The sequence below is a fragment of the Chionomys nivalis genome, chromosome 10, assembly GCF_950005125.1.
Source record: "Chionomys nivalis chromosome 10, mChiNiv1.1, whole genome shotgun sequence".
In the NCBI taxonomy this organism is placed as follows: Eukaryota; Metazoa; Chordata; class Mammalia; order Rodentia; family Cricetidae; genus Chionomys; species Chionomys nivalis.
This window is the reverse complement of record NC_080095.1, coordinates 14,257,107-14,539,143: the sequence shown is the minus strand read 5'-3', so window position 1 is coordinate 14,539,143 and position 282,037 is coordinate 14,257,107. Positions and strand designations below refer to the sequence as shown.

The 282,037-nt window shown below is 50.2% G+C and overlaps 8 protein-coding genes across 22 annotated transcripts; 5 read left to right on the top strand and 3 right to left on the bottom strand.

Annotated features, from left to right (window-relative positions):
• Positions 1-30,454: 30,454 nt before the first annotated feature.
• On the bottom strand, positions 30,455-52,873 carry Jag2 (jagged canonical Notch ligand 2). 4 transcript variants are annotated; one of them, XM_057782395.1, is made up of 26 exons: positions 52,578-52,871; positions 52,049-52,399; positions 45,533-45,590; positions 43,817-44,068; positions 43,663-43,723; positions 40,381-40,511; positions 40,180-40,299; positions 39,948-40,061; positions 39,505-39,618; positions 39,240-39,353; positions 39,108-39,154; positions 38,820-38,993; positions 37,929-38,079; positions 37,700-37,852; positions 37,510-37,623; positions 37,183-37,296; positions 36,970-37,083; positions 36,743-36,859; positions 36,281-36,308; positions 36,111-36,196; positions 35,569-35,682; positions 35,366-35,481; positions 34,767-35,015; positions 33,961-34,092; positions 32,278-32,434; positions 30,455-32,119 (listed from the first exon to the last, which is right to left on the bottom strand). In XM_057782395.1, the coding sequence occupies exons 1-26, from the start codon at positions 52,641-52,643 to the stop codon at positions 31,623-31,625; spliced, it is 3,744 nt and encodes a 1,247-aa protein (XP_057638378.1). In that variant the 5' UTR covers positions 52,644-52,871; the 3' UTR covers positions 30,455-31,622. The 4 variants fall into 4 exon arrangements, 2 of the variants coding, with proteins under 2 accessions (XP_057638378.1, XP_057638379.1); XM_057782396.1 differs by lacking the exon at positions 39,240-39,353 and having other exon boundaries at positions 52,578-52,870; XR_009057830.1 differs by lacking the exon at positions 30,455-32,119 and having other exon boundaries at positions 32,292-33,063; positions 33,137-34,092; positions 52,578-52,873.
• A 4,551-nt stretch (positions 52,874-57,424) lies between these two features.
• Nudt14 (nudix hydrolase 14) lies at positions 57,425-64,212 on the bottom strand. The gene is made up of 5 exons (XM_057782799.1): positions 64,089-64,212; positions 61,414-61,457; positions 60,763-60,827; positions 60,335-60,572; positions 57,425-57,743 (listed from the first exon to the last, which is right to left on the bottom strand). The coding sequence occupies exons 1-5, from the start codon at positions 64,167-64,169 to the stop codon at positions 57,503-57,505; spliced, it is 669 nt and encodes a 222-aa protein (XP_057638782.1). The 5' UTR covers positions 64,170-64,212; the 3' UTR covers positions 57,425-57,502.
• A 17,021-nt stretch (positions 64,213-81,233) lies between these two features.
• Brf1 (BRF1 RNA polymerase III transcription initiation factor subunit) lies at positions 81,234-131,461 on the bottom strand. 3 transcript variants are annotated; one of them, XM_057782302.1, is made up of 18 exons: positions 130,933-131,461; positions 123,810-123,890; positions 117,820-117,993; positions 114,137-114,168; positions 110,061-110,133; positions 103,852-104,001; positions 102,572-102,665; positions 99,806-99,932; positions 98,942-98,981; positions 98,765-98,857; positions 92,729-92,992; positions 91,174-91,235; positions 90,469-90,550; positions 90,335-90,390; positions 89,288-89,544; positions 84,500-84,551; positions 83,823-83,994; positions 81,234-83,268 (listed from the first exon to the last, which is right to left on the bottom strand). In XM_057782302.1, the coding sequence occupies exons 1-18, from the start codon at positions 131,114-131,116 to the stop codon at positions 83,231-83,233; spliced, it is 2,031 nt and encodes a 676-aa protein (XP_057638285.1). In that variant the 5' UTR covers positions 131,117-131,461; the 3' UTR covers positions 81,234-83,230. The 3 variants fall into 3 exon arrangements, with proteins under 3 accessions (XP_057638285.1, XP_057638286.1, XP_057638287.1); XM_057782303.1 differs by having other exon boundaries at positions 91,174-91,232; XM_057782304.1 differs by lacking the exon at positions 114,137-114,168 and having other exon boundaries at positions 117,908-117,993.
• Positions 106,633-110,145, top strand: Btbd6 (BTB domain containing 6). Its single transcript, XM_057782305.1, has 4 exons — positions 106,633-107,170; positions 107,255-107,345; positions 107,438-107,556; positions 107,714-110,145. The coding sequence occupies exons 1-4, from the start codon at positions 106,794-106,796 to the stop codon at positions 108,744-108,746; spliced, it is 1,620 nt and encodes a 539-aa protein (XP_057638288.1). The 5' UTR covers positions 106,633-106,793; the 3' UTR covers positions 108,747-110,145.
• Positions 131,462-143,866: 12,405 nt separating the features above from the next.
• On the top strand, positions 143,867-209,541 carry Pacs2 (phosphofurin acidic cluster sorting protein 2). 4 transcript variants are annotated; one of them, XM_057782184.1, is made up of 25 exons: positions 143,867-144,085; positions 174,592-174,679; positions 176,081-176,170; positions 180,037-180,162; positions 182,794-182,956; positions 183,917-183,990; positions 184,324-184,380; positions 185,659-185,718; positions 192,131-192,288; positions 195,305-195,395; positions 195,675-195,749; positions 196,173-196,315; positions 196,663-196,795; positions 197,165-197,269; positions 197,464-197,570; positions 197,958-198,112; positions 198,765-198,875; positions 199,299-199,407; positions 200,565-200,597; positions 203,626-203,668; positions 204,571-204,613; positions 204,908-205,049; positions 205,709-205,935; positions 206,349-206,462; positions 207,273-209,541. In XM_057782184.1, the coding sequence occupies exons 1-25, from the start codon at positions 143,967-143,969 to the stop codon at positions 207,389-207,391; spliced, it is 2,685 nt and encodes an 894-aa protein (XP_057638167.1). In that variant the 5' UTR covers positions 143,867-143,966; the 3' UTR covers positions 207,392-209,541. The 4 variants fall into 4 exon arrangements, with proteins under 4 accessions (XP_057638167.1, XP_057638166.1, XP_057638169.1 ...); XM_057782183.1 differs by having other exon boundaries at positions 184,324-184,404; XM_057782186.1 differs by lacking the exon at positions 200,565-200,597.
• A 1,460-nt stretch (positions 209,542-211,001) lies between these two features.
• On the top strand, positions 211,002-222,965 carry Tex22 (testis expressed 22). Its single transcript, XM_057782115.1, has 2 exons — positions 211,002-211,157; positions 222,552-222,965. Exons 1-2 carry the CDS (start codon positions 211,002-211,004, stop codon positions 222,963-222,965), a joined length of 570 nt encoding a protein of 189 aa, XP_057638098.1.
• Positions 222,966-233,343: 10,378 nt separating this feature from the next.
• Mta1 (metastasis associated 1) lies at positions 233,344-271,165 on the top strand. Of its 7 annotated transcripts, XM_057782262.1 has the most exons (22): positions 233,349-233,536; positions 244,573-244,640; positions 249,613-249,706; positions 252,859-252,909; positions 253,488-253,614; positions 253,687-253,750; positions 257,382-257,499; positions 260,930-261,032; positions 261,749-261,848; positions 262,136-262,324; positions 264,410-264,484; positions 264,810-264,868; positions 265,181-265,296; positions 265,587-265,738; positions 265,840-266,029; positions 266,162-266,251; positions 267,454-267,606; positions 267,785-267,820; positions 269,007-269,018; positions 269,963-269,994; positions 270,281-270,432; positions 270,511-271,165. In XM_057782262.1, exons 1-22 carry the CDS (start codon positions 233,509-233,511, stop codon positions 270,659-270,661), a joined length of 2,160 nt encoding a protein of 719 aa, XP_057638245.1. In that variant the 5' UTR covers positions 233,349-233,508; the 3' UTR covers positions 270,662-271,165. The 7 variants fall into 7 exon arrangements, with proteins under 7 accessions (XP_057638251.1, XP_057638245.1, XP_057638248.1 ...); XM_057782265.1 differs by lacking the exon at positions 252,859-252,909; XM_057782263.1 differs by lacking the exon at positions 269,007-269,018.
• A 3,258-nt stretch (positions 271,166-274,423) lies between these two features.
• On the top strand, positions 274,424-279,396 carry LOC130883093 (cysteine-rich protein 2). Its single transcript, XM_057783296.1, has 7 exons — positions 274,424-274,676; positions 277,504-277,656; positions 277,855-277,995; positions 278,068-278,136; positions 278,219-278,313; positions 278,674-278,731; positions 278,826-279,396. The coding sequence occupies exons 1-7, from the start codon at positions 274,634-274,636 to the stop codon at positions 278,891-278,893; spliced, it is 627 nt and encodes a 208-aa protein (XP_057639279.1). The 5' UTR covers positions 274,424-274,633; the 3' UTR covers positions 278,894-279,396.
• Positions 279,397-282,037: the final 2,641 nt, after the last annotated feature.

The following is a 282,037-nucleotide window of genomic DNA, read 5'->3' as shown; positions in this document are numbered from 1 at the left end:
CCTCCAAAGCCACAGGAATTTGGGCAGAGAAGCTAGCACACTTGGCTAAGGCAACGCAGCCTGGAGTGTATCCTGGCAACCTGGCCAATTCTCTGAGGAGGCAGAAAGGTGCTGTCTGTTCCAGCCCTCCGCCGTGGGCCTGGACAGAGATTTTTGGTTGTTTGTTTTGGTTTTACATCAATGACTGTATTTTAAGCTTAATTCCTTAATATTTCACATTTGTGGTCTTTCTGGAAACAGAATCACATGTTTTAGTTTCACGTGCATTTTAGTGCATTGAAGTTGGTTGACTTCTTTGAATTTGACAACCTCACTGATGCTGCATTAGGCTGATGGGTGGGTGATCTGCTGGTTGCTCGGGAACTGTGGAAGCTGGCACAGTAACTACAAGATCAGTAAACACAGTGTGCAACTTTGTCTTCCTTCCTGGTTCCTAAACTCCTGATTTCTTCTTCTTGTCTTGTTGCATGGGCCAGGACGTCCAAAATGATGCCGAGCACTGAATGTAGGATCCATGTACGCCCTGTGCTGCTGGCCACAAGTTCAATCCATGGAAACATTCTCTCCATTTCCTATTTTCTAGGGTCCCTTTCAAAGTACCATGTATGGATTATGTCATCAAATGTTTTATTCTTCATTGGTGCAATAGTTTTGTTACTTTCCTTCTTGAATCCGGTTAGTTGCTATGTGATTTTTATAAGATTTATTTTATTATTTTTAACTGTGTGTGTGCGCATGAGTGCAGGTGTCCACGGAGACCAGAGCTGGCAGACCCCCTGGAGCAGCACCTGTCACCATCACTAGGACCTGAACCCAGGACGTCTGGAAGGGCAGCCAGTGCTCTTAACCACTGTGCCTTCTCTCCAGCCCAAGTATGAGCTTTTCCAAACAGCCATAGACTGGTTGGCAGTGTTGCCATGTCCTCCTGGCTCTGGGCTGGCTTTGTAAAGCGGGTTCTGCTCTCCTCCGTGGAAGAGTTGATGTGTTGTATATACACTATCTGCTGACGAGGGCTTGGTAAGCGACTCCCACAGGGCTGGGGTTGTAAGACATGCTGAGTGTAAGTGTGTATGTCTGTAAGTGTCTGTGTGTGCCCCTCTGTGGTGGGAGCGAGTTCACTTCTAACTTAGCATCTTAAATGATTGTTAAACTCTGTATACTTCTTGTCCTAATTTTGGCATCTTTTTACCCTGAATTTTGAGATGGGGTTTTACAATGTAGTTTGAAATCACTGTGTAGCCCAAGCTGCCCCTAAACTCATAGAAATTCTCCTGCCTCAGTCTCCCAAGTACCAGGATTATAGGTGTGTGCTGCCATGACTGACTCCAAGTTCAGTGTTTTTAATTTTCTTTGACTCTGTACTTTGCCCAAGTTTTCGAATGTGTCTGTGTGCAGTTGTTTCTAACATGTTGTCTGAGTTACTGTTCTCATGGCTCTGTCTCCTCTCTGCCCTGGATTTTGTCATTTGTTTTCTTTTCCCCGAGACTTAAAATAAGCTTTTAAGATCTTTAGCTGTGCACTATTTCTCTTTTTTTTTCTCAATTTATGTCTTTTTTTTTCTTTTTTTTGTATTGTGTGTATGTGATGTGTGTATGATGTATGTGCGATGTGTGTGATATGTATTGCTGTATTGTGATGTGTGTGCCGTATGTGTGATGTGTGTGCTGTATATGTGATGTGTATGTGATATATGTGAGATGTGTGTGTGATGTATGTGTGATGTGTGTGTGGTGAGTGTATGATGAATTTGTGATGTATGTGATGAATGTGTGATGTGTGTGATGTGTGTGATGTATGTGTGATGTGTGTGATGTATGTGTGATGTGTGTGTGATGTATGTGATGAATGTGTGGTGTGTGTGATGTATGTGTGATGTGTGTGATGTATGTGTGATGTGTGTGATGTATGTGTGATGTGTGTGATGTATGTGTGATGTGTGTGTGATGTGTGTAATGAATGTGTGATGTATGTGTAATGTGTGTGATGTGTGTGATGAATGTGTGATGTGTCTGTGATGTGTGTAATGAATGTGTGATGTGTTTGATGTGTTTATGATGTATGTGTGATGTGTGTGTGATGTATGTGTGATGTGTATGTGATATATGTGAGATATGTGTGTGATGTATGTGTGATGTGTGTGTGGTGAGTGTATGATGAATTTGTGATGTATGTGATGAATGTGTGATGTGTGTGATGTATGTGTAATGTGTGTGATGTGTGTAATGAATGTGTGATGTATGTGTGATGTGTGTGATGTATGTGTGATGCGTGTGATGAATGTGTGATGCGTGTGATGTGTGTGTGATGTGTGTGATGTATGTGTGATGTGTGTGATGTATGTGTGATGTGTGTGATGTATGTGTGATGTGTGTGATGTATGTGTGATGTGTGTGATGTATGTGTAATGTGTGTGTGATATATGTAATGAATGTGTGATGTATGTGTAATGTGTGTGATGTGTGTGTGATGTGTGTGATGTGTCTGTGATGTGTGTAATGAATGTGTGATGTGTTTGATGTGTTTATGATGTATGTGTGATGTGTGTGTGATGTATATGTGATGTGTGTGATGTATGTGTGATGTGTATGTGATGATGCATTGCGATGTATATGTGATGAATATGTGATGTGTGTGATGTATGTGTGATGTGTGTGATGAATGTGTGATGAATGTGTAATGTGTGTGATGTATGTGTGATATGTGTGATGTGTGTGATGTATGTGTGATGTGTGTGATGTATGTGTGATGTGTATGTGGTGAGTATGTGATGTGTGTGTGGTGAGTGTGTGCGTGTGCATGTGGAGTCCTTATCTTTTGAGGTAAGGTCTCTCACTGGACCTGACATTCACCAACTGGCTTACCTGCCGGTCAGCAAACTTTGGGGTTCACCTGTCTCCACACCCCACTGTTGTGGGGTTCAGAACGTAGAACCACATCTACTTTTTTATGCAGGTGCTGGGGACCTGAACTCGGGTTTTTCCCCCTTTTAATATGGTAAACAGGGCCCTTTTCTGATGTCACTCTTGCTCCTGAATCCTCCTGTGTCTTTGTTAAAGATGCGGCTGCTCTCGTCCCAGTACAGAACTGCGACGTATCTGTAACAGACTCTCAATGCTTTTTGCGCTTTGCAGGGATTTAATTGGATTTTTGTAAAGAATGATAGCGCATTTCCTTCCTGCTTTTTCATTTGTTTGTTTAGTGGGTTAGTTTGGTACAGGGTCTCTCTATGTACTTCTGGCTGCCCTGAAGTTCATTATGGAGACCAGGCTGGCTTCAAACTCGTGGAGATACTCCTGCCTTTGTCTGCTGTGTGCTAGGGGCATGCGCCACCATGCTCAGCCCCTCCCTGCTTTTTGTGACATTCACTTCTTTCCCTTTTCCAGCTGCATGAATATTAAGTAACAGTGACACAGCAGGTGCATTTCCCCTGTCGATGTCTGGATCATGGCGAGAGAGGATTCTGTGGAGAATGCATGTGGGTGCTGACCAAACAGAGTGTATACTGACCACCCTGCCATGAGAACTGGGGACTTGGCCAGGTGTGTCAGGAGGTCACTTATAGGCTAGACAATGGAGTACGAGGCCTGTGTCACCACAGTTTTTTATCTCTGGTGTCCTAATGGAAGACACTGGAAGTCAGAACAGAATTCCTACTAGTAGAAGTGGAAGAGAAGGGCTCTCTCTAGAATTAGCAAGAGCTTTATAGAAGCCTAGGTGTAGGGCCCTTGTACAGAAGCCTGTGCATGGCACCCCTCACAGAAGCCTGTGTGTGGTGTCTTCATCCCACAGAAGCCTGCACATGACAACCCCCCACAGAAGCCTTACATGGCCCCCCCTACAGAAGCCTGTGCATGGCACCCCACACACAAAAGCCTGTGTGTGGCGCCCCCCTACAGAAGCCTGTGCATGGCACCCTTCCACAGAAGCCTTGCGTGGCACCCCCCTACAGAAGCCTTGCGTGGCACCCTTCCACAGAAACCTTGAGTGGCGCCCCCCTACAGAAGCCTTGCGTGGCACCCCCCACAGAGCCCAGCAGACAGAGGGTGAAGGGGAGGGACCGCACACCACACAGTACCGTTCACCGTGGCCCTGACTGGGGAATCTTCAGCAGCCAGGTGAGAGCTGGTTGGAAATAACAGTCATGCTCAGAAAGGGCCAAATCCTATACCCACCCTCATAAAACCTAAGAAGCCAGCCTGGGCAGCAAGACCGCATCTGGAGCCTGGGCTGTGCTCATGAGCACGCCAACACAATACCTAGTCATCAAAGGCCCTTTGCCAGGAAGCTGAGGAATAGGCGAGAGAGCCCTGTTCCTGCATGGGTTTGGCACCATAGACATCCACCCAGCAGGAGTACCCTATGCTCGCTGGCATACTCCAACACACGCAGTGGTGACTGTGGGAATTTCCAAACAGGGGAAAGAGAGACTGTGTATCAGCACCCCAGCCTCTCAGAGACCTCCCCTGGACTGGGTGCTAGCTAGCTTGTCTCAGGACTGATGCAAGTTGGTGTAACGCAGCACCCTGGGCCAATGAGAATTGAGACAGAATTAGCAAAACTAAGCAGTAAATGATCCATTACAAATATATCTAAAGATATGAGATGTGTAAGAGCTACAAAGAGCACATGAACAGGAGACCCCAGTAGGGAAGGGGAACCACACAGTCAGACTAATGGGAGCCCAGCAAGAGGCACACGCCCAGCACTTGGGAAGCAGAGACAGGCGGGTCTCTCTGGTCTACACAGCGAGTTCCAGGACAGCTAGGGCTCCTTAGTGAGACCCTATCTCAAACAGCAAGACTAAATGGGGCTGTGTGTGGTCGTGCACACTGTGGTCTTGCCATCGTGGAGGTTGAGTTAGGAGGAAGGCCAAGGCCAGCCTGGGCCTTGTATACACAGCAGCTTGCCTTTCTGTTCCTGAGTGCTGAGATTAAAGGCACTGTCAGCAAGACCAGAGCTAAGAATTAGAATTCATTAAATAAAAACACCCTTGGGTTTTTTTTTGTTTTTTTTTTGGGGGGGGGGGTTGAGACAGGGTTTCTCTGTGGTTTTGGAGCCTGTCCTGGAACTAGCTCTTGTAAACCAGGCTGGTCTCGAACTCATAGAGATCCACCTGCCTCTGCCTCCCAAGTGCTGGGATTAAAGGCGTGCACCACCACCGCCCGGCTCACCCTTGGGTTTTTTAAGACAGGGTTTCTCCATGTAGCCCTGGCTGTCCTGGAACTCGATCTGTAGACTCAGAGATCCTCCTGCCTCTGCCTCCCAAGTGCTGTGGAGGTGGCTCAGTGGCTAAGAGCACTGACTCCTCATCCAGAGGACCTGTGTTCAGTTCCTAGCACAAAAACAACCACAAAACCAACCTGTAATAAAAAACTCTTACATACATACTGATCAAAGAGTTAAACACATTTTATGGGGATGAGGCACCCACACAGTGTGAAAAGCTCTTACAGAATCCTAGGTAGGCAAGGCAGCAGCTTATCTGAGTGGAACACGTGGCAATCATGTGTCTCATGCTAAGCTACACCAGGAGCACAGTTTCCCACCTAACGAAGACATCTGCCCTGGATCCACTAATGACAAAGCTTTAGACCAATCCAAACTGAAAAACACTCTTGGAAGCATCTGACGCCTTTCAAGTATCAAGGACACAAAAATCAAGTAAACACATAGAATTTGTCCGGAGGCTGGAGAGATGGCTCAGCGGTTAAGAGCACCAGCTGCCGTTGCAGAGGACCTGAGTTCAACTCTCAGCTCCCCACCCAGTGACTCACAGCTGCCTGTCACTCCTGCTTCAGGTGGATCTGATACCCTCTCCTGACCTCCACAGGGACCGGCACACATCCGAGGAACATACATACATGCCAGGCGAAACATTCATCTGCTTACAGTAAACAAAGATACAAAATTAAAGAAAAAAAAAAAGAATTTGTCCAGCAAGAAGGCAGCGATGGCAAAAGGACATCTGGCGCAGGAGGGATCCCAGACAGGTCCTTGCTTGTACAAGGTGGCACTGGGAAATCTGATAGCCCTTGAGTGGGATCTGAGGACCAGAGCAGTCGTGTGCCGTGTTCTGACAGTGTTGAAGATCCTTGTACCCTGAATGCTTGCAGGTAAGGAGACTGAAACAGCCACGGACCCTTAAACGGTTCAGGGACACACTTAAGCCTTCCTGACACCATAGCGATGTTCAGAAATGTTAATGTTTCTCCATTTGACCTCATGCAAATTTCACCTCACAAAAGAACACATATGTAAGAAGTTTTCAAACATCTCTTTAAGCATATTTTCTTTTAGGATTTATTTATTATGTATACAACATCCTGTCTCCATGTATGCCCACACGCCAGAGGAAGGTGCCAGCTCTCATTACAGATGGTTGTGAGCCACCATGTGGTTGCTGGGAATTGAACTCAGGACCTCTGGAAGAGCAGCCAGTGCCCTTAACCACTGAGCCATCTCTCCAGCCCCAAGCATATTTTCTTTTAGTGAAGCAGTGTCCTTCTCTCCTTGGAACTGTCCCCACTCATCCACACTCCTGGGAGCTACCCCCACTCGTCCACACTCCTGGGAGCTGTCCCCACTCGTCCACACTCCTGGGAGCTGTCCCCACTCGTCCCCACTCCCCGGGGGTGATTTCTCTCCCGTGTTACTTGATCCTGCTTCCCCCTATGTTATTTCATATTTTTGCATTGAGGTTTATCAATGCAAAGTTGTATAGTATTGTTGTACGTTTTAAAAGTTTTAATCAATATTTGTCAAGAAATACTTTAAAAGTTGAGTGTGATGGCACATGCCTTTAGTCAACGCACTCTGGAGACAGGGGAAGGTGGATTTCTGTGAGTTCAGTCAGCCTGGTCCACACAGTGAGTTCCAGGACAGCCAGGACAATACAGAGAGACCCTATCAAAAAAAGCTTAAACTATGCAGAGCTCCTTACTGCTGTGTATTCTAAATAGTAACACTCCATACTGTAATAAGGTTAGCCATCCTTTACAATGTACAGCATTCTGGGAGCCAGAGAGATGGCTCGGTGGTTATGAGCAGGTTTCTGTTCCCACAGAGGAACCGAGTTCATCTCCCATTGCCCAAGTCAGAAGGCTCATAACCACCTGTAATTCTAGCTTCTGGGCAACCAGCACCTTCTTCCGGCCTCGGGGGGCACCTACACACTCAGGCACACATGCACACACACATGAACACACGGACACACACACCATTTAAAAATAAATACCATAAGAATATGCAACATCCATGTGAGATTGTCTGGTCTGATGCGTTTTATGGGATTTCTCTTTGCAAATGACCTGCTTAATTGGTATGCTTATATTTTTAGGTAGCTTCATACATCTGTTGTCATAGAATCATGATTTTTAATTGTAATATGTTTCTAGAAAAATTATCTGTTTGAGCCAGGCTTTAATTGTTTGCTTGGCATTCAAAATGTTCTCTTCCAATTAACCTTTTTCTCTATCTATGATTATTTTCTTCTTTTATGTGTTTTAACATTCCTCTTTCCTTCATTGGGTTTTCTTTCCTTTTTTTGATTTTTGTTCCAAATAGTTAGCTCTTAGATTTGTTTACCAGTTCTAAACATTTTTTTGTCTTCAAATCTATGCGTTTTCTTTTATCTCTACTGACCGACCTTTTTTAATAAAATCTTCCCAGTGTCCCCTTGCCCGCTTTGGTCCAGTATCTCAGGCGCATTGATCCACCATCTGTGATAATATGATAATAACTCAGCCCCCGAGGCTGCATACTTTATAAAGAAAAATAGTTATTTAGCTCATAGTTCTGGAGGTTGTGGTTTGGTTTTGTTTTATAAAATAAATTTTTGACATTTGTTTTTTTTTTTTTTTTTTTTTTTTTTGATTTTTCGAGACAGGGTTTCTCCGTAGCTTTTGGTTCCTGTCCTGGAGCTAGGTCTTGTAGACCAGGCTGGCCTTGAACTCACAGAGATCCGCCTACCTCTGCCTCCCGAATGCTGGGATTAAAGGCGTGCGCCACCATCACCCGGCTTGGAACTAACTCTTGTAGACCAGGCTGGCCTCGAACTCACAGAGATCCACCTGCCTCTGCTCCCGAGTGCTGGGATTAAAGGCGTGCACCACCACCACCCGGCTGACGTTTGATTTTTTTTTTATTAATTTTATTTGTGTGTATGTGTGTTTCATCATGTATGCCTGAACCATGTTGTGCCTGGTGCCCACAGAGGCCAGAAGAGGCAGTTAGATGCCCTGGGACTGGATTTACAAACAGTTGTGAGACATGTGGGTGCTGAGAATCAAACCTGAGCCCTCTGGAAAAGCAGCTGGTGCTCTTAACTGCTGAGCTGTCTCTGCAGCCTCGTGTGATGGTCGCCTGGGAAGAGGGTCTAGCTCAGGTTTTCCATGAGGTGTCTGGGAGCTGTCTGGTTGTGTCGATGATATAGGGATGATGAGCTGAAAGTGAGTGGCGTCATACCCTGGATTACTACAAAAGGTTCCTGGATTCCACAGAGGAGAAACCCGGAGCTGAGCGGTGGGCACGCATGCTTTTGTTCTCTCTCTGCTCCTGACTCCAGACATAGCAAACTGCCTTGACTTCCCCACAATGACGGGCTGTGCAAGGGACTAGATGCTGAAGGAATAGCTTCTCTCCCAAGTTTCTTTTTGTCTGGTATTTTATCACAGCAACAGAAATGAAGCCAGGACAGAAACTGAAAGTTCAGGGTCAGGCAGTGCCAGTGTGAGGGTTCACTTGGTGTACTGTGTCATGGGGGCAATGGGACATGGAATGGGGAAGGAGAGGAGATCACATCATCAGACAGAAAGCTATAGTGAGAGACTGGAACCCCATGAGAACTGCGACAACCCCTTCACAGGGCATATTCCAAATTACCTAAGACCTCCCACTGAGCCCCACTTCCTAAAGGTACCACTACCTTTTAACATGGCCCCTGAGAACCAGTCTCCCAATTCATAAGCCTTTGGGGAATAGCCCATACCCAAGCTCTGTCCACTCCTATTTGTTCCCACCTGAAGCACAGCTACCTAGCTGTCAGTATGTCAGGTGTCCACACCCCTACATGTTCCTCAGTGTCCCTGGAATCCTCTTGGAGCAAAGCTGGGCTGACTCCTTTCTCCTGCTTCTGACATCCTTCTCCAATGGCCATAGCAACCCTACATCCCTAGCAACTCACCCTCACCCATGGAGGTCACTGGCAACCAAGAAGAAAGATGGTAACTCTAGCTAAAACATTGGGCGAGGGGGGGGGGAGAAGGAGGGAGGGAGGGAGGAAGAGAGAGGGGGGAGGGAGAGGGAGGAAGAGGGAGGGAGAAGGAGGGAGGGAGGGAGGAAGAGAGAGAGAGGGAGCACTCCTGTACAGAAGGGCCCCGGGCCCACGTGTTCCTTCTTCCCTCCCACGCAGCCCCATCTTCTAACCCTATAAATGGCAAGCCTTGCAAAACTTTTGATGTGGAAGGCTTCTTTTCCCGAACTAGGTTTGTACTTATCCCCCTGGGACATGCTGGGATCTGATGCTAATTGCAGGTTTGAAAGCAGTGAGGGTGGCAGTGAGGAAGTGTGGGGAGGATCAGCAGCACCTGCTTGCAAAGCAACTGCATCAGGTGAGGTCATCATGAGGTCGTCTGACAAGCCAGGGCAGGCTGGGGGCTAGGGAGGCGGCGGTTTTGATGCCTCCCTCTGGCTCTCACAATTCTGGAATCCCATTCTGCCAGTCAGTACCCCAACTCTCCCAAGGGACTGGGGAAGATGTGTGTGGGTGTGTGTGTGGGTGTGTGTGTGTGTGTGATCAATCTGCATCCCTCCTGCATGTGCCTCTGGGGCACAGGGGCTCAGCAGCCTTGAGCTACAGTGACTACAGGAGCGTGCCTGCACCAGGCATACCTCAAGCTAAGCGTTCGAGACTCCGATGGCATCACTGTACTTCTGGATACTCAGCGCAGCTCAGCAGAGCCAGCTGGGCTCTGTGGTCACTGTCCTGGGCTCTCATCACCACCTTCGTGGACGGTCATTTAGGTCATTGCCTCACCACTGCATGCTGCGGGCTCCAGAAGCCCAGCCATCTGCAACCAAGACCAGCCCTAACCTAGCTCATGAGTGTCTGCAGTCATTTCTGGCTGCACTCACTGGAGCAGTTAGGCTTCAATAGGGCCTAACACCTGGCCTCGCAGTGGCCCGTGACTGCTACACAGGACAGAAGGGCCCAGGCTAAGATAGGGAGGATGGAAATGAAGAGCACCATGCTTTTCATAAGAATAGGGCTTCAGCTGTCCCTCAGAAATGACCAGTCACAAGCCATTTCACCTCCCGTGAATGGGAACCAATCTTGTGACCAGCCTTGTGAAAAAGACGCATTGGAAGGACAGCCAAGCAGCTGCTGCTTTGGTGCTCGCAGGGGCTGGCGGCATGTGAGCAGGCACCAGCCAGACCCAGACAGAAACCCCAAGGCAGCCCAGTGCAAGAACCAACCGCAACCCACAGACATAGTGATAGAGAGCAGAAGCGGCCGTGGGCCTCAGGTGAGCCCTGGGAGCATCTGAAGGTGCCTAAGCCCTCGTCCTCAATCATCACCCCACCCGTGCTAGGGTTTCAGAAAGGGGTGCAGTCTCACCACACCCAGGTCCACACTCTTGGCTTTGCACTGTCTCCCACCATCAGGTAAGCCCAGTTCCCCACTTCTTGAATCTAGTGGGTGTACCCCAGAACTTCATAACAAACTTCAGTGGACGTGTCATATGCCAGTCCCAAGCCTGGGCCCTTTAGGCAGGAACATGCACATACAGAGAACTACACATTGATGGAAGAGGGGGTTGTTATGTAATGGTTTCCTCAGATACTGAAACATTATAACTTGCAGGGAAGTCCCTTAAGCAGGAAGGGCAACAATTCAAAATAGCTTTCGGAAGTTCCTGAAATTGATCAGAATCACTAGAGCCCTTCCCTACCAGAGTAACCAATAAAAGCTGAGCGTTCCCCTTACATTTAAGCGAAGCAAAGCTGAAAAGAAGACTCTCCGAGCACAGCAGGCTGCCCAGAGGAAGCAGAAACCAGCCGAGCTGCCTAGAAGAGGTGTAGACCGGCTGAGGGACATGGAAAGGGCGTTCAGCCTGTTGAGCCACCTGCAGCTGTGTACTGGGCTCCAGGTTGTGAGCTGACACCCATGCCGGGGTGTGCTTTGGTGATGTAGCTATCTTTGTATTGTTTCTGCTCGTGCAAGTAACATCATTACCTATATTCCCATAAGTAACCCCGTGAAAACCCGCGGTTCCCCAAGTTGAGCTTTGGTGGTAACCATACTTTGTGGATTCTCTATCTGAGGTGAGTAGAAATGTGTGTAGCATCTCCCCATGAAAGTTTTGCCACACAGCAGAGGCAAAGGAAAATGTGGGCGGGAAGGGACCCCACATTCACGGATTGACAGGTCAGTACTGATGAGGCGGCATGAATACCCACCCGCGTTCACCTGCAATGCAGTCCAACAGTTCCCTGCTCGCTCTTTTTATTTGTTTTGATTCCTATATAAATTAGCCACTGATCCTAAAATTCATATGAAAGTGCCCAAAATATGCAAAATGAAAAAAATGAAACAGCTTTCTGACTTTAAAACTTCCTATGCTAGGGGCTGGAGAATGACTCGGTTGGTAAAGTGCCTGCCCTGCACGCGTGAAGACCGAGTTTGGGTATCTAGCATCCATGTAAAAATCTGGACATGGCAGCATGCAACTGTAATCCCAGGAACGGGGAGGTAGATGGGGTCTAGAGCTCGCTGGCTATTAGTCTAGCCAAACTGGGAGCTCCGGGATTAGTTAGAGACCTTGTCTAAAAAGTAAGGTGGAGAGCAATTGAGGAAGACACCGAATGTCTTCCTCTGGCCTCTGTATGCATGTGCAAATATGTGCGCGCGCACACACACACACAAACATATACATGCATACCACACACATACACAAAATTTACTATAGTAAATTACAGTAATCAAATACAATGTGATCTTTGCCAAAATTAGATCCATGGACTAGAATTAAGAGTCTGGAAATAATCCTACACATTTGTGGTCTACTGATTTTCACTGAAGAATACCAGCTCACAAAATGGGAGAAATAGTCAAGTCACTGTCTTATAAAGAACCTGTATCCATAACTGTGTGTATACCATACAACTCAATGATAAAAGGCCAGGAGCTAGAGAGGTGGTTCAGCAGAACACTTGCTGCTCCTGCAGAGGGTCTGGGTTCACTTCTCAGAACTCAATTCCAGTTCCAGGACAGCCAACATCCTCTTCTGGCCTCAAGCACTAGACACCACACACACACACACACACGGTACACAGACATACATGCAGGTAAAAACTTGTATACATTAGATAAAGAATAAATTTCTAAATGGCTAAACTGGATGTGGTGGTATACACCTTTAATCCCAGCTCTTGGAGACAGAGCCAAGCGGATCTCTGTGAGTTCAAGGCCAGCCTGGTCTACAGAATGAGTTCCAGACCTGTCAGGACTATTTAATGAGACTTAAAATAATGAAATAAAAATGGCCAACAGATATTTCTCCAAAGTACACATGCAGATACTTTTCCAGTGGCAACCTTAGTAGAGGAATGCGGATCTAACCCACAGTGGGACACACATTGCACACAGGAGGAATGGCTGTGGAAAGACGGATAGTGAGGACTGGAGAGGTGACACGGAGACACTTGTGTTGCTCGTGGGGTGTGAAGGCACAGAAGCTGCTCTGAGGCCGTCTGTAGACCCTTCGAATGCTACGCACAGATTTTCCCATGGCCCCATGACCGCGCTCCTAGATGTTGGGAGAGGAGAAATGAACTTCTACGCTGACATAATCTTGTTCATGAACATCCATAACTGTTTTCAATGACCACCCACGCTAGAAATACCTCTTTGCTTCTCCTGGGGATGTACGAGGTCTGATCCACTACACAGCGGCATCCAAGGTTCTGGTCCTGGTACCACATATCACTATGTTGAGTGAAAGTTCTACAGAATGTCCAGAAGGCAACTCCAGAGACAGAAGAATATTTAGTGATTGTGAAGATGGACCCAAAAATGACTGTCATGAGCAGGCATGGCCCCTAGCGTGTGGAGAACGCCTAAAACAATGAATTTTGTAGTATGTAAAACATACATCAATAAAGCTGAAAAAGTAATCAAAGAAAGAAGAAAAGAAAGAGAGGGAGAGAGGGAATGATGGAGAACCTAGCAGCCCTGAAACTTCCCTCTCTCTGCCTTGATCAGCCCACAAGAGCAAGCCCAAGCCAATTGGCTGGAGGGCGGTTGAGGCAGCTGAAGGCCAGCCGACTCCCAGAATTGAGATAGGGTCATCCTACATAAGGTCACAAAGGTCAGCCAAGCCTGGCCCAGATCAGCAGCAGCACCTGGCCAAGCCGTAACCCTGTGCTCAGCCAGACGTGCTTATCTTCTGCGTAAAGATAAGGCAGTCTGTTACACTGCTCCGCGGGACAGACATACCACACTGACTGCTGATTGCAGCTCTTTATTCCAGACACTTGAAGATGATGGCTTAGGTGACTGCAGCATGATGCAGGCTAGCCAGGTGGTACGACATGCGAGTCTAATCGATGAGAACCACTCCCGAGAAGAACAGAGTCTGACTCCATTTCTGATGTTTACTGACCATGTCTGGTCCCTCTCTTCCCCTTTTGGCCTGGAACCTGAGTAAGCTAATTCAAGAGATCCCAACTGTTGAACCTTCAGCAGGAAGTTAAAGCCATACAGACTCCAGTCTGAGAGAACTCACCCTGTTCCAGCATCAGCTCCCCACCCTCCAGACATCAGCCCATCTAACTGCTGGAGTCATTCTGAATTCGTGCCTGCCTGCTTCCTGGTAAAAGGCATCATGAGGCTGGTCAGCCACTGCGTGTGTCTTGGCATGTCCTCCCTGGTCAGTGTCACTACTGACACCGATGACATGTAGGCAGCTATACTGTCGGCTGGATTCTGCTCAATATATAACCAGTGCTCCTTCCTGCTCGGCCTGGTGTAGAGGGATCAGGAATGACTGGTCCAGAGAGTGACACCAAGTTTGTGCAGGGCTCAGAAGGCCTGGACTTTCGACTGTTGGCAGCACAAGGTCTACTGACCTGAGCTAGTTGTGCCCACCGATGCACAGCCTCTGCAGGGAGAGGGGAGTCACAACACCTTGTCCTGTGAAAAGTGAGTCAGAGCCTAGCTCTTCTTCCAGCTCCTGAATTCCGGTCCAACACAAGGGCACAAGTACACAGAGGCCGGCAGGCCCCTTGGTGAAGGGCACTTGGATGGTATCTACAGATTCCCAGACCCTGGAAGCCGGTGAGTGCGGGTGAGACACTGGCAGGCTGAGCACAGGCAGAGGAGGGAGAGCACAGCTGACCCCAGATTTCTCCCTGGCAATATTCAGAGCTAAGGCACTTGCTGCCTCACGTTACCCTTCTTAAACAGGCTGTGATTGGCAGGGGTGAGTGGGAGGAGTAGGGGGTGTCAGTGCATAAGCTTAACAAAGTTAACATAGTCCGGTTCTGAGACATCCTGGGTTGCATTGGTCACATCCTTAGGACACGAACAAAACAGGGCTGACCTCAACATGTGTGACAGTTATTCTTTTGTTTGTGTGAGAAAGTACCTTCTGGGAGTCCAGGCCCACGCCTCACCTGGGCAGAGCACGGTGGCCCAGACTGGCCACACGTTCTGGACCATGCGTCCACAGGAAGAAGGTCAACAGCGAGGGACATCAAAACAAGCTGCTTGGCTGTGGCAGGCCAGGGAAGGTGGGGGGGTGAAGGGTGGGATGGAGCTGCATTTGTGCTGCCCGGGCCAGGCTCTGCCAGAGCTGCAGGAGCTAGGGAGGACAGAAGTAAGGGTCTTCAGGCTAACACAGGACTCTTGGAGGATTTAAACAGTGTAGAAAACCACTGGAGAATTTTGTTATTTCTGGAGAAGGTGAGGGTTAGAAGAGGAGGAATGGGGAGAAGAGAAAGTGGTATCATCAAACCAGGATGATTACCCTGAGGGCAGGGCCTGACTGATTTGCCAGCCTACTTCCCCAGCTTCGTGCCCCTAAGAGCTGAGTGGAACTGGGCCTCCCAGATGTAGGCTGGCTACTGAAGGGGACTGAGGCACACGGAATTCCTGTTGTGTGGCTGTTACAGTGAGAAGAAAGTCTCACACGGTCCATCTTGACAGGGCCAAAGGCCACCTAGCTGTGAAAGTCAGGAGGGCAAGAATGTGGATGGGCAAGTCGGCCATGTGAAGGGAAGAGGGAATCCGTGGTCTCCAGGCTTGCCAGACATCCCAGCACTCGTGTGTCTGCCTACAACTGGCTGCACTCAGACCATGCACACGGGGACGCTTTCCTGGCACTGTTCAGTCTTGCTGATGCCCAGCCCTGTTGATGCCCAGCCCTGTTGATGCCCAGCCCTGTTGATGCCCAGCCCTGTTGATGTCCAGCCCTGCTGATGCCCACCCCTGTTGATGCCCAGCCCTGTTGATGCCCAGACCTGTTGATGCCCCACACTGTTGATGCCCAGCCCTGTTGATGCCCCACACTGTTGATGCCCAGCCCTGTTGATGCCCTGTTGATGCCTGACCCTGCTGATGCCCAGCCCTGCTGATGCCCTGTTGATACCCAGCCCTGCAGATGCCCAGCCCTGCTGATGCCCAGCCCTGCTGATGCCCAGCCCTGTTGATGCTTAGGCTCCCACAGGACTGCTGGGGGGTAGGTGTAGGAGGCTTCCATGGCTGGGAACTCTCCTGTGATGGGTTCTGACTGACTGGCTGAAGAGCTGGGCTCTGCTGTATGCAAATCAGAAAACATTTTTGGAAGCAATTTGGCAGCATGGATTCTAAATGCTCTGTGACCTGCAACCCAGCAATTTAGTGTCTAGGAATTTAAACAGCAAATTGGCCAGATGACTCAGTCCCCACCTCCACCATCAACCAAACCCAGGCTGTTTCTCAAAAGCAGAAACAAGAAGAGGAGCTAGCAAGGCTGAGGACACAAGGTTGGTGAGGGGTGGAGGGTCAATGCCGAGAAAGAAGTGGAACTGGGAGTGTCCCATGCCCACGGCAGCAGTGGGCTCAGCATGCACAGTGAGGACGTGACGGATGAGCCCTGCCTGTCAATGGGAACCACAAAGTATGAGCCGAGCATTCGGCGCAGGGTGGGACTGCGTGATCTACGCCATGTGACTTTGCATGGTAACAAATGCACGTAAAGACGACAGAGAACCAAGCATTGGGGAAGCCCGTGCCAACTGCTCTTCTTTCTGTGTGGTGGGATGAGAGTTCCACCCCCAACATTCAGAACAGTTTCTGTACTTTTCTGTCTTTTCACAATTCTCCCCAATGAACAAGCGTCACTTTATAATTGGAAATGAGAAAGCTGATTTTAGAATTGATGACATCAAGGCGTTGCTGGGAGAAAGCACAAGAGTCCCAGTGAAGTACTGACCAAAGCTCACTCATGGCTCAGAAGACACTCGGGTGGATCTGTGCCGAACGCTGGCCCACAAGATCCCAGCAGGAGCTTCAGCCTCTCAGGAAATCAACCAGACGCTTCTCACAAAGCCAAACAGGAACTTCCTCCTACCAGCAGCAAGGCACTAACCAGAAAGAAGCAAAACCATGGTCCCAGAGCTGGAGAGATGGACCCTGAAAATCAGGACTCCTGGAGCAGAGGCTTCAGACCATGGCAATGGGGAAGCAGGTTGCCAGCAGCTCCCCCAAACAGTCCCCAGCCAGGTCTTTCCTGGGACCTACCAGGAGACCCCGTTTTCATGATTTTTTTTTTCTCCTGAGGTTCACCAGGTTATCAGTTTGTGATGTTGGGAGTGGGGGAATCATTGTTATAGACCCCCTGTGGGGGAGGGAAAGGAGCCATTTACAAAGCCCAGAGTATTGGGCGTTCCTGGCAGTTCCCTCAGGAGGCAGCTGTCAACTAGGTAACAGGAGAGAAGTACCAATTCGGCCCCCAGCCCAGGATCATAGGCTAAAATGTTGGTCACCAAGGCCAAGGGCACTTAACTGCACTTGCTCTTACCTGTTCATCATGGCCAACTTTGAGCAAGACTGACAAGCATGTCAAAAGGCAAAGCAAAGTCTGCAGAGGCAGAGGCAGCCTCAGAACCCTAGTCAAGGGTGACGGAGGTGCTGGAGAATCAGACAGGAGCTCCTGTGCAGTGGTCAAACACAGCTGAGCAAAGGTTCTCTGAGCTCAGGGTCATGACAATAGAAACTGGAAAGAAGCATTTGTGCTGGTACCAGTCACCCCAGTGCCTGAGACACTGAGGCGGGGGGGATCCAGAGTTCTGGCCATACTGGGCTAAACAGCAGGATGGGGGTGTGGAGGGAGGGAAAGGGGAAGAGGAGGGGAGGGGAGGGGAGGGGAGGGGAGAGGGGAGGGGAGGGGAGGGGAGGGGAGGGGAGGGGAGGGGAGGAGAGGGGAGGGGAGGAGAGGAGAGGAGAGGAGAGGAGAGGAGAGGAGAGGAGAGGAGAGGAGAGGAGAGGAGAGGAGAGGAGAGGAGAGGAGAGGAGAGGAGAGGAGAGGTCCTGTGATACGGCTCAGTGAAAGAGCTCACCACAAACCCGGATAACCTCAGTTCCATCCCTGGGACCTACATAGTAGAGAGAAAGAACCATTTTCCCCAAGTTATCCTCTGGCTTCCTTACATGTACACCCCCACACACAAACACACACACACACACAGAGGAAGACAGTGAAAGAAGAACAAATAAATAAATGTAAGAGAGAACTGGCTGGTTTTGTGTACCAACTTGACACAAGTTAGAGTCATTGGAGAGGAAGGAGTCTCAGCTGAGGAAATGCCTCCATGAGATCCAGCTGTAAGGCATTTTCTTAATTTGTGATCAATGGGGAGGGTCCAGCCCATGGTGGGTGGTGCCATCCCTGGGCTGGTGGTCCTGGGTTCTTAAGAAAACAGGTTGAGCAAGCCTTGAGGAGCAAGCCTTGAGGAGCAAGCCTTGAGGAGCAAGCCTTGAGGAGCAAGCCTGTAAGCAGCACTCCTCTATAACCGCGCATCAGTTCCTGCCTCTAGAATCCTGCCCCGCTTAGGTTCCTGTCCTGACTTCCTTCAGTACCGAAGAGCAATATGGAAGTGTGAGCCATATAAACCCTTTCCTCCCCAACTTGCTTTTTTGGTCATGGTGTTTTCATTGCAGCAATAGAAACCCTAACTAAGACAGAGAAAGAGGAGAAGAACTTAATAAACAGTTCATCCAGGAACTTTAACCGCCCCAAAAGTGTAACACCCACACATGAGGGACAGATAGAGGAATAAAGGAAGAAGCAGAGGAAATATCGGATGCAATAGTAACAGAGTTTCCCCAAAATCAATGTCAACTAACAGGTCACACTTCCAGGAAGCTCAGAGAGCATCAGACAGAAGAAGGGCTGTCTTCGTCTCAAAACCCCACGACTAACACACCTTATGAAAGGAAGCCTTTGATTAGCCTATGGCTTCAGAGTTTAGAGTCCATGATGGCTGAGCAAAGGCAAGGCAGCAGGAACAGCTGAGAGCTCACATCTGGATCTGTAAGTAGGGGACAGAGGGAGCACACTGGGAATGATGGGAGTCTTTTGAAACCTCAAAGCCTGCTCCCAGGACACACAACCTCCAACAAGTCCACACCTCCTTAATCCTTCCCAAATAGTTCTACCTGCTGGAGACCAAGAATTCAAACATATGAGCCTATGGAGGTCATTCTCATTCACGCTACCACAAATGCCAAGAAAAACAACACCTTCATTAAACTTAAAGCCTCCTGCTCTGGGAAAGACAGTGTTAAGAGTGTGGGAAGACAAGGCAGATGGTGGGATGGTGTATGCAAAAGCCATGTTTGATAAAGAATTGTTGCCTGAAATACATGACTCTCTCCTCTCTCTCTCTCTCTCTCTCTCTCTCTCTCTCTCTCTCTCTCTCTCTCTCTCTCTCTCCTCTCTCTCTCGCTCACACACACACACACTCAATAATAACAAAGAAATTGTCCAAAGACCTGGGCAGACACTTGTATGAAGAAGACAAGTGGCAGGCGGCATGTGGAAGGATCGTGGGCCCCCATCACTGCTGCTGGTGAAACTTGGGGTGCATGCTTTTGGAGAATGAAGCAGCTGACTCCCGAACACATGTTCACCCAGACCCCGAACATGAATGTTTATAGCCACCAGTTTTTAATGACGAGAACCTGAAAGCAGCTGAGGTATTCTTACAGTGTAATGGATGAATAAGTGTGGTCCAGGGGGCGGCGCGCACGCCTTAGTAGGAAGAAACGAACCATCCGTCCATGGAAAGACATGGGGGGAGGGAAATGTACTTGACTAACTAGAAGAAAGTCTGAAGAGACTAGACCCTGTGGCTACCCAACATGATATCCTGGTGAAGGCAGAAAACACTCATGAAATCAGTGACTTCTGGGGTAAAGAGGGGCGCCCAGGGGACTAGAACTGGAAGTGGTCCAGAATGACATAGCTGGTGTCTAAGGATGGCAGGTCAATCACTGAAAAGGAACCTCTGGGCATGGAAGGTGCCAGAGGCTGAGGGGTCAGGGAGTCTACAGGAAGTCTACTTTCAGCTTAATTTTACTGCGACCCTAAAGCTATCCTAAAAATAAATCTTACAAATTTAAAGGAAAACGTAAGGGTACCCTTACCTTCCACCCCAGCGTTTCTGCTCTTGGACGTTTGTTCCCGAGCAGGGAGAAAGCACACTCACACCGATGTCTGCTCGGGGTAGACAGGCGCTTTATTTGTAAGTGTCTGGAAGAGGAAAAAATTTGTGTCCTTTAACAGCTAAACAAACCTCAGTAAGTCCACATAATGGCATAATATTCAGAAGTAAAGAAGGGACATGCTGTTGGTGTGTGCAGTAATTTGGGTGATTATTAAGGACTCACAGAAGATAGCTAGTCTCAAAGGTATTTTATTGTATAATTTAACATATCTCTAAAATGACAAGATCATAGAAACTGTCACTGTGACTTATAGGAGGAATTTGGCTCAGGATTCCAGAGGTTTCCACCCGTGCAGGGCTCTGTTGCTTTTTAGCGGCAGCATAGAAAGGGCATGTGGCAAAGGAAAGTCAGTCTCCTGTCAGCCAGGAAGCTGAGGGGGCAGGCAGGGACAAATGTCCTCTGCAGATGCACACCCCTGTGACTCACGTCCTCCAGCCGCCCCAGCTCCTGATGGCTCCGGTATGAGCTCTCCAGTTCCTTAGCCCACCCATGAGCCAGTCAGCTCACAGCTGGACCACACAGAGCCCATCGGGGTAGGTACTTCGTGTCCAACCAATAGCAGAATGAAGAAAGAATTAATGGTTGTCAGGGTCAGATGAAGGGGTGGAGAGTGTGACTCAGGGGATAACAGTGGAGTTCTCCTGGGCGGGGGGGGGGGGGGGGGGGGGCTGTGATAACGCGCTGACCCAGGATTGGCTGACTGACTGGACACTGAAGACGAAATGTCATGGAAATACACAAATGTGGGCCAGGAGACAAGCTGCAAACACTGGTCCACAAGTGAAGCCCAAGTGATAACTTTTGACAGTTTGAGTCCTGGCTTTAAGGAGGCCTGAGAGCTGCGCAAGACGCCTCCATGGAGGATGCCAGGCCTATGCTTGAGACGCCCAAGAGCTGTGCAAGACGAAGCCTCCACTGAGGATGCCAGGCTTAGGCTTGAGACGCCCGAGAACCGCACGAGACACCTCCACGGAGGACTTAGGCTTTGCTGCGGCTTCTTATGAAACATGATTATTTAATTGAAATATGGGAATTCAATTATTTAATTGAAAATTAAAAAGAATGACAAGGAGTTGGAGCAGCAGGTCAGTGGTTAAGAGCGCTTCTGTTCTTCAGTTCCCAACACCTCCAGGGTGGCTCCCAACCATCTATATTTCCAGTTCCAGGGGACCCAGTGCCCTCTCTTGACCTCAGAACATATATAGCATGCATACACCCATGCAGGCAAAACACTCATACACATAAAATAAAATAAATAAATCTGTTAGAAAAAAAAATGTAAAGTGACAGTTGTTTATTAGGGATAGAGAATGGCAAGTTGACTTGAATACTCACATAGAGATGTAAAGGACCTAGAATGGCCAGAACAACCATAAGGAACAAAAAACCAATTCCAAGACTTACAGTAAAGCTGAGGTCATCAAAACCATGTGGTTCTGGCACAGAGGGGAAACACTGATGTGTAAAGTCAATTTGGTGGGAAAAGGGTATTCAACAAAAGACACGACAACAAGCAAGTCACTGTTTGTTACAGACAAAACTAACTCAGAATGGATCATGGACTTTAGGGTTAACCAAAACCTACCACAAAAAAAATCTAATTATAAAAAGAGAAAGCTGGGCATGGTGGCACGTGACCTTAATCCCAGTACTTGGGAGGCAGGTCTCTGTAAATTCAAGGTCAGCCTGGTCTACAGAGTGAGTTCCAGGATATCCAGGGCTACACAGAGAAACCCTGTCTTGAAAAACAAAACAAAACAAAACAACAACAACAAAAAATGTAATTCAGGGCTGAAGAGGGGGCTGAGTGGTTAAGAACACTGGCTGCTCTCCCAGAGGACTTGGGTTCAACTCCCAGCACCCATATGGGAGCTCACATCTTAACTTCATTCCTAGGGGATTCAGTATTCTCTTCTGGCCTCCACAGACACCAGGCATGCACATGCACAGACATATGTGCAGGGAAAACATCCATATACATAAAATAAATAAGCACTTTTTGAGACAGATTTCTCTGTGTAGTCCTTGCTGTTCTGAAACTCACTCTGTAGAGCAGGCTGGCCTCAAACTCAGAGATCCTCCTGCCTCTGCCTCCTGAGTGCTGGGATTAAAGGCATGCGTTACCACCGCCTGGCTTAAATAAACATTTTTAAAATCAAAATAGCTTTGGAAAAAGGAACATGTGATGGCAATTTGTGTGTATAAACACACACACACACATGCACGCATGCATGCACGTGCACACGCGTTCTACTCCTTAAGAGAAGCCCCACTTCTGACAGCAGGAATGTCCCAGAGAAACAGTGTCACCAGGACGTTTCTGTTCCCCAGACCCATGGACTCTTGGGATGATTACCTTCAGGTTCCTCAGCTACACACAGCTCACATTTCTGCTGGCTGAATGGTATGAGAAAGGGATCCTTCGTTGCCCAGCACGGTCTTCTTAAGTGTCACAGGGACCTGAGGCTGTTCAGAAGAGTATCAGACAGCAGAGGGATGCAGACTCCAGAGTCCCAGGTAGCCTCACTAGAGCCTCTAGGCTGCCATGTGGCACTTGGGGACCTCAGAGTGGCTCTGGCCCCTCATGACACATGGACGCCTCTCCTGCTGTCAGTACCCCTACTCTTTTTCTTTCTGGAAGTTAATGCAAAAGCGAAAGGAAATGAAGTTTTACATGCCTCTGCTCTTGCTAGATGATTTAAGCCCTGCTGTACAAATAGATTGCCAGGAAATGATAGAAGAAAATTATGTGCAGGTGGTTTGTGAAAAAAAATAATTTTAATGATCTGACTGTGGTTTTCTGTATTTATGGTTTTATCTTCATATAAACTTATGGAAGCCAATGCCATGTTCAAATAGCTTGTTGTTACAGTTTGGCGCCAGGTTTGGTGGTGGTGGGGTGTTTGTTTGGGCCTGAAACTCACTATGTAGCTCATGCTGGCCTTGGATTTGCAGCCATCCTCTTGCCTACGCAACCAGAGTACTGAGATTACAGGTGTGAGCCAGCACACCCGATTCAGATGGCGTCAAGAGAAGCTGTGCCGTGAGTTTGATTGTAACAGCTTTGGGGATGTGCAGATGCCAGCCTCTTGCCTGCATGAAGTGTAAATTGGCTAGGTTTGTCGTGCATTCACAGAGTTGAGCAATACCCTCGATTATAGAAGAGCTCTCTCTCTCTCACACACACACATACACCCTGCCTGAGAAGGAAATCTTGTACCCAGTTACTATTCCCTGCTACTGTCTCCACCCTTACCTGTCTTTATTCTTTATCCTTTTACTTCCTATCTTTACACATCACCCCAAGCAGTTCTTGAAGGACCATCTAGTCTGCTTCTTGCTGCAGGTTGTTGTGTCCTTTGCTTCTCTGATGCTGTGATAAGACACTGATTAAAGCAGCCTTGGGGAAGAAAGGCTTTCTTTGGCTTACAAGTTGTAATCATCGTGGGGGAGGCCAGGGCAAGAACTCAGGGTAGTAACTTAGAGGCAGGAGCTGAAGCAGAGCATAGAATGCTACTTACTGGCGTGCTCGGCTCAGCTGTTTGCTTGCTTGCTTGTTTTTCTTTCTTTCATTTTTTTTTTTTTGTTGTTGTTGTTGGTTTTTTTTTTTTTGTTATTTGAGACAGGGTTTCTCTGTGTAGCCTTGGAGCCTGTCCTGGAACTCCCTCTGTAGACCACAGAGATCTGCCTGTCTCTGGTCTCCGAGTCCTGGGATTAAAGGCATGTGCCACCACCGCCTAGCTCAGCCTGCTTTATTATATGTCCCAGGACAACCTACCCAGGGGTGGCGCTGTCCACATTGCGCTGGGTCTTCCCACATCAACATCAATCAAGAAAATACCCCACAAACATCCCCACAGGCCAATCTGATGGAGGAAGTTCCTCAGTAGAGGTTGATTCTAGTCTGTGTGACTCCATTTTGTGTCACGTTGGCAAAAGTAAACCAGCACAAAGGAATCCTTGCCCGCGTAGCCCTTCTCCCTGGCTGCTTTCACTAAGCACAACTTAGCCACTCTGCAGCGTGACCATATATCTTCATTCCTCTTTCCGGTTTATTCCACTTCTGGATACACAATGTCCTCCTTGTTTGCAGGAACAGCTTCCAAGACACCAGCAACTGTAGACAGTATTGATTCCAGTGCAGATGTTTTACACCTCTGTATCGATGACAAAGTTTAACTTGTTAGGCACACTTGAGATTAACGACAGCAGTAACAGCGTTGAACCACTGTAATGATGCACTGTGGTAAAAGCTGTCTAAAACTTAGCAGTTGTTTTTTTCTGAAGTTTTCCACTTACTGTCTTCAGGCCATGGTGGACCGTGGGTACCAGGAGCCACAGATGAGAGGGTCTGAGTCATTATCTGAAATGTGGTGATACAGCATTGTTGTGGAATTTAGTTTTTAAGATGTGTTACATTTCTTTGTGCTGTGGAATATTTGTTTAATGATGCAAAGATGTGTTGCATTCTTTCATGTTGCATTTGTTTAGCTCTGTGAAACTCTGTTACTTTGCTTGCCTAAAACACCTGATGGTCTGATAAAGATCTGAACGGCCAATAGCTAGGGAGGAGTGAGAAATGGGCGGAGCTGGCAGGCAGAGAGGATAAATGTTAGGAAAAATCTAGACCTGACAAGAGGGGGAGCAAGAAAAGGAAAAGGAGAGGAGAGGAGGATGCTATAGCCCAGCCACCCAGTCACAAAGCCAGCTGCGGAGTAGGAAGGAAAGAAAGGTATACAGAATAGAGAAAGGTAAAAACCCAGAGGCAAAACGTAGACAGGATAATTGAACAAAAGCTGGCTAGAAACAAGCCAAGCTAAGGCTGGGCATTCGTAAGAGTAAACAAACAAACAAACAAAAACAAAATAACCACACAGTACTTACTTATTTGGCACCAGCCGAAGTTCACAGTTAGGCATTTATTTTCCTCATAGATTTACCACCTATGCTAGGCTCTTCCAGGCCACCCAGTGTGCCTTGCATGTGCATCAGCCACTGAACTGTTTCCTTGTCTTCTAAATATCATTTTACTGCCAGGTGTGGCGGTGCACACTGTTAGTCTCAGTGCTATAGAGGCAGAGGCAAGTGGATCTCTAAGAGTTTGAGGCTGGCCTGGTCCACATAATAAGTTTCAGGCCAGCTGAGGCTACGCCGTAAGACCGTGTGTGTGTGTGTGTGTGTGTGTGTGTGTACACACACATATCACTTTACCAAACCCTTCTCCATAGTGCATAGATATGGGTCCCTGGTCCCAGCTGCAAACATCTGCAGGGAGTTCATGTGGGTCTGGGCCTGGCCATTAGATTCCTCTCTCCTGCTTGTTGAGAGATCAGCTACCTGAAGCTGCTCACTGGCTTCTCCACTGTACATTTCTTTGATAATTAGATTGAGATGACGATGGTCTTTAGAGGTAAAAGATACCACATTCTCCTGAAGGCGGCAAGGAACTAGAAAGAGGCAGGAAGGGTTGGTGAGCCTGAGGGTCACTTTGACTGCAGGTGACAACCATTCTCCAAGAGGAGATTTGGGTGCTGGGGTTAAGCAGTGGTTTGGGATACATTCCTGGTGGCCCATGGGTTGGGTATGCTGCCTCCACAGGCTTCACCATGAGTCCACCCACCTGAGGACGGTTCTTTCTAAGCCGAGTGCTCTTTAGGCAGGCCCTTGCTCAGTTTTTTTTTTTGTTTGTTTGTTTTTTTTGTTTTTTGTTTTTTTTTTTAAATAAGGGTTCCATATCCTTCCTAGTCTTCAGATTGGAGGTCCCAAGGCACCTGAAAACTTGCGGTAGCCAGAGAGTAATCTGGGTCATCCACAGAAACAATGACATTGGATGGATGCCACCACGCCAGAGTTCTCTTGGTATCCTCCAGGCCTGTTTTCATTATTTTATTTAATTTGGGGGGGAGGGGGGAGGATGTTTGTTTTTTTTTGTTTTTTGTTTTTTTTTTTTTTTGGTTTTTTGAGACAGGGTTTCTCTGTGGTTTTGGAGCCTGTCCTGGAACTAGCTCTTGTAGACCAGGCTGGTCTCGAACTCACAGAGATCCGCCTGTCTCTGCCTCCCGAGTGCTGGGATTAAAGGCGTGCGCCACCACCGCCCGGCCAGGATGTTTGTTTTTGAAACAGGGTCTCACTGTGTGTAACCCTGGCTGTCCTGGAATTCACTCAGTAGACCGGGCTGGCCTTGAACTCACAGAGATCCCTGTGCCTCTGCTTCTCAAGAGCTGGGATTAAAGGTGTAAAACACCATGACCAGCCTCTAGGCCTGTTTTAAATTAGCCTCTCCATCCTGGGTTTTCTCTTCCATGGGCTATTTCTAGGCAAACTTTTCTGAGCTAACACCAGTTAAAAACTAAAGCCCTTAATCTGATGGGTGAGCCCACGTGCCACACAGCCAAGCAGCCCCTCCTAGAGGAACCTTGGGTTTTTTCTAGCCTACAGCCCCTTGGAATAGCCCCTGTTTAGTACTGCTCACTCCCTGCCTGCTGCCTTCCTCGGAGAGCACATCCCTTGGGGCATCTCTTCCCCGGGCTGTACCCTAGCCACCTCTGCCACAAGCTTCTGAGTCCTCAGGGGCCAGAAACCAGGAAGGACATTGCAGGGCAGACCTCTACCTCACGCCTTTCGTGTCTCCGTTGACTACTGGCATAACCCAAGTCCCAGATGCTCTCAACCTGAGGTCTCCAGGACCCTGCTGACCTGGACTCCTTGGATGATGTAGGCCAGGGACTGATGGGGAGATGTGAGCCCAGCTGCATTTAGGAGAGATGAGGTCCACCCTGAAGCGACTACAGGACCAAGCCAGCTGCCTACAGCTTGGCCCTCAAGGGTTAATGGCCCAGCCACCCTGGGACTAGGTTCCCACATAGATTCTCCTCACTGCTCCCTGAGGCTGGTTTCTTTGGAGATACAGCAGTCAGGGCTGTCACCAAGCAGAGTCAACTGGTGCAGTCCCTGGGGGCAAGCGTCAAAGCAGCAGCCAGGAGGGCAGCCTGCCAGCTGCTCATGACGATGTGAGAGTAAGCACGAGAGGCATAGATTCACCACCTCAGAGCTGTCCTGCACCCACATCAGCCTGCCAACCAGGACTTGGTTCCCTGGGTCAGGATGGCAGCTGGGATGTGCCCCAGGATCCAGGATCCTGATACCACTTCCTGTTCTGACTGTCGGGGAGTATAAGGGCAGTTTGACCCCGGCTCCGAGGAGGATTATGTTTCGGGTGTTGGGCTTCAGGCCTTGCCCCTGCTGTCTAGACTGCAGTGCCAGCCACGGGGCACAGGTCACCCCACCTAGAAACAGTGGGGGGAAAGGATGAGGCTATATGTCCTCAGCTGCAGAGGTGAGCACCTATACTGCCTACACCCCAGTCAAGAACTCCTCTGGGGTTTTGCTATCCACCTCAGAATCCAGGCCCTTAACCGTGGAGTCACACAGAGCACACCTGCTAGGACACAGGAAGTCCCTAGCCCCTCAAAGTAATCCTTGTATGTTCAGCTGCCTGGCCCCACACCTGCTTCTACACTGTGCCTGGCTCATGTGTCCCTTCCTGGTGGCCATTCTGACCACAGCCATCTTCTCTTAACTGCACAGCATTTGGTTTCTAAGGGGGAATGAGAGGGCCATACCCTGCCGGGACGTATAGCTTCCAGACCCCAGTTGGAAGCAGGTCTAAAAGGTGAGGTACAGACAGACTGTGGGTCAGCTCCAGGGCATCTGCCTGATGTGAGACTGTGGAGCATGCCTTCCCCCATCTTGCCCAAGGATCAACGCCGTCTTCCCCATGTTCCCAGTACTGCTGATATGTAGGATAGGAGAGAGGAGGGGCCTATAGCTTCCCAGTTGCACAGGCCACAGCAGGCTCCTGGCAACAAGCTGGCTCTAGGGTAGAGAGCTGGTAGATCTGCAGCAGGGCCACAATCCAGTCCCAGATTTTTGCTTTTCTCCATCTGGGCAGCAGATCTGTAGGTAGGGAAATAGGTGCACTGTCCCCAGTCAGACGGTCAGCTTGGAGGCTGTGACAGTTCCAGAGAGAGCCACCGGTTTCTCCTCAGTCAGGGAAAACCCAGGCGGTACCAACCTCAGGGTGACAGTGCACAGCAGATAGCTGGACACGAGTCAGTTTCCCCTTGGCTGGACTTGCTGAGGAATCACCACTACAGAGCTAACTATTCAGCTCTCCAGAGGGAATGGCCTATTGTAGGGGCAGGACGGCCATAGGAACACAGCCTGGCCCTGGTTATTCCCCTAGAGTCAGTGGCCATGTTAAGATGGGCCAGCACCAGAAGCTAAGGGAACTTATAACCCAGCAGGGACTCCAGATCAAGAATCAGGAGTGAGCCAGAAGATCTGGGCCTGGGCCACTTCAGTATAGTATAGCTATCAGCATGAGCTGATAGCCAGTCTGTCCCCATCCCTGCTGAGTACCAGGTTACCTGAGTGGAGGCCAACTCTCAGCTACTGACCAAGCCAGGCCTAAGCAGGAATCTGGAATCTGAAATGTGTTTGGGACACTGGACAGCAGACTAGGAAGAACAGGCCTGCGCACACATGCACATACAGACCTCTATGGAGGCCCAGCTCCGCTCACGCAGTTGATACACACACAGCATGCACGCCACTTTCCCTTTAGCTTCCAGGAGCACCTTACCTTGGGCAGGCATGAGGTAGACTTCGTCCTGTGAGCCCCTCTGGTCTATGGAGCCTTCCCTGGCACCAGTCAAGCAGTTGTGAGCATGACATGCAAACCCTTTTTTTTTTTTTTTTTTGCTTTTTTTTGTTTTGTTTTTCGAGACAGGGTTTCTCTGTGGTTTTGGAGCCTGTCCTGGAACTAGCTCTTGTAGACCAGGCTGGTCTCGAACTCACAGAGATCCGCCTGCCTCTGCCTCCCAAGTGCTGGGATTAAAGGCGTGCGCCACCACCGCCCGGCCATGACATGCAAACCCTTTAGGAATGACTCAGCAGGGGAGACACACACCCTCCTGCTCCTCCTGAGACTGATGGGGCTCTCCTGGGACCAGACTGCCACCACAGGCCCTCTTCCAAGGGCCCTTGGCTGCCGATGCCATTTCCATCCTTTGTCCCGAGCTGCATCTGGACTGTGTATGCGTGCTCATGTTCATGTGGAGGGAGATGGCTTGTGTGTGTGCATATGGGTTTGTGAATACACACAGAATGGAGGTCAACCTTGTGTGTCATTTCTCAGAAGTCATCCACCTTTAGTTTGAAGCACGGTCTCTTGGCCCAGTACTTGCAAAGTAGACTAAGCTGGCTGGCTAGGAAGGCCCATGGATCTTCCTGTCCCCCCAGGGCTGAGATTACAAGCATGTGCCACCACACCTGGCTCTCTGTGTGGCACTAGCAATGGAACTCAATTCCTCATGCTTACACAGCAAGCACTTTGCCCACTGGGCTTTCCCTGACCCCTGGACTTCTGAGGATCTTCTAGTTCTGCAGTATCTGCTGAACTCACCTGACGGTTTTCATCTGGGGTTCATTTCTACAGGTTCGATTCTTTTCCAAGCCCATAAAGTTGTCACAAGTTTTCTGACCTGTCAGTACTTCTGAGCCATCGTCCCTCACTCTGTGGCTGATGGCCGAGAACCCATGCATGGTGCACGCAGGTGCCTCTGCAGTCTGTCCTTCAGGCTGCTGATCACAGGGCCAGTTTTTCTGTGGGCCTGGGCTTCTTGGCTGTAGTCTGCTCAATGACCCTGAAAAGTCATTTATGAGCTAGGTAGACTGAATTCTAGGATGAGGGTGGTCTATATTTCTACTGTGCGCTTGAGGACTTCAAGTATTATCATTTAAGAAGAAACTTGAAGCCTAGGGGACTTTTTAGCCAGCACAATGGTAGGAGGGTAAGCCTCGTGTCTTACCAAGTCATGAGGCCGACCATGACCCCTCAGGGTAGCCTTTCGTCTGGACTGCCCAGTGCCTTCACATCTATTTCTGCCAGCCTAGAAGTGCTTTGAAGATGGTGGGAAGACAAAGCAGGCACCATGGAGACACTCATCATGTGCACTGCAGTTACAGAGGAATGGCACAAGGTATCCTGGGAAAACAACCAGCAGTAGCCAGGCTAGTTTGTTTACCCAGCAAAGAGCAGGATGAGGCCTCCCTCTCCAGAACTAAGCAATCTTTCTGCTCCTCACAGCTCTGAAATCTGGCTTTTCTCTTCACTTTGTGCCAGCCTCTGTCCCTCAGAGGGATAAACTGCTTGTGCATGAACTATAAACTGGCAGGTGGCCCCAGAGCTGGCTCCCCACACTCAGCCCTGAGGCCACCATAGCTAGTTCCCCTGTTCCTATATGAGTTATGAAGACGAGAGGGCACTGGCCAGAGAAGTCTACAGCTTCCTTCTCTCAAACTTTACCTCTGGTTTCTTAGATCTTGTGAGCTCATCACTGAGAGCAGTCTCCTGTTTCATAAAGCCTTCTCCATGTTTAGAGGCTGGAAGCCAGGCACCCATGCTCTCCATACCCCACCCCCAGGAGGGTACCACTAAACAGGTGTCAACTACTATAGGGCTCCAGCAATGTTTGAGGGCCAACTCACCCACTGCACGGAGGTCAGGACCATCTGACCTCCAAGATCCCACATTAATATGGCCCAACACCCACGTCATGCCCCACCTCTCCCTGTGCCCCAACTATAAGCAGAAAAAAAGGAACATCACCCAAAGAACAGGGAGGCCAAAACGTTTAAGTTATTAAATCAAATATACAGAGTGATTCATTTAATATGTACATATTTACAGAAATGCACTTTCACAAGGAGGGTGGCCGGGGCCGGCAGGTGGGCAGTGGCCTGGTGCCCACGGCAAACGCTGACAGCTGGGAGGGGGTCTGTGTGAAGGCACTTGTCACAAGCTTCAATACTGCCGCCATCCCGGGAGGGAGACCGAGCAGTTGGGAAGGGCACTTCTGAAAGCACAGTTGGAGATCTCTGGAGAGTTCTGGGCAGGAGGAAGCAAGGACGGCAGGCTGGAGGGGCTAGCCAAGGCATGGGCCAGGTATGCTTGCCAGCCTTAGGCCACACCAGTGACCCCCAACCCTACTGACGAAACCACAGGCGCCACCAACAGCTATGGTAACCAGCATCACACGGGCCACCACAGGTCCCACTGACAGCCACAGGCCAGCCCAGCAGCCACTGACAGTCATGAGTGTCACGACCACAAGCCAATGGCCACAGATGTTTCTAACAGCCACAGGTCCCACTGACAGCCACAGGCCAGGCCAATTGCCACGGGTGCCACGGATAGCCACAGGTCCCACTGACATCCATAGGCCAGGCCAATTGCCACGGGTGCCACGGATAGCCACAGGTCCCACTGAGAGCTACAGCTAAGACAACAGCCACAGTCCCGCTGACAGCCTCAGGCCATACTGTCAGCCACAGGTCCCACCGAGAGCCATGGATCACACTGAAAGCCACAGATCTCACTGAGAGCCACAGCCCAGCCCACAGGTCTTGTGGGCTTTTGGGCCTCAAGCCAGAGAGAAACCCAAATGAGGAATAAAAGAGAAGATTCTGTAAACAGCGACAGCCTGTGGTAACAAACATTATACGATTTGGTGAGAACACAAACACGCCCTGCTCTCCTGCCACAGTGCGTGCGGACACGGAAACGTTACAAAAATAGCAATGATCCGAGAATACTCCGTTGTTTTCTGCCTGACAGCCATTGAATAATTTATACAAGGTTAAAGAAACGTAAAAAATAAACATTTGTTTTTTGTTTTTGGTTTTGTTTTTTACACAAAATAAAGAAACTATGCACACGGCCTTGGCCTCCTATGGTCCGGCAGGCATCGTGGTGCCGGCGAGGGTTCTGGGTGCTAGCCTGGCAGCTGGCCTACTCCCTGCCAGCACAGTGTACATCCTTGGTGCTTCTGACCGCACGGTTGTCCACTTTGGGCCCTGGAGCCCAGCAGGCTGGCCTTCCCAGGGAGCAGCTGGGGTCTTTGGTGAATTTGTGTGAGAGGAACTTCTCTGCCTCCGGAGAGTCCCCATCTCCACGGCCCAACTCCTCATCCTCCTCGTCCTCCCCAACAGCCCTGTGGCCAGCTGGCCCAGGCAGTGCCTCGCCTGCCCTGCGGGGTGGCGGTGTGAAGTTCTTGCACTGATAGAGTACGTCCTTGTGGCCCCCAGTGCCCAGACCACTGCTGCCTGGCCGCTCAATGGGGTTGCGGATGGGATTGAGCGGGGCCCACTGGTTGTTGGCACTCTCATCCCGTGGTAGCCGGCTCCTCTCACGCTCTTTCCTGCGCTTTCGTGTCCACCACACGCAGATAACAACGCAGGCAAGCCACAGCACACTGAACACACTGCACAGAACAGGTACCAACAGACCTAGGTGGAAAGAGAGGCAGTAAGCACCCCAATGTCCCTACAGTTTGGTTTCTAGAAGGGAGCTAGATGGCAGCAGGAACCTCATCCCTCTGAGAAGCGTCTACCTGGCAGATTCCCACTGGCCTGGAGTCTGGGAGCCCCCCACTTCCCCAGCTCACCTGTGGAAGAGCCTCCCAAAACAACTGTTTCCACTTTGACCTCGGTGACGGCCAGCAGCAGTGAGCTGTTCCCTCGCTGAGTGATGGCAGCCACGATGGCATGGGCTGTGCTCTGGATCAGGCTGCTGTCAGGCAGGTCCTTTGCAGGGCTGAAAGACTGCAGTGGGGAATGACACTGGGGACAGCCCAGAGGTATTCTCCCGGGCGCCTGCCATGGCCACCGCCCAAACCCTGACCAGTTCCCAGCCAGATGCACAGAGGGCTGCCGTAGGGAGGACTGAATGTGCGCGAAGCCACACATGGCAAGGACCTCAGAGTCTGGAGACCAGGAAATGGGACGTTCACTGAGGTCGGATCTTGATGCAGGATGCACCCACAAGACACATTTAGGGAGTGGCCCAACCCTCACTATCAAACGCCTGTATCCTGCATGGGGACAGCTGACCTTACTCGGACCATTCAGCTCCCAGATCTGCATGCTCCTAAGAGCTACAACAACAAAACCGGCCCCCACTTCTACCTCTACCTGTGTGCCCCCACCTCTACCTCTACCTGTGTGCCCCCACCTCTACCTCTACCTGTACGCCGCACACCTCTACCTCTACCTGTGTGCCCCCACCTCTACCTCTACCTGTGTGCCGCACACCTCCATCTCTACCTGTGTGCCCCGACCTCTACCTGTGCGCTGCACACCTCCATCTCTACCTGTGTGCCACACAACTCCATCTCTACCTGTGCGCTGCACACCTCTATCTCTACCTGTGTGTCCCACACCTCTACCTCTACCTGTGTGCCCCCACCTCTACCTCTACCTGTGTGCCCCCACCTCTACCTCTACGCTGCACACCTCTACCTCTACCTGTGTGCCGCACACCTCTACCTCTACCTGTGTGCCCCTACCACTACCTGTGTGCTGCACACCCACCCTGGCACCCTACCTGTACCCAAGGCATTTCTTTCCTCTCTCCCTGAATACTGTGCCCCTTCATCACCACACACCACAAGGCTACTCTGATCTCCTGCCTCACCCTCCCCTTGGCTAACAAGCACCCCTGCCACCTCAAGATGCTTCTTTTAGGGATAGCTCCAGAGCATCCTCTCCAGCCTCCTTCCACAAACCAGGGATCCTACCCGAGAGCCAATGTTTGCAGCTTCAGAAGCCAGGCAAAACAAACCCTGATCATGCAACTTCTGAAACTCTTACTTCCCGCTTGTCTAGTCCTCGTCTTGTCATTTCTGCCTCTGTCTCTGCCCTGGGCCTGTCAAGGCCTTTGTCCAACCCTGCCTTCCATACCACACAGTCTGCACTGCCTCACCTAGACAAACTCCCTGTGGGCCCCACTGGGCTCTAGAGCATTTCTCCTAAGAGAATCCCATCTCACATTCCTGATGCCTTTCCTGTAAGCAGCTGAGCCCGTGGACCGTCTGACCACAGACCACCTCCACACCCTGGTGCTCTTCTCTCCTACAGCTCTGACCCTGCTGCTCTGCTGCTGTCCAAGTAGATGCATTTCCCGCGTGGCCCCACTCAGCGCAGAGGTGCCCAGGGGTGCCAGATCTGGGTCCTTCCTCAGTTCCCCTGCTCCTTGTCTCCATTCTGCCACGTAAACGCCTCTTCTCCTCACACTTGCCACTGAGGGCTTAGAGGCCTGCTCAGGACAGGTCTCCAGACATACTACTCACCACAGCCACCTCCACAGCAGTGGCCCCTGAGGACGCACGGTCACAGAGCAGCAGCAGGAGACGGTCGCGTGCCACTGCCCTCGTGGCAGGCAGGGCTCGGATTCCAGAGCAGATGGCGCCCACGGTGGTGCCCTGGGAAGACAAGCAATAGGTTAGCGGAGCCCAAGGGCAAGATCTGAAGTCGCTCATCTCTCTCTGTTGGTGGGGGCTCCCCACCCCATTCTTTTTTTTTTTTTTTTTTTTTTTGGTTTTTCGAGACAGGGTTTCTCTGTAGCTTTGGAGCCTGTCCTGGAACTCCCTTTGTAGGCCAAGCTGGCCTCGAACTCCCAGAGATCCGCCTGCCTCTGCCTCCCGAGTGCTGGGATTAAAGGCATGCGCCACCACCGCCCGGCTCCCCACCCCATTCTTATCTGGAGGTAATGGTAGGAGCTTAGGGGAAAAGCAGGGGTTGACAGGATGGGCATCATGGGTTCCAAGCTCCTTTGTTCTTGGAGACAGGCAGAGTATCTCTAAACAGCCAGAGGACAAGGCTGGGACACAACCAGAAACAGTCTACCAGGTAAAGTAGAATGGCCCACAGCACCCCTGCAGGCTAGGTCCCTGGGATGCTGGATAAGCAGGCAGCCCAGGCTAGACCTTTACTCTCCCCCTCTTACCCAATAGTCCCTGAGCTCAGTGCTTCCATGTGAGCCTGCTGGTGGCCATCTGGACAACCATGGGCTTCTGAACTTACGGGAGCTGAGCTATGATAAGGCGATCACTCTAGAGGTAAGTTCTGGAATCCTGGGTCCCCCAGAGCCACTTACCTTAGGTACTTGGTCATGGTTAAAGTGCAGTGTGAGGCGTGCACAATTGTTGTCCAAATGGGTGGTCCGTGGCAGGCAGGGGGTACTGGGTAGTGGGGGTTCCTCAGCTGCACACTCCCCCCAGTTCTCACAGGGTGGCTGCAAACACTGACCCAGGGCCTTCTCCTGGCACTGCTGCCCCAGTGGGCACTGGGCATTCAGAGCATTGGGCTGGCCAGACAGCAGACAAGGTTTCCATCCACACCACACCTGGAAAGACACATGGGAATGTGGAATCACAGGCAGGTACAGGCAGCTCATGAAGGTAAAATATGGTTGAGTCAGTGCGTCTCCAGTGTCTCCACCACTCAGGGTCCCTAGGGAGGCAAACAAAACTCCACCCCAGAAATGACTTTCTGTCTAAGCAGAAAGAGCTAGGCAGAGCCTGGGATGGGCTCAACTTCCCTAAGTGTACAGAGAGAGAGGTAGGCCCAAGGACACCCCCCCCCCCGCTCCAGTTTATCCCCCTAAGATGCCCCTTATCTGCCTACACTCCCACCTCCTGCCCCAGCCTCTTGATAGGTCAGAAAGCGAGAGGGGTAGGTGAGGGGCTGGCCCACCTTGCTACAGTCCCGGTGGCCGTCCAGGCAGCGGCAGCTGTTGCAGTCTTCTGTCCAGGAACTGCCATGTGGGAAGGGCATGCCCCGGGACCAGCAGGGCCTCCTGACTATGACCACTGTGGTGAGAAGGAGGAGGCTGGACAGAGTATCCGAGCACTGGAGAAAGGTCCATGCCCTGACCACCACAGTGACAGCCGGCCTACCTTCCTGGCACCTAGGGCCTGAACGACCTGGTGGGCAGTTGCAGCGGTACCCATTGATCTCATCCACACACGTGGCTCCGTAAGCACAGGGCGAGGACTGGCACTCATCAATGTCTGCAGGGAAAGTGGCTATGTGTTTCCTAGCGCAGGCTAGCACCCCACACAGGGACCAGGATGTGGGAGCCTCAGGCCACCTGACCCACAGTCATTGTCATTCTGCCAGTCTAAAGCCTTCTAACCTGCAGCCCTTACCCTCCTCCGTCTGCCTCTGTGCGCCACTCTGAGAGGTGGCCACACCCACAGAAACATCCTCACAGTCGAGTGAGCATGAACATTCCAGCCTGTAGTAGCCCATACTCCTCCTCCCAAGGTACAATCAGCTCTTCAGGGAGGAGCTAGGAACCTACAGGATAGGGCTGTGCCCGCGTAGTCTATCAGGATAAGGACGTTCATGTCTCCCAGCTCTTGATACCGAGGCTGGCTGGAGGGGCCCCAAGATAGATCCCCCCAGCCCACTCCTTCTATCCACCTAGACTGCTTACTGATACGGCAGTCGGGGCCCGCAAAGCCAGGTGCACACTCGCAGCGGAACCAGTTGACACCATCAACACAGATGCCTCCGTTGTAGCTGCAGGGGAGAGGGTGTTCATAAGGGGGATCCCCATTATGGGCCCTGCACCCCTCCCCCATCAGCCTCCAGGTTGCCACTCACCAGGGCAGAGGGTTGCAGTCATTGGTGTCTGCATTTGAGGGGAAAGACAGGGTGGTTAGTTCAGCACACATGTGCCCAGTACACATCTGCAGCAGATCTGTGTGCCTGAGGCTCATGGGTAGACACTACCCTGTCCATGCCAGCCTGGCAAAGCCAGCAGAGAAGTGCCAAGAAGGTTCAGAAGCCCCGGGCAAGCCACCGGGAGGGGCCCTATAGCTGGAATGGGACCTATTTCTCAGCATGAGCCCCAGACTGCACAGTGGCAGGTCAGGGGAGAAAGACGGACTTTGCAGATCTGGGGTAGGGGCTGACTTAAGAATGGCAGAACAGGTTTGAGTGTGAATGGGTGAGGTGGACAGGTGGAGGAGTATGCCTTCCAGGCAGCTGTAAGAAGGGATGAGAAGCTGGGTGAAGCTAAGCAGGACCCACCGGCCTCCCCCACCTGAAACCCCTCCAGCTCACTGTGTGTGCAGGTGCGGCCCTCCCAGCCATCCCGGCAAATACAGGAGAAAGAGTCTCCACTGCCCACACAGGTGCCTCCATTCACACAGGGATTGGGCAAACAGCTGCTGTTCTTGGCTGCAAGGAGGGAGAAAGGGCTTCTTGTGACGCCTAGGCGGACCCCAAGACAGGTAAGAAAGGCAGCCTAGGGCCCCCCCAAGTCATGCTGGGCTGGGTAGGAACCTCACCAATGGTGCAGGTGCTCCCCTTCCAGCCTGGAGGGCAGGCGCAACGGAAGGTGTCGCCACTGTCGTAACACGTGCCACCATTGCTGCAAGTGTAGGCGTCACACTGGAACTCACCTGCAAGCACATGGCTGCTCAGCAGGCTGGTCACACTGACCACAGCAGGGTCCTGGCGGGCAGCCCCCTCCACTCATTTGCAGGGACCCAGGCACTCACGGGAGTGGCAGGTCTTGCCCTTCCAGCCATCGTCGCAGGCACAGTAGAAGTCATTGACCAGGTCATAGCAGCGGCCGCGGCTGTGGCAGGGGTCGGGAAGGCAGTCGTTGGGATCTGGGGGGAGGACGCCGGTCAGCAGGGGTCACCGGCGCTGGGGAGGGCTTCATGGAGAAGAGCAAGAGCTGGGCCCAAGCACGTGGGAGCCTGGGATTCCACCCCATGACTTCAGGCCCATGCATATAATGCTGAGTAGGTCATAGGGGTGAAGCCAGGCCTTAGCCAGTGGGGCAGTCCGGGGAAGGCAGGCGTGCAGGAGTGCACACTCACTGATGTCACAGAGTTCGCCTTCCCAGCCACTGGGGCAGAAGCAGCGGAAGGAGTCCACTTCATCAATGCACGTGCCCCCATTGCGGCAGGGCTGGCCCATGCAGTCGTCAATGTCTGTGGGAGAGGATGGTGAGCTGTCCCCGTGGCTGGCCAGCTTGTCCCCACCCCACCGACTCTGCATACCACTCACTCTCATGGCAGTAGGTGCCTGTGAAGCCGCTGTCACAGATGCAGGAGAAGTTTCCCCCGGGCAGGCTAACACAGTGCCCGTGAGGGCCGCAGATGCCAGAGGGCGCCACACCATGTGCCCTGGACCCTACCTCAAACCCGCAGCCATCAATCACTGTGGGAAGGAGATGGGCAGGGATCAGATCCAGCTCCGTCTGGGTTCCCACCCCGCCTGGGGCTGTGTTCCACACCTCTGCATGCCCCGCCAGGGCATGTCTCCCTGGGCACCGAGCAGTTCTTTCCACCAAAGTCTTCTGGGCAGGCACAGTAGTAGTCACCCTCAAGGTTGTAGCAGCGAGCACCATTGAGGCAGGGGCTTGGCTCGCAGAGATCCACATCCGCCTAGAGGTAAAGGAGGGTATCCAACTGTCAGAGTCCAGCTCTAGACGGAAGCACTTTTCAGTGTGGACAACCAGGCCTCAGCCTCACACCAGACAGTGCCAGGCCGAGCTTGAAGTTCCCGCCCACCCGAGAACGGTCAAGCACCATCAGCTGGACGGAAACACCTGTGAGCCTCCAGCCCCCTCCTGCCGCCCTCGCCTCCACAGCAGCCAAGCTTCCTCTGCCTCCCACAGGCAGCATCCGGCCTTGGCTCCTCCTGCTGGCAGGAAGACCAGCTTCTGACCCCCATGTTGCCAGGCTGCCCTCAGAGCCAAGAGAGGTCCTTCCCACAGCCGGCACCACCACGCTCCCTGGACCTGAAGCTAGGCCACTGCCACGGCCTCCTAAGAAGTCCACTGAGAAGGACTTCTTTTCACAAAGGTCAGAGCAAAACCATGTATGGCTCAGGACGAGAAAGATCACCCAATAGGAGAAAGGCACCCAGTCCTTCCTAGGCCCACCCTTGACCATGATGACTCCACATAATCAAATCCTTGATTCTACCTTTGGGGATCTTCTTTCAGGCCGCTTCCTTGTGTGGTCCCATTAGTGGGAGCAAAGCACACGAGACCGCGACAAAGGACGAGTCTGACTTCGGTGATACTGTGAGCCCCCTCCCAGCCTGGCTTCTGAGGACGGCGTGGGCGACACTCCCTGCACACCATAAGGTAGCTCCCACTGAAGCCCCTCCAGGTCACTACCTCACAGAACAGCCCAGAGAGGCCCCGCGGGCAGTGACAGCGGAAGCCATCCACCAGGTCCTCGCAGATGCCACCCCGGCGGCAGGGGCTGCTGGCACAGCTGTCGTACTCTAGTTCGCAGTGCCGGCCTCCGAAGCCCCGTGGGCATACACACTGGTACCCATTCACCAGGTCCTAGGTGCGTGGACAGAACAGTGGGCGGCTAAGCTTCATGCGTCCCCACCCCGTTCCTCCCCAGCCACATTCCGCCCTTCCCAGTCTCGGCAGGGCATATGGCAGCCTCCTTACCTTGCAGGTGCCACCGTGCTGACACTGCCCGTGACAATCGTTGATGTCTAGGGACAGAAAGGCACATGGCAGGGTCAGAGGGGCCCTCTGTGCGCCCCAGCCCCACCCACTGTGCCACCCACCCATACTGACTGATGTGGCAGTTGATGCCCTTCCAGCCCGGGAGGCAATCACAGTAATAGCCGCCAATCAGGTTTTTGCAAGAAAAAGCATTAAGGCACGGCTTCCCTTCACACTCATTGGCGTCTGTGAATGAGACAAGGGGAGCTGTGGGGCTCAGGCCCCACTTACCCACTGTGCCCTGCACCTGGCACCCGCAGCCCTAGCAGTACCAGCAGCAGCCGCCGCATGCACAGCACACAGTTCATGCATAGACGGCCCCCCAGGGAGCCCTTACCCAGCTGGCAAGTAGCCCCCACCCACTGCTCTGGGCAGATGCACTCAAAGCCGTCCACCTGATCCACACAGGTGCCGCCTGCTGCACATGGATTAGAGGCACACTCATCAATGTCTGTAGGGGTAAAGACAGGGAGAGAGAGAGATGTAGGGGTGTGGCCAGCAAGTAGGAGGGCGCGGTGAATGGGTATGGAATGGGCAGTGAGTGTGGGATCATTTCCAGTTAGTGTAGATGCTGGACTGTGGGTATGGGGTATGGTGGCATGGCCAGTGAGTAGGAGCATAGCCTGTGGGGGCTCAGCCCGCAGTAGGAAAGCTTGGACCCACGTAAAGGAGCAGGAACCTGTTTCGTTTGGCCAGTGTCCACAGTACAGTGGATTCAACCACTCCATCCCAACCCCTTGGGCGCTGCCCACTCTCTAAGTGGAGTCCCCAGACACTCACCAAGTGCACAGGTGGGTCCGCTCCAGCCTGACGGACAGTGACATTCAAAGCCAGATGGCACTTCATGGCAAGAGCCCCCGTTGGCGCACGGGTTGGAGGCACAGGCGTGCTCAGCTGCAGAGTCAGAGTGTAAGTAGCGTGGTACCCACCACACCCAAGCCCACAAGACCCAGAGTTCACGAGGGCACAGTCCGCTCAGCCAGGCTCCCTGAGGAGCAGCATTCCAACGTACCCCGCTCGCAGTTCTTGCCCAAGTAGCCGTCTGGGCAGGCGCAGAGGTATTGGTCAGGCTCAGCGTTGATACAGGTACCCCCATTGACACAGGGGTGGTGGCTGCCACAGTAGTTCAGGTCTGGGCACAAGGGTAGGGCTCTCAGGAACAGGCCCAGCTTCAGAGCTTAAGGCCTGGCCCTGCCCACTGCCCACCATCTACCTTTGTCACAGAGCAGGCCACCCCAGTTGGTCTCACAGTCACAGTGCCAGGGCTCCACACAGCTGCCATGCACGCAGCCAGGGTAGGGGACACACTCGTCACAGAACTTGCCCTGCCAGCCATAGCTGCACCTAGAGGACCGAGCAGTGAAGCTATCAGCTAAGCAGATGAGTATGCGGTTTGGGAGGCAAGCACAGAAGTGCCGGCCACCCCCGCTGGGCCTCGGCCTTACAGAACAGTCCCGAGCCAAGCAGGGGTTACGGCCTGCCGGCCAGCCTTACCATCACGGGCATTCCCGGCCACTGGCCGAGACGGTCAGCCCAGCTGTCCCATCATTCCTCCCTGAGCTATTCTAGGACTCAACCCTGGGCCAGGCCCCACAAGCAGGCGCCGGGAAGGAAGGCCCAGCCGGGGGAGGCCCAGGGATATAGTACCAGGTCCTGCTCACTAGGTGCTGCTGGGGCCACAGCAGCAACCAGGGTCTGAGAAGGATGAGGTGACATCAGGAGAGGTCCTGGCCACCCTGGTCCAAGGGCTGTGTGACCTTAGTGATGCCCATATCCTCACTGGTACTCAAAGGCAGAGGTTTCTCTTATTCCCAGGAAAAGTCCAACCCATGGGTTGCCTAGCCAGCCCTATGGCAGGGCCACAGTGAGCAGGGTAGAGTCCAAAATGTGAAGCTGAAGATCTCAGATGAGGCCAGAATCTTAAGATCTGACTCTGCCCATACTGTGGTTAGGTTCCCTCTAGGACAGGCCCTCAGGATGTAAGTAGGTGGCCAGCAGAGAGCCAGCAGGTGAGAGGACAGGGCTCCAGTAGGCTGCCCTCTGGGTCCTGGGCAAGACTCTGGGGGCTCCTTCCTTGAAGGCTAAGGTCCTGTGGGGCAGGAATGACGTGGAGGCCACGTCACTTCCACGCTGACACCCGCCACCGGAGCTATTTTTATAGAAGGAAAAACCACAGCCCTTCCTGAGCTGCCCTGGAGCCACGCACACAAGCAGTTATCAGCTCAGCTCACCCAGGCTCACATAGGGAAACTGAGGCTGGCTCCAGGATCCAGCCCAGAATGTCCAAGGCAGGTCCACTGCAGGCCACCCATCTCTACTTGGAATCCTCTCTCCAGGTGATATGGGAGTTGGAGGGCAGGGTGGGGCTGACCAGCCTTGGGTCATCCACCAGGGAGCACCACAGCTAGTTCAGAGCCCAGACCCTGTGGAGTCCCAAGGGCGAGGTCTCCACCCTGGGCGGGCCATCCCACACCAGACCCCACCTTGTGGCTTTCCTGCCAGCAGTTCCAGGGCCTGGAGAGGGTGGCAGGAAAGCCCAGCCATCTCCGCAGTAGCATCCGGTTGGGGAGGGGTGTCCTCTGCTGAAACCTGAGCCCTGGACAGCAGGAGGCCATTTGGCCTCACCCTCTGGCCCAGGGAGAGGCGGGTGGCACTCACCTACTGCCCCCTACCCTGGCTTTCTATCCCAGCATGTCTGTCTGTGTGCTACCCACAGTCTTTCTGCATTGTAGGGAAACTGGCTTATCTTTCATGTCCTCCCACCCGGCACTGACCACACAAGGATGCTGGTACAGCCGTCGAGGTAATATAATTCACCTTGGGCCAAGGAGTAGGTGTGGGGTTGAGGGCAGGCTCCTATGTCTACCACCAGCGGGCCACATCTGCCTAGAACTCATGCCCAACTCCAGCACACTGCTCAGAGACAGGCTGGAAAAGACTACACCAGGCAGAGAGCTATCCCCACGGTCAATTTCTGCCACCCATCCCACCCTCCCTCCCTCTTAGGATGAAGTTCCTAGAGAGAGGTACCGGCCCATCCTGGGCCGGGTACTCCGCACACTGCCTCAAATGTTGCTAACACCGAAAGCACAGTGCGCACAAGTGACACTGGGGGACGCTCCACTGCACATCCATCTTTTTGCCCTGGGACCAGCCTGGCTGCTGTTGGCATCACCACCCAAGCCAATGCCACCACGCCCCTCCCGAGTCCATCTCAACTCCCCACCCCCTGGCCATCTTGTCCAGACTAGACAGCATAGGCCTGCATAAGTCCCTTAACTCCACGCGCTTCACTGCCCCCATCTGAATGGCACATGACGAATACCCATCCCTCAGAGGTAGCCAGGGATGAGACCAGGGCAGCAGGAGGGCCCAGGCAGGCCTACTACCATGGCTCCACTAGTCTGAGAGTTCCTCATCACCCCCTTTTCCTACATCCTCCAACACCCTGAGCCACCTCCCTAACTCAACACCTGAGAATGCCAACTTTAGCTCTACTCTCTGCCCTCTAATTTGACCTCCTTACCCCCACACTGCTTCACAAGCCTCAGAGGGCTTCTACTGTCGAAGCTTCAGGACCCCCTTATGGCGTCCCTTTGACTCTAAGTCCCTTGTCAGACCCCTTGCCAGTACCCGTCTATGTTCCCAGCCTCTCCCCTCCACCTGACCATTGAGCTGTAAGTATAACCTAGAATCCACACGCTCTACTGCCAGAACACTTTTTTTTTTTTTTTGATTGACAGCTCTGGCTGTCCCGGAACTCACTCTGTAGACCAGGCTGGCCTCGAACTCACAGGGATCTACCTGTCTCTGACTCCTGAGAGCTGGGAATAAAGGGCCACCCTGCCCCGTCCAAAACACACTTTTTTACACACACTGGCCTGCCTCCCCCACAGCTATCCCTACCTCAGCCACCACAGCTGCACCGTTCAGTAGCTCAAGCTAGCAGGTTTGCAGGTCCTTCTCCACCCCAGTCGTCCTCTGACCCCCCACCAAATCCCAGCCCCTCAGCATGTCCACCCTGCTTGCCCAGCACTCTCCCGTTGTGGCCTCCCGTGCATCTTCTTCCTCACTGGCACCTATGAGGTTCTTCCCACACGGTGGTTGTGTGATCTCCTCCTAAGCCTGCAGCCCTCCCTCTGCAGCGCTGTGTCAGTCTCTCTCACTGGCATGCCATTGTGACTCCTCATGCTTACGCCACATTTGTCCACACATACACCTCTGCCGTCTGGTGGTGGGACCACCTGACCATCCTCTGTTGTCCCCTTCTAGCTGCCCTATGGGGAAAATGTCACTCTACATACCACACGCTCAGGACAACACTGCCCCCTTCACGGCCACAAGCTCCGTAAGGGCAGGGTTCTAGTTCTGCTCCACAGTATCTGACTTCCTACACGAAGCACCATACTCCATGGCCCGCTAATGCCTGTAGGTTGCCCCAGCTGCTGCAGGCTCAACAGCAACTCGGGTAAAGAAGGGCAGGCGTGGTGCTCACCTGCACTCCCCAGGCACGGTGCATCCCCCGTGGAGCAAATTACACCCTTGTTTACACACGGCTGGAAGAGAGGGGCAGAGAGAGAGGCACAGCTGCAGCCAGTCATGCTGGCCCTGTGCATGCCCACTTCCGCCCCACATGGGGCAACCCTCACCTTCTTTGCACTCCTTGCCCATCCAGCCATCCATGCAGGCCTTGTTTCCATACTGGTCGCAGGTGTAGTGGCCGAAGAAGTCGTTGCGGGGCCGGCAGAACTTGTTGCAGGTAGCACTGTAGTAGTTTTCGTCACAGCGTACTCGGATCTGAAGCTCCAGATGGGCCACGTGGCCGCTGAAGTGCAGGCTCTTCCAGCGGTCCTCAGGGTTGATCATGCCGGCATGGGATACCCGCTCAATCAGCAGCTCCTCTTTGGGAGCAGCAGAATCAGCCAAGCAGCATTGGCTACCCGTCAGTCCCCAGGAACACAGCATAGGCCTACCAGGCAGCTTTAGGGGCAATGGGGCAGCCAGGCAGAGGAAGGCTGCCACCCCTGCAGGAGCCAGGAACAGAGGGCAATGGAGACACTGTCCTGGCCCCCATGGGAAGGCTGGGCCAGAAGCTCTAACCAAGGGCTCGGAAAGCTAGCACTCCCGTTCTACCATCACAAAGACAGGGTGAGAAGGGCTGCAAGTTCTAACTTTCCCAAACCCACTGAGTACCACACCAGTTTGGGTTACCATTCTCTCTTCCTTCCTGTACTGCATCCAGCTTCCAAAAACACCCTAGTGATCCATCTTAAACAGGATTCTGGGACCCATTCACAGGTCCTGACCTGCCTGGCAGTTGGACCTCCCAGTACACGGAAGCACTCCCTGAGCAGGCTAGAGAGCTCCTTCCACTGTTGCCTGGGATTTCTATGGCAGCTGCTCACACAGCGCTCCTGTTCCACTTTCCCCGTTTCATTAGTACAGGTCCAGCTGGGCACTCAGTGCCCTAAGCTAGAGCTCTCCTAGTGGGCCCTATGTTTGTCATGGCCCCTGATTGCCTTCCTTGGGCCTTGGCTGACCCTGAGCTCCTGATCTCCCTGTTCACATATCCTTGGCAACATCCCTGGTGGACCTGGGTTTCATCCCGATCATCACGCATTGCTGTGGAAGGTCTCAAGGGGTACATTTGACCATAACCGCAGGTCCAAGCCATCAGTCACCCTGTGCCTCCACATTCGAGAACAGCCAGAGTCCCTTAGTCCCTCAAGCTGCCTGTTTCAGCCTCCTTGTCTTGATACACACACCATCCTCTTTGCTGGCCTCAACTTTGGCCTTGCAGACTCTGTCCACATTGCAGCCTGAACAATCCATCCCCAGCAAAGAGGACAGCATCCTCGCTGGCCCCGAAGTCTGCTTGATCTGATCCCCTCGTCCCCCCAACCGCAGGAACTCCACCTAGATCTTCAGATCCTGCCTCTGGGCCTTTGCAGTCTGTTTACTCTCAGCCTGAGATGCTTCCCTATCTGACAATCTCTACTTCATCACTAAGGTCTGAGATGACCCCCACCACACATACACACCATCACGGGACAGTCAGTCGCCACAAAGGCAGAGAAGCATTTGAGGCTATCCCATTCCACTGTGTCTTCCAACATGGGCACCAAAAGAGTACACTGAAGATACCGGGAATAAAGGGACTGTACACACAGCTCTGCAAAGCCACAAATACGAAGAGCTCCTTACACCAAAACCATTGTATGAGTCATTGCCTCCAACAGACAGAGAAGCACAGGCCTGGCCACAGGCACTTTGGACCAGTGGGCCAGTTTCCCAGCATCTTGGGGAAAGTCTTGCTGACAGCTTCCCTCCACCTACCCACTCCCCCCAGTACAGGGCACACTCACCATCTGGAGTGGTGTCATTGTCCCAGTCCCAGGCCTCCACGATGAGGGTGAAAGAACGCTGCAGATATAAGGGTAACTGGTCAGGTGCCTGAGGCTCCTTCCCACCTGCTGCAGTTCTGGGGGCAGGGTGCACCCCCCAGACCCGTGGGGCTCTGGGCTGCTCAGGCCTAGCAGAGGACCTTGTCCCATGGCTCTGTGGTTCCCTTCCATCCCTATCCCCATCCACCAATGCTAGCTCATCTGCCCTACAGATCCCAGATATCCCAGCTCAAAGGCTGAAGAGTCTTCCTGGCTGCACCTCTCAGGAACCTCTGACTCCTTGATCTTGGGCCCCCACAGCCCAGCTCAGCCCCACCTGTGCAAGCTCCTGAAGTCAGCAAAGGGTGAAGGTTCAAGTACCTGTGGGGAGAGCACTCCCATTGAGAATGCATCACTGAGGTCTGCCCTGAGGTTGGAAATACGTGGTCCTGTGTATTATAGGCCCATGTGAGAGACAGTACGTAACAGTCCTCTCACCAGGCACATGGAGGTGCTTACCCAAAGGCCCAGCAACAAAATCAGCAGAGTGCATTCAGTGAGACCCATAACTATCACCCCAGGACAGAGATGAGGGGGTGTTCCTTGCTGTATAGGTGGGGGATACTGAGGCTCAAGAGATGCTGTGCTGGGTTCAGCCTCAGCACCATAATCATGGCCAGCCCCACAATCTGTCCCTCCTGCCCCAGGCCATGATGATGAGTGCTGCTGTTAGTTGTCACCTTGGCAACAGAAGACCTGCCCCTGTGAGGGAGTGGCCTGAGCCCACCATGCCTTGTCCCTTGGGCAACCCTTTCTCTGCAGCCGGGCTACACTGAGGAAATTCATGATTTTCTGGATGGCCGAGACTCCCACTGGTCATTCCTTGGCTCCCAGACCCTCCCCTCAGACCCACTGGAGCCTCCCATCTAACCTGGTCTAGGCCCTAGGCTTTCTAGAACTCCCCATGCAGCCTGCCAGACCCAGCCTACTGGACAGACAGGAGAACCTGTCCTGTTCCCTGTCTGCTGGCACCTCAGCATGGACACCCTCCCTTCCTACTCTGGCACCTCCTCTGAGCACCTGTCCATAGACATAGGGCCCATGCCACTGTGAGCAAGGCCAAAAGCAGAGTGCCACTGGTCCCCTCCAGAAATCTTCTTGGTTCCGCGAAGCCACTACCAGGTTTTTCAATGTTATCACTTAAGTTCTCCTTAAACTCCCTTCCCCATTCCCACTGTGACTCCCATCCCAACTGCTCTTTCCACTGGCCTCTCGGCAACCACTGGGCCTCCCAGTCCTATCCACAGAAGCCTAAGAACCCCCCACGTGCTACTCTCCTCCGCCAGGATGCAGAGCCTTCTCGCTTCACTCCAGCACACAACCCTAGCTGCCTGGAAAACCATCCTCAGGGCCGCCATTTATCCAAGTCTACTTCCCTGGTGCCAAGCTGGGCTCCCAGCCCCTTCCCAGGCCTTCCCTACCCCGTTTCTTCAGTTTCCTTCACCCACCTACTCATTCGCCTGCAGAGGACAGTGCAGAAATGTCTACAGACGGAGCCAGAGAAAGTAAGCGGCAGGCCAGGTCATACAGCCCTGAGAGAAATACAACCCAAGGCAGGAAGCACAGCAAGGAAGAAGAATGAGGGCCAGGAAGGGGGCTAAAAGGAGGGGAGGCAAGGCAGTGAGGGCCATAGCACAGGGCACCACAGACCCCACTGCAGAATCGTCACTGACTCCCTCAAAACAGGCAGCCAGTGAGATCGGAGGCTAACAGGTTTATTCTGCTCCTGGGTAGGAGCGAGGAGCTGATGGGCTGAGAGAGGACGAGGCCAGGCTGGGCCTGAGATCACGGTCATCACTGCTACAGGTCAAGCCCACCAACTAGAGGCTCTAACCACAAGGCAGACAGAAAAGCCTGGGTCTGGATTCCCTGCACACACCTGGGTTTCAGATGCACCAGGAGCACTCCCAGGAAACCCACGCCAGCCACACAGGTAGGGTTACCACCACCTCAGCCTGAGCCCAGGGCTCCAGTTACCTGCTCCCGCAGGGACACAGCCGGCCCGCCACCCAAGAGGGCCCATCGCCCGCCAGCTGGGCTCCCTACACCTGCATGGCAGGAAGTCATCCAGGGAGAACCTGAGCCAGCAGGCAGGCGGCACCTTTGGCTTCTCCCCACCTGCCACAGTACCCCCCCAGCTCTTCCCTTCCCCCAGCCTGTAGCACCGCATCCCTCACTACAAATGGTAGTGTGCATCCCTGCCTGGGAAGTCAAACCCTGCGGTTGACAGAGGAACAACGGCGCCTGGGCTGGAAGCCTGTGGGAGCTCGGAGCCTCAGAGTGAGTGGGGGCTGGGAAAGTTGGGGGGCTATGGGAAAGACAAAGAGCTACCACCTGCCCAGGTTCTCTAGAAGCAGAGAGAAAATCCAGGCCCCTCCTTCTAGGCCGCTCCTCCTGGGCCACCTGCCATGCCCCCAGTCGCAGTCCATCACCGTCTGGTCAAGCTCCAAGCCTGACTGCAAGCCCCTCACCTAGCCCTCAGACAGAGCTAAGAGGTCAGCAGACAAACACAGGAAAGGTAGGCCTGAGACCAGCTGTGCCATACCCCATAGCAAGGTACAAGGCTTGTTCTACCCAGCATCCAAATGGGGCCCTGACAGAGCACTTGCTGGCAGTGACAGAAGCCTGAAGCACAGCCATATTTCCTAAAACCAGAGCTTTTTTGGAGAGGTCTAGGCCTCTGTCACCATTGTCACCCAAGGAGTTGCAGGGAATGGCAACCTCTTCCAGGTCTCAGGATCACAGGAAGAGACAGTAGGCCACCCCATGCTGGAGCTTCGACACCATCAGACCACAGCCGAGGCCTTGCCACTGGTGCCCACCCACACACTGCTGGAGGACCCAGGCTCCATTGTGAAGAGGGAAAAGTCAATGAGTCCACTCACTCCTCATAGTCATCTGGGATCGCAGCTAGCCCAGGGTCAGGATGGGACGTGTGAACAGGGGCCAGTTCAAGCCTTCGGTCTGCTAATAAGAATTCTTTCTGGGTGTTGGAACTAAAGTCCCTCATCTCCTCATACCCAACTACCTCCAGCTCAAGCCCTTGCTGGGCCTCCCCAGGACCTCTCTCTGGCCCAGTCCACTTCCCATCCCATCCAGATAGCACAAGGACTCCTGAAAACCACAGTGACTTTCCTGCCAACCCAGATACACAGCCTCCATCCTCCTCTATCCATCACACTATAGGCCTGTTTTCCAATCACTCCTGTGGGCCAGGACCAAAGGCCCCATCCACTTCCACGTCTAAATCCTCCACTGGCCAAGTTAGCTCTTTCCACCTCCTGGCCCCCGTGTTGCTGGCTAAGAGCCCTACTTCAGCATGTACTATGCAGCCTTGAACAAACCCCCCCCAACCCACAAGGGGCAAGGTCGGGTATAGAACAAAGAACCACCTGCTCTTAGCTCCACTCAAGGAGGATGCTGGGTCTCACGGGGATGATATGGGAGGCGATGGGACTTAGGATGGGTATAGTGAGAGGCCAGTGTCCATCCCAGCTCCAGAAGACACAGAGGGCAGCATGGACCTTTGGTATACATGCAAGACACAGATTCCAGAAGAGCCCACCTGCGTCAGATGGAGCCAGGCCCTGTGTCCACACCACCAGACCTGCTCCGGTACCCTCAGTTCTGACTAGTCCCAACAACTTCCATGCCTCCATCCTAGTGGGGCAGACTTCATCTGATCACCTTGTCTTACCACCCTCAAGTACACCATGGCCCTCACACATCTAGTACACATTTGGCCGTGTGCTGGGCAGCCAGTAGGGGGAGAGGAAGGACTTGGGCAGGACGGAACCGCATTGGAAACTTCAGAAGAAAACAGGCTGGGTATCCTACAGCCTCGTCTAGCTTCAGGAGTCCCAGTCAAAAAGGCATCCCATCCATCTCAAAGGAGAGGAGCCAGGTTATAGAACTACTACCATCTCAGCAGTTCTGAGCCACAGACCCCACCTCACGTTCACACATGACCCCAGATGGGCCATCCAGCTGGCAGATGTGACAGTGCATACATCACTGGTATGCTACCAAGGAAGCAGACTGGAATAGGTCGCACCCCCGGGCTCAAAAGGCAAGGTGGTCAGGCAGAAGGCCTGCAGCAGAGACATCTCCTCTTCCGGCAGCCTTCACGAGCAGAGCCCCACCATACAGGCCAGCAACCACCTTGCTCCTCATCAGTCTTCCTGGAATGGCCATCCACCAGACCCCCAAGGAAATCTCGCCATCCTCTCAGAACCTTCTACTGCCACCTGCTCAACCCACAGAGCTCAAGCATGTGTGGTGAACACGGGCTCCCCGCTGCTAGGTATAGGCAGGCACCAGAGTCACTCCAGGGAAAACACATCTCCTGGGGCCATCTACGACACGCACAACCTGATGGGGGTTGCCGCACCTCTTCACATCTAAGAATCCACTCAAAGAGGCGCCACCACAGGTACACACTGCAGGTACGCTCTGTTACAGAGCCACAGCTGCACCCAGGACAGAGGGGGACCCGTGAGACGCCGGAGCTTGCTCCCATTCACCTTCCACACCGGCCCATCTCTCCATGAGGGCCTCCTGACACCAAGGAACCCGGTTCCCAGCTGGCCCTCACTGTTCCCAGGATCCAAATGCACCCTGGCTTACGGGACAGAGCTGAACTTGTGGCAAACCAAACAGCATGGCCTCGGGGCTATTGCTGAAGAGCGGAAATACCAAGGAACTGGCATCACGGCACCACCTCCATGCCTGGCATCAGGTCATGCAGCGAGAGGGAAGAAGGGGAACCAGAACTGTCCCCCAAACACGGGATACCCTTTAACCCCAACCCTCCATCCAGGGTAGAAACCTGCCCACTCCTTGGGCATTTGAAGGAACCAGCTGGGGACAGAATGAAGGAAGTTAAAATGTCCTCAACACCAGGTACCCAGACTCCAAAGAAGGCAAGGGCCTGTCCCATCCCGTACCACACCAACCGGCTGGACAGCAGGGCAAAGAGCCACAAGGGACACGCGTTGGCCCGCCACATTCCTCCAGGCCCTCCCTGCCCCCACACCCACTACTGCCAACTCGAGCAGAAAACACATCCTCAGGTAGCGATTTGGAGCCACGCTGGCTTGGGCCCAAGTACAGATGACAGGCTGTTGGCCCTGCTCAGACCTGCCTGCTGTGCTGCTGTGGGGGCGAGGGGGGCAGGGCAATAGTAACTGCCTAGGGCCCCTCCCATGCCTGCCCGTGCCTTTTTCATTTCAGGGACACATTTCCTATCACGAGCCCCCAGGGTCAAGGATACCTGACTAGGCATGGGAATGGAGGATACCCTGCATATGGAGCAGGAGCCCAGGAAAAGATAAAGATGGAGGCACATGCTGGGTGGCCTGGGATGAAAGGGATGTCCAGGGCTCAGAGAAAGGGCAGAGCTGGCCCCCAGCTCCAAGTCTCTTTCAGGACCACGTCACTAGGCAGACACATTCCCATGGCTCTTGGTAGCTGAACACCCAGGAAAGCTCTTCAATCACTGCCTGATATCCCACTCCATTCCCTAGTCACAGACCTGCAGCTCGACCCACGCCAGTTGTTCTTGACCTGGTTCTCCAAGCTATGTCCACATTCACTGCCCCTACCTAATTCCATACCTGCAGACAATCAGGTGAGAGTATGAGCTGGGACCAGAAAGTGAACAAAAGCGAGCACCATAACGCTCCCGGCTCCCAGGCCTTTCTGCCACAGGCACGAGGCCTGTCTCCCCCTGTTGCTGGATCCCCATCACCCTTCTTAGCATGCCCAGGCTTGGGTTCCTGCCTGACCTGGCCACCCCTAAGCTGAAACTAACAAGCAAAATAAAACATCCACAAACAGCGGTGCCACAGAGGGCTACAACTTGGAGCCTAGTTAGTGTCTCTTCCCTTTGGGAGGGGTGGTCTTTCCATCTGTAGCAGCTTTTGCCAACACACACACATCAGGTCATCCCTGCGCAGGTCCCAGGCGCCTGTCCGTGCCCCCCGGGCATCCAGGAAACTGCAGGGCAGGAGCAGGCTGGCCGCGGGCCCGGACGGCTCCGCCAGGGCCTGCCCCAGACCAGCCCCAGCACGCGCAGCGCACATGCCTGCGCAGCCTGCCGGGCCGCAGGCGCCTCGCACCTCCCCACGCACAGACACGCGCAAAGCAACGTAGGCACACTCCGAAGACAGCCGAGCACGCAGACCCTGGCCACCCCGCCTCGCCGCGACCCCAAGTCCTTCGCCCCCACCCCCGGGTACCCCGCGCGCCCACGTGGCTAGGCGCGAACCTGTCCGCAATAGCACGCACCCCAGGCCCGCCCGTTGCGCGGCGCCCCCTGCCGGCCCCGCCCCGTCTGGGCGCGCGCCGCCCGCACCCGCGCGGCCGCAGGTGCTGAAGGGACCGCGGCGGGCGCCGAGGCGCGCAGGGAAGCTGAGTGCGGGGGAGGGGCGCACGTACCGGCCAGGCGAACTGAAAGGGAATGACGACGAGCCCCGGGTCCTGGTGGCCGCCGGTCCGAGACCGCGCCCGCGCTCGGTCCCCCGCAGCGCCCGCCGGCGGCAGGTAGAAGGAGTTGCCACCCAGCACGGGCGTGGCGCCGTAGCCGTAGCTGCAGGGCCCCGTGGGCGTCACCTTGGCCTGGTACTCCTTAAGGCACACGCGCACGTACGTGTCGCACTCGTCGCGGCCGCAGCCCCCCGCGCGCGTCGTCCGGCCGTCACCGTCACAGCAGGCGCCGCTCAGCAGCTCCCCGTTCACGTTCCGCAGAGCGCTCAGCTGCAGCTCGAAATAGCCCATGGGCCGCGCCGCCTAAAAATAAGGCAGCGGAGAGTGCAGGGAGGCACGGGCCGGGGTCGCCTAGCCTCCGCCCCGCCCCCACCCTCGCGCAGTTCCTAGGGATCCGGGCGGCCGCTTGCGCGTCGCCCGGCCCCGAGGAGCGGCCCGGTGCGCCCCGTCCGCGCCCGTCGCCGCCGCGCGCCCCGCTCACCTGCACGCACAGAAGCAGCAGTAGTAGCAGCCGCCCAGGCAGGCGCCCCCAGCCGCGTGCCCGCATCGCCGCCTCGACCCCGCCCGCGGCCCCGCCGCCGCCGCCGCCGCCGCCCGCGCCCGCTACGGCCGCCGCGCCGGCCTCCAGTGCCCGCCCGCCCTCCGAGCCCGGCGGCGCACAGGCGGCAGCGGCCGCACAGGCGGCGCGGGCGGGGTCGAGCAGTGCGCGCGGGCTGCGCGGCGGGCGTGCAGGGGAGGCGGCGGCTACGGCTCGCTACGGCCGCGCTCCGGCGGCCGGCCCGGCTCCCACCCGGCGGCGGCGGCGACGGCGGCGGCGGCGGGTCCCGGCCTCGGCTCTGCGCGCCCGCGCTCCAGGCACCGCAGCCAACAAGTTCGGGGCGAGACTGACAGCTCGCTCGCCCATTCGTCACCCGCGCACCTGCATATTCATGAGGGGGCGGGGCCTCGCCGTGGGGTGGGGCTGTGGGGGGGTGCTGGGGGCTCCCTGGGCTTTAAAGGAGGCGAGGGCGCGGTCTGCGCGCCGCGCGGCAGGGCGCGGGGCCACCGAGCTGTGGCTTCTCCTGTGCCCAGGCTCGCTGAGGTGTGGCCTTTTCGGCTCCAGAATTCACGCTCGGGTTAGCAGCCTAGGAGTGGGGCGCCCCCTGAGGTCACCGTCATGGTCCCCACCCATCAGAGCGCAGCTAGTCTCGCTCTGCCCTTTGGTCCCAAAGGAGATGCTGCCTGCTGAACGCATCAGGATTTTGCCCCCATGCAGGGCGGGTGGGGCCCTGGGACCCGAGTAAGCCCAACTCCTGGTGCGCCCCCTTCCCCGAGGAATCTCCTCCGCTCCTCAGCCTCCTACCGCTTCCATGCCGGCTACAGGGGGCGCTGCTCCCCTCCGACGCCCAGCCCTCCCCTCCTCCAAGCGCACAGGTTGAGTAGTCAGTCAACAAATGTCCTTCCTGCAGGCTGTTTCCAGCTCGAAGCTGAGGTGAAGGTGGACATCGTCAGACTCTTATCTTCAAGAACTCGCCCGCCAGAGGTCCAAATTTGGGGGGAAGGAAACGAGAAGAAAGACAGTGGTCCATGTCAAGAGAGCTACCCAAAGAGGATTTTCCAGCAGTTTGGGAGTCTAGGTCACAGAGCCTAGGTATTCCACCCCTCCACTACCATCTCTTGAGCCTGTACCTAGGTGAGCACCTCCTCCACATGTCAATACCAAGGGTTCCTAGTCTACAAACCGCCTCTATTCCACTCAGCTGAGCTCTTTCCAGTGTCAATGGTAACCCTAGTGATTAGAAATCCCTGCCCTTCAAAACCCCACAACAGCTGGGTTGGCCTCTCTCCAAGGCTGCTCTCCCAAGTTTCCCCTACTGGACCAAGTCACTGCCAGAGGATCCTGGGGAAGGGGGAAGTTCTGATACAGGTGAACCAGAGGCGCAGTAGAAGCCGGCCAGGAGTAGTAGCCTCCTTCCTGGACATTGCCTGGCAGCCCACACAGGGAGCCAAGCTCCAGTTCACCTGCCCGACCACTAACGGCTCTCCAAGATCTGCAGACGCAGCAGGCCTGAAAGGATGGGCCAGCATCCCCCATACTGGCAGTGCTCCCACCCCAACCTGAGCCCAGGGAGCCAAAAGGCAGGTAGGCTAGTGTGGCGGGGGAGACATTAGCCAGGCCTGGCTACACAGAGACCCCCACTAAATAAGGGGATTGGAGCGTGTTAAGAATCTTCCTGATGTTTGCATCCTTCAAGAGACACTCCCTCTGCAGATTCATCCTCATCTTCCCTCTGACCTGGAGGCCACAGGGGACACAGGAGCCTTAGCTTCCAGTTTGCCTGTGTTCACCATCTCTCTGGGGCACCCAGCCAGGCTGTGAGCTAGGCAGCCACAGCCCTGGCCTAGCTACAGGGACCTCTGTCTAAAGGTGGATGATAGCTTAGACGTAAATTGTGACCAGCAAACCATAAGAGTGTAAAACCAAGTGCCTCCGCCCCCCACCCCCTGCCATTGCTATGAGACCCAGATGGTGGGGCAGCAAGGTAAGGAGAAGGAATGACATGCCAATGTCCTGGGACCGAAAAGAACCTGACAAGGGCTTGTGGGGACCAAATACCCAAACCAAGTGGATAGCAATGCTGCAGACTTCCTGCAGATACCAGTGGAAGTCACAGAGAGCCTGGCTGGGCTGTATCCCACATGTCTTACATTTTCAACAAGATTCCTGGTTGTGGCATAGAGGACGCAAGGGGAGGTCAGGGGGATGTCATGGTGCTGTTGAGAGTCACAGGTGTCTAGGGCAGTATCTAGGGTATCTAGGCAGTGTAGGGGTAAAGAGAGGGAGTTCAGCAGCATGAACTAGAACCCAGAGACAGCCCTGCAGTCCATCCCCGTGTGCCTCCCTGTTTCCTGCTATCAGGCAGCTGTGGGAGGACAGGCCAGCAGGCAGAGCCACGGTATGCTGACATGGGTTCCTGGGTGACTGCCTGACTCAGCCTACCCTCATCCCCACCACCCCTGCTCAGAGCTGAGGGTGCAATGGCCCAGGGAAAGATTCTTCATCAGGCTAAGACACAGGACTCACCTTGTAGGAACACAACATGCCTTGGGAAGCAGGGAGATGTGGATTAGCTCTCCCCCTCTCCTCTGTCTATCCAGGCCCTTTGTGAGTGAGACCTGGGTCTCCTTGGTTAGAACAGCTGGTGAATATTAGGTAGTATATTCAATACCTGGGTGACACCTGCCATGACCAGGTGTCACCACCACAGTGGTGACGACCTCCTGACCTCCTCTTCCTGACTTCTGGGTGCCACCACCTTACCAGGAGATGCTGAAGGTATGAAAGGTGGTCACTCGCACTGAAGTCCCCTCCCTACCCAGATTTCCGCAGCCCTCGGGCAGAATTGCCAGGGGCAGCGAACCTGCATGTGGAGAACTGTTCCCTCACATACCCTAAAAACCTTAGGCTTGCCTTCATGCTGCTCCCAGCATACTTAGGGAACCCTGACCTGACCCTGTAGGGTCAGCTGCTCTGCCTGTTCAGGAAGGCCTTCATCACCCGTTGGGCATGATACCCTTTGGCCTCCCACCTGGTGGCTCTCTCCGAGATCCCTAGCACTAAGGGTCTGGGCATGTTCTGAATGGGTGCTTAGCTTGAGCTGGAGAGGCAGAGAGGGGCCTCAGGAGCTGGCTGAAGGATGAGGCAACCCAGGATTTGGACAGAGCTGGCTGGGCTTGGGAGTGAGCTATGCTTCCGCCTATGTCCTGTGATGCTAAATATAGCGGCCAGGGAGGGGAGTTTCCGGTTACAGTCCCCCACCCCAAGCTGGGAAATCAATGCCAGCTCCATTAGAGGCAGCAATGGTGCCTGCTGACCTGCCCGCCAGCCTGCAGATCAGAGTGAGGGACTGGACTTTACCCAAGTCCAGGTGTCCTGACTCCTAACCCATCCTCCAGACTGCCAGAGCCCTCCCCTACTCTGCCCTTCAGAGAGCGAACATCCAAGGGTAATCCTGAGGGTCACAGGATTCTGATGGTGGGCATCAGGCATGGCCGTGGCTGGATATACTCCTGTCCTGGGACCATCAGGGTGAACCTAGGTCACTATGCCCCCCACCCCCCTGTATTTAGCTCCTGTGGCTGCTTGTCTGGCTGGGCCCCACCTAAATTGCTACAAACATTTGCATACAGGTGGTGTTATCTGAGCAGTCCACAGTCACAACCTCCTCAGGGTGGTGCCTCAATGTCACACCCACCTGGGGCAGAGGGGCAGGGTGAAGCCGGTGCCCTCCATCCTCCATGGCAGGACAGGGGGCTGTAAGAGGACAAAGGGCCCCTCACCCACCTCAGCATCCCTATCTCAATGTCTACATTAGGATTCCAGCACTTCAGCTCCTGGCCTCATACAAGGGGACATTGGGACACAGAGCCCCAGGACATGCTCACAGACGTCATTACCTGGCTTCATTGTACTGAGTTAGAGAGGGGAAGGGGGCCCTTCCAGGGCCATGACCTTGGCTGACCCCCACCCCCCCAGGACGTCATAGAAGATGCTGACTCCCAAGACAAGCCAACTTACAGAACCCTTAGATGTTGTACCTTTTGCGGGGGGGGGGGGGGGGGGCGGGGCGGGGCAGGGGCGCTATGTATGTGCCTGTGGTCCAAGCAGCTGGCTAGGTGGGACAGCATGCCATTTGTCCATGTTAGGCACCCTGGGGACCTGGAGGAAGACTCCGTGCTCCTGCGTGCCTCTCACGTAGCCCCAACCTCAGGCCACAGAGCAAGGCCAGCAGCACTATAAGCCATCACATTCCTAAGGCAGTTCCACGCAAGACCAGGCCACCCACACCAAGATGACCGCAGACATTACTTATGTCCTGCAGGCCAAGTGAGGTCACATGGCCCCATAAGTCACAGAGAGGGCACTGGAGACACCAGATACAGAGTATCCCTGGCAGTGAGTTCCTGGACAGTGGCAGTGCAGTTTGAGCCCAGGCATGGCAGGGACCCTGTATGTTCCCAGATCAGGCAGTACACACTCTTTGGAATGGGCAGCACTGTGCCCATTTCCTTTCAACTGAGGCCAGGCTTAGTCTCTACTGCAGATACAACTCATGTCGTGCACAGTGAATGGTGACCCCCCTGGTCCCCTCCTGAGTTGGCTACTCTACCTGACAGTATCCCAAGCTTGTTGCACCAGCCCACCTACAGCCCCCTGCCTCCCAGAGCATCCACTTGCACAGTCTGAGGAGGAGCAGAGGGGTTTGTAAGGAGATAAGGAGGTTTTGCTACCCCTCAAGACACTGCTCCTCACCCCAGGTCATTGTGCTAAAGGCCAGTGGCCATCAGTGAAAATTATACAAGCTTTATTGAGTGTTCAGAGCACAAGGACAAGTGGGTGGGATCAGCCTGCCCAGTCCCAGGGTCTCATTGGAGACTCAGGTGGGGAACCACCTGGCTAAAGAACCAAGAAATAGCAAAGATAACACCAAGAGTCTTGGGGATATTGGGGTTGTCTGCGAAGGCCTGGGCATCATCCAAGTTCAGATGTACCACCTCGATGAGTTCTCCTTCCTCAGCCAGGCCTCCACCAGGCCCACTTCGCTGGGCATCTGTCACTTCCGCGTAGAACATGGTCTGCCTGGAGCTAGTCAGTCCTACTCCAGACCTGTCGGGTAGAACAGGGAAGGCTGAGACACCACAGTGACCCTGCCAGCTACGCTGCTTCCATGCTTCTTTCTCTGGCTTTCTGATGGGCAGAACTCTGAGTGGCTTCACCCTTCCCAAATACCACTCCTGGTGGGTGCATCCATGTAATTTATGCCTCTAGAGCGGGGGCACCCAATGCATGTTGGGCATGCCTTCTGTCACTAGGCTATCATATGGCAGAGGAGGGGGTCTCATGCCAATGCAAAGAGCACTGAAATGATTTTAAAGACAAATTTGATAAGTGGGCTGGAGGTGGCTCAGTCACCAAATGGCTAGGCTTGCCATCAAACTGTCAAGACGAATATCATAACTGACATTTAGGGGGAAATGTCAGAGGCATCTTACAAAGATCATGAACCCAGGAGCCTGCTTGGCTACCTGACTGAATTCATCCCAAGGGAGATACCTGCGTAGGTATCTTCAAGCTCAAAATTTGAGGAAGTCTGAAACTCTCTGCTAACAGAGATCAGAACAAGCTGCTGTGTTGTAAGGGGGTAAATAGCAGGAGCCTGCAGGCATCACTGAGATCCGAGAGGGTTCCAGGGTAACAGCCAGCCAGGAAGTGGCCTCTACCCCACAGCCACAGGAGTTGGAGTCTGCTATCTTTGCACCCGGGTGGATCGTGGATGTGGCTGGCAGCCCTGGGTGCAGCTTTTGAGACCCTGCGTGGAAGATCAAGGACCCTGGCTGGAGACTAGTTACGCAGAAGCCATGAGGTCCTAAGTAAGTAGTACTAGAATCTGTGATAGCCCCTTAGACTCTGTTCCCTAGGCCCCTCCCTGCCCATGACTCCTGCTGGGTAACCAGGACCTCTGGCTTCCATAACTGTTAAGAGCCAATCAGGGGTCTCCTGATTGGCTGGGGAGCCATGGAGAAACCAGGGACTGGGTGTGGTGGTGGGATTCACAGGCCTCTTCACATAAGGACCAGATCCAGCACAGTTCCAGACAGGTAGAGGTGGGAACTCTCAGCAGGACACTTCATGGAGGCAGGAGCAGAAACTGGGAAATACTCAAGGATGCCAACCCCCAAGAGAAGGACACCCCCCCCCAAGACTGACCATGCCCAGATATCCCTTTATCCCCACAGACCCCTACCTGATGGTCCATTTTCTTGGTAGTCATGGCTTATACCTATGACTGGAATCAGCCAATCTGTGCAGTCTCCGGCCTCAGTTTCCCTACCTTATGAGGGAGCCAGCTCCAGCCTGTAGTCCGGTCAGGCCAGAGGCTGCCTCCAGCCTTAGCAGGCTCTAATGTCATTCACACAACAAAGCAACAATAGGGAAACCCCTTAGCTTCCTCCCCTGGGTCTAGTCATGTATGGCTATCAAGGGAGTGAACTGGCTTACTTCTGGTCTTGGGCAGGGAACCATGGGTAGGCTCTGGTCTGTTCCATCCCAGTAAGGCCCATAGAGACAGATGTTCTGACTTTTACTTAGCCTTACCCTCAGGGTTGAGCACGCTTCCTCACAGCCACACCCACCTCTTCAAAATATAAGTCTGAGTAGAACAATCACTGTCCGGAACTGTCCCTGGCTCTCTAGTACCTTCAGTCAGGACACAGTCCAGAGGCCCTGCCTATGAAACCTCTCAAGACAAGGTTCCCTTGTCCTCAAACATCTGCCAGGACCCCCACCCCCAAAGCTAACTTCCTTCCTGCCTTCCATCCCTGTCAGCTCCACACACTAGCCAAACTCCTATGAAGATCAGGTTCCTTAGATTTCCTTGTCCTAAACACTGCCATGTTGGAAGTTGAAGGATCCTGGCATCACTGGCTGTCCACATGGAGGGGACACAGAAAAGGAGACAGACCAACCCTTCAGAGGCAAGATGGTCAACACTGGATCCAACATGGTCCAACCACAGCTAGGTACTACTGGGCGAGGTCCAGCCCTGGCTGTGTCGAGTGTGCCAGAAGAGAGGGGACAAGGACTCTAGTCCTTCATGGATGAAGGTGGACTCAGGCCCCTGTAAGGTGGTCAGAAGGTGGTGCTCAACCTTTTGGGGTGACAGGCACCATAAGACCCTCTTTCTGCCCTAAGAGCTCAGCTGTCAAGGATCCACACAACATCCTGAGGCAAGGAGTGGCTTCTCATTTGAGGAAGGTAGTCCTGGTTGGCTGCCTGAGGGAAGCCTGAATGGCCTCTGGCACCTGGGCTTCAGTAGGGGGTAGTCCCCTCCTCCTTCCCCTCCTCGGGACTTGTCCTTCCCTCTCATTCCTGAGCCACCGACTGAGAACAGAGCTGTGACTCACCCCACCCCCAGCGCCCGGTGCTTAATCCCACAGGAAGTGGGGCATCTGTCGGCAGCAGCTGCCACCCGGAGCCCAACCCCACATGTCTGGGACTGCAGGGCAGGGGCACAGGGTTGAGCATGCTCCAGAACCAGCCCCAAAGCACCCTAGCCTAGGAGCTGAGGCATGGTCCATCAACCCTCTTCCAGTCCCATGCTTGTACACCCTCAGGGACAGGGTTCTCACCCACTCACTGGCAGCCTGTCTTATCCCTTACACCACTTGGTAGCACCCATCCCTGCCAAGCCTCCTTACATGTAAGTGGCAATTTGGCGCAGATCGGTGGGGTTCAGGTGATAGCCACATTCTTCCCAAGCCTCCTTGCAGGCTATTTCTTCCAGTGAGAGCCCAGGCTGGTCCACGATGCCAGCACAGAGTTCCACCATGACTCCCACTGAGCCCGGCAGTGCTGGCTGGAGTTCTTGGGGCTGGTCCCCATTCACAGCTGCCAGAGACCCTGGGAAGAGGCGTTCCACCTCGCCTGCATATACAGCTGGTATGGGAGGAAGGACAGTCATATGGTGCTCACCTCAGGGTAATCTACTCTGTGCCAAGCACCTCTTGCGGAGCCTCAGTTTCCCCTAAAGCCACCACAGCTTCGGCATTCAGACACTCAGGATCAAGGGCCTGAAAGCACACTGTAATTCCCCCTTCCCAACCCCTGCCCAGCCAGCTGGTCTCACCTGGCCGGAACTGCTTCACTAACACCAGGCTTCTCCGGGAGGAGTTGAACATGAGAATGGTCACACTGCACAGGAGAACGGAGCTCAGTAAGGACTTGCTCCCCTCTCTCCAGAGCCCCAGTTCCCATCCTCCTGTTCCTATGGTGCCTCCTCTCTCCTTGACAACACAGAAAAGGTGGTACCTTGCTCAGATGGGAACACACAGTCCAGTGCTCAGATAGGACACACAGTCAGTCCAATGCTCAGATGGGACACACAGCCAGTCCAGTGCTCAGATAGGAAGGTCACACAGTCAGGCCAGGGGCCTGACCTGTTAAGTTCCAGTTCACAGAATAGGGGCGGGGGAGACAATGTCTTGGGCAGCTGAGAAAGTGGAGGCCCCTGCTGGTCAGTTTCCCAACTGTCACACCCCTCAAACCACATTAGCCTATTCTCTGGATCCCGAGGAGTAAGATCAGCAGATCTCTTCAGCCCTAGAAGGGCTAGCCTGCCACCAGGGGCCTGGTGTCCCCAGCTACTACATGACTTAGCCACCAGACCTCAGGGACATGAGAACCAGAGACTAGGTTGAGGTGTGTGGGGGGGTGTTTGAAGGTACCAAGGAGAGCAGAAACTGGGGGGTTCCGTAATGACCAGGAGAGCCCCTCTTACCTGTCATGTGTCTTCATGAAGTCCCAGGACTTCTGGACACCATTCTGAAAGAGACAGAGTAGGGTGAATGGCTGCCAGCAACAGACGGAGGCACATGGGCCAGTAGGGAGGCCCGACACCTGCCTATAGCCATCAGGAATGGGGCCATGCAGCAGGTGGGGGTGGAGAGCTTTCCACAGAGGTCAGGATAGCCTGGTGTTCTGGGAAGGATAAGGAAGAAACCCTGGGCAAAGAGCAGGAAAGGCATTTCATGAGCACAAAGTACTACAGAGACCTATGCTGCCACCAAGCGTGGGAAGGAACTAGGAGGATCCAGGAAGGGCAGATGTGACACCCTTAGGCAGGGCAGAGAGGATCCCAGATGGGCAGAGCCGAAGTCAGCTGTTCACTGCTAAAGCTCCCTTGGGCCATTGGACAGTTTACACTGCAGTTGTGGGTCTGGTGATATCAGATGGGCGGTGGCTACTTGCTCCACCCTGCTTCAGGCTCAGGCTATCTCTTACACATCCCATAGTCCTGTGGATCCTGCATCTGGGGCAGGCAGTATAGTGCAGCCAGAATGGATGTCAACAGTGCTCTGCATACAAGGTTAGGAAGACCTCCCCATTCCATCATCAAGATGTCATTTGGTAAGACAGGCTGTCTGGGGTCTGGAGACCCCAACCTGTCTGCTTAGCCCACCTTTGGGTCATTCAGTGAGCCCTAGCCAGCCCTCTACACATGCTGGGGCTCTATCCAAGTTGCAAAATAGACAGGGGCCTGGGTCTCAGAGCCAGAGTGTGGCCCGGCAACAAAGAGGGAGGATGCTGAGGAACAGCCAAGGGCTTCCTCCTGTTGGCCTACAGGTGGAGAAGGGTACTGCTACCGTGGGAGAGCCTCACGGGTGAGAGTCCGAATCAGAAAGACTGACTCGAGCCTGCAATCAGAGAGATCCTGGGAGGGTGGCAGCAGCCTGGTTTCCAGGGGGGGAAGAGAGCCAATGTCCTCGGCAGGTCAGACTGCCCGGGAGGCCGTTGAAGCACCACCCCACGAGGCGAGCCCAGGCCTGCCTGACATCCAGCCACCCAGGCAGACTCCAAAGAAGGCTACTCGCCCAGGCTGCACGCAGTCAGTCGGTCTTGCCTACCCCCACAGCTTCTCCTCGAAAAGTCTCACTCCAAAGGACCCTACTGACTCAGGGTCAAACATTTTGTTAGAGCCGTGGGGGAGCCAGAGAAGCTGACACTGGTGCCGGGAGAGAGAGACAGGCCTAGAATGTAGCGGTGGACATCTGCTGTGTAGGGCCACAGGGCCACTGGGCCTCTGTTTTTGGTCTCACTGTCTACCAGACCTCTTTTGGCCGGGAGCAGCAGTCAGGTAAAGGCTGCAGTTCCCTACCCATGGCCCAGCCTCAGTATCCCTCAGCTCCTGAGGAAATGCTACCCAGCCCCCAGCACTGAGTACCGCTGCTGCTGCTGCTGCTGCTGCTCAGCTGAGCTCTGGTTACCAATGCCATCAGCGGAAATGTGCCGGTGGGCTGCCAGCCAAGGCTGCAAAACCACCCCACAGCACTTCCCAGGAAGTGAGGGAAGCACCACTGTCACTAGTCACTGCAGAACTAGCCGGAACTACCCTGCTCCCACCAACTGCCCACCAGAGCCCCAGGGCCTAGGTGCGAACAGCTACAACGCCCATCCCATGTCACCAGCCAGTGAAAAGTAAAAGGAAAGTGACCCCCATGTCCCTCAACTGAACCCAACTGCTGTCCCAAGCCTGTACTGCCCTTGGCTGCACCCTGAGAGAGGAATTCTATGTCCTGGGGTGGATGGGTGGGGGGTACCCGTGCACAGTAAACACGAGAGGGCCAAGAGGATCTTCAAGCTGGAAGCCACCACGCTGGTGAGAGGGACAGGTGTAACAGGGAGGTTTGGGGGTGGGGTGCTGGGCAACACCAAGCCCTGGGTGGTTTGACCTGGGCTGAAACCCCAGGCAGGGTTACATTGATTAGGTCAGGAAAGCGGTGTGTATCGGACAGCACAGAGAACGGAAACAGGCAGTGTGCCAAAAGCAGAGGTCTGTTAGACAGGGCCATGCAGAGTAGAGGAAAAGGACCACCTCGCTGGAAGACCACGGGATGAGAGAAGCGAGAGATGGCAGCGACTAAGCTCAACAAATGTTTTCTGTGGGCCAAGTGAGACAGCTATCTACTGTCCCTGTTGCTCTGAAAGCTGGGAAAGGTTGAGCGAGCTGGGAGGCTTCTGGGAGGCAGAAGTTTTTCCGCTAAGGCTTGAAGGAGGAGCTGAAAGGAAGGCGCAAAGGAGGGTGTCTCCCATCCCAAGGTGGGCTTCTTTTCCCAGAGTCCTTCCTGCCCTGATATCCAGGGTAATCAATAGGTCCAACTGCAAAAAAGCATCGATGGGCGGTCAGAAATGGAAGGTCAGTCAATCTGCCTTGGAGGGAAGAGAGGTTATCCTCGAATGTCCTTCCCTGGTCATTCAGGGTTGACTAGAGTCTGAAAACCGGCGGTCAGGACAGCAGAGGGGTGGAGCTCGTGCTCAGAGAACCCACTCGGGGCAGAGGCGTGAGCTCGGGGGGGCGGAGCCTAACCCGGGGGGGAGGGATCGCATTGCGGGCCCGGGGCGGAGTGGGGGCCTTGGAGGGAGTGAGCCCGGAAATGCGCGCGCAGGGCGGATCACCTGGCGGTAATGCAGCGTGAGAGGCCGCAGGTAGGGCGAGCGGGAACAGAGGCCCACGGTCACCCCCTCGATGCGCTCCATGGGTGGCGTAGGGGAGAGTCTTCCGCAGACCCGAGCTGTCGGGTTTGTCTACGCACTTCTGGGCATGCCCAGTTCGCGCGGAGGGCGGGCCGGAGGGCGGGCCGCCGTGCCCAGGTAGCACCTGCAGAGTGCAGTGCGCAAAGAAGGAGCTGTCAGACTGGTCTCCAAGCCTGCATAAAGGGGATGAGAACTGGGTAGGGCAGAGGAGGACTTCATGGTACATGAAGCCTCCAGCGGGTAGGAATCAAAGGGGATCACGCGGTAGATGAGCTGAGTGGGTGCCTGTCTGTCCCTGGTTAGTAACCCGGGCGGTCACTGGGGACAGTAGGAAGACTTATCTCAGAAAAAGTCAGCAGAGAAAAGGCTGGGGAAGGAAGGCCAGAGGAAGGGCCCCAGCCCAGGCAGAGGCTTGACCTGGCCTGGACTGCTCCCTTTGCTCCCCCGACCCCATGACCCCGTCGGTTTGAGAGAAAGTGAGACTTGTCTCGGACAGTTGCTCTTCACAGATGCCATTCTGATCCTTACCACACTGCACACATTCTCCCAGCCAGCCAGGGCTTCAGATCTACTCCATCACAATGTCAATCTAGACGGAGCCAAAGTCCCAGGCCCCTCCAGACTCAAGGGGAGGGGAATTCACATTATGGAGTACATGGTTCACAGGAGCCATTCTTTTTTTTTTAATATTTATTTATTATGTATACAATATTCTGTCTGTGTGTATGTCTGCATGCCAGAAGGGGGCACCAGACCTCATTACAGATGGTTGTGAGCCACCATGTGGTTGCCGGGAATTGAACTCAGGACCTCTGGAAGAGCAGGCAATGCTCTTAACCACTGAGCCATTTCTCCAGCCCCTACAGGAACCATTCTTGAAGACTAGCCAACACGCACACACATACACACACACACACCTACCTCTCCTAACGAAAGCACTGTCCTTTCCAGCGTTAGCCTGTCCACAAAGCGCCCTGGAGCTCTGAGTGACCACCAACCAGGAGTCCCTCGAGAAGCCGGCCCCAGCCAAAGGTGTCTTCCTGCTTCAGAGGCCTCCTTGCAGATGGCCCTCCGTAGAGTGTGTGAGGATCAGTCACAGACTCTCGCCGGTGTCAGCACAGTTCAGGCAAAGGTGGAAGTTAGAGGGCCTAGTGCCACTGGCTGGGGGCACCCACCCTGGCTACCTAGGCCTGCCCCGCAGGAAAATAGGAATATCCCTGCAACTCCACAGAGCCTTCTGTCGCTCCTGGTGGGGAAATCACTTTTTCCTGTTAGCACAGACTGAGTGGCTAGAGTTTCTGAGATCCCTGGGTCACAGCAAATGGTTACCTGTGTGGAGGAGCAAGAAACACATCTGTCCGTGGGGTTTTGGCCAGGGTACAGAGTGATACTGATAGATGGGTGGTCATAGTCTCCTTGGGAGCAATGCAGGAGCCTGGATGAAGAAGGGTTTGTCAAGAGAGGGAACGTGAGAAGACACCATGCCGCCTGTGTCCCAAGACAAGAGAAGCCACCTCTGAGTCTGGCAAGCCTCTTCCAAGAGTTCCAAAGCTCCCATTGAGCGCATGCCCAGACAGTGCAGATAGCACAAGACACAAGATCACGAGCCAGTGTCGTGCCCTTACATCTGCTGGCTTTCTGCAAGACAGACTTCTACAAGGTATCTCGGGATGCCCCTGGCCAAGGTTCAGGTGTCCCCAGGCTTGTGCCTCCAGGTCCTAAAAAGACCCACACTGTGGTATGTAGTATGTGTCCCCCTTCCATTTCTGCCCCTGGTCTCTGCACTCTAACCCTTGCGTTCCCAGCTTCTCAGGACAATACAGTCACATCTGGGGCCCTGATAACTGAGGCCACTCTCACCTCAGGGTCTTGAAGCAGCCACACATACAAAGTTCTCTTTGCCACTTTAAGTCCCATGTGAACACAAAGCGGGCACACAGTAGGACAGGCCCTGTGCCCAGGGAGCTGTAGGACACAGATGGTCTGCCCACTGATGCCTTGAGGATGGGAGATGCTCTTGGACAGTTTCCATCACCTGGATATGTCTAGGTAGGTGCTGGGTTCTACCAGGGTTCTGTGTTTTTCTAATGGTGTGACAGGCAGCCTATAGCTCTGGAGACGTAAGAATCCCATACAATGTGAGGATTCTAAGAGACAGAGCAGCTGGAAGGACTATGTCAAGGCTGGGAGACCAGGTAACTGGAACACAAAGGCCTTTTATTTCTGGTAACCTGACAGAGCTGAGGCCCTGCCCCTGTCTTTCTGTGTCAGCTGTGGCAGAGCAGACAGATCTGGGAGAAATATTCACCCTCAGCTCTCTCCATGCCACCCCCATTCCAAGCAGAAGTCACACCCAGCACCCCTTGTTGGATGTGCTTATTCCACATAGAAGGATGGCTGTAGTCGGGTACAAAACCCTAGCTGGGATTAGCTTCTTCCAGCACTAGAGTTGTTTGCTGTCTGATGATCTCCAGGGGTACTTCCAGCCACCTGTAGGCCGCTGAGGCCTTTGTGGGACCTCACTTCTGCCTGCTTCCCTTGTGCTGGACAAGAGCCTGCGTGCTGTGTTGGCCAGACCTTCCAAGTGCCTGTGTATTTGCTTGGGGCGGCTAGGCTAGAGTTGCCAAGGAGCTGGGGATATAGGCCAAAGTCAAAGTGACTTCTAGGATAGAGAGAGGCAAAGGAGTGCTGGCCCCGGTGGGTGGGGCTAAGGCTAGTGAAGTTCTCTACATGTCTGTCTTTTTCTGCATTTGATCTTTTTCCAAATCAGATTCCACCCCACCCGCACTTCTCAGTGATTTTGAGGGTCTTGCTGTGTAGCCCAACCCCACATCACCTGACTGCGGCCTCTCAAGTGTTGGGATTACAGTTGTGAGTCACCACACTGAACTCGGAGCAGAGAAAGTTGTTCACTGTTTGATGCTGCAAGCCTGATGACCTGAGCTAAATCTCCGAACCCACGTCACAGTAGGTGAGAACTGACTCTCAATAGTTGTCGTCTATGCGACAACACCAGCACCCCTGAGGCCACCATCATACACGCTGTGCATATGAATATACATGCCGCTCATAGTTGTCGGGCATCTTCCCCTCCCCGAGAGCTGAGATTACAGACATGCACCCTGGTCTTTTTTGGGTGCTGGGATCTGAATTCAGGTCCTCACACTTGTGTAGCAAGTGCTTTGCCTATCTCTTTAGCCCCTCAGAACAGATTTCCAGAACAGGTCCCACACTAGCGGCTGTGGCCTCAGCCATCCTGAGCACATCTTGGGCATGCGTGTATATTCTCTGCCAGGCTCTGTGGAGAGTTATGGCAGGCTTCTGTGGAGTTAAAAGGAGAAGGCACAGAGTCAGGATATTGCCCAGGTTTTCTGGCCCAAGCAGCTGGAAGGAGGCCAGACGAGCAAAGGCAGGTTGTAGCATTTTGCTGTGGGGTGGAGAATGGGTTTGGGCCTCTTCTGTGAGGCATCTCAGGGGACATGGGTGTCTACAGCAAAAGAATGGAGTTGGAGCCTTGCCAGGTACCAAACACAAAATTAATTCAAATGGATCAGAGGCTTGGATATAAGAACCAAAGTTTAAAACTCCAAGGGGAGAAGGGGGGCAGAGACTCATGACGTTCAGCTTGTCAGTGACAGCCAAAGGGAAGCAGTCAGATGGACTTCATCAAAGTGCAAAGTCTTGTCGGGCAAATGAATCTCTGAGTTCAAGGCCAGCCTGAACTGAACTGCAGAGCAAGTTCCAGGTTAGCCAGGGCTACACAGAGAAAACTTGTCCAAAAAGAAGAAGGAAGAAGGAAGAAGGAAGAAGGAAGAAGGAAGAAGAAGAAGAAGAAGAAGAAGAAGAAGAAGAAGAAGAAGAAGAAGAAGAAGAAGAAAATATAAAATCTTTGTGCACCAGAATATGACTGTGGATAGATGAATGAATATACAGATATATTCTCTGCCATGCAATGGATTGTTGCTAAGCCATAAGAGGAAGGCACATGCTACAAATGATGAGCCTAAAGTAAACCAGTCAGAAGAACCATGTGCTTCCACTCATGTGAGGTTCTGGAGTGGTCAGACTCACAGATGCAGGACATAGAATGGGTGCCTGGGAGGAGTTGGGGAGTTGCATAGTGGGGACAAGATTTTACTTTGGGATGATGACAATGTTCTGGAATGGGCATAATGACAGCGAGTTTAATGCCACTGGACTATACACTTAATACAATTGCTACAATGACCAGCAGTAATGGCACTAATCTTTAATCCTAGCACTTGGGAGACAGAAGCAGGCAGATCTCCATGAGTTCAGGCCAGCCGGTCTACAAAGGGAGTTTCAGGACAGCCGGGGATACACAGAGAAACCCTGTCTTGAAAACAAACAACAAAGTGGTTACAATGGAACCTGTAACCCCAGCACTGAAGGGGTGGAGGATGAGGTTCAAAGCCCCCATCTGCCACAAGAAACTGTCTTAAAACAAGAACAAAAAAATGATTGCAACAGTAAATGTTGGGTGTACTTTAAGGAAAAAAACTCTCAAAGTTAGCCTTGAACTTTCACCAATCCTCCTGCCTCAGACTTCCAAATTCAAGTGCTGGGATAACAGGTATACACCACACAGACCTCATCACCAGTGGAGAAGCGACTGAAGGAGGTCCCAGCTGTGCTTTTTCTGTACACATAGAGCACTCCTTTGATTTTGCTGGGCATGTGTTACTTTTCAATTTAGACTCATTTAAAATGGTTAAGATGGTAAATGTTGTATTTCATGTATTTTACTCTCATTGCAACATTGTGAGATGTGTATGGGTTCTGTGTCAGAGGTGAGTGGGGGAAGAGCTCAGAGATGTAGGGAGAGGTGGCCGGAAAGGGGCATGAGCAACGTATCTCACAGCCTTTGTTCGTGGCCCCTCAGCTGTCTCCTCTGCTCTCCTCAAGAGGTACAGTGAGGCTGCTAAGGTCTCCCCATCATATCTGTGGGACATCATGGCTGCCCCCATTCTCCTAATCTGTGCCAGGAGGCTCTCTTTGGGCAGGTATAGCTCTGAGTCACTCCTCAGGGCCACCTCTCATGTTGGATCTTTCCCTAGATATCTAATCTAATGCATGCTGCTGCCCCAGGATCCCTTTCAGGCCCCTCCAGTACACAGGACATGCTCCTGCTTTCTTCACTAGGACTGGGCTCTGTCCAGTGACCGCCTGTTCCTGTGAGTTGATCTCCCCACATGCCACTGTAGACTGGATCTCTAGGAGACAGCTGTGTTATAGATGGGGAACCAGGAGCCTCAGGTCTCCCTGCATGCTATCAGACTGTGGACAGTTCTCACCTGCCCTCATTGGCTCTGTTGCTCTATCCAAGGAAATGTGGAGACAAGCGGTCTAAGAGTACGTGTGTGCCCATATACAGGCCTGCACAAGTTAGGCCAAGCCTGTGAGTCTGTGTATGGTGCTGAAAATGAGCAGAGCTCTTGTGCTACAGTCATCTTTGACCTGCAACCGAGGCCGGTCCCGGCTCCCCCTAGCCAGCGCCGGAGAGTCCGCAGATGGGCAAGGGTATGTGGCCAGGATCTGGGCTGCAAGTGAAGCGTGGGGCATAAACCTCAAAAAGATTGCTCCCTCACCCTGCTGGGCTGCCCAGACACTCCAGAGCATGTCCAGCCAGAGAAGAGATGTGGGGGCAAGGGACCAGCCCACCTGCCTCACTTGCTACTTCTATACTGCACTGTCCTAAGGGTGTTGACAGGGGGCGCCAGCATCCCCAACTTCCTATGAAGGGCCTTGTGTCTTAGGCCCTCTGTCAGGAAGTGCAGTCCTCAGTCACAGGTGAGCATCTGAGGACCAGGTGACACTACCCTACCCTGCCCCTCTCCACCTTTGTGCCCAACCCCGACCCCCAGCCATTACGGGGCCACCTCTTGCCACAGGGCATATACTGACTCAGAACCAAAGTAATCAGAGGGCTGGGGTCTGCAAGACTTGCTGGAGTGGGCAGCTGCTGCACGAGCTACATGGTATGGGAGGCGGGGCGGTCAGCCCTTGGTTCCCCTTCACTCCTGACCTCCACTCCCATGTGTAAGCAGCACGCCTAGCTGATCTAGCCCCCACCCCCCAGGGCACCCCTCTTGTGGACGTGCTCCTGTCACCTCAGACTAGTGGCTGGACCAGGGCCCCACATTCTTAACCTCCAGGCGCCCCTGGGTCTCAAAGGGAAGCAGTTCAGCCCGGAGCCCTAGCCTCCTGGTTTCTGCAAGAGCCCACCCGGAAAGCCCTGGTCGCGAACAATGCCTGCGTGTGACGGGCTTTCCCTCTGTGAGAGAAAATAGTTCCATAGAATGGCAGTTTCCTGCATTTGTGCCTGGGTCTTAAGGGGTGACTCATGCTTAGACCTCCCAGAAAGAGATGGCCCCAGAGCCCCTCCCCACCCCCAGCTCTCTTTCCCTGCAGCCCCTGCCCTCTTGGGCTTTGGGTCCCATCCCTGCACTAGGCATCACCTGAGCTAGCAGAGGACACCAGAGCTTCCTACTGGAAGCCTAGATTCAAGTGCGAGAGCTGCATGGAGCCAGCGAGGGAGATGCAGATAGATTACCAGGGACCAGGGGAAAGGAGGCCAGTGGTTCCTGGTCCTGATAAGGCCACTGTTCTTTGGATGGGGCCCTGTGATGAGGACGGGCCACTAGAGTCATAGGGGAGTGGACATCCCTCGACATGGGAAGGGTGAACAGTGGCAGCCAGGTACGATCCCATGAAGGGTCAAGTCACTATGAGTGGCATGTAGCCCTGGGAGACCTGGGTGTAGTAAGTACAGCCTCAGGAGAGCTGGGGCCATGCAGGGGAGTCTGTTCAGAGTATGTCAGGGTACCTGGTTCTTCCAGCCTACAGTTGACACTGGGCAGCACACCTTACCTCCCAGTACACCAATATGCTCCAGGAGACCACTGTCCTGGTTCAGTCTTCAGCCCACCAGGCTGCCTTTCCAGGTCTGTTTCTAATGTAGTGGAGTCTGCAGGAGGGGAAGGGACCCATGCTGCCCACTTCTAGCCTATTGTCCTTGTCTGGACAGTTCTACCTGACCACCTATCTCTTAGGTCCTCTGGAACCTCACATAGCCCTCCCTGCCGGAACACATACCTGCACACCAGAAGAGGGCACCAGATTTTTTTTTTTTTATTATTATTATAGATGGTTGTGAACCACCATGCTGGGAATTGAACTCAGGACCTCTGGAAGAGCAGTCAGTGCTCTAAACCCCCGAGCCATCTCTCCAGCCCAGTCCTCCCTTTCTTCCAATCCTTGCCTTCTCCCAGGGGCACCGCAGTACTCAGAAATGATGGTTCCAGCCTCTTCTGGGCTGTGGCCCCGTCAGGGTACTGCCGCTCTCATTTCCAAGGCCCCTGATTCAGGTAGGGCTCACCCTGCCCTCTCCTAAATGCACATCTTGACGCAACTTGAAGGAACACAGAAGGTTCGAGCTCAGGCCTAACTGCTTCCCTCTCCCAGACCTTGTGACCTCTGGCTGCTCACGGGCTTCCATCCCTAGAGGACCCCTGCCTCTGAGAGCGCCTGCTGCTTTCGAAGGGCCACTAGGCTCTGTCCTGTGGGATGCTGTCCGCCCATGCCTTCTTTCGTCAGCACAAACTTCCCATCCTGGCTAGAGAAGACTCAACAGACAAGACATGCCCAAGAGGCAAGGAGCTGGTTGGATGCCCATCAACTCACCTCGAACATTCTTGGCCCCACTCTGCACTGAGGAGAGTGCAGGGAATCTCTTCTCAACCCAGGGCAGCCTGCTATCCCAGCCACTGAGTTTGTGATATCCTAGCATCCAGGACAGGTTCAGGTACTCTGACTATCCGAACAGAAGGGCAGCTCTGCCCACTTGCCTAAGCCTTTTATTGCCAGCTCCTTGTAGTATCAGCATCTATACTATCAGCATGAGACCCAGTTTTTGACTGGGGAGGGCGAGAACAGTTTTGTTCTATATTAGGTGGTCCTGGGTAGCTGGGTAAGCACCGCGGTGGACCGGTGGACTGTGGACCAGAGAGGGTGGATCCCCACAATGCTCAGGTGAGCAACAAGAGGACTCACACAGTCCATGGCACAGTTGAGTCCCAATGATTATTCCTGAGGGGAGGCAATGGGAATGGAGTTTACACGTCCGGACATGAGTTCCATCCAAAATGGCGGTTCTTCTCTGAGCCGGTGACCCTGTGGCCGGCATCAGGAGGAGGCACGGACCTGGAAAGGGCACCGCAGTCTGGGGACCTTCCTCGGCCCCTCCCCCAGCTCTATAGGAGCTGATCTCACAAACCCAGCCCCCACAACCGCTTCTCCAGGAGACATTCCGGCTCTCTCATCTACCCAACAGGCCTCGGACGGAGACGAGCCCCCGAGACAGGACCCCAGGCCAGGCTGGCCTCCGAATCTTGGTTTCCTGCCACCCGCACCCTGCTCGGTCCTGCAGGAAGTGGCCGCCTCCTGAACAAAGGGGCCGGCGGACAATGGCCATTGAATTGGGCTGGGGAGCTCGTGCGGAGACAGGCCGCCAGCTGCCTGCGCTGATAAGACCCTGCACGCCGGGCCCAGTAGGACGCGGAGCGGCGCGCGCGTTCGTTCCCTCAGTGCACCTCCACCGTAACCCACAGAAGCCGAGCGCGGCGAGAAGCCCAAGGCTCGCTGAGGCCTGCGCGTGGGTGGCTGGCTGGGGACCAATGGGGAGTCGGCGAGCCCCGCTTTCAGACCAATCTCGGGAGCGCGGAGCAACAGAGCCAGGCACAGCTCACAGCTCGGAACCGCCCCTTCTGGCTCCGCCCCTACGGCAGCTCCGCGCTACTCCTCCGGAGCTGCCTAAGACCGCTAAGCAGCGGTCCTGTGCGGCTCTTGAGAGCTGGTGGGACGTTTTGATTTTTTTTTTCCTCCCAAAGCCTCAGAAGTAATCCGTGTTGGTGCTGGGAAACGTCCTCGCAGGGCTACGCTTCCCTCGCATTATTTTGGGTGGCATGGGTGCCTGCGTGGCAGGCATGTAAGTATCGTCTAACCAGGCTGGCTGTGCGTGCTGCATCGACTCCACTGATATGCGCACAGCAGGGGTACATCTGCTCCAGACAGACACCCTCTTTGTCTTGCCCTTTACCCTCAATGTGAAGATAGGGACATATCATAAGCCAGGCCAGATTCCTCCTACTGGTGACATTGAGGATTATCCAACAGATAGACGTTGTGCACCCTCTGGGACCATATCTGGAAAACTCCTTGGGTCTCCAGCTCCAGAGGCCTGGATGATTCACATTAGAGCCAATTCCAGAGAGAAGGAAAGTTGAGACTGCCTTTTTCCAAGTCCCTAAGTCCCCACCCTAACCTGGGGCGGCTCTGCGGGAGCCCACAGAGCTGTGATTAGTTTAAGTATGAGGCAGGCATCTGTTGTAGCTGTCAGAATGACAGAGCCATGGGGGAAAGACAGGAGCTGGCAGGAGCAGGGGCAAAGTCTGTAAGTCTGTGGAAAGTGAGACAGACCTCTCTGTTCCTGATCAGAGTGAGATGGCCCCGGTCATTTCCAGTCTTGGCAGACCCTGGGCAGATGGCGCAGGGAAGGGTCTGCTTCCCTTGGCACTGTACTGCTCACAGCACTTCCTGCTTCGGCTCCATGACCAAGCAGCCCCTCCGCCAACAGGTTCAGGCCTACTGGCAGGTTTTCCCCTACCCTAACCCTAAACTGGGGAGGGCAGAATGCAGCAGGTGGGGACAGAGGGACCCTCAAAGACTGCTGAAGCCCTCAGCTCTGGTCAAAGAGAGTAAGGAAGGCTTTTTACAGAAGAGATGCAACAGCAGCAGCAATGTAGACTAGGGTCAAGGGAGCCAGGCGTTGGGGAAATGGAAAAAGGGTGGCACACAGGAGTGGCACAAGGGTGTCAGAGTGCTAGTGGGCTTGATGAGATGCCCTTAGCCCATCTGCACTACTTCTTGCACTGTTTGAGACCATTATGTTGGCAGCCCTGGCGAGGCCAGCCCTGTGAGGGAGCATGCCAATGTATGTGGTGACCACTTGCCAGGGCCCCAGGAGTTGGGTGCAAGTGACTAAGACTGTAGTGCCTGGAAGACAGTCAGGTGTGTGGCCCTGTTGACGCCAGGGTCAGGCTAAGCAGTCCCTCTGTGGCTCTGTTGGTGGACAGGCTGAGTGGCCGTCGCCATAGCATGGCAGAGTGCTGCACTCATTGGGCGGCACTGGGACACCACCACAGGCTTTTGGGGGAGGCTCTCAGTAAGCATCATCTGGAGTCACATCAAAGACTCAGTGGTGTGTCCTTTCCGGGAGTGCCCCATCTCCTGGGTGCCTGTGCACTCCTGACGTAGCCTGCTTAGGCTGATACACCTGTCCCAGTCTTCTTTGCATCTTGGCCTAGCATTGTTCACCTTCAGCACGCTTCCCCCGCCTTGAAGGCCCTTCTCTGAGCAGTTGTGTGAGATACCGTGTACCTGCAAGGTCATTTCTTGCTACACTGTCCAAAGGTGCAGTTAGACAAGCCATGGGACAAATGTGTCTTGTTTTGTGAGCCATCCAGGCCAGGCTGTGGACACCTGGGCCTGCAAAGGCAGATGCCTGGAGGCCTCCTGGCCCTACCACTCAGTCTTCAGGAAGTGGGAAGCCCTTGGCTTCCAACCCTGCCCTTTATCAGCCTTCATGGCTTCCTGCTGTAAAAGTGGCCTGCTCCCCCACCTTGGCGCCAGGACGTCGGGTCAGTGGTGACTCACCCAGCGCCCAGCATGAGGACGCCTTGGCCCTATGTCCTTCTGCCTACCTTCACAGCACTTGTGCCTAGCCATTAGGTCTCACAACAAGCTGGCTTCTCTAAGAGCCTCACAACAGGGCACACCTCTGCTTCTGGGCCATGAGCTTGCCTCTGCTGAGTTGCTCCACTCTGCAAAAAGTGACACCCCAATCTCTGTGCACCTCTTATAAACAGATACAGCATACCCATGCCGTTCCTTGTCATGGGTCCTGCCTACACCTCCCCACATCCTACATCTTCATCAGTCTTACCCTTACATGCTCTCTGTTGTCACCCAGGCCCCAAGTATGTGGAGACCTGCCTCTTCTAGATACTCAAGACTGTGCCCTGTTTGGGCATGGCTCTGGGAAGATGAGCCAGTGTAACTCGTACACATTTCCCACCCTAGGGCCTCAGGAAGGCTCTCCGAGTCCCTTTCCACCCTGAGTGCCTGCATTTCATGGGCTTGTCTCTGAGCATTAGTGGACTGCTAGCAGAACCCTGAGGTATGTCCCCCCCCCACACACACCCCTACCGGGGAAAACTGACCCTCCACCTTCACCACAGTGCACCCTTTACTAGTACATTCCAGGATCTGCTGTGTGTAAAGATGGGAGCTGGAGTCAGGGAGACCAGAGTGCCCTTGGCCCTTACATACAGAAGGCTGGTGAAAAAGGGGAGAAGGAAAGGCTGTCTAGGTGGGCTCCTGCTTACAGGGAAACACTGTTCTCCTTTGCACAGGGCTTGTGTTAACCATCAAGTCCCTTGCCTGTGAGATCTGTAATCCAGCCCTCAGGGCTTTCTGACTCTGCCTGCTGATCCTGAATGGAGGTGTGATGGTTAGTTGTTAATGTGACACAAATCATTTTACTTCACTGAGGAATTGCTGCCACAGGTTTGGCCTGTGAGCATGTCTGTAGGGCATTTTTTTTTGATTGATGTTTCATGTGGGAAGGCCCAACCTACTGTGGGCCATGGCATCTCTGGGAAAATGGTACTGGGTTGTCTAAGCAAGCAAGCTGAACAAACTTGGAGAGCAAAATAGTAAGCAGTGTTCCCTCATGGTTCCCGCCCTGACTTCCTTCAATGATGAACTGTGATCAGGACATGTAAGCCACATGAACCTTTTCCCTCTTTTTAAGGTGGGTTTGCTCAGCATTTTAAAATGACAGCAACAGACCGGAGAGATGGCTCAGCAGTTGTTGCTCTTACAGAGGACTTGGCTCGCTCTTGGGCACCCATGTGGTTCACAGCAATCTGAACTCATGTTCAGTTATCTGATACCCTTTCCTGACCTCAGCAGGCACCAAACATACATATACCAGGCAAAACACTCTCACATGAAATAAATCGAATGAAAAAATCTTAAAAACTCACAGCAAGAGGAAGCAAACTAGGACAGGAGTGTAACCCCGCGTTCCTCCAGCCTAGACAGCCTGTGTGCAGCCTGAGCCCACGACAATGCCCTCAATCCAACTTCTCAATCAGAGTCACTGCCAATGGGCTGGGAAATCTTGTTCTTGAACAGCAGTTTGTCTGGGGGCCCACCTGCCAGGGATGTCCCCCAGAAGCCCTCCACAGGCTGCTGAGCCTGACTCCACCTCATCATCCTAGATTCTTCTGTCCAGAGACCTCTACCAGAACCCATTTCCCCGCACATCCCCGTGAGCCCTGTGTCGGGGTAGTCCCTATCTTCTTCCACCCCACATCCTGTGCTCCTTGAGCCCTCCAGGTCCATTCCATTCCCACCAGCCACAGCAGTTTTTGGAATAGAGGAAGGCCAGCATGCTATTCTACTCAGATCCTGCCTAGGTGTCCAGGATGGCTTCACTGCTCCTCTGCTGGCCTCTGCAAAGTCTCATCCTATAGCCTATGTTGGCCCTGAACTTAAATTGATCCTATCTCAGCTTCTAGCACTTTGCCACCCCACCAGTTTGCTTGCTAGATCCTTGGGTATCAATGGACAGATACAATTGTGTGCTAATCTCTCCCACAAGCAGCCTGAAGGAGAGGCCTGACTGTTCCCTGCTGTACCACTGGCTTTACTCTGAGGCACTGCCAGAGTCTGCTCAGTGAATAACTCACAAATGACTCAGAAATATTTTGAGCCTTTTTGTGTTTGTGTGGTTGGAGTGACTATTCTGGTCAAAGTCCTGTGGGAGATGAAGTTCCTGGGGCCTCGGGGTGCCACCTCTCAGCTGAGGGACACTGTCACTCAAGTGAGAGTGTGTGTTGCTGACACAGGGGAGAGACCTGATGAACCTGCTTTCCATTACTTTTTTTGTTGTTTTTTTAGACAGGGTTTCTCTGTGTAGCCCTGGCTGTGCTGGAGCTCACTCTGTAGACAGGCTGGCCTCAAACTCACAGAGATCTGCCTGCCTCTGTGTTGAGGGCTGGGGTTAAAGGCGTGCGCCACTATCGTCTGGCCTGTTGCTCATTTTTACTTCCAGTTGGAGTACACTGTCTCCTATGGAGTGAACTTGTCTGCAGGTAATGAGAGCAGTGGTGCCTGGCTCCCCAGGAATTAGAGGTAGCTCAAAGCAGTGGAGATCACCAGTCCTCTCGGGCTCAGCAAATGCTCCTTTGAGTGCTTAAAGGTGATGAACGTCACCTCAGCAAGCCTATGCCACTTCTGAACACAGGCATTCAAGACTGCATGCGGATTTGTTTAACCTCCATCCACTGTGTCATCAGGCAGGCCATAATCTCCCAGGCTCTGCTGAGCAGGTGTCTGGCTGATTGCTATTCACGACCTTCATATTGGGGAAAAGAATTACACCATATGGTACAGTGGACACTGCCTCCAGCTCACCAGGCTTAACTAGACCTACTCTCTATAGATTTCCCCAACCTTTGCCCAAGCTGGGACGTCCTGGGCCTGCCAGACCTCTGTCTGAGCAGCAGGGCTGGTCTGGGAGCTCAGCTTTGCTGCCCAGGTGCCAGTAACACCCTCTCCACTGTGCTGCTTTAATTGGGCTGGGATGCAAAGTGCATTATGCATTAAAACCCTTTGCAGATGTTTTGGGAGCACATCCATGCTCCTCCCCATTCAGAGTCAGCTGGGATGGCAGGAACCAAGAGTTTGACAGAATGAGGTTCAGGACAGGCTAGACCCAAGGTCAGGTTGAGGAGTGAAAGTGAGTGATGGTTGAAATGGGTTGGGTCCCACCAGCAGTTGGGGCGACTGCTCTCATGGGTCTTAGCCAGGTCCATTGTTTGGGTACAATAGCTCTCCCGATTTAGGTTCCTCTCCCAACAGGAAAGCCATAAAGTCTGCCCATTACTACTGCCCACAGCCCCTTGAAGTTCTGGGTAGACCTCAGGCACCAAGTACAGCTTGGAACCTGACTTTACCCCTTTCCAGCCTGTTACAGCCCAAGCACCCTAGGGACCAGCCATCTCTCCAGGCATGTAGCTCAGGGTATAAACACAGGTTCTGATCACCAAGGAAACAGTGGCCCACCTAATAGAGCTCAGTAACATGCAGAGGCTGAGCGACTCCCCCACCCCCCACTGCGTAAGAGCTCTTCCTGAAACCCCTTTTGGGCTGGAGACCCTTACCTGCATAGTTTACTCAGACTAGGATAGCACCACCCCCATCCCAACCACTTTACCTAAAGCTGAATTGATACCTCAGGGTCCCCCAAGAGGTCAAGGCACTTTTGCAGTGACTGAGTCCTGTGAATGGGACAGATGAGGGCAAGAAGTTGGTGGCTGTACAATCAGTACCTTAAGTCTAAGGAGGCCTTGGAGGTGTGCTGCTTCAGGAGCTGTGTGCCAGCCCACATCCCTACCAGTCCCCTAAGCTCAGGTTCTGAGGCACCCCTATTTGTTGGATTGCAGAGTAGGGGATGGGTTCAGTGAGAGGGCCAGTCAACTGTATCATCCAAGCAGTGAAAAAACCCAGGTCAGCTTTGATGGCTAAAAGTTATGTCCAGCAAAGTCCTTCAAGAAACAGTGCTGCAAGCAGCCACCAGAGGGGGCAGCTCAAGCCAATCACTAGGCTTGTTGTGGACAAGCACAGTACTCCAATTCACCAGCAAACAGATACGTACCTACAGGTCCTGTATCTCTGAGGCTCAGTCTACTAAGTGTCTGGCTTCTCCTCCTCTTACTGTGACCCCTACTTCTGCCCAGCTGGCCTGACATGTGCTTCTAGCTCACTTGTCCTGTTGTTTCCCCACCCCATCTGGAGTTTACTGGGTCAGGGCAGTGTAAGTGAAGGGCTTAGGGGCTGTGTGTTCTGGTCTGTGGCCCCACAAAGCAATGGTACTGAATAACTCCACCTAGCTCAAGACCACCAGAGGTGGCTCAGGTAACTACCATCTCGAGGAAGTACACACTCTCATGAGTGATCAAACTCATGCTTGCCTATCTCCAGGGCAAAGCACACAACCTTATAGGTCATGTAGGGAGCCCCAGTCCCAACAGGGATAAGTAAATTTACAGCACCTCAGGAAGGAGGCTACCTCCTCCAAAGTGCTCCCAAGGCTTTCTTGGAGTAAGCCCGTTGTCCTTGGCTAGGCCCTGTACTCTTGGAGGCTGCAGAAGGTGCAGAGAAGACAGGAAGGGAGCCTCAGAAGGTAATGATAGGGACACTCTCAACAGACATCACCATTGCCATATGCAATACCAACCTGTATTGCGTACGTCACCACCCTGGGTACAGCCATCAGGGGACCTCTTACTCTTGGGGTATGGAGAAACTTGGTCCCTCCACCTCAGCAGAATAACAGAAATGGGTTGGACTAGGGAGAAGTCAAGCAGGTGTTTTGCTCCAATGATCATAGAGCTTCCTCTGTGGCCAGAAGGGGCCCAAGATTTCAGTCACTGCCATAGGCTTGCCTGAAAAGTGTTACATCCAAGGCTTCAGAGACTATATGCTTCAAGGAGGGGCAAATGAAGTCAGACACCCCCGTCTACACTGACTTAGGATATTCAATTTCAGTTAGGGTGTGCCCAGAGCTTGCGAGGGTTGCGGAAGGGTTGTGGGCCTGCAGGGCTGGTGGCCTGCATCATGCTCTGGTTCCAGTAAGTCAGTGATCTCTTTTCTAAATCAAGGCCTTCCAGGGCTGGCCTAGGCTTGGTTCCCTAGACTGGAAAAACTCTCAAGAAATCACCCTGCTGGGCGGTGTTAGCTCACGCCTTTAATCCCAGCACTCAGGAGGCAGAGGCAGGCAGATTTCTGAGTCTGAGGCTAGCCTGGTCTATAGAGCGAGTTCCAGGACAGCCCTGCCTCAAAACAAAACAAAACAAAACAAAAAACCAACAACAAAAATTCCACAAAAACAAAGAGCAACAACAAAAAACCCAAACCCAGAACCATACTACCAACAACAAAAAGAAGCCACCCTTGACCCAGTTCCAGTTACTGTCTATAACACCATGGGTCAGTGCTTCTAACTCAGCCTAAATTGCTGAGCAGAGAGCAATTAGAACCTGAGTTATCCACTATGCAGGCAGCAGCCTGTAGAGGGTGCAAAGCCACTCTCAGGCCCCCTTTCTTCACTTAGTCCCTATCCTATGCCTCTAAGAAGGGAGGACAAGGAGGAATGCTGGGCCTAACAGGTGCTCCTAAGATGCATGCACCCCACTCCTTCACTAGCAACACCCATTAAGGCCCTGCTTCTTTGGCCTCTGGAGTTTCCTGTAGGGTCCCTATCATCTAGCCAAACATCTGGTGATAGCTACTTTAAGCACAGAGGCAAAAATCAGAGGGTGGCAAATATCCATTCAGCTGAGCCCATGGCCAAATTATGTGTGGGAGAGGAATGGACTCCTACTGCGGCTGGAGCAAGGGCAAGGTGTGCATGTCCCCTGGGTTCTGGACAGGTGCCAAGATTATGACCAAAAGAGGTGACATGGTCAGAGCTCATGCTCCACCTTCCACAGGGCTTATTTCACTCCTGCTCCAGTAGGTACACAGTTGGGAAAAGCAGCTGGATAGGAAATTGGGGTCCAGGGTAGGCTGCACAAGCTCCTCCTGGGCCCAATAGCTCTGGATGGAAGAACTACAAGTGGGAGCGCCACCCTGCCCTCCACTGCTGACCTCTCTCACTCTGTGGCCCCACTCCTACAAGCAGTCCCCTGTGACCTCTAAAGACAAGCACACATTCTGCTAAGCTCAGATGTGCACGGTTATCAGGGATCTAGCTAAGTGATACTGTCTTGCGCTGGTGATCACCAGCTTGCAAAGGACGGTGGTAACCACCAAGTACGAGGCTCCTCAGTTCAGGCAGCTGGTAAGAAACTTGGGTAGTGCAGCCTGCAGGCTGCTTCCCCTACACCCCATCCCCCTACCCCCTGCTGGCAGAAAGGCAGTAGGAGAGGATAAAAGAGGCAGAGAAAGTAGGACTTCCTGTCTAATCAGCACTCAAATGTGTAGACCAGACAAGATCCCAGTCTAGAATGCAGTCTAGAACCCAATGGACTCCCTCTTCTAAGGTTCAATGTGGTGAGGCCTGGTCCTGTCCCAGAAGACTGCCTAAGGCACTGCTCTGCATTCTGGGAAGATCCGAGGCAAAGAGATAATGTGGTAATCTCAAGTCAGAAAAGGGCAGAGAAATGGACCAAGTGTATGCGGAACAGGGTCATACAGACCCAATGCCTCCTTGAGCCTTAACTAATGCTGGTAGCAGCTCACACAAGGCTGTGGCCGCAGCCCAGAGGTACCCTTGCCCACTTCACGGATGCTCCCTACTGGGACCTACTCCTCAGTACCTGGGTCTCACCATTTCAGGACCTCCCACTATGTTAGTCACCCATCTTCTAGAGACAGTTCTCACTGTCCCCCTCCCTCTGTCCTGACTTTCTTCAACCCTCTCCTTAGTAGTGTGGGACTCAATTACTCCTTCCTGGCTCTTGCCCATTGTCCAGCCTTGACAACACCCTTCTTGCTGTCTCACAAGAAAAAAGGCACAGCTGGGGAGAGGCCTCAGCTCCTGTTCCAGGGTACTTGTTTCTATTCCTGAAGTTCTTCTTTTTTTTTTTTAAGATTTATTATGTATACAACATTCTGCCTCCATGTATGCCTGCACACCAGGAGAAGGCACCTGACCTCATTATAGATGGCTGTGAGCCACCATGTGGTTGCTGGAATTGAACTCAGGACCTCTGGAAGAGCAGCCAGTGCTCTTAACCTCTGAGCCACTCTCCAGCCCTATTCCTGCAGTCCTTACCAGCCACCCCTCATCCCTGAACTCTCTCCATGCCATAGGTAAATCCTGTCACATTTAAGTATACAAGCACCCTAAAAATACTCTGGACCAGTGTCATGGCTCCCTACCATGGTTCGGACCTCATCCTGTGAAGCTGGCCCCCACCCTAGGAAGGATCCTTGATTCCATAATTCCATACTCCAAAATCCAAAAGTATTTTGCGATCTTCTCACCAAAACCACTCCATATCTGTCCCACCCATCTACTTTCAGCAGCAGCATCCCCACACGTCATCATCTCAAGCCTGGTCCCCACCTCTTGATTTGAAACAGAGACCAGTACTCTGCACAGGGACTCACATCCAGGGCTGCATCTAGGAAAGGGAGACCAGAGTTAAGTGCACTGAGGATAGTCCTGAGCCTTCTCGTGAGGAAACAGCTTGCAGGCCTTCTTGACAGAACTCCACATAGGTTGTGCTGGACATTAGCAAATGCATATGGTCTCCAGGTTTCCACTTTCTGAGCGCTGCTGATGAGCTTGATGAGTCCCTATGCGAAAGGCTGAGGCCTGTAATGCTCCTGGTGGCTCCAGACAGTGAACGGACATCAGAGATGGCAGAGCTCATGTCCGCCTCCACAGGAAGCTGCGGCTGCAGTAAAAGGCAGGGGCTCCAGACTATGGCTGCTAACCATACAGCAGTAACTGCCACACATCTTCTGCCCAACACTTATCTGTCCAGGGTGTGAAGGGCGGGCAGCAAGCTAAGACCAAGGTTCTAGTTCCTAAATAAAGCCCCTTTGTGTTTTGATCTCCTTATGACAGGAACACACAGAGCCTGCCTGAGGATTTCTAGAGAATCACTGACTAGTAGGGTAAAAGCATGACCAGGCTGTTCTCTGACCATGTTTCATTACACATAAACACACAGCTGGTTTCCCTTGTTCGGCAAAAATATTCCTTACATTGCTCAAAACATGATTCCCAACAGTATGATGGGGCCCCCAATGTGGCCATGGAAAGAGAGCTTCAAATCAAGTGGGGCAGTGCTTGACTGGTTGAGTCCAGAAATCATGCCTGTGAGCCGTGCCCCAGGGCCCATCTGACCCCCACAGATACACTTGAGAGTCCAGCACCAGGATGCTGCCTTGAGTTCTACTTAGTAGCCATCATCCTCGTCACCATCACAGCCGTAATCTGTAAAACACAGAGGACAGTTGTCAAAGTCCAGGCAGTCCTCTGCTGCCACGGACACCCACCTTCACGTTTCCAGCTCCCAGCCCCAACTCCATTGCCTTATCTCACAGGTCCCACCACCTGAAGGCCCACCATTTCAATATACTCCCAGAAATCTTTGGGGCTGGTAGACTGGTATGTGCCCTGTGTGGGGGCTTTGGCTCCTTCCTGGGCACTGTAAACAGTATGGCCAAACCAGACATTTCTCTACTGGTGGAACAGTCCCCCCTTCTGACTTCTAACACGCCCAGAATCCTCATCTTCATGGTAGATGCCTCACCTTCCCTATGGAGCTGGCCTTCCAGCCTTTGTCTAGCTCCTTCTAGCATACTCAAAAGCCTCAGATCAATATGGACAATTCTAAGTGTCCTAGTTCTCTTCTTTGAGAGAGGACTTTAGTTTGTAGCCATAGGCTCATATTTGGAAATAACTTGGGTGAATGGCTATATCTTTATTTCTCTGGATGCTCCCTCAAAGTTCTTGTAGTGTGCCCATAGCCGTCTGGCCCTACCCACCATTGCCACCCATCATCTGCAGAGCACTGACGCAAGGCTCTCCATCCTCTTCTTCAGCGTCCTCCTCATCTGCATCCTCGTCAGGATGGTAGGACACAGGGCCACTCTCCACCAAGACAGCTGATGGCTTGATTGGTTCAGTTCCCAGGGCAGGGGAACTTAAAAGCAAGGCCTGGAAAGAGAAGGCCTGTCTCTGGGACAGAAGCAGAGTATGTGCTGCCCTCCTGACTGTAAGGGACCCTCAGGCTTTTTTAGTATGAGCACAGGCACTCTTCAGAGATCCTGCCCCACATCTGAGCTGGCCAGAGGATCAGTCTGCCCCCTATTACCGACTAGTTCCTTCTGGCTTTCTGGGGCTATGAAGTTCCAGCCCTCCTTTCCCCAAAAGCTGTTATCAACTGAGGAAAGGAGGGCCCTGTGCATGCAATCTAGCCTCTGCCCACACAAGTCCACAGTGGCAGTTAGCTTACCCTCAATCCCAGAGCAGCAGGCACAGAGCTTGCCTGTACCATTGCCTGCTCACTTCCGTGACTCATGCACTCTCATACCCTGAGCTTTAGGATTCTCTGCTGGAGCCAGGCCAGAGCTGGTGCAGAAACCAATTGGGCCTCGCCCTGTCAAGTCTGATAGCAACTTGAGTTCCTGAGGCCCTGTCCCAGCTGTGCAGGACAACATACCTCTCCCACAGCTGCCTTCTTAGCTGGCTGTGTAGACACCAGAGGCCTCAACCTGAAAGTATAAAAGCAGTTTCAATTCAGGTAGATGTGGGAGAGAAAGAGGGTGAATGCGTGTGCGTGTCTGTGTGTGTACCTTGCAGAGACTGAGGCCTTGTCCAGGAAGGCTCACAGTCTATAGCCTCAGTATATACCTGCCTGCTGACCATCACTGACTAGCAGGACTGAGGCCCTTGACCAGGCAGATGCATGGTCTCATGGCAGGTCCAGCTGCACTCTGGAGCCCAGCCTTGTTACTCCACAGGTATACCTTTCCAGAGACACACAGCTCTCACTGCCTCTGCTACTATCTATCGCACTCGTCTTTCCGAGTCTCTCTTCCTATCCTTAGGCTTCCTTCTGACCTTAGGTCTCACCTGTTCCTCAGTTTTATTACCGGGAACACCACTGTTACTGTGTTTGACCTGTTGTCTTGCATTAATCAATGTCTGCCATCATTCTGTCATTGATGGGAGATATATAAACACAATATAAAAAAGCAAGTTCCAGCTGGACGGTGGCGGGGCATGCCTTTAATACCAGCACTCGGAATTTGAGGCCAGCCTGGTCTACAGAGTGAATTCCAGGACAGCCAGGGCTACAGAGAAACCCTGACACCCCCAGAATTGGAAGGTTCACCAGGTGCCTCCCTTTTTGGCTATGTAGTAGGCACCCCAAGGTCAAGACACTGGACTATCTTTCTACCCCTTTGGACAGATATGTGAGGCCAGGAGCAGTGACTATGTGCAAGAGTCCATGACACCTTTCCTGGTCAATCTGTACCCAGGGAAAATGAGGAAGAGGGATAGACAGTTATGAAGAAGAGAAAGAGGTGGACAAACCTACACCTGTCCCCACCTGCCTCACAGAACCACCACTTCACTTTTACCAGCAGTACCTCCATCTTGGGCCTGCCTTCAATGTCCCTAGGACTTCCAAACACAAAGGTACCTTAGACATCACGTCCGCAAGGAACAGAAAGGGGGGAGGGGCCTGGAGAGATGGCTCAGAGGTTAAGAGCATGGGCTGCTCTTCCAGAGGTCCTGAGTTCAATTCCCAGCAACCACATGGTAGCTCACAACCATCTGTAATGAGATCTGGGTGCCCTCTTCTGGCCTGCAGAAAGAACACTGTATATATAATAAATAAATCTTTTAAAAAAAAAAGAAAAAAAGAAAGAAAGAAAGGAAGAAAGGAAGGAAGGAAGAAAGAAAGAAGAGAAACAAAGGAAAATGGGTTACCCATTCCAGAGGAAGACAGGCACAGTGCCATCTAGGTCAGTGTAAATGGGCTCTGGGCATGGGAGGCTCAAGACTCCTTTCTTCCAGGGCACAACTATGTAAATAGGTAAACCATAAGCTGGGTGGTGGTGGCGCACGCCTTTAATCCCAGCACTCGGGAGACAGAGGCAGGTGGATCTCTGTGAGTTTGAGACCAGCCTGGTCTACAGAGTGAGTTCCAGGACAGGCTCCAAAGCTACAGAGAAACCCTGTCTCAAAAACAAAAACAAACAAACAAACAAAAAACGGCCTTGAATCATGCTCTGTGCTGGGCCCTTTGAGGCCCAGTCCTGCCCAGCTATGACTGGATATTCTGCTGACACTGAAAAGAGAATCTCGTAGTAGGCAGATGGCAGAGAATACCTTAGCCAGAGAGCTGAAGCCTTCTTAGAGGAGTTAGTGACCTTTCTAAGCCCCATGTACACTCAAAAGCAGCCAGCCAAGCCTTAGAGGCGCCTGTGACTGCCTAGAAAATAAGTGCAGCACGCGTTACACAGATCAAAGCTTCAGATCCAGTGACAATGCCTATCAGCCACAGGCTGCCGTCAATCTTTCAGTCTTGACCATAGATGTTCCATTTTCATAAACACCCATGTCCTACACACAGAGCAGGTGGGGGTTACATGTGGGGTCTGTACTGACTCTACTGAGCTGAAGCCTGCTTGAGTCTGACCTTGGAAGGCCAAGAGGCTTTGTGTAAGCCTGAAGCACTGGATCCATTAGGGTAACGCCTTCCTAGAGGTAGATGCTGAGTGCTACACCAACCTCACCTGCCAGACTGCTCCTGAGAAGGGGTTGTCTTAGACAGTTTGTCATAGCTATTAAAAAAAGCTGAGATTCTAGAGTCCTGTGGTCTTTTTTCTTTCCCTGATGCAACTGTCTGAACTGGCTATGCTGAGTAAGGGCAGAGACATGAGTGCAGTGGTGGGGGTACCCTAGCCTTGAGGCCTTTATAGCCCCTCAAGATATTAAATATTCACAAAATCTGACTCTAGCAAGCTACTCCTGGTCATGACCACAAAGGATACCTTAGTCACCACATTAGGACAAGATTCTCCCAGCACTGACAGTAGTAGCCGAGTTGAACTTCAACTTGGACCTGTGAGTGCTCAGAGTCATCAGACCCCTGTACCCATTTCTAGCTACAGCTAGACAAAGGTGGTGATACAGGCCACAATAAGCAGAACTGAGAATGCCTCTGGGTGGTCAAGGCAGGGCCAATCCCTGGTTCCTGCCCTATCTGACCTAATAAGAGCTGCAATGGGAATTCAGTCCACAGTTCTCTACTTAGTAATCTCAAAGAGAGAGGTTGTGTGACCATACAAAGAGACTGGAAAGGGAAGTTGAGAAAATCAAACTCCCTTCTGAGAAAATTCCTACCTAAAGCACTGACTCAGTATTCAGTATAGCTAACACTGACGGGAACAGAACAGACAACCTGAGGCACCAACGGGTCAAAGGAAGGCCTTGAAGCAATAAGGGACAGCCTATGGGTTCTGAAACATAACAACAGAGGGAAATTAAGTACATGCCTACATACAGAAGCAGCTGAAAGGAATCACAGGAAGATCCTATAGAGGCAGCCACATCAGGGCCTGGGAACTAAGGTGGTACAACTGTACCACTGGGGCAAGGGGAGCTTATAAGGACATCCCCTGTGCCAAACAAAGTGGTGAGAGTGAGAAGAGGCCTAGCCTAGACATCTCATTCTCAGTTTACAGACAAAATAACAGGCCATGTACAAAAGTGTTCTCAAGAATTAGGCCAACCAAACACTGTCGGGCTGTACAAAGTAAAGTAACCATCAGCTTGGCAACAGGAGACTTGGGTCACCTGAGCCAACTGTAGGATGGGCTTCTTACAGACAGACCCTGTCTACAGCATCCACTCAGAAATCGGAGTGTGGCTTTTATCTTACTCCTTTTGCCAAAGTAAGTTCCAGCTGGATCAGATTTATGATATAAAAAAATGCAAACACAAAGATATTAAAGCCTGGAGTGATGGTACACACCTATAATTCTAGCACGCATGAGAAAGAAACAGGAGGATTAAAAGTTCACGTACATAGTTAAGACCTTGTTTTTTTGTTTGTTTTATTTTTTTGAGACAGAGTTTCTCTGTGGCTTTGGAGCCTGTCCTGAAACTAGCTCTTGTAGACCAGGCTGGCCTCGAACTCACAGAGATCCACCTGCCTCTGCCTCCCAACTCCCCTCCACAATCTGGGCACAGAAAAGAACTTTATGAACAATGCTACCAACCTCAAAAGCCGTAAAATGGCCAGACTAAGTGGACTGGCACACGACTGCTAGTTTGGTATTGCTTTCTTGCCTTCCTCCCTCTTCTCCTTTTCCTCCTCTTCTTGAAACATGGTCTCACCACACAGCCTAACTGGCCTGGAATTTGCTATATAGAAAATGCTGGCCTTGAACTCAGAGATCCATCAGCTTCTGCCTCCTAAGTGTGAAGAGTAAAGGTGTGTGCCACACCTGGTATGCTTCTTTTTGTCTCTCTAAGACTTACATCTACCTATCTACCTATCACGAGAGCATGGGTGTGTGTGCGCACGCGTGAGCGCTTATGCGTGCATATGTGTAAAGTGATATTGTGTTTGTATGGTTACCTGTGGAGGTCAGAAGAGAATACAGATCCCCTGGAATTACAGAAGCTGCCTGAAATGGGGGCTGGAAACTGAACTCGGGTATCTCTTAACCACTATAGCCATGGCTGGGTTTGAATTCACCATCCTCCTGCCTCACCCTCCTGGATACTATAATAGCTTTATATTATTAAGGGAGAAAAAAAAACTCCACCAACAGCAAAGGGGAAGAAACACAACAAAGACATACAAAGGATGTCTGCTCCACTAAGACAGAAGAAAGCGCATCTGACTTTCCTCCTTGTAAAAGCTATGGCTAATTCAAACATGGAGACTTCAACAGGCAGCACCTAACAGGAGTTTCGGCAGGTGGATGGTAGCCACACTGGATATCCAGCCTATCTCTAGAGACAAGGGAAAGTTGGCAGCTACCACCCAAGAGTAAAGAAGACCACATGCAGCCACCCTCAGATACCCCCTTGTCAAGCTGCAGAGGAACACTGACCCACCATGCTGAGGCCCTTGACTGGATTCCTGCCTCCACCAGAGTTGTCACTGTGCCTGCATCCTCTCTCTCAACAGAGCCAATGGTGCAGCCTCAGGAGTACAGAAGGGGTGTGGGTATGGGAGGGCTGGAAGAACCCATTAGTACTAAGTGTCCAATTGCTTTCTGGAGATGGAGTAGATCCTGCTGCTGCCAGAAGCCTCTTAACTCTGGGACCCACATCTGGATCAGATGGGCTTGTTAGCACTCAGCATACAGTGGGACAAGTGTGGCTCCTGAAGCTCTGGCTGCAAACAACAGCCAAGATGGGGGCCTAGTCCTCTGCTGGCTTCTTCCCAGGCAGACACCCAGTCCAAGGGGAAGGATAGTACCTCTTCCCCATGCTTGTCCCAGGGTCAGCACTACTCCTGCTAGCTGTTCTTTTCCTTCGTGACAACTTCTTGGTGCTGGCACGCTCTGGGGGCTGTGAGTCCTCTCTGGATGGGCTGCCCCCACCCTTGCTGTTAAGGTCCCGCAACACACTGTAGTTGATCTTGCTGGAGATCTTCTTCTGTTCCAGCATCTTTTCAATAGCCTCCCCAGCTGTGCTGGCCAGGATTGGCTCCCGGCGTTTGCAAGACTTCTTGGGCTGAATGAAACACACACACACACACACACAAAAAAAAAACTCCTGTCATATGCTAGCTTCACACCTGCCATCTACCCTTGAGCCACAGCTGTTGCCCATCTGGACGGGCACAGAAAATGGGCTTGGATTCATCTTGTATCTTGGCAGCTCCCAGCTCTGACACTGGTTACCCCAGTTCCTGCATATCTATGCTTCCTAGCAAAGTCCTTCTTGTCTACAGAAAAGGAAAGTACCTCATACAGCATGGAACATGATGCCTGGTAGCATGGAGTTTTGGGACCCATTTCCCTACCCAAGTCTCTAGTCTTCCTTTGAGGCAAGTACCACTCATTTTCTGAGCCCCCACCCTGGACCTCGGGTTTTGCCAGCATCACATCTTCTCACTTGGCTCCTAAAAGGTTCAACAACTTACACTTGGGAGGCTGAAACCCCAGAGGGAGCAGCTGAGCCAAGTTGCCAAGACTGTCCACCTGTTATCAAGAATATAGGGTCTCTCGTGTCCTCAACAAGGACCTGAAGCCCATGAAACAATCTGAGTCCAGGCCTACATCTCACTTCGGTCTCCTTAGCTCTTGTGCAGGATATCTCACTGTAAAGCTCCATGGTACAACCATCTATGATTGAGCAAGCAATAATAATAACCTGGCAGCCAGGGATGTGGGTCCTATGGCTTCCACTGCCTGTCCCAGTCAGGCTCCTATGGACACAGGGGAGAGGTGTTCCCCAAATGGTTTCCTCCTGTCAGCCAACCCTAAGGCTGAGTCAGGCAGTCCTGTCAAGAGGTACCCACCTTGTGCTCCTTATAGATACCAAGCTCCTTTTCCTTTGCTATTCTTGCTTCTTTCTCTGTAAGATGAAAAAAACAGTGGGCCTCAGCAAGGGACACATCCTGGGACCTGGGGAGAGTACTGGATGTGGACTTACCCCTCTGCTCCCGCAGGTACTCAGCATTCTCACGCATCCACAACTCAGCTTTTACCCGGGCTTCTGACTCGTTCAAGATGTACTGTGGGAAGCACAGTGAAGCGGCTTCAGATCTTTGAGGCTGAGTTCTGACGTATGCCAAGATCTCTCAGCAACTAGCTTCCTATTTATATGCTTAAATTGCTAAAGAAAGGATGTGGGAAAGCCTTCCTTCAAAGAAACCTGTCAGTCCTTTGTCCTCCTCTGCCAAGTTTACCCTGCAGCCATAAGCCAGTATTCTTAGCTCCTAGTCCTTGTTAGATTTCTAAGATACATAGCCAAGTGTTAGTGTATAGTCTGGGGCCCCTGGGATTTGGGGATTAGAGATATGCAATATATTTGTGATGCAATGGGAGCCAAGGCCAGGTGCAGAGCTCAGGGCCTTCCCAACATGGTCCTGGTTGAGTTGTTTGGGGTTTCAGAGGAAGGGCACATGACAACTGAGGCTGCTCTGGAACGGAGCTTGGAGGAGGGAGTCCAAGGGTCATGTCTGAATCATAGGCATTACAACTTGAGACCACTCACCTATCGCGGAATGTCTGAGAAAGCCACAAAACTCAGAGAGGCCAAAGGTGAATGACAGGCCTTGAACCTAGTTCAACCACACTTTACCCTCCATAACTCTCAACTACTGGGGACAAAGGGAGCCGGGGGTGGGGGGCTTACTCTGTCAATTTCAAGGTCATCGATGCCACTGAGGTCCAGCTCCCCGTCTCCTGAAGTGTCTTCTAGAGAGAAGAACCCCATCAGTGTCACACAGGCTGCCCTGGCAGATGCTGCTCACCATGGGGATGCTTGGGACTCAGGGACTAAGGGCTGGGGCAAAGGGGCTGCAAGAACCTCCTTTGAGAGAATGTCACCTTAACACTTGCCCATCAAGAAAGAAACCAGAAAAAAAAAAAAAAAAAAAAAAGGCCAAAGGTGGTGGAGCACACCTTTAATCCCAGCACCCAAGAAGCAGAAGCAGGTGAACTCTGTGAGTTCGAGGCTGGCCTGGTCTACAGCGTGAGTTCCAGGACAGACAGAACTGTTTGTTACATAGAGAAAAGAGAAACCCTGTCTAGAAAGAAGAAAGAGGAGGAGGAGGAAAAGAAGAGGAAAGAAAACAGGCACAGGGAATATTTCCTGCGTCCTCAATAAGAAAATTAAGCTCAAGGACTAGGTGACAAGCTGCTAGAAGGGTCTACGGTGAAATCCAGCATCTTACTCTTCTAGACGCCAGGCACCCCCTTCACCACCTCCACTTTCACCCATCTAGTGGCCCACACAGCTGGGACTTTTGAGGTGTTGTCTTCAGCTCTTAAGGCTGAAACCCTGGGGTAATTCATTAGTGGTCAGACCACCCACCCCTCGAGGCTCTCTGAAGTCTGCCCTGCTTCCCTTGCTTTTCTGCTCTGGGTTCCCTATGCTCAGGTTGACAAGTCCCTTTGTGTTGCTCTGAATTACCTGCTCCCTCAAAGCAGACACTCAACTGTCCTCTACATACTTGGTCCACACGTGAAGCATTTTGCCTCCCCAACTTAGGTCTACCCCTCATATAGCCCCATTTCTCAACTGTTCCACCCATTTGAGAGGCCCTACCCTCTAGCAAAGGTCAAATCTTCACCTGGTCAGGAGAGCAGAGCCAGATTACAAGGCCAGTTCAGCTGGCACATACCCAGCTCTTTACCCTGTGTGATGGTTAGTTTTAGATGACATCTTGTCACACGATTTAGAGTTACCTGGGACGAGAGTCTCAATTGAAACATCTTTATCAGGTGTGCCTGTGGGTAAGTCTGTGGGACACTGTCTTGATTGTTAATAATGTAGAAAGACAGTTCATTGTGGTGGCGGCATTCCCCAGGCAGGGGGCCCTAAACTAGGAAAGACAGAAGAAAGCTCGATAGGAGCAAACCAAACAACGATGTGTTTGGCTTTTGGTTTTTGTTTTTTTCCTTTTTGCTACTGAGTATGGATGTGATGTGATTAGCTGTTTGAGTTCCTGCCTTGACTTCCCTGAAATGATCAAGTGTAACCAGGAATTGTAAGTCACAACTGTTCCCAACAGTTGCTTTTGACAGGATATTCATCACAGCAAGATAAATGAAACTAGCGACCCAGGGACTGTTGACTACTGTGCAGGAGCCTAGCAGTGCCTCACCCAAGCCCAGCCCACAATTATGGTCCAATGCACAGCAGGGACTCTTCAGACTATAAACTTCCCCTGTCCCAGGGCACTCACTGGGGTCGCCACTTGGGGAGGAGATGCACTCTCGGATGGAATCGGAGATGCCCAGGCTGGCTGCTGTGGGCAATGGGCCAAGTAAGGACTCCAGGGCGAGGGGCCTGCTGCCCCCATCAGGGCCTTGTGCTGCTTCCGAGCTGTCATCATCCCCCATGAGCTCTCGATAAAAGTCCTTGTTCATGTGGCTGGCAGCAGCCTCCAGCTCTTCATCCTCCGTGTCTTCCTCACAGAATGGGCTGGATGTGGCGTCCTCACCGGAGCCTAGGGACACACGATTCGCACACCACCTGTCAACCAGGCAGAAAGCCAGAGAGAGCCCACTTTTGTAACAGAAACATTTTTTGCAAAGCTGCAAAATAACCAAGAATACAAAAACTACCAAAAAGCATGCCTTTTTCTGCAGCAGAGAAAGCATGATCCTGCCAGCAAACTCTTCCTCATGCTTTGTGAAAAAGCAGACTTAAAAGTGGTATCTGAGAGCATATGGACATTCAGGAAAGATAAAGTTTGTGATCTAAGTTTAGGCAAAGATACCTTCAACAACACTAAAGCAGAACCCACAAAACATAAAAGATTTTGAAATAATTATAATTTTTTAAAAAAAAAATTATAATGTGTGTCCTGTGAGAGACACTGTCAAGACAAAGGTGAGCCGTAGCTTCTTCTTAGATAATGTCTGCAAGGACAGTCTAGAACATGTGAAGAGCACCAGTGCTCCGAAAACACAGAACCCAAGTAAAAAAGACCTGCCAGTATAGAGCACATGAGGGGCACAACAGCAGGAGACGGCCCAGCCATGGAGTCCTGAAAGACACTCCAGCTAGACCAATCAGAACATGAGAGCTGTACTCTATGGTTTCAGTCAGCTGAAAACTCACATTGGTGACCTCATCAGAGAGGATGGAGAGAAGACAGAGGTACTGGCCTCATGTATGTTGACAGTGGAAGAATAGTGATGACTGCTGTGCAAATTTTTTTGCCAACACCACCTCCCAGACGCAGCAATTCCACTCTTCCCAATACAAAGGAGATCAGTATCAACAGGGACTGCATACAGGTTTATCTGGAACTAACCCGAATGCACTCAACAGGAATGGTAAGCACTTCACTGCACTTTCAGCAACTACACAATACAAGGACCTTGCTATCTGTGGGCAACATAAAAGTAATGCTGAGGAAAGACAAGGGCACATACTATGTCTATAAAAGACTTCCGTACAAACAGATGATAAGTGGGCTGACAAAGAAATCAGGAAACATCACCCTTCACAACAGCCACAAATAGAGAAATCAGGAAACATCACCCTTCACAACAGCCACAAACAGCATAAAGTATCTCGGAGTAACTCTAACCAAACAAGTGGAAGACCTGTATGGCAAGAACTTTAAATTGTTGAAGAAAGAAATTGAAGGGGCTGGAGAAATGGCTCAGCAGTTAAGAGCACTGACTGATCTTCCAGAGGACCCGGGTTCAATTCCCAGCACCCACGTGTCAGCTCACAACTGTCTGAAAATCCAGTTACAGGGGATCTGACACCTTCACACTAATGCACATAAAATAAAGATAAATAAAAATTTAAAAAAAGAAATTGAAGAAGACACCAGAAAGTGGAAAGATCTCCCAGGCTCTTGGATAGACAGAATTAACATAGTAAAAATGGCAATCTTACCAAAAGCAATCTACAGATTCAATGCAATGCCCATCAGAATCCCAGCAAAATTCTTCACAGACCTTGAAAGAAACAGTACTCAACTTCATCTGGAAAAGCAAAAAACCCAAGATAGCCAAAACAATCCTGTACAATAAAAGAACTTCTGGAGGCATCACAGTCCCTGACTTCAAACTCTACTACAGAGCTACAGTACTGAAAACAGCCTGGTATTGGCATAAAAGCAGACAGGAGGACCAATGAAACCGAATAGAAGACCCGGATATTAATCCACACACCTTCAATCACCTGATTTTTGACAAAGAAGCAAAAAATATCAAATGGAAAAAAGAAAGCATATTTAACAAATGGTGCTGGCATAACTGGATATCAACATGAAGAAGAATGAAAATAGATCCATATCTATCACCATGCACAAAACTCAGGTCCAAATGGATCAGAGACCTCAACATAAAGCCAGCCACACTGAACCTTATAGAAGAGAAAGTGGGAAGTACACTTGAACACATTGGCACAGGAGACCACTTCCTAAATATAACCCCAGCAGCACAGACACTGAGAGCAACAATTAATAAATGGAACCTCCTAAAACTGAAAAACTTCTGTAAAGCAAAGGACACGGTCAACAAGACAAAACGACAGCCTACAGAATGGGAAAAGATCTTCACCAACCCCACATCAGACAGAGGTCTGATCTCCAAAATATACAAAGAACTCAAGAAATTGGACACCAAAAGATCACATAATCCAATAAAAAAAAAAAGTGAATACAGACCTAAACAGAGAACTCTCAACAGAGGAATCTAAAATAGCTGAAAGACACTTAAGGAAATGTTCAACATCCTTAGTCATCAGAGAAAGGCAAATCAAAACAACTCTGAGATTCCATCTTACACCTGAAAGAATGGCCAAGATCAAAAACACTGATGACAACTTATGCTGGAGAGATTGTGGGGAAAAGGGACACTCCTGCATTGCTGGTGGGAATGTAAGCTGGTACAGCCCCTTTGGATGTCAGTGTGGCGATTTCTCAGAAAATTAGGAAACAACCTTCGTCAAGACCCAGCAATGGGGGCTGGAGAGATGGCTCAGAGGTTAAGAGCATTGCCTGCTCTTCCAAAGGTCCTGAGTTCAATTCCCAGCAACCACATGGTGGCTCACAGCCATCTATAATGGGGTCTGGTGCCCTCTTCTGGCCTGCAGGCATACACACAGACAGAATATTGTATACATAATAAATAAATAAATATTTTTTAAAAAAGAAGACCCAGTGATACCACTTTTTTTTCTTTTAAGGATTTTATTTATTACATATACAATACAGTGTTCTGCCTCCATGTCAGCAGAAGAGGGCACCATATCTCATTGTAGATGGTTGTGAGCCACCATGTGGTTGCTGGGAATTAAACTCAGGACCTCTGGAAGAGCAGTCAGTGTCCTTAACCTCTGAGCCATCTCTCCAGCCCGCGATACCACTTTTGGGTATATATCCAAAGGATGCTCAATTGTGCCACAAGGACATGTGTTCAACTATGTTCACAGCCGCATTGTTTGTCACAGCCAGAACCTGGAACAACCTAAATGGCTGTTGACCAGAGAATGGATAAGGAAAATGTGGTACATTTACACAATTGAGTACTACACAGGAAAAAAAAAATAACGGCATCTTGAATTTTGTAGGCAAATGGATGGAGCTAGAAAACATCACTTTGAGTGAGGTAACCCAGACACAGAAAGACAATTATCACATGTACTCACTCATTAGTGGTTTTTAAACATAAAGCAAAGAAAATCAGCCCACAAATCACAATCCCAGAGAACCTACACAACAGTGAGGACCCTAAGATCTAATCTACATGGGTAGTAGAAAAAGACAAAACTCCTGAGTAAATTGGGAACATGGGGACCTTGGGAGAGGGTTGAAGGGGAGGGGAGAGGCAGGGAAGGGAGCAGGAAAAAAAAAATCAATAAAAAAAGAGTTATGTACAAAAACTTACAAAAGACTAATTCAATGACAGAAAGCAGCCAGTGGTAACCTGGAGTAGGTGAGAAGGGTGGGATTGCCTTACAAAGGCTTCTCCCTACACCACACATGTCCATAGGCAAAGCTCAAAAACTAAAGGCACTTTAGAACCAAACACAGTCTGTAGCATTTGCATTATACATTCTGATATTTGATCTGAAAGTCACACCTCTGCCCCCAGTCTGTACAATCTGACCCAGAATACCCTGCCCGTGTCCAGTTGCTTTCTGCTGTGCTCCAAAACCAGGATGTGTGCGAAAGGAACAGATAAAGTTTATTAAAAGTAATAAAAAAATTACACAAAAGACAGGAGGAAAAACAGCTAAAACCAAGAAAACGCTACCAAAAATGCTTACTTCAAACCACTAAAGGAAAAAGGATGCTCAGATTGAATCAAGCAACCAAACACGGTCTCTGCTGTGTTGGAGAAGTTCTCCAGGTAGACATAAAGTGAAAGAGGAGAACAAGCAGTGACTTAGTGACACAAAGGCCTATGTGTGCCCCAAGGGACAGGCCTCTAGGCTTGAGGATGGCTAAGTGCCCTGGTAGAAGATAAGTCTTAGGAATCACAGCAAGGCAGCAGCCATTTCTCTGTATATAAGAGAGCCATTGGGGGAAATCACAGTGAGGGAAGACCAGAGCTCTGAAGAAGATCTATTAATAGTGAAAGTGGGACATGTCATCTCACCTCTGTGCCCATGACACAAGGTGCCTCCCTGCAGTGTCTACAGATACTTCATGCCTAAGGAGTACCAAGTAGGAACATACCAGCAATACATCCTGATTACTGCACAATACAAGCAGCAGTTAGTAACCATGTCAGAATACACCTCACCCCCAGAATTTCCATAGCTCCCTCACATGTGGAAGAGAGGAACTATCTTGAGGCTAAGAAACTGCAAACATGACAATTCTCGCAGAAGTTCAGTGCCCCAAATGCAGTGCCCCGGTCAGCAGACTCAGAACAGAGAAGTCAGGCAGGTGACCTGCAAAGTGGAGTAAAATGAGAAGGACGAAGCCAGGCAGGAGTAAGTGACCTAGTAAACAGTAGGCAGCAGGCTACGTACATGCAAAGGACGGCTAGAAAATGAGACTATCTAAGTTAAGAAAAGATCATAAAGAAAATCACTACACAGAGAAATCAAAAGCAGCAAACAACTCTGCAAGCAGAGAGGACCAAAGCCTTGGATGGGAATGAGTGCAGCGGCCACTGAGGCCCCAGTATTGCCTTCCAGGAACCAGGAAACCCAATGGTGTGACAGTCAGGACACTGGATGACATTCACCCACTATAAGAACTCCTGTAGTCTCCACAGACACTGTAATCCTCTGGAACTCTCATGTGCAGGGAGCTAGGAAAACTCTTGATGGCAATGAGTAGGCATTTACTCACCATGACAGGTAAGGGAACAACTTGCTCAGTGCATGCACACTAGTCCATGGGAGCTGGAGTGAGGATACACTGCTGTCACCAAAATCAGTTAGATGCTGCAGGACCAGGCAGCCTCAAGAAAGAAATTGAGAGCTGGTAGAGAACAGCAGTAAAATCACTATGTGTAGATGACAGAATCAAGTACTTGGAAAATCCAATGACAAAATGACTGAAAACTAGTATGAGTGACAAGAGAATTCACACTGCACACAGAAGTCAGGGAGGAAAGAGACTGCTTGTAACAGCCACACAGAAGGCACCAGTGTGGTGCTAACACAGGAGCAAAGCCCAGACAGGACAGAAAGACAAGCTCAGCAGCGTTCCCCAAGCTGACAAGTGAGGCAGACCAGGGGTTGAGAAGGGTGGCTGGGTGATACTAATGTGGACACGGGACATAAGCAAACACTGAGGGGAAGCACAAAGGACATCACACTTGCCTGGCATGGCACAACATGTTAGCACAATGCCAGCACGATGGGCAGAGAGCACAGCCGAGCAATCAGAGGGATGCCCAGAGTAGCTTCCCCAGACTACGTCCCGAGGAAGGAAGCAGACATATATACCTTTATTCTGAACAGCCCAGAAGAGAACTATCTAGCAACACAAACGGTTACAGCAGTTCTAAAAGTCCACACTGGGATATGTGCTCAACAGGGGCAGACAGCACAGGGACATGAGTAAGAGCCATGGCCTTACAAACAGCTCAAACGGCCAGCAGGGCTCCCAGTGCCCAACATGCAGGGCTGTGGACAGATGGAGAAGAGTGTTCTGGCAGTAACTTGATTGCAATTCTGTGCTTCAGTGCAGGGATGACAAGCAGACTGGGGTGGGGTCAAGTACCAGTGAGTAGGGCAGGTCAGGGCTGCTGGTCTAGGGCCCTCAAGGCCCTTAATGGCAGGGAGGACTCACCATCCTTTGACAAGTTGGCAAGAGCCCCTTTTGCCTTTGGCCGGCTGTTTTCTAGCTCAATTTCAATAGCATCCTGGTAACTGGATATTTCACCTAGAGTAACAAGTTAAGAGCAAAAAATAAGCACAGTGATTTTCTACCAAAAAGTAAGCACATGTGTGAGAACTGGTTGGTTACCTTCGACTTCTTCTAGCTTTTTCGACAGGACCTGTTCCAGCTGAAAGACAAAGGGGTCTTTGGTAAAGAGTCAAAGCCCAAGGCCTCATTGTTGACAAGGCTGTGGGATGGTCAGAATGGAGCTGTAGACCTGCCCTCTCCTTTCAAACAGGCATATAGGTATTTAGAAAGCCATTTAGGTATTTAGAAAGCAGTATTTAGAAAGGCTGCTTTCTAAATACCTAAAAACATAGAACCTCAACATCCCACCCAAGCCAACTGTCCAATGTGCAGAATGTATCCTTTTTTTTAAAAAAAAAAAAATTATTTATTTATTATGTGTACAACATTCTGCTTCCCACACACCAGAAGAGGGCGCCAGATCTCATTACAGATGGTTGTGACCCATCATGTGGTTGCTGGGAATTGAACTCAGGACCTCTGGAAGAGCAGTCAGTGCTCTTAACCTCTGAGCCATCTCTCCAGCTCCCCAGAATGTATCCTTGAGTTACCCAAAACTCAGCTGCAACCCAGCTCTGACCCTCTGCCCTCTCTGTTGACTGCAGTCCTAGTATGAGCACAATCACAAGCTCAGCAATAATGAAAGGAAGTCTGGCTACAGTGGTGGCTGCCTTAGAGGACAAGGAATAAACCAGAAACTTGAAGACTGGCTGTGGGGATGAGCTCAATGGGCCAGAGATGAAAAGCTCATCATGAGCCCCAATATGGACAGTGCTTGGAGGCTCTACACATGGCGCATCCCTAAGACTCGTTCTCAAGGCCCAAGAAGACCAAGTTAGCAGCCCAGAGAGTCCAACAGATATGAGAATGTTAGAGAGCAAATCTTCCTAAAAAGCTCAAGTGTAATGGGAGGTATGGAGCCACCTGCTTCATGCGCAGCTTCCTCTGTCCAGCTGTGTACGAAGGAGGGTCACATTCCTCTTCCAGGTCAATCTTCATAAACTCATCAATGGTGAGCTGACTGGTTGGAGTGTCTTCAAATTCTGTGAGTCTAAGACAGAAAAGCAGAGAAAAGCCCATGGCACTCTCGCTACTTCCACGTGCCCACCCCGGTTCTGGTGAAAGAGTCTCCAAGGACTACCCACCCAACAGCTGAACAGGACTCTTCTGGGACAGCCAACACAGTTTAAATCTTACCAACTTTTCTGCATTTCTTTAAACTAAAAATGTTTAGTGCATTTACGTGGGGAGGGTGCTCATGCATACAAGCATGTATACATGCCACAACACACAAGTGGAGGTCAGGGGACAACTTGTGGGCTCAGTTCTCTCCTACTGTGTGGGTCCTGGGGACTGAACTCAGGATGTCAGCTTTGGCAGCAAAGGCAATGCCTTGACTTGCTGTGCCATCTTGATCTCTCCATCTTCAGGCCTCACCTCCAAGTACCGAGTATGAGCACATGCTGTTGGCTAACATTTGTTTACTTTCTTTTTTTGTGTTTGTTTGTTGGGTTTTTTTTTTTTTAAACAGTGAGTCTCATGTAGCCCAGGCTGGCTTTGAATTGTCATGTAGCTGAGAATGTCTTGAACTCTTGATCCTTCTGCCTCGAGGTACCTAGAGCTGGAGTTATAGAAATGCTTGGCTACATTTTTTGTTTGTTTGTTTATTTTTTGAGGCAGGACTTTTATTTGTGTGTAGCTCTTGCTGTCCTGGAACTCTCTATATATACCATGCTGTCCTCAAATTCAGAGATACCTGCCTCTGCCTCCCAAGTGCTGGGATAAAAGGCATTCACTTACAATTTTTTAACATAACTTTTTATTGATTCTTTGGAAATTTCACATCATGCATTCCAACCCCACTCATTTCTCAGTCCCTCCATATCTGTCCCTCATCCTCATAGCATCCCCCCAAAAGAAAATTTTAAAAATTAATTAAAACCAAATCAAACAAACAAAAAGCCCACTTTGTTCCTTCATCTTTCCCAACTCTTCAGACCTCTTCATTCATCTTGATGGCATTGGAAGCTGTGGTGTGTCACACCACAAACCCTTTTGTCACTCAGCTTTACTTGCAAATGTTCATTGCAATGAGTTGTTGGTCTGACTAGGGCCTCTGGCTCCTGGTACACAATCAATACTGGACTCTTGCAAAATTCCGCTCTGATATCCTACTGTTGCCTCGAGTCATGGACATCTTGCAACTATGGTCACACAGGACCAGTCTCTTCACACACTCTGGCAGGTCATAGACGGAGTAGATGTTGAGGTAGCCAACTCAAAGCCCTGGCTGTAGGTCTGGGTGCTAGTTGATTTGGTTAGCCTGGGCTGCTGGGACCTCTCCCACTGCTTTAGGCAAGGCGAAGTCAGCTTTTCTATGTCCACACCATTAGGGCTAGCTCTCCCACAACCGTGGTGAGGAGTGGGGCCATCTCTCACAAGTGTAGGACCAGCTCTCCCATGAGGGGTGGGGACAATTCTTCTGTTACAGTGGCCAGCAAGAGGCAGGACCATCTCTCCCAGAGCCAGTTAAGGGTGATGTCATTCAATTTTTAATAAAATAAAATCAGCTTAACAAGATGGATCAACACTTAAGATATCAGCTGCCGAGTCTGATGATGAGATTTGAGCCCTGGCACCCCCACAGAAGGAGGAGAAACAGTTCTGTCAGTTTGTCTTCTGACCTCCACATGAATATGCACACATATACACTACATTTTTTAAATGTTTTAATTAAAAAAAAAAAAAGAGGCTGGGTGTGGCACAAGCCTTTATCTTAGCAGTTGGGAAGCTGAGACATAAGGATCTCTGTGAGTTCCAGGTAAGCTGGATTACAAACAGAGAGACCTGTCTTAGGAAAAAAAAAATATGTGAGCCTGGCTCAGCATATAAAATTGCTACGGCCAAGTCTGATGACTTGAGTTCAATCCCTAGGAACCACATAGTAGAAGGAGAGAACTCACCTCTCCCACATTGTCCTCTGATCTCATTCTGTGCAGTGGCATATGTGTACATGCATGTGCACACATACACACAAATAAATAAATGTAATAACTTTTAAAAAGTAATTTTAAAGGTATTAGAGGCAAAATACTTAAAATGATTTTCCAATTTGCTTCCAGCAGATGCTCTCAGCAGAAATGGTCAACAAGCGTTGAAATCTGTGATATGTATATCAGCAATGACAAGCTTCCTAGCAATTCCTTGGCATGTTCATCTTGATATGTTTATCAGCAATGACAAGCTTCTTAGCAATTCCTTGGCATGTTCATCTTGATACGTATATCAGCAATGACAAGCTTCCTAGCAATTCCTTGGAATGTTCATCTTGTTCAGGTTATCCACATGAGCTGGGAGCAACCTGTTGAAAGCTGTGCACAGATTCTGTGGCCCATGACAGTGACAGATATGGTGAGGTTTAACTAACTCTAGCAAGAAGTCACGCAGGCTCTCAAAGCCCAGAATGAAACAAACCAAATGGGAAGAGGAAGCCTCTAGTGCTTCCAAAGCAGCTTTGCTGTCCACTTCTAATCAGTGGGATAGGAAGCCTCTTTAATTACAGCCTACTAATCTCAGGAGACATTAGGATGGGAGGCTGGGTACTTCCAAAGGGCAGAGTAGCCCAGGCAGTAGCAGCTCCGATACAGAGATGGGCGCAGTAGCCATCACACTGTGAACTAGAATGCCTACCTCTTCCGTAGTGTAGACTCACACACTTTGACCACACTGATGACTTCTTTGACGGTTCTCCGGAAGTCATGCATTCTGGCTGCAACCAAAAGTGCTAGGAAAGAAACAAGATCACCAGAAAACTCACACACACATGAAAGCAAACAAAATTCACCCTGAACTCTGAATAGTGACAGGTGAACAACTGTGAGTGGGACACGTGTTTGCCTTCTCTAAACAGACCTGTGATACAGACACTCGATGGCAATAAGAGTCCCACTCTACAGGGGGACAGGGTGTTTGCCTTCTCTAAACAGACCTGTGATGCAGACACTCGATGGCAATAAGAGTCCCACTCTTATTTGGGTTAAAGTTGTACTACATTCTACTTTTAATAAGAAAAACATAAGAAAAACAGAAAATACAAGAATTTCTTATAACTCCTCAAAACATGAAAATTAACTTTGAGGTAATGTATGTGAAACCCCTGGTTATGATGGGAGTAGAGGATTCTGAGAATGTAGTAAAGCTGGAAAAGCCTGGGGCACGAGACGCAAGACACCATCTGACAAGTGTGAATTATGGTAATGGTAAGCACGGGGCCCAAGAATCTTTAGAGTAAATGTGGAAATCAAGTCTCAGATACGAGAAGGCTCAGGCAGCATTGCCCTAATGGGCGCAGAAGTGGTACCTGGCATGGCAGAGAGGTAGGAAGGTGGAGGCTGCAGAAGGAGCAGGCCACTGCTGGCCTGGAGCTCTTCCCGAGCAAGGGATTCTTGGTCTAGGTCACAGTCGGCACCTGAAGATCTTACAGGTGCAGCCAGAACAACTATGTTGCTGGCTAGTAAAGACTCAGTGCCTCAGCCGAGAGGTCATCTCACTAACCATGCTGAGAGTGGCAACAATGTGCCATGAGTGGACAACATAGAGTGGAACAAGAGCTACCAACTGTCATTTCATCCTCTGAAGTCCTGTCTCTCATCTCAGAACCTGCAGAAGCCAACAAGGGAAAAAGTGCCAGAGTCCTTAAGGAGTAAGAACCATGAAGGTCAGGTCAAAGGACACAGCTCTTATGTAAGGTGGACTCTAGAACCATAAGCAATAACTCATGGGCTTGACTGTTTAAGGCTCAAAATAGATGACTAGGGTTCAACTTACCTACTACGCATAAGACCCTAAATTTGACTGCTGGCACCCTCCCACACACATGCATGCACGCACTCATCAAGCATCAGGAGAGAAAATGCTACCCAAGTGCTAGACTAAGCTGTCATCCTAGAGGCATATGGCCAATACTGTACCTGCTCCACAGAGGCCAGAGGGTCGCCGCCCTGTGTGCATCCAATCCCTCTTCATTCTCTGCAGAAGCCTCAGGGCTGTCATGGATACTTCATGGTTTTTCTCCCCAAATTCCAGTAGATGAGCAAAACGTGGAATGTACAAGCATGGGTCTGTACAGTAGACACAATACCTTAGTGTGCATGCAGATATGTACACACAGCACTAAGCAGCACCCTGCAACTGGGTGACTCTATTCACTTCTCCATGTACACAGGCTCTCTAAGGTCCCCTTCCCTGAAGCACAGCCTCTTTGACCTTAGCTGTGCAGCTGTGTTTACTACAGCCAGAGGAGAACTGCTGGCTTCACAGGGCACAAATCTGGGCATGTATGGCAATAGGGGTGGGGTACAACTTCCACCTTCTCTCAGAGGGTGACAAGAGGTCAAAAAGCAGGACAGGTGTGGGCTCTTTACACACACACCACCTTCTGAATTTCCTGAGTGGCTGTGTCAGCTCAGTACCTAGCAAAATGAACACAGTGGGCACACAAGTACACACATGTCCACAGTTGTTTCTTCTCCTAAGTGCCTGGCACTCTGCTAGATACTGAAGTTTCAGTCAAAAGTTTATGGAGCCCATGAATGGGACAAGCAAGTAAAACCAAGTCACTTGATGAATTCATTTCATTATTACCATACCATTAGTGCAAAGACACGACCTAGGGACAGAGGAGATCCTGGGACTTGTCCAGGAAGAACCACTTATGCTCAGGGCTGAGAAGCAGGCAGCTTAGAGAACGCTAGCAGATAATAATGGAGGAGGACCAGGGAGGCTCACAGAGGTCTTAGAGAAACTGGGAGGGAGAGAATCAGTCAGTTCACCTCATCTTTCAAATAGGAAGGCAAAGGGCCTCAGCTACTGACTGACACCTAACCCATCCTCCCAGGCAAACTGACCTTTACCAAGTGACTCCATGAGACCATACATACAAGGATCCAGTCCAGCTCACACGAAGACTCAGAGAAGAAAGCTGAGTACAGTGTCTTTACCTGTAACCCAAGCAACTTGGGAGATGGATGGGGAGGACACTTAGGTTCAAGAATTTGAGGTCACCCTAAACAACGTAGAGACTCCATTTCTTAAAAAGAAAAAAAAAAAAAAAAACAACCGACCAACCAACCAACCAACAAACAAAAAACCAGAAGGAGATAGGGAGAGGTTAAGAGGGCAGTGAAGGCCTGGAAGCAGTCTGAAACCTAGGACTGGATAGATAAAAGTCACATTCCACAGTAACCACCTGGCTATGTTGGGTACCAGTGTCCCTAGGTTGTGCTAGCTAAACTGTTGAGAATCCTAGCAGGTATCTTTAGTAAAAATTCAACAGTCTTGGGTTTTTTGAGACAGGGTTTCTCTGTGTAACACGGGTTGTCCTGAAACTCATTCTGTAGACCTGGTTAGCCTTAAACTTAAAGATCTGTCTGCCTCTGCCTTCCGAGTGCTGGGATTAAAAGCATGTACCCAACTATAAGAGAGAAATTTTAATATACACATATATATATATAATTATTACATATATTGTGTATGTACACAACACACATAATTGTTATGTTTCAGGCCTTGAGAATAAAGCAATGAATAGACTTGATTTTTAAAAATGTTCTCAGGCCTGGAGTAGTGGTGCAGGTCTTTAATCCCACCACCCAGAAAGCAGAGGCAGGTGAATTTCTTTAAGTTTCAGGCCAACCTGATCTACAGAGTAAAATTCTGTCTCAACATTCTAGACCCCCACTCCTCCATGCACCTTCCCTAAATAAAAAGGATAGTGTACATGGCACCAAATGCCTATAATCCAAGCTGCTAAAGAGGCTTCAGTACAAGTACGGTCAGTTGAAGCATGCCTGGGAAACATAGCAAGACCTTGTCTCTAAATAATAAATAGGTCTAGACAACCTGACTGCAGTTCCAGGACAGGCTCTAAAGCTACAGAGAAATTTTGTCTCAAAAACAAAGCGAACAAGCAAACAAACAAACAAACAAAAAGAAGAAGAAGAAACTTTGTCTCAAAAGAATCAAACAAAACAAGAAAACAAAATCAACCACCACAACAAAAAACTTCTGAAGGACTGACTATGACTCAATGGTTAGGAGAGCTCATTGCTCTTACAAAAGACTGGGTTTGGTTCCCAGTATCCACACCTCATAGTTCACGGCCATTTCTATCTCCAGTTTCAGGGGATTCAATACCCTCTTCTGGCCTTTGCAAATACTGGACACACATGTGGTGCACAGAGACTCATGCAAACAAAACATCTATACACATAAAATAAAAATATTTTTAAAAGGCAAATGAAGGATGACCATTTGTTTCAACCATCTCATTTCTAGGTAAAGACACAAAGAATTACAATGAGGATCTGTAAAGGATAATTGCCCAACAATAGTTGGGCAATGTAACCCACTTGGGTGTTCACCCATCAGTTGGATGAACTGGCAAACAAAATGCAGCACAGTAAAATAATCAACTTATAAAGGAGGACCTACAAAGGGAGTTTGAGGCCACCCTGGGCCATATAAAGTCCTGATTTAAAAAAAAAATTCTGACACACTACATACAATATGTATTGTCTTTGATTTTATGTTCCGCTAAAGAAGCAAGACAAAAAAGGAGATCAAGCCTTGTTTCGGAGACTCATTTCTTCCATGAGGAAAGCTAGCTGTGTCAGGTTCCTTTACTAAAGTTGAGCTGCTGTGAACTATAGCGCAAACCTGTGCACCGGGCGGGGCTTCGGCACTCTACCGGAGGAGGGGCCTCGGCGTGAGCTGCGTCATGACGCACAGTGACGAGTGACGCCAGCGCCGCACAGGGTAGGGGCGGGACGGCGCCCCCTGCGGCCGGGCCGCGGGCTCGGTGCGGGGTGAGGGGTGCGGGAGGGTGGGCGGCAGGCAGGGCCGGCGTGGCCCCATGCTGCTGCCGCTGGCCTGCCTGCATGGGCGGGTAGCACAGTGCCTAACCTCCCTGCTGGTGCTCGCAGAGCCACTGCCCAGGCCCCGGCGCGGTGCGAAGGCGCGCAGCGCAGCACCGACCAGTGTGGAGGTGGCCCCGGCTGGAACGAAGATGGCCTCAGAACTGTACCCGCCCGCCGGCGCCTCTGCAGCTACTGCCACCGACATCGCCAACAGCAACGCGGCGGGCGCGGCCGTGGGCAGAAAGGTCAGCCTTTGCTGCCCGCCCCGCCTGGCGCCCGCCCCACTGCCGCCCTTGCCCGCGCCGCCCGCGCCAGACAACAACAATCCCGAGAGCCCCAACTGGCAGTCCTTCCACCCGACGCTGCGCGAGAGGTGAGCTGCCGCCCGCCCCCGGGCTCTGGAGCTCCGGAGCCCGGGCGCGCGCTGTTCCAGCCCGTGTGCCTCTCCCCTTTACAGGAATGCGCTCATGTTCAACAACGAGCTGATGGCTGACGTCCACTTCATCGTGGGGGCCTTAGGGGCAGCCAGGCGCGTGCCCGCCCACAAGGTGGGTAGGGGCGCAGCCCTGTCCCCTGGCGGGGTCTGGCTAGACGCAATAGCCCCAACCCTGTAGCTCAAGTGACTTTCTTTTATTCACAGTACGTCTTGGCTGTCGGCAGCTCTGTCTTCTATGCCATGTTCTATGGGGACCTTGCGGAAGTCAAATCAGAAATCCACATTCCTGACGTCGAGCCTGCCGCTTTCCTGGTCTTGTTAAAGTAAGTGCTCTCCTCTGGGGCTGGAAGGATGGGGTGGTTACCTTCCAGTTGTCCCCTACATGTTTCCTACAACCCAAGAGGTTGTGCATGGGAGCCCATGAGTTCCTCTCTGAGGCCAGCCCTTGCAGCTCCCCAGAAGAGTCCCTGCCTTACCCAGGTACATGTACAGCGATGAGATTGATCTGGAGGCGGACACAGTGCTCGCCACTCTGTATGCTGCTAAGAAGTACATCGTACCTGCATTAGCCAAGGCCTGTGTCAACTTTCTGGAGACAAGCCTGGAAGCTAAAAATGCCTGTGTCCTGCTATCCCAGAGCCGACTGTTTGAGGAGCCTGAACTGACTCAGCGCTGCTGGGAAGTCATTGATGCACAGGCTGAGATGGCTTTGAAGTCTGAAGGCTTCTGTGAAATTGACCGGCAGACCCTGGAGATCATTGTGACCAGGGAGGCCCTCAACACCAAAGAGGCTGTGGTCTTCGAGGCGGTCCTGAACTGGGCTGAGGCAGAGTGCAAGAGACAGGGCCTCCCGGTCACCCCTCACAATAAGAGGCATGTTTTGGGAAGAGCCCTCTATCTAGTCCGAATTCCAACTATGACTCTAGAGGAGTTTGCCAACGGTGCTGCCCAGTCAGATATCCTGACTTTAGAGGAGACCCACAATATCTTCCTTTGGTACACAGCTGCCAACAAGCCAATCCTCGACTTTCCCCTGACCAAAAGGAAGGGCCTTGCTCCACAGAGGTGTCACCGCTTCCAGTCTTCTGCCTACCGAAGCAACCAGTGGAGATATCGTGGGCGCTGTGACAGCATCCATTTTGCAGTGGACAGAAGGGTGTTCATTGCCGGACTGGGCTTATATGGGTCCAGTTCTGGGAAGGCTGAGTACAGTGTGAAGATTGAACTCAAACGGCTAGGGATGGTCCTAGCTCAGAATCTCACCAAGTTTGTTTCAGATGGATCCAGCAACACATTCCCAGTCTGGTTTGAGCATCCAGTCCAGGTGGAGCAGGACACCTTCTATACTGCCAGTGCTGTCCTGGATGGCAGTGAGCTCAGCTACTTTGGGCAGGAAGGAATGACAGAAGTACAGTGTGGAAAGGTAGCCTTCCAGTTCCAGTGCTCCTCGGACAGTACCAATGGGACTGGAGTCCAGGGTGGACAGATTCCAGAGCTCATCTTCTATGCCTGAGGTGTAGGGGTTGGGGTGGACTTGCCATTAGGCTCTTCCTCCATGGAGTCTACCTAGTAAGTGCAGTGGAGGTGCAGGACACTGCCTACCGCCTTACTGATACCATTAAAGGTTTGGCTTACCATATCAGCCCGAGTCTGAAACAGATGACTTCTCTTTACAGATCCTTAGGAACTGATCTTAGGAACAGAATTATACATGTCCCCTGACCCTGAGATGATATTCCACAGATGGAGGACAGACGCGGGTCCAAGGTAGTCCCAGGTCCCTGCCCAGTGGCACCCAAGCTTCAGGACCCTTGGATTCTCCTCCCACTCTTTTGGATTCTAAGCGGCTCCGGCTTACTTTAAGGCCTTCTATTCAAGCCACAAGTTGCTGAAAAGTCACTTAAAATAGTTCCATCCTATTTAAGTGAATTTTCATAATAAAGGTTTCACGGAACAAGAGCCACATGTAAATAAGTGACTGTAGGAAATATTAACTGGGGCATTCTCTTTCTCATCCTGTCTGAAGTGCAGAGCTGTTAAAATCAAACCCTATCTTAGGAGAGCCCATCTATGCCTGTGTGGCATCTCAGCTGTCTTCCTCTCAAGGGCTGTCTCTAGAATTCTGCAGAAGACCACATGTCTGGGTGGTTGTGTTTGTTAAAGTATCTCAAGGTTCTACTGCAGAGGTCAGACTTAAGGATTAGGCTGTGTGCTGGGCTGTCTGCTGTGGGGTGCTATGTGGGTAAGAAGGATCCCTAGGCCAAGGTCCAGGCCTCCCTTATAGTTGCTTTGCCCTGAAAAAGCACCTGACCTTCAAAGGCCCACTAGCAGGGCAATGTTATCTAGGGACAGAGTATGTGTCGTAGACTAGTGTGCCTAACATCAGAACCCTGGCCCTGCTGGGCCTCAAATCTACCCTCCCAGACCCTCTGGCTCTAACTCCCAGTAGTACCTCTTTACTGTGGGTTGATACTTAAGAAACCATGAAAACCCCATCCTTGCATATGAGAAGAGCCATGGCTAGAGGGTACCTGCTCCTGGAACTTCTTCCCTCAATTGTTAGGAGGCCCCTGCCTTTCTCAAGATATCCACTAGGTTCTCAATGTGAAGTGTTATACTATTCCCTTTGGTCCTGAGCCACATCTGATAGGCATTGATGGGAAGCTTTGAGTCTGCACCAGAAATAAAACCCTATTGCCTGTATTTCCCACAAACTTTAGGAGAAATTTCTTAGCTTTGGGGTTCTGTACTTTGTCCTGACAACCCTCTACTCTGAGCACCTTAGCATGTTAGTTTCCAGAGGTGGTATTGTCTGAGCTCAGCCTACCTATAGCCGGTGCGTTGATGCAGAGCTCCCTCGCCAAGAGCAGGAACGTCTTCCCCAGCACGTACACATTCACCTGTGCAAAAAGAACACAGCTAGGAATGCACTGGTATTCAAGAAAACATTTGCTTTTTTTCTTTTTTAACAATTTGTGTGTGGGGTTTTTGTTGTTTTGTTTTTTGTTTTGGTTCTTGTTCTTATTTTCAAACGGTTTCTCTGTGTAGCCCTGGCTGTCCTGGAACTTGCTCTGTAGACCAGGCTGACCTGGAACTCAGAGAACCACCTGCCTCCGCTTCCTGAGTGCTGGGTAAAGGCCAGCACCACCACACCCTGATCAGCTGCTGTTTTCTTAAAGTGTCTTCAAAGAACCCATTGCACAGCCCCTTGTGGACTATGGAAAATCCATTCCATGCCTCTCTGCTGGTTTCCACATCAGGAGCGCCAGCTTTCTTCCTATTTGGCTGCCCTTAATCTTGTCAATGGCTGCTTAGAAAAGTTCTTTGAGGATACCTGCTAGAGTATGGTAGGTAACACAGTATAGAGTTATGCTTAGTTCTGAACCAACACAAGACTGGTACACAACACAATAGCTACTCTTCCTCTTACTTTACAGTCCCAGAGATCTCAGTATCCTTGCTGGAATTTCAAATATTTCCTCCACTACCCTCACCTCAAGTCCTTATCTGCCATGTGGCCTATTGACCACCTGCTCTTCTTTGCCAGAGGAAGTAAACAGTGGGAATAATTCCATTCTGAAAAGGCTGTACCAAAGGCTGGAGTGGCTGGAACGCTATCAGTTGTCAAGAGAGCAAAGGTTTAGCCAGTGTACAGACCCCTAATGTGCACTTCAGTACATCAGCGCAGCACTGCATGGACTAGCCTGGGATACTCAGGCCTACCCAACCCTAGAGTCTCCTCCCATCCTCGGCTCCCTGAAAGCCCCACTGCACTCATGCCAGGCCATGCCTTATAGATATGACTGGTCTAGCCTTCTGCCTCTGGCTTCCTGAACAAACTCCTTCACCTAATAGAGCCTTGCCTGTGGGCCCTCTGCTAAGCCCCTTTTCCTGGCATGAAGAGGATACCCCCAGATGTTGACATATGTCAAAAGACAAAGTCTAAGGGATGATACACAATGGGGTCTTCATTACATGCAGTACTGGGGGAGAGAGTTTGCGACTTGTTAACTTAGTTGCGTCAACCCAATTGAGAAGGCCAGGGTCAGCCTCCATAGCCAATCAGCAGTGGGCTGGTCACCTTCCACCCTGGCTGGATACAGGTATCTTCCTGAGGTCTTCATGAGGACTGGTGGCTCAGGAAACACTTTCTGAAGTAATTCTACCTTCCTGCAGTTTCAAGGGTCATCTAGAAAACTATGGTATGCATGACTACATGGCCTATGAGGGTATTCATATATGGTATGCATAGGTCATATAATATATAGTTTGTGTTCGGGTATGCAAATAAGTGTGCTCCCATAGCAGTACTCTGTTCCTGAAGCATCCTCTCAGGTTCCCACGGACATCCAGGTCCCCACTCTAGTGTTGTGGCCAAAGCTGGCCCCGACTTCCATCTACCCACCTCAAACTCCTTCACTATTTTAACCTTGGGTTCCAGATGGATATGTTTGATGATGAAACATGAATGCTACAGAAAGAGACTGAATAGCCGGGTGATGGTGGCGCACGCCTTTAATCCCAGCACTTGGGAGGCAGAGGCAGGCGGATCTCTGTGAGTTCGAGACCAGCCTGGTCTACAGAGCTAGTTCCAGGATAGGCTCCAAAGCCACAGAGAAACTCTGTCTCGAAAAACCCTAAAAAAAAAAAAAAAGAAAGAGACTGAATAGACTTCAAGTGTAAATTCAAAGTTTTCACACTTTCCAAGAGATGGCTTGGTGATATAGAGCACTTGCTTCCCGTGTAGAGGCCTTGGGTTTGGTTTCCAGCACCCACATGGTGGCTCACAACTATCTCTAACTCCAGTTCCAGAGGATCCAACACCCTCTTCTGGCCTCTGCGGGTACCAGGGACACAGGTGGTCCACACACATACATGTAGGCAAATGCTCATACAAATAAATCTAAAAGAAAAAAATCTCCTAAAGAACTTTCTAGAGATAGTTTTTAAGCATCTGGGACTACAAGTGTGTACCACTACACCTGGCTTCTAGGCATACTAAATTTGGTAGGTACTGTTAGACGTCATCACATTGACAATTCATTCTCCTATTGTGGCTATCTGCCTTTGGTATGTATGTGAATCAGGAAAAAGTGAGGCTTTAAATTCAGGGTCTCTGCCAGTTCTACGCTGACTCCTCTCTTCACAGTCAATTTCACCAGAGGCCTTTACTGACATAGGCATGAGCCCTACCCAGAGACAAGCAAAAGTGTCTTGTCTTAAGGTCAGATGAGGCCTGGCCCCAGGGATGTCTTGGAGGAACAAAAGAACATACTGTGGAAGCTCCGGGGTAAGAATAGCCGTGTATGGTCTCCCGTGCAGGCCCCTCACACTCCATTTAACCAGCATGGCCCTACCAAGAAGAGTAGTCTGTGCCACCCAGACTATACAGCTGGCCCGACCTCAGCCTTTCCTGGTGGCATGCCACCTCCTAGCCTGACAGTCTGGGCTGTTTTCCCGTTTCCAAAGCTGTGAAGCCAAAGATGACTGGTGCACCTGTTTTCCTCTAAGAGGTGTCCAAGCTACTTCTGGTGCTGCCTGGCCCTGACCCCCATCTTTTCTGGGAGGGTGGAAACAGTCATGTGGCCATGCTCTGAACTGAGCACAATGCATTCAAAGGTGGAGTCAATGGATTATCACAATTCCAAAAGGTTATTTTTAGCTTGACCAAAAAAAAAAATTTCAGTAATAACTGCTGAGAGATGCTATTTATAAAGACAGCTGGGAGGACAAAAATACAAGGCACCATCTGACTGAACTGTTAGTCAGAGGTACTGAGGGATTAGCAACCAGGAGCAGTACCCTGGTCTATGGGCTCTTAGGACCCCTGGGGGCATCCAGATCAGGGTTTCCATTCCGGGTGAACTTGTGGTCATTCATTCTACTTCCTGGTCTGTAGTGTCACTGTGGACCTCAGGGAGCGATCTGGAGACTTCAGTTAGTTTTTAGCCAACTGCCGCCCACAGTGCCATCAATGGGGCAATTCTCCATGTCCCTTTTTCCTTCATTGCCTTTGAAGGTGCCTAGGTGCATCTTCTCATAATGTTCAGTTACTTAGAAGTGAACAGTGCACTGACCATTGTGCCACATGACTTTAATCCTAGCACTGCAGAGGCAGGCAGATCTTTGAGTTCCAGGCTTGCTAGGGCTACATGAGACCTACTCTTAAAAAACAAACAGAAGGCCGGGCGGTGGTGGCGCACGCCTTTAATCCCAGCACTTGAGAGGCAGAGGCAGGTGAATCTCTGTGAGTTCGAGACCAGCCTGGTCTACAAGAGCTAGTTCCAGGACAGGCTCCAAAGCCACAGAGAAACCCTGTCTCGAAAAACCAAAAAACAAACAAACAAAAAAAAACCACAAACAGAAACAAGCAATGCAACAAAAAACACTTTATCTGAATCTAGAAAGCTAATGACCCTAAATAGACTGTACTTACGAAGGTTGTTTTTTTGTTTTTGTTTTTTTTTTGGCTTTGAGACAGGGTTTCTCGGTAGCTTTGGAGCCTGTCCTGGAATGTAGACCAGGCTGGCCTCGAACTCACAGAGATCCACCTGCCGAATGCTGGGATTAAAGACGTGCACCAACACCGCCCGGCTACTTACGAAGGTTTTGCAGAGTTTGAAATACATGTAATGGGATCCAATATTCCCTTTAAGAAAAGAACTTTCTTTGCCTTAGACTGAGTTTCACAAGGGGCTCTCAAGTGATTCTAAGTCTGAGCCACCAGGCCCTGGATAATACTGTGACTGTGAGCTGCCTTCTCCTACTGAGGCCCCAAGCTCTGGCAACACAAGCTTCACCAGGCACAAAGGCTGCCTATAACCACAGGCAGCAGGTGTAGGAAACAGAGGCTGTGACCCTGCAAAGCCCTCAGGGCAGAAAGACTTAAGGAAAGTGATCTACCTGGAGCAGGTCGCTGAGGTCAAGGAGCATGTCTGCAGCCAGAGTTAAGGAGTGTTTGCATGGAGGCTACCAGGGTTATATACCCAGAGAGCTGGTCCTCATTTGTCAGATCCAAGCTCATCATCTGACCAGGGAGGAAAAGGCCCTGATGGAACTAACCAGTCCTTGAGGGAGACCTCTGGGAATCTACTTTAAGGACAGAAAGTTACAAGAGGGAGTGGGGAAAAGGGTCAGGGAAACCAGAAACAGGGGCTTCAGATGTCTACTGTACAATATCTTCTGTTCAAACAGCATAGAAATGGACGACCACACCTTAGCTCTATTCCTTAGGCACAGACTGGGGACTTCCAAATCACCATTCTGGGAGTCAGCAGGGCAACTCCTAGAGGACAGACACAGATGTTACAGCAAGGCAGTGAGTACCTACCAAGCATCGCCAGTGGGACTCTGATGTGAGTATGAGAGTAATCAGCACTAAGAACAGATCTCAGATGAGCCCAAACTCAGATGGCACACAGACTAGGCTAAGCAAGTCATGGGGAGCAAGCCAGTAAGCAGCACCCCTCCATGGCCTCCGCATCAGCTCCTGCCTCTAGAATCCTGCCCTGCTGAGTTCCTGTCCTGACTTCCTTCAGTGATGAATAGTGATGTGGAAGTGTGAGCCAAATAAACCCTTTCCTCCCCAACTCGCCCTCCTGCCCCCAGTGGTTTTTCGAGACAGGGTTTCTCTGTGTAATAGCCCTAGCTGCCTTGAAACTTGCTCTTTAGACAGGCTGGCCTCAAACTCACAGAGGTCTGCCTGCTTCTGCCTCCCGAGTGCTGGGATTAAAGGCGTGTGCCACCATTGCCCAGCTCCCAACTTGCTTTTTGGTCATGGCGTTTGGTCACAGTAGTAGAAACCCTAACTAAGACACCCAGACTAAGCCAGGCGGTGGTGGCGCACGCCTTTAATCCCAGCACTTGGGAGGCAGAGGCAGGAGGATCTCTGTGAGTTCGAGACCAGCCTGTTCTACAAGAGCTAGTTCCAGGACAGGCTCCAAAACCACAGAGAAACCCTGTCTCGAAAAAACCAAAAAAAAAAAAAAAAAAAAAAAAAAAAAAGACACCCAGACTATTCTTGAACTCATGCTCAGTTCAGGCTGACCTTGAACTTGAGATCCTCTTGCCTCAGCCTCCTGAAGCTGGGATTACAAGCCTGTATTTCCAGGCCCAGCTATGAAATTTGTTTATACAGCCTCACATATGAAATGTTTCTATAGATATCCAAAGACAGCAACAAGAGAAATGCCCCCTCTATGTACAATCTAACAAAAAAATCTGTGCTCATAACAGCGGATGAATGGGTCAGTGGGAAACAACCCAACTAATACTGCCATTACAGGACCCCAAGAGATGACGAAGAAAAACTAGCCTAGCACTCACCATAGTCCACTTCTCACATCTCCTGGGCCCTCTTGCTCTAAATGACTGTTCCCTGCACAGTGCCATTCAGTAAGGTTCTTCTCAGCCCAACCACGGCACTTCCAGAGCAGGAGCTCTCAGGATGCTCCGTCAGGCAAAGGCACTGAGAATGCAGCAAGCAAGCCTGAACTCCATCTGCAAGCAGGATGAGCAACTCCCCACTCCCTACTAACAAGATTGAGTCTGCCATATACACAGTATTGATGCCCAACAACCTAGAAACCTACTGTCTACATACTAATACCTGCTGTCTTGTTCCCTATCTATCACTGGTGCATACTGTCCATGCTGATCCCCACTTTATGCATAGCACTGATACTTTGAGATGGTCCTGAAGATGACACAGTCACTGGCCAAGGCAGCTACCATGACACTTCAAGTTCTGGGCTTCTAAGTACATTTGTGCAGCCTAGAATTCTGATGGCTCTGGGGACCCAAGCAACCTGCTCATAGTCTGATAGATTCTCCCTCCTGCCAAGGACAGCTGTGCTGTCCAGCTGAAGTAGGAAAGCCAGGCACCACTGCTCTTCTATTCCCAAGGTCATCTGCTGCTCTGCAGAGCAAAGCACAGATGACAGGAAAGTAACTTCAGTGAACAATCCTGACTCAAAAACGCAAGTGAAGAGGACAAGGAGATAACTCAGTAGGGAAAGGTACTTGCCACCAAACCTGACAACTTGAATTTGATTCCTGGACTTACACGGTAGAGGAAAAGAACTGACTCTACAAATGGTTCACTTCATCCCAATATGCCTTGTAGCACGTGTGCCACACCTCCCCGACACACACACACACACACACACACACATCAAAAAATAAAAGGACTGGGTTAAAAGATAAAGTCTAGGAATTATCTCTAACCAAAAGAGTAAGTAGATGGATGAACAGGAAGCAAAGATTACTTAAAAGCCTGATGGGGCAGGCAGAGTAAACAAAATAGAAACCAAGCGATCTAACAAGTTCAAGGTGCGAGGTAGCCAGAGGGAAGGACAGCAGCACACCAAGGTCCCTGGAATGATGGTGAGAAGACACTATAAGCAGGACATATATGACAGCAATGTATAGTAGAAAACACTAGAGGAAGCTGGAGTTACTTGATAGAAGACTCTGCAGGACAAAAGATGGAATTCCTGACATATGTGCTGCTGACAGAGCTCAGGAATTAGAGTGTCTGGAAGAGCACAGGAGAATTAGACCTGAAACCTCAAGAAACAAAGTTGTAAAAGGGGGGAGAGGGAGAGTGATGAGCTGTCCTCTGCCATCCAAAAGTGGCAGGACTTAACAGTTTAGCCTGACTACACCCACCATGGCAGCTGAGGTAGCTTGAATGAAAATGGCCCCCATAGATTCAGGGAGTGGCATTTCTGGAGGTGTGGCCTTGCTGGAGGAACTATGTCACTGGGGGTGAGCTTTGAGGCTTCAGAAACTCAAGCAGGCCCAGGGTCACACTCTCTCTCTGATGCCTACTATTCCAGATATAGAACTCCCAGCTACCTTTCAAACACCATGTCTGCCTATTTGCCACCAAGCTTCCTGCCATGATGGTAATGGACTAAACCGCTGAACCTGTAAGCCATCCCCAATTAAATGTTTTCCTTTAGGTCATGGTGTCTCTTCACAGCAATAGAAACACTAAGACCTGGGGCTGGAGAGATGGCTCAGTGGTTAAGAGCACTGGCTGCTCTTCCAGAGGCCCTGAGTTCAATTCCCAGCAACCACATGGTGGCTCACAACCATCTGTAATGAGATCTGGCGCCCTCTTCTGGCATGTGGGCATACATAGAGGCAGAATGTTGTATACATAATAAATAAATAAATCTAAAAAAAAAAAAAAAAAAGAAACACTAAGACCTAACTAAGACAGCAGCTTAGAGAGGGAGCCCTGCATCAGCTGGGACCAGACATCCAATAAAGGAATTGATGGGGGGCTGGAGAGATGGCTCAGAGGTTAAGAGCACAGACTCCTCTTCCAGAGGTCCTGAGTTCAATTCCCAGCAACTGCATGGTGGCTCACAACCATCTGTATTGAGATCTGGTGCCCTCTTCTGGCCAGCAAGCAAACAGACAGACAGAACACTGTATACACAATAAATAAATAAATCAAAAAAAAAAAAAAAAAAAAAGGAATTGATGGTAACAGCAATGCCAAACTCCTGCAACTTCTAAATCAACATTTGAATCATCACCCAAGAACCAAGAGGGGCTTCCATAACAAAGGATATGAGGTGTGCCTTCAGTTCGGCAAACCAAGTAGAGGCAGGCAGCAATCACATGGGCCATTTTCCGTCCTCGGGTCAGATGCTTGCTTACAGCCATCTTGAAGAAGTTGAAGGCTGTGTCCAGGCAGTGCTGGTTCAGCTGCAGTTGGCTCCCCAAGTGGTGGATGTGGCGCCGTCCTAGGATGGAATCCAGAATGACCTCTAGTCACAAGTCTCAACTTAAAATCATGCATCACAAGAGCACTTTACAATTTAAGACTGGAGCAAAGCCTGTTAGTGTAGACACGATCTACTTGAGAGATTGAGGGAAGAGGATCACAATTTCAAGACCAGCCTGGGCCAGGTATGATGGTGTATGCCTTTAATCTTAGCAGAGGCAAGCAGATCTCTGTCAGTTTGAAGCCAGCTTGGTCTACATAGTGATTTCTAGGACAGTCAGCACTAAAGACCCTGTCTTGAACAAATGAACAAAAAGAACCAGCCTAGGCTATCCAATGAGTTCAAAGCCAGCCAGAGAAACTTGGTGAGACCCTCTCTTAAAAAAATAAAATAGGATGGACAGTGGTGGTGCATGCCTTTAATCTCAGCACTCGGGAGGCAGAAGCAAGTAGATCTCTATAAATTTGAGGCCAGCCTGGTCTACAAAGCAAGTTCCAGGACAGCCAAGACAAAGAAACCCTGTCATGAATTAAAAAAAAAAAAAAAAAAAAAAAAAGTAAAACTAGGCTGGAGAGATGGCTTAGCTGCTAAGAATATTGGCTGTTCTTCCATACAACCCAAATTTGATTTCCAGCACCCATATGGTACACAGACATACATGCAAGCACATGAAATAAGTTTGTTTGTTTGTTTGTTTAAGTAAAATGAGGGTTGGAGATGGAGCTCAGTGGTAGAGAACTTGCTTAGAACACACAAGGCCTTAGGTTCAATATTTGGTAATTCAAAAATGATAGATAGATAGATAGATAGATAGATAGATAGATAGATAGATAGATAGATAGATAGAGATAGATATCCTTTGTCCTAAGTTTTTTTTAACTCAGTTTGAACATTCTAATCAATTTTCATTATGAACACCAAAATATTGGTTTCCTAATTTTTCACATGTCATAAAACCCTATTCGTTAGGCTGGAGAAACGGCTCAGAGGTTAAGAGACTGGCTGCTCTTCCAGATGTCCTGAGTTCAATTCCCACAACCACATGGTGGCTCACAACCATCTATAATGAGAGCTGGTGCCCTCTTCTGGTGTGCAGGCAGAACACTATATAAATAAATCTTTAAAAAAACAAACAAAACAAAAACAGAACAAAAAATCCAAGGGGCTGGAGAGATAGTGCAGCAGTTAAAAGCACTTGACTGCTCTTCCAGAGGTCCTGAGTTCAGTTCCCACAACCACATCAGGTGGCTCACAACCATCTGTAATGGGTGCTGATGTGCATGAAGGCAGAGCACTCATATACATAAAATACATGAATAAATATTTTTTAAAAAGAATTGTTGCAAGGCGATAATATTGATACAAAACAGAATGTATTCTTAGCCAGGCAGTGTGGCACACACCTTTAATCGCAGCACTTGGGAGGCAGAAGCAGGTGAATCTCTGTGAGTCTGAGGCCAGACTGGTCTACAAGAGCTAGTTCCAGGACAGCTAGAACTGTTACACAGAGAAACCCTGTCTTGAAAAACCAAAAACCAAACCAAACCAAACAAAAAACCCCACAAAACAGAAAAGCCCGTTCCTCATGCACCACATTTCACTTTGGAGCAGTACATTCACATGGCTATGCCTCTGCTCGAGATTCCTTGAGGCCTGGAGTGACTGGCAGGAATGAGACTCCCACCACTATGTGCCAAGCACTACCTTTGTCCTAAGAGCACAAGACTCAAGCCATCTGCCTGATCCTTCCCAGAATGGCCTCTCAGCCTAATCCAGCCCTGAACAACCCTTGGTCAGGCTTCCCTCCAAGAGCCAGCTGCTTGGTCAGACTAACAGCCTAGTGATCTGTCCCCTGCACACCGGCAAGAGGAAGAGCACTGGCAAAGTCAGGCACACTACAGGAGGTTTTGAGGGCACCAGGCCCTTGTAGGGACTGCAGAAGCACTGTAGCCAGGACCTGTGTCTGTATGTGCACTGCACTGCAGACAGGAGACTCAGCATCTCCACTTACATGTGCAAACACAGAGCAAAGGCATCCCAAAAGTCCAGTGGTATAGATCTGTGGGAGAGCTGCTGACCTGTAGGTGGGCACCAGGAAGAGAGGGCCCTCCAGACACAAGATATACCCTAGGATACGGAGAGGACATGTGGATGGCAAGACCTGTCCCACTAGCATCTTCAGGACCCTAATCCCATTCCTCCTCTGACACTGTAGGCAACTTCCAATTCATCCACAAAATGTTAAATACTGGTTTCTCTGATTCTTTGATAAGGACTGAGGGCTAGCACACTACTCACAGCCAACAATAACAATAGCCCATTTCAGGGCGTGGCCAACACCTGACCAACTGCCAATAATCAGCTCATCTTATCAGCATACAGTAGTAGCACACCAGAGAGAGGCACAGCAAAGCTACTCTGGGCCCAGAAACCCACAGTAACAGAAGACTACACTGAGTTTGAGCCTGCCACCCAGGCTAGTGTTTGGAAAATTCCACAATGTAGCTAAGATAGTTGTCTTTAGGGTCCCCTGCTCAAGGTTAGACCTATTCTCAAGCCCTACACTTCCAGGCCAGGGCTTGCCAGCACACCACAAACAAACAGAATCCATATGATCACTGTAGTAGATACAAAACCACAAATGACATACTTAATGACATCATTCCTATAAGCAAAACACTGACCCTTTTACACCGAGATCAGCAATGAGTCAAGCCTACCTAGCCTCAGCAGTTTTGGGGAGCCCAGCAACATATGAAAATAATGCAGCAAAGTTTTGAGAATAAGTAAGAATAAAGGTGGCAAGCAAGGACCAATAATGTCTGCTCATAGCCTGAGTGGTTGCTAAAATAAGAAACTTTACAAGTTTACATTTTAAGATCAACATAGCAAACTCCTATAATTTGATCTACAGATTCAATGTAACCCCAACCAGAATCTGGGCAGTTTTTCCATTAACAAAATAAATCCAAATCTGAAACTCTAAAAACTCAAATCAATGAAAAGTTAATCCCAGAAGACTTAGGACGATTCAAGTAACCATACTCCCCACAACAATCTACAGATTAAGATAATCCTCTCAAAACCCCAGCTGATTTCCTGGCAGAAACTGAACACAGACTCTAAAATTCATACTGAAATTCAAGGGATATGGTGGTATAGGCCTTACAAGCCCAGCACTGGGTGAGGCAGGGGGGATTGTGAACTGTGATACACAAGACTCTTACTGCAGGATATTTGATCACACTGTGACAACCCAAGATTGTATTGATAAAGTTAACATTGAATCGTGGGCAGAGCCAGCGACTAGCTGACAAAATTGGTCATAGAGAACATGGAGGAACCAGGATATGGATAGAAAGGTACAAGAAGGAGTGAGGAGGGACTTGGAGATTCAATGGCTTCATCCCTTTTGGTCTAGGAGTGCGGAGAGGAGGTCAACTGGTCATTCCTCCACCCCTACTTTGACTACTGAGTCTTTATAGACTTATAAGTATAAATTTATAGAACAACTAAGGAAAAATGACAGACTCTGTCTCAAAAAAAGAAGGAAGGAAGGAAAGGGGAGGGAAACAAGCAACATAGCGACTCAGACTAATCAACACAGCACTTCCAAGAAAGAATTCTAAAAGGTATATACACCTCCCAATATCAAATTCACCACAAACCTAATAAACAAGATCCATACAGCCAAGCAGAACAGAACAGAGGGCCTGGAAATGATTCTCCACAAGGAGGATGCCAACTGGTTTTCCACAGAAACACTGGATATGCACACATAAAATGGAAGCTGGACTCAGACTCTTACAAGGAACAACCTCAAACACAACAAGCAAGCCAGATGGCCAACCCCAGACAGCAGAAGATATAATCATAGTTTGGGGTGTGAGCCTGCACATTCACACCGGTGATAACACCTGTGAAGGCCAGAGATAGACACAGGGCAAGTCCTCTAACACTCAGCTCCTTATCTTTTTGATAATGTGCCTCTCACTAAGCCTGGAGCTTCCCACTTTGGCTAGTCCGGCTGTCCACTGAGGCCCTAGATTCTACCTGTCTCTATTTCTTCAGTGCCTGGGTGGCAGGTTCACATCACCATGCTCAGCCTTTTATATGCTCAACTGGGGACCCTAAGTCAGGACCTTATACAGCAAGCACTTTACCCATTGAGCTGTCTCCCCAGACCCCTAAGAATCAGTGACTAACAAGATAAGGCATAAAATAAGCTGGACACCATCAGAATGAAAAAAGAAAATGTGCCTCAAATGACACCACCAAGGAGCTGGAAAGATGGCTCAGCTGTTAAAAGTGGTTAATGCGGGCTGGAGAGATGGTTCAGAGGTTAGGAGCACTGCCTGTTCTTCCGAAGGTCCTGAGTTCAATTCCCAGCAACCACATGGTGGCTCACACCATCTGTAACAAGATCTGGTGTAGAATACAGTATATATAATAAATAAATCTTTTTTTTAAAAAAAGTGGTTAATGCTTTTGCAGAGTTCCTAGTGTCTACACAGTAGCTCACAAACATCTTTAACTCCAGTTCCAGATCTGAAATGTGTGTGCGTGCTTGTATGCACACACACCGGGTAGTGGTTGCACATACTTTTAATCCCAGAACTCAGAAGGCAGAGACAGGTTGATCTCTTTGTGTTTGAGGCCAGCCTGGTCTACAGAGCAAGTTCCAGGGGGCTCCAAAGCTACAAAGGAACCTTGTCTCAAAAAACAAAAACAAAACAAAATAACAAAAAAAGTGTGAAAGTGCATATATTTAATTTTTTATAGATTTGTAGCTAAAACCATGTTTATTAGTGCATGTCCTTAATCCCAGAACTTGGGAGGCAGAGATAGGCAAATCTCTGTGAGTTCAAGGCCAGCCTGGTCTATGGAGCTGAATGAGTTCCAGGACAGGTATGGTTACATAGAGACCCAGTATCAAAAAAGCAAAACAATAAACACTGTAGCTAAAATATATAAAGAACTTTTTAAATTCAATAAAAGCAAACAACCTAATTAAAAACAAGTAAAAGATCAGAAGGGACATTTCTCTTCTTCGTTGTTGTGAAATGATGCTTTTGTTGTTGTTGTCTGCTTTTACTTTTTTTTTTTAATATTTATTTATTTATTATGTATACAATATTCTGTCTGTGTGTATGCCTGCAGGCCAGAAGAGGGCACCAGACCTCCTTACAGATGGTTGTGAGCCACCATGTGGTTGCTGGGAATTGAACTCAGGACCTTTGGAAGAGCAGGCAATGCTCTTAACCTCTGAGCCATCTCTCCAGCCCGTTGTCTGCTTTTTCTAGACAGGGTTTGTCTGTAGCTTTGGACCCTGTCCTGGAACTAGCTCATGTAGACCAGGGTGGCCTCGAACTCACAGAGATCCGCCTGCCTCTGCCTCCCAAGTGCTAGGATTAGAGATGTGCGCCACCACTGCCCGCTCAGCTTATGAATTGATGCTTTTATAAAACAATGGATTGTCACTTCTGCCAGTGACATGGCTACAAATTTGCTGGTTCTATGTCTATCTTTTGGAGACCAGGAACAAACAACTATAGGCTGGCACCATCTGGGGGCCCTTCATTAGGGGATACTAGCAAGTTCTGCAAAATGTTTCGAAGAGGGAGCGGGAGCACACTTACCAGAGTGCTACAGGACCTGGCCTATGAGAGTAGCAAAAAGTAGCACACCACGGGGTAAGATGTGGGGTATGGCAGAGTGGGTGCTCCAAAACAGAAGCAACAACTGAGGACTCATCTGCTTTTACCTCACCCTAGTACCCTGTTCCACCTCCTCCCCGTCCCACCCATGGCCAGCAATGTTGAAGCGGGCAATACCATTCTGTAGGGTCTGTGCTCTTGACTCCTTTCCCAAGTTCACATGGAAGCCACCACCTAGGCTTGGGGTTTTGCCAGCACCTGGAAACATAAAAAACAGAGGTTAGCCAGAGCCTGGGAAAGAAATCCCGAAGCCCCTTTCACTGACTGTGAACAAAGGAGAACCTAGCATTCTAACAGGAAGAGCAGCAGGCTAAGTAGAAGACTTTGCTCTGACTAGCAAACAGATGTGGCTTTGACCAGAGGCATCCCAAACCTTTACAAGAGAAAAAAATAGGAACTGATGAAATGGCTGAGTAGCTAAGAGCTCCCATCTCCACACTTGATGACTGGAGCCCACAGGAGAAGGGAAGAACTGATTCTACAAGTTGACTTCTCCACACATGCACATGACACCTCCCATAAATAAATGTAATTTTTTTTTTTTTTTTGGTTTTTCGAGACAGGGTTTCTCTGTAGCTTTGGTGCCTGTCCTGGAACTAGCTCTTGTAGACCAGGCTGGCCTCGAACTCACAGAGATCCGCCTGCCTCTGCCTCCCGAGTGCTGGGATTAAAGGCGTGCCCAGCAAATAAATGTAATTTTAAAAAATATCAAGAAAACACATTCTGTTGCTCTAATTAAAGTAGATATGTACTTTTAATACAAGTCAATTATGGGATCTGGAGAGATGGCTCAGTAATTAAGATCAAGTACTGCTATAAAAGAGGATTAAGATAGGTTCCCAGTCAGGCAGTTCTCAACCACCTATATATGACTCCAGTTTCAGGGAAAGCCAACACCCCTGGCCACTGTGGGCACCTGCACTAATGTGTACATACCCACACACAAATGCACACATAATTTAGAATAATAAAAATAAGATCCTAAAAACCAAAACTTAAATTACATTTAAAAAGAATAGTGAGCCGGGCGGTGGTGGCGCACGCCTTTAATCCCAGCACTTGGGAGGCAGAGGTAGGCGGATCTTTGTGAGTTCGAGACCAGCCTGATCTACAAGAGCTAGTGCCAGGACACGCTCCAAAACCACAGAGAAACCCTGTCTCGAAAAACCAAAAAGAATAGTGGCTCTAGGCGGTGGTGGTGCACACCTTTAATCCCAGCACTTGAGAGGCAGAGGCAGGCGGATCTCTGTGAGTTCGAGGTCAGCCTGGTCTACAAGAGCTAGTTTCAGGACAGGCTCCAAAGCTACAGAGAAACCGTCTCGAAAAACCAAAAAAAAAAAAAAAAAAAAAAAAAGCACATGGATCAGGAGCCAATGTGAGATACACAGCAAGACCTTGCCTCATTCCCGTTATTCCCCCATCCATTCCACTTGAGATGAATGCTTACTGCAATCATTGCACTTCTTCACTCCAGCTCCACAAAGCACACTGCAAAGTCACTAATCACTGCCACTTCCACAGGCACAGTCTCCCACACAGGGACCCCCACACTTCTGCCTGGGCTGTTCTACTTTTAGTGGCTCTAGGAGTCACCTTCTGATTCTTGTTCCTGCCACCCCTCCACGTGTGTGCAGCAAGAGGAAACATGGTGTGAAAAGCACTTACTCAGCAAATGTCACATTAGGTTAAGGTGCTGGCTGACTCAGGCTTCCTCAAGTGTGAAAGAAGAAAGGCCAAATATGACCTCTTGATGGAACTGCCAACTACAAATTTGCCTAGATCTTCAAATTTCAGACGTGTTCTACTTCTAAAAACATTGGGTGTTTTGCTTTTCTTTCCTTCCTTCCAGACAAAGTTTCACTAAAGAGCAAAGGCTGATCTAGAACCTAGCCTCCCAAGCACTCAGACTATAGATGTGCACTACTATGCCCAGCAGACATTTGGTACTTTCTACAAGTTTCTGTAACAAAAAATACAGGCTGAAAGTACAGCATAGATGGGCTTGGCAGAGTCTGCCCCCTCGTGGACAAGAAATATACAATCACAGGTCTCTTGGGGAAGAGCCTCTGACTTAGCAAAAAACAGAGAGGGTTGAACCCAAGACAACATGGGTATAAACAGACTGGAGGTACTTTGGAACAGACAATGCCACCCTCATATGCTGGATTAGACCTAGGTTTCCAGAATAGAAAATCTTTACAACTGTGCTGATTTGATATAGAAGGCTAGATAGAAACTTTGAGGCCAGCCTGGGCTACAGAGCAAGTTCCCCCCCTTAAAAAAAAAGCCACCACTCCTTTAATCCTAGCACTCAGGAGGCAGAGGCAGGCAGATCAATAGATCTGTCATCCTGATCCATAGAGCAAGTTCCAGGAAAGCTACACAGAAAAACCCTGTCTTGAAAAACAAAACAAAAATAAGAAAAGGTTCTTTGCAGGTGAGACGGCTCAGCAGCTAAAGGAGCCTGCTATCCAAGTTGAGCACCTGAGTTTGCTCGCTAAGAACCTAGATGGTGGAGAGAACCAACTTCCATAAGTCAGTCTTTGAATTCTACACACACACAGAGTGACATGCACATATACACATAAATAAATGTAATAAAAATGTTAAGTTCTGATTAGTGGGCTGGGAGTACCTGCTCAGCACATAAGGCCCTGGGTTCTACCCCAAACACCATAAGCAAGTCCGATTATTGGAACCTTGGGGAGTACATTCAGCCTACTAACAAGGTTCACTGCTCCCAGGACAGGAGAGGATGAACCCTGAGGAGGCAAGAGCCACAGGTGGCTTGGTGCAGGAGCTCTCTCTGCAACGAGCATTCTGAGAGTAGTCCCAAGTGTTGGGAAGGAGAAGAAGCACAAGGGTCACCATTCACTACAAAGGGGCCTCAAGGATATGGTACATGCTGGGAAGTGTGTATTATGGGAAACCCTGCTTTGCCCTATCATCCTTACTCATTAAAGGTAAGCCCAGACTCTCATGGTATGGCTCAAATTCCAACTTCTCCAGCTACCCACTGCCTTGTATTTGGGATCTGAACCTGCAGTCATGATGCCCAGTACTTCCCTTGGCACAGGCTTCTTGAAAAGTCTCTGAAATCTAATCACGAGTATAGGGTGGTAAGTTTCAATAACCAGGAACCTCTTTTGCAGGACCCTCATCACTTACTTTAGTGTATTAAGCACATATTCTAGAGTAAACTGTTAAGTGTGCAGCTTAGCTTACTGTAGACAAAGATATCTAGGAAAGAGACAGATGTTTTAGAACCTACAAGACAGCCACCAATGAAGGAACAGCTTACACTGAAGCTAGAGGAAGGCCAAGATGAGCAAGAAGCACCAGGGACCTATGAGGGCAGGAAATGGGACAAGTTTGTTTCCTGCCTGTGTTATCATGCTGATTTTGGGAGTGGGGTATACACGTAGCCATGTAAAAGATGGCTGTTCAAAGCAGCTGACACCTCCTTCTTTTTTTTTTTTAAGATTTATTTATTATGTATACAACTTTTTGCCTCCATTTATGCCCACACACCAGAGGAGGGCGCCAGATCTCTTTACAGAGGGTTTGGAGCCACCATGTGGTTGCTGGGAATTGAACTCAGGACCTCTGGAAGAGCAGACAGTGCTCTTAACCACTGAGCCATCTCTCCAGCCCCCTGACACCTCCTTCTTGTATAACTTGCACCTTCTACTAAGGTTAAGAATTCACTGGGACTGGAGAGATGGCTCAGAGGTTAAGAGCACTGGCTGCTCTTCCAGAGGTCCTGAGTTCAATTCCCAGCAACCACATTGGTGGCTCCCAACCGTCTGTACTGAAATCTGGTGCCCTCCTCTGGCATGCGGGAATACATCGAGGCAGAATGTTGTATACACAATAAATAAATCTTAAAAAAAAAAAAAAAAAAAAAAGAATTCATGACCCCAGCCGGTGGTGGTGGTGCACACCTTTAATCCCAGCACTCGAGAGGCAGTGTGAGTTTGAGGCTAGGCTGGTCTACAAGAGCTAGTTCCAGGACAGGCTACAAAGCTACAGAGAAACCCTGTCTTGGAAAAAAAAAAAAAAATCATGACCCCACAGTGTATTCCCCAGGGCATCCACGGCTTGTTGCTGGAGTGCTTCTCCCTGGAGATGCCACCTAAGAGCCCAACTGAGTTTCACTTAAGACTTTGGAGCATGATCCCCAGGATGCATGGTAAGACCTCACTCTACCCTGGCTCCACACTATTTTTCCTAATGTTATGAGGGCACAGTTAGCATAACACATTGTCACCAAGCCATGGGTGCACCTAGGAAAATGCCTTCCCATGGAAAGCCCTAGACATCTGCTCCCACAGTGATCTGTTATTACTGTTGTTATCACTCCAATAGGCATTAACATTTTGGCAGCTATTTAGGAGTGTAAACAATGCAGTAGAACCACTGTCACAGCAGTCCTGAAGACACCCTTGGGAAGTCACCTACAAAGAATAAGAACCTGTGTAGCAGGTGAAATACACCACAGGGAAAGGCAGAAGGGAAAGTTCAAAACCAAGTCAACGCTTTCTGGAAATAAGAACAAAACTGATAAACCAGCAAGAAAGATAAAGGGAAACACAGACATGGCACTAACATCCAAGGAAAAGAGACATCTTTTTTTTTTTTTTTGGTTTTTCAAGACAGGGTTTCTCTGTGGTTTTGTTTTGTTTGTTTGTTTTTAATATTTATTTATTTATTATGTATACAATATTCTGTCTGTATGCCTGAAGGCCAGAAGAGGGCGCCAGACCTCTTTGCAGATGGTTGTGAACCATCATGTGGTTGCTGGGAATTGAACTCAGGACCTTTGGAAGAGCAGGCAATGCTCTTAACCCCTGAGCCATCTCTCCAGCCCCCTTCTCTGTGGTTTTGGAGCCTGCCCTGGAACTAGCTCTTGTAGACCAGGCTGGTCTCGAACTCACAGAGATCCGCCTGCCTCTGCCTCCCGAGTGCTGGGATTAAAGGGAAAAAGAGACATCTTACAGGCATCTAGGAGATGGGCTCATGGGCTGGGGATAAAGCTCAGTGGTAGACTACTTGGTTAATACACATACACACGAATTCCAAAATCAGATGGACCCATTCCTCAAATCTGAATTCCAAAAAAGTCAGAAACTATCTAAAACAAAACTACAACAACTGCTATGACAGAAGCCGAAGAGAAAACCCTAAGTCCAACTGACTACACTGGAGAAGTATACATAATATATTTAAAAATGACAGGACCAAGAAGTGGTAGGCACACACCTGTAATCTTGGCTTTGTAGAAGACTGAGAAGCAGGAACATCATGAGTTTGAGGCCAAGCCTAAGTCACACAGTGAAACTAGGAAAGAAAAAAAAGAGCAGAGTGCATTGGACACAGTCCCTTCCAGAAAGAAACGGGACATTGCTCACCTGTTTCAGGAGTGTATTACTTGGACACCTAAGGCATTAAACTACAGACCAATATCCCAAGTAAACAGAGACTAAAATCCACGAGCATGTCCAAAGGATAATACCCCAAGTGAACTTACTTCTGGAACTCACAGCAGACTCAAGAATCTGCCACATGAGTTAGGGAGATTGCTCAGTGGATTAACCGCTTGCTGTGCAAGCATGACTAAAATGCAGACCCCAGAACTCACATAGAAGTTGGTCAGGTATGGCAGCCACCTATCACCCAGACTTGGGAGGCTGAGAGGGAATCCTAGGGCAAACTGGCTACAGTAACCAATTCAGCAAAAGACCTTGCTTAATAAGTGTACACTTATTAAGGAAGGTACCTGATGCCAACTTTGGGTCTCCTCACTCAAGCACCCACACATGCATGCATGCCTGTACATACATATATGTTCACACACACACACACACACACACACAGGATCAGCCATACAGGGCCTGATGGTGCACGCTTGTAATCCCAGCACTTGGGAGGTTGAGGCAGAGAGAATACTGAAAGTCTGAGGCCAGTCAGTCTACATAGGGACACCTTGTCTCAAAACACAAAAAGAAGTGAGGTCTGGTAGTACAGGCTCATAATTCCAACTACTTAGGAGGCTGAAGCAGGAGAACTGCAAGCTCAATGCCTGCCTGCACTACTGATTAAGTTCAATGGCAGAGCACATTGAACTTGATTAACATGAGCAAAGCTGGGATCTAGCCCCTGAACCATACACACACACACACACACACACACACACACACACACACAATTACTCTACAACAGAAGGGAAAGTGACTACAAATCCACTATTCTAAAAGGAAGACAAAAGCTGGATGGCTCACAATATCTGATCTCAAGACATTAAAATGTAAACAAAATGTAAGGATGGATGCAAAACAGAACCCAGAATCAGACCCACATGACTGCATACAGTGCTCTGCTGAAGGTACAATGCTAATTCCATGTTAAAAAAAAACCCAAAAAACAAAAAACAACACTTTCAGCAAATTGTGTGGAAAACGACCTCCACATTCAAGCAAGAAAGGAACATCATCATTTTCCACAAGGCACAACTCAAAATGTGGCCCAGGCTTCCATTGGCATAGGACTGGGGAGTGCTTAGTATGCCAGTGGCCCTGGATTAGATCCCCAGTATACAGAAAATAAAAACAAAACTACATTACAATGTAAACAATAACTTTTAGAATACAAATGTAGTAACTCAAACAAAGACATTTTAGATTCATGGCAAAAGATCAAAGAAAAGGACCAATTGGAGTGTTTCAAAATGTAAAACCTTTGGTCAAGATGAGTAACTTCTGCTCGGTGAATCATATATACAAAGAAGGACTTAAAAGTAAAATTCACCACAGACTCTCCTCACTCAACGGTTAGGAAACAACCCTACAATAATAAGGACTAGACAAAGAATTGAGGTTGGGCACATCTTCTTCTAAGCCCTTAGGGCAATGCACACCTGTCAGAGTGGCCAACCGGGAAAACGGAACGTGCATCAGATGCGAACCTGAAAACCGAGCCTACCAGATTCCGGGACCCTGCCTGACGGCCTCGGTTGAACCAGACCGCGACGCTTGGACCGGGAGGATCACGGAACTCATGTCAGTGTACGGGATACATCGGGAGGTTGCCTGCAAGTTCCTAGCTGGACCCTGCCTCAGTTTCCCTGCCTGACTGCCCTTGGCAGGACAATCTGCTTCAGTTTTTCCGCTTGCCTCGACTCCTCACTCATTTCACACAGTCAGCCCTGCCCGCCCCCGTTTCCCCGCGCGGCAGGACCTACCGTCCAGCGACACGAACTGGCCGACCGCCGACGAGCCGCCGCCACTGTTCTCCACGAACTGCACCTCGGACACGATGATGTTGTCCTCGAGCACCGAGCCGCAGCCCGTGCACACAGCATCGCCGCGCGCCGCGTCAAACTCGATATCCGTGCCGCCGCAACCGCGGCATACGCGGCCCGTCATGGTGGAGCCGCGGGGCCCTACCGGCCCCCCGCCGCTCCGCTGCCCGCTCTCGGCCCGCGGCCCTTAGCCCGCAAGCCCCGTCGCACCGCCTCCGTCTGAGCCGCACTCTCGCGAGGTCGCCGGCGCCACGCCCGCCGATTAGTCGTGGCAGATTCGCCACGCGCGTCTCAGCCTCGCCGCCTCCAACGGCTGAGCCGCGAGACCAAGAAAGGGACTCGGAACGCGTCGGGACAGTGGGACCGAACCGCCAACCTCACGGTCCGCCTGGAGGGAAAGTCCAAGTCGGGAGCCCTTACAGGCCTGGCGGACTACCAGCCGGCAGAGGGGACTTGCGGTTCGGCGAGGAGGGTGGGACGGAATCGGTTAGCGCCGCCCAGGACCAGACAAGGGCCGTGGGAGGAGCCTGAGAAGAGTCAGAACTGTGGGAGGAGCCTGTAGCAGGGGCGGGGCTTAGCGTGACGGGGGCCCGGATAGCACTGTGGGCGGGGCCTGAGAAGAGTCCCAAGATGTATGGGAGGAGCCTGAAGGCGGGACCGCGGTCAAGAGGGCCGTGGGCGGGGCCTAAGGGGAGTGAACCGTCTGAAAAGAGGGATTCTGGAAACAAAGTAGTGGGAAGGGCTTGTGGGCGGTGCTTGAGAGCTTCCAAGGCCTGGCCCAGGGTTGTGGTGGGGCTGCTTTGGTAGGGACAATGGACTGTGGGAGGGTCCGGGAGGACCGACGTCGTGGGAGGAGCCTGTGGCGTAAGCACGCCCTAAGGCAGGACCAAGAACTGCGGGCGGGGCCGAGTTATGAGAGGTCCCAGGGAGTTCTCTCTGACTCCGCTGCACCCTGGTAAGGTGGACGCTTGGTCCCCTCAGCGCTAAGTTATCTCTAGCACTCCCTGTTCTTGACAACGACAGCTTTGGGTAGGTTGGTGAGCTCTGCCAGAGTGGAACTTATGCACAGCCCTCCAGATCTACAGGTGCGGCTCACTATCTCGGCCATACCCAGCAGTCCTTGGGAGTTTAGCAAATCTTGTGCCAAACTTGCCAAAATCTTCTGCCACAGTCAGGAAATTCCAAAGTTAGGCTGCCGAACATCACAGGACTCAGATTAAATTAGAAAGCGCCCTTTCTGGGTTAAGAGAAAGCATGCAAACACGCAAACTTCTTACCAGCTTGCAAAACCAGTGTAATCCCAAATGAAATAGCAACAGGATTTTTTGTTTTTTTGTTTTTGTTTTTCGAAACAGGGTTTCTCTGTGTAACGGCCCAGGCTGTCCTGGTACTCGCCACCATGGCCCAGCTTCAACAGGATTTTTTTTTTTTTGGTTTTTCGAGACAGGGTTTCTCTGTGGCTTTGGAGCCTGTCCTGGAGCTAGCTCTTGTAGACCAGGCTGGTCTCGAACTCACAGAGATCCGCCTGCCTCTGCCTCCCGAGTGCTGGGATTAAAGGCGTGCGCCACCACCGCCCGGCCTCAACAGGATTTTTTAAAGAACTTGAAAGAGAATCTCCTTGAAACTGCAAAGAAAGGGTAGGCTAAGCAAGAAAAGGCACTTGGAAACAAGTCTGTCTGATTGTATGAGTTCCATCCCAGGAACTCAGGTAAAGATGGAGGAAGATAACTGACTCTGCAAAGTTGTTCTTTGACCCCCCACACATGTGTACCTTCTCAAACACCATACACACAATAATAAATTTTAAAGTCAAAATGGCAAACAAAGGGTTTGAAGGGTCTGGAGTGCTACATAATCACCCCCCAAGGGATACCAACCAGCAGAGGGATTCTCAATCAGCTTGACATTGAAGGCTTCAGAAAGTCCAGGACAGCCAGTAGAGAGACCCTGTCTACAAAAAAGGAAGGAAGGAAGGAAGGAAGGAAGGAAGGAAGGAAGGAAGGAAGGAAGGAAGGAAAAGAAAAAAAATGCAGTATTCCAGAAGACCCAAGAGAGGCACCCACAGGAGCACCTGATTTCTATACAGTTGGTGTCCTCAGATGATAACCTTGGGCAGGAATCCCAAGGCTGAGGACCAGAATCTTCCAGACCTCTTAATAAATGTGTCACAAACAAACAAATTTCTACTGTTGTCATGTAGAGGCTGGAAGTCAGGCAAGACTGTTTGCTCCTGAAGCCTCCTGCCTTTTGCCTCAAAGGGTCCCTGACCCTCTATGTGTCTGTGTCCTCATAGCCAGCTTTTTTTTTTTTCTTTTTTGGTTGTTTTGAAAAACAGGTTTCTCTGTGTAGCCCTGGCTAGCCTGAAACTCACTTTGCAGACCAGAATGCCCTCAAACTCCCAGAGATCCATTTGCCTCTGCCTCCTGAGTGCTGGATTAAAGGCGTGCACCACCACCTGCCTAGCTTCAGGTTTTCTAAGGACACGGCCATAGTGAATTAGGGTCTATTCTAGTGACTTGATGCTATCATAGTCACCTCTTCTTCAGCTCCAAACATGAATGGTGTGGGGGCAATTCATAGTGAAATGCTCAGATCATCCAGGACTGTGCAATGAGTTCTGACAAAGCATCTCAAGGTGATGTGCTTAGTGCTTCATGCTTCAATATTCTAGGGGCATCAGTGCACCAGGTGAACCTGCTATTCAAACATCCATCCAATTGCAGGCTTTAAATGGGACACAAACACTAGGTTACTGTAGATGGGCGAGGGCACCTGAGGCTTTCAGTGAGGGAGGGGGCTGGCCCTCATGTCCCTCCAGTGCTTGCCCTACTAATGCAGTGACCTATGTGAGTGAGCTGCATTACTCACACTGCCTGGGAAAGATTACACGGTGTGATTGAGGGATCCTGGCAACAACATAATTAAAATGAGTTTTCCTAAATTCCAAATTCACAGGCAGATTTGTCTGCCTCTCTTTCACTTGATGGTTCTCAGTTTCTGAACCTGAGCTGTTTTATTTTTTGCTGGTCTTTCTTCCCTCTCCCCAATATACCACGTCCCTGCCAAGTCTGTCTTTTTGATGGCCCTTGCCCACCTGGCACACTCTGCAGTAAATGGGGCTGACACTCTTTGATTCCCTTCTAAAAGTGGCCTGGATGCTTTTACCCCAGAGTTTCTCCTACATTTCTTGCTCCGGGATACAACCTACTCCATCTGGCCTGTGGGAATCTGAAAGTCCCAAATTCCTGTTAAATCCCAGTGCTCAATGTAAAAGTGTTAAGTAAAAATACTGACTCAGAACTGCAATCCCAGTCACTGAGAGGGTGGGGCTGGAAGACCATGGGTTTAAGGTCAGCCTCTGTAGTTTGGAGCGGCAGGCCGCTTCCCTGCCACCCCAGCTCCTGGCTGCCAGCTAGCTTATGCCCTGAAACTGCATTCTTTAAAACACTGCTTGGCCCATTAGTTCTAGCCTCTTAATTGGCTAATTCTCACATCTTTGATTAACCCATTTCTAATACTCTGTGTAGCACCATGAGCTGGCTTACCAGGAAAGATCTTAACCTGCGTCTGTCTGGAGTGAGAGAATCATGGCGACCCACTGGGCTTCTTTCTCCCAGCATTCTGTTCTGTTTACTCCGCCTATCTAAATTCTACCCTATCAGAGGCCAAGCAGTTTCTTTATTAATTAACCAATGAAAGCAACAGATAGAAAGTTGACCCTCCTCCATCAAGCCTCAGTTACATACAGAGTTTGAGACCTAAGGTACTTGAGACCCTGTTAAAATTGTGGCTTTCAGATTGCCAGGATCATTGTTTGTTAACCATAAAACTTTAGAAAAATAAAATCACCCTGCAAAAAAGAAGCTATACTTCCACCTATTCTGGTGACAGGAATTGAACACTGTGTGTTGTCAGTGGTATTACATCTTTTGTTAATGTCATTGACTGTTCTCTGTATGGTAGTAGGACCTTGATATTTTCCCATATTTCATCTATGTACTTGATTATAGCATCAGTATATCTATTGCAAGAAACACTGAGGAGCATTAAAATTTAGACTCAATGGACCCTCCAATTCCCCCCGACCCCAAGTCATAAGCCTAGGTTAACTGTGGTCAGTAGGTTGACAGGCATGGTGTTTCACATCTTTAATCCCAGATAGCTGGAGGCAAAGGCAGGATCTCTGTGAGTTCGAGGCCAGCCTGGTCTACAGAGTAAGTTCCAGGACAGCCAGGACTAAACAGAAACCCTGTCTCAAAAAAAAAAAAAGGAAAAAAAAAGGAAAAAAAAGAGACATGAAATAAGAAGATTCCTCTAGGTCACACTGCTCATGAGCTTTAATCCCTGATTTTTCACACTATCACGTATCATGACTGTCCCTGTAGAGCAGCACTGAGCACTCCCCTTTGCTGGACACCTAATGCGGGGGGTGGGGGTAATTGTCATAGCCAGCCTGACATTTCTCCATTAACAGACATTCCTTCCCACAACACGTTCCCAGGCAAACTCCCAAGACTGCTGCCAACCAGAAGAGGGCAGCTCTAGATTCCATCCTCAGGTGCAAGGTGAAGGAGCCCACACTCCTGAGCAGCGTAGGCCAGAAGGAGATGCCTGCCTCTCAGTGAATTGAGATCAAGGAATCAGCAGGATAGCCTTTGGTCAGCATTCACCTGTATCAAACAGGCAATCAAAATGTGCATCTCGCCGGCGGTGGTGGCGCACGCCTTTAATCCCAGCACTCGGGAGGCAGAGGCAGGCGGATCTCTGGGAGTTCGAGACCAGCCTGGTCTACAAGTGCTAGTTCCAGGATAGGCTCCAAAACCACAGAGAAACCCTGTCTCGAAAAACAAAAAAACAAACAAAAAAAAATGTGCATCTCCCTTTACAAAGAAAACAAAACCTATTTTAGTCTTTGTGAATATTTTAACACTTTTTTTTTTTACATTGGCCTATGAACTTGTATGGTTTCCCATGGCTGTAAGGATATTACCTACCAAATAAATATCTATCCCTATAAAGATGGTCCTTAGCTTGTAAAGGGGGAAGTGCTGAGGTTGCCCTTTACTTATTTTTCCAGAACTCATGCAACTCTAGCCAAAAGGCGCCTGGCGCCCCTGGGTCAGTCAGCCACAGTCTGTCTTGACTTACTTAACACCAAACATATTTTTATTTTTCTGAGATAGGGTCTCATGATGTAATCCTGGTTAGCTTGGAGCTTTCTATATAGACCAGGCTGGTCTAGAAATCACAGGGATCTGACTTCTGCTGCCTCTGCACTCTGCAGTGATAGGATTAAAGGTGTGCACCACCAAAATCCACAACTGGTTTGACACAGAACATTTTTATTTCCCTTCTCAATATATTTACTGTAGAAAAAAAAACACGAAAGATAAACATAAAGGAAAACATAGGAATCGACCGAATTCCCAGCACACAGAGGTAATCTCATAGTGCTTAGCAATTTATGGGATTTTTTTGGGTTTTTTTGTTTGTTTGTTTGTTTGTTTGTTTGTTTTTGTTTTTTTTTCGAGACAGGGTTTCTCTGTAGCTTTGGTGCCTGTCCTGGAACTAGCTCTTGTAGACCAGGCTGGTCTCGAACTCCCAGAGATCCGCCTGCCTCTGCCTCCCGAGTGCTGGGATTAAAGGCGTGCGCCACCACCGCCCGGCTGGTTTTTTTTTTTTTTTTTTTTTTTTTGAGACAGAGTTTTTCTGTGGCTTTGGAGCCTGTCCTGTGTCCTGGAACTAGCTCTTGTAGACCAGGCTGACCTCGAACTCACAGAGATCCACCTGCTTCTGCCTCCTGAGTGCTGGGAGCCACCACCGCCCAGCTATTTTTTTTATTGTAGCTTAAATTACTGTGCACCAATATTTTTGAAAGATGTATTTGAGATGCATAATCATGTATTGATATTGTCATGTACACACGACAGTTTTTGCACTTTTTTGCCAAGTAGGATCAAACTTTCTATTTTCAGTTGTTTTTGTTGTTTGTTCTCACTATACAACAACCATGCGCTGCTCAGTCAGCAGGTTCGTTCAATGTCTATTTTCAGACCTTGAAGTTTTAGTTACTGACATTCTATCAGACACATTGGAATATGCCTTTTTCTTCGAAGTGACAGCAGTATTGCTGCTGGCCTCTCTGTGAGCACCCCTGGCTGGTTTCACACCTCTCATCTCAGTTCATGATGAAGGGAAGTGGGAATGTTATGGTTAGTTTTACTGTCAACTTCCACCGATTAGGAGCCTCACCTGAAGAACTGTTCCTTTCATTTCACTGTGGGCCTCCGATACCTAGGGCAAACTGCATTGCCTCTCTCTTCACGTGTGGTGTTCAGAAACTTATCTATTGTTTACCAACAAACTCCCACAAAACAAGGTGACACACTAGGCAGATGGTGGTCATGCCTTTAATCCTACTACTTGGGAGGCAGAGGCAGGCAGATCGCAATGAGTTCAAGGCCAGCTTGGTGTACAGAGTTCCAGGATAGCCAGTGCTATACCAAAAAAAAAAAAAAAATTGAAAAACCAAAATCAAAGGGGCTGGAGAGATGGCTCAGAGGTTAAGCCTGCTCTTCCGGAGGTCCTGAATTCAATTCTCAGCAACCACATGGTGGTTTACAACCATCTGTAATGAGAACTGGTGCCCTCTTCTGGTGTATAGGCACACATGCAGGCAGAACACTGTATTCATAATAAATAAATATTTTTTTAAAAAAAAGAAAAACCAAAATCAAAGCCAACAAAAAAGAAGGCAACACATCATAAAGATCATGTGATCTAAATGCAGGAATTTCCAAAAAGCCCACATACAAACAAACACTAGAACCATCATGCTCAAGATGACCTTGGGTCTGGCAGAGAGTTCAGAGATAAATGCAGTTTGGAAAGACGTGAGCTGGTAACCAGAACTAGCAGAATGCAGAACCAGGCTTTCCAAAAAAAAAGAAAGAAAGAAAAGAAAAAAAATGAAGGAAGTAACAAGCAGCTATAAACTGGGAGGGAAAACCTGTCGGTCCTATACTGTGAAATAACTGTCTTCTGCTGGCATTTTATTTTTCTGGGTTTTTTTTTTTTCCTGAGACAGGGTTTCTCTGTGTAGCTGTGCTGTCCTGGAACTTGCTCTATAGATTGGGCTGGCCTCTATTGCCTGACTCTGCCTCCTGAGTGTTGGGATTAGAGGCGCACGCCACCCCTGCTGGGGCACTGTGGGCCACCCCTGCTAGGGCACTATGGGCCTTTTCCTTTTGAGCTGTCTGACTTGGGTCTTTCAGCCATCCAACGGTGGCCAGGCTGGGAACATTTGTGCTCTTGAACTGCAGCTACTTTGGGCTAATGTGGCTTTGGAGCTGCTATACAGAGGGAGACTTGATGTAAATCTTCAGGGACACTAGACCTTCTAGAGCCTATCTGATACTGTTCTTCCCTGTGGAATTCCACACAGTCCTCAGCCCTCAATCCAAACTCATCCATGACCCCCCACTCTCCTGCTTCTGGCTCGTTCCCGCCACCCAGACCCGAAATAATCACACAGAAACTATATTAATTGCAACACTGCTTGGTCAATGACTCTAGCATATTTCTAGTTAGCTCTTACATCTTAAATTAACCAGTTTCTATTATTTTGTATATTACTAAGAGGCTCATGGTTTACCGGTAAGGTTTTCAGGTGTTTGTCTCCTTCAGAGACTACATGGCATCTCCTTGACTCCACCTACTCTCTCTACATTTCTGTTTGAATTTCCCACCTGGTTTTACTCTGTTAAGCCATTGGCCGAAAGCAGCTTCTTTATTAGCCAATGACAATAAAACATATTCACAGCATACAGAGGGGAATCCCACATCAGCACAGTATCTGAGCCCATAACCTTTTCATATCCAGACTGTGTCCTAGCTCAGGAAGGATGTCCACCCCTCCAGGGCAAGCAGTACATTCTTGCATCTCTAAGACTTGACACCAACTTGGTAATAACTTATTTAATGAGTTGATGAGAGCATTTCTTTCTTTCTTTCTTTCTTTTTTTTTTCTGTTTTTGTTTTTCCAGATAGGGTTTCTCTGTAGCTTTGGTGCCTGTTCTGGAACTAGCTCTTGTAGGCCAGGCTGGCCTTGAACTCACAGAGGTCTGCCTGCCTCTGCCTCCCGAGTGCTGGGATTAAAGGTGTATACCACCACTGCCTGGTAATGAGAGCATTTCTGAGCTTTCCAACTCTGTGACCCTGTGAGGTCTTGGAGACGATTTCAATGGCAGCTCCAGGTAGCAGTTCTGACTGCTGTCAGCATTAGTGGTTTATGTTCTGTTCCATGCCAACCACCTAGCAGGGCATCGACATAGAAGACCCACAGGCCATATTGATGCATAAAGCTCAGGCTCTTGCCTAACTAGGTAAGACATAAGATAAATCAGAAAATGGAGTTACAGCAGGGGCCTGTGAACTTTGAACTTTTTGGTGGTTTCCCAAGGACACGTCTCCAACTACAAAGAGCTCTTGTTCCAAATGTTATTTGGTAGGAGAATAGGGACTAAATAGCTACATCAAGATTAACAGATTGGCTAGGCATGGAGGCACAGGCCTTTAACTCCAGCACTGAGGAGGCAGATGCAGACAGATCTCTGTGAGTTAGTTCAAGGCCAACCCGTTCTACATAGAGAGTTCAGACCAGTCAAGGCTACATAGAGAAACCCTGTCTCAAAAACAAACACCAATAACAACAGAAACACGAAAGAAGTCACAGAGGAAGACTAGGAACCTTTCTTTACCTGGCATCATGTAAGGAATAAAGTATGTTGGAGACAAATTCGGGAAATACAACCAACAACAGAGGTGGGTGCTATAAAAGGCCATACAATGAGTGGCCAGGTTTTTACTCATTAGCTCATTTCCATTGGAAGTTCTTTTTCTTCTTTTGAGATTTTATTTTGTGTGGATGTGCAGAGACAAGTAGATTGTGTTGGATCTCCATGGAGCTGGACATGGATGTTGGGAACTGAACTCCTGTTCTCTGCAAGAACAGCAAATGCTCTTCCAGCTGAGCCGGTCCTTCAGCCTCCATTGTTCCTTTCTTAGTAAGCTATTTCTATTCCACGTCTAACTTAGAAGGCATGTTTTCTCACCTTTTCCTGTACCGTATTTTCTTTTAAATGCTATTAAATTGTTTGAGTCTCCTTTTGAAGTCTTCTATTAATAAGACTAGGAATACTACAGGAGAATCTCAGTTTCCTCGATAACATCTGTGGTTCTGTTCCACTCCTACGGATCATGTCTGCAACACTGCTCGGCTCAGAATGACCCAGTGTCTGGTGCTCTGCCACGAGCCTTCCTGCCCACAGCCTCTCCTAACACCCCACTTGGCTTCTGAAGGCTACCTAGGTTCCCAGATAGAACATTCCTTTCCCCAAAGGCTTCCATGACCCACACTCCACGTGACCAGGGTGTCTTCTGTATGTGAAGTTTCTGTTCCTGCCTCCTTGATAGTAGCTTGGCCAAGTTTGTAGTCCTGTCCCTGACAAACAAGGCTTACATGGACTTATCCATGCAGGGATGCAGAATATGAACCAAGTTGTCACAGAAACACGAGCTCCCCAGGCCTTTGGAACTCACTGATGGATTGAAGTGTTGTTTGTTGACTTACTCTTTTTGCTCTTTTGGCTTTTTGGGGAGACCCACCACCCAGCTCCCAAATAAATCATACATGGAGTCTTCTTTCTTTTAAATGGTCAGTCTTAGGTTGACTTGCTTCTTGTCAGTTTTTCTTAAATTATCCCTGTCTAACTTTTGCATCCGGGCTTTTATCTTTCTCTATTTCTTTTCTTTTCTCTGTCTCTCTCTGTCTCTCTCTGTCTCTCTCTCTCTCTCTCTCTCTCTCTCTCTCTCTCTCTCTCTCTCTTTCTTTCTTTTTCGTTTTTTGAGATGGGGTTTCTCTGTAGTTTTGGAGCCTGTTCTGGAACTAGCTTTTCTAAACCAGGCTGGCCGACTCAAACTCACAGAGATCCACCTGCCTCTGCCTCCTGAGTGCTGGGATTAAAGGTGTGCGCCACCACTGTCCAACTCTTTCTCTATTTCTCTATACCTTTCTTAACTTCTTTCTCTGTAGTGTGCTATGTAGCTGGGTGGCTGGCCCCTAATGGCCCCCTCCTCCTTTTCTATCCTGCTCCTTCTTCTCCCTTTTTTTCCTTCTATTTATTCTCTCTGCCTGCCAGCCCCTCCTATTCTTTCTCTTGTCTTGCTATTGGCCATGCAGCTCTTTATTAGACCATCAGGTGTTTTAAACTGGCAAAGTAACACAGCTTCACAGAGTTGAACAAATGCAACAGAAAAGAATGTAAAACATCTTTGCATCACTAAAACAAATATCCATAGCATAAACAAATGTAACACATCTTAAAATAATCTTCTACAACACTGGAGCCCAAAGTTAACAGTGTAAAGGAGGGTGGACCAGAAGACAGCCGAAGGCTCAGTGCCCACCAGTGCTCACTAAATACATGGACACGAGTCTGGTGCACGCCTAGTATGGTCAGGGTTCCTGTGGTTCCTGTGCCCTAGACACATCCCAAGGTCCCTAGACTCTGAAGGAACTTCTTTGGGCATGGGCCATGCCATGTCTGCAGTTCCTCACGCTGTATCACATCCTCATGCCAGGTTTTCATCATTTTAACCCACGCTAAACAGATCAGTAGTTCCCAAGGAATCCATGGTCCAGGGCACCAGTTATGAGGTTGTGAGGTTCAATGTGCAGGCTGAGGGAAACCCAGTGACTATCTGTGGGCCTGTAGGAACCTCTACTTCCTGCCACTACCCAAGGTCCTTTAAAGAACCCCAAAATTTATTTCACTATTGACAAACAAATGATTTGCTGGCGAGCAGGCAATATGTTGTCTGGCCTCAACAGTGGGTTATGTGTGCTCATTTAGGGCTACAGGGCTGGAGGACACTCTCCTTGGGCTTTCTCCCCATGACCAGCCACATCAGCTGTCCACAGAAGTTCATCCTGAATTAGGTTCCCATTTTTAAGGATAAATTTGTTTACAAAAGGAGGACTGACACAGCGTTACTTTCAAATGCAGAGGTTTGGCGAAAGAGATTCAAACTGCTATCTATTCACTGGGAAAACATACACTGGCCATCACTAACATGTCCCCATGACCTTAACAGACAGCCACCACACACACACACACACACACACACTCTGATGCTTCCCCTCAGAAAGTACAGAGTTGCATGCATCTCACTTTGCTCCCCTTTAAAATGAGAATGGATAGATATGTCACATTCATTGAGAACCTACAATGGTGTCTAGTACAAGATGGCACAGCTCAACCAAGGCCACTGGTGCCAGGCCCCAGTGTGCACAGCTTGGTCACCCTCATTTCCTCCCTTTACCCTGGCTGCAATGCCTGCCTGGTGCACACAGACACAACTCATCAGGCAGCCCATTCTTCTGCCTTCAAATGCACCCTTGGTCTGTGCCCAGCAATATATGCCAATTGCTGAGGTCAGTGGATGCTTGTCCTTTGCTTCCAATCAAAGGCAGCCTGTCCACCAAGGCTGCTGAAGCTCAGTGAACACAGCCTGCGGTTTCCTAGGTACAAGCCTCACTACTGGCCCCAGTAGGGCTGCAATGTCAGACAATATTCATCTCAGCTGGCCACAGACTGACAGACCCTCTGGACTTTGTTTCACCACCCCAATGAGTGGGGAACATGAGGAAAACACAGGTCCCCTTGTTCTCTTCAAAGTGGGACTCTGGCTTTAAGCAGTTGCAGCTGTCTGCAGCTCCCATCCTGGAGGAGTTACAGCAGAAGGCTGCCTCTGGCAGAGGAGCACCAAATGTTGCCGGCAGGGGGTGGGGTGTCACAGCAAGGGAAGGATCACCCCCACAGGACCTTCCAGGGAAGAAAAGCAGAAAGCCGGGTTGCTGGGGTAAACCCGAAGGGCAAGGAGGGACAGCCAGGTCAAATTGGCTTGTGTTAGAATTGTTTCAATAAAATTACTTGTAGATAATAAGACATGGGACCCAGAAGGAGAAAGGCAATTGTGTAAAGCTGTGGATACAAAGAAACAAGACATGCCAGAAAAGCTTTTTCCTAAATTTGTTGACTTTGACCAAAGACAGCCAAAAAAAAAAAAAAAAAAAGAGGGAGGGAGGGACGGAGCCTCTCCCTGAGCCCCAGAACCTAGTCAGCCTTTCCAAAGCCATGCCTGCTGGTGTCCCCTGCCCTGGGGGCAGTCTGATCGCCCCCCCCCATACACAGCTCCTATTGGCCCGAGTTACCACATCACTGTGAACAAGGCAGAAAGCACCCTGTCCCAAATATTTGTTCTGATGTTCTTAAGAAAAACTTGAAAGTCAATAAATAAGCACTGATAAATGTAGGAGGAGGCTGGATGGGAGGAGGTTGCTGCAGGGGGGCAGCAAGGGAGGACAGATGGTGGCTGAAACTCAAGGGATAAGAGTGGGTGGGGCCTACAGAGTACTAGAGGATCCCGGAGGCCTTGGGGTCCTACACGGAGACACACAGGATGGTAAGGGACAGAAGACACCAGGGGACATGGGCACGTGCCCGGACCCACGGCCCGCGGCAGGGAGCCTGAGGGCTCGCTGACCTAGCCTCTCCGGTAGCCATCGCATCGATTGCCTGGGTCCCTGGGAGGGCAGAGCCTTTGCGCAGGCGCGCGCGCTCGCTCCCGCGGCTGGGCGCCAGAGACGCCCTTAGGCGCGCGCCTCACTTCCGGTAGGCAGTGATTGGGTGTGCCGCGCGAGCCCTGCCCTGCCGGCCAATAGGCAGCGCGAAGCGGTAGGGGGCGGGGCACGGGCACAGTCCGGACACCGCCCGCGGGCCTGCCCGACTCCCGCCCGGCCGCCGGCGCCATGTGACCGCGCCGCCGCCCTCCGCGCGCCCGGCCCGCCCGCCCGCCGCGCTCCCGCGGCCCGGCGCAGCCCCAGGCCGCCGAGGGACGGCGGGGCCGGCGCCATGGCCGAGCGGGGCCGACTCGGCCTGCCCGGCGCGCCCGGAGCGCTCAACACCCCGGTGCCCATGAACCTGTTCGCCACCTGGGAGGTGGACGGCTCCAGCCCCAGCTGCGTGCCCAGGTACGCCCCCGCGCTGCGCTTTGTCCGCGCGCACCTGCCCGCGGGCCAGGACCCCGCGCCCCCGAGCGCGCGCGGGCCACAGCTAGGCGAGGGCCGGGGCGGGGCAGCGGGCCTGCGGCTCGGGGGCCAGTGCTCGCCCGCACCTTGACACCTGCATCCCGGGCGGAGCTGCGCGCAGCGGACCGCAGGCACTTCGGGCGGTCGAGCTCTCGGCTAGTGCTACCGCTCTCTTCCCGTGTGCAGCGGCACTGTCACACCCCAAAGGCCTGGGCCTGAGGCTCACTCCACGGTTGCCTCCCCGGTACCCTGCGGGTCGGGTCTGCTCTCTCTTCACCTGTCGGCCTTGTGCCGGGAGCTGTGGAGAGAGCTCCGGAGTCCTTTCTACTCTTTGCTTGGAGCTTGTTAGTTTTACGCTTGCTGAAGCCTGGCCTCCCTCTCTTGGGTAGGCGACCTTCCACTCGCTCCTTGGAAAGGACTAGGCAAGATTTACCCACCGGGCGGGCGCTGTGGACCTACAGCTTCTCATTCTACTGCCCAGCTTGAAACTTTGGTGATTTCTTCTTGACTTGGATCCTACTCAGGAGCCTCAGTTAGTGAGGGAAAAGGAAATCCAGACACCAGGCTGAAGACGCTACAGGCTTTCCTCGGGGGAGACAGGGAAAGTGGGCTTGTCCCCAAAGAGTCTTCCAGGTACAGAACTTGGACGGTGGTGTGCCCCTGAGTAGAGAAACCCTGTGGAGAGAAGGTACTTCACTTGCAGGTGAGCTTCAGGTTGGCCTGTGGCTCTCACTCTGCCGACTCTTTCAGCAGGCCCCTGAGTGTGGTGTTGGTGTTCAGACAGTGATTTTTCCCCTTTGGCTGTGCCTTTGGGAAAGAGGATGGATGCTGAACGCAATTCCTAGACCTGTGTTGCATCTGGAGTGCTGAGACCTGAGGGTCAACATTTGCCTCACTGGGAGCATCTCCCAAACTACCAAAGCCAGGAGGGGAGGGGGAAGCTGGACCCTCCCACTCTAGTTCTGCTTCCTTACATCATTATCTTGAGCACCCCACTTCACACTGGCCCTTTTAGCAGCCCCTGAGTTCCTTAAATGAGAGCCAAGGGGGTCTCTCTCTCATTCCCTCCTCTCTTCCCCTTTTCTTTCTTCCTTTTTCTGCTACTGAATCTCATTATGTTGCTGAGGCTGTTGTTGAACTCTTAAGCTCTTTTGATCCACCTCCCCCCCACACATCCCTCAGCTTATTTTATAGTTAGAACTACAGTTACAGGTACATGTCCACACTCACCTAAGACAGATGTCTAACCCTGGTAAGGAAGGGGACAGAGACCATTTCATTATCCTTCTAAAGGTGGCTGGTATTTTTTTGTTTTTCGAGATAGGGCTTCTCTGTGTGTAGCTCTGGCTGTCCTAGAGCTCACTCTGTATACCAGTCTGGCCTCAAACTCACAAAAATCCGCCTGCCTCTGCCTCCCAAGTGCTGGGATTAAAGATATGTGCGACCAGAGCCTGACCAGGTGGACTGTTTTTTGAGACAGGGTTTTGCTTTGAAGTCATAGATGGCCTTTGTTTTGTAGCCTAGGTGGCCTTGAACTCTGTCCTCCGGCCTCTGTCTGCCTCCTGTGTACAGGGATTATAGGGATGCGCCATCCTGCCTTCTCTGGTCTTTGTTCTTGCATACTCCTAGAATACCCCTTTTATGTAGGGGATAGCAGCATCAGGAAAGGCTGGTTGAGGACAGGCTTGCACACGGAGAAAGATGGGGCATCTTGGGTGAGCAGCAACAGATGTTGGGGTGTTCTGGGTTTTGGCCCGGTCAGAGATGAGAGACTTTTTCTGGAGTGCTGAGGACCACTCCATGTGTGTAAAAAGCATGTAGTCTCAGTATAATGCTGCCTGATCTCTGTCCTATGTGCTGTTTGACCTCTGCTCTGCTGATGCATATACCTCCTGTGCATGCACCCTGGGCACATACCCTCATATCACCTTTGTGCAGTGCTGCTCTTCTGGGTGCTGCAAACAGGATGTAACCGTGTTCCCTGAGTTCTTTTCACTCTTCTCCTTGGCTTTCATTAAGTCTCCAGTTCTGGGAGCTGCATCTGTGCTGGTGGCTGCTGAAGCATCACTGCTGCATAGTATGGAATGATGAAAGCTGGGCTTCTGCTAAGGGATATTGCCAGGTTTTTGCCCGGTTACAAATCTGCCATTGCCACTGCAGAGGTTTTCTTACCTATCGCCGGCGTGCATGCCTGTCCCTGTGGCAGGCAGGACCTACTTGAATGTTTTTACCAAGTAGGAGGACTTTTAGAGGTGTGGGTGTGTGTTCGCTCAGTGTTACTATTCAGTTGCTTCCTAAAGCAGCTGTACCAACTCCAGCCCCAGTGCTAGGGCGAGAATCCTCACTGCCTTACATTCTTGCCAAGCTGGTGGGTGTGAAACAGTGTTGTGGTTTTAGTTTGAATTTCTCTGATTATGAATCTAGACCATTTGTACTTCCCTGTTAGAGAAATTCCTATTCATGTGTTTTGCCAATTTTTCTTTCTCATTTCCCCCTACTTGAGTCTCAGCAGTTTCTACGGGGGATAGTAATCTTTACCCACCTAAAACTGTTGAAATCCTCTTTTAATTGTGTGTGTCCCTCAGAGTTGGCCTGGAGTGTGGGGTGGTGGGGTGGGGGTAGAATCCATCCCCCTTACTTTGACATGGGTGGAGTTTCAATTCTCCTTCCCTGGGAGGTAGTGAGATAGTTCTCTGTCCTTGGGGAAGCTGGGTGCTAGGCATCCTGAAGCTGATGGGAGGGAGGATCCAACTCCTGATACTCAGTGCTTTCCCAGCCATGTTGTCAAGTTCACCTTACCTCAACAGCCTGGTACACCATGCTGCTAGGGACAGTGTCTGCCCTGTCATACTGCTGGGATTCGAGTTCTCTGTTCCTGGGCATGTTCTCCTTCCACTCTTCAGCAGGGTCTTTACCTTTACCAAAGGTCTTTGAACCTTTGTACTTTCACTTGAATTCTTTTCTTTTTGACATTATTAACTCACTTCCAAGCTTTGTGCACCTGCGTCTTTTTCTTACCTCCACTGACTTCTAGGCCATGCGCTGGCTCACTTGGTGTCTGAACAACAGTTGTTGTCCAGAGTGCACACCATTGTATATGTATGTTTGTGGAAGGCACAGACATCTCTATCCTTCCAGCAAGGAGCGGAGCCTCCATCCTTCTTTGTCATTCCTGATGCTGCCAGCTCTGCATTCCCAGGCAGTACCATCTCCCCAGAGGGCTCTGTGGATAGAGTGAGACTCTTTGATGCACCCATGCTTTTTTGTCGCCGACTTTCCTTTCTGTTGGTACATAATACTCCCTTGTAAGAATGAACCCCCATTAGACATTGGCTTCTTTGGAGTTTGAGGCTATCATTTGGTGATTTTTGTCATAGGGCTTTAGTTTAAGAAACCTTCAGTTTGCTGGGCGGTGGTGGTGCACACCTTTAATGCCAGCACTCGGGAGGCAGGGGCAGGTGGATCGCTGTGAGTTTGAGGCCAGCCTGGTCTATAGAACTAGTTACAAGACAGGCTCCAAAGCTACAAAGAAACCTGTCTTGAAAAACCAAAGATCAAAAAAAGAAAGGAAGAAAGAAAGAGAAGCCTTTAGTTTAAGGTACAGGGAGGGAGGGAGGGCACAATCTTCCACTCTCCCAATGGTCCTGGACAGTGTGGTAAATTTTCCTTAGACTCTCCTCGGAGATGGATAGTGCTGTCACATGTCTGAAGTGGAGGTTGTACCCTGGTTTTACTGGGAAGGATCTGTCTTCCTCCTTGAGTTGAGGAGTCCTTCATGCAGTGGAAGTGGATGCTCTTTGCCAGTGTTTCTGCTCTGGGGTTTGCTGCTCTTCTTACGGGTGTGCTTTGTGATTTTGCTGGAGAATGGTTTTATACTCTGCCCAAACTGACCTCCAAGCTACGGTGCTCAGGTGAGCCTCCTGAGTGGCCAGGACCACAGATATGTCTGTGTGCTTTTGGATGAGCAGGAGTTTTGAGTTTGGTAAAGCCCACTGTTTTAGTTGTTTCTGTGTTCTGTCTTAGAAATCTCCAGGATATGAATGTGTGTTAAATCTGGTTTGCCACCAATTGGGTTGTGACTGTGACGACAGAAAGGCTCTGAAATGCCCATGCGATCTTCTGAGCTGCATGTGGTTGTCAGAGAATGGCCCGAGCTGCTTCTCAGGCATGCGTGTTGCATTGGCTGAGGTCTGTGATGCATCCTGAGGAATGTGTGGGTTCGGCTGACAAGTCATGTGTGTCTGCGTCAGACTCGTTCCTTAATGTTCATATTGTGGACATCTCAATGAAACTCATCTTTTCTTTGCTGCAGTTTAAGGTGAGGGCACAGCTTCCATACTTCCAGTGGTCCTGGACAGTGCGGTAACTTTCCCTTAGACTCTCCTTTGGGATGGGTAGTGTCGAGGGTTTCCCATGTGCTTGCTCTTCAGATATGAAGAACTTAGTGCTCTACCACTGAGCTCTATATCTGGCACCCAGCTGACATGGACTGTGGGTCCTGAACTGCCATTGTAAGTTTTTTTGTTTGGTTTTTGAGACAGGGTTTCACTCTAGCCCTGGCTGTCCTGAAATTTGCTCTGTAGACCAGGCTGGCCTTGAACTCAGAGATCCAGGACTCGCAGGAGTCAGTTTTCTCCTTCCATCCTATGGGACTCCGGGAGTGACTTGGGTCATCAGACTTTGAGGCAAGCACCTTTACCCATTGATGCATCTCAATAGCTCTACTTTCAAAACAAAACAAAAGCACATGCCTTTAATCCCAGCACTCGGAGGCAGAAGCAGGCGGATCTCTGTGAGTTCTAGGCCAGCGTGGTCTACAAGAGCTAGTTCCAGGACAGGCTCCAAAGCTACAAAGAAACCCTGTCTTGGAAAACAAAAAACAAAAACAAAACAAAACCCACAAAAGCCAAGCTTTCTTCTTTTCTTTTCCTTTCTTTTTTCTCTTTCTTTTTGAGACAGGCCTTCATGTATCTAAAACACAGAATGTAGCAGTGGATGAGCCTCCTACCTTCACATCCCAAGTGCTGGGATTACAGGCATGTCCACCACGTCTGGTTTTTGTGTTGGCTAGTGACCAAACTCAGGGTTTTATGCATGTTAGGCACACATTGCCAACTCAGCTACACCCCCTTTTTCTTTAAACTGTCACAAAGCCTTATGTATGAGGTATAACTGGTTATTCAGTGTGTGTTTAAATTTAGTATTTACCCAATCTGACATTCTGATATTCCTTTATTTAAATGAATCATCCAGTCTATTTTTATTTATCTAAGTTGGCAATACTGTATTCATGTCTATTTTATTTTGTACTTTGTATCATCCTGCACTTCTTTTCTCTTTTGCTTCACCTTGTTTTGGCACTGAATTCCCCTCCCTCATTAATAGTAAAATTTGCTGTTACTTTTTTCCTGGTTAGCTCTGTGAACTTGAGCTGCATCCTTGTGTTATATTTTAGTCATTTGTGCCTTTCTCTGAAGTGATACAACTTGCAGAGCTCTTTAGCCCCAGCCCTTCGTTTGCACATGCTGCTACCACAGTGAACTTCCAGTCCCCTAAGCCTGGTGATGCTGTCTGTGTTACTTTACCTGGTAGCTTTAGACTGCTTGTAGCACTTGCCCTCTGTATCTCGCATCTTAGTACTTGGGATCCTCCTCCCTGCACTGGAAAGATGTCCTGCGGCTTTCCTCCGGGGAAGATATGATAACTATGAAGTGCTCTTTTAGCCAATGGTGTCTTGTCTCTTTATTGTCCCCTAGGGCCTGGTGCTGGCTCCAGGGGTAGCATCTCCCTCAGGGTGGCCACTGACTACTGTACTTTTGTCTTGCTGTTCAGGGGCAGCTGTCAGGCAGCCATGACTCACTGGAGGGCAGTGTGTTGAGTGGCTTTGTGGTCACCTTCTTGTTGTGACAGCTTATCTGATGATATGCTATGGCGTGTATTCTTTTATGCTGACCCCTATTAAGATTGAAGGACTTGTGGATTCATGGTTTTCTTTAGTTCTGGGAGGTTCTCAGCCCTTTTCTCTTTGTTGCCTCCTCAATGTGCTCCCCACTTACTTCTGCAGGACTGGGTGGACGTGTGGACATGTCAGTCTTTCATGTCAGCAGATGAGTAAGGAGGTATGATGGCTAGCAAGCCATCGTACCTCTTTGGCAATTGCCTGATGTGTTCATGTGCTGGCATAGTCCTTCTAGACCGCTTCTCCCTCCTTGCTGCAGGCTTAGGTCTTTTTATCGGCATCATGTCTGTCTTCCTCAGTTCAGTCCAGGTCTGTTTCAAGAAAGTAACTTATTGAGTGTTGTAATTGACCAAGATGGCATGCTAAAGAATGTGGACTTTTCTTTGAGTAAGGGGAAGACTCTAGATTATTTTGAAGGTTTGCTTGGGAAAGTAGTGCTGCTTGGAAGCCTGAATTGATGTAAGTTTAGCTGGAGGTGGATTTGAGTGGGGTGAAGTGGGCAGAGGAGTGTGTGAGGTTCGAGAGTGGACTCTTTTGGAGGAGAAAGGCACTGGAGAAGCTGACTTGTTGGAAAGGCTGTGGGCTTGGCATCTCCATAACATAGCTCAGTGGGAAGATGGGGAAGACTGCCCCTTGGAGAGGCCCTGTGGATTCAGAGTAGGCGTGGCACATGGCTGGAGTCTGCATGGCTCTGATCTGCCCACCCTACTCAGGCACTGCTTTTAGGACATAGGCAGGCAAAGTTGTCTGTGGTCCCTTCTCTGTCCTGGTGCGGGATAGCGTGTGGAATGCTCTTATCCAAACAGACTGACTCTTCCTGTGGAACTTAGTGCTGTAACATCTTCATTTCCCTCAAGTGGCTTCATGCAAAAGCTGTGGCCTGCACTGCCTTGGATGCTGGGCATCAGTGACTACTCATGACCTGAGAACTAGGCAGGGCCAAGGTGCTTTGCAATTCAAGGTCCTTGCTATTGTCACATATCCATCCACTCTTTTCTTGGGTCTCAGGAAGGTTTGGTGGAGCAGGGTGTCAATGAGGCAGGGTCGAGAGTGGGAGGACATTCTAGAGTGAGGTCTGCTGCTTCATTCACAGCAGCTGGGGTCTCATTTGATGCCATGGTGGATTTATGCAGGTGGCAGAACTCCATCATGTGGAGGGAATCTTTTAGGGCCCTGGCTTCAGGTGGCATAGCCAGAACAATAGAAGTGGCTGTGTGTTTGTGTATTATGCCCTCAGGTGCAGATGAGAGGGGACACGGGTAGGAAGGCCCAGGGCCTGTGTTCAGGGTCTGCCTTGCTCATTCTAGACTCAAATTCCAGGGGTGCGAATCTCTTTGGGAACTACTGCAGTACTACTGGTGCTCAGGAAACACAGCTCTCCATACAAGGTGTTTCCACTAATAATGTGTGTGAGCTGCTGGTTCCTCTCCATGAGTACCTGGTCACCTGCAGTGGTACTGAGAGACAGTTGGCCTAAACATAGTATGTGAATGTATCTAGGGCTGAGTTCTCTCTGCTTTGAAGGTGGGTATTCTAGAGCAAAGATGGGCTTTGTATAGGCTTCTAGGGGTGGCAAGTGCCACACATGACCTCTAAGAATAGAACTCCAAGCAGCAGTCCTGAAACTTTCAGGCAGTGCTCCCAGTGCCTCAGGAGCCTGTGCAGGGAGGCAGGAGCCCCAGGACTGAGGCTGTGGCCCTGAGTCTCCTGAATCGTGTCTTGATGTGCAGATGTCTGCTAAGCAGAGGTGTCTAAATCTGTGAGAGGTAGAGATGGGCAGTGCAAGATACCAGAGACCATGCTGGTCTTCTCCCTTCTGGTGCTCACAGATGTGGTGGTTTGTTCCTACTAGCCCACTAGCCTCTCCTCACCACCCTGTCAGGATTGAGGGTACTCCCCTACAACATACACTTCTTGTCAAGTACCAAGGTCTTGAAGTAGAACTCATCCTGTGGCCCAGCCCCAGAGGCGCCATTTTAAGAATGGATCCTGTCTCCAAGGTGTCAGGTTCTTCCTGCATTTATGTCTGGCATGGATGCACACAGAGCACAGTGAACTCCTACTCATTAGGATGGAGTGTCTAGGCAGGATAGGTTTGGATCCCCATGCACCCTTCTCTCTGCAACACTTTCTACTTCTGTCCTCCGACATCTTACCTTAGGCAGAAGTAACCACATTATCATAGCAGAATCTGAGTCTGACAGTCCCCAGACAACTGTCAGATCCCTTGTCCATCTTTCTGAAAGGTCCATAGTTCTCTCTATCTGGCATGTGCTTCCTGCAACAGCTTTTGGCAAGGTTGTGCACATATGGTGAGTTGGCCACCAAGGTGAGCAGTACAGTGGACACCTTCAGCCTTTGCCAGGACAGTATAAAGCTGGCCAGTGCCTTTGGAAGATGTCTTGCTGGCAGGTGAGTGCCTGGAGGCCAGAGGCTCTCTTGTGCTGGGGAGAGACTTGACTGAGTCTGGGGTAGGCCCTTGCTAGGCCTGGCAGGGGAGCTTTGGTTTAGGCTTCCATGAATTGAGTGTCCAGGTGGACTGACGTGTACTCTTTTTCATCCATCTGGCCTTGGTCATAATCAGCTATGGCCCCCTCATGCTTGCTTGCCTGCCGCTCTGACCCTTGCTTCCTTACATAGTGGGGGGGCTGCCATTCCCTCAGCTCTGCTGGTTTCAGGCCTGACTCTGGAATCCTTTTGTCTTATTTTTTTCCTTCACACTTTCTGGGCATGGTGGCACTTTAATCCCAGTACTGGAGAAGTAGAGGCAGGCAGGTCTCTGTAGGTTCAAAACCAGCCTGGTTTACATAGGGAATCCCAGGATAACCAGAGCTACATAGGGAGACCTTGTTGAATAAAATATAATTTTTTATATTTATTTATTTATTGTGTGTATAGATGTATGTGGGTACTTTCGTGGCAATTTTGGAAATCAGTTCTCTCTATTATGCAGGCAATCAAACTCAGGCCATGAGGCTTGGCAGGAGGTGCCCTTACCCACTGAGCTGTCTAGCTTCCCTAAACTGCCTGTTGTGTGTGTGTGTGTGTGTGTGTGTGTCTTGCCTTAATGTCTGTGCACCACATGCATGCAGTACTGTTGTGAACCAGAAGAGGGCGTCATATCCCCTGGAACTGCAGTTAAGAACAGTTGTCAGCCATCTTGTGGGTGCTAGGGATGGAACCTGGGTCTTCTGGAAGAAGCAGCCAGTGCTCTTAACTGATGAAGGCATTGCTTCAGTCCCTGAACTTACTGTTTGGACCACCAAATGCCTCCCTTCAGCACGACTGATGGATTTTTACTCTTTGAAAAACAAAAAAGAGGAGACTGGAGAGATGGCTCAGAAGTTAAGAGCATTGGCTGCTCTTCTAGGCATCCTGAGTTCAATTCCTGGTGATAGTGTAGAGACCAGAGCTGGCATCTGCTGACTGACAGTGTCCTGCGTAGTTATGCCTTGAGTGGGATCTGAGACTATCTGCTGGGCTACAAGGAGTTGATGCACACACCCAGAGAGCATGGGAGACTGGACAGCTGCTCCATACACTTTGGCTCATCTCTGGAATGTCATGGGAGCATTTAGATACTTCTTTAATTGCAAGTGAGACATCTGCAGATGGAAAGCTGGGCCCTACAGGCTCAGGCCTCTGGCTTGTAAAGGTTTCTTTTCAGGACCCTGACTTCCAGACAACCAGGACCTGGGAGGTATTCTGAAGGCTGCTTTGGGGGAACTCCCTGCACTGAGGAAGAGTGGCTCTGCATGATGGAGAGTCTGCCCACACAGTCATGTACACAAGAAGATGAAGGAACCTCTTCCCATGGTCCATAAACTAGTCTTTGAGGCCAAGGTCCTGGAGGATGAAGGGGGGCCAGCCCTTCTACAAGCGTCTGGCCTTCTATGACTTGAGATGCAGCCTTACATCATTCTCACTTTTCTTTCACGAATTCCTGTTTTGTCTCCTGGAAAATACCCTACCTAAGAAAGGGTAGTAGTAACTCCTGAAGAACACTCACTACCTCCCAAGTCCTTCCCAGACCCATGTGTGGACACCCCCACTCATTACAGACATTCCAGCTGCCCTTATGGAACTCTGTCTTGGCCTTGTTACCAGCCCATGTGATCACCACTACACAGAGGCCTGAGGCAGGGGTCTGGCAGGCAAACAGGAACAGCTGCACCACCAACTGGGGAATGCTGTGCTCTGACACTGCTCAAGGATATGTGGAGGGGTTCCGCTCCTGGATCATCAAAATCACACATGTTCTGCGCTTAGAATAGAAGCCCAGGCTGCCTTGCTATGTGGGATGTGTTTGGAGGCTCCCTGTTAGGACAGTGACTGTGATTCCTCCACACCTTTCTTGTGGAAGATGGATTGCCCTCAGCGCAGGGAAGAGAACGTAACTGGATGTCCCAATAAAGTTGACTTTGTTCAGAATTTTTTTTTCAAAAGTATGTCTGATTGGATACGAGAGTTCCTTATGAATTTCTTTTTTAGCATCTTCTAGTTGCTTGAAGGATAATGAATAGAGATGGGCATCATTGCTTCTGTTGATATAGAGCTGACTGGCTTCAGGCATAGTTGGATCCACAGGCATGCAGTTGGGAGCTTCAGGCATCACTTCAGTTTCTTCACCTGCATTCTCATGTGGCAGAAGGAGACAAGGTGGAACACTGCATCTGGGCCATTGTTAGCCAGGGTTGGCTGTAATTGGGGCTCAGCAAGATGTTCAATCAAGGGCTGGAGAGATGGCTCAGAGGTTAAGAGCATTGCCTGCTCTACCAAAGGTCCTGAGTTCAATTCCCAGCAACCACATGGTGGCTCACAACCATCTGTAATGGGGTCTGGTGCCCTCTTCTGGCCTGCAGGCGTATACACAGAAAGAATATTGTACACATAATAAATAAATAAATAAATATTTAAAAAAAAAAGATGTTCAATCAAAGTGTCAGCTGTTGGGCACAATATATCACTGTGCAAGAGCAAGTAATCCAAGTGGAGGACTAGATTGGGATAAGCTTGTAGTTTATGGGGTTCCTGGATATAGCTGACCATATTGGGTACAGGTGTCTCTGTCACTATGGCGTGACCTTCAGCCTTGTCCTCTTCTGGCTTCTCTCAGGTCCTGTGTGTCCAGCATAACACCTAGACAAAAGCCCCGGAACCAAAGCCAGACTACATACAGTTACCTGCCTACTGTCTCTATCCTGGTAACAAGCTGGCCAACGTTTGAGCCCAGTCTCCTAGCTTACAATGGTAAAGTCAGGGGCTAGAGTCCTGGGCATTTTGAGGGGTTGCTGTGTTGTTAGCCAGATGACATACAACCATCCGCAGGGCTTCTCAGAAGAACTGAGTCAGGTCAGTCTTGGGGATAACCAGGATTAACACTTGGGAAGTTCACTCCAGACCTGCAGTTCCAAGTGCAGAGATTCCAGTCTCTAAAAGTCATCTTTTGGGGCTCTGAGGTGTGGCTCAGGTGGAGCACTTGCCTGGTGTACCTGAGATGGCTTCATTCCCAGCCTGTGAAGGAAAAGTGGCGATACAAGAAAACAGAGGTAATTAAGGGAGAAAATGCAGAGAAATAAAACTGAACAAAATCATTTGAAGATGAAATCACCCTAATGTTCCATGTCTAACATTTCCGTGTTGTACCTTGTCCCATGGAAGGGAGACTGCTAAGCTCTCCATCAGGGGTGCAGTCACACCTGCAGGGTAATTGCAATAGAGAATTGGGAGGCTAGCTGGAGTCTAGAGACGCCCAGGAGATTTGTGGGAAGGAACAAAGATAGGACACTGTGAAGGGCAATGAGATTTGGGAAATGTTGCTACAGTGGTACTGCATAGGTAAGGCATCACCATTCCACACTTGTTCCTTCCGGGCATTTGCATATGGCTACAGCAACAGGCTGCATGGCAGCACTGGCCCCAGGGCTCTCCAGGCTCAGCTCTCTTCCTCTGGGCATCTTGTGCGTGTGTCCCAGGCCTACCTTAGGATGTAGTTGGGCCCACTCAAACCTCACATATCCAGTCTTCAAGATGGTTCTGAGATCTGCAGGGCTGACCTTGTCTCAGTTTCCTGAAGTCCTTTCTTTATCTCTCTTCTTGTGTTCTTTACTTTGACTACCACTTACAGCTTGACTCTGCTGTCATCTACACATGGGGTCTTCCCCTTACAGCTTGACTCTGCTGTCATCTGCACACGGTGTCTTCCCCTTACAGCTAGACTCTGCTGTCATCTGCACACGGGGTCTAGGCTGTGCTCTTAAATTCTCAGACACCTCGACGGTTTTTTTTTTTTTAAGATATTAAAATAATTCTGTGTGTCTGTGTGCTTGTGAGTATGGGTGCCAACAGGGGCCAGAAGAGGGTGTCAGTCTCTTGGAACTGGAGTTCTAGGAGACTGAGCTGGAACCAAACTCTGGTCCTCTGCGAGAGTAGTATATGCTGTTAACTGTTAAACTACTGGTTCAGCCCCCTCTGCAGTTTTTTTTAAATTCATGTGCATTTGTGTTTTGTCTGCGTATGTCTGTGTGAAGGTGTCAGATCACCTGGAACTATAATTACAGATAGCTGTGAGCTGCCATTAGGGTGCTGGGAATTGAACCTGGGTCCTCTGGAAGAGCAGGCAGTGCTCTTAATTGCTGAGTCCCTCTGCAATTATTTTTCACATTTGTTTATTTGTATGTATGTGCTATAGTATGTGTGAGGTCAGAGGACAACTTGAAAGAGTTGGTTGTGTCTACCGTATCATCCTTGGAGATGGAACTCAAGCAGTAGGCTTGATGGTCTTTACTCACTGAACCATTTCACAGTCCATGGACTAGCTTTTAATTGACATGTTTAGCCTGTATGTATGGTCACTGATATACTTGCATTTATTTTTTGTTATTTTATACTTTGTTTTTCCTTGATAGTTTTTTTCTCATTTTCTCCTGAAAAATAATTGAAAGTTTACCAAAATCTATTTACTGTTTTAAAAAGTTTCTGGGAACTGGAGAGGTGGCTCAGTGGTTAAGAGTACTTACAGAGGACTCACGCTCAGTTCCCAGCACCCGCATGGCACCTCAAAACCATCTGTAACTCCATTCACAGGGGATTTGACATCCTCTTCTAGACGTGAAGTACTGGGCATGCATGTGGTACACATACATACATGCAGGCAGAACAATCAGAGACATGAAATGAAAGTAAATAAATCTTTTTTTTTTTTTTTTTTTTGGTTTTTCGAGACAGGGTTTCTCTGTAGCTTTGGAGCCTGTCCTGGAACTCCCTTTGTAGACCAGGCTGGCCTCGAACTCACAGAGATCCGCCTGCCTCTGCCTCCCGAGTGCTGGGATTAAAGGCGTGCGCCACCACCGCCCGGCTGAAAGTAAATAAATCTTAAGAGATACAAAGAAATTGGGTTTCTAAGTCACTTATCTTTTTTTAAATTTCATTAAAATATGAAGCTTAGCTCTTAAGGACCAGCACCCCTTCCTGTTCTCTAAGAGAGTGAACCCTGACAGTCAGACTCCTTGTGTGGGCTTAGCTGCCTTCATGTCTCCTCAGCAGGTCTTTGTGCTGCGGCCACTGCACAGAACAGCTCCCTGACTTTGCTCGCTGGTGCCTCCCACTCCTGCCTGCTGGAGTGACTATTTTTCCTGGAGCATATCCTTTAGTCTTGTGAGTGGAGGCTGTGTGTCTGTTTCCCTCTTGTACTTGGCCTTCCGACTTACGTTTTTATGGTTTTGAGACACTTGTAATAATTTGCCCCTTGTTCCATGTGGCTAATGTATCGTCTCTGTTATTCTAAAGAGCTTTCCTTTCAGTCTGAATAGATAGGATTTATTACTGATAATATTTTTATTCTCCTTGGGACTCTGCAGCATATGAATATGGCTTTCCTTGTTCTGGTTCAAATATTTTCCCTTTGCTGCTCAATCTCCTCCTGGATGGAGACTGCTTAGTTGCTCCCTCCGGTTTCTGGCTGCTTTGAGGCCTGCACCAGCATCGATCCCAGTCAGGCCATCTGTCTGTGAGGCTGTATATTTCCCCCTCTGAGCTCTGATGTCCAGCTGTTTATGTGCAGTTGTTTTATCTGTCCCCATGGGCTGTGCTTTATAAGCGTGGTCATTGTTCTCCACATCCTTAGCACAGGTGGCTTTGCTAGCTGACTCTGTGATGTGAGACTCTTGGCTCTATGGGCATGGCTAGTGGGAGGCCTTAATGTGCCCTAATTCTACCACATTCAGGATTTGCCTGTGTGGCCTGAGTAGAGGTTAGGAGGAGGCAGCTGGGCATTGGAGCCTCCCTAAAAGGAAGCCCAGAGCTTCATTTGCTGTGAAGCTCCTACTGTATGGACCCTGCTCTGTGACTATAACAGCTGAGGCTAGAGGTGCAGGGGGGTATAGGGCCTAGCTGAACCCTGGTTGGTTGTAGGGTCTCCAGTACTTCCCTCCATGTGAGGCGTCATGGCTCAGCCTAGGACAGACACACGGGAAGTTATGGCCCAGCATTTTTCTCCCAGGTGGCCCTGGAGTCTGAGCATGTTGGGTGAATTCTAGTGTGTGAGTCCTCTACTGCATAGTGATTCACCCCATCCAGCACCTTTCCCCTTTGCCAGGGGTTCTAATTAGAAGCAGTTCTAATTCATAACAATGTCTGTCCTAAATGTCTTTCTGCTATAGAATCAGGAAGAGATTCAAGGCAATCTCATGGTTCCACTCCACCATTCCCCTTATCTTCAGGGGGATAGGATGCCTGGAGTATGTGCACTGTTCTGTTGCCTTCTGGTCCAGTGCCACACCCCACACCTGTGGGCAGGGCAGCATTGCAGTTCCTTCCCTCTGTTGACCCATGACTCCTAGAAAATGACTGGAAGACACACACGCACACACACATACATACACACATGCGCATGCACAGCTTTCCCTGTTCTTAAGACTTAGTTTGCTTCTTGCCCCCTTACTTGTACCTTTGGGGCTTGCCTCTTACCCCCAGGGACCTTGGTGTGCACTTGTGTCATCAGATAACTGGAAACGCCCCCCTACCGTGTCTTCTAGAGGTGTCTTATATCCAGTAGGTGTTGGGTCTGTCTTAGGTAAGGATCCCCCTCATTGGCGGTGTTCCCATATGGCACCGTATTGGTAGTTACAATGTGGAACAGTGCACTGTAGTCAACTGAGAGGACTGGTCAGGCCCTGTGGAAACTATCATTGTGCCCTGCCTCTACTAGTGCCAGCCAACTGTGGAGGGATTGGTAAAACAGCCTGGGACACACCTAGGTTCTCCTTAGAGAGCTGATCATTTGAATTAGTCAGAACCTGAAAGCAGCAGTTTAAGGGACAAGGGGCGAGGTTCCAATCCTTGGTAGAGCACAGCAGTTTACCTCAGCAGGAAACAAAGAGCATGCCTTGCCTTGGCTACAGGCTATCTCCTTTTCCTTCTTTATTCCATCTGCTTCCAGCTGTGTATGGTGCTCCCGCACTCTGGATGTGTCTTTCTGCTCTCAGCACCCTCATATTCTAGAAGGATACTAGTTTTTTAGGTGTTTTTTAAAGTCAGTCAATTTGATAATGGAGATTATCTATCATCTTTTAGGTGTTTTTCAAAGTCAGTCAAGTTGATAATGGAGATTATCTGTCACAAGGTTGAAGGCACAGGAAAAGTGAATCCGTCGGCACATACCCAGAGTATGTCCCATTCTTTTTGTTTGATTTTGAGACAGGCTGTCACTTAGTTCAGTCTGGCCTAAAACTGAATATGTAGTGGAGCTTGGCCTTGAACTCCTAATAGTCCTAAGTACTGGGACCTGGCTTCACCCTCTGTCCTGTGAACCACTGTGCGAGGGACGGGAGGTAAAAGGTGTTGGCATTTAAGTCTAGAGCCCAGATATTCCCAGGGCTGGTGGCTCCCAGACTCTCACCTTCTTAGGTGAGGTTGAGCACAGGTGGCTCTGCCAGTGTGGCAGATATTTGACAGAAACATTTTTTCCTTGGTTTTTCAAGACAGGGTTTCTCTATGTAGCTCTGGATGACCTGGAACTTGCTCTGTAGATCAGGCTGGCTTTGAACTCACAAAGATCCTCTTGTCTCTGCCTCCCAAGTGCTAGGATTAAAGGCGTGCACCACCAATGTCCCAAGACAGAAACATTTTCTTTATTTATGTATTTATTTATGTATTTATTTATGTATTTATGTATTTATGTATTTATGTATGTATGTATTTATTTATTTATTTATTTTTCGAGACAGGGTTTCCCTGTGTAACAATCCTAGCTGTCCTGGAACTAGCTCTTGTAGACCAGACTGGCCTCAAACTCACAGGGATTCACCTGCCTCTGCCTCCCGAGTGCTGGGATTAAAGGCGTGTGCCACCATGGACCAGCTGACAGAAACATTTTTTTTTTTTTTTTTTTTTGGTTTTTCGAGACAGGGTTTCTCTGTGGTTTTGGAGCCTGTCCTGGAACTAGCTCTTGTAGACCAGGCTGGTCTCGAACTCACAGTGACAGAAACATTTTTAAGGAGGAAACTTGTTTTCAAGTTTCAGAAGTTTCAGTTCATGGTTGTTGACTTTTAAACCTGTGGGGAAACAGAACATAAAGACAGAAAAGCATGGTAGAAGAAAATTATTTACCTCATGGTAAACAAGAAAGGGCCAGAATCAAGATAGATTCTCTAGGGTGACCGCTTTTGAAGCATCAACCATGCCTCAACTTCCAGAGCCCCATCGTCTTCCAATAATCTGTTCCAGGTTTGAACCTGTCAGTGGTTCACTTATTAGGTCTGTGAGCTCATGATTTAGTTGTCCCTGGAAATGCTGTCACAGACACACCAGAGCTCTGCTCTAATGATTCCCTAGGCATCTCAGTCCAGACAGGTTAACAGTTCCCATCAGCTGTCACACCCTCACAGCTGCATAATGTGTGTGACACAGGAGACAGGAGCAGAGTAGAGAGGACTCCCCTTCTCTCATCTGTCGGGTGCATAGCACACGTGTACCTGGGACTCCTGGGCTATAATGGGAGAATGGGGGCTGTTCCTTTGGGGCCTTTGGGTCATAGGGCTGGAAGATCAGGCCATGTAGATCTGCGGATAGACTCTTCCCATGGCAGGTTCCAGCATAGGTGATTCCAGTGGCTCCTGGGTGGGATGATGGAGCACATGGTGAGTGCAGCCCCTGGTTAAGTTCTGTGTGTGTTCCTAGACCCTCTCACAGAGCCCCTTTGGAGGATTCCCTGCACTCTTAGCAGACATTACACAAATGGGTCCTCTCTGTTGACTGTGCTGTCTGCTTTTCCCTGGTCCCAGGACTGAGTGGCCTCCCTCTCTACTACCCTTTTTGATGGGGCTGGCCACTGAGGGGATGGGGAGGTGGAGATACTGTAGAGGTCCTGTGGTTGAAGGGTATCAGGCCTAGTCCCAGTCCATTGACCCTTGCCTCTATAGTAGCTGTCCTAGCCCTGAGTGCTGGCCAATGGGGACATTGAGAAGGCACCCCAGGACTCCTCTTCTCATTACTCAGGAGCACCCATATTCAGATAAGGGCTAGGCACTGGAGAAGACTGAGCTCACCCACTGAGGATTGGCAGCTGCTCTCGGCCACACAGGTACATTTCTGGTTCAAAGTGCAGTGAATGAACCTGGAGCCTCTCGTAGACCCTGCTCCTCCAAGACTGTGCATTGTATGCCTTGCAACAAGTCTCTCCTCAGATGCTCACTGCAGTGAGAACTGGCAGAGTTGCATATGCAGCCTTGACACTTAGACCTAAGCAGGAGTAGGCACCACCCTGCCTGGCCTCCAGGGTTCTGGCATGTGGTATTTCTCTGCCTGCAGGGCATGAGAGACAAATGGCCAGCCATCCCTGCTGGCCCAGCTCCCACGTGAATAGGCATGTGAGAGGGGGCTGCGCCTGGAACAAAAGGTCCTTCAATTTTTCCTCCAACAAACATATGGTCAGCAGGTTTGGGGCCCCCAGATTTAGTCCTTTGTGAGGCAGAGGTCGTAACCTTTTGTGTGCCATCATATGCCTGAAAGAAAAGGGTGGAAATCAGTATTTTTAGAAGTCCAGCCAAGATGCTAGTGTGGTTTCAGAAATCCATAAAGTACATTTATGCCTTTAGTTTCCATAGTGCTATTAGGGCAGTGCAAAGTGGCCAGTTGTCACCTGCTCTGGGCCAGGACATTCTCTGGTAGTGACATTGCCTGAGTATACTTCAATGGAGGAGATCCTGGTCTGTATATTCTGTAAAGTACTCACTGGTGAGAGTTCAGGCTGTAGGGAAGGAGGGTGACCGAGGCTGCTGAGTGGTCATATGCAGGTTCTGAGTCACTGCAGTGGTGGCAGGGATGTGGAGAGCCTCCTTTGCATGGTGCCTTCTCTAGAGCTATCCTGCTGCCTGACGTCTTCTTCTTAGCCAGTGGGTATGCGTGTGCTTTGTGTTCACATACCTGAGCTGCTTGTCTGAGGAGCTGCTGCTGTGGGTAGAATGTTTAGAGTCACAGCAGCAGGTGTGACATCTACAGACCACCTGCGCCTACCCAGCTCCTGAGGTGATGGCCCTACTTGCCTTGCCCTTCGTTTCTCTACTTGGTTTGTTCTTTTTCTACAGGTCTTCCTTTTCTATGCTGACCTTTCAACTGTCACCTAAAGCAGTGTTCCCTTACTTAACCTGGGGTGACCACATTTCTGAAAGACTTGGTATTTTACTACTAGGGAACCACTGTATGAGGATCAGCCCAGGTGTTTGCTCCCTGAGCCGTGTAGACTGAGAGCATCTCTGTCCATGCCATTCTGCCACACTGCTTGCCTCATTTTCTTTTTTTCTTTTTTTTTTTTTTTTTTTTGGTTTTTCGAGACAGGGTTTCTCTGTGGTTTTGGAACCTGTCCTGGAACTAGCTCTTGTAGACCAGGCTGGTCTCGAACTCCCAGAGATCCACCTGCCTCTGCCTCCCAAGTGCTGGGATTAAAGGCGTGCGCCACCACCGCCCGGCTTGCTTGCCTCATTTTCAAGGGTCATGGGCCAGGCCCTCACTTATTCTGTATTCAGCCCTCACAGATGATTGAGAAGTGGATGAGCCTTCTATACCTACTCATCCCTTCTAGCATATTCTTTTTTTTAAAAAAAATATTTATTTATTATGTATACAATATTCTGTCTGTGTGTATGCCTGCAGGCCAGAAGAGGGCACCAGACTCCATTACAGATGGTTGTAAGCCACCATGTGGTTGCTAGGAATTGAACTCAGGACGTTTGGAAGAGCAGGCAATGCTCTTAACCTCTGAGCCATCTCTCCAGCCCCCCCCTTCTAGCATATTCTTGGGAATGTCTCTGACAGATACCAGGTCTCTCCTCAAGGCCTCTGTCCATTGTCTTCTGTTACTGATACTGGACAGTAGAGCCCCAGGGAGAGCAGGGAATCGGACTGCAGTGATGTGGAGCTGCAGGTCAGAGCCCTCTCTGGTACAGACTGGGCAGAGGGCAGGGGAGGGCCAGTGGGCTTCTAAAAGATGTGGAGGCAAGGGCAACAAGGACCTGGGGTGGTCCCTGGTGGTCAGGACACTCTTCAGGCCTGTGGAACCTTTTCTTTTAGAGTGGCCAATGAGGTGTGCGTGTGCATGCATGTGTATGTCCTCTGTTCCCTTTCTGCCCCGAGTCACCTTGTGAATGGTAGTGTGGTGAGTGGAGGCTATGTGTCCCACACTGCAGGTGGGTGAAAGTGGGCTGTTGGGCAAGAGCCTCACAATCTCTGTGGCTGTATGTCCTGTGTATGGAAGACAGCTATAGACCAATCCTCTTCATAAGAGGCTTTCTTTCTTTTTTTTTTTTTAATAGTTTTTACTTTCATTTATATGCATTTGTGTGCATCTGTGTAAGCGAATGCCACGTGTGCACACAGGTGCTCATGGAGTCTAGAAGAGAGCATCAGATCCTCTGGAGCAGGCGTTCCAGGCAGGTGAGAACATCTTGATATGGGCACTTGAAGTGGTAACCAAAATCAGGCACAGTAGAACAGCTCATGCTCCCCCTTTCTATTCTATTTTTCTATTTTTTGGAGGGACAGAATTTCTCTGTATAACAGCCCTGGTTGTAGTGGAACTTGCTTTGTAGATCAGGCTAGCCTTGAGTGCACAGAGATCTTCCTGCTTGTGCCTCCCTAGTTCTGGGGTTAAAGATGTGCACCACTACCCTGCACAGCTCATGTTCTTAACCACTGAGCTGTTTCTCCAGCCCCACAGAGATATTCATTGGATGTTACATGCAAGCCCTTGTGTATGTACTGTTGGTGGGATTGTAAACAGCAGGCAGCTGCTGTGGAAGATGTGTGCACATGGCTCAGAATTAAGCCTATAATTACTCTGTGATCTAGCAGTTCCATTTCTTAAAAAAAAAAATTAAAGCATAACCATGATATTCACAGCAGCTAAGAGTCTTGCGTGCCACAGACAGATGACAGATAAACAAATGTGATCTATCTACACTATTCATAGAGCATTCTGACACATAGTTGGATGAACCAGAAGAATTGATGAGCTCCAGATGCAGTGACTCAAAAGGTGAGGGGGGCTGGAGAGATGGCTTAGTAGTTAAGAGTATTGACTGCCCTTCCAGAGGTCCTGAGTTCAATTTCCAGCAACCACATGGTGGCTCACAATCATCTATAATGAGGTCTGATGCCCTCTTCTGGCCTGCAGGCATACATGCAGGTGGAACACTATATACATAATAAATAAATAAAAATCTTTTTTAAAAAATGAAGCGGAAGACAATCAAAGATAGCTGGTGTTGATCTATGGCCTCCCTATGTATGTGTGCACACTCATAAACATGTATACACATACACCATACACAATAAACAAAAACAACAGTCCTAGCTGAATATAATGTAACATACCTTTAATCCCAACACTCAGGAGATAGAAGCAGGGCTACAGAGAGAGTTCCAGGCCAGCCAGTTGGCATAATGAGACCCTGACTAAAAGCAAAAACCAAAATATCAAGCATAGCATTGTAAGTATGAAAGTTTGATAATTTTTAAGAAAAATGTGAATTTTCAGTTGAAAAATCCATAATCCAAAGTCCAAAATATTCCAGAGTCCAAAATATTTTGAGCATCATGATGCCTCAGGTGGAAAATTCCACTCTTGACCTTATGTGGTAGGTCTCAGTAAAAATGCAGTACGCCTTATCTTCAGTGTACGTGTTATAAGATCCTGAGTGTCTTCCTCAAGATGCGTGCGTGTGTGTGTGTGTGTGTGTGTGTGTGTATAATCTGGAACACTGGTCATAGGTGTTTTAGTCAACTGTAGGTTGAGGAAAAGCATCTGCTGAGCTTTGAATGTGTCTTTAAGACCAAAGAAATAGGGCCAGTGAGATGGCTGAGTGGGCACGGGGACCTGCTACCAAGCCTGCTGACCTGAGCTTAATCCCTAGGACTTCAGTGATGGAAAGAGAACTGACCCCTGGAAGTTTCCTTTGACTCATCTCCATGTACTTTGTGACATATGTGTTTGCCCCTATATATAAATAAAAATTTTAAATTTTGTTTTAAATTATGTGTATTTGTCTTATTTCTGTGTGGGTATGTGCATGTGAGTGCAAGTTCCTACAAAAGCCAGAAGTTATTACCGGGTCTTATGGAACTCAAGTTATAAGCAATTGTAAGTCACACTGTGTGGGTGCTGGGAACTCTACAAAAGCAGTATGTTCTCTGTCTGTATGTATCTGTATGTGTGTACATGTGTGTCTATGTGTCTGTCTGTGTAGAAACTCATATAATTTGTTTTCCAATTCCTAACAAAGTTTGTAGTCTCCCTGCAGAAAATTCCAGGCAGTGTTGCATCAGCACACAGTTCTCAATGCAGGCATCAGAAGTTGTAGTTTGAAGCCAGAAGAGAGAGAGCTATTTCAACTGTCCTCCCTCCCTCCCTCCCTCCCTCCCTCCCTCCCTCCCTCCCTCCCTCCCTCCCTCCCTCCCTCCCTCCCTCCCTCCCTGTGTGTCTCAGTGTATGCACATGTTTGTGTGGGTGCACATGCCTTTGCATTGTGGAGGCCTGAAGAAAGCATCAGCTTTTCAAGGCTAGTGTTACAGGCTTGTTTATACACGTGCTGTTTATACATATGTATATAACATGTTTATACACATGCTGTTTATATCCATGTGTTGCTCAGCTTGTTTATACATGTATGTAGCATTTTTATATACACACACTGTTATACCCATGTGCATAACATGTTTACACACATGCTATTTATATCCACGTGTATGCCCAGCTTGTTTATACACATGTCAGGATCTGAACTCTAGTCCTTAGGATTATGCAGGACATGCTCTTAACCAACAAGCTATCTCTCCAGTTCTTATGAAAACTACTCTGGAAATATGGGACAGTGCAGTGAGACACAAAATCAGGCAACCTCATTGGTTTATTTATTTAGTTTTTTGAGACAGAGTTTCTCTGTGTATCCCTGTCTGACCTCAAACTCAAGAGATTTACCTGCTGACAACAAAGCAGGATGAAGCATGTCTGTAAACCCAGGTACTCAGGAGGCTGAAGCAGGAGGATTGAAAGTTCAAAGCCTGCCCAGGCAATTAGTGAGGTTTTGCCTTAATATAAAATAAAAAGGGCTGAGGGCAGAGTTCAGTGGTGGACCAGTTTACTGAGCATGCCTCGGTTGGGATGCACACAGAAGAGAAAAGACTTAGGGGAGACATCTGAGGCCTGAAGCAGAGAAGCAAAGACTCAGGGTCAATAAGTGTCACTTGTCCCTACATGAAGTTTGTTCTCATAAAATTATTCATATTTCTTTTAAGTTCTGGCAAGCTAGTTCTAGAATGTATATGAAATAAATATGCTGCTTTCAAGACAAGTTGGTCTGTGTCGGCTGAGGGACTGTCAGTGTTTTTAATGTTAGATGATCGCTATAGGTGGAGGCTTAGAACCAGTCCTCACCCTCCTAGACTTACATATCCAAGATCGGGGCTTTGGCAAATTCAGTGTCTTTGGGGTCACTTCCTGGATCATTAGCCATCTTTTTGTATCTTCACCTGGCAGAGAGAACGGTGCTGTAGTCAGGTTCCTTACGAGCCCCCCTCACAGGTCTCCACCTCCTTGACTCCTAGGTCTTTCACCTTGGTAGTGAGAGGAGACAACAGACATCCCTTACTTAACTACTCCACAGCCTCCCTAGCCAGCATTGCCTTCATGGTATGGTCAGATTAGATCAAGGTCCAGCCCAACCAACAGTGGACTGTGTCTCATGCTGTAGGTAGCATGCCTATCCAGGCCAACCTTGGTGGTATCTGGAAGCCAAAAATGAAGTGCTGAGTTAGCTTTGCTTCCTTCTTTGATATGTGGCATGGCAGGTGTCTCTGTTGCAGGGATGGCCATGTGGTACTTCATTCTTGGTGCTGACTTCCACTTCTAGGTTCAAGTTGGGTTCTGTCCTTGGGTAGGGAGGAAGTAAGCAAGGGACCTGCCACCAAAAATGACAGCCATGCATAGATTTCCCCATAGCTGACCTGTTCATACCTTTAACTAGCTTCCCACAAGAGGGAAGCCATGATCTAGGTAGCATGGGAGGCAATCCTCAGGGTAAGAATAGAGCAGATTTTTGGCATATGCACCACCTCCTCAGGACAACGGGAAAAGCTGTAATGAGCGCAGGGCTAGTGTGAGCTTTGTCTCCGAGAAAACCCCCTACTCTCTTGCAGAGAATACCTGCTAGCTCATGTTGGTGCAGGCTGCTCTGACTCCTGCTACCTCACACTATTCCTGAAACCAAAGAAAGCTCTGTAGGTTTGGGCACCATGCCAATTCTTTTGTTTTGTTTTAGTTCTTTTAGACAGGATCTCACACTGTGGTCCAGTCTGACCTTGAACTTTGTTCTGGCTACTGCTGTTGCCACCACCGCCCCCACCCTGCTACCTCTGCCACCTTCCTCTCACATGTGGTTTTTGCATGTATGTTTGTGCAAATGCATGTAGAAGCCAGAGGTTATGTTGGTGTCCCCATGATCACTCTTCATCTTACATATTCAGGCAGAGTGTCTCATTTGAACCCAAAACTCACCACTTTGACTACTGCAGCTATCCCATTTGTTCCAGGGATCCTCTGTCTCTGCCTCCAGGACACTGGGTGCCTGTCACTCTCACTGGCATTGGGTGGGTTCTGGGGTTCCATGAACCCTCTCCAGCATCTCTCCAGCCCCTGAGCTGCTTCTTTACTCACACACATTGAATGGATGCAGTAAAAGAGGAGATGGTAACACTCGATACTTGGCAGATCACTTTCAGATGTGAACGTGTGCCACCTGTCAGGGGAGCTGCATTGCCTTTAAGTGCACATCTCCTCACTGACACGTCTTCTCTCAGGATTGTCTTTATTCCTAAGTGCTGTGTGTTAGCATCTTGCTCCCCTGTCTAGTTGAATCCTGATGCCTCTTTAGAATGGACCATAGGCCCACCTATGCCACCAGTCTCTGTCTTTTCAGTTGTATACGTTTCAGAATGGATGGATACATTGCTACCTTCCTGACACTGGGCTCTGTTGTCCATCATGATGACCCAGAGGTGCCCTGCCCCTATAGTTAACCATAACTGACTTTGCAATTCCTTCTTTAAAACATATATATTATTTTTTGCTTGTTTGTTTTTTGAGACAAGGCTTCTCTGTGTAGCCTTGACTGTCATGGAACTCACTTTGTATTCACAGAGATCCTCCTGCCTCTGCTTCCTGAGTGCTGGAATTAAAGGCATGTGTCACCACTGCCCAGTTTAAAACATACCTTAAAGTTGTTTTTGTTTTCATTTTATGTTATGGTATTTTGTTTGCATGTATGCGTGACACCCAGAGAGGCCTCTGGGGCGGAGTTACAGATGATTGTAAGCCACTTTGCAGATGCTGAGAATCATGTCTGGGTCCTCTGGAAAGCAACAGATGCTCTTAACTGTTGACCTTTGACTGTGGTTTCTGAATATTTGTAGGAAGGACATCTGGGTTGCTGAACAGAGCCATTGTGAGTATTCATGTGTAGATCTTGGTGTGAACAGACTCATTTTCCCTGGCTAAATTCCAAGGGCTGTGTGCTGTGCTGAGAGCTGTGTGTGGCTTCATGGAAACTTACAGACGGATTTCCAGTTGCTCTTCCTTCTGGCCGGTGCCTGATGCTGGTGTTTGTTCTCTTTGTGAGCAGCTCTGCTGTAGTCTCACCAGTGCCTGGTGATGCTGGGTGTCATCCTGGGCTGCATCCCAGTGGAAGGTCCTGTTCAAACACTTCGCTCACTTCTTTATTTTTTGTTTATGTTTTATTTTATGTGTTATGGATGTTTTGCCTGTATGTGTGTCTGTGTACCACCTGTGTGGCTTGTGCCCACAGATGCCCAAAGAGGGTATCAGAGAAGCTAGTGAAGCTATCAGTGAGCCATCTCCCCAGTCTCTCTATCTAAATAAATACATATGTACATACATACATAAATTCGTGTGTGTGTGTGTGTGAGATTGATTTCTCACTGATCCTGGAGTTTACCAGTTGTTCTGGACTACAGAACCCCTGAAATTCTTCTATGCCTCTACAGTGCTGAGATTACGGGCATTACATTTTACATGGAGCTTGAGGATGGAACTCAGATGCCCAGGTTTGCATGGCAAGCACTTTGCCAGCTGAGCCAGCTCTCCATTTCCAAAGTCTGTCTTGTAACAGTGATTTTTGCAGAAGAAAGTCTTTTTTGTTTCAGACAGGTTCTCACTATGTAGCCTTAGCTAGCCTGAAATTCAGTATGTAGACCAGGCTGGACTCAGATTCATAGAGAGATGCTTGCCTTTGTCTCCAAAGTGCTGGGATTAAAAGTGTGGGCCACCTTTCAGCCAAAGTCCTAAATTTTGATGGATTCCAATTCATAATCCCTTCTCTGACCACTCACCTCTGCTTCCCCTTCTGTGGGCATCACATTGTATGGAGGTTTGATGTTAGGGCAGGAAAACTAGACTATTTCCCTTTCTTCAGAGGTGTTCTAGATGTACTAGCTCCTTCACATGTGAGAGTTAAAATCAGCGTGTTGATCTTGAGCCATACAACCCTTCTTGTGGTCTCACTGAAATAGTACTAAATCGATAGACTAGTTTGGGGAAGACTGACACATAGCCCGTAGCCTGGCTCACAGTTTCCTAATGTTGTTGATCTCTTCATCAGCATTCAAAGCTTCCTTTAAACTTTTATTTATTATTATTAATGTGTTTATGTAAATAACCGGGCCAGATGCATGCATTGAGGTCAGAGGACAATTTTGTGAAGTCAGTTCTTTCCTGCTGCTTTTATGTGGGTTCCAGAGATCATACTCAGTTGCCAGATTTGTGCAGCTAGTGCCTTTACCCACTGAGACATCTTGTCAGCCCAGCATTTGGAGTTTCTAGCATACAGGCCTGCATTTACTTTGGATTTAAATATTTTCTTTATTTGGAAGTAGTATAAATGAATATTTTTGAATACTTGACTTCCAATTGTCTACTGGGAGCAAGATGTGGCTCATGGGTGCTTTTTATAGTTACCCTGGTAAACCTGTGCCCTAGGAGCTTGTCCTCACTCTTCCTACATTCCTTAGATTTCTCCATTTACAATCCTGCTGTCTGCAGACAGTGGTGGTTTTGTTTTTTACTTTTCTGACCCTGTGTCTTTGGTCACCTTGCCTTGTATGTTGACCTGGGCAGGAGCCGGCTTTGTGAAACACGGGTGAGAGCAGTCAGGCCAGCCTCCATCCTGTTGGAAGGGGAACAGGCTCTGCTTCTGCTGTGACAGTGCAGATCAAGGGGTTCCTTCTCTTCCTGGCTTGCTGGGAGTTTTTAGGGTGAATGTCAGAATTGCCCAGTGAGCTGGAGTTTTTCCAGTCTTCTGTAAACTACCACATTCCTCCTGCACAGCCCAAGGGACTCCCCACATCCTCAGTTGTTGCCACAGCAACCTCACTTGGTGCCAGCTTTCTGTGTCAGTTGACTTCTGGCATGATAGCAAACATCCAAGGAACCAACTTAGAGGGCTCCAGGTTACAGAGATTGCTTTTAGTCTGTGGTAGAGTGGCTGTCATGATGGCAACACAGGTGTAATGAAAGCTACTCACATGATAGCCAGCAACAAAATCAAAACAAACCCAGGAGGCTGGGTCCCGTGGTCCTTCCTCCACTGAGTCCTCCTCACATGTTCTACCACCCAATAGTGGCACCAAGCCTTTAATGCATGACTCCAGGAGGAAACTGAACCAAACCACAGTATTTTGATTGAGAGTAATGTGGGTTTTTTGCTTTGTTGTTTTTTTCCCCCTTATTTAGCTTGCTGAAATAGTCAATTAAAATTGTTTTCAAATGCTGAATTGGCATTTTATTCCTAGAACAAATCTCCACTTGGGCGTGTATAATAATGAATATCTTTCGCTGGGTGATGGTGGCGCACGCCTTTAATCCCAGCACTCGGGAGGCAGAGGCAGGCGGATCTCTGTGAGTTTGAGACCAGCCTGGTCTACAGAGCTAGTTCCAGGAAGAGCCTTCCATCTATGTTCATGACAAGACTGTAGTATTCTTTCCCTAGTCCCTTCCTCTCTCCTGCTCCTCACCCTGGATCTTCTTTCAACAAGGTCTGACTGTGTGGCCCAGATCACCTTATCTCAGCCTCCTGAGTGCTGGGACTGTGGGTGAGTGCCAGCGACCAAACCCAGCTTTTGTAAATTTATTTTTGGGCTGTTTTTGTCTGCTGTTGATAGAAAGACAATGATGATCTCCTGAGTTGAGGCATTCCTTTCTCGTGTGTTTTCTAGAGATGGTATGTAGATTTGTTTGTTTCCCCCGGTCTTCCGTTTGCATTTCCTGTGTTCTGGATGGAATCCCAGGCCTCACGCATGCTCGGCAAGCACTGCTCCACGCCTCTGAATTTGCCAGTGTTTTCTTCTTCAGAGCATTTGTGTTTCATTGGCTTTACTAACACTACCAGTTTCAGCTTGATAAGCTTGGAGGGTGGCGGCAGTAAGGGTTGTTTTGTCTGCTGTGGAGTGAGTATCTAAGATCACTAGTGCACTTTTATTCCCAATAAAGAGAATTTTCTGTCTTCTTTTTATCTTTGTTTGACTGGATGTCTTATGAATTTTTTCAGTCTTCACAAAGGACTAGCATCTGGTTTTTATTTTCTCTATTTTCAAGTTGTTTCTGATTTTATCTTTATTGTTTCCTTCCTAATGCTTTCTCTGTGTTCAGTTTGCTCTCCTCTCTCTCTCTCTCTCTCTCTCTCTCTCTCTCTCTCTCTCTCTCTCTCCTTGTTCTTAGTTTTTTTGTGCAGCTTAGTGTACTCATTGGAAATTTTTCTTACAGCAGAAGCATTGATGCTTATACAAATTTTGACATGTTGTCTTCATTTTTATTCCATTCCTGACACTTCCTAGTTTCCTTTGAGAGACTCTGTCTCCTCAGAGCCATTTCCCAGGTAACTGTGTGCTTTCCAGTTGTCTTGCTATCACAGTTGAAAGATACTCGGTGGCGCGACCCTGGCGGATGGGAGACTGCGTAAGGTGGGAGATAGACATACGTCATGTGGAGAGAGCTTGGGTATAGAGTTTATTTAATGGGTAGGGGGATTATGGAGTGAAGAGATAGAGATAGATGGGGGGGGTAGAGAATGGGGGAAGCAATAGTTACCTCTTCAGAAGAAGGGCAGAGAGAGAGAGAGAGAGAGAGAGAGAGAGAGAGAGAGAGAGAGAGAGAGAGAGAGGGAGAGGGAGGAGGGAAGAAGGCGTGAGATCAGCCGCCTCTCAACTGCGGTTTTATTTCCCATAGTTCAGTTTTCCAAGTTCTGCTGTGGTATGAAAATGTTACATAGTAGAAAATTCCAGAAAGAAATAGCTTGTAAGTTTTCATTTGTATAGTTTCCCAGATAGTGAGGCGAAGTCCTGCAGGTTCCCAGAGTTGTATGCACAGCTTAGCTGGTGACCTTGGTGGCCCATTAGGAGCTGCTCTTGCTCTATCTGGTGACCATAGGTATTGAAATACACTCCCACCCACCTATGGCTGAGCTTCTCCTGGCTTTCCGGCATCAGACTGCCTGGGATTCTTGTGTTTGCCTCCAGGTTGCAGCTCCTGATGTTGAGTCAGGGCACATCCTGTGAGGGAGACCCTTGCCTGTTCCTTCTCTTATCTAAATGTGGTACAGTGCAGACAGCTTCGTCTTAGTCACCCTGTCAGTGAAGACCAGTGGGGTCCCATCTTAAACACAGAAGAGTAGAATAGGGTCCTTGTCACAAAGCCGAGATAGAGAGGGTTCCTTCTTAAGTGGATCACTGTTTTTTTCCATGAAAGTGATTGACACTTCCTGTGACACAGATAGCTTTTTGACATCTCTTGTGGCCAGGGTAGGAAGAGCAGCTGAGGGAGCACTTTCCCCACACATAGTTTTCAGGCACCAGGACAGAAGCGTGTTGCTTTCATGTGAGAGGAAGCCAAGCTCCAGCGCTGTGCCTCTTGTCTTCTTGCTACTTCATTGTCACATTGAGGACCTGTGTGGAGGCAGAATTTCAGACCTACAATTTGGGGCCCAACTTAGACTTCTAAGGACGTGTTTGTCTTGAATGTGAAGCAGTGCTATTAGTTTGTTTGAGACAGGGTCTCTCTGTGTATCCCTGACTGGTCTGGAACTTGCTGTGTGGATCAAGCTAAACTCAAAGAGTTCCGCCTGCCTCTGCCTCCCAAGTGCTGGGATTAAAGGCGTGAGCTACCACACCTGGTATCAGTGCCATTTTAATTTAGACAGCTGCATGTTTATTGTGCTGCCCCATTGGACAAGTGTCATAGAGCAGGATTTAGGTAGAACAGCTATCAGTATTTATAGATTGCTGTGGAGGTTTCTGAAAAGTGCCAAGGCAGGTGTGCAATTCCCACACCTTTGGGGGGCCTATTTGTCTTCAAGAGGTTGTTTCAGGGGCTCATGTATGTATGTGTGTGTTAGAATGTGTGAACAGGTATGGGTGACATAGGTAACTCCAGGAAGGTGTGCACTTACTTGGGAAGGAGTCAGACATAAAGAGTTCTGCAGAAGGCGACCCAGAGACTATGTGCTCACTGGTTGGCAAATGCTTGCACAGCTGCAGTGGATCCTGGACATGTCAGCAGACTCCCCTTAGTAGGCAGCACTTGTCTCCATGTAGGTCGGAAGCCCTAGAGCAGAATGTTAAGGTGAGTTCACGCCTGCTTCATGGAGGTGACAGCATGGGATGGGCAGCCATCCTGGGATGGAAAACTGTTTTCCCACAGCTAAAAGCTGTCCTGTTGATGCCAGCACCCTGGTCTTTGGAAAACTCCCTGTTCTTCAGTTTTACATGCTTGGCATTCAGATGTATTTTCTCTGACCTTTCCATCCAGCCCCTCCTGGTTTGTGCCCCTCACAGGGATGCCTAAAGTAGCTGAAACAGGGCCAGACCTGCAGCTTTCTGGGCAACTGGCCAGCATAATAGGAAGCATGCTACAAGGCTGTCCTGTGTCTTGCAGGTTGTGTAGCCTGACCCTAAAGAAGCTGGCAGTGCTCCGGGAGCTGGAGAAGGAGCTCCTGTCCGTGGTGATTGCTGTCAAGATGCAGGTAAGCCCTCAGCACTCACCCACAAGTGTGGCCAGCCTCACTCTCACATGGTCCCTGGACCGTTCTCAAAGACCCTCCCCTACACTGAGCCACCCACCCAGAGCTTTCTTTCATGCCTCTCCCAGGGTGACAGGCTTGAACAGGAACAGGAAGAGGAGACAGGACAAGGGGCTTTCTGGACTAGAACCTACCCCAGTGTTTTGTCCACTCTTCATGAGTTCCTTGAGCAGCCTGTAACTGGATAGACTTGGATCCCACCCTTCTTGGGGAGAGCCTCACTGGCCCTCTGGATGCATCCACTAGCCCTTTGGCTGCCTTTGCTATGTTGAAGACTGCAGGTTCCAGGTCCACTCTCAGGAGGCAGAATGGCTGCTCAGATGGAGCTCCTGGTGGCCCTCTACTGATGACCCTTAACAGCTGTGTGACATATGCAGGGCAGGTGTCAGGCAACCTCATACCAAGCAGGCCTGTATGTGCCTGGGTGAGGGGGACACCTGGGTCCTGCTGAAGTAGCCCGTATCTTTTTTTTTTTTTCTTCAGGGGGTTGGTTGGTTGTTGTTTGGTTTTTCAAGACAGGGTTTCTCTGTAGCTTTGGGGCCTGTTCTAGAACTCACTCTGTAGACCAGGCTGGCTTTGAACTCACAGAGATACGCCTGTCTCTGCCTCCCAAGTGCTGGGATTAAAGGCATGTGCTATCATTGCCCGGATGAAGTAGCTCATGTTTGACCCCACGCATACTACCTGTGGCATTGGACACATCCTAGACCTGTTGTAACAGTTGTGCTCGGTAAGACTTCCATCTGTCATTCAGGGTCTCCTCTGTCACACAGAACCCTCCCACCCATGCAGGACTCTTCCATTTTTCCCTGAGATGTGTGCTTGGAGTTCAAGGGGGCCTGGCTTCTGTTTACGGTAAAGATGTAGGAGACCACTTCTCCCTTGAGGTGCTATGGGCTCTTGGCATCTAAGCAGGCAGGCAAGTCTCCACTTGTTTGGCTTTGTGTGCCTTTGCCCTTATGTCACCTGCGCAGTCTGAATATGTCTTAAACATCTGCTCTCCTTCCTGTCCCTGTGACAGTATGTGTTTTAAGTGGCGTACCTTGTTGGCTCACACACCCATAGCTGTGCCTTGTCCTTAGAGAGGCCATCAGTGCCCTGTGTTGAGCTTTGGTGACTGTTGCTTAGGAAGTAGCTGTTCTTGGTTTTCCCCTTCCATCTCCTGGGCAGAACCCAGCAGTGAAATCAGGTTTTCAGGGTCTAGACAAATATTCCTACTCACACCCATACACCCCATCCCCATGCATTGAGGCCTTCTTTATGCTAGTTCAGAGTGCTGGTGTGAGGATGCTCTAAGCTGGTTCACTTTAACATGCCCTAGATCAGAAGGGTGTTTCCTTCCAGGGCTCCAAACGCGTCTTGAGATCGCATGAGATTGTGCTGCCTCCCAGTGGACAGGTGGAGACAGACCTGGCGCTGACCTTCTCTCTCCAGGTGAGTCTGACACCTGCATAATGAGGACCCTTGCTTGTCAGTGCTTCTGATAGTGAGCTCTTCCTCCTTAGTGTGCAGGGTGATGGCAACTCTGTTCAGTGCCCTGGAGATGGGCTCAGTTCCTGGCAGAGCTCAGAGTGATAGACATACCCTGGTTAATTCCTTGGGGATGAGGGACATGTTTCCTCATCAGTTCTCTGAGTGATGGATACACCCTTCTCAGTCTCCTGGATGTTGGCCATACCCTTGTCAGAGTTACCTGTGCCCTTTCTTACTTTAATCTTCTCTTGATCAAGGTTTAATTCTTTTTTCCCCTCCTCTCCCAAGACAGTGTTTCTCTGTGTAACAGCCCTGGTTGTCCTAGAACTTGCTCTGTAAACCAGGCTGGCCTCCAACTCACTGAGATTTACATGTCTTTGCCTCCCAAGTGCTAGGATTAAAGGCTTGTGCCACCATTGCCTGGCCCAGGTTTATTCTTAAACAATTAGAAAATTCAATAATACCACTTTTGGGTATATATCCAAAGGATGCTCAATCGTGCCACAAGGACATGTGCTCAATCATGTTCATAGCAGCTTTGCTTGTCATAGCCAGAACCTGGAAACAACCTAAGTGCCACTCAATCGAAGAATGGATAAGAAAAATGTGGTACATTTACACAATGGAGTATTACAGAGCAGAAAAATATAACGACAGCTTGAATTTTGCAGGAAAATGGATGGAACTAAAAAACATTATTTTGAGTGAGGTAACCCAGACACAGAAAGACAATTATCACATGTACTCACTCATAAGTGGTTTTTAAATATAAAGCAAAGATGGGGCTGGAGATATGGCTCAGCGGTTAAGAGCACTGATTGCTCTTCCAGAGGACCCGGGTTCAATTCCCAGCACCCACATGGCAGCTCACAACTGTCTGAAAATGCAGTTTCACAAGATCTGACACCTTCACACCAATGCACATGAAATAAAGTTAAATAAATCATTTAAAAAAAATTTTAAAAAAATAAATAAATATAAAGCAAAGAAAGCCAGCCTACAAACCACAATCACAGAGAATTTAGACAACAATGCGGACACTAAGAGAGACTCACATAGATATAATCTACATGGGAAGTGGAAAGTATAAAAAGACAAGATCTCCTGAGTAAATTGGGAGCATGGGGACCTTGAGGGAGGATCGAAGTGGGGAGGGGAGAGACAGGAAGGTGAGCAGAGAAAAATATAGAGCTCAATAAATATCAATTAAAAAAAGGAAAAAAAAAACAATTAGAAAATCTTATTGATTCTCTCCCCACCCTCTCTCATAATAAAGAAAATGGATAATGAGGTCTGTGTTAGCTGTTTCATGGCTGTGACAAAATACCTGGTAAGAAGTAAACTTAAGGAAGGTTTCTATTGGCTCATGGTTTCAGGTGCAGTTCATCATGGGGGGAAAGTCCAGGCTGTGCAGGAGCTTGAGGTAGCTGGTAACATTGCACCCACAGTCAGGAATCAGGGAGCAGTGATTGCTGATGCTCAGCTCGTTTCCTCCCGAGGAACTACCTATATTTAGAGTGGGTTTTTCCACTTCAGCTAACCTAATCTAGATAATCCCTCATAGGTGCATTCAAAGGATAGCCTAATCTAGATACTCCTGACTAGAGCACCCTAGGTGGGACTTGTCTTCCCGGCGATTCTAGATCCTTCAAAGTCACAGTCAATATTAAACATGACAAGGATCAAGTATATTATCAAGTAGGGTTATTTTATTTTCTTGCTTAGCAAAGATTGGCAGGACTATGTAGAAACTCAGAAAACTCAGTGTCTTAAATTCAGAGTCCTTTGAGTGCCTTGTGGAGAATGTAGACTGTCAGCCCAGACCATCTGCTTCTGGGTATTGTGCACTACTGCAGAGAATCCAGTTTATTGAAATATAATTCACCAAACACATCCGTGTCAAGTACATGGCCCCTATGGCTTCTGAGAAATGTGTATGAATGACCAGCCTGCTTGGAGACCCCGCCTCGAGAATGTACACCAGGCTCTGGTTGTGAGCTCTGAGAATCCTGTGGGAACTGCTTTCACCGAATGAAGCCCCTTCTCACAAGTGCAGGTCCTAGGCATGGGTAACTTACAGAAGACGGGAATGTTGCCTGGCAGTTTAGCCAAGGGGTGCACAAGGTCAGTTGCAGAAGGCACCCAGCTACTCCCACATATGGGAGGGTACCAGAGGCTTAGGACCATGTGGGAAATTGTGTATTGACAGGCTGCCAGGATCTCTTCAAATGTCCCTAAACATGTAAACCCGTCCCAAATAGTTTAGCAGATAAGTTCCATTAGTGTGGAAATGGAACCCCTGACACTAAGCAGAAGGTGGCCTCACCGATACTGCAGATTCCTGAGGGTGGGCTGCTGAAGGGCTGTAAGGACCAGGACACTGCAAGGCCTTAACAGTGTCAGCAGGTGTTCCTCAGGGTGGTCTATTGTGTAGTGAGGAGCTGCGGGCTGTGTTCCTGCTGTCCCAGCTCCTGGTTGCCTGGCTAGCTTATGCCCCAAAATAACAACACACAAACTGTATTCATTTAAACACTGCTTGGCCCACTAGCTCTAGCCTCTTATGGGCTAATTCTCATATTTTGCCTAACCCATTTTTAGTAATCTGTGTATCATCAGTCTTACTGGGAAAGATTCAGCATGTCTGACCTGGCGGCTTGCTTCATTGTGTCTGCCCGAGAGGAGCTGCCCTGCATCTAAGCTCACTTTCTCTTCCTCCCAGCATTCTGTTCTGTTTACTCCACCCACCTATGTTCTAACCTATGAAGGCCAAGCAGTTTCTTTATTATTTAACCAATGACCTTCCTCCATCATTTCCCCTTTTTCTGTTTAAACAAAAAAGGAAGGCTTTAACTTTAACATAGCAAAATTACATATAACAAAACAGTTATCAAGTAAAAATTACAATATTTCCATCTATTTTATCTTTATCATAACTAAGGAAAACTTTTTTTTTTTTTTTTTTGGTTTTTCGAGACAGGGTTTCCCTGTAGCTTTGGTGCCTGTCCTGGAACTAGCTCTTGTAGACCAGGCTGGCCTCGAATTCACAGAGATCCGCCTGCCTCTGCCTATAACTAAGGAAAACTATAACTATAACTAACTATTCTTCAACTCCATCAAAGACTCCAGAAAGATACAATATTACCGAAGCAAACAAGTAATAAGCAACTTTCAAACTCTAGAAATGACAGAGACATCTCGCTGTCTTGACAGTCACCCAAAGTTTCTCTGTACCGTTGGGGCATCCATCTTCGGCCTACAGGCCCATAGTTTGCAGCAGACATTTCCATGAAGCAGGAAATTTCAAAGGCAGTTCAGTCACTATCTGCTGTGTCCTGCAGAATGTCTCGCAGACTCTTTCATGAATCAGGAACCCCGAAAGATCATCTCACCTTTAGGCAAGTTCAGCAGTCCTCTCTCTGCAGGTTCTTTGTGTCCAGTTTATGCAACAGTCCAGGCAAAAGCAGTTTCTTGCCCAAATGGCTATCAAACTCCATAGGGATCCTCTTCGATGCTCTGCTCTCTGAGGCAGATGCGATGAAGCTCCGACCCAGGATGGACGTAGGCTAGAATCTTCCCGGTAAGCCCACCTTGGGGTGCTACTACACACATTATTAGAAATGGGCTAGTCCAGGTATGAGAGTTAGCCGAGAAGAGGCTAGATATAATGGGCCAAGCAGTGTTTAAAAGAATACAGTTTGTGTGTTATTTTGGGGCATAAGCTAGCCAGGTGACCAGGAGCTGGGGCGGCAGGAACACAGCCCGCAGCTCCCACTTCACTATTGTGCTATGCTGCACCAGGCCTCAAACAAGCTTACCTGTGTCTATAGTACCCCCACTTCCTGAAGAGAGAAGGCAACAAGCTCCAGATCATGCTGCAGCGCAGAAAGCGATACAAGAACAGAACAATCCTCGGCTATAAAACATTGGCTGCAGGCTCTATCAACATGGCTGAGGTAGGTTTCTGGGCTGGTGTCCAGGGCTCCAGAACTCTGAACAGATTTCTTTTATGTGTAGATAGACCATTTTCCAAGTCGTCAGAGAATCCACACGGTTGGGCTCCACTGTAATGAGAGAGCGCCACTCTGTGAATACTTCCCAAGTCCCCAGTCCTATGCTGCACAGGCTGCACAGTGTGGCTACTCCTGTACCTGTAGCCAGGTGTACTCCACTTCCCAGAAGAGTGCTTGGACTCCTCCTGGTGCCTCCTTAGCCTTCACTCCGCCCTAGCAGCTCAGATGAGCAGCAGGAAACAGAAGGACAACAGCTGCAGATTCGCATGTCTCTTGGAGGCCCTGTGTTCTGGGGAGACTGAAGAGATGACATGGGCTCCTAGGCAGATGAAGCCGCCAAGCTGAGCAGCTGGACTCTTATTAGCTATAGGAATGGCCTGGGAGAAGGGGCAGCTCAGCATTGGTCACTCTATCCCTAGGTCATAGAGTTTTCATCTTTTGGATTTCCTATTAGTGTCTGGGGCAAATGTTGGTGGCCACCTGAGGTTGGCACTGTCCCCAACCTGAACTACCTACACTGTTTGGGCTGCCAGCGTCTACTCAGCCACTTGTGCATTCAGGTCCCCCTTCCTCTTCTTCCTCTGCTCTGGCCTAAGCACCCAGTCCAGTCACTTGGAACTTCCTTATCCTCCTGGACAAAGGCTTTTCCTTCAGTTTCCTAGGCTGTGCCAAAATGACCATCCCAAAGGTATACTTGCTGCAGCACCTATGATTTTAAGAATGACATGCCTCTTGTATCCTGTCACTCCTAAGGCCCCACTCACTTGGTAGCTGTAGTTCCCAAAGCCCATTTTTCATCCTCTCATACTGCCCTCTTCTGTTTCTTACCCTCTCCACCTGAGGCTGCCCCCAGGTTGATCTGGCTTCAGCCCTTTGTTGTGGTAACTCAGTGTCACCAGTTCCTGGTGGCCAGAGTTCCTGAGTGCTGAGCTACAGAGGTGCTGAAGTGCCAACTGCTGCTATCCAGGACTGTGCCTAGCCAGCCAGTACCAATTCAAGATGTTCCCAGAAGCCCAGCTGTAGCCAGGGGCCAGAAGTTCTGGGCCAGGGAAGCTCAGGGAGCATGAAGAAAAGTGCTGGCAGCAGAACAGGGTTGAGCTAGGCACAAGCCTGGCAGGGCCTTGTCTGTGCCCATCTACCTGGGGCCCTACTTGGCCCAAAAGGTACTTAGTAGGTGAAGGAACTGGTACAGAATATGCTTCTGAATTTCTAGATGGGGCCAGCCTTTCTCAGGATGTCCCAGAGAGCAGTAGGCTGCTGTGATCAGACAGGCAAACAGGCCTGATTTTAGCAGAAGTTCCCTAACCTCCCAGTAGAGGAGGCCAGAGAGCAGGTTTTCTAGGTAAAGAGAATCCACCTTTATCCTGGCTCATGCACACTCATGCACTCTCCCCGCCCTCCATCCCGTTTCACCCAAGCCTTGGTGTCCCTCAACCCGTGTCCTGTGTTCCAACACTGACTGGTGCTGCAAGGGGTCAGCTTCCTAACTAGATATTAGTTTCTGAACAGATTGCTTTTCTCAAATCTGAGGTCACTCTTAGGAGAGGGGACAAGCACTTAGTGCATCTATAGAATCGGGTAAGAGAGGTTTTCTTCCATGTATCTCCTATGTGCACTCGGCACATGAAGGCCCCAGTATTTGGCATGGAGCTGTTGGCCTGCCTTCCTGGTTTCTGAAATGTTGGTAAAAATAAATGTAAGTGTCCTTAAAATTTATTTTCTTCACTGATTGTCATCCTAAATCAGTTCCCAATTTTAAAGATTTGCTATATATTTTGTGTGTGTGTGTGTGTGTGTGTGTGTGTGTGTGTATGAGAGAGAAGGGGGGAAAGAGATGAGTATGGAGGTCAGAGGACAATTTGTGGCAATAGATTTTCTCCTTCTACCATGTGGCTACTAGAGATTGAACTCAGGTCATTGTATGGCAGCAATACCTTTATCTGCTGAGACATCTTGCTGGCTCCAGGTACTAATTTTTTTAAATCTATAAAATTTTAACATTTGGGTCTGATCACATGACCCCAAAGCAGCTTTACATGTGCAAAGGCTCTTCAGGGACAGGTCTGCCACCTGTCCCTGCTAGGTTCCTGACTTTGTTACAGCAGTTATCCGGTTTATCCAGGTCTTGGCACTCCAGTGAGTCAGGCCTGGTGGGCTTCTTATGCCATTAAAGACATGGCCCATGTTTGTATCTATTCTTTCTTGGCTTCTATAAACACAACTTAGACATCTAGTTTTCCAGCGTTGGGTGACCCCCAGTCTCACATTGTACCTGCTACTGAGGTTCCCAGACTGGAACGTTAGATAGAGGTGAGTGGGAGCCAGGAACTATTTGAGTGACTTTCAAGGGGCAGCAGGGGTGCCAGAATTGGGTGGTCTAAAGATACACTCCTATGTCTGCTTGTAGTCAGAGAAATACCAAGCCTGCCACTGACCTCCACACTCAGCCAATCTTCTTGGTCCCTGGGCTTCCCCTGGTTTCCTGCTCAGCCTTCTTCTAGGTGTGTGCAGCTCCTGAGTATTGGAGCTTTCTGGGGTGGTAGCCCTCCTGATGTCTAGACCCATGCCCCCCAGGTGATGCAGCACCCTTCTGAGGGTGGCCAGGTGCTGAGCCTCTGCAGCAGCATCAAAGAGGCCTCTGTCAAAGTGGCTGAGATCTGGATCGTCTCCCTGTCCAGCCAGCCCATCGACCATGAGGATAGTGCAATGCAGGCTGGCCCCAAGGCCAAGTCCACAGGTAAGTCACTGTGCCTTCTTCCTCTGCCTTGCTCTGCTCATGCCATTTCCTGCCCACATGTATAGGAGGGCTGTCCCAGTGTGGTTGTCCTAGGATAGGATGTGATGTGTCTCTCTCTTTTGTTTTTGTTTTTTTTTTTTTTGTTTTTTTTTTTTTTTTTTTTTTGTTTTTTTTTTTTTTTTTTTTGGTTTTTCGAGACAGGGTTTCTCTGTGGTTTTGGAGCCTGTCCTGGAACTAGCTCTTGTAGACCAGGCTGGTCTCGAACTCACAGAGATCCGCCTGCCTCTGCCTCCCAAGTGCTGGGATTAAAGGCGTGCGCCACCACCGCCCGGCTCTCTCTTTTGTTTTGTTTTCTTTTTTTTTGTTTTGTTTTCTTTTTTTCAAGACAAGGTTTCTCTGTAGCTTTGGAGCCTGTCCTGGAACTAGCTCTTGTAGACCAGGCTGGCCTCGAACTCACAGAGATCCACCTGTCTCTGCCTCCTGAGTGCTGGGATTAAAGGCGTGCGCCACCACCGCCCGGCAGTGTCTCTTGAATTTCTCTCTAATTAGAACCTTTTGGGGAAAGTCATGTGTGCTGTTGAAGTTCAATCACAAGTTCTGTGTACCTACAATATGTAGGTGTCGTGGGGGTTTGTTGTGCAGTACCTTTGGTGCTCTGAACACCTGAGATCTGGTGTGGGGCAGGTGCTCAGCAGCCTTCATCTCTTGCTGCCATCACAACTGGGGTAACTGTATTTGCCCTGCTCTCTTGCTCCACCAACCCCATAGCCATGTGGCCTGCTGTCCTTAGGCTCTTGGTGCTCAGGGCTACAGCTCTGGTGTCCCAAGTTTCCCTGGTTTACCGGGGACTGTCTCTTTACAGCTCCCCTCTGCTCCCAGGGGACATTCTGTTGCCAACTCATTGCCATGGCATCAGGTGGAATCTAAAGGTACTCTTCCTTCTGTGTGCTCATTCCACAGATAACTACTCTGAGGAGGAGTATGAGAGCTTTTCCTCTGAGCAGGAAGCCAGTGATGATGCTGTACAAGGGCAGGTAACAGTTTGAGCCTGAGGTGGGAGAGGCACCTGACAGCCCCCCCCCCCTTATACCTCCGTAGATAAGAGACTTGGGACTGAAGGAGACTTCCCTGTGCTAGGCTGTATGAGGTCTGTGGGTCTCAAGTGCCACATGGGATGAGAAGGGCAGGGGAACTGATGTGTGGCACCTGATTGCTTCCTCCCTGGGGCTAGGAGATGTCCGTAGGCAGCCCTGCAGGGTTTCGGAGTGTTAGGAACTCACTGCCAAGTGATGGTCTCAGTCGCAATGTCATGGGGTGGGCCTGCTGTGCAGGCGCTGTGGCCTCAGGCACTGTGCATGTCTACACAGGATCTTGATGAGGATGACTTTGATGTGGGAAAACCCAAGAAGCAGCGGCGCTCGATAGTAAGAACGACGTCCATGACCAGGGTTGGTGGAAACTAGTTTTACTAACACTGGGGAAGGGTGAGGAGGGTGGGCAATGGCTGGGAAGCTCATGGGTGACTGTGAGCAAGAGGGCAGACAGTTTCTCCCGAGGACTTTAGCCTCACATGACACATGACCCAAAAGATTCTTACAGTTCCCACTTGCCCTCAGGCCAGAATTCTGTCAGCTAGCACCTGACTGTTGTCAGTCCACATGAACATGAGCCAGACAGGGTTGTCTTTGGCTGCCGTTCTCTCATGCCCCACGCCAACTTTACATGGCCTTGGAGCCCTGGAGATCTATTTTCCCCATCACGCAGTACTCAGACTCACCATGAGTGGGGTCAATTTCCTTTTGGGGGTGGGGGCAGGGGCTGTCTGCCAACACAGAGACTTGGTGTTAGGCTTCTTCCATGGGAGAAAACTTGGGATAGGCTTCAGCCCATTCTCAGCCTGTACAGTGACCATCTGTGGGCCCTGGAACACCTTAGAGTTCAGAACTAGCCTGCAAGACTGGCTGAATTGGTAGCCTCTTACCAGTACTGACCAGGTACAGCACTGTCAGCCTTTGATAGATGTGAAAAGGAGGTTGTGGGTAGACAGTAGCCACAGTACAGAAGCCGCTCTGGATACAAACTGGATCTCCCCTAAATACAGGCAGCACCATCTGGAGCTCATGGGCCAGCCTGAGGGACCATGCAGGAAGCACCCTCCCTGTTAGGGTCAGCTCTGTAAGGGTGGGCTGAGAGTACCTGGGGGACAATGGCAGGAGCAGAGGCACTGCAGCCAACAGTGTGAGCAGCTTCACTGAACTCATAGTGTACAGGTCCCATTGTCTCATCAACCAACCCTGTGCTCTCCTGAGTACCTCCCACAGGGTGGCAGTCTCCTTCTGAAGACGAGGTCAGGGCCCTTTCTGGGAGTTGGAGGTATGGGAAGGTGCTAGAGAGCCTAAAAGACCTGCAGAAACTTCTAGAACTGCAGAGCCACCCTGTGCCCTTCCCTGGTTGCCCCTCAGTGGGTGTGGATTACCCCCTTCCCCCCATATTTCTCAATCTGACCTCAGTTTGTGCTTTCAGACACTAAAATTGGGCTCGTGGCTGTATTTATACCCAGTTCACATTTTCATAGCTATCAGCTGTATCTCTCCTGTCCCTCATTATTGAGTCCAGAGTGCAATTCCTTGCTATGTCTCAGGAATGTAACCTCCCTCCCCTATCATTCCTAATGTGGGATTCTTGTACTTCTTGTCTTTCAGCAACAGAACTTCAAGCAGAAAGTGGTGGCGCTACTGCGCAGGTTTAAAGTGTCAGAGGAGGTGAGTGGGTCAGGCAGGACTTTGCATAGCTGCTGAAGTGCCCTGGTGTCGTGCTAGGTAAAATATGCTCCAGGGAAGCTCTAGGCCAGATCTGTGTGGTATTGCCCTCTGCCTGCCAGCCTGGATGGCAGCGGTGAGAGGCCGGCAAAGAACCAGGCTCACCTCCTGGTTTCTGTTGAACTCCCAAGTCATGGTGCACCTGTAGGAGGATTAGCAGAGGTCTAGTCATTGGTTCTTATAAATAGACTATTTTGGGGAGCAGTTTCAGGTTTGTAGAGAAAGTAAATAGAAGGTGCAGAGTTTCCCTACCCCAGTTCCTGCCGTGTACAGCCTGTTCTGTAGTCAACATGCCACAAATCTTTGGTTTCTTAGTTTTTCTCTAATCTCCAGTCTTAGGTATTGAGTTTGTTCATAATCAAAAGAAAAATAATAAAACAGAGTCAAGAATCTGTCCCCACAGTAGAGAGGGGACACTTGAATGTTTGATCCTCAAAGTGTGCACCCACCCTCTACATCCATGTGTGCAAGGGCTACACCTTATAGTAGCATGGTCCCTATTCAGCTCTAGCACCAACATCTAACAGTTGCTCTTCACATGTGCAGGTACTGAAGGTGGCTCTTCTTAGCCATAGAGTTTTCTGTAGGGCCAGCATCCACTCTAAAACATCACCAGCCTGTTTCAGTGGAATAGCCTCTAGGCCCTAAATCCTGAAGTTTGCAACTCATAGTGAGACAAACACAGCCTAGCTGAAAGTGTGCACATCGCAGGGAAGCTACCTGGCCTAGGACCATGCAGGCTTGCAGGTGGAGGAAGTTGGATCTTGACCATAGAGTTTCATGTTCACCAAAGCAATAGGGCTGAGTCTCAAACCTGTCATATTCAACTTCTGTTCTGGCTTCTGAGCCTCAACCTAAACTGGAAGGTTTAGCCAATTTCATGGACACTGGTCAGGGAAAGAACGTTTATCTTTTCATAGGAATAATCTCCCACATTTGCAAGTTATCAAGCCATGTGATCTGTTCCATATCTGTTCTGTGCTGTTCCCTTTCACATGAGGAGAAGACCATCTATCCAGAACTCCATCTCATCTTTGCACCCCCAGTTACTAGGAACTATGCACAGGCACTGTCCAACTCACAGACCACATAGCAGTCCTAGTGTGCCCGCACCTGTGTGGAGCTGTCGATTATCTTAAACTGGCATTATTGTGCTAGAACTAAATTTGTTGATCTTTGTAACCAAAATACAGGGGCTGGAGAGACAACAGTTCAGCAGAAAAGAGCACTGGCTAACTGCTCTTCTCGAAGATCTAAGTTCAATTTCTAGCCTTTAATCCCACACATGACAACTTAAAAAACTTCCATAGGAGCCGGGCGGTGGTGGCGGACGCCTTTAATCCCAGCACTCGGGAGGCAGAGGCAGATGGATCTCTGTGAGTTCGAGACCAGCCTGGTCTACAAGAGCTAGTTCCAGGACAGGCTCCAAAAAAAAACCACAGAGAAACCCTGTCTCGAAAAACCAAAACAAAAAAACAAAAAAAACTTCCATAGGATCCAGTGCCCCCTTCTGGCCTCTACCAACACCAGACATACATGTGATTCACAGACATGCAATCAGGCAAAACACCTATACACATAAAATAATAATAATAATTAAAAAAGAAAATGGTGCCAGGCAGTGGTGGTGCTCACCTTTAATCCCAGCACTCAGGGAGGCAAAGGCAGGTGCATCTCTATGAGTTTAAGGCCAGCCTGGTCTACAGAGTGAGTTCCAGGACAGTCAGAGATAGACAGAGAAACCCTATCTTGAAAAACCAAAAAGAAAATGGCAGGTGAGTTGCATGTGTGTACATCCAAAGGATGCTGCTCATAGTTGGAGACTGAAAGGCCAAAGGTGCTGGCAGATTCTTATCTGGAGAGGGCTAGATCTTCATAGACAGTGCTGCATCTTCACATCCTCACACAGTGGGTGGGAGCAGCACAAGACCAAAGGGCTCTTACTGAACCACTTTGTAGGTTAGGTTTCAACATAAGAATTTTAGGGAAGCTAGGCAGTGGTGGCACATGCCTTTAATCCCAGCTCTCAGGAGGATAGCCTGGTCTATACAGAAAAAAGTTTAGGAGGATGCAAATTTTCAAAGCAAAACATTCTGCCCATAGACCTCAAAATTCATTTTCTTCCCACACAGAAAATATTTTCATTCTGTCCCAGTAGCCCTTAAAATCTGAGTTCACTCTAGTGTCAACTCAGACTCTGGGTGTCTGACTGCTGTCTGTACCAGTACTTGTCCAGGTGTGAGCATGAAACCAAGGGAGTTCTGAGACCAGCACAAGGCAGGCACTTTGTTCTAAGGGAGAAAGGGGGAGTAGGTAACTGCTCCCAAGTAAGTCCACAACCCATCAGGGCACAGTTCTTGTACTGTGTGTGTGTGGGGGGGGGGGTGTAGAGATCAGAAGATAACTTCCTGGAGTCTGTTTTCTCATTCCACCATATGAGACTCAGGAATCAAACGTGGGTCCTTAGACTTGGTAGAAATTTCCTTTATTCTCACTTGCCTCAAATACTGAAGCTTAAAAAAAAAAAAGTGGATGTATTTTATAGGTATGAGTGTTTTGACTGTATGTACATATGTGCACTATGTACATATCTTGTGCCCACAGAGGTCAGAAGAGGGATTAGATTCCCTGGAACTGGGGTTAACAGATGGTTGTGAACTGCCATGTGGGTGCCTCCGGGAACCAAACACCGTTCCTCTGTAAGGGCAGCCAGTGCTCTGAACTGCTGAACTGTCTTCCCATTTCCCAAACATTCAGTCTTAAGGCTAGAAAACGCTTCTTTGGTTCAATACTCTGCCCTCAGGACACATTGATTTGGAGCCAGGGCTCTAGGACCTACCTGGCATTGCACCCCACAGTGTCCCTGAGTGCTGCCTACACTGTCTCAGATAGCAGCTATGTGCCTTATAGCGCTTGAGCAGGCACTATGACCAGAGACTGTAGTTCTGCCTCTCAGAGCACCCCACTGCCATAACTTCTCTGTATTTCCCTGGAGAGGGGTTTTAGACATGGCCCTGCTTCCATCTCAGGCCTCTGCTTGGGACAGCACATCCTGTAACAACCAATTTGAAATGGCCATATTTTTACAAACTTTGAAGAGTTAGCACCTATAGTTGCCATACACATTGGCTTCCTATGCTGTCTAAGGGACCATTCCTGCAGCCTGACCACACATGGACCCTGTGAAGACAATAGCTCTGTGCCTCAGGAGCAACCACTTGAAACCATACTGCCCTCAGGACCTCAGCATGGAAGCATCCTTGGATCATCTCATGTCATTCTGTTGAGTGGGTCCTTGCTCCCTCTATGCATATTACTCTTTTCAAACTTCTTGTGGCCTAACATACTTAATCTTAAACAATGCTTTATTTTTAGTTGTGTGCATGTGTGCACATCTGTGTGGGTATTTGTGCACATGACTGCAGTGTCCACAAAGGACAGAAAAGGGCATTGGATTCCTTGAGCTGGAGTTACAGAGTTGTGAGCTGCCTGACTTGGGTGCTGGGAGCTGAACTCTGGTTCTCTGTAAGAGCAATACACACTATAAACTACGGAGCCATCTCTCCAGTTCCTACTTTCACTCTGAAGCCTGGGCTAGCTGGGACTTTTCCAAATCTTTAAGATCTAGTTCTTTTTTATTTTATTTCATCTTCCCACTTGCATTTTGTAAACAGAGACTGTGCTCTGGTCTCCCGATCTAATAATCACACAGAAACTATGTTAATTACAACACTGTTTGGCTGATATCCCAGTCATATTCCTATTCCTAGCTAGCTTTTACATCTTAAATTAACCTATTTCTATTAATCTGTGCATTACCATGAAGCTGTGACCTACTGGTAATATTCTGGCGGGCATCTTTCTTCTTCGACAGCTACATGGTGTCTTTTTGACTCCACCTACTTTTTCTTTCTATCTCTGTTCAGATTTTCCACCTGGCTTTACTAAGCCATTAGTCTAAATAGCTTTACTCATTAGCCAATAAAAGCAACACATATACAGAAGGGCATCCCATATCATCTCCCCTTTTCTGTCTAATTAAAAAGGAAGGTTTTAATTTTAACATAGTAAAATTACATATAGCAAAACAGTTATTAAGAATTACAGTTAACAGTATTTCTTTGTGAGTCTAAAGTTTTATATCTAATTTATCTTTTATTATAACTAAGCAAAACTACAGCTGTCTCTCTTCAACTCCATCAAAGATCCCAGAAGGATATAATATTTCCTAACAGGAAATACATTATAAGCAACTTCCAAAACTCTAGAATTGACAGAGACATCTCACTGTCTGGAGAGTCACCCAAAGTTCTTCTGTAACATTAGGGCATCCATCTTCAGCGTGTGGGTCCATAGTATCTTGCAGACTTTTCCATGAAACAGAAAATTTGAAGATCTGTTCTGCCTTGTAATAGCAGAATATCATCAGTTGCTGTCTCCTGTGTACTACAGAATGTCTAGCAGTTTCTTCTATGTAGCAGGAACCCTGAAGGACCATCCCATCTTTTGGAAAGTTCAACAGTCACTTTTCTGTGGGTCCTGCGTGTCCAGTTCATACAGCGTACCATCAAGCAGTCCAGGCAAGAGCAGTTTCTTGCCCAAATGGCTAGCCTTGTCACATTAAAGGCAAATTCCATAATGCGTTTCTTCAGTGCCCACCAACCTCTCTGAAGTAATTGGTGTAACCAGAAGCAGACATGTCTCGTTGTTGAGAAAAGTCTAAGTTCTTAAAATCTTTTAAAATGCCATATTCTGTAGGTTTTTGAAGTGTTGAAGATTATCTATCTAACTTAAATATATCTCTGTATTTCTAGAAAACCTAACGTATTTAAAAGTTTGATTGTTACAGATGACTATTAATCTGTATTTCTTAATTATGCATTATATTTTTAAATGAGCTGCACATAATACCTTAAACAAGAACAGAAATACATATACACAGTGTAATAAATCTACCTTAAGTTTGTATCAATAGACCGAGATCTATACCAATGTAAAATATTCATTTCTATATCATATCCTCCTTTAAATGAAAACAAACATTTATAAGCAATCATTTTGGGAATTTAGGCATAGTTTTCTCCCAAATGCTTTCTGCTGTTTGTTGGATGAAATATATTTAGGGTTCATGGAGACCTTTCGGAGGGGGGGTCTTGTTTCATCAAACCACATTAGCCTGGAATCCACAGGTTCCTATTCTCTGTAGAAACAAAAGCAAAACCTCTTTTCCAAAGTAGCATATCCTTAGACTCAAATTTTTAAGTGAAGATATCTTTAAAATGTTTATGTTGGTTTAGCTTAGCAGCCCCCAGAATCAAATGTTTTTCAGCAATTAAAAATTTAAAGAAAACACAATAATATACATAATCCAGACTCTCTGTGTATATTCCATCTTTACATGGCTTATTTTTTTACTCTATTACTTTTTAATATTTCTTTTACTATCTTTACTCCTTTAATCTATGGCTTTCTGTATTCTTTCTTCTCATAAACCCATATACATTTATCTAACAATGTGAGCCTTTTAGAGGTCTTTTTCATCTGAATCCATTTTTTATTGTATATTTGTATCATTTTCTGACCAACAGCACTTAAAAAAAACGGTGGGCATGGCTAGGACCAACTCTGTAGCTCTGCCTGTTGGCTCCACTCTGGCTCTTTAGGCTAGGCTGGCCTTGAACTCACAAAGATTCTCCTGTCTCTGCCTCCCAAGTGCTGGGATCAGAGGAGTGCACGACCACCGCCTGGCTTCACCAGCATCTCTTAAAAGTTGATATGGCTATGCACACCTGTAACCTCAGTGCTTGGGCAGAAACAGGAGAACTGCTGGCGCTTGTCCAGCTAGTGTAGCCAGCAGCGAGCTGCAGGTTCAGCGGGAAACTCAATCTCAAAAATAAGGCACAAAGAGATAGAGGGATTTTTGTTTATTTGTGTACGTTGTTTTGTTTTGTTTTTTTCTTTTAAGTCAGAGTTTCTCTGTATAGCCCTGGCTCTCCTGGAATTCACTCTACAAATCAGACTGGCCTTGAACTCAGAGATTCTTACTTTCACCTCCTGAGTGCTCGGATCAAAGGCGTGCGCCACTATGTGTCCAGCTTAAGAGGAAGATATTTGACGTCAGCCTCTGTCCTGTGAACACACACACACAGAGAGAGAGAGAGAGAGAGAGAGAGAGAGAGAGAGAGAGAGAGAGAGAGAGAGAGAGAGGAAAGCTAACAAAATAGGATGTTTTGGCAGTCAAGTGTTTTGTCCTCCTGGTCTTGTCACTGCATGTCCCCCTTTGTTCGCCTTCGACTACTAGCCAAGCAGTGGCACAGGCCCTGTGGGGCTCTCATACATGTCAGCATTGCTGTAGGTCTTAGATTCTGAGCAAGACCCTGCAGAACATGTTCCTGAGGTGGAGGAGGACCTGGATCTTCTCTATGACACTCTGGATGTGGAGAACCCCAGCGACAGTGGCCCTGACATGGACGATGATGACAGTGTCCTTAGCACCCCCAAGCCCAAGCTTAGGTAAGCCACACCAGGTTGAAATTGTTACTTCTAATAAGCTTGAGCCTAGAAGGAATTCCAAATGGCCTGACACTATTGTTCTGGAATGATCTCGGTTGGTTTGAGTTGCCCTGTGATTGTGACCCATATTTGACCCCGGGACACCATAGGCTTGCACAGTTCCCTTAGGGTAGACCAGCAGAGACATCCTGAGAGGAAGCAATATGGGGTAAGTCCAAGGTTATAGTGGGGAACAAAGCCAGGTAGCTTTCTCCCGATGACCAGAAGAAAAAACCTTTGTGTGGGAGGGTGTAACTGCTCCTGACCCATTGGAGCTCGGGCGGAGTATTTCTCGGGGTGAGTAGTAACCATGTAAATAGACCACAATGCTTGCATGTGCATCGGGAACTACAGACAGGCACAACCATCTGGAGGTGGGGAGGGGAGCATCTGGGAAAGAATTGAAGCTGGAAGGTTTTCTGTGATGCCACAACTTGGTCCTTGAGGCAGGCTGCAGAAGAATGAATGGCCCCAAGGTGCTCCTACTGTCCTCAAGTTTAAGGTATACTGGAAACTGCAGGAGACTACTGTATAGGCAACAGAGGGGACCCCCTTCCCCCAACCAGTGCCCGTCCTTGGTTTTGCTGGGAGGACAGCTGACCAGCCTGGCCTAGGGCAGAAAGAAAAGAAGGAAAGCAGGCTGGTACACACACATGTGCTGTGGACTGGTGGGACCTGGAGAGGCTTAGCCCTCAGGACAGGTAGTTTATAGATTTAGGTCTTGGTGTAGCGACTGAGAACAGGGAGACTCAGGAAATTCTAAAAACTTAAAGACCCTTCACTTTCTAAGTTTCTAATCTGGACAGTAGAGAGAAACACAAAAAATTTGGGTTTCTTGTGTCTTGTAATTAATTAACCATAATTCTCAGTAATGAATAATCATTCGTTACTGCTGGGCTTGATTGCTTATGCCTGTAGTCTTGGCATTTGGGAGACTGAAGCAGGAGGATTACTGAGTTTAAGGGCAGTTTGGGCTATAGAGTGAGACATTGTTCATTAAATAAATAAACTCCAACATCTATTATGCTCCCCATTCTGAGGTGGCATTCTCAGGCCTTGGCTTCTTTTTCTGCCTACGTCTTGCTGGGCTCAGGTCAGCATGTTGAACTGCTGGCATGGGGAATGCCCTTTAGGTCGAGGAAGCCAGTGTTCCTTGTTCTCTTCCACTTCAGTCCCCCTCGTGCTCGGCACTGGTCCTTCTGCCTCATGTCTGTAGTGACTTATGGGATTACACTGGGTCTTCCCAGAGAGTCTGGATCTTCTTGAGCCCCATGACATTAACTATGATGGTATAGTCCCTAGCCAGCTAATACCTGTAGTTCTGGGGTGATATGTGATCACTTTGGGGTCATGATCCCAGGAGGCCATGCATAAGTGACACCCTACATCTCTAGATTTCTGTATAGCTTCATCACCCATATGGCCATGCAGGTATACTGTCTGGTATTTTTGCATGACTTTTTTTTTAACATCTCTTGGTTTTCTGTTTTCCTCATCTCCTATTTCTTCACTCACACTTGATCTGCTGAAGTCAGATACATTGGTCCAGGTTGGTCTGGATTGGCAAGAGTTGGCCCGGCTGGTCTAGAGTAGCCACTAGTGGTCTAGTGGCTATGCTGGATTGGTTTGAAATGGCTTTGTCAGGCTTGGTCTGTTGTGGCCTAGGGGTTGTCAAGTCATCTGTGTTGGACTGGAGTAGACTGACTGTGTCAAGAATGGCTTTAGATGTTCTGGACTGGAGTAGACTGACTGTGTCAAGAATGGCTTTAGATGTTCTGGACTGGAGTAGACTGACTGTCAAGAATGGCTTTAGATGTTCTGGACTGGAGTAGTCTGACTGTCAAGAATGGCTTTAAATGTTCTGGACTGGAGTAGACTGACTGTCAAGAATGGCTTTAAATGTTCTGGACTGGAGTAGACTGACTGTGTCAAGAATGGCTTTAGATGTTCTGGACTGGAGTAGACTGACTGTGTCAAGAATGGCTTTAGATGTTCTGGACTGGAGTAGACTGACTGTCAAGAATGGCTTTAGATGTTCTGGACTGGAGTAGACTGACTGTCAAGAATGGCTTTAAATGTTCTGGACTGGAGTAGACTGACTGTCAAGAATGGCTTTAGATGTTCTGGACTGGAGTAGTCTGACTGTCAAGAATGGCTTTAAATGTTCTGGACTGGAGTAGACTGACTGTCAAGAATGGCTTTAAATGTTCTAGACTGGAGTAGACTGACTGTGTCGAGAATGGCTTTAGATGTTCTGGACTGGAGTAGACTGACTGTGTCGAGAATGGCTTTAGATGTTCTGGACTGGAGTAGACTGACTGTGTCGAGAATGGCTTTAGATGTTCTGGACTTGCCCATGGTACCTTTATGCTGTTGAGAATGTTCTTCTGGTTTCTGTTATCTGACTACAGATATCAAGGTTCTCATCAGGCCCAACCCTCGTTAAGAACATGAGATACTCTGTGCTGACACCCAATCTCCTTGTGTTTTTGGCAGCCCCAACTTGGGTGAACACAAGCAGATGGGTTTTGTTTTTTTTTAACATTTAAATTTTATTATGGGAGGGGGCATGTGTGTCACAGCGTGAGTGTGGAGGTCAGAGGACAAATTGCTAGGATTCTCACTATGTGTGTCCCAAGGATCAAACTCAGATGTTTCGGCTTGGCAGCAGGTTCCTTTACCCAAGGAGCCATCTCGCCAGCCCTGGAATACACACTTTCTGCAGCTGACTTCATAGCCAGTGCAGGAGCTGTGCCCACCTGGAGTTGAATTGCTCCAGCATCCTCCCGTGTGTGTAGGGCTCCCTCAGCAGTGGATGTCTAGTCACACAGCTCTTCCATACTTGGAGCCTCTTTGTATGTAGCTCTGCTCTGCTTTTGAGTTCTGTGCCGCCTTCCCTTCTGTGTGCGGTGGGTTGAACCTCATTTTCAGTGTATTGGGGATCATGGGAAATAACATCTATTCCTTCTTTATCCAGGCCATATTTTGAAGGCCTGTCACACTCCAGCTCACAGACAGAGATAGGGAGCATCCACAGTGCCCGGAGCCACAGAGAGCCTCCAAGCCCGGTGAGTAGAGCCATGCTGTGCAGTGGTGAGACCCTTAGACCAGGCTGGGCCTTCTCTTCCTTCCTGCCCCTGTGTCCTGAATGCCTAGCCAGCATGTACCTAGCTGGGCTGCGATGTGTCCTGGGCTCAGAGTTCCACCCAGTAAAAGATGACTCTTCTAATGTAATCCTGAGCCAGAAGTCTATGAAATTTCCCAGCTAGTCTCCCTAGGCTTCCTCCTATCCAGAAGTAGACATCCTGTTCTACAGCACAGCCCAATTCCTGTCTTGTCACCTGCAGGCTGATGTACCTGAGAAGATGAGATCTCTGGGAGGCCAGCAGCCAAGTGACAGCATCTCTGACACGGTAGCCCTTGTAAGCAGTCATGGGGAGCATCCACCATGTGCAGCCGAACGTGAACACCACATGGAGGGCTTTGTGTTCATATACTCTGAAAGTGTGTGCACCACCCTCAGGGATGACCGTGCAGCTCAGGTGGATGGCTGTGTTCCTAGCCTTGCTGTCAGACCCAGACCCGCATGGAGTCTCTCAGATGTGGTGCAGGGTAGTTGGTGTTTCCAGCAGGTTTGGTCCTGATGTCTTAGTAATAGTTGGACCAGGAGCTACTTGTGGGAGAGAAGTACCTCTCCTCTTGCCTCCATGTGCCTGTGCCTCAGCAAGACCTTAGGTCAGAGGAAGCCCAGAGCCTTACCTTAAACCAAGAGCACATACAATAGGAGAGGCATGGTAAATGTTTCTGGCAGGGTGAGTGCATATGGCTCCTTCTCAATCCATCAGAGTTCACCAGCCCCCCGAGAGCCATCAGGGCAACCTGATGACAGTCCAGAGACTGAGACCTCTCTCCTGGATGTCTTCACTGAGAAGCTGCCACCCAGTGGGAGAATCACCAAGACTGAGTCACTTGTCATCCCTTCCACCAGGTGTGGGCCTGTGCTGAGGGACTGTGTACCCCTTTGGGAGGGGCGTGGGAAGCCAGCTGTTTGGGCCAACTCCAGAAACTGCATGTGGGTCCCCTACCCAGTCTGTCTCTGGCCATCTGCTGGTTTGCAACGCTAAGGCCAGTATGCCCAGAGGGTGCCACCTACTTCCATTCTGCTGTTGTTGGAAATGAAACTGCTGAGGGTTCATGGTGCGGGGACGATTGCAGTATCGTATCAGGGTCTGCAGGGTGGAGGTGTGGCAGCTGTGGAGGGTCTCTAATTTGCAGCCTGCAGTGAGCATTCGGCCTACACTCCAGATGTTCTATGCCTTTCCTGGTCTCTCGCAGGTCAGAGGCAAAGCCAGCCGGCCGCCGGGGCCGGAGCACATCCCTGAAGGAACGGCAGCCAGCTCGACCACAGAATGAGCGGGCCAACAGCCTGGACAATGAGCGCTGTCCAGACACGAGGAGCCAGCTGCAGGTTAGGGTGGGAGCTGAGGAAGGATGCTCCAAGTGACAGGCAGAATAGAGAAGTCTAGGGCCCTGAGAACTGGCAAACCTGGAAGGTTTACTCTGTTTACTATGAAATTCCATGCAGACAGGAAGACGTAAGTCTTCTTGTCAGGAAGCCTGTTTACCCTGGGGCTGGTTTTAGCCATCTTATTTATCTCTCTGAATCAGAGCACCCAAAGTGTTGCCACTCCAGACTAAGGAATCTCCGTGTTAGGTATTTCCTTACTTGCTTCCAGTGTTTATGCCTACTTTAGGGTATGGAATATTGAGGCCCAGGGCTGGAAGTTGAAAGGCCTGGGTACTGCACCTCCTTGTGTAGACACCTCACTGTCTCTAGATTCCCAGGAAAACTGTGTATGACCAACTGAACCACATCCTCATCTCTGATGACCAACTCCCTGAGAATATTATTCTTGTCAACACCTCTGACTGGCAGGGACAGGTAAGGGGTATAGCTGTGTGCCCTGTCTGCTGTGAAATCAAGGCTTCATATGACCTTGGAAAACAGCAGTCATGCTGGGGGAGTAGGGATGCTGATGATCAGCTGTTCCTATGGACCCTTTGGGACCTGTGGTGAGGGATGGATAGGGACTACCAGGTGCTACGCCAAGGTCATTGTCAGCCTGTCCCTTTTAGTTCCTCTCGGATGTCCTACAGAAGCATACCCTCCCTGTGGTATGTACATGCTCTGCTGCTGACGTGCAAGCTGCCTTCAGCACCATTGTCTCTCGGATACAGCGATAGTGAGTCTGCCATCCTTCCTTATCCAACCCTGCCTGCTTCTTAGAGACGGGATATTTGATCCTGAGAGTCATGATGGTTCCAGATGTGCTGCCCATAAACTCCCCACAGCTCTATTCTGATCCCCAGTGGGTATCTTGAAGCTCATTTTGCCTTCTCTGGTGGACGGCTTCCCTTTACAGTGACCCCAGCAGAGGTCTGGAGCAGTTTCCTGGCCCAGGCAGATCTAGGCAGACATTCAGCTTCCCATCTCCCTTTTGGTGGGGCATCCTGGGTTTGATAGTTCCTGCACTTTAGGGGCAATGGCTCCCTAGAGCTCAGCAGGGTGATCCTGGGCCAGAGACAGTGAGGCATCTGTCCCTCTCTGCCCCACCCTCTTGGGATCGCAGCTGCAACTGCAATTCTCAGCCACCAACCCCTGTGAAGATCGCTGTGGCGGGAGCACAGCATTACCTCAGTGCCATCCTGCGGCTCTTCGTGGAGCAGCTGTCTCACAAGACGCCTGACTGGCTTGGCTACATGCGCTTCCTCATCATCCCACTGGGTGAGGGACCTTGGACTTCTGGCCACCTGTGACTAACCCTGAGAGACCTCAGAGACAGGGACACAGCCTGGTTAGGGTAGAGGTACCAATATGACATACTTCTATTGTTTAAAAATTCACAGTTATTCTCACTATATTGGAAAGTCATGTGTGCCAGACATAGTATTATGCCTGCTACCCTAGCACTTGGAAGCTAAGAATCGCAAGTTCAGATCAGCCTGGAACCAGGTTATAGAGTAAGACTTAAGTCTACTGTCACTTTCTGTTCTTCTCTTTGACAAATGTCCTAGTCGTGTAGAATGTGTTACCTGGCAAACTAGTGGTCTACCACTGCCATCAGCTTTGGTTTCTGTCACCAGAAATACAAAGCAGTCTTTATAGGTTATGACCCTGTGCACTTGAATTCCAGTAGCCATTTGGAGTTCTATAAAACACATTTGTTCACCAGTAGTGAAATTTAAAGGCAGCGCCTCACCTGGGGCCCTTGTCTTGGCTGGCTTTTGTCCATCTCATTTGCCTTCCCTGGTAGAGCAACAGTCAGTGGGGACTTTGTCATAGCTCCCTTGGCAGGCTTACAGCAGAGGGCTCAGGACAGCTGGGTTGTCTGGGGCTGAGCAACTCCATGTGGTGATGGATTTTCTGGGGCTCCCAGGCTCCCACCCTGTGGCCAGGTACCTGGGCTCTGTGGACTACCGCTACAACAACTTCTTCCAGGATCTGGCCTGGAGAGACCTATTCAACAAGCTGGAAGCCCAGAGCAGTGGTGAGGCCTGGGCACTGTGTTGGTGGGGGGGGGGGGGCTGCCCCATGCATCTACAGTCCTTGCATTGGAGAAAAGGCCCCTTCTCCTGGAGACTCCCATCGCAGAGACCCTATGTCTCAGGGTCCGCTGTGGGACAGGAGGGGGTGTTATAGGACTTCCCTCACCCAGCCTGAGTTTTTAGCCTTGCCATGGGGCATGACATTGGGAAGGGGCAGGCAGGAACTCCAGAACTAGCCTCAGGATTTGAGAAGAAACCATGATGACCCAACCTGGGACCATTGTGGGTGGGCACTTGAGCCAGAGGCAGCTAGCAAAAAGCAGAGATAGAGAAGAGCCAGAGTATAGTGCCTGGGACACAGCCCAGACCCCAGCAGATCCCACCTATTCACCATGCTGACTCTTTGCCGCCTCTGCCTTGTGCAGTGCAGGACACACCAGACATCGTGTCACGCATCACCCAGTACATCTCGGGAGCCAACTGTGCTCACCAGCTCCCCATCGCCGAGGCTATGCTGACCTACAAGCAGAAGAGGTAACATGGTGGACCAGGGCTGGGGCCCCTCTGCTTCTTATAGGCTATGGGATAGACTCAAGGGGCCAGGATAAAAAAAACCTGAGTGTGCTTGCTTAGCATGAACCTACAGTAAATTTGTATTGGGTCAGAACGCCGGGTTGGATTTTCAGAGCCTTTACTTTTGTGCTTGTTAATATCCTCAGTGATGTACTAGAAGGCACTTGTTCCTATAGTTCTCATATCTGGTCGTGTGCTGCCACATGGCTCCTTCCCCACAGGTCCCCTGACCCTACTTTGGCCTTTGAGTGAACAGTCAGATCATGTTCCCATCTACCCAGAGTTGGGCAGCGTTCAGGAGTTGTGTGTGAAGGACTGGACAGAGTGGGTCTTGGCCTGGACATAGATCTGGGCAGGGCCTCCTCAACACTGGATCTTAGGGAACTGAACACACTTTTCTTGGCTCAGACCTCTGAACAATCTGCTTGTCTTAGTTAGGGTTTTTTTGTTTTTGTTTTTGTTTTTCTGTGAAAAGACACTGTGACCATGGCAACTCTTACAAAAGAAAACATTTAATTGGGTGGCTTATAGTTCAGAGGTTCAGTTCATTATCATTATGGTGGGACATGGCAGTGTACAGGCAGACATACGGCTGGAGGAGTAGCTGGTCCAGAGGCCATAGGAAGTGGTCTGAGGCATTGGGTGTGGCTTGAGCATGTATGAGACCTATAAGCCCACCTCTACATTGACACATTTCTTCCAGTAAGGCCACACCTCCTAATAATGACACTTTCTTTGGCTGCCATTTCCCTTCAAACTACCACATTACCCTTCTAGAAGAGTTAAGTGCACAGAACCTAAGGAAACCTCCTCTTTGGTGTCTAACGTGAGCCCAGCACCCTGCTCAGGAGGGGTAGACCCTGCAGCCAATGACAACAAATCTCTTTAAATTGCATGTGCCACACAATACGTTCCCCAAACTCAAAGACTGCCTGGTAGCAGGGCCAGATCCTCTAGGAACCCTCATCTCCTCTCAGCTGCTGCTCCAGATCCAGGTGGGTGAAGATTCAGCCAGACCACCAGGAGCCATTCTGCTCCTACCTCAGTGTGTGGAGGACTTGTCGCTGCTCCAGGGAGTCCTAATGTGTGTTTTCTCTCTTGGTGGCCTTCCCAAAAAGGAAAAAACACTTTCACTTTGACTTTACCCTGAGGTACATCTCTCTGGCCTATACCCTTATCTGTCTCTAGGCTGGTCTTTAGGGCTTGTTTAGCAGGATCATTGCCCAAGTGCCTCTCCTCTGATGCCCAGGCAGCATTCCTGTTCCTTGAGGAGCAGGAATGAACCCTTTTCTTGGGAGACCTGTACATGGGTTCCTTAGCCCACAGAACCAACCTCAAGGAGTTTGTGCTTCTGAAGCCTCTTGTTAAACCCAGTGTGGTGCTGGCATCTGGACTCCCGGTGCTGGCTTTGCTCCTCACACTTAACAGTAGCAGTAATCTGACCACACACAGCCTCAGAAGGGTGTGGCACTACCAGTGTTGGTCCTAAATTTAAGAGTGTGGAGGTAGGAGGTCAAGGAGCTGGCATAGTATGGCAGGTGCCTTAGCCACTTTCTGCACTATAAAATCAGCTCCCAGGGATGCCAGAGCCATAGAGAGGGTTTTTCTAGTTTCTTTGGGGAGGTAGCCAGGCTTTTGAGGACCCTAAGTAGGGACAAAGTGCTTTTCTTCCCTAAGACGGTTTCACTCTCTGAAAACTTGACTACTCTCAGGTACCCTCAGAGCTACCCTTTTCGTTGCTGAGAGGGTCCTACCCTCTGTCTGCCACACTTGCCTCAAGGTATTTGTCCTGAGAAAAGTGCCCAGGACAGAGTCATGGGTCCAGGGTCCTCATTGCTGGTAGTGCTACCCTTTATCCAAACCAGCAGAACACAGAGGAGGGTTCTTGAATACCAGTTTGCCCTGCTAAACAAGCTCACCCCCCAAGTTAGAGAAAGACCAGCCTTCATCCTCTCTCCTGCCTTGAGGCTTGGCCTGTGCCACCGGCTGTGACAGGAGGAGCCTGCAGCATGCTCTCCTGTGCTGTACTTATATCTAGTAAAAAACCAGGCTCGAGACGCTCTCTATCCCCCAGACCTTCCTCTGCCTATAATACAGTAGTGACACCGGCAATAGGTAGGCACGGGTACCAGCCAGGAACCAGTGAAGACCCATGTTGCTTGGTCTTCCATGTTGAACTCTGGCAGGGTATACCTGCTCTTGCCTGCCTCTTACCCGAAGCTGGGATGGAGCCTGTCCTCTGATGGCAGCTGAGTCCTCAGGTCATACTGGGACGACACATGCTCCAAGGCCCCTGTTCTGGTGCATATGAATGGAATGGTCCTTGAGCCCACACTCTGTCTTTGGCATCATGGCAGTCTTGGGAACAGATCAAGGGCGTGGTTCTTAGACTGCCAACCACTTGACTTCCTTGTGTACCTGTGCTGCAGGCCCTGGCTGCCTCTACACCCCGGCCCTTGGTCAGCCAGCTGTGTCACTGCTGTTGCGCCCATGCTGGTGCTGTCTGCATGGCCCAGGATGCACTATGGCGCTGGTGTCGTAGTTGCTGTACCTATGCCGGTTCTGTCTGCATGGTCCCAGATACAGCTTGGCTTTGAGTTCTGGTAGCTTCTCCATGTTGCGGTGTCTCTTGTGTCTTGTCACACATGGCCTTGTCAGCCCTGCTCTGTTCCCAAATATCTTAGAATAGACCACAGATAAGAGGCTGCTCTGCCATGGTCCTAGAGGGCCCACAGAGCATGGGTAGCCCAGTGGGTTACAGCCCTTCACACTGGGAACCATTATGCTTGTCTGATTTTTAGAGCTTTTGGGGCCTGAGGTGTTATATGAAGTGGACAGAAAAGAGCATGACAGATTGGGGTTAGGAGTCGTCATTTAAAATAAACAAGGGAGACAAGATTTCTTTTGTCAAAACTGCCCTCCTTTGATGATGTAAGTCACAAAACAATCCCACACCAGTTCAGAATTATGAATAATAAAAGGGTTATTTATTTAAGGGGAAAACTTACAGATCACTGTTCTTGACACCACCCAAGTTCTGTTTCCCACAAAGATATGTTACTGAAAACTGTGTTAGGCAGTACCTGCTGCAGTGCAACACCTGAGGGACACCCTGAAGCCTAGAGACAGGGAGAAGCCCGTCTGTCTTAGGCTTCTCCATACTTGACCCGATGACATGGACATCTCTGAAATAGATGCACTGACATCCAATACCAGTGTGAGGAATCAAGGTAGAGTTGAGAGAACCATGCAGAAGTAACTTCAGTTGCTAAAATGCTCTTCAGATCAGGGAATCACTGGGAAGGCAGGCAGGAAGGGCATGAAGGAAACAGGACTAGCCCTGCTGTCAGGACACAGTCTGACTGCTGGTGCAACAATACGCTCTAAGCTGAGCCCCTCAGAGATTCTCCGCATGGCTAGCCCTAGTGGGCAGTGCATGGCAGGAGGACAGCATTCTTCCTGTCAGCTCCTGACCGCAAGCCCTTGGTATCTTAATGGCGCGTGGGCCATGAATTCCAGGACAAGCTACTGTTTTGACAAATGCTATACAGAGTTAAGTCCAGACAGTATCTCATCCAGTCAGCTACTCAGACTTGTCCCAACCCTGCTCAAGCCTCAGGCTACACTTAGATGTTACTATTAGAACCTAGTTCTCCACTTCAGCACCTTAGCCAAAGCTGTAGCCTCTAGAGATGACTGACTTCACCTAGACTCAGGAGGAAACCTCCATGTACTGGTTTTGGGAAGGGCAACTCAGTCACTGGAGAAGGCCCAGTTCTGGATTCCATGGGGCATGCACATGGCAAGGAATTGGCTTGGTAGGCCTGGAAACAGGCAGATGGACAGGACTGAGCAGGCACCTGTGATAAAAACAATTTCCCTCAAGGGTCACGAGCTCTAGTGTTCTCTCCCCAGTCGCAGGACTACACACCAACTTCCTTGCAGGAGTGCAGGAATCCTCTGCTTATCATTATATTGACATATGGGGAAAAAATCCAAGTATTAGCCAAGTCATCCAGGGGCCTTTCTGTAGTGACAAAGAGTACCTGTGGGCAGGTGATATGACTGAGGGCCATGGTGGGTAGGGGTTAGGGATGAGTCGGCTGGGCCCCTGGGCCGAAGGACAGCTGAGATTGGGGTATCCCAGCAGGGAGTCTAACTGTCTGTTTTTGCTCCCAGCCCTGATGAAGAATCCTCTCAAAGGTTCATTCCCTTTGTTGGGGTGAGTATCACCAGCTTCATTCACTGGAAACCTCAGCCTGCCAAGGCTCCTGTCATAATGGAATGCTTTTATATTAGCTTATACACAAGAACCTTCCTCACCGTGTGAGCCAACGAGGGCTGCTTAATTCCTTGCCATATAACCCCCTGCTTCCTTCCTGCATTTTTTGGTCTGGGAGCTTTTGGTTCCCATAGTGAATACATGGGAGTATAGGTCCCTTTTCTGGGAGAGATGTATCAGGCTGTCAACTCAACACAAACGAGGAGGCTCAGTCCTGTCTGCAAGATGAGGATGAGCCTCCTGACATAGGCTAGACATAACCGAATGTGGAGTTTCAGACTCACCCCCAGTTCTGTTTTCACCGCCTTTTTTCATCTCTAGCGAGGTTGTCCTGCTATGAGACCTCTAGAGCAACATAAAACTTGATTCCAGGCAGCCACAGCTATCTCCATAGCATTCTGTTCAGGGCGCTTTCTGTAGTGACAGAAGTGCCTATGGGTACCTGACATGGCCGAGACTGAATTTGATATTGTAATTCACTCTGAATTGACACAGCATCATATGGCTACTGGCCACTGTGCTGGGAAGTTCAAGCCTGAAGCACTCTCTCCTTGCCCCATATAGTACTGTGAAGCAGCTCCTGCTTCTGCATCTGTATTTCTCCTGCCAGCACCTGACTCTGATGGATGTCTGGACTGGCCAGTCACATGCACATGGGATTTGCCACTGCCCAGAGCTGGGCCATGCTCCGTAGATGGGAGGATGCTGGGACCTGTTTCCTGTTCTGGGCAGTATCAGGGACATAGAAACCTCTTAAATGAGCCCCAAGGTGGTGCCTAAGCAGAGCTGTGGGACTACTCAACCTCCCCACCTGCCTCTAGCCAGCATCTATTACTTCCCAGGTTGTGAAGGTTGGAATTGTGGAACCATCTTCAGCCACATCAGGTAATTTCATCCCTCTCTGAGAACTGCTCAGATAGCCCTCTGAATTGGTGGTCCCTCTGGTCTTACGGACCAGCACATTTCTACTGATTTTCCTATAACAAAGCCTCAGAACAAGGCAAACTAGGCAGTTCTCCCAGCTAATAGAGATAATATTCTGCCCTCCACATAAGCTACTCTGCCTACTTTACTTGCCCCGAGAGCTGCCTCTCTAGCCCTAGTCCAGGCTCCAGCTAGCTGTGTGTGGGGCCAGACCAGAAGGCGGTCTGACCACTGACCTGTGACTCCTCCCTAAAGGAGACTCGGACGACGCAGCCCCCTCAGGCTCCAGTGTGCTCTCTTCTACCCCACCGTCTGTGTCTACGTCTCCTGCGGCCAAGGAGGCCTCACCTACTCCACCCTCCTCCCCTTCAGTAAGCGGAGGCCTGTCCTCCCCAAGGTAAACAACATGGCTCTCTATCATGACATCCACCCGTCGTGTTACGGACTTGGTGACGGAATGGTGGAGATCCTGTGAGGGATCCTTTGGGCTGGGTCCAGTTCGCTGTAGCGCAACTGTAGGAGCAGTGAAGGAGGTAATGGATGTTTTCAGTGAGTACTCCTAAGGGTGGGAGTCACTGAGCCTGAAAGTACAGCACAGGGTGGGCTGTTAAAAGAGGAAATGAGGGAGGAAATGCAGGTGACAGCTCCTTAGGCCCCACACACGTGAACTGAGTCCTACCAAGCCATCTGAGTCTTAAGCAGAACTCAAGACAACCAAGTTGAAACTGGGGAGTTTTGGGGTCCATGGTGAGCATGGCCTTAAGGTTCACTATGGTTGCTGGCTCTTTGTCAGAGCTCGTCTAGCCACCTGATGTCACCAGCCACTCCACCTCTGATGAACCTATTATCTAGGCCCCAGGAGAGTGGCAATTTTGCCAGGGCCACAGGCACTAACACTATTATCCCGAAAGACAAGTGGGCAGTCAGCTCTGCAGAGCTTCTCATAGTTCCCCGGCACTGGCCAGCAAGTTAGTAGGTAAGACGCTAGCCACACCTCCTTGCCTACAGTGGCACAGTGACATCATGAGTGTGAGTACTTCCCTCTGCCTTCCACAGCCAGGGCACCGGCGCTGAGCTCATGGGGCTGCAGGTGGACTACTGGACAGCAGCGCAGCCTGCGGACAGGAAGAGAGATGCCGAGAAGAAGGACCTCCCCACCACCAAAAACACGCTCAAGTGCACTTTCCGGTCCCTCCAGGTCAGCAGGTTGCCCAGCAGTGGCGAGGCTGCAGCCACACCCACCATGTCCATGACCGTGGTCACCAAGGAGAAGAACAAGAAGGGTGAGGTGGGAATGTACTGAGCAGGGACAATGGGAGAGGGGTCTCTGTGGTAACTATTGGTGATGGGGATATCATTCCCAACCCTTAGCAAATTCCTGGTAAATTCATTGTCATGAGCACACACCTCACTTCAGAAGGGGTCGGCAGTCAGACATGCTTTGACAGCTGTGGCCCCTGAGTTGTGGCTATCCTGAGCTGTGAGGATACTGAGGTTCTGGGTAGCTTCTGGCTTCAGGTGGAATATCAGGCAGGAGGGTGCTGTATGTGGTCACAGCAAGAAACTGAATCCCAGGTGAGCAGGGGCCAGCCAAGTCCCCATGGCTACTGTTCTCCCATCCTGCCTGCTGCTGGGGCTCTGACCAGCTTGGCCCTGAAGGAGCAGTGAATCAACAGCGGGGCTCTTTTCTTCCCAGTGATGTTTTTGCCCAAGAAAACTAAGGACAAAGATGTGGAATCTAAAAGCCAGTGCATCGAAGGCATCAGTCGGCTGATCTGCACAGCTAAGCACCAACAGAACATGCTTCGGGGTGAGCATGGGCCAGGGGACTCCACAGGGTGCTGGGGGAATCAGTCCATGACCTAGATCCTTTTAGGTTCTTCCTGTAAAATGTGAATGCAGAGCAAAACAGATAGGTGGCTTCTCAAACCCAGCACAGGAACCAGTTGTTCTTCTATGAAAGGCAAGCTTACAGGTTCACACTTGGAACCAGTTGTTCTTCTATGAAAGGCACGCTTACAGGTTCACACTTGGAACCAGTTGTTCTTCTATGAAAAGAAAGCTTACAGGTTCACACTTGGAACACATTTTGATAAGGAACTTGCATACATCTAACAGCCTTTCAAGTTCAAATAATGTTTCAACCTTTTCTGTGTTTTTATTGATTGATATGGTAGAGGGTTGTTAGAGAGTGAACCTAGGGTCTCAAACATACTAGGCAGATAATTCTACCATTGAGCTATATTCCCGGCCCTCCCTTTCTTCATTTTAAAGATTAGTTTTTGTATCAGTATCTTACAGAGGCTATTCTGTAAGCAGTGCACTCAGAGTGAGTTTTGGGTCCTTGAGTCTTCCTCAGGCTCTCTGGAAATGCAGCTGTTTTAAGTAAGACCCTGTGAGGTGGAGGTGGCATAAATGAGTCACGCCTGGCTGAAATACAGCTTAGACTGTCTTTGCCACTAGTCCCTTGGGAAGTGAACCCACTATGGCAATGAGTCCTGGGAGGGCATGTGGTAGAAAGGGCCTGGTAAGCATAGATTACTCTACCCCTGGTAGCAGCCCACCATCCCAGGTGGTTGCCTCGCCAGGCAGGCAGATGGTGAGGTGTCCTCTCCCACAGTCCTCATCGATGGCGTGGAATGCAGCGATGTCAAGTTCTTCCAGCTGGCTGCCCAGTGGTCTTCCCACGTGAAGCACTTTCCCATCTGCATCTTTGGACACTCCAAGGCCACCTTCTAGCCCCACCCACGGAAGGGCTGGCACAGGACGATACAGGGGCCCGTGTCCTGCTCTGTGTCAGCCATTGATGGAGGGACAGCTGTGTTTCTGTTAACTACTCTGTGTGGTCACTACAGAGACAGACTCTTACAAACACAAAGAAACAGTCTTAAGTATGAATGTGCTCATAGCCCAGAAATTAAGGGGAAGCTAACTAGCTCCCTGTGGGCCACCGGGTAACTTTGCTCTGCTTATTAACCAGACTATGTGGGCAGTGGAAAGGCTGGTGAGAAGAGAGGTGAGCTCTGGTCTTGTGAGACCCCAGAACTGCACACGAGAAGTGCTCTTGTCTTTGTCCTGTCTGTTCCTGAAGTCAGGATTCTGCTCTCCTGGGGAGCAGGGGGCAGGGTGCAGCCTGGCCAAAAGCTGAGAGTAAAGAGCATATTTGGTCTCCTAGCATGGGCTGGTGGCCCCTGGCACTCCATGCGTGGTTCCCAAAAAACTCCAGCCTTATGGCGGAGGTTTTATAGTAACAGATCTTTCTGATGCTCTCATACATTTGACGATGTAGCTGCCAAGCAGATGTTTTCTTGTGAAGTCCCCTTGGGTGGAGAGCCAGCAGGAGCTACATACCTACCCCTACCCCTCTGGCTGCAGTTCCAGAGGCACTGCTAGGCTTCTGCAGATTCTTCTGCTCAGATAGGTGGTCCTTGCAAATTTCCCATTGTCTATCTTGGAATGAGAGACACTGCTGGGGTCTGAGACCTGGCTACCATGCCCTTACACCTCTATTCTGCCTGCTGGACAGGAACATCTAGGACTGGTTATGTGGGGTCTGAGTTGAAAATCAAGGTTGTGAACTGGAAACAGGCAACTGGAGGTGTGTGTGTGTGTGCGCGCGCGTGTGTGTATGTGTGTGTATATGTGTGTGCGTGTGTACACAAGCACACGCACGCAGTGAAGCCAGTGAAGGCTCCAGCAGGCTGGTCTAACTACAAAGGCTATCCAAGGATCTATCCCATCCATGCTCCTCAAAGTCACATGGATCCATTCTTGGTGGCAGCTCTAGCCTCCACCACTTTCCTGCTCAACAGGAGAGGGATGTGCTGGTCTGCAGCAAGGATCATCCTGACTGTACATGCCTCACCAGATTCATGAAGGGGTTCACAGCCTCAGTCTTAATTTTCTCCCTGAAGTGTCAGATGGAAGAGTGCCTGCCCCCTTGGAAACTGGCACTCTCAGGCACCCTGGTGGTGTCTTAGCCTTGAGAACTTCTAAGAGAATGCTCAGAAAATTACGAATAGGGCAGGCCGAGTTTGAGGATTCCTCGCCTTTCCTGGGATGAAAAAATGGCCCATTTTCTATTTACTTACTTCCCCACCTCACCTTGCTGAAAAGAGTCCATTTGTCCAGGGCAAGACCCTGGACTGCTGCTGGGATCTGGGTTGGGCCCTAGATCCCTGGGTTCAGGGCTCAGTGACAGTGGAACCCCTGGTGAAGAGTGCTCTGGAAAGATCTGTTACAGAGTCAGGCCACTGTGATCCTTAGAGCTTAAGAGCAGAGCCCGGCTGACCGACCCCTGGAGTTTCCTCCCAAAGGTCAGCCTTGCTAGAAAAGATTAGGCCTAGAGGCCTTGGGGCCAGGGTTTCAAGCTCATGCCTGAGGGCAGCCCCTTTCTGGAGAACTCTTTCTCTTTCCATGCATTCTTTTTTTTTTTTTTTGGTTTTTCGAGACAGGGTTTCTCTGTGGTTTTGGAGCCTGTCCTGGAACTAGCTCTTGTAGACCAGGCTGGTCTCGAACTCACAGAGATCCGCCTGCCTCTGCCTCCCGAGTGCTGGGATTAAAGGCGTGCGCCACCACCGGTCGGCCCATCCATGCATTCTTGATTGGTTCCAGAGGTCTGACTTTATATACAAGTCCAAGTCAGTAAAGCCTGAGTACTCTGCACCCACTACTATAGCAGTAATCCCCTGAGCCTCAGTTTCCCCTTTGGTTAAAGAGACATGTCCATTTTCCTTGCCTACCTCGTGGAGCTGTAATGAGGATTCATAGAGAAGTACTTTTGTCCCTTTGAAGGATGACTAGACACCAAAGCCCCCTGACAGGTGTCAGGTGAGAACAGCAGTGTGTGTGTGTGTGTATATATATATATATATATATATATATATATATATATATATATATATATATATATATATCCCACAGGCCTTAGCCCTGAGGCCCTTAGAGCCTTCCAGTCTTAGGTCACTGTCTGTCAGCACTGGTTCCTCTTAGACCTGGCCACACAGCCTGTGTGGATGGGAAGGTCTTATTCCTGTCAGTTGGGGACGCTGCCTCTACCTTCAAGTTAGTCCGTGCCACTACCCTCTGAGTATGCAGCTGGGTATCATTGTATGGTACCAGAGCTGGGAAAGGAGGGGCTGGCCCTCGGTTCCTGTGCAATGGCTTGTCCTAGCCTTACCCTGAAGGCCTCACTTATGCCTCTAGCCTCCATCTCAAATGAATTCCTTATAAAAATGTCCCAGCACTTATTCCCTGAGCCAGGGTACTGGACCTTCACTTGCTCTCCAAACCCCCACGCCTCCGGAGACTGCTGTGTCCTGGAAAGGGGCCAGCAGAGACTGACGGCCTTGCGTGAGGATGACTCCGTCCACTTTTGAAGACGGTCCAGCGCGTTGTGACTGATTTCTAGGGTGTCTGTATGTGTTGCTAGTTTGTTTGTTGTTTTTAATGGAAAGGATTCATGTAAATAGCTTTTTGGGAGCAGATGCTGATCTGTCCCATGCGACCATCTGGACGATTTCAAGGTGCTGAAGCGACACTAATAAACTGACGGCGCTCAGGCCGCCCACTGGTGTGATTTCTTTCAATGTGTTGGGGCCACGCGACTGGAGCGCGCTGGGGCGCAAACAACGAGGGGCGGAAACGGCAGCGGAGGGCGGGGTCTGTAGAACGGAAGTCCGTTCCTCTTGCTTAGGTTTTTGTAGTCAAGTAGGTTCCAGAGTCGGCTTCTCATTAGTCTGAGGTTACTGCCGCTCTACTAGGCTGCCCCATTTATCTGGACCCAATTGAGACCTCGCAGCCCGTGACCCTCCACTCCCGATGCAGACCCTTCTGTGCCCTACCCCACCGGCTGATTCATTGTCAACTGGATCCCATTAAGCCTTCCTCATTTGTCCGGGATCCTCCGGACCTTTCCCTTCCCCTGTTCGAGCTCTGCTCCTGCGTGGGAGCGGGTGACCCAATTATCCACATCTTACCGCTGTCCCTCAACTGAATTCCACGGTTCAGGCCCTCCGAGAGGGAGAGAAACCGAGTTCAGGCTCGGCCCTGTGTGGTCGGGTCGTCAAGTGACGGAAGGGAGGCGGGCTGAGTGCAGGATTGAGAGCCTGTCAGGAAAGCAGACAATCCCTACCAGTGAGAGCAGAAAAGAAAAGCATGTACTTTTACTGAGCTACTGATGTCCCTGGGGGAACTGCTGGTGTGGAAGGCAGTGGCCGCAGGAGCTGAGAAACTCAAGTGAGGTGCTCCGCTATTTGGCAAGAGTAGTCGCTGCCTACAAGGTGGCCCTAGGAGACCTTCTGGCAGCCAGAACCCTAGAAGTGCGCACTGCAGCCAGCTGTTGGTAGAGATGGACGGTAGGCAGCAGCGCCCCCAAAGGAAGACGCTACAGTGGCAGCTTGCTCAAGAGCAAGGGCACCAGTCCCCTCCACACGGGCCTTCAGCAACTTCCAGCCAGCCAGATACCAAGAGCAATCCTCAAGAGGACCTGCAGACCCAAGACTGGGTAAGCAGTAGGAGGCTCTTCCGAAAACCCAGACTTAGATGAACTGATTGGGAAGGGCCAGGGAGACCTCTGGGACAAGAGGAGAGGACTGAATGGGACTGACAGAAACATGCAGTTTCTATTTCCAGGGATCTCTTTCTCCAACCACTCTGACTAGGCTTGGGGGTAGACTTGAAACCCTTTAGCTTCCTCTGAGGTCAGGAAGAGGATGCCACACGTACCCATCTCAACCCTCCCCAGTGTCCTCAACCCTGGACAAGGGAGTATCACTAAGTAGGAGGGAGAATGAGGTCCCCACAGCAAGGAAGTGTCCTCTGGATAGACATTGGTCATCACTGAAATGTACATGGCAGCTGTATTTGTGACAGCCTCAAGCAGTATGCAAACCCTGATCAACCGTCACCAGATGGCAAGCACTGAATTGTGGGTAGGAGAAATAGGCCCAACTGTGCAGACCCCTAGGACACTCCCTGAGCAGAGGGTGTCATACTATCTGTGGGTATAGTCTCTACTGAGAAAGAATTCAAAGCCAGACCACATCAGGCAAGACTGGCCAAGCTCAAGCTAGCAGTGTGTGGGTCGTATGGCCAACCACGGAGCCAGGCACTGAAGTGTGTCTACTTGTGTAAGCGCTGAGATAAAAGGTCAATCAGCTAAGGAACACAGGCTCCCAAGCTTGGTGTCATGGTTCACACACTGAGGAGGATCACAAGTGGAAGGCCTGGTTGAGCTACATAGCAAAACACTTTCAAAAAATGAGCAACAACGAAAAAGAGGGGTCCCAAAGTCACCAGCATGACTACTTTTGACTTCCTCAGCATGTCCTCCAGGACCCAGTGCTTTGAGGCCCCTACAAAGGTGACAGGTGCTCAGACCTGACCTTTACAGTGCTAACCAGTAGACCCCTCAGCTTTTATGAGGCCAGCGTCTCCACAGTGCATGCTAGATTGTAAAGCCACTGAAGTGTCTGTTGGGTGAGGTTTGCTCAGGAAGAGGGCCAGCTGCAGGGATTCTGTATGGTGAGGTTCTTCTGGGGAAGAACAGAATCCTGTGGCTGACGGGACCCCAGGATCCAGGTTGGGGACAGTGAGTCCCTTCAATGTGTGCTGCACCTTGGCTCCTTTTGGGATCAGCTCCAATTTGAAGTTCCTCTGCCTCTTCCTTCCACAGTTCTCAGGCCCTGCTAGTGACCTTGAAGGATGCCCAGGCTGCCTTCCCTAACCCTGTCCCGTGTCAGGTTCTCTCCCTTGGTATAGATTATGCTCTCCCTGGTTCTTCCCTCCTCGCTGGCTGTGTCTCATGTTACCTCCCACAGAGCTCCTGACCTGGCTAACAAAAGTCCTTTGTTCCTAGACCTTCCAGTCATTTTCTCTGCAAGTTGTCTTCAGCCCACAATGCCACACATGATACCGCATAGAACTCAGGGACCTTTGGCCTGAGGCAAGGGTTGGAGAAAGCCTTCCTGGCAGAGGGGTCCTCGGGCATCCAGCCACAGCGCAGTACTCTCTGATGATCTGCCCAGTGTGCTCTGAACACTAGGGAGGAGCCGGCAGGAGGACACCTCCTTACCCCACCCCACTCTGAAACTGAGTGGCCAGCTAAGGAACACCAGACATGCAAAATCAGCCTCATGCCGAGACCCTGTGATTGTCCTAGTTAGTGAAAAAGAGTCTTCTGGAATCTTAACACAGCATGGTGTTCAGAAGTCAGTAGCCTCTGTAGCCACAACAGCTGACAGGATCAGCAAGGGAAGATAGTCCTCACTTTTTATGACAGCAGTAAACTTAGGAAATATGCAAAACCTGCTTGAGATGAATTTTACCCACCCCTCCCCCAAAGGATTTCAAAGAGTGTGTTCCTGGAGAACAATGTCAGATTTGGTGGGTTCTCTCCAAGGCATCTCTTCATTCAGCATGTCACTAACCATGAATGCTACATGTAGCTAGGCACGGTGGTACACAACTTCCCAGCACATGGGAAGCAGAGACAGGCAAATCTCTCTTGAGTTCAAGGCCAGGCTGCTCTACACGAAGACTTCAGGCCAGTCAAAACAAAGCAAAATAATAATAATCCCTACATTTCTCTTGTCTTGCAGCTAAGCACATAGGAAAAAATTAAGAATAGCTGGGCTAGCTTCAACGTAGGAGATTCATAAGGCTTTGCCATAGTCAAGAGGAAAAGGTAGCTTAAATAGTCAAGTAGGAAGAAAACAATCACTATTGGCAACAATATATTGTCTGTCTGGAAAATCTACATACACCAGCTTAAAAAATAAAAGGTGAAGGTTGGTTATATGACTATTATAATTTCCTTGTTTCAATACACTAAACCAGGAAATATCATGAAAAGTTGCCATTCACTGTAGCAACAGAAATTACAAGGTCCTTCAGATTATCTATTTCAAGGAATACTAAAAAGTTTTGCCAGATAATACCAAGATCTCCTGTGAAACCAGATCCTATTACTGTGTGGACATAGATGATTTTCGTTTGTTTGGTTGGTTTTGGTTTTTCAAGACAATGTTTCACTGTGTTGTGTAGCCCTGACTGTCCTGGAACTCACTCTGTAGACTAGGCTGGCCTCGAACTCACAGAGATCCGCCTGTGATTAAAGGGATTAAAGGCATGGGTCACCACTGCTGACTCACATATAATGTTTTAAACCTGCCAGTCTGCCCCAAAATAATTAAGTGGTATTCCTATGGGGAGGGTCATTGGTTTGGGTTTTTTTTTTTTTTTTTTTTTTTGGTTTTTTTGAGACAGGGTTTCTCTGTCGTTTTTGGAGCCTGTCCTGGAACTAGTTCTTGTAGACCAGGCTGGTCTCGAACTCACAGAGATCCGCCTGCCTCTGCCTCCCAAGTGCTGGGATTAAAGGCGTGCGCCACCACCGCCCGACTGGTTTGGGGTTTTTGAAACAAGGTCTCATGTAGCCCAGGCTGGTTTTGAACTTGCTATTTAAGCCGATGATAACCTTGAACTCCTGATCCTCCCGCCTCTACCTCATGAGTGCAGGAATTATAATTGTCTACCACCATGCCTGTAGGGTAGGTGCTTTGCTTAGGAGACTCTGACTTGGTCTCAGGAGGTACGGTCAAGGGTTCAGTCAACCACAGTCCTCTGAAAGCAGAATGGAAACTGTACAGTGGCTCCCATCCACAGAAGTCAGTGGTAGACAGTAAAGAGGGGGTTGTTGGAAGCCTGTAGACCCTTGCCACAGGATGAGATCTCCACAGGGTAGCTGAGTAGCCTCAGGAAGGCAGCCAGGCACTGGCTTCCCCCAGTGAGAGGGTGGAAAGGGAACAGGGTAGAAACTGCTAAGATGTTTACATTCTAGTCTGAGAGTCACATCCCAGTTCCCCTGTTTTTGTTTGTTTGTTTGTTTGTTTTTGTGGAGGAGGCTACATTAGTCATTTCTACTTTGTGTGAAAGAGAGAGTTGCAGGTAATAGGAGTATGTATGATCACCAGGAGCTGGTTGTCACTGGGTATGACCATTCTAGAGACTGACTGTCATGTACAGTAATTTAAATGTCTGTAGGGCCTTTGACCAGGCAGTGGTGGAGCACACCTTTAATCCCAATACTCAGGAGGCAGAGGCAGACAGACCTCTGAGTTTGAGGCCAGCCTGGTCTATAGAGCAAGATAGTAGTAGCTATTTTACACTTTGAGAAACCCTGTCTCAAAGAACAAACAAGCAGGGAGGTGGTGGTGCATGCTTTAATCCCAGCACTCGGGAGGCAAAGGCAGGCAGATCTCTGTGAGTTGAGGCCAGCCTGGTCTACAAGAGCTAGTTCCAGGACAGGCACCAAAGCCACAGAGAAACCCTGTCTTGAAAAACAAAACAAAACAAATGTAGGCAATCTGTTGCTGATATGTTCATACATTGAAAAGAAGCTGTGCAGCACTTAAAAGAACAAGGTTTTATTGGCCCTAAATCCTAACACAAAAAGGTGATGTGGAATCAGGAGTTGGATAGATGTACCACCACCAGGACAAATGCTGAGAAGTTGACCTCTGAGTAACTCTAGGGGCTTACTTTCTGCTTACCATGGAATTTCAAAGCAGAAGTAAGTTTTTCAACAAGCGGTATTGGAGTGGTTGCTGGCCATTTACAGGGTAGTAGAATACAGCCCTGCTTTTGAACACACATGTACAAACACACCGAACTTAAACTGAAAACTGCTTTGGAAGAATCTGTATTTAGAATCCGAAATGAGAAATGCTTTTCTCAATTCAAACATCATGAAGGAAAAACCCAACAGATTTAGAAAATATCGTGTAAGCAGAGGTGGAAATGTTAAATGACAGCCAGGAAGAAATGTTTATAATATTTACATCACTGAAATATTTACTAGCGAGAATCTATGAAGAGATGCTAAAACTGAGGAACCAGCATAGCAGCCCCTACCTGTAATCCCAGCACTTGGATGGATGCTGAGGCAGGATTGTGAGTTCAGGACTGGCCTGGGCTACGCGCCAAAAATTCTATCCACAAAACAGCAGCAATGAGAAAACTATCTTAAAAGTTGCATGGTATGGGTCTGGAGAGACAGCTTGATAGTTAAGAGCACTTGCTGCTGTTGCAGTGGACCTGGGTTTAGTTCCCAGCAACCACATGTACCCTTTATAACTCCAGTTCCAAGAGTGTGGATATCCTCTCTGGCATCCAGCAGCAGACATACATGTGGTGCACATACATACAGGCAAGCAGACACTCTTTCCTTTTTTGTTTTTTAGATTTATTTATTATGTATACAACATTCTGCCTCCGTGTATGCCTGTACGCCAGAAGAGGGCACCAGATCTCATTACAGATGGCTGTGAGCCACCATGTGGTTGCTGAGAGTTGAACTCAGGACCTCTGGAAGAGCAGCCAGTGCTCTTAACCATTGAACAATCTCTCCATCCCCCCCCCTTTTATTTTTACAAGGAGTAGTGGGCTGAAGATGTAGCCACTGGTAGCCACTGGTAGCCACTGGTAGAACATTTGCCTGGTACACACAATGTCCTGTGTTTGATCCCACGCACCACACATCAAACATGGAGATAAAAAAAGTGAGTGAAGTCTGGCTTTCAGTTCCCAGACAAACAAAACCCACCTAAGTGAACACTGAGCGTGAGTACATTGGTAGAAGTGATGTCGGTGGCTGTGCCTGGGACTAATGAACGCATACGGAAAGTGGTTTTTCCAAGAACCTGTTTATGAATATTATCCACTATTTTCTTCTTTAAACCTCATTTACCTGTCTTTCCTAATGTCATTTTTAATCATTTTTTATTTTTATCTTATGTGTTTGGATGTTTTGACCGCATGTATGTCTGGTGCCCTCCAGCTCAGAGGAGGGCATGGATCCCCTGAAATTGCAATTGGTTACAGACAGTGGGGACAAAGTAGGGTGCTGGGAATGGAACCTGAGTTCTCTGCAAGAACAGCAGTGCTCTTAATTGCTGAGCCATCTCTCCAGCCCCTAGGTTAAATTCTTGGGTTGTTTTGTTTTGTTGCTTTGGTTTTGTTTTTTGTTTTGTTTAGTTTCTGAAACAGGCTTTCTCTGTGTAGTCCTAGCTGTCCTGGATCTCAGAGTTCCACATGCCTCTGCCTCCTGAGTGCGGCGTTAAAGGTGTGTACCGTCAAGCCTGACTCTGGTTGAATTCTTAAGTATGTAATTGTTTAACCAGAGTATGAGTTTAGAATGTTTTCCTTCTCCTCTTTTCCTTCTTTGACTTTTGAGACAGAAGCTATGTAGCCCTAGCTTCCTGGCTCTCCTGAAATTTGCTGTGTAGACTAGGCTCGCCTGGAACTCACAGTGTCGGGATTAAGGAGCTTTCTTCCAATGGTGGATTCAAGCTGCACATTGTCCTCAGAGGGCAGTTCTGCTCACACTCTAGTGGATCTGCTCTCATGTTCTATCTAAATAAATATACATTTCAGTCCCAACTTTCTTTGTCCTCAAATGTTGACTTAGAAAGGGTTGCCCAGTTCGATAGGAGTATGTTATCTCTGGTCGGTAATTTCAATCGTATTGTTCTGTGGCCTCATAGTTATGAGCTCCAGGGGCCTGGTGCAGATCCATTTTGTTTGTGGCCTAGATCGTGTCCAACTTGTGTGAATGTTCCACCTGTTTGGTGAGAACGGGGGTAAGAGCTCTGAGCATATTCTCCTATGTTAGTTACTTTAATCTTTAGCTTTAAATTTTTGCATTACTGTCTATGAAACATTCATGTGTGCTGTTGGGCGGTGACTCAAAGCCTGCTGTCGGCTCTCTTGCTGATGGTCTCGCCAGCAGTGTTTGCAGAATGTACACATGAAGTTAATACTGCACACGTGTTCACATGTACACATGAAGTCAATACTGTACACATGTACACGTGTTCACATGCACACATGAAGTTAATACTGCACACGTGTTCACATGTACACATGAAGTCAATACTGTACACATGTACACGTGTTCACATGCACACATGAAGTTAATACAGCACACGTGTTCACATGCACACATGAAGTTAATACTGCACACGTCTTCACATGTACACATGAAGTTAATGCTGTACACATGTACACATGGTGATAATACTGTACACATGTACACGTGTTCACATGTACACATGAAGTTGATACTGTACACATGTACACATGCACGTGTTCACGTGTACACATGAAGTTAATGCTGTACACATGTACGTGTACACATTTACACATGTACACATTAAGTTAATACTGTACGCGTATTCGCATGTACACATGAAGTTAATACTGTACATGTGTTCACATGTACACATGAAGTTAATGCACACATGTTCACATGTACACATGAAGTTAATACTGTACACGTGTTCACATGTACACATGAAGTTAATACTGTACACGTGTTCACATGTACACATGAAGTTAATACTGTACACGTGTTCACATGTATACATGAAGTTAATGCACACATGTCCACATGTATACATGAAGTTAATACTGCTCCCCCACTCCTGCACTCCAGAGACTGCTGCTGGTCTGTCATATAAATTGGGGCCTGGTGCTGTACCTCCCACCTGTTCTCTTTCTCCATATTCCTGAAGAGGTATATTACACTGGTTTTGTTTATGTGTGCCTATTTGTGTGTGTGTGCTCATGTTTACATATGTATGCATGTATCTGTTGGTGCCTGTTGAAGTTTTTGAGCTTTAAAGACTCAAAGGTGGTTCGAGACCAGCCTGGTCTACAAGAGCTAGTTCCAGGACAGGCTCCAAAGCTACAGAGAAACCCTGTCTTGAAAAACCAAAAACCAACCAAACAAAAAACAACCAAAACCTCAAAGGTATGGAAATGACTTTGCACACTTGCATAGCACTTTGGTTAGGTAAAATTCTAGGAGAGAACTTTTTTCCAGGCCTTTGCAGTTCTCTCCCTGCCAGCTTTCAGTGCTACTGTGTAACGCCATAGATCATGTAGATGTCTGATTCTCTGTACTTGCTCTGGTTTTCCTGTACGTTGCTAGGCATCTCTATATAGAACCACCCCTGTGTCATTTTTATTTTTGAAAGTTTTTTTGTTAAGATTTATGTATTTTGTATGTATGAATGTTTTACCTGCATATATATCTGTGCACCGTGTGCATGCCTGGTGCCTGTGGAAGTCAGAAGAAAGCTTTGGATCTCCAGGAACTGGAATTAAGAGACAGGTGTGAGTCGCTGTGTGGGTACTGAGAACTGAACCCAAGTGCTCTTAACCACTGAGCCATCTCTCCAGCTTCATTTTCAAAAAACTGAAGATCTTTTTCTTCTTGCCAGTGTTCTGAAATGTCAGCATAATGTATTCTGCTAAGGCTGTTTGCTCTGTCTCTGGGGACAGAATGTGTGCACGTCTGTGCTTTGCTTTCCATCCTCTATCAGTTAGTACTGTGGCAGTGATGCTGTGTGATGGGTCTCTCCAAATGAAGCCTGAACCCATGTTTTCTCATTTCTTGGTCAGACGTGGGTTGATTGTCCAATGTGTGCCTCTCACTCTCTAAGGTCTTCTGATCCTGCCTTTCCTGAGGTTGCCGCATCAATACAATGAGCCTAGCATGTGGCCTCATGTCTATGTGTCACGTGAGGAGCACATCCATCCTCAGCCAGTGTCTCCAGCAGAACAGGAGCTACTCCAGCAAGAAGTACTGTGCCGGCATAGTGCTACAAGAGGGGTGTAGCCCCCACAAAGTGGCTAAAGAACAGGAACAGCTGTGGATCAGCTTCCCACTGAATATCCGTCTCGCCAAGTCACACTCTCCACACCCAGGGTCATTGCTGTCCTCCGGATGGCCACCTCCACATGCTTCTGCTCTTGTTTCATTTGTTGCCTGTACCCTACACCCAGAGGCCACAGTGATAGCGGAGACCTGGGATCTCTCTTCTCTCTCAGCTAGCTAGCAGCTCTGTCCTGCTCTTCACCTTGGGCTTGTGATACTGGCGACTTTGCATGTATAGGTGTTCAGATAGCCTTTGTTAGCAGCTGACTTTGCTGTGGCATGATCAGGTAGGTAGGCATCTGGCTTTCAGTGACTGCAGAACCCTGCTTTTCAACAGAAGGAACTTGTATGGAGTAGACTAGGGAAAACAGAGTAAACTAGGCTGCAGGATGGGATGAGGGCCTGTGGACTTCCACCCCTTTTTTTTCCGATTTAAACAACAGGAATGTATTGTTATATACTTCTGAATACAGAGGTCTCTGAAGAGAAGGAATCAGAAACGTTGATGTTACCCTTCTTGGACTGGCATCAGTTGGGGCTTCCATAACAAACCACGGTAGCTTAGGCAGTATGGAGTGCTGCTTCTCAATTCTAGGGGCTGGCAGGTCCAGGCCAAGTCCAAGTTTCTCACAGATTCAGGTCTGGAAAGGGCCCACTGCTTGGTTCACAGAAGTTGCCTTTCCCTGTGTTTGAATTTGTGGGGCATGAGTGAGCTCTGTGGATCTCTTTCTGATGCGCTAGAACCTAACCCCTCCCCTGAGGCCTTCCTCCTTGTCCAGCACCTTGAAGGGGAGACCTTGGCCTGTGGATTTTGTGGAACACACATCTGGAAGCCTGGCTTCTGAGGGTTGCAGGAGGACCTTCAGGGGGACCCTTCTTGGCTTATAGATCATAGTCTCCTGTGTTTCTCTGTACCTTCTCCCAGTACATACCTTGGAGTCAAATGTTCACTTTTTTCCCTCATATTTTTGTCATCAAAGCTACTGTGTGTGTGTGTGTGTGTGTGTGTGTGTGTGTTGGTGCAGATTCTCGAGATGGATCCAAGGACATGAACATGACCTTGGTCATGCACATGCTAATGGTGCGTTCTATCATGGAGCCCATCCAGCCTCTTACTGAATATACCCTTGTTGTGAGACAGATTTCCAGGTCTCTTCCACTGTCAGAATCTACATTATCTCCATTCAGTATCTCCTATTCCACCCCCAGTCCCCAGAGGCTCTGCTCTACTTTCTGTCTCAGTGAGTTTGAGTTTGACTGTTTCTAGACCAGCAGGGTCATAGAAGCTATGGAACATGTGCTTTTGGTGGTTGCTGTTTCACACAACAGCATGTATCAAATTTTTAAAATTTATTTATTTATTATGTATACAATATCGTGTCTGTCTGCAGGCCAGAAGAGGGCACAAAATCTCATTACAGATGGTTGTGAGCCACCATGTGGTTGCTGGGAACTGAACTCAGGACCTTTGGAAGAGCAGGCAATGCTCTTAACCACTGAGCCATCTCTCCAGCCCCTGTGTGTCAAATTTTTTAATTGAAAAATTTTTATTTTTTTAATTTTTAAAAATTTATGCCAGGCGGAGGCACATGCCTTTAATCCTAGCATTTAGAAGTCAGAGGCAGGCAAATCTCTGTAAGTTTGAGGCCAGCCTGGTCTACAGAGTGAGTTCCAGAACAGCCAGGGCTATTTCACAGAGAAATCCAAGAAATCCTGTCTTGGCAAACCAAAAAAAAAAAAAAAAAAAAAAAGTGTGAAAGGTGTGTATATATGTGTGAATTTATGTGCACCATGTGCATGCAGGTGGCCACAGAAGCTGAATGGTGTGCGATCTCTTTGAATTGGCATTACAGGCAGTTGTGAGCTGCCTGAGGTGAGTGCTAGAACTGAACCCAAGTCCTCTGCAAGAGCAGAACACACTCTTAACTGCTGAGCTAGGTGTCTAGCCCCAAGTGCCTGCCCTCCCTCCCTCTTCTCTCCTCTCCTCTCCCCTCCCCTCCTTCCTCTCTCTCTCTCTCTCTCTCTCTCTCTCTCTCTCTCTCTCTCTCTCTTTCTTTCTTTCTTTCTTTCTTTCTGTTGAGTCAGTAATGTTCCATTGTCTAGGTAGAGCCACCCTCCACAGGCACCGGAATTGCGTCCATGTTTTGACTGAGCGAATGAAGCTGCTGTGGACATGGGTGTTCACACACCTTTCCAAGTCCTGCCTTTAAATTCTTCTGGGTCGGTCCAATGGTCTGGAACCATTGGATTGTTATGCATTAATTCTTTCAAGGTTTCTTGAGTAAGGATGTCCTTCACTTGGTGTCTCATCCTGCTCCTTTTCCATCCAGAAGGTGCCTAGGTGTGCCCCTAAGTGGGCAGTCTGGAGGGACTTCTACAGACCACCCACCATGGCAGGGCATCCTGTGACTTATATGTGGACTTTACCTACAGCCTGTGCCAGCTTTCTTGCAAGTCACCCCTTCCAATCTCCTGTGTGGTGTGACTGATGACCCTCATACCTGTTTTTAAAACTTTGTTCATAGCCGGGCAGTGGTGGCGCACGCCTTTAATCCCAGCACTCGGGAGGCAGAGGCAGGCGGATCTCTGTGAGTTCGAGACCAGCCTGGTCTACAAGAACTAGTTCCAGGACAGGCTCCAAAACCACAGAGAAACCCTGTCTCAAAAAAAAAACAAAACAAAACAAAACTTTGTTCATGTGTGTTCAGAGTGTTAGTTTTCCTCCTAAATCTCTTTATAGACTTTGATATTTTTGTTTGTAACTGAACCCAGCCTTTAAGATCACTTTCTAGGGCTCTTAGGGAGGAAGGATGTCTAGGGTTGATCTTTGAGAGCTGATTTTTTTTGGGGGGGGGCACCAACAGGTTAGCTAGCTTTGTAATGCCTCTGGCCCAACCCCACCCTCCACTTTGGAGTACTTTGCCAGAACCACTGTAATGTCTGCATAGTCCAGGGACAGATGTAACAGTACCCATGAACACCTGAGGGGGCCCATGAAGTGCTCAGGTAAGCCAGTGTGGGCGTGTAAGAGCGTATTGCCTTCCCCACTAGCAGCTCTCCCTGAAGCACAGTGAGGGGGTCAGGCCAGCCTGTGTTTCAGAGTGAGGCAATAGGAGGTGGAGACCTAGCTCAGACGTGAGAAACTGAGTTTGGAGGTGACCATGCGCTCTGTCCCCACAGGTGTGTGAGCCTCCAACGCGCAGGCGCCCAGGTAGTCGCTGGAATATCAGCATCGACGAGCGCAGACGTCTGGCCATGCTGCATGCGCAGGACAGGACAAACACGGCCAGGGCCCCATCTAGAGACATGCTGGGCCTGCACCTCCCGGTCCGGCCGACTGTACCCTCCCCATTGACTGGGTCTGCCCCAACCTTTCCCAACCAGGTCCCTGAAACCATGGGGGGTCACCCGCAGGATATTGAGCAGATGGTGGCCGAGCTGGTGTCTGAGGGTGTGGACAGGGATGTACTCTTCCCTCATCCGCAAAATTCCGCCATGTACCACAACACCTTCCAGAGCTTCTTGGCCCGGGCCACTCCCCTCTGGCAGAGCGAGAATTTCGAGGCCCAGACCTCAAGGTCACCACCCTCCTAAGAAGGATCCCTGCTTAGCCCAGTGTATGTTGTCCAGTGCCTTTCTTTGTCACCACATGACTTCCATACCCCTTGTGCCCTCTGTGGGCGTGACCCACCCACAAAGGGCAAACAGGTCAGGACAAAGGTCTCAGGACTCAGGAGAGCTGCCCCTCCTGGAAACCTGGTTGGGAACTAACTACAGGAGAGCCATGGAAGGGAGAGTCGGACAGAGTAACTTTCCGAAAGAGCCCCTGCTCTATGGGGCATAATGGTGACCAGCATTTGTGGGCCTCTGAGGAGGTTAGATTGCCACACAGACCACCGACTGCTTTGCCAGCCTCATTGAGCAGCTGCCCGAGGAGGTGTGAGATCCCTGCCATGTCCAGTTCCGCCAGTAGGGGTTTTCATGTCATGAACCATTTGAGACTCCGGGATCTAGCTTCAAGATCAAAAGGGATGTGTGACCTGGGAGATACTATGAGAGGGACCTAGTGAGGTTCTAGAACTGACCATTCCAGACAGTGAACTTGGAGTTGGACAGGCTAGGAAGGCAGTGTGCACCATACAGTAGGTTTGGGGTAACATAAGGAGCCCTGTATCTCACTTTGTCTTGAGGTTGGAGGACCTGCAGAGGGGTTGGGACTGGGGTGGTAACACAAGACACATGGAGGGGTGAGGGGCTGGAGGGATGGCTCAGAGGTTAAGAGCATTGTCTGCTCTTCCAAAGGTCCTGAGTTCAATTCCCAGCAACCACATGGTGGCTCACAACCATCTGTAATGGGGTCTGGTGCCCTCTTCTGGCCTGCAGGCATACACACAAACAGAATATTGTATACATAATAAATAAATACTTTAAAAAAAAAGACACATTTGGGGAACATCAAGCTGCAGAAGAGGCAGTAAAAGTGTCGTAACCCCAGTCTGTCAGAGTGTTTATATGGGGGCACCACAGACTGGTAGCGGTGGCCTGGCTTCTGTGTGCATGAGTCAAGAGGAAGTGATAGATCCTGGGTTCAAGTATGGGCATGAGTCAGAACTGTGCGCTAACCGTGAGGGAATCAGCCCGCTTGCTAGTGCAGCACCAGCTGCCCCTGGCCAAAGTCCATTGCTGAAACACAGACCTACCCAGGCTCGACACTGGGCCCTGCCTGCTGACTTGGAGTCCCTGCCCTTGCTTCCCTCCCTTCCTAAGACTCCGTGAAATCCCTTCTCCTCCAGGAAGTCTGCCTTCATCACCCTACTGGGCATCCCTTCCCAGTTGACCCTTGATGTAATTTTTGTCCATCCAAGAGGCCTCTACATTTTTCAGGGTACAAAGGATAAAGGGAAGGCAGGACATGGTGCCACATGGACTAGGGCAGGGATAGTGCTAAGGAGTCTGGACAGGGCCCTGGGCATGTTGTAACCCTCCCACCACCTTGACTTGGGGCACAGCATGTGGCGGGCTCGGGTCAAGGGTCACCACAGCAGGGCCTGGTGCTATGTGCATTCAGCTCTGAGTGGCTTTAAAGGACTCTGTATTACTTGACTTCCGCTCACGGCTGAGGGTTGGCAGGGCTCCTCCGGGTCTTGTGCGTTTGCCTGGGCACCTCCTGAGTCTGCAGCCAGATGGAATTTGAGATGGTCAGCTCCTCTTAGGATCTCTCCCATCACAACAACACAAGCCACATCATTTAGAGCACCAGGGCTGAGGCGCAGAGCCGGCCCGCTCCCACTGGCCGCTTGTGACAGTTAATGCAGCTGCAAGGCCAATGAATTGAGCAAGGAATGCAGCCTGGTACTGGGACAGTTGGCAGTGCCCGTGAGAGCACTGCTGCCCAAACACTGGGGCAGGGCATAGTTTCCAGGGGCTGCTACAGCTGGTGGTCACAGGTTCAGTGCTCTAAGAGAACAGATGCACTAAGTTCTGTAGTCTCTGCAGCGGGCCTCACTACACGAGGATCAGGATGGAGGCGTTTGTGTTCCTCATGAGGCTCCGGGGAGCTGCAGCTCACCTTTCCCAGCTGCCCGAGGTAAATTAGGTGCAGCACTGGCTCTGGGTTCACCAATCTTGCCTCCTCTTTCAGCTCCTATGGTTAAGGACCCTTAAGACTACTCTGGGCCCACCCAGAGGACCTGGAAAACCTCCCAGTTTTAAGGTCAGACTTAGTAAACTTGATTTCCTTTGCTCCATCAGCATATGCACAAGGATCCCCCTGTTGGGAGGGGAGCGGGGCATCTTCTCTCCATGCCGTTGGCCCCTATGGGTAGAGGGCTAGGTGCTGCTAAGGTCTATAGGACAGCTCCCCACAACCACGTGACCAGGTTCCGGGTCCAGTGCTCTACTGGGAAAAACTTGTGCCAGAGAAGGGTATAGGCGGCGGGGAGCTCTGAGGAGATGGGGTGATTAGGGGTTTGCACAGACAGGTTGGCTAATCTTAGAAGGAGCAGAAAGGTCTTGCGGGGAAAGGTCTCTAGCACCTTAGTCAAGGGGATGCAGGTCAGGTTAGGCAAATCCTCCCCCAACAGAGCAGGCTCAAGTTTTCTTGAGCTAGCCACAGCCACGGGACCTCACTGGACACTCAGCACCTGTCTCAGCTTGATACTCTGGCTCTGAGTGGGTTGCAGAGGACACTCTGTGACTTAGGGTTTCTAATGCTGTGACAAAACACACATTAAGCAAAGTTTGACCGAAAAGCGAACTGGGGAGGAAAAGGGTTTGTTTGGCTTACACTTCAGCATTGCTGCTCATCACTGAAGGAAGTCAGGACAGGAACTCAAACAGGGCAGGATCCTGGAGGTAGAGGCCATGGAGGGGGGTTGCCTACTGATTTGCTCCTCATGGCTTGCTCAGCCTTCTTATTCTTCTAGAACCTAGGACCACGGGCTGGGCCCTCCCCCATTGATCACTAAATGAGAAAATACCTTAGAGTTGGATCTCATGGAGGCCTTTCCTCATCTGAGGCTCCTTCCTCTCTGGTGACTCTAGCTTGTGTCAAACTGACACACACAACCAAGCAGCCCAGTCTGGATACCTGGAACAGACAGAGGCCTACAGCAGCTGACTTTTTCAGTGCAGGGCTGCTGGGGCCCTTTCAAGCTGTAGTTCACAGCCGTCTGTGCCACTACATAAGCGATTACTTCATTGGTTTACAAAAACACTTGCTCAAATTTAACCAAGAATAATTTCTTTTACAACAAAGCAGCTTGATTGCTAAAGTGGGGACTGTTCACATCGGGTCGCCCCAGCTATTTCTGGGGTATCCGAGGGAGTGAAATGATGGGGTTCTGAAGCATGCAGCTTCTGCTCACACATGAAAAACATAGGGCTAAAGAGAAAGAAGTGAAACTCCGTAAGCTGGGAAAGCCCAGTGGAAAGACGGTAAGATGGCGGGTGTGATGGTGCGTGCTTGCAACCCGAGCACTCAAGGCAGCGGCAGGAAGACTGGTGCACATTGAGGCTAGCCTGAGCTACACAGTGAGACCCTGCCTCAAAAAATTGTAAGATTAATTTTAGAAACCATACAATAAGCGATGAGTACCACCTGTTTTTTCAGTGTAGACAGCACTGATTTTTTTGTTTTGGTAATGAATGCCATGGTCTTTCTCTCCTCTACCCTGGCTTTTCCTCAGCCAGTTCATGCAAGCAAGACCCAATATATATATTTTAAATTTATTTATTTTCATTTTATATACATTGATGTTTTTCTCATGGGTGTCAGGTCCCCTGCAACTGGAGTTACAGACAGTTGTGAGCTGCCATGTTGGTGCTGGGAGTTGAACCTGGGTCCTTTGGAAGAGCAGTCAGTGCTCTTAACCACTGAGCCATCTCTCCAGCCCCAAGACCCATTATATTTACCTCCCATTCCAACTCCCCAGCCCTTGCCCTGCCCTCCTATAATCAGCTTACTGAAGAACTTGGGCCATCTGCATTCTTTGTTTTGTATTTTTTAATTAGCCGAAATTAAGGTCAGCTTCTAAGTTTCATTTCTTTTATACTATGTGTACAGTGCCTGCATATATGTGTACCGTGGACTGAAGTGGCCAAGGCAGCCAGAAGGGAGCACCAGATCTCTGGAGCAGATAGCTGTAACAGCCACATGGGTGCTAGGAACTGAGCCGTGGTCTCCTGAAACAGCAGCAAGTGCTGAGCCGTCTCTCCAGGTCCCCGAGTTTTTATTTGTATTTTATTTTTTGGTTTTTTGAGGCAAGGTTTCTGTTTGTAGCCATGGCTGTCCTGGAACTCACTCTGTAGACCAGGCTGGCCTTGAACTCACAGAGATCCATCTGCCTTGGCCTCCTGTGTGCTGGGATCAAAGGCGTGTGCCACCATTGCCCCACTAAGTTCTTTCTTTTAGATAGGGTCTCATATAACCCAGGCTGGCCTTAGACTATATAGCTGGTGTTCTGTCCTGTCTCTACCCTCAAGTTCTGGGATGACAGTGTGTGTCACCAGGCCTGTCCAGTTGTTTTCTTTTTCATATTATAATTGCATCATTTCCTCCTCCCTCCCCTCCCTCCAAACCCTCCCATATCCCACCTTACTTTCTCTCAGATTCATGGCCTCTATTTGCATTGTTGTTACATGCATATATATGTATACACACACATACATATTTCTAAGTATAACCTACTCAGTCTGTATAATGTGACTTGTATCTGTGTTTTCAGGACTGGCTATTTGGTATCAGGTAACGAAATGGTGTGCCCCTCCCTGGGGAAGAGTATGTCTCTTACTCTCAGCATTCTGTACTTGCCTTTAGTTCTTTGTGTAGGGTTGAGACTCCCCTGGTCTTTCCTCTGCACACTTTTGGCCACTTGAGTTTTTAAAGAACTTTTTCCTGTTCTTGTATGTCTGAAAATATTTTCTCAAGAGCTTTATATATGCAAGAAAATCTGTCTGGGTAAAAAACTGTGGGTTATATTTTCTTCTTAAGAACTATTTCTCTATGCTTTGAGTGCTGCTAGAAAAACAAAAGGTCAATTTTCTATTTTTGTGGGGGAGGAGGAAGGAAGAAAGGGTTTACATCATCCTACAGTCCATCGTCAAAGAAAGCCAGGGCAGGAACTCAAAGCAGGACCCTGAAGGCGCAAGCTGAAACAGAGAGATGGTGGCATGCTGCTTACTAGCTGGCTCTTTGTTTCCTCTACAAGCCAGGACCACCTCCAGGGATGACCCTACCCAGAGTGAGCTGGGCCCTCACACATCACTCATTAATGCCATGCCCACAGGCTAATCTGATGAAGCAATTCCTCAATGGAGGTTCTTCCCAGATGACTCTAGTTGTTTGGGTCAAGTTGAAAACAAAGACAAAAAAAAAAAAAAAACCAAAAATTCCACAATTGACCCCTTGTCAAGTTGACACACAAATACAACACAAAACATCTTTCTTGTTTGTCCTCAAGATCATGTTAATATACGTATAACTTTGAAAGTCCCACAATCTTTAAAAATTTCAACACTTGGGCAGGAGAGATGGCCCAGCGGTTAAGAGCATTGCCTGTTCTTCCAAAGGTCCTGAGTTCAATTCCCAGCAACCACATGGTGGCTCATAACCATCTGTAATGAGAGCTGGTGCCCTCTTCTGGCCTTCAGGCATACATACAGACAGAATATTGTATACATAATAAATAAATAAATAAATAAATATTTTTTTAAAAAAATTAAAATCAAAGTTCTCTTTAAAAATCTAAAATTTCTTAATTGTGAGCTCCTGTTATGTTAAATACTTTTTTATTCCAATCGTGAAGAACCAGGGCATAAGTATAACCATAATAAAGCAAAACCAAAACCAAACAGTGTGCAAATCTGACATCTGGAACTCACTCAGGATTCTCTGGGTTCTAGAAAGCTTGTGAAGCCCAACTCTCCAGGTCTCCGAACCCAGCAAACACAGCTTGTCCAGGAGGCTCAAGCTAGTTTTCTTCGCCACAGCTCAGCTAAGACCACGGAGGGAAGAGAGAGGTTTGAACCAGAGTCTCTATCTCCGTACACAGCACTGGCTGTCCCAGAACTTACTGTGTAGACCAGGCTGGCTTTAAATTCACAGAGCGCTGGGATCAAAGGCGAGCATCACGATGCACAGTGCTTCTCTTTTGTTTGCTTTGTTTTTTGTCCTTGTCTGTGATATTTTTTTTTTTTTCTGAAAAGTGGTTCAGTAATCTTTAAAGTTCGGTAACACATAAGACAGGTCTCAGATGACTGGGGCTGCACTGATGTGCTGGAGCGTGCCACGGACCTCTCCTGCTCAGGCTTCAGGAGGGCTTTCCTGCAGCTTAACTAACTGAACACTTCTGGTTTCCTGCCTCTAGGACTAGGTGCCATAGGCTGAGCTTTACCCATCCTTCATCCGCAGCAACTTTAGGCATTGCTTTTAACAGATGAGCGCAGGTCACCAGATGTTGTAATATGTGCGGCAGGGCTGCGTCCCCGGCACCCAGCCGCCCACATGGCTGGCTTATGCCCCAACATAATTACACGGAAACTGTATTCTTTTAATCACTGCCTAGCCCATTAGTTCTAGCCTCTTATTGGCTAGCTCTTACATATTGATCTAACCCATTTCTAATACTCTGTGTAGCACCACGAGCTGGCTTACCAGGGAAGATCTTAACCTGCGTCTGTCTGGACTGGGAGAATCATGGCGACTCCCTGACTCGGCTTCTTTCTCCCAGCATTCTGTTTTGTTTACTCCGCCTATCTTAATTTTACCCTATCAGAGGCCAAGCAGTTTCTTTATTAATTAACCAATGAAAGCAACAGATAGAAAGATGACCCACCTCCATCAACCAGAGAACCCTGAGGCAAAACCCAAATCCCACAACACCAGAAAGTCCTGGAATGGGATGTGGCCTCATGGACCCATCTCTAGACCTTTGCTCACCTGCAGAGGACCCTCACATGTCTCTTTCCCTGACCTCTCACGAGATAATGGTGCCTTCTCACCATTGTGCCTCCATTGCCTTCAGACCACTTATCACATGGCATTACCTTCTGCTTCTCTCTCCACTCCTGCTATGTAATAAACTCCCCAAGGCAGAGAGACTGTGTGAACCGCTAGTGTCTGACATTGTTTATAGCATCAAAGAGGTATTCAGAAAGTCAGTTGAATGGGTTCCACTGATGGTTTTGATAGTTTTCTTCTCCTGAAGTGATGGGAAACCTTACTCCTCTTACTAGTTCAACAGTTTGCCTCCAAGGCGTGCTGTGACACATACAGTCTTCCCTTCATTCTGTCACCAAGCATCTGATGCCTCTGTTGCCTCCACATTAGGACCTAGAAGGCAGAGCACTCCTGTGAGTGATTCTTCTCTTCTTTTGATTGCACTTTCTTTTCTGCTGGATTCTCACCTGCTCTGTGCCTCCCTTGTGAAAGGCATTCCTATCAAATTACCTGATGGACTCACCTTGCTGCTTCCTCACTGTACAGGCAACACTCCTGTCTAGTGGCTCTGCTACCAACTGGATCCATTCTCCTTAGTCCCTTTTGCCTCTGAGCTAGGTGGTTTACCTTCTCGAGCCTGTAGAAAGGCAGTGAGTTGAGCTGCTCTGAGGCACATAGCACTCCACTCGGAAGGAACATCCTCAGCTCTGGAGAGCTCCTTCAGAAGTCATCCGTGACCACCTATGCTCTGGTTACCTACCTCTGGAGAGGAGGCAAGTAGAGATGCTTCAGAGTATGCCAGTCCTATGCCCTCTGAACTACCACGACTGGGAGGTTATTTGATAGTTTTGTGAGGGCTGGGTGGTGGTGGCGCACGCCTTTAATCCCAGTACTTGGGAGGCAGAGGCAGGTGAATCTCTGTGAGTTTGAGACCAGCCTGGTCTACAAGAGCTAGTTCCAGGACAGGCTCCAAAGCCACAGAGAAACCCTGTCTCGAAAAACCAAAAAAAAAAAAAAAAAAAAAAAAAAAAATAGTTTTGTGAGTTTTCATATTTTTTTTTCTTTTTTCAGAGTGGGTTTCTCTGTATAGCCCTGGCTAACCTAGAACTTGCTCTGTAGACCAGGCTGGCCTTGGACTCAGATCCACCTGCCTCGCCTCTCAGTACTAGGATTAAAGGCGTGCACCACTGCCTGACTTTTTTTTTTTTTTTGGTTTTTCGAGACAGGGTTTCTCTGTGGTTTTGGAGCCTGTCCTGGAACTAGCTCTTATAGACCAGGCTGGTCTCGAACTCACAGAGATCCGCGTGCCTCTGCCTCCCAAGTGCTGGGATTAAAGGCGTGCGCCACCATGACTTTTTCATTTGTAGTTTTCTTTTTCTTTTTCTTTTGTTGCCTGGTTTTCCAAGACAGAGATTATTTGTGTAGCCCTGGACCAGACTGGCCTTGAACTCAGAGCTTTGCCTGCCTCTGCCTCCCTAGTGCTGGAATTAAAGGTGTGGACTGCCACCACCACTTGGCAGTAATTTTTTGTTAAGGTTTTTTGTTTGCTTGTTTGGTGTCCCCCCCCCCCCTGGTTTTTCAAGACAGGACTTTTCTGTGTAGTCCTACTGTCCTGGAACTCATTCTGTAAACCAGACTGGCCTCAGAAATCTGTCTGCCTCTACCTCCCAAGTGCTGGGATTAAAGGCATATGCTACCACTGCCTGGGTGTTTTTTTTTTGAAACAGGGTCTATATAGACCTGGCCGTCCTTGCATTCACTATGTAGATGAGGCTGGCTTTGAACCTCTGTCTCTTGAGTGCTTTGGTCAAAGCCATGTGCCACCATGCTAGGCCCTATGGTAGTTCTTCTGTTGGCCAGTTTGTCAGGTAGTGTACACTAGAGGTAGGCCCGTGGAAGACCAGCCCTCTCACCTTCCCTTATTATCTGTTCTCTATTCCCCTTCTCTCTAACCCTTTCCAGTGGCATACAGAATGCAAGCACCTGGTTCATCTGTCCCCCGCCCACCTTCTCCCAGACCCTTGTCAGCAGGTTTGTGCGGTTCTAGTTCCTGACCCATATCTGCTTCTTTCGGGTTTTCCTCTCAGCACACAGGAGGTGGCACAGCCCTTGAGACCCTTCCTAGCCTGGGTCCAAGTGTCGTGCCCTTCCTTGCCTAGTAATGTGCAGTACTGTGTCAGCCTGACCCTCTCACCACCTAAACCTCACAGAAGGGTCTGCAGTGCTTTCCTGAGCTCCATTTGCCATGTTCCACAAGGGTGCACCTGAACAGGACACCAACTTTTGACAGCCATTGACTTTCTCTGCCAAAGTAACCCACAGTGCTCAGACTCAACCAGAGCCCAATCAGCTCTTCCTCACCGCCCGAACTATGGCAGTGACAGGATTCCATCAGGGGCACCACCTTTTATCCTCTACCCTTGGGGTTTTGTCTAAGTACCCCACTCTCCATAGACCTTAGGTGAGCACAAAGGCAAACCCATAGTCATAAATGCTTCTGGATGCTACCAAGAGGTGGCTTCCTCCACAGAGGCCTCCTTCTTAGCACTGCAGCCCTGCCTGGTGTAGGGGTGGGGTGGGGAGTGGAGGTGTTGGCTGGAGGCTTATGTGATCCCAGTTTCAGCTGAAGGGAGAAGGGAGGCCCACCAAGGCCTTGGCAGTTCGGGAACATGCCTGCCTCATGGGAGGATAGTTAGGATGTACAAGGATGGCCAAACTAAAGACACCCTCCCCCCCATAGGAATGGAGTATCCCTATGAGGGATGCAGGAAAGGACTCACACAAAAGGACCCAAAGGCACTTTGAAACTCCCAGGGAGCCTTAGGAGGGCTCATATCGACAGGTCACCCAGGTATGCTGAGGGCCAATTGGGAGGGTGTTCTCTGGAGGGTCACCTGGGGCGGGGGGGGGGGGGGATGCCGAAGGTTAGGTGGGCTTGGGGCTCGGGAGAAGCACTCAATGGGTGCTGAGCTCCAAGATTCATGGACGTTAGAGATACTGGAGGATGCCAAGTACCACACCGGAGGGGTCTCAGGAGACCATCGGTGATGCCTGGGGCCACTCTGGACAGTTGAAGGAGTGCTTCTGGGGATGCAAGGCTTGGGCCTCCGGGGATGCCAAGGGCCACTCAAGCGGAGGCTTCGAAGCACCTCCCAGGAAGAGTAGATGGAAGGCCTCTCCGGGATACTGGGGGCCAGGTGGCAGGGCCACGCGGGGATGCTGAGGACCACTCAAGAGAGGATGCGGGAGGGCCACCCCGAGATGCCAGGGCCAGACGGGCGTGGGGTTCCAGAGGGCCACCCCGGGATGCTGAGGGCCAGGCGGGAGGGGTCGCAGGAGGGCTACCCGGGGAAGTCGAGGACCCGGACAGCGAAGGGTTCAGAAAGACCACTCCGCCAGGGGCGCGCGGGCCGTCTCGGCGCGGGGTCGGATAACGGCCCGCGCGGTGGGCGGCGGCGCCCGAGGCCCCTCCCCGCCGCCCGCGGCCGCTCCTCCTCTTCCTCTCCCGCCCGCGCCGCGGCCCTCCCGTCCCTGCGCGGCCTCGGCGGCCTCGGAGGCGGCGGCGGCGGCGGCGGCGGAGCAGTGCGGTCCCTTTAAACCGCCCGCCGGCGCCCCCGCGCCCGCCCCCGCCCCGGCCCGCGCCCGGCCCGCCGCCCGCGCCCGCGCCCCGCGCCCCGCGGCCCCGCCGCCGGCCCGGACATGGCCGCCAACATGTACAGGGTCGGAGGTAAGGCCCCGCCACGGCCTTTATGCGCCGCGGGCCCGCCGCCCGCGCCTCTCGGCCCCGCCGCGGCCTCCGCGCCTCCCCCACGCCGCCCTCGCGCGCGGCCCGCGCCCCTCCCCCCCGTCCCGCCCCCGTCGCGCTCGCGCCCCGCCCGCGAGGCTCGGTTCTGGTCTCCGGTGCTCGTTCCGGCCCAAAATGGCCCCTGGGCCGCCGGGGCCGGAGCACGCGCGCGGGGGACGAGCGGCTGTGGGAGGGGGCTGTGCCCACCTGTTGGGGGCCGGGGGTAGCCCGCGGGACGCGGGCGGAGTAGCGGCGAGTGGCCAGGGCATCCCGGTGGCCGGCGGGCCCGGCGGCGCGAGGCCTGGGCCTGGGTCCGGGCCGGAGTCCCTGAGCCGGAGCACGTGCCTCTGGAGCTCTGGCTGCCGTCCCGCGAGCAGGAGTTTGGGGGTCTAGGTGGCGAGCGGTGTCCTCAGGGGCCATGCAGGGCGGGCTGGGTGTGCAGGCACCGGGAGTCCTGTTTGCAGGGACCACAAGCCGGTCTACGAGCCCCTCGAGCGTGGCCGAGGGGCTTTCCTTAGCAGGGATTCCTGGGGGGAGGGTTGGCTACAGCAGGGGACCTTCATCCCAAGTGCAGGTCTGAGTCACCCCAAACTTTTCTCAGCCTGCTGCTCACCCTGGCCCGACAAGGAGGCACTCTACCACTAGCCTTTGGGAAGGCAGAGGTCCCCACTGAGTTGGAGTCATGGGGGCCTGCTGCTGGCGCTGGTCCCCCTGTTGGTTCCAAGGAGGCCCTTTCCCCGTTTGTGTGTGATGGGGACACTCTGAGATGGCCTTGCACACATACGGCCCATGCTGACCCTTACAGTCATCTCATCCCATAGCCTTCTGCTTCCTCTCTGGACTTGGAAACCCTCCCTGGGGTCACAGCATAAATGTGGATGGGTCTCTGCTGCTATCTCTCCCACTAGTAAAATTGGTCTCTGCTGTGAGCGTGTGATGGAGTGGGAGACCACCCAGAAGCACCACTGCCCCGCATGACCCATCTTACACCAGCAGGACCCAGCCAGCCCAGGTCCACCCACTGCAGGAGCCCTGGCTCTTCTGCCCTCCCAGGGAATTCCTGGCCTCACACCTTTGCTTCCTGGCTAGTCCTGCCACAGGGCACAGCCTGGAGTGTTGGGGCCCTGTGAGGAGGGGCTGGTCCTCATTGAAGCTTCTGCCTTGCCAGTCCCAAAGGAAGAGGGCCAGAGCACTGGATCCTCCCTGCTTACTGGCCTGCCTTCAGGGGCAGAGAGGAACTGTTCTGCTTCTGGCTCCTCTGGTGGCCCTCTTCCAGATGCTGGGCCTTGCTCTGCCCTGTGGACGATTTTTGCCTTCAGACCCCCTTCCTGTCCAACATGAGGCCCATGGTTCCTGCCGATTGGGATTCTTACTTCTAGTTCCCTCGTTCTGAAAGTTCTCCTTCACCTGTGAAAGGCTCCCATCATCCTGGTCCCCAGCCACCCCTTCCCACCCAGTTCACATTTCTTCCTTGCTGTGATTTCTGGCCCGTGATGGCATGTCATATGCTGAAGAAATGAATGACTAGCAAGAGAGAGGAGACCTGGACTCCTGCGTCTGACTCAGATGGGGGGGGAAGTGGTGAGAATGAGGAAGGGGGCTACAGGGCGCTGGGTCCTTTCCCCAGGTGCTTATGCCAAGCTTCCCATTCTTAAGGGCCCCACCCACGCCTGCCTGGCCCAGTAATCCCAGCAGAGCGCTCCAGCCAGGGCCCTAGCAGGCTGATGAAGAAGACCTGGCTTCTGACTCGGTTCTTAATGTGCCTTGGTTTCCCCATGATAAGGATAGGCATCCATCTGTTTTCATCTTGTGTCCTGTGGCTGTTCACCCAGGGTGTACCTGGTGCCCTGGCCTGTCTGAGGTCCCATAAGGGTGGGTGGCTGGACCCTGAGCTTCCATGCCAGGCAAGTATAGATGTGGCTAAGGAGCAGGGATAGGTCAGTATTCCTGTGTGCCGCCATGCATGGTCTGGGCGCCTGCTATGTTGCCAGGAGTGCTTTTGCAGTGAGCTAGTCTCCAGAGCTAACCCTGAGGGTGTCCATGGCAGGCCAAGGGCTAGCACCTGTAAAAGGAACTTTGTCATTCCCTGCTTTCTGGATAGGGAACTCTAGTGCCACCCTGTGAATCCCAGCAGGGCCTTGGGATGAGACTCTGGGTGTTGGCTATTGGCTTCCTGCCTCAGTCACTGCTTGCCAGACTCTCAAGCCCCCAGATGAGAGGACCCATAGTGGCTCTCTGAGCAGGCTTTGGTTCAGTCTGGTTTTGTTGTCTAGAGTTTGACCCTCTGGGAAGTCTGCCTTGTCCTAGGCAGTGCTGGTGGGGACCTAGCTTGGGGAATCTCCCCCTGCTCCCCTCTTTTCTCTTGGCACATGCACCAAAAACTACAAGATGCCCAATCAGGGGTAAATTCCAGAAAAACAGCCAAGACCCCTAGTGCAAGTATGTCCCAAATGTTGTCAACTGTTTGGGCATCCTGTGTTCTTAGCATGCTCTCTGGGGGCCTTGTCAGGGTAGGCTAGGCAGGATCAGGTATAGGTGAGGTTACAGAAGCCAGCAGACCACTTGGGTCAGGTGGTCAGGAGGGAAGGATCATGAACTGCTGCTTTCTCAAGAAGTGGACTTGCTGAGTAGTTCCTGCCAGTCAGTGCCTGAGAGCCAGGACCTTCCTGAACCAGCCTGTGATGGCTGAGGGGTTTCTTACCTGTGCATCTATTATAAAACCAGGTGGCATCACTGACGAGAAGACCAGCAATCCCTCGAGTCTCCACCTCATGGCTGCTTGTGTGTGGAGCCTTTTTCCTGTAGCTGAAGGGCTGCTGCCATTCCCCTGCAGTATTTTTCTTTTATTGCAAGAAATTAACTCCTGTACTCTTAAGTGGCTTTTGTTTCTATTTTACTGTGCTTGTGGAAGATGACAGGAAGCAACAGCCTGCAGGCCACAGCCACATTACAGCTGGCCTTGTGTCCCGCTTTGGTGTGGTGTTTCATGTGCCCAAAGCCAGCCTCTTGGTTTCCTACCTTGGGGTTTTCATTTAAATCATTTGTATTTAATCATGGTGTTAGGTGTAGTTTTGTGCTCTGCTTCTATGTTTCTTGTTACTTGTTTTTTTGAGACAGGGTTTCTCTGTATTGCCCTGACTGTCCTGGAACTTTGTAGTCCAGGCTGGCTGGCCTCAAACTCATAGAGTACCTCTGTCTCCAGAGCGCTGGAATCAAAGATGTGTGCCACCATCGCCTGGCCTGGTTATGTTTTCTTTTTTCTTTTTCTTTTTTCTTTATTGGTTTGGTTTGGTTTTGTTTTTTGAGTCAGGGTTTCTCTGTGTAGCTTTGGAGCCTGTCCTGGCACTCGCTCTATAGACTAGGCTGGCCTCGAACTCACAGAGATCCTCCTGCCTCTGCCTCCCGAGTGCTGGGATTAAAGGCATGTGCACCACCACAACCACCGCCCAGCTGTTTGTTTTTAAATTGAATGTGCGATACTGGGGGATCAAACCTAAGGTCTTGTGAAACTAGACCACTGGACTGTAGCTTCAGTTCCAGCAGTTTTTATTTTCAGTTGAAGGTTTTTACTAAGATGTTTCCATGGTTGAAAGCTCCAGGCTTCAAGGGGATGCCTGTACTGTGAGCCTGTGCAGTGTTCTAATGTCTCTGGTTTTCCCTAGCACAGCGCTATTTTGAGGAGCCCTTTTGAAGCTTCTGGGTCCTGCCTGGCTCTTTTTCACAGCACATGTTTCAGGGAAGACCCCGGAAGTCTTGGCTCTTCCCCAAGTCTGCATCTGTAGTGGGAGTTGTAGAAGTGGGCTGCGCCCCGGGGTAAGGTAGCAGCCATGCTAGCCAGACCAGCAGCCCTTAGACTCCTGGGCTTACCCTGCCCTCTTGCCCCAGCCTTCTAAGTGCTAGGACTGTAAGTTCTAACTGTAATGTTAAGTCTATACTTTTGACTGATGTCACTATGGACCTTCAAACATTCCTACATGTTTCCTGGTATCCTTAGTTGGGGAGTCTCCGTTCTCTCTCAACTACTCCTGTGCCTTGTACCCCAGTGTTGCATAGATGGAACCATTCTTTGAGATGGCTTCTTCACCAGACACTCTGCATGTGGGAATTAGTATTATCTGAGATTGGCTTTCTCCGACCGAGAGGTGCTCCTCTCCAGTGTGTCAGCTTGTATCCACCAATGCATTTCCGAGGTGATAAACAGTGAACGTGGGTTCTCATTTCTCCTGGATAAAATACACAGTTGTGCAGTTGTGGGTTGGATGGCTGGCCTGTATGTAGCTCTTGAGAATCTGGCAGGTGACGTTCCAAGGTGCTCTAAGCGAGAGTTCAGTTCAAACCCCCCTCCCCCAAAAGTTCAACCTTCCCTCTGCACATGGGTGTCTTCTCTGCTTTTTGGCAGGTATGCAGGATGCCCTTTACTGTTATTTTGCTTTTTTCTTTTTCCCTAGATAGGGTTTCTCTGCAGCTTTGGAGCCTGTCCTGGAACTAGCTCTTGTAGACCAGGCTGGTCTCGAACTCACAGAGATCCGCCTGCCCCTGCCTCCCGAGCACTGGGATTAAAACCACGCGCCTAGCATCATTCCTGTTTTAATTTGAACTCCCTAGTGGTAGGTGGCTCCCATCCCTGGCAGTTTTGATTGTTTGGCTCTTTAAGATGGACTCTTGCTGTTAGCCCAGGTTGCCCGTAAACTGACTGTAGCGCGCCACGGCGCTCTGCGCACCACGGCGCTGTCAGCTGTCAGCTGTGGCGCAGAGCGCAGTGGCGCGCTACAACTGACGCTCATCATGCCTTTGCTGTATGGAATAAGGTATGGTTACCATGTTCAGCTGCCTGCCTTTGATTTTCAGTTTTTGTTTGGTTATTTTTGTTTTGTTTTTTTGACATAGACTCTATTGGCCAGGCTGGGCTTGGAGTCAGAGAGTCACGCACCTGCCTCTGCCTCCCCAGTACTGGATTAAAAGTGTGCACCTCTATGCCAGGCATTTCCCTGGTTTTAAAATTGGATTGTATGCTTACTGTTGTGAGCTGTGTGATGATTATTTATGTATTATTTTGTGGTGTGGAAGCTAACCAAGAGCCTGCTTATACTGGACAAGTGCTGTATCCTAGTCCCAAGAGTTGGTTTATAGTTCGCATTTCAGACCCTTTTCAGAAGACTGAAGTTGTGTGTTCTGTGTATCTAGAATCCAAGATCATGAAGTAGTTACCCTTTTTATTATTGAATCTTTAAACATTTGAATTTGACTTTAGTATCCTTCTCATTAGTTTCTGTGTGAGGATTAAGATTCTTTATGCTTTTGCATGTAAGCGTCCAGTTCTCCCCACTGGGTCATCTTGGCAGCCTGGTAAGAAGTGAGGCTGCTGGCTGTTCTGTTGCTTACTGACCATCCGTTAGTCTTTGCCAATGCGTATCTAGATTGCTAGCTTTCCTGCAGTGTAGGAAGCCGCCGGTCACTCCTCCAACTCGGTTGTTTTACAGAATAGTACCGACTGTCCTGGTTTCTGGGTTTTCCCTTAAAAAGTGTACAATTGGCTTGTTAACCTCCCCTCCCCCCAAGACAAGGTCTCTGAATGTTCTGGAATTCACTGTAACTAGTGAATTAGTTAGAACAGGCTGGCCTCAACCTCCCAGAGATCCTCTTGCTTCTGCCTCATGAGCACTGGGATTGAAGATGTGCACCACTACACCTGATTCTTGTTTTTTGTTTGTTTTGTTTTTCAAGACAGGATTTCTCTGTGTAGCCCTGGCTGTCCTGGAACTCGCTGTGTAGACCAGGCTGACCTCTAACTCACAGACATTCGCCTGCCTCTGCCTCTGGAGTACTAGGATTAAAGGCCTGCACCATCCCACTACCTGGCATCTTGTTTGTTTTTTTTTTTTTTTTTTTAAATTTTTACATTTATTTATACACAAGTGTGCGTGCACGCTCGAGTGTGTGTTGAGAGGAATGTCCACATAACACACATGTGGACAATTTAGGGAGTCTCTTCTTTCTTTCGACCATGTGGGTTCTGGGTTGTCAGATTTGGCTGCAAGTGCTCTTAGTTGCTGGCCCTAGCTTGTTCTCTACCAAGCAAACAAGTTGGTGAGATTCAGATGACCCTGGCTCATGGCAGGGTCTCTTGGAGACTGGCAAACTACATTGGCAAACTACCCTGCCTAGATCTGTGTGACTCATGAGCTAAGAATGGCATTTACATTTTTATGTGGTTGAGAAAAAAAGTCACAAGAATACTTCATGACATGAGAAGATTATATGAAATTTAGATTACTTTGCCCATAAATAAAGTTTTATTGGAACATTGCCACTATAAAGCTAATGTATGTATGTTCTGTGGCAGATTCTGAGTTACAACCAGTAAACTTTTCCTCCTTAGGCACAGTAGAGCACTGCTTTGGGTCAGGGCCCCCACTATACTGTTCAGGTTCAATTAATTGGCTGGAGCAGCTTACAGTGAGCAGTCACAGTGTTTGTTGGCTCATTACAAAGGACACAAGGAAGCATACAGATGAAGAGCCACAGTCTGAACCCTCTGATCCTGCCTGGTCTTTCTGTGGTTAGTTCTGTGCTGGGCTGTGGAGAACCTCCGGTATAAACTTCCCACGCTGTCCTGTGATGTGCTGGGCAATTTGGAAAGCCTCCGGTGTAACCAGCCCACTGTGTCCTGCCCAGTATAACAATCTCCCGGTGTTCTGTATTAGCCAACTTTTTATTGTCATAGTTTGAGACTACCACTTTACAAGGAAGAAAGGTTTATCTTGGTTTACAGTTTCTGAGGTTTCAGTCTCTGTCTTTTGTCCTTGCCATTAGGCCTGTGACAAAATAGAGTATTTGGGTAGAAAGGCAAGATGGTAGAAAACTGAGCATCTCCTGGTGACAGGGAACGTTACTAGAAAACAAAACAGGGAAGGAACCCAGGCCCTCCCTTCCCTCCAGGGGCTTGCCTGCTGTGGCCTGAAGATCTGCTATGTTCTACTCCGACACTGCCAAGCTGGGGACCAGGTTCTCTGGGTGTGGTCCTTTGGAGACACTCCATATCTTGTAGTAGCACATGAAAAGGACGCTCTTATCTCTCTGAAGGTCCCAGGGTTTTTAGGAGCCATGTGCCAGGAAGTGGGACTGGAGACCAAATATGTATTTCCTTTGTTAACAGTAGCAGTAGCTTTTATGTGTGCTCAACATGACTGTAGGTCCTACAGACACCGTCTTCAGCGCATGTGTGTGCTGTGGATACACTTGTGTGAATTGGGAACCTAGTGGTGGTTTGAAGGCAGTGCTAAATGTGCCATCAGTCATTGATTACCTCTAATGGTAAAGCCCTACTCAATATCCAGCGGGTACCATGTGGGAGGAGTGAAGTATGTGTTGGTGTTACAGTGGCTTCGGCTTAAGGAAGCCGAATGGTCAGTACAGTTAGAAAATTTAAAGGGAGACCCTCACACCAAGTCAGCCTCCTCAGAAAGTCTGGATCCGACTGGTGGTGGCAGCTCAGTCTTTAATCCCAGCACTTGAGAGGCAGAGGCAGGCAGACGGATCTCTGAGTGATCCGAAAGAAGTGAATGGAGAAGCTGAGCACTTGAACTAGCCATAGAGCTTCCAGAGCAGGGTCTGAAGGAAATGGGCTTGCAATGAGCCTGGTGTGTGTTTGTGGTGGTGGTGGTAGTGGGGTGGTCAGTGTATAGCCTTAGTGAGCTCCTTCATCCTTGGCCAGCTAAGGATGTGTAAACCTGTGGAACAGTCTGTGAGCTGGGAGAAGTTGGGAAAGTGCAGACGGGAGAGGAATCGCTAAGCTGGCGGGACTAGATAAATGAAGAAACTTGGTTTAAAAAGATAAAAAAAAGAGCCAGAGAGGCAACCACTCTTTATTGAGCCAGTGCCACAGATAGCATGCTTCTGACGGCAAAGGCTTGGTGGGCCACAGTCTTGCGGACATTGTCAGAAGCAGAAGGTTAAGATTGTGATCTGACTCGATGCACAGCTCAGCGTGATAGCTGCCAGTACTTAAACTTGGGCCAGAGTAGAAGATTCCCAAAACAAGACAGCCCACTTTTAACGGCCATTATTAATGCAATGAATGACTTTCAGAATTAGTTTTTGCTCCATGTCTGGTAATGCTATTAATTTATTGTAAAGTACACCACTCAAGGCTGCGAAGCACTTATTGAGAAGCTTATCTGTATTAAGTTCACTTTTTCTAGGGGGAAATAAAATGGGAAGGTCTGGTCAGGAATATTTCCTAGCTCATGTTGCCACTCTGGCGGGAGCCCGTGTCTATGCTGGGAGTCCTCACCTCGGCAGCACTAAGATCCTCGCTATGCAGAGCAGGCTACTCCCCAAGACTGCTGGCAGGACCAGTACTTCCTAGAAAGGCTCATGAGATGCAGCTCTCTTGAACAGTTACTTTCTCCGCACCAGCTGAGGCCGTAGCTGGGTCTCAGAAGAGGAAGGTGTGCAGGCCAGCATGTGGTTACCAATGGAGATGGGCCTTGGAACTAGGACTGTTACGGCAGGTTGGTCATATGTTCGTCTTCATCACTCAGTCTCTGCCCCCTAAAGGGGGACTGTTTGGCATGGCCAGGGTCTGGGAAGGAGACATTCCAGGGCTGTGGACAACCTGGGAGAACAGGCCCCTAAAAAGAACATGGTGAGCTCCACAGCAAGTGCATCTGTTCAGATCAGTATCTGCACACAGAGCCCATGTTTGCAACCCTGTTGAGAGACTGTTTCCAAAGTTACGAGGTCTGAGCCTTGGCAGCATTGCTGTGAGCATGAGCAGCACAATAACCGCGAGCTGTTGTCACCCTCAAGCCACTTGTTTTCTCGTTAATTGGTCTGTACTTTGTAATTTCATCCGTTAAACGTTTGGAAGTTTGGTTGTACCTACTGTGTATTGCACTCAGTTCAGACCTAACCTCCATGCCTAGATTCTACTGTCGGGACCTCTGCCTGTCTCTGTTGCAGCTCAAGGACACATTTTACAGTACCTACTGTTGGGTATGTGCATAAGTGCAAATACCTGTGGAGGCCAGAAGAGGGCATCGGCTCCCTGAGCTTGAATTACATGCCTTTGTCAGTCACTCCATGTGGATGTTGAACTTTACATACTAACCACCGAGCCACCTCTCCAGTCCACATACTGTTTGTAGTTTTATCATATAGACCTTTTCATGGGGGGTGTGTGTGTGCATGTATGTGTGTGTGTGTGTGTAACTGGATATCAAACACTTTCTTTAATTTTATTCTTGTCTAAGTTCACATTGATTTTTGTTTTTATTAGAGTCTTCTTTATTTTCTTAGTAATGTATAGTGCGCACTTAGCATACTTCATCAGAGGAGGGTGCCAGATCTCAGTACAGATGGTTGTGAGCCACCATGTGGTTGCTGGGAATTGAACTCAGGACCTCTGGAAGAGCAGCCAGTGCTCTTAACCTCTGAGCCATCTCTCCAGCCCCCAGCATACTTCATTCTTGTTGGACAGGCACCTCTGAGGTTTGGAAAAGGTGTGTAGTTGAGCTACTGCTGCCGCAGACATAGCACGTGAACCTGTCTGTGAGCAAGCCCTCCTGTCATGGCACCACCCATCCCCATACCAGTGCCCGGCCCTAGTTCTTGGATGTTGTGCTTGTGCTTCTCTGAGATGAGCTACCTCAGTACCTGCCTCTCGTGTCGTCCTAGGGTGCTCTGCTTGTTTGCCTCTTCTCTACTTAGGAAACATTTTATTTTATTCCAGTTTTTGGCCAAGTATAAACAATTTTGTGTTAGGGGCTTAATTTGCTATAATTTGTAATCATGAAAGTTTAGATTATGGATGCCTTTTTTCCTTTTTCAAAAAAAATTTTGAGATAGGATTTTTCCATATAGCTCTGGCTGTCTGAAACTTGCTCTGTAGACCAAGGCTGGCCTCGAATTCACAGAGGTCCACCTGCCTCTGCCTTCCGAGTGCTGGGATTAAAGGTGTGCTCCACCACCTCCTGGCTCAAAGTATATTTCGGCATTGACTGGGAATCAATCCTGAGGCCTCCTGTGTGGTGGGCAAGAATTCTACCACCAAACCATCAATGCTTTAAAAAAACAAATAGAAAACTAGTTTTATTAAATTATCCACGATGATGAAGTTCATCAGGGTGTTTTCACAAGGTGGGCCTCAGGAGGGTCCAAAATCTAAGCCCAGAGACTTTCTCCAATCCTGTACTCTTTCCTTCCCTCGGGCCTTGCTTTTCCCTGGAGACCCTTCATCCTGGTGTGAATGTCTCTGAGTACTAGCTGCTGGAGTTCTAAGGATGTGGCTTACCACTGGCAGGTGGCACAGGCTCAGGAAGCAATATGGTGACAGGCCTGCGAGTGTGTGCCTGCTTGGGAGCATGGAACTGCAGTTGCTAACTCTTGCCATTTCAACAGGAGTAACCCTCTAGTCAGTTCAGCTAAGGAGGGGGGTTCCGCTGGCCTGGCAGTATGACAGTCCAGCATGTTGTCTGCACTAGGGTTCTCGGAGCATTGTGGTAGTGGGGTCATCTAAGCTGTCCAGGCGGACTCTCCCAGCTTTCAAAGTCTTTGTGCCTATCTTTGAGCCGGGCCTCTGGTGGTGAACGGTAGACACACTGTTCTTGCCTGCAGCAGCTACTTGGAAAGGTGTCCAGTAGTTTGGAGCAGGGGCTGGGCTTTCTGGGGAAAGCTGTAGTCAGGCCCTACAGGCTTCCCACAAAGGCCTGTGCTCCTGAAGGATGTTTGAGGGCTGCAGACTCCTCCCAGGACAGCCCTTCTCTAACCCTTCCACAGCTGTGATGTGGCCCAGCCTGTTCACTGCTCTGATGGTGTAGGACTTTGCTTCCTCCAGCCCCAGCCTTCCAACCCCTAACAGAGTGGGGCCAGGGCTTAGAGGGTCTCCTTGAGGTTCCCAGTCAGTTCTCTGTGGGTCTAAGAATGGTGGAAATGACTAAGAGACTTGGTGCTATGAGTGATGGCCTCTCTGTTTGCAGACTATGTCTACTTTGAGAACTCCTCCAGCAACCCGTACCTGATCCGCAGGATTGAAGAACTCAATAAGGTAAGAGCTCAACACAGTAATGCTACTGCCCAATCCTGGTAGGGAGAAGTAGAGTCTTCCCTGATGTGGATGGTCAGGGTCTTGCTGCCTAAATTTTGATGTCCCTTCAGGAGAGGCTGTGAGTCCTATGGCTCTTTGGGGGCTATGTCTAGGCTTCTGATTTTTTTTTTTCTTTTTTAATTTTATGTGTATGGGTGTTTTGTCTATATGTATATCTGTGCCTGAGGAGACCAGAAGAGGGTTTTGGATCCCCTAGAATTAGATGGAGTTATAGATGATTGTGAGCTGCCATGTTGTTACTGGGAACCAAACCTGAATCCTCTGGAAGAGCAGCCAGTTCTCTTAACCACTGTGCCATTTCTCTAGCCCATACCTAGGCTTCTTGAAGACAAGCTCAGGGCAGCCTTGAGGTGTTGCTAGTTCCCCTACCCCATCTCTCAGCACATAGCAGTCTGTCTGTAGCAGGTGCCCTTGTGGGCTTGAGCACGCCCAGAACTCAGAGGATGGTGGATGATTCTGGAGACCAGTCACAGACCAAGGGCAGTGGCCTTCGTGCTCTTGCTTCCACCTATACACGCACACTCCCTTCTCTTCTCCTCCCATTTCTGTTAGCCTAGGTGGCTTCCTGGCCACAGGACTACCTTGAACATTGCAGAGTTGTCTGCTCTGTCTATTACCACCTTGATTGAGGGTGCGCGGAGTATTTATATACTGGGGGTCCTTTGGCGTCTTACCCCAGTTGCTTCTTCTACCATGGTTTGTGTTTGCTGGAATGTTGTGAATCCTTGGCAGATACTTAATCCTTGGTCTGGGGACATGGTTGTTTCATTACTGGAACCCTGGGATATCCACAGACAACCTAGGGTGGAGGCTACAAGTGTGGAAAATGAACAAGTTGACATATGATTAGAGACTTTTTTTCCCTAGCGTGCTGGTAGACAGGCATGTTCCTGCTCTGCCTCCTCCAATGCAAGGCAAAGCAGAGGACATGACGGATTTCCCAGAACCGTATCCCTGGAAACATACTCCTTTCTGCCAGACTGGGTGGCCCTGAGGCCTCCATAGCCTTTTTGTTATTGTTGTTGTTTGTTTGTTTTTTGTTTTTTGAGGCAGGGTTTCTCAGTAGCCATGAAGCTCATCCTGGAATTCGCTCTGTAGATCAGGCTCTGCCTCTGCCTCCTGAGTGCTGGAATTAAATGTGTGTGCTACCACCACCTGACTCTGTAGCCTTCCTGAGTACCACAGACCAGTTGCTTTCCTAGACTTCAGTCTTGCTAGAATGGTGGTGTGGGATTCTTGGGATCAAATGGGACAGGGAGTGCAAGGTTGGATGCTGTCCCACAGGTGGCCCTATTGAGCCTGACTTGGCTCTGCAGGTGGCTCTTGATGGAAGCCTCGTTGTAGCCCCAGCTTCTAGGGTTTGGCTGCCAGCTCCTTGGGACTCATGTTGCTCATACTGTGCTGTGTAAGGCCTTATGCTGTGTGTTTGTGTGTGCATATGTGCACCTGGGGAGATGTTGGGAAGATGAACTGGTCAGAGCATATGGGCCGCTTCTGGAGACCTGAGGCCTGTCATGGCATAGGTGAGCACTAGTGTTTCCTCTGTTGTACTTTACAGGGATTAGAGCCCAGACAGGTACCCTATGTTTGGCCTATTACAATTGGCAATAGGCAGGGCCATAGATTGGGTGGCTGGAGCTCTCAGTTTGGACCAAACAGGCTCTCGTTTACTCATTTCAGTTGTACAGGCTTGAACATGAGCACACACGTTGTAGAGGAGTAACCCAGCTGCAGTGAGTGAGCCAAGTCTGTGGCTGTTTGTGCCCCCTGTATCCTGCAGTGAGCAGCAGCTGGAGGGTACCCCTTGGCTCGGCATGTATGTAGCTGTGTCAACCCTAAAATTTCAAGTGGGATTCTGGCATAAGTCTCCCCTAACTCAAAGCCAAGTGCAGAGGACAAGTCATATAGTAGGGAGTTGTGAGCTTGGCTGGCAGGCTCAGATTCCCAGTTGTAGACCAGCATTGCTGTCTCTCAGCGTCACAAGGATGGGGCTTCTGCCGGGCGGTAGTGGTATATGCCTTTAATCCCAGCACTTGGGAGGCAGAGGCAGGTGGATCTCTATGAGTTCGAGGCCAGCCTGGTCTACAAGAGCTAGTTCCAGGACAGGCTCCAAAGCCACAGAGAAACCCTGTCTCGGGAAGAAAAAAAAAAAAAAGAAGGATGGGGCTCCTATCTGGGCTTCTGTTTTGGCCTTGGCCTTGGATCTCTACGGTATGGTATGAACCTCTATGGTAGACCATACACACCTTTGATCTCCATAGCCTGTGAGAGGTACTCTAGGTCTCACCCCTCCACACATGAAGTTAACAAGGCAGTATGACTTGCCTGATATCCCTGGCTGCCATCCACAGCTAACATGCTCAACACATGTGCAGTTGCTTCAGGACCCTGTTACAGAGGAAAGGCAAGTAGTACCTTTAATGATAAGAAACTCCTGCCTCCAGAGGCTGTGCAACATTCGTGCATACATGAACATGGAGCTAAGCTGAAAAGGAACTGCTAGTGTAGGGGACAGAGTCCAGGACCTCAGGAAGGAGGAGAAAGTACCAAGTATGGGCAGGTGCTGTGACCAGGGACAAAGTGAGAGAAGCTCCCAAAATGAGCACAAACTTCTAGAAGTGAAAACAGAAAAGGAAGATTGGTGACAATTAAGGATACTTTCTAGAAAGTAGAACAAGAATAGTGACACAAATCAGAAAACCAGAGACAACCTCAAAATCCAACACCTATGTAGGAGGAATTAAGGAAACGAGTCCCCCAGCGCGTGATCTAAGGAATAAGGGCCGAACGGAGGGTCTTCTTGGGTGTGTCTTGTCATTCAGAACATGAGAGAGAGAGTAATTTAGAGGGCTTGGGTGGTAGATGTACATGCCTTTAATCTCAGGACTTTGGAGACGGGGCAGTGGAACTCTGAATTTGAAACCAGCCTGGTCTACATAGTAAGTTCAAGTCAAATTAAGTCTACATAGTGAGACCGTGTCACAAATACCCCCCCCCCAAAAAAAAACTCTAAATTTAGAGAGAAAGCAGATTGCATGAGCACACAGCTGCACTTTGCATTCTCCATGTCCATGCAGAAGGCAAGTCATACTAACCCTGTGTCCAGGCCGTCATCCTGGGTGTACTAAGAGTTATCCCAGCTTAAGTCACCCATGAAGATGATGTGGGAGTGTCTCCAGTGATCAGAGCTGGACATTTGTTCCTAGACCCCACTTGTAGGCTGTTGAGGGGATTCCATGATAGACAGTTGAGTGGAAAGCTAAGTAAATGTAAATGAACGTGGATTTGAGAAATGGAGAGGAAGGAGCAATGTCACACACAGTATTAGCTCAGCCATCTTTCTGTGGTTGTATGCCATCAGAGTGTGTGATGGTGGATTAGTATTGTCAACTTGACAGAATCTAGAATCATATGCAAGGCCGCCCTCTGGGCACACCTTGGACATCTTACCTTGATTATGTTCACTGAGGTGGGAGGACCCACCCACTTCTGGGAGCACCATTCGCTGGCTGGGATCCAGGACTGTGTAAGCAGAGAAAGCAGCAGCAGGCACTCATCACTGCTCCCTGGCATGTGATATATCATATATATCCATATCACATAGATACCATGTGACTAGCTGTTGCAAGTTCGTTCCTGAGGCTGCTGTTACGGAGGGCTGTAATATGGAACTATGAGCCAGGCTAAGTTCTTTTCTCCCTTAAGGTACTCTAGCAAAGCAACAGCTTAGCGACAGAAAAAGAATAAAGACAGGGTATGAACGTGGAACAGCATTAAAATACCGAATCAGGAGATGTGTAATAGTATTGGGCTGGATCCAAAGTGAGCTCTGGCCTTCAGTAACTGTCAGAACCTGTGGAAGTCAGCCCAAGTGGCTATCTTGGGGTGGGGCTATTGTCACTGCAGGACTCACTGTTGAGTGCTGATGCTTCAGACTATGAGCTGCTTCACCACGGTGAGGTTTGTCAGATACAAGAGCCAACCAGGGAGACCCCAGTGGCTGTAGAAGGTTGACCTGAGCACAGGAGGGATAGAGTTCTCTTGGATGATGGCTCTGGATATAGCAGGTGACCACAGACCATGCCAATATAAGTAAGTGAACAGGGTGGATAAACAGGAGTGAGGAGACAGACAGACACCTTGTGTAGAGCATAGTAATGTATACATCTCCTCCCAGGGTGGGGACACTAACCAGGGTTATAACCTCACAACATAGCACCTTTATTATTAATATTAGTTTTCAGACGTGGTCTCACTGTATAGTCCTGACTTGCCTGGAATTCACCAGGCTGGTTTCAACACACAGAACTCTGCCTGCCCCTGCCTCTCAAGTGCTGAGATTACAGACGTGCCCTGCATTATTTAGCATTTGTGTGAGCCCTGGCTAGTTATATAGTATTCCCTGTTTATGCTACCATGCGGAGTGTTGCAGCAGCCCAGGTGGAGGCGTGCAGTTGACTCAAGGCCTCACCTTGCTGGTTCTTGTTGGTCATGTGGGTCCAAGTGGTATACTGAGTCTCTGCTGCTAGCAGTGCTGTGACGGTGTTGAAGCCTGACCTAGAACGGAAGGAGGGTGACTGCAGTCTGTAGCAGGGCTGTCCTTAGGATTTTTGGTAAATCAGGCAAGGCCACCACTGTCTTGGTGGAGCCCCTGACTGGCAATGTAGACTCTCGTAAGCCCAGGTCACTGGGTGGGGCAATCACTCTATGTGTCCCAAAGTCACATTTACCTGACTTGGGGTGTGTCAGAGGTATGGCTGTCCTCAGCTCACTCCTTGGGGCCCCACACCTGGACTTAGGTATTGGAGATATGTCATTTTCTTCTGAACGTTTCTGTTTGGGAGACTTGGTCTTGTCTTGAGGCCCCTTTTGGGGTCTGCATTGCTCAGCTATCTCTGCCTTGCTGTTACAGACAGCCAACGGGAATGTGGAGGCCAAGGTGGTGTGTTTCTACAGAAGGCGAGACATATCCAGCAGCCTCATCGCCCTGGCCGACAAGCATGCAAGTGAGTCTCAGCCTTTCCCCTGGGGTGATATGCCTGTCCCCTTCAGTGCCTACTCTTGAGTTCTGGCCTCAGTGAGGCCGTTCTGCTGGCCTGCTCTTTGCTGTCCTGTCTGTAGCTGGATTCTGGTGACACCTTTATTGCCCTGTGTTAGTGCATCATCCTCTCAGATCCTGCTTACCATGGACTAGGGTGCAACATTCCTCTTTGTGCTTCTTGCCCCATGCACATAGTTATGGACCAGTGTGGGATGTTGGTATACCTGGCACCTGGCTCAGACCCGTGGGACAGATGATAAGGAAGGTACTGGGTGTAGTGACTGTCTGGCCCTTGAGATAGCCTATTTTCCTTTTGTTTTTCCTCTCACTGGAAGATGACTATGTTTTCAGTAATATTTTCAGAATCAAAGACCTTCCTCCTTGCTCAAGGGAACTCAAGCCCGAGTCTAATAAGCATGGTCCCAGGGTGCTTTTCCTCCCTACTGGGACCTTGGCCTGGTCCTCATACTTAGGGTCTGACATCTCACTGAAACAGACCCACATAGACCGCTGATGTTTTGTGCTTGGGAATCCTGACTGGAGCAGGTCTGTGTGAATGTTGGACAACTGCTGAGCCCTTCATCCAGGGCCTCTGCCTGAGCCTGGGAACCGTAAGGCTGTGGTTACTGTGAGTGCTGTCTCCGAGCAGGAGAGGAGCCGAGTTGCCTGGGCTGTCCACCCAGGAGGGTACTTTTCCATCAGTAGTTCAATAGGTATTATTCCTGACTCTTGCTTGCTGGGTAAAGGGCTCAAGCCCACTTGTAGCACTTGTGCGCGCGCACGCGCACACACACACCAGTGCCCATACTCCATCATCCTCACTCCTAACTGGTGGGAGTAGGGTTGAAGGAACCAGAATATCCTTGTGGTGACAGCCAGTCAGATGGGAATCCTAGAAACCTACCCCAAGCAGGAGTGTTTGAGAGACAGGGTGTCTAGCACTAGCTGCCCTCCTCAGCTCTGGAACTAGGTTAGGAAGGAGCAAGGAGGAACTAGAGCTGACTTTAGAGCAGGGTTAGCTATGCAGTTTTTGTCATCCTGTAGGCATCCCTGAGGGACATGATAGCACAGCATTATGGCCCTTTGTTTTTGCTTCTCAAATGAAAATGCAGCTCTCATCTTGGACCATCTTTGGAACCCTTTTGGATACAAAGTCAAGCTCCCTTGACCTCTGACCCAAAGCCTATGCTCTGACCTATAGGTGCATATGCTTCATGCTGTGTAAATGTTAGACATGATTGTAGCCTGCGGATGTGGGTTTCAAGTCTGCAGTAAAGTTGGAGTCATCTTGTGTCCACCACAGGAGAGGGGAATGGTCTGCTAGGAGTGACCTACTTTAAGGACCACTGCAGTCAGAACTTCTACTGTCTAGATGCCCCGAGGTGCTGCTGTCTCTCTGAAGGAGGGTATATGGTGTGAAGACTCAGAGTCTCAGGAGGTTTACCTCAGTGTGGACAGCCTTCCAGAATGAGGGAGTCTACAGAGCCTCTACACTGTGCTCCCAGAAAAGCTGCATGGGGCATCTCTGGCCAGGCCTCCTCTGAGCTTCATCAAGCAAGGAGGCAGGCATCAAGGGTACTAGGGTCTGCTGTCTGACTTCTTGGCCTGTCCTGTGAATGCCAAGTGCCCCATTCCCTGGGACTGCCTCCTGATTACATAGAGCCTCCTGTAGCCAGGGCCCACACAGCTGGTTCTATGGGGGCGGGGGGGGGGTATTACACAGGAGACCCAAAGAGTGACCTGCCTTGTGGTTCGGGAGCCTCTGGCTTCCCAGTTGGTACCCTACCAGGGTATCTAGCCCAAGCACTGCCCTCAGGTGGGAAAACAGACCCTGTAGCTTGTGGTGCATCCATAGGAGGAACCCCTTCCAGATGTCCACAGAGGGAAGTGTGGCCTGGTGTCTACCCAGTACCCTCCAGAGCAAAGTTAGGGCTTAGGAAAGAGACTGGAGGTAGCATGGGAACCCAGAAGCACCAGAGGTGGTGCTTCTGGGCCTGGGCAGGGGAGGGGGGTGCTTAGAATATGGGTTGGGGCTGCCTTATCTGCCTTCAGATGTCCTTTGAAAGATCTCTAGGGAGAGCTGGAGCCAGAGGCTGTGCATGTAGCTGTGATGGGGTCTGGTTCTGCTCCAGGGCTAGAAGAGATAAGGGTGCCTGTCAGGTCTCTGGGGGACTGTACCTGGAACCTGGCGTTGATGCAGCCCACAGGCCCTACAGTGAGCGTGTGGCTATGATCCCTGTGTACTATATAATGCACAGTGGGTGTGCACAAAAGCCAACCTATGTAACTATGAGATCTCAATTTCTAGATGATGTGCGTGCATAGCTCCTGTCTTGTGGACAGGAGCTGCTCTGAACAGACCTGCCTGCCTTGTTTGGTAGGAAAATAGCTCAGTGGAGATGCCCCAGGCTCCTGGGGCCCAGTCATACTGAGAACAAATCTCCCAGCCCTGGCCTCCATCTAAAGTGCCTAAAGCTAGGGATTCCCCTCCCAAAAGTGCCAGAATGCCTTGCAGTCACCACATGGGGGCAATAGAGAGCAGCCATGTCTGGCAGGCTTTTGGAGCTGTGGGTGTTGGCAGGACTCTCCCCCTGCTGGACAAACTAGGCATGCTTGGGCTTTCATTGTGCACACTATTCCATACTCCCCAATTTGGGGATCTGGAATAGATAAAGGAATATTTTGTTGATACAGGGTAGTGGACAATAGCCAAACCACCTGATGTTTGGTATAGCCTGGGCTTTACCAAACTCCACATGCTGTCCTGTGGTTTTCTTGCCCTTCTCTGGGCAATCTTGTCTGGAAGCCTCTGGCTCCTGTACTTGCCATTAGGTAGGAGCTAGGACCTGATTGGTGGAATGTGTGTGAGCATTCTTGGCAGGCAAGAGTTATACTCATAAAAGGTCTTAGGCAGTAGTTGGAAGAGGAATGGGTCTTGGGTGGGTGGCCTGAATGTTGGAGCAGTCAGGAGACACAGGTAGTCGTTGGCTGGGTGGTATTTGTCCTCTGTTGGGAGGCCTGTGGCCCCCATGTCTCCTCGGTCCGGGCCCTGGGCAGGGAGCAAGCGCTGGCACTGGCCCTAACCTGCCATCTGGGCGCTGTCTGTCTGTTATGTAGCCCTGTCAGTCTGCTATAGAGCCGGACCGGGGGCGGACACCGGCGAGGAAGGTAAGAGCCGACCTTTGCAAGGAGGGTGTCCTCGCGTCTGTCCCTGGGCTGGGGCGGGCGTCGCACAGTGGATGTATCCTGGATGGGCTGCCTGCATGCCCATTCCTGTATGCCCTGCCAGCCGGCTGAGGGCTGGGGTTCCCTGTTTCAGTCTGTAGCCCGGTCTTGGCTATAGCCCAGGCCTCAAGGGGTTGTCCTGCTAGTGCAGAAAATCTACTGTGTTTTGTGCAGGGCCGTCCGGCCTCAGGCTGGTAGATGAAACCTCCTGTCCTGAACATGTAGTGTGCCCATGTTTTTTCTGCCTCTCTCTGCCTGCTGCTTCTGAGGCCAGTTTGAACACTGTCCTCCTCCTCCTCCTCCTCCTATCCTGATGCTGAGCCCTATATTCCAGGGTTCCAGGGTATCTGTGGGAACCTGCCCAGAGCTCCTGAGCCACCTTCAAATGGGCAGGTGATGTGCTAGGCAGGAAAGTGGCCCTCCTGTGCTTGGTGCCCTGTAACGGGAAGAGCTAGCTTGGGGAGCCAGGGCTCTCAGCTGCCATCTTCAGGGTTGATTGAAAGGATCTCTTTGTCCTCTAGGGGAAGTGGAGGAAGAGGTAGAGAACCCAGAGATGGTGGACCTGCCTGAGAAACTTAAGCATCAGCTGCGGCATCGGGAACTGTTCCTCTCTCGGCAGTTGGAGTCACTGCCTGCCACCCATATCAGGTAGTTCTTGGGGCCCCTAACCTGGTGTCCTGCTGCCTGCCCTTCCTCCTCTCACCCGTTCTTCTCTTCCAGGGGCAAATGCAGTGTTACCCTGCTCAATGAGACTGAATCACTCAAGTCCTACCTGGAGCGTGAGGTAAGACCCATCCTACTGTCTTCTGGCCTGGCACCATGATGCCTGCCTTTTTAATGGTACCACAGCTCCTTCCCTACCCACAGCACCCTGTGAGCAGGATTCAGAGAAGTGCGTCTGGATCCTAATGGTCATAGGTGTTCATAGGCATTCCTTCAAGATGACTCCTGTGTGGAGGTCTCAACTCTGGAGGAATAAATGGTTGGAACTGGTGAGCACTTCTGCCTTCCTAGCCAAGGTTCCAGGGACAAGAGTCACCTTGTCTCCTACTTGGGTGCTTGTAAAAAAAAAAAAAAAAAAAAAAAACAAAACACCTTTGTGGGAAGCCTACACAGGACATTTCTGTCCAGTCCAAGTGACCTCAGGGCTGCTGGCCTTTATGGGAATTGCTGCCTTTGGGGCAAGAAGTTCTTAATGTAGGGTCACTCTGCACATAGTTGGGCATTACCCATTAGATCCCCCCCTCCCCGTCCTCCACACACACACCAGAGAAACTAGTGTCTCTGGAGAAGCAAAGTCCCTGAGTTGTAGGACGGTCAGGTTTCTGAGGCTAGATGGCTGGCATGTCAGTTACTCAGAGGATGTGGCCTGTGAAAGGGACACATAGTCAGGTAAGAAGCAGGTGTGTCCCGTTTCACAGCACCTCCACTGTCACACCACCATTACCTCCTCCACCACCATCACCTCCATCATCATCACCTCCATCTCCACCATCACCTCCTCCACCTCCACCATCACCCCCTCCACCTCCACCATCACCCCCTCCACCTCCACCATCACCTCCTCCACCTCCTCCACCTCCACCACCACCATCACCACCATCATCATCATTACCTCCACCACCACCTCCACCTCCACCACCACCACCTCCACCACCATCATCATCATCACCACCTCCACCACCTCCTCCACCACCACCACCGCCACCACTGCCACCATCACCTCTACCTCTTCCACCACCACTACCTCTACCACCAACATCACCTCCACCATATCCTCCCTGGGACCCAGCCTCTAGGGTTCTACTACTTCAGCTTGAGCCTCGTGGCCTGAGGCTCCCATGTACAGCCAGCTCAGGCTGGCCTAGATAGGGCCCCATTACCTATATGCCTCCAGGGAGTGCCATTGAAGTTTGAAAGTACCAGAATGGCAGAATATGGCCTGAGCTCAGCTCACACCCTTACATAGGGCTTGACTAAATGCAGTGCTCACTGTGAACCTACTCTGTAGGGATGCTACCCCATGTTCTCAGCCATAGCCCCACTCCTGCCATGCAGAGCCCAGAAATCGTTTGACATGGTGGTTCAGCTGTTGCTATATGAGCCCCTGCAGGGCCACCATGGGTGTGTTCTGGTGAGACTTCTTGAATTCTTCCAGGACTAGGAATCTGAGCAGCCATGAGATGTGTACCAACAGTCCTCCAGGCAGGCAGGGCCTACGGAAGGGGCCGTGGAGGACTATCAGCTGCACAGGAGTCTAGGGAAGAGGCTGTGGTTGCTGCTGGGAATGTTTCTCCTGGGCAGAGAGGACTTTGGAAAGACCCCTGCTGGCAGCTGTGGAGAAGGGTGACTGCAGGATGGGAAGAGTCACAAGCATTTGTGAGCCAAACACCAGTGGTAATATGGCTCACACAGTAGCAGTCCCAGTAGTAGGGTGGCACACAGACAGCCTAGGCAGGGTTCCAGGTGGTAAAGCCCATGTGTTCTTTGATACTGTTTTCCATTTAGATGTTTAGGAAACAATACCTGAGTGATGAGAGGAGCAGGTTCCTGCTGCTTCTGGCTGGGCACCTCACTGCTGTGTGTGTCTGAAACCAGCCCCCCCCCCATACCTGTGGCTTACCAGGCATAACTACCAGTAGTCTCTGAGAATCATACTTTGCCTAGGCCTCAGCCCTCACAGGCAAAGCCTGTGCCTGTTGCTTTAAGAGTTTCAGTTACTTTTTGAGGCCTTTCAATTCACCCTCCCGCCTCTTTATACTTGCTTATCTTTTGGAGGATGTCCCTCAGAGTTATCTCTGGGGATGAAAAATAAAAACACTTTACCTTCCCCAATACGCTCCTCGACTTAGCTGGTGGCTGGAGCGACCCCGTTCACGAATCTCCACTTTCCAGATCTCGGAGGAACCTCCACTTGCTGCAGCCAGCGCAGCCTGGATGCCAAGACTGGTGGGGGGTGCTAGGATTGACACACGGAGGCTTCTTTTCAGGTGAAAGAACAGCAACCTTTATTTTGCCCAGCAACCTTTTATACCTCTACTCCTTCTGTGGAGACCCACTGGCCAGAAAGAACACAAACATCCTTGTCAACTACAGACCACAAGGAAGTTCCGCTGTCAGTCGGGGAGTGAGGGCAGCTGGGTCACAACAGTTGCTGTCATTGACAGGTCTCGTATGTGGTGCTAACGCCTAGTGCAACAGTTGATTGACAGGTCTTTATGTGGTACTAACGCCCCAATACAGCAGTTGAAAGAAGTCATTTTCAGAGTGGTAGCAGGATTTAGAATAGGAGCTAGGAAAGGAGGCAGAGGAATTGCTAGTCATGGGATGGAATGTAAAGACGAGGACCAGCCGCCCAAGAGCTGTGGAAGAGCTGGGCAACAGGTGGGGGGGGGCAGAGTGCACAGGTGCAAGTCAGGAACTCGAGATCACTGGAAGCACTGAGAGTCAGATGGGGAGGAGTTGATCCCAGAAGACTCCTACTCAGAACCAGCACCATGAGCCTATGAGGAACGAGACTGGAGCAGTGGGACTAAAGCCTGAGGCAGGGAAAGGCTGAAACGGGTTGTAATGTGAGTTTCAGCCTAGTGACCAGGCGCTGAGCTCAGTCCTCCATGGAAAGCTGCAGCCTGGTATGGTGTCCAGCTCTGTGCTTGGTGCACCTCTGTGCTTGCCTGCCTGCAGCCTGTAGGATTTATTCCTAGGTACCTTGGTTTTGCTCTCATAAATTGAATTCTGTCCCCGTCCCCCACACAAGCTGGTGGTGGTATTTGAGATAGGTTATTATATACTCCTGACTGTTCTGGAACTCACTGTATAGACCAGGCTGGCTGTGAACTCACAGAGCTTGGGTCTGCCTCTCAAGTGCTAGGATGCCCACTATGCCCGGCCTTTATAAGCTGAATTGAAATTGTTGCTGTGACAGAAAGATGGTGCTTTTTGTGAGGGGGCTGTGCCTGGTGACCTTAGCAAGGTCATGACTCAAAAACTCTTAGTTCCTAACCAGACAAGCACTTTTGCAGCAACAGTTTGAGGAAGTTCCCTCCCAGTGTTTGTTTTTTTTTATTATTTATTATGTATACAATATTCTGTTTGTGTGTCTGCCTGCAGGCCAGAAGAGGGCATCAAATCTCGTTTTAGATGGTTGTGAACCACCATGTGGTTGCTGGGAATTGAACTCAGGACATTTGGAAGAGCAGGCAATGCTCTTAACCACTGAGCCATTTCTCTAGCCCTCCCTCCCAGTTCTTAACCTCATTTCTGTTGCTGTGGGTGCTTCTGCGCCCAGGGTCATGGGCAGGCAGGACACACACACACACACACACACACACACACCATCAGAACTGAACGGGCTTGTTGAGAGCAGCTGGAGGTAGAGAACTCGCCTGACGCCTGTCTTGTGTGGTGTTTTTCAGGATTTCTTCTTCTATTCTCTAGTCTACGACCCACAGCAGAAGACCCTCCTGGCTGATAAAGGGGAAATCCGAGTAGGAAACCGGTACCAGGCTGACATCACCGACTTGCTAAAAGAAGGTGAGGTTCAGGCTGGGCCAGGAGGGAGGAAGCTGGAAGTAGTGCCTGTAGCTGGGACCTCGGTGACCTTGACTTCAGCTCTTTCAACACCTCCTTCCTAGGGGACACTGGAATCCAGAAGCAAATCTCAAACTCAAGAGCCACCTGTTGAACCCCTTTAGCTTCATGATCTGGGATTTCCCTTTGGTGGTTCATTATGACTTTTGGTTTTATGATGTTTCTGCTAAGCAGCTGCTCTGCCACATGCCACACCCCCAGCCCCATTCGTCATATTTATTTATATTTCGTGTGTGTGGATATTTTGCTTGCAAGTGTAATGGTGCACCACTTTTGTACAGTACCCATGGAGTCAGAAGAAGGTGTTGGATCCCTGTGGCTGGAGTTACAGGCATTTGTGAGCTGCTCTGTGGGTGCTGGCAGTTGAACCCAGATTCCCTTGAAGAGCAGTCAGTGTTGTTAATCAACAAACCATTTCCCTAGCCCTATTCATTTCCCGATGTTTTGAGACAGAGTCTCACTTATTTTACATAGACCAAACTGACCTTGAACTTGCTGCCCTCTTGCTTCAGCCTTGAAAGCTCTGAGGATACAGAGGCAGCCACCACACTTGATTCATTGTAGTTTTTACATTTGTGTGAGGTGTATAGAGGGCAGAAGACCTACCCTGTGAGACTCAGCATTAGTTCAGGTTCTTAGTGTGCTTGTAGAGGTCAGAGAACAACGTGTAGGAGTCACTTCTTTCTAGCCTGTGGGTTCTAGAGATTGAACTCAAATTGTCAGGCTTGGCTAACAAGCACTTTTGCATACTGAACCATCTCAACACCACCTCCTTTTTGGGGTGGTGTAAAATCACATTTATTTATTCATTAATCTGTATTTAGGGGTTTGGTGGTCAGAGGACATCCTGCAAGAATAGGTTCTGTCCCACAATGGTGGGTCACAGAGATCAAATTCAGTTTCTCAGGTTTGGTCAGAAGTGATTTTACCACCACCAGAGCAGATTGACACCCACCAACTCTGACATAGCATCTGAGACTTGCAGGTCCCCCTACATCCTTCAGCAGCCCTAGCAGAATGATCTGATGAGCTCAAGACCCTGGCCTTTGTCCCCTAATAAAGCGCTCAGGCTCTGTCCCAATAGCCTGTCAGAGTTTCCATATCCCATGTAACTGTTAGCTCAATTTAAGAGAGTAGTACATAGTCTCTGAGGCTGTGCTAGTACAGTGCATTGCCGCCTTAGAGTACTTGGCCCTGGTCAGCACATGTTCACGTCATTTTGCATGTCCTTCTCTTTACCTTTGGTGCTTTTTATTCTTTGTTTTCTGTGGTGCTAAGCCCAGTTGGGTGGCAGCTGGGTGGGACCTGGCTTATCAAACAGCTGGCTCTCTGGGTACAAGGGTGCTTTCCTCTTGAGTTCTGTGTTCAGTATACTGCTTTGTCGACTTCTGTCCCATGGTTGAGTCTCTCTTACCCCGTTGCTGACACTTAGGCATCCTGATGCCCATGCACAGCCTCTTAGCCAGAGCCAGCCAGCTGCTGCCTGTGCTGGCCTCAGTTCAGCTTCTTCCCCGAACAGCCCCAGCTCTGAGGCTCTATAAGCAGTCCTGAAGCATGTCCAGCCTCCTGGGCTGAAGCAGCAGTATCCTCTTTCTTAGCCTGGCCTGGGGCAGGGATGGAGGAGAGTAGCAGAGGCCTTGCCTGTGAAATCTACTACACAGGGACCAGAAACAGAGGCCTTGCCTGTGAAATCTACGTGAGCTTAGCTTACACTGGGACCAGAAACAGAGGCCTTGCCTGTGAAATCTACATGAGCTTAGCTTATACAGGGACCAGAAACAGAGGCCTTGCCTGTGAAATCTACATGAGCTTAGCTTACACAGGGACCAGAAACTTGGCGAGGTCCCAAAGGTCAGAGGACCTCGATTGGAGCATCTGTTCTTCAGAATCCAGCACTTCTATGAGTCCCAGACATTTGTTGGCTCATTGGTGAGTGCTAGGAGAATCCATCCCTAAGAGAGCCACTTCAGGGCCCCAGAGGAATGGCCTGCCACCGTGGCCTCTTCCCTCCTAGTACTCCTCTGCAGCCTATTGACCCAAGGGCAGTTGCTTCCCATGATGTCTTTCTTAAAAATACTTTTATTCATGTGTGTGTATGCCATGTGTCAGGGGTGCCCACAGAGATCAGAGGTGTTTGTGAGCTGCTAGACATGGGTACTGGAAATTCGGGTACTGGGACTTGAACTTGGGTCTTCTGGAAGAGCTATACATGCTCTTAACTGCTGAGCCATCTCTCCATCCCTGCCCACAGTCCCTCTTTGAATTTGAATATGAAATTGAATACCTGCCTCCATTAACTATGTTGGAAATTTCAAAGGAGCAGTGTAGGTGGGAATCCTCTGGTGTTCTTTGCTCTCAGTTTCAGACAGTTGCAAATCATTTGCTTTGACCAGTGTCTTGGTTTTTGGAACCTTGGAATACTAAGCATTACACACTGTGACTCCAGGTGAAGGGATTGAGTGCAGTCCACACCAAGAGAGAAACAACCTACCCACAAAACTGGGGAAATGCCCCTGTACTAGGCCTGCATAGGCTGAAGGTTATAGAACCCAGCGGTGGACCGTGACTGCCAGAGAACCTGATAATGATACAAGCTCCTCAATCCTTGCCGTGGTCCATACTGGGATCGTGAAGTCCATGGTCTTGCCCACAGAAGTGCCGTGGTGGGCTTCCAACTCAGTACCCTCATCCTCTGTGATGTGCCCTGCCCTAGATTTAGGGCCTAGAGATAGTAACTCTTTAAGAGGACCAGAAATACCTCCTTGGAGACATCCAGTCCTTTTATTAGAGAGCTTGCTCCGTGCCCTGACTTGGAACCCAGTACCCTGCAGTGACTCAAGTACTGGCTGTTCATGGACACATGGTGCATTGATGCCAAGGACCAAAGGGGAATTGATTGGATCTGATGCAAATTCCGAAGCCTGATACCTTCATTAAATTATGAATGTAGTCCTTGGCTGGAGAGTCAGACAATAGATGATTGTGGGATTTCTCCTTGGGGCATCTCCCTAGAGTCAGGCCTGGCCCGGCTCACGATACAGTTCTCCAGACTCTCGGTGCTGCTGTGTGCCCTTCATGATTACAGTTATTTCTTCACTAATTGTCCCATAATTCCCAGAGTAACAGATACCTCCCCTTCCCCAGGTCATGCCCAGCCTCAAGTGTTGGGTATGTATAGGGTGTACAAGCCCTCCCGGGCTAGGTGCTGTGCAGGTTATGTGTATGGGTGTATGTACTGCCCCACCCCCCCAGCCAGCACTCCCATCACCTGGGGAAAAGTGATACCGTGGGGCCTGGGGAACAAACGGACTTTTTGGTTTCACTCTGGAGTGTTTCCCACAGCCTTTGCTGCTCTAACGCTTGTTTCCCATAGGGGAGGAGGATGGCCGTGATCAGTCAAAACTGGAGACCAAGGTGTGGGAAGCCCACAATCCACTTGTGGATAAGCAGATTGACCAGTTCCTTGTAGTGGCCCGGTGAGTCCAATAACCAGGGGTAAGCAAGTTGTTGCCTGCAGCATGGTGGTGGGTCTTGGGGACATGGAGCCTTAATTTGTACATCCAACATGAAGTCCATGGTCTCGCCCTTGTTTCCTGCTCAGACCTTTCCTGAGTATGGATGCAACCTTTTATGGCTGCAAACGTCCCTGGGTTCCTGCAGATCCCGTGACAAGTGTACCTGTATGTCTGGGCCTCTGTGCCCCGAGGTCTATCTCCACCATAGGCAGTCGCTTCTCCCAGGACTAGGCTAGGACCTAGCTAAAGAGCTCCCAGCTGTCTGAGTAGGTGGCTGGAGGCTGCTTGAATGAAGGAGGTAGGACCTAGAGAACCAGTGCTGAGCCCACAGGGCAGTTAAAGCCCAAGTGAATTCCAGCATGACCCAGGAGGAGCCCTGCCTACATTCCCAGGTCTGAGGCAGCTCCCCTTAGAGAGATCTCTAGCAGACACAGTGGAGATGGAGAATTCTCCTAACCAGCATCGAGGCACTTTTTGTATGTTCTTTACCCTGACTCATTTGCACATGGGAACTCAGATGCCACCAAATTGCTCATGCAGCTTCTACCTGGCCTCCTCTACAACTGAGCCCCAGAGACCCTTTGGTGGGTATGCCACTTGGGTCCTGGCCCTCACTGACTTGCCTGGTGGAGGCAATCCCTCCAGCTCTGGTGGTTAGTGAATCTCCCTCTCCCCAGCTCCGTGGGCACCTTTGCACGGGCCCTGGATTGCAGCAGCTCCGTGCGGCAGCCTAGCCTGCACATGAGTGCCGCAGCAGCCTCCCGAGACATCACCCTGGTGAGTGGGTCACTGCCACTTCCCCTGCTTTCTTCTGGGGTCCAGCAGCCGCAGAGGCATAGAGGGTCCTAGCAAGGAAACTGAGGACTTCAGTATCTTGTGGTACACCTTAGATTTGTCTAATATATGCCAAGGGAGTTAGGGAGGATTTCCCACCCAGGGGCCTTGGCAGCCACTAGATTGTTACCTTGAGACCTGAAAGAGTGGGGGGTCACATCCCAGGTTGAGGAAGGTACTCCTTAGGACCTGGGGACAGCCTGGACCCAGGGAGCCCTGCTGTCTTACAGTTCCATGCTATGGACACGCTGCACAAGAACATCTACGACATCTCCAAGGCCATCTCAGCCCTCGTGCCGCAGGGGGGGCCGGTGCTCTGCAGGGACGAGATGGAGGAGTGGTCAGCATCAGAAGCCAACCTTTTCGAGGAAGCGCTAGAAAAATACGGGAAGGATTTCACAGACATTCAACAAGATTTTGTAAGTGCTTGAGGCTGTGATAGTGGCTAGCCAGGCCCCATCTCTCACCAAGGAAGATGCCTGTGCCTGTGGCCAGGCCCCTGCCCTTTCAATCTGGGCATAGGCACTCACTGTGGAGCTAGGATTCTACTGTGGAGGAGCTTCCCTTGGGGGCATCCTCAAGACTTACCAGACCCATCCTCAAAACTGCTTGAACTTGTTTTGTTCTTAACTAAGTTGAACCTCGCTCCTATGTAAATCATACTAAAGACTTCAAGGTCTTTACTATGAGAGGCCGAGGCCCTCAGAATCCCCAACTCCCCAAAGGATTGAATAGTGCTAAACTTGACTGAAAGCCTGCAGACACTCTGGGGAAGGAGTTGAGTCAGCTGGGCCACCTCTACAGCCTTGAGGTTGTAGTGAGTGGACTCTGTTGTCCATTGGGAGCACTGTCAGAATAGTAGCAAGGCTAAACATGTTGAAATATTTCTATAATCCCAGCATTCAGGAGGCTGAGACAGGAGAATTATGAGTTTGAGACCAGCCTGGGTAACAGTGAGAACCTGCTACAAAACCAACAAACTCAGCAGCAGCAAGTCCAGACCAGGGTGGGAGAGCCAGGAGCATGCAGAGGGCTGGCAGAGGCATGGACAGGAGGTTTGAAGGGCTGACAGTCAGAAGGCGTAGCCCCAGGAGGCCCACAGAACCCGCAGTCTCCGCTAGACAGCTTGGCATGTAACTGGATTGAAAAACCAGCCGGGCGGTGGTGGCACACTCCTTTAATGTCAGCACTTGGGAGGCAGAGACAGGCAGATCTTTGTGAGTTCAAGGCCAGCCTGGTCTACAGAGTGAGTCCTAGGAAAGCCAGAGCTGTTACACAGAGAAACCCTGTCTTCAAAATAAAACAAAACAAAAAATAATAAATAAAGTGAGCATAACCTTTTTAGACAAAAAGTAGTTAGAAGAATGGGATAGAAAGAAAACAGCAATTGGAACAGAGCGGCAGCATTTGAGGGAGGGCTAGACGAGGTTGCTCCAGTGGGTGGACAGCCCTGTAGAATCGGCACATTTCTAGACACCATTCTGCAGATAAACTGAGTCTGTCAGACTCAAAAGAAAGGGTTGCAGAGCCACCTGCTGGAGAGCAAGGCCTACTGGCCAGAGGATCAAGTGAACCAGATACAGAAACAGGATTGATTGTCCACAGAACAGACAAACCCTATGCCACAAAACACACTTTCATGAGTCTGCTCTCGGCCAATTGTTCATGCAAATAAAGCTGGTAAATACTAAAGAAACAGATAACATTTCTAACCACCATGCTAGGCTGTAAAGACCGAAGCCCTAGTCTGGGGTATAACTCAGTGGTATAATGCTTGATTGCATGGGTGATACCCTGGATTTGATCCCCACCACTGCCAAAAACAACCCATTGAGCCCTTTGAAATTACAACTGCCATTTTTTTAAACAGTAGCTTGGGGTGAAAAGATTTCAGTCACTTGGCTTGTGACCCAGGAAGCACTGGAAGAGGAGCAGGGTCAAGGGGCTCTACACACTACTGTGTGCTGAAAGATAAAGGCCACCCCAGCCCTCAACATTGAGCGAAATACTAAGGGGAAAGATAAAGAATCTGTAAGAAGCTGTAGAGTTAACTACCCCAGAGAAGCAGCACAGCTGGCTTTCCCGCCAGGGAGAAGCACAGCATTGACTGTGGGGGGCACAAGGGCCTCTCGTCTCGTTTTGGACCCTCTTGTGCTACCAGAGCAAAGCACTGAGAATGGTGACACAGTCGTCAGGACCTGCTTTTGTCTCGTGATGGGGGGCAGAAGGGCAAGACAACAAAGTCTGCCAGTCTTGTCCTTTTCATGTCTGGTCCTTAGTAAGGACAGAACCAAGTTCTTGTCAGGTTCTAGCCTGAGTTTTCAAGGGAAGGTCAGCCACCCACTTCCTGTTCTTAACAAGCAGGGGAGGGGGTTTGTTGTTGTGTCATTAGTGGGGGACCAGAATTGATATTCCAGCACTGCCCTTGCCTCTGCTACCCTACTCCTTACCTATGTGGGCAGTAGTCCTCTTTCTGCTACCCATGATGTTGCCTTCTCCCCCAGCTCCCATGGAAATCGCTCACCAGCATCATTGAGTATTACTACATGTGGAAGACCACCGACAGATACGTCCAGCAGGTGGGCCATCCCAGCCTCTCACACCACATCCACCTCGTCCTTCCCTAAGCACTGGAGCAAAGAGGAAGGAGCCACAGTCCCTAGAGGACTCAGAGACTGGGGGAGGGACATTATTGAACCCTAGCCAGCCTGACACCCCCACTTCCTAGTCCTAGGTTGGCCAGGAGAGTGGCCATGCAAATTTTTCACAAGTCTTTTCCAAGGGAGCCAGTAATGGAAAAACAATGGTGTCCGTCCGTCCGTGTCCGTCGTCCCCCCCCCCCCGTGGTCTCCCTGTTGCCTTGGCCAGCCTGGTGACCTCCCTAACCCTTTGTTTTGTTTTAAGAAACGTTTGAAAGCAGCTGAAGCAGAGAGCAAGTTAAAGCAGGTTTATATTCCCAACTAGTAAGTTCATTCTTATTTTCCTGGGGGCCAATGGTAGATGGGCAGTGGGTGTGGGACTCTTAGGATCATTGGGGTCAGGTGGCCTCCTGAGCTAAGTCAGGGAACCTCCGTCACCCTTTTCATGAGCTTCTTAGCTGGGGAGGAGGGATGAGGATTCAAATTCTTTTGACCCGGGAGTCAAGCTGGGTTTAGTGTTCAGCATATTGGGGCATGGAGTATGGCAGCCAGAATACAACAGACCAGGGGTACAGGGATGTCTGTTGGGATACAGACACCCCAGGGCACCTGTGACTGATCCTTCTCCTCCATCAGTAACAAGCCAAATCCAAACCAGATCAGCGTCAACAGTGTCAAGGCCAGTGTAGTGAATGGCACAGGGACACCAGGCCAGAGCCCCGGGGCCGGCCGGGCCTGCGAGAGCTGTTACAGTAAGTGCTGTGTCTGGCACCCACTATGGGCAGCAGGGGCCACGGGAATGCTACCACGTGGCTATGGCGCTCATGGGGCCCCTGAAGGCCCCTGTGCCCAGAACTGGAATGACTCACCATAACGGGGCTACGGGGGGGGGGGTGGCAGTCTTCCTCAGGAATGTAAAGTGGACCTGCTTTGGCCCTGGGCCAGTGGGTGGGATGGTTGGTGGTGGTGGGGACACTGGGATGCTCTCTGCACCGTTGGTTCTGCTTAAGAATCCGTCTATTTCCAACTTTGTTGTCCGTAGCCACACAGTCTTACCAGTGGTATTCTTGGGGTCCCCCTAACATGCAGTGTCGCCTCTGCGCATCTTGTTGGACATATTGGAAGAAATATGGTGGCTTGAAAATGCCAACCCGGTTAGATGGAGAGAGGCCGGGACCAAACCGCAATAACATGGTAAGTGGGACATGCCATACCTGTCACCTGATGCATGTAGGCCTCAGGTCCTTGGCCTCCAGTCACGGTGCTATGTTGGGGTGGTGTGCCCCATTTCACAGAGTCCCCATGGCATCCCAGCCCGGAGCAGTGGGAGCCCCAAGTTTGCCATGAAGACAAGGCAGGCCTTCTACCTGCATACTACCAAGTTGACACGCATTGCCCGGCGCTTATGCCGTGAGATCCTACGGCCATGGCATGCCGCACGCCACCCCTACATGCCCATCAACAGTGCAGCAATCAAGGCTGAATGTGAGTCATCCCCTATTCCCTTTCTTGGCGCCAGCAGAAACCACAACCAAGCTGAGTGTCCAGGTTGGGGTAAAGGTCAGGGCCCTGATTCTTGGAGAGTATAGTCCTTCACTCTACCTCGTCCTCCTGTAGGCACGGCACGGCTGCCTGAAGCTTCCCAGAGCCCGCTGGTGCTGAAGCAGGTAGCGCGGAAGCCCCTGGAGGCTGTACTCCGGTACCTTGGTAAGCTGGTGGAGGGGTGGCACATAGCTTTCTAACTCTAATCCTAGCAGCCCATCTCGGAAACTGCGTGATCACCAGAACTACCCTTTTGGCCTAAGTTGCACTGTGCCAGGCTCAGGAATACCCACAGAGAACAGTGCTACTTTCTGTCCCCTTATTGGTCCTGAGTCCCAGGCCCTTTGTTTCTAATCTCTCTGGCATAGCCAGTAGCCCTGTGTCCTATTTGAAACAGAGTTTCTCTGTGTAGCCGTGGATGCCCCAGAAGTCACCTGTAGACCAGGCTGACCTCAAGCGCTCACAGAGATGCCTGCCTCTGTTTCCCAAGTATTAGGATTAAAGGAGTGCACCAGCACACCTGATTTCTGACTAGGGTTTATGCCAGGTGTAGCCCAACCTGTAAGTCTACCAAGACAGGGTTGACTGCAAGGATGCCTTTCCCCGATGATCAGACAGCATTGCAGGCCTTTTTGAGCCCCTGGTGGTCAAGGTGCTCTTCTGACTAGCAGCCTTGCAGGGGTGGGTAGTGCCTTGCTTGTGTTGATCTGGATACTGTTGAGATCTCTAAGCAGTGCTACTGACCATTTAGAAATGGCACATTCTGAGGTCAAGCCAGACACTTGGGTTCACTTGTTTGCAGTGTTTAAGTGGGTGTGAGTCAGTCCTCCAGCATGAAGGTAGCAGTCCTTCTAGAAAGGACATTCCAGAACCATGAGCTAAGTGTGTTCATTGCAGACACAAGTGTCTTTGGCTTTGCTCCCTACCCAGGGTCCTAGGCCCCAGGGCCAGCCTTGCCCTTGTTCTGTAGGAGGATGTGGTCAGTGCTAGGATCCGCCTTCTGTGGGGTAGATCCCTGCTCAGCCAGCCAGGCAGCTCAGTGTCTGGCCAGTAGCCAGTTTTCTGCCTTCAGACCTGGTGGCCTGGATGTGAAGGCTGTCTGATGGGGTTGCTGTGTTTATGGGCTGTGTCTGGATCTTGTAAACTCTTAGCACTTACCCAGCTGGGCTCTGCTTGGCTGTCATCCCTCCTGAAGATATCCTAGGTAGCCCTGCTGCTATTTTGATCCCCAGCTTCAGGCTGCTCTGGTAGACAGTGACCGCTTCTTTCCAGCCTAGTCAATGGGGCTTCAGGGTGGAAGGTATTATTACTGCATGGAGCCTCCTGTGCTGCTGTTTCTAACGCCCTTGCCTCTTTCATGCTCACAGAGACCCATCCCCGACCCCCTAAGCCTGACCCTGTGAAGAGTTCGTCCAGTGTGCTCAGCAGTCTGACCCCTGCCAAGTCAGCCCCTGTCATCAACAATGGCTCCCCCACCATCCTGGGCAAGAGGAGCTATGAGCAGCACAATGGGGTGGATGGTGAGTGTGAGCTGCAGGACTGTCCCTGTGAAGAGGCCAAGCCAGGGCTGGCCCTGTAAGGAGGTCAGGCCTACAGGGGGCTGTGGGACTAGCCCTGGACCTCCACATGACCCTTATTCAACTGGCTTAGTTGATGGTGTTTTCTCTCCCTCTCTCTCCTGTCCCTGGGCACTGCCAGGCAACATGAAGAAGCGCCTCTTGATGCCCAGTAGGGGTAAGGCCTGGGGCGGCCGCTGGTGGGGTGCCATGGCCGAGTCCTGTCGTGATGCCTGTGTGTGCTGTCTACCAGCAGACTGGGAGGTTCAGGGCACGTACAGGGGCAGCCCACACAGACCCAGGCCACAGCCCACACTCCTGTGCTCTTGTAGACTTATAACTTGGTAGAGGGCCCATGAGCCCTGGGTCTCTAGCCTTGGCCTGAGCCCTGAGTGGACTGTCCTTGCATGAGGGCCCTGGTGCCCCCACTGCTGTCGCGCTGTGACTGCTCGCATGCCTTCAGCCTTGCTTGTAGGGCCGCTAGTGCTACCTGCAGTTTTTGTGTGCCCTGCCTGATGGGGATAGTAGGGATGGGTTGGTGGCTGGGCTACATATGATCTTTGTATCTGCTGATGGTTAGCTGAGATTCTCCTGATGGGGAAAGGACTGTGAGAAATGAGCCTGCTCTGGACCTGAGGAATAGCACCAAGTCTGATGTCAGTGTGGGGGTTAGTGTTTAAGGCTGGACCCGTGGGTAGCCAGGAAAAACTAGCCAACTAGCATGAGCCCACTCAGGCCCCTCCCAAGCTTTCAGGACAAGAGCCTAGGGGATAACAGTAGGCAGTGACTATCCAGTTGTACCTCAGAACACTCCCCCTCAAGGTTGTTTTGGAAGCTTGCCAACTGTCATGCACCCAGGAAGACATATCCCTTTTGTCTGGCTGTGGGATTGGTGTGTTTTACTGCACCTCAAACCAGGGGTTCAGACATAGCTTTCCCAGACCTTGCTCCTGGCCTCTCTAAAGAACTGTGCGCTTGCACTGAATTTCTCAGTCCATTATACAGGTATGTCTTCCAGTGGGGACCCAACCAGGACCTGGTGGGGACTCGCTGGCTCTGTGAGTGGTCTAGGTAGCTCAGGCCACAAGAGAAGTGAGTGTCGTGAAACTGTAAGACCAGGTCTCAGTACTAGATCTAGCCTAGGCGCCATGGACTGGCCCCACCCTGTGGTGCTGTGGTAGGCCTCAGGATTCAGCCTTGCATAAGCAGGGTGGATGAGAACTCTGGGCACCTTAGTTCTTAACTCACTAACCCCTGCCCCATGCTGCCTGCTGCTCTGCCTTGCGGCTTAGCTGCCATGTGCATGCCGCTCACTCTAACTCTAGTGTGTATCTTCTCTCTCTGCCACCTCATCACTCTGGCAGGCACTTACCTGGGTAAGTAGCTTTTGTGGTAGGGCTTTATGTGGGCACAGGGTTGGGGTCCCAACAGGTGCCATGAGCAGGTCGTCTCTGCCTGGGTACTGTAGACCAGGAAGTTGGGGTGCCTGACAGCTAAATGAACTTGCAGGGGGAGAGGCTGGATCCAGGGTGCCAGAATAGGGTAGAGGAGGTAGGATAGGCTCTCACTTCTTAAGGGATGGGCCACACCTGTAATCCCCACCTTTGGAGTCTAAAGATGGGAGGATCTCTGGTTCCATGTAACTGAGATATATGTTTAGACTCAGTCTGAAAATCTAATAAGAGTGTTTGATGATTGATAGATTGCCATGGGTTCAGTGGCATTGGCTAGGCCTAGTAGAGGAGTCCTGTCTTGTCCTCAGCTTGGGACCAAGCCATTCAGAGACCTGTGCCAGCAGATGTAGGAGGCTTGGTTCCTGGGGTGGACCCGTCTGGGTTCCTGCTGACAGAGCCTAGATTGTGCCTCTCAGTCTCATGCTATTGACATCTCAGTTCATTTTTAGGCCCTCAGCCTACAAACATCTATTGGAGTCAGAATAACTGCTTTTAGCATGTGAGCAACCGGCAGACAGTGACTGCCCATGAAGGGAGAGGGCTGATGATGCACACACGGCTCTGCAGGCTGTTGCTTGGTATACACTAGACTTTACCTGCCTTGGCCTGGTGGAATGGGGTAGCCGTCTCACATGAAGGAGCCAGACTGCTACATCTTCTGCTGGCCAGGTGGCCCTCGGGGTTGGCAGAGCTATGGGACCATCTGGGCTAGCTGAGAAGCTCTTACAGGCCCCTTGGGTGTGGGCTTTGGCTGGAGGGGGTGGCCTCGGAGCAATCATCCCTCACCTCCATCCTAATGGCCTGCACTAGTGGGTACTGAACACGCTTCCCCTGCTCTGGTCTCATTCTGTGTTCTTTTTCATCAGGTCTGGCAAATCATGGACAGACCAGGCACATGGTAAGAGTGGGTGACAAGAGACTTGGCACACTTCTGTGTGTGAACATATCCCTGGGGTGATGGGGAAGTGGTCCAGGTAGTCCCTCTTCCCCAGCCTGGCCAGGCTAACAGGGAGCCTAGCCCCAGAACACTGAGGCCTGAACAACCCCCCAGGAGCTCCCTACCTGGGCTGGGTGCTTTACTGTGGAACCTCGAGGTCCAGGAAGTGGGGCTCTTGGGCTGAGATGTGTAAAGTAAGGCCGGGCACTATCTTGCTGTGTTCATATCCACCTCTTGTTCAACACAGGGACCAAGTCGGAATCTCCTGCTCAATGGGAAGTCCTACCCCACCAAAGTGCGCCTCATCCGTGGTGGCTCCCTGCCTCCTGTCAAACGGCGGCGAATGAACTGGATTGATGCCCCAGACGATGTATTTTACATGGCCACAGAGGAGACCAGGTTGGAGCCTTTCCTGGGACGGGATGGGAGTCTTCAGCTACCACCTTCTGGTTTTTACTGGCTCACCTCTTCCCGCAGGAAAATCCGCAAGCTGCTCTCATCCTCAGAAACCAAGCGTGCTGCCCGCCGGCCCTACAAACCCATTGCCCTGCGCCAGAGCCAGGCCTTGCCGCTGCGGCCACCCCCACCTGCACCAGTCAACGATGAGCCCATTGTTATTGAGGACTAGGCAGCCCCCCACAGTGCCGTGCGGCCTGCCTGGGCCCTCCATCAGAGGCCAAGCGGCCTCCCTCCCCCACCAGACTGCTGCCCACCCCACCCTCTGTTTCCGTAGTGCCCCAACTCCCGCCCTCACATGCAGAGAAACTGCTCCTCTGGTGGACATGCGGGGGAAGAAGTGTGGTCTAACTTATTCCAAGACACCGAGGAGTCTTTTTTAGCTTTGTGTTTACTTTCTGGCTGGAGCAGAGATGAGGAATGCCCGAGCCCTGTGCTACAGGGCTTCTCACCGGGGTGGGCTTTAAGGTTTTGTTGTGTTCTGTTGAAGGTGCCATTTTAAATTTTATTTTTATTACTTTTTTTGTAGATGAACTTGAGTTCTGTAACTTACACCTGGAATGTTAGGATTGGTGAGGCCAGCAGCGGCCAAGCTGCCTGGCAGGGTTGGTCCCTTGTCTTTTCAAGTAATTTTCATATTAAACAAAAACAATGAAAAAAATCTCATAAAAAGGAAAACCCCAGCAAGCCCTTCTGTGTTCTTTGTTCCAAGTCGCTCTCCTGGTTTAGGGCCTTGAAGCCACCCTGCCCCAACATCTGGAATACCCTAGGGCCTCTCTTGGCAGGTACATGGTCAGGCCCAGGAAGATGAGCAGTAGTTACAGGTCAGGCCAAATGCTGCTCAGCTCAGTGCTGGGGTCAGTCTGGAGTGTACTGCTTCGAGACCTGTTTCTGCAGGTGTTTGCTCCAGTGCCCGCTGCCCTTCCCAGAGGGGAAGCAAGGGGCTGACTGGTGAGGACCTCCACTCTCGATGTTGTGCTAAAACTGACTCACGTGCCGCAATGGGAGCGGACCCTACCTGAGGCCCTACAACTTTTCCAACCGGGGTTTACCCAGGTTGACTTGGCACAAAGCTTGAGGTTCGGGGCCACCCACTGTGCCCCAGCTGTCAGGCCTGCTGCCCTAAGCTGGGCTGCCCGAGCAGGTGTGCTCTTCTCAAGTATTTACTCAGATTTCTGCTCAGAAATCTTATCTCCGCCTAGAGACAGGTGCAGGCCTGGCCAGCTACTGGAGGAAGGAGGGCTGGCTCTACAAACCATCATCCCTCAGGCTGCTGCCTCAGCTGGTCAAGAAAAGGGTCAGCCAGCCCCTCCCTGGGAGCAGTGGGGAATTTTGGCCTCTGCCTCCTGCTTCTCCTGCCCTACTCAGGCGCCTATGATATGTGGAAATCTCAGATGAGGGATTAAAATAGAAACCACTTACGTTCCCACTCGGTATAGATAGGGGTGGTATCTTTGCTTTCCTGAGCCTGTGATGGGGCTTATCAGGGTGACAGGCCAGGTGTCTGGGATAGGGCTGTGACATGTACCCCGTCTTCCTAGGGTCATTTAGCTTCTTCCCCCAGTTGGTCTTGGTCTCCATCTTATCCGGTACTGCTCCAGGACTGTCCCGTCTTCAAGGGCCTTCTCTGAGTCTGCTGGGAGCATGGCTCTCGGCTCAAGCCCCTTCTGATCTAGTTCCCTTGTCCTCAGGCCCTTGACTCACCTCAGTGCCTCAGCCAGTGCCCACTACAGCACCAAAGCCAGTGTGTCGGGTTATGTGTCCACCTCTGGCTGCTGGGAGATCAAAACCAAGGCAAAGAACGGGAAGTGAACATAGGCTGGTGGACTTTATCCTGAAGCCCTATTTGACGGAGAAAATGGGCAGAGGACATTCTGTGAGGGTCAGGCACTCATGACCTGAGGGACTGGCACTGACTTGAAGACCTGATCTAAAAACAGCCTGCAAACCTGCCCAAGCCATGTCTTAGAACCTTCATCCCAGGCCTTGCCATGCCTGGGGCCTAACTGTCCCAGCCCAGCCATGGGTTTCCTATAAGTAGATCTGTGACCCTGCTCTGAGGGCAGGACACATGAAAATATAATTTCCAAGGTATTTTGTTTCTTGCCGGGACCGTGGAGGAAAAAAATAACCTGCTCCACATCCTGCTGTCTTCCATACTGCATGGAGGATAAGAAGGTACAGTAAGATGGTTTGACACAGGGCACCTGTGTCCTGTCTGAACAGAACCTGGCTATGAATGAAGGTGTCATGTCCAGGAAGGCACTGTGGAGCCCCGAACCTACCCCTTCCGTTGGCTGGTGTGTGTTCAGAGGTGCCTTTCTGTCCCTGCTCATGCTGTCCTGTTACTGCCCTCTTGCCCTCCACAGCCTCAGATGTGCAGGCCAAGGCCACTGTTTTTGTAATTGGCCCATGTGCCTTCTTGCCAGACACAAGACAGCCCCATGCACCCCCACTCCTTGCTGGATCCCCTTCTCACCCTGGACATCTAGCCAGTAATACGTGCCATTCTTTTGGAGGGGTCCTGTTCCTATCCACTCTCATCAGGGCTGGGCACACTTGAGGCCTTTTTAGAAGACTACCTGAGCCTAGCCCAGTTAGCCCTGTCTTTTACTGCAAATATTAGGGGTGGATGGTTAAGCAAGCTGTTAGCTAAGTTCCTCAGGATTCCTGAGATGGGGAGCTGGGAAAGACAATGAATGCTTGGGTTGGGAGTCCAACCTGAACAGGAACCTGGCTATGAATGAAGGGACCCTATCCAGGAAGGCACTGGGAGGCCTCCTAAACCTGCCTCTGTCCTTGGCTGGCATGTGTCCAGAGGTGCCAGAGCTGGTCAGGCTGGTCAATCAGGCTTGGAGGGGGCAGCACATGTTTCTGAGCTGTTGCCACCATGGAAATGGCAGTAGCTTCAGGATATGTGTGCAAGGAAGGGGAGAGGCCATCACATGGAGCAATAGTAGTAAACCAGGGATCACCTGAGACCACTTGACTCCCAGTCCTTGGGCTGGCAGAGAAATGAAATATGAGTGTCCAGCCCAGCAGTGAAGACGGAGTGGGAGTGGTGTTTCTGGAGTCAGTTGCCCATACTGAGTCAGGTCATCAGGGTCTGGGACATAAAGGGTGTTTGTTTCCCAGACTCAATGCCCAGGTTTGGTCAAAAGGCTCAGAAAGAGGTCTGCGGGTTCCTGGGTCCTCTTTTCGGTTCCTATCTCCAGGAGTTACAGGATGGAATCAAAAAGTAGGAGGGGCCCTACTGGGAAGCCCCTAGTGGTAAGGAGAAATGGGAGAGGGCTGTTTCTGAGGACTAGCAAGGTGGTAGGCAGGATCTAGCTGGCAGGATTTCTAGTTGTACCACCCTACAAAATGCATAGGGGACAGAATTCTGGGAGTCAGAGACCCTGGCCCGAGGAAGACCAGCAGCAGTCATGGGCTTGGGGCTCTCTCACAGCTGGGGGTGTTAGAGGAAACTCACAGGTACCCTGCTCCTCCTAGGATAGAACTGGGGAGGAACCTTAAGGCACAAGTGCACCTGCTGCCTCCTCAGAGCCCACACTGCCTGTTTCCACCCCGCCCCCACTCATCCCAGTGGTTTCTTAGGCTGTTTTTGGAAGTGGTGGCAGCTTACTAGTGAGCCTCTCCCGCCCCTCCTTCAGCACCACAGACAGGACCGCGGCGCCCCGCCCGGAATCCAACGCTTCGTGCTTCTGTTCTCTCAGGCCGTTGCTATGGAAACGAGGCAACAAAGGGAGGCGGCGCCCGGGAGGCGGGAGTTGGGGGGGGCATCCCGCGGGCTTCTCGCACCCACTCCTTACACGAGCCAGACAAGGGGGTTCGCGGCCTGGGGCTGGAAACCCCAAGTCTGTTCTTCAGCTAGAGGCCACGATGTTGCCATGGAAACTGCGGGTGATCCCTGTAGACACCACCTCTCACTGTGGGGTAGGGGGCGCCAGGCCCGGCCCCTCCGATCCTGGCAGGTGCGCCCCGCCTGCCGTGTGTTAAGCTTCTGGCGTCCTGGGGGGCGGGCTCCTGAGGCCCCGCCCAGGTCTCGGAGCCAATTGACATCCGGAGGCGGGCGGGGCAGACGCGGGCGGCGGCGCAGAGACCAGTTCGGGTGGAGGGCGCGGACCTACCGAGCACAGGGACCATGGCCTCCAAGTGTCCCAAGTGTGACAAGACCGTGTACTTCGGTGAGTATCCTCCCGCCGTCCGCCTTCGCCTCCAGTCCCCTGGCGCAGAGCCACACCCCGTTGTGTACATGGATCCGTGTGCGCAGCCATGGTCCGTGGGATGCACAGCCGGTAGCTAAGCTCGCCACGCTGCCCACACGGGTGCGGCCGAAGGCTCGAAGGTGGGGATTGCGCCGGGCAAGGGAAGCCACTTGGGATCCTGGAGAGTGTGGCGTCGGGTGGGTTAGGAAGCGACCCGTAGGCTTTGGGCGAGGTACACAAAGTCCTGGTCTGCCGGGACGGGAGCGCCCTCCTCGCCAGCCGCGTGTTCGGCTCATGGCCCTTCTTCAGCGGCACTGTTTGGGGAGAGATCCAACGAAATCGAACGCCTGGGACAGGTCCGATAAGATTCCCTGGGTCCCAGCATCTCCGCCTCACACTGTTGCTGCCTACTAGACGACACGTGGATCCAGTAGTGTGACCCAGAGTAGTGAGTGACCCCAGTCCTCACTCCGACCTCTGCCCAGACCGCTGTACCAGGTCTGGGTTCCGCTGGGATTCCGGATTCAGTCCAAGCGGGGGCGACCTCGGCCTCTGCCTCTTACATGCCTCAGCTTGCTCCCTTTCTTGGCCATTTGCCTCGGCAGTTTCACCCGGGCGGGGTGGGGCACTGGTGATAAGGAAGGAGGTTGTTGGGAGCTTGAGAGACTAGGACCCTGGGCTCTTGGAGCTCTAGGCCATCAGGGAAAAAGGTATTAGTATGCAGGAATGTTTGGTTCCTGCTAAGGTGGCCTCTGAAGGCGGTCACCTTTATCAGGCATCCCCTGTTCCCTGAACTGCTAACCTCCTGGGGCTATGCTCCTGGCTGAACAACTTTTCCTGAGTAGCAGCCCACCAAAAGATAAGACTCAGGGCCAGAATAGAGGAAGACTTCGGGCCTGAAAAGACAGGGTCCCCTTCTATGACCATCTCCGAACAGTCGTGAGTGTCCAGGTCAGTGGACTTCTAAAGCTGACCAGAGGAGAGGAGAGGCCACTTTTGTTTGTTCCCAGAGGGGAGAGACAGGATTTGGCTTGGAGTTGTTCTGGGTGGCCTGGAGCCAGGGGTTTCCTGTTGCCTCCTGGAGGGGAGGGACAGAATGTCTGATTTCAGTCCTTTTCCTACCAAGGGATGTCGGACAAATCTCAGGGTGAGGACAGTCCTCAGGGCCATTCTTCATGACTCTGCCTCTGGCCAGGCAAGCTCTGGGCTCTCTAGGGCCTTGGCCAGCAGGCCACCCGGAAAAAGCTTTCTGCCTGCTTGGGCGCCTCTGGCTCTGTGCAGAAAACAAAGGCTCCTCAGTCAGTTGGCCTTTGTCCTATGGGGAGGTGAGGGGTCCAGAATGCTGCTCTTTCCACCCAGCTAGACTGTGCTCCCGCTGTCCATATCTGAGTAGACTTTAGGCCATAGGGACCCCAGGTTGCCCTCTAGAACATGTGACCAGGTAGGAGACCATCCCCTCCCAAGCTATTAGGCTCAATCGATGCCGCATTCCCAATTTATGTCTGTAATGGGGCCATCGACCCAACCAGTGGGTCTGAGGGTCAGTTCCCTGCCCCCACGTGGCCCGAATCCCAGAGCTGGCCAGAGCAGAGTGGTTTTGGCAGCCTTGGGCAGCAGCTGCCACAGCCACTGATGGCCATCCCAACAACCTCCTTCCTTATCACTGCACTGAGGGAGAATGCCAAGCAGGCATGGGAGCCAAGCCTGCTTCTATCCAGGTCGCTCTTGCCTGTTCTGGACAGAGCAGGGTTCTGGATCACTTGTGTCTTAGAATCACAAAGGGAGCTAAGTGATACTGTTGAGGGCAGGGGTCTGGGGGTTCCTGGAGGATGTACTGTCCTGTCCATGCACAGCAAGTTAGGGCTGTGGAGAGCCAGACTTGGCCGCATCCAGGCTTGCTGCCCAGCAGCAGCACCTCCTGGGGGTGGGGTGGGACTCTCAGAGTAGGCTGCGCTCCCTAGTATTTGCCAAGGTTGTCCAGAGGAGGCTTGGCCCCAAAGGGACCACTAGACCACTCTTGAGAAAGGAAGGCTGGAGAGCTTTTTTCTTCTATCTTGAGTACAGTGCCAGAGCCAAGCAAGCATAACACCCCTCCCGCCTCCCCCGCGGCCGCTCTGCTCTGGCCTGGCCCCTTCCCTTTGGAATTCTGGCTCTGCTCTCAGCTCAGGCCCTTCTTCCTGCCCACTTCTCCACCCGTTTCCTGCCTTACTCCCTTGGGGAGGCCCAAGCTTCCGTCCATTGGGATGTGGCTCAGCAGTCATAGCTGTGGAGGTGGTGGGGGGAGCATGCTCACAGTCCTCAGCTGCTGATCACAAACCTTTGGCGCCAAACTGGCAGCTGGAGGCAGAGGGTGGAGGGAGAGATCTCAGGCTTAGGAGAAGGAAGCCAAATAGGGCTCTGCAGCAACCAGGACTGCTGGTCCCTCACCCGGTGCTGAAGAGCAAGGGCTGTCGTCTCAGTACTGGGGCTTTCCTTCCTGGCTCGCCTGGGCTTTGGGGGAAGGGGCACAGGTGTGAGGAGAGGCACTATGAGTGTGAGGCAGGTGTTTCGAGGAAGGAGCAGGCAGAAACAGGTGCAGTCGACAGACATTGAGGGGTTAAACCACTTAGGCTTGAACAAGGAGAAAAGGACTCCAGGATGGCTGATGGACCGGAGTCTCTGTTAACAGTAGCCTAATCATGGAACCACCATGGGTGGGGTGGGAGTGGGGCATGATATCACCAGGTGGTGTGAAATGGAGGGATGTGGGCTTCTGGACTACAAGAAGAGGAACAGGAATGCGGCCCTGACCTCCTACAACCCACAGCCGAGAAGGTGAGCTCCCTGGGCAAGGACTGGCACAAGTTCTGTCTCAAATGCGAGCGCTGCAACAAGACACTGACCCCGGGGGGCCACGCTGAGCATGATGGGAAGCCCTTCTGCCACAAACCCTGCTATGCCACACTGTTTGGACCCAAAGGTAAGCAGGGTCTCAGCGGGGCAGCTCCTGTGGGTGCTGGGTGGGGTAGGGGTGTCATCTGCTCTTACCTCCCCCTCCCCTGTGCCACCCCTAACCTGGAAAGCCTTGAAGCAGCCTTGAGAGCAGTTCTGTGTAAGGGATGGGGGGTGTCAAGGCCTCCAATCCTTAGCCTCCTGCTGGCATGCTTGCCACCTACAGGCGTGAATATAGGGGGCGCTGGTTCCTACATCTATGAGAAGCCCCTGGCTGAGGGCCCTCAGGTCACTGGCCCCATCGAGGTCCCTGTGGTGCGAACAGAGGAGAGGAAGACCAGCGGACCGCCCAAAGGTCCCAGCAAAGGTGAGATAGGCTCTGGGTGGGGGTCAGGTATGGGTGGCCAAGGTCTACCCTGACCTAACTTCTCCCTTCCAGCCTCTAGTGTCACTACATTCACGGGGGAACCTAACATGTGTCCTCGATGCAACAAGAGGGTGTACTTTGGTAAGTGACTGCCCAGTCTCCTGATTCAGGGAAACTGCCTCAGGGTAGGGGTTGCCACCATCACCGTCCTCCTCCCTTCCAGCTGAGAAGGTGACCTCTCTGGGCAAGGATTGGCACCGGCCCTGCTTGCGCTGTGAGCGCTGCTCCAAGACGCTGACTCCCGGCGGGCATGCTGAGGTAAGGGGTACAGTTGCGATGCAGGAGCCAAACAGGTCTTAAGAAGGGCACAGGGAGGAAGAGCATACTGGACTTGGGATTCAGGAACTGGTAGGGTGGGGGTGGGTACAGGAAACAAGGAATTCTGCTGCTGCTTTGCCCCCTGACCTGCGATTGCCCCAGGCTCTATGGACTGCGCTCTGGCCACTAGAGGGCAGATCTGCTGCTCTCCTTGGAGCTCTACTGTCCCTCTGGCTTTAGAGTTCCTGCGCCTGCCCAAGACCTCAGGGAGGCGACTCCTACGTTATGAAGGTCTCACTGCATCTGGGAAGTAAGGGGGGGAGGAGTCCGTGCTCAACACTCTCTCTATGCTGCCCACAGCATGACGGCCAGCCCTACTGCCACAAGCCTTGCTATGGAATTCTCTTTGGACCCAAGGGTGAGTATAGTGAGGGTAGAGGACGTGGGGACCTCTTTCCTTCCCTGGATCCCTGTTTGTTCTGCTCATCCACCCCAGCCACTTTTCTTCACAGGAGTGAATACCGGTGCTGTGGGCAGCTATATCTATGACAAGGACCCTGAAGGCACAGTTCAGCCTTAGATCTGCAGATGCTGTCTTCAGGGTCCCTTACTTGACCCTGAGGGAAAGTGACCTGCTGCCTAGTCCTGCCTCAGTGTGTCTTGCCTGCAAACCCCAGGGCCTAAGTGGTGGAAGAGGAAGCCTCCTGGGTAGTCTTCAGAATAGCCCAGAATTTCAGCCCTATTTCTTTGTGTGTTACCTCGGCATGTCCTATGCTCCCCATTGTCTGTGCGCCTCCATAGTCCATGTGTCCTGTGCCCCTGTGCCCAGCATTCTCTCTGTCCGTGTCCCCATGTCCCTGATAGCTCTCCGAGGTGGCTATCCTATGCTATCCCTATGCCCACACCTGCCCACCAGTATTATTTATGCTCTGCTTGCCAGTGATGGCATGAGCTCACAGCATTCCCGGGGTGTCAGCACTCCTGCAAGGAGCCCGCTGCTGGTTCCCACACTATTCCCTCCCTACCCCTCACGTGGTTCACAGCTACGGAGACCTTTGCTGTCAATAAATGGTTTGGTTTGAGGATTGCAGGAGCCAGTGTCTTGTGTGTGGGCTGGGTGTGAACCCAAGACAGTGTCCCTTTGTCTCTTCACAGATGTCCCCTTGTACTCCTGGGCCCAGTATTGGTAGGGATGGGATCCAGAAGCAATGCCAACACTGAAATGGGTGGGAAGCAGGGAGGGGCTGCTCTGGGCAGAGGTGAGACAGTGCCTTAGACAAGGAGGCCTGATAAAGTAATGAGATCTGTGGAAGACAGTTCTGAGACATGCAGAGGTGTGGTATATACCTGGGGATGCAGCCGAGACCCTGGGACACAGCTCCAAGCACTGCAGCCTTTGGTGTATGTACACAAGCAGAAGCCATGTGATAGGACCTGGAGACCCATGACCAGAAAGGTCTTGTGCAGATCGTGGAAGGCTGGTGAGAGCTGAAGTGGAAAACAGGCTAGGATTGGGCTGAGAAGGGTCAGCTATGGCCATTTCCTGCTTTGTCCACAGGGCAAAGCTTTTTGACCACTTTGACTGGTCTCTAGTGGGTGGACGAGGAACAGAATGAGGAAGGTCGGCTAGGAGAGGGTCTCGGGATTCATGTGACTGGGTGTCTAGCGAATTCTGTCTTCCTGGCCCAGGATCTGGAACTGGAACCCCTTCTTAGACAGTGGGTGTGTCCTTCCCGCCACTTGTTTTTTCCCCGAATGCCCACTAGACGGCGCCCCTGTATTTCAGCTTGGTGCTCTGATGGGCCCCATCTAGTCCTGCTCCATATGCAATCCAAGCCTCACCCAAAGTAGCTACCAGATCTGGTCACTGCCACGGAGCACGAAGCCTTTTTAGGTTTGTCCCTGGCCTTTTGTCCAGCCCTCTAGGCCATTGACCCTGGTGTGGCTATGTCCGGGCCTACTGTCCTATGGGGAAAGTCATGTCCCTGGCCACAGAGCATGGATTGGCTCTGGTGTCTGGAAGTGTGTCCTTCCCCCCCACCCCCAACCAAGGGGAGGTCCAACAGGTATTGGGCTCTGGAACTCCTCCCCCACACCCTGTGGCTTCTCCCATCAAGTAGCCCTCTGCTTGGCTGCATGCACATTTTGGATTGAGCAGGCCAGCTAATGTTCTTCCTGGTTTGGCTATGCGTGGGGATAGAGGGAACGATAAATTGTCCGCCCTCCAGAGCAGGAAGACTTCAATCAGCTCAGCCTGGTGGAAACAGAGGGGGCGGGGCTCCCTCCCCCCCTCCCTGTTCCCAATCCTGGGCGGGACCTTTGAAGGAAAGAAGGGGATTCCCCTGGCTGGGCAACTCAGGCAAAGGGTCTTCCCAGGGCAGATCAATCCCCGCCCTGCGGCCAGCTTTGCTGTGCATCAGAGGGGCGGGGCAGGATCTGGCCTTTTCCTGCCGGGGAAGATGACGCTGCATGGTGTTTGTTTCCAAGGAGTTGTCGTGGAAACGCGGCGGCGCTGCGACTGTTTGTCTGGGCCTTGTTGCCAGGCGGTGTCCACTGCATTGCCAGGTCGCGTCAGTGGCACCGGTTTCCGATGCGCCCACAATGGAGGAGAGAGAATGGAAGCTTTTGTCTCTGGCATCCACCCTTCTCTGCGAGAGTGCCTTGAGCATTTATCTCCCAAATGAACACCCAGACTGGGAGATGACTCTAGACGCCGTCCGACCACCTCACCTCATTCCAAATTCTCCAGGACCTCACGAGGAGCCTCACAGCCTAGCTGCTCTGCACAGTTTAGCTGTATTCTAGGGGTTCCTCTGACAGACACTACCACCACCCACCTTTCTAACCTTGCTGTACTCTCCAACCAGGCCCTCCCAGCCTCGCTCTGGGTCCTACTGGTATGCTCAGCCCAACTTCTTTGTGGAATGCACAGCCTATGTGTCTGTCTGTCTGTCTGTCTGTCTGTCTCTCTCTCTCTGTCTCTCTCTGTCTCTCTCTCTCTCCCTACTTAGTCTTAGATCCTCTGGCCACCATTCCAGATCCCCAGCATCCTCCCTCCTGCCTCACCTTGTGTCTCCTGGGCCGGTAACTTCTGCATCAGTCCTGGGTACCCTTCTACCAGAGTCTTCCTCGAGCTCCTGGTTCCCTACAGATCCCATTTATCTCAGAGTCTGGCATAGCTGGTTCTGCTCACTGGCTGCTGGCTGAAACCTGTGTGCAGGGAATCAAAAAGATCACCATGTGCTAGTGCCAGTATCCTGGCTATTGAGTGGGTGCAGTGCAGGCTGGCCAAAGCCCAGGGTGCCAGGTATGAGCAGCCCTTTCCCCGGGGCCAGGCTGGCTGTGAGAGTGAGCTTCAGGCCGTGAACAAGGCCTCCTCTGCCACCGCTTTGGGAAAGCTGGAATTCCAGGCAGTTCTGCCTGGGCTTTGGTTCCAGGAATCAGTCAATGGGCACAGGGTACAGCTGCAAGAGGGGCAGGGTTCGGGGTACCCTACCTGACCAGACGATGGGGTCTAGGTCAGCAGTGCAGTCCTACTGAGAGAAAGGTAGCCAAGGAACCATACTTTCTACCACCTACCTCCCGGCCTTGCCACGTTACTTCTGGAAAAGGAGGAAACTAACAGCTGACCACCTAGGCCTAATAGGCAGAGGAAGGGCCATGTTCAACCCCCTCTCACTGGCTAGCCATCCCAGCAGGCCCACCCTAGGGCCAGATCTTATGC

Excerpts from the sequence above, each read along its gene's own strand:
- Pacs2 (XM_057782183.1), top strand. The coding sequence starts at position 143,967 with ATGGCCGAGCGGGGCCGACTCGGCCTGCCCGGCGCGCCCGGAGCGCTC. Across the intron at positions 176,171-180,036 it reads CGCTGACCTTCTCTCTCCAG|TACCCCCACTTCCTGAAGAG; the intron begins GTGAGTCTGACA and ends CTGTGTCTATAG. Across the intron at positions 206,463-207,272 it reads CCAACAGAACATGCTTCGGG|TCCTCATCGATGGCGTGGAA; the intron begins GTGAGCATGGGC and ends CCTCTCCCACAG.
- LOC130883093 (XM_057783296.1), top strand. The coding sequence starts at position 274,634 with ATGGCCTCCAAGTGTCCCAAGTGTGACAAGACCGTGTACTTCG. Across the intron at positions 274,677-277,503 it reads TGACAAGACCGTGTACTTCG|CCGAGAAGGTGAGCTCCCTG; the intron begins GTGAGTATCCTC and ends TACAACCCACAG. Across the intron at positions 278,732-278,825 it reads AATTCTCTTTGGACCCAAGG|GAGTGAATACCGGTGCTGTG; the intron begins GTGAGTATAGTG and ends TTTTCTTCACAG.
- Nudt14 (XM_057782799.1), bottom strand. The coding sequence starts at position 64,169 with ATGGAGCGCATCGAGGGGGTGACCGTGGGCCTCTGTTCCCGCTCGCCC. Across the intron at positions 61,458-64,088 it reads TCACGCTGCATTACCGCCAG|AATGGTGTCCAGAAGTCCTG; the intron begins GTGATCCGCCCT and ends TGTCTCTTTCAG. Across the intron at positions 60,828-61,413 it reads TTCATGAAGACACATGACAG|TGTGACCATTCTCATGTTCA; the intron begins GTAAGAGGGGCT and ends TCTCCTGTGCAG.
- Jag2 (XM_057782395.1), bottom strand. The coding sequence starts at position 52,643 with ATGCGGGCACGCGGCTGGGGGCGCCTGCCTGGGCGGCTGCTACTACTG. Across the intron at positions 37,624-37,699 it reads AGGCACCTACTGCCATGAGA|ACATTGACGACTGCATGGGC; the intron begins GTGAGTGGTATG and ends CCTCTCCCACAG. Across the intron at positions 37,297-37,509 it reads AGGCGAACTCTGTGACATCA|ATCCCAACGACTGCCTTCCC; the intron begins GTGAGTGTGCAC and ends TCCTCCCCCCAG.
- Brf1 (XM_057782302.1), bottom strand. The coding sequence starts at position 131,116 with ATGACGGGCCGCGTATGCCGCGGTTGCGGCGGCACGGATATCGAGTTT. Across the intron at positions 98,858-98,941 it reads AAAGCTAGAAGAAGTCGAAG|GTGAAATATCCAGTTACCAG; the intron begins GTAACCAACCAG and ends TTGTTACTCTAG. Across the intron at positions 83,269-83,822 it reads GCAGATGATGGGTGGCAATG|ATTACGGCTGTGATGGTGAC; the intron begins GTGGGTAGGGCC and ends TGTGTTTTACAG.
- Tex22 (XM_057782115.1), top strand. The coding sequence starts at position 211,002 with ATGGACGGTAGGCAGCAGCGCCCCCAAAGGAAGACGCTACAGTGGCAG. Across the intron at positions 211,158-222,551 it reads ACCTGCAGACCCAAGACTGG|GTGTGTGAGCCTCCAACGCG; the intron begins GTAAGCAGTAGG and ends CTGTCCCCACAG.
- Btbd6 (XM_057782305.1), top strand. The coding sequence starts at position 106,794 with ATGCTGCTGCCGCTGGCCTGCCTGCATGGGCGGGTAGCACAGTGCCTA. Across the intron at positions 107,346-107,437 it reads GGCGCGTGCCCGCCCACAAG|TACGTCTTGGCTGTCGGCAG; the intron begins GTGGGTAGGGGC and ends TTTTATTCACAG. Across the intron at positions 107,557-107,713 it reads GCTTTCCTGGTCTTGTTAAA|GTACATGTACAGCGATGAGA; the intron begins GTAAGTGCTCTC and ends TGCCTTACCCAG.
- Mta1 (XM_057782262.1), top strand. The coding sequence starts at position 233,509 with ATGGCCGCCAACATGTACAGGGTCGGAG. Across the intron at positions 261,033-261,748 it reads CAGTTCCTTGTAGTGGCCCG|CTCCGTGGGCACCTTTGCAC; the intron begins GTGAGTCCAATA and ends CCCTCTCCCCAG. Across the intron at positions 261,849-262,135 it reads CCTCCCGAGACATCACCCTG|TTCCATGCTATGGACACGCT; the intron begins GTGAGTGGGTCA and ends GCTGTCTTACAG.